Source organism: Lissotriton vulgaris, unplaced genomic scaffold (assembly GCF_964263255.1).
Source record: "Lissotriton vulgaris unplaced genomic scaffold, aLisVul1.2 SCAFFOLD_710, whole genome shotgun sequence".
NCBI classification, from domain to species: domain Eukaryota; kingdom Metazoa; phylum Chordata; class Amphibia; order Caudata; family Salamandridae; genus Lissotriton; species Lissotriton vulgaris.
Window position 1 is genome coordinate 640,444 of NW_028245732.1, and position 288,358 is coordinate 928,801.

At 48.6% G+C, this 288,358-nt stretch overlaps 1 protein-coding gene across 1 annotated transcript; it reads right to left on the reverse strand.

The window, feature by feature from the left end:
• Positions 1 to 16,843: 16,843 nt before the first annotated feature.
• On the reverse strand, positions 16,844 to 173,861 carry LOC147666301 (histone H4 transcription factor-like). Its single transcript, XM_086949149.1, is given in 10 exon segments — positions 16,844 to 17,198; positions 17,201 to 17,547; positions 33,705 to 33,829; positions 51,139 to 51,277; positions 51,862 to 51,982; positions 52,086 to 52,163; positions 131,399 to 131,551; positions 131,927 to 132,038; positions 146,934 to 147,160; positions 173,557 to 173,861. Coding segments are annotated over 10 exon segments (1,668 nt in total). The 5' UTR covers positions 173,717 to 173,861; the 3' UTR covers positions 16,844 to 16,992.
• Between the last annotated feature and the right edge of the window lie 114,497 nt (positions 173,862 to 288,358).

Here is a 288,358-nt window from a genome sequence, read left to right on the forward strand (position 1 = left end):
CTCGTTCCCTCACGGGGTCCTCACACAAAGGCAAAATGGCCGCTGCTGGAACGGCTGTAGATTGCTGATTCAATCGTATGGCAGGGTCCAGGGCCCCGAGCAGAATCCCAGTTAGACATGCATCCATTTTAGTCAAGGACACATCCATTTGCGAGCGAAACTCCCAAAGTTCCGACAGTATCGATCTTAACGTTAGCCCAGATGTCGTTTGATCCATTTTATCAAGTTCGGCACCAATATCAATCAGCTCCCCGGGTGAAAACTGGTATTTCCAGGAGGGGCGAACAGGATCACGAGAGGGCAGGCGTAAACGGTGACCCGCCGTTATCCAAAGCCGCGGTGACTCGGCGGAACACACAGGCCGGGGTCCCGACCCGCCGAGACCCCGCAGAAATCTATGCCGGGTCCGCGGGACGGGGATCCCCACCCTCAGTCAGCAAGCAGGTCACCTCTATCTCAATGCTGGGATAGGAAAACAATCGCCTCCAAATTCGGGCATAAATGAAGTTTCCACTGCGATCGACCGGACCCTGCCAAGGTCCCTAGCCGATGTTGTTGCACTGCAGCCCAGCCTTGCGGATACTCGAGGCCCCGGCTTCACCGTCGGAACAGGCCACAGCCTTCAACATGGTGTAAGTTTGCTAAATCAGCAGATAAAAACGTCGGGATTTCGCCATCGGGAGTGAGGAACACTTCATACACGCAGAGGCTGGGCGTAAGGTCGGGATATTGTACAGGATCTTGCGGCGGAATACGGAGATCAGCGGAGCCGGGAACCTAAGCAGCCATCTTGTTTGCTGTTGTAGCTCCTCCTCCTATTATCTCTTTTTTATCTTCTTGATCCACCTTTCTTTTTCCAGCACAGTACCCTCTTGTAAGAACATGAATGTCTATTGCTGCCTCGAGTCCCACTACGTTTTACATTGTTTTCTTAGATTCCCCTGATGAAGGGCTACCTTCTGAACCCGAAATGCATTGGGATTTTTAACCTGAGATGTAATTGAAGATTTATTTGAAGACTTCACGTCTGGATTTTGTGAATTTTGAACATCATCCTTGAACTTATGGTTTACTATAAAGACATTTATCTCAAAGCTTGAAGACTTCACGTTGTTCATTACTTTGTATATTTCTTTTACTGTGTTTACAAATTAATTCATTGTTTAAGATTTATATCACACTAATTATAAACTCATCTTTGTACACTCATACCAGAGTGACTTGAGCAGTGCATCCTGTTTTCCAGATAACCATCTGGCAAATTTCTACTTTGAATTGGACCCTGGCCATCTTGGAGGAAGGAGATGGCAATCATGTTCCACCAACAGACATCTGCTAGGCAGACACTACTATATGGTTGGCTACCAGAAATAGATTGTTAATGAAGTGAAGCCACCTTCAGAGTTATTGTGTCTCCTGGACAGGACCTCATTCAGCCCTGCTTTTTGCAGTACCACATGGCAGGCGTGAGCAACCATCGGAGGTGGGTGTTCGCATGTGAATCTACAGCACCACACAATACAAACTGATGCTTGCAGGGTAAGTAACATTTTCTGTTCATAACATCTGTTGAGAGAAACACACATACTCTGAATAGACTGTAAAGCACTCTCTCCGAATAAGCTGTGTTTAACGTGTGGATTGTGCAGATGTCTGAAACAGAGTCCTTAGGACTGTTTGGCCAGCTAGAGTTTGCTTTCTAGTAAGAATATCCACACAGTAGTGTTTAGTAAATGCATGCAAGGTTGACCAGGTAGCCACTTCGCATGGGTCATCTAGAGGAATGTTTGCAAGGCCAAGGAGGGGGCCTTCTTAGAGGTACAGGGAGACATTGCTTGCCTTTTTGGTAGCAAGTTTGGAAGGGATTCACTATTTACCTTGAAATTCCTGCTTTTGAAATCCGCTCACATTTTGGGGCGTTGCTAAAGGCTAAAAAAGCTGGTCTAAGGTACAAAAAGGATTAGATCTATCAATTCAGTACATGAGAGCGTGCTTCATATCCAACTGCGGATGGCTCACTCTGCCACTATATCGGGATGTGGGAAAAAGACTGGGAGATCTATAGTTTGGTTAAGGTGAAAAGGAGAAGTCATATTAGGCAAGAACTTAACCTTTAGAATGACCCTGTTGCAAATCTGATTCAAGATTCCTGTAGTGTGAGTGCTGCTTATTCACTAATGCGCATGAGGGATGTTATTACGACTAAGAATGCTACGTTCAAGGAAAGGTACTAGAGAGATCAGGAAAGATTGGGGCTCAAAAGAGGGCCATATGAGTCTAGTAAGGACTACATTGAGACTCTACTCCGGGGCTGGAGGCACCTTTGTGGGGATGACTCTTAAGACAGTCTATAAATGACTGGTATACTGAAAAGGGAAGAGTGTTCTCTCCTCTACACATAAGCTGCCAAGTGAAGACGAATGGAGGTGTATGCTAACCCAGAATGTGTTAGACGGAGGAAGTAGCAAACACTAACTTGGACCGCAGGTTTGAGGGTGTCCAGGAGTTTCAAGGTACAGTCATAAACAAATCTTTTCCATTTGGCTGCTTTATATGCCTGTGTAGTCGGCCTGCTGACTTACTTAAGAATACCCTTGCAATCCTGTGGAAGGCATAGGTACTCAAAACTCTAGGACCTCTGTTGCTAGATCGCTAGGCTGACCTGTTTGGGGTATGGATGTCAGATCTGTAGTTGGTTTCTGGTGAAAAGGTTGGTTTTGTTGGAGAGTTTCTCATGTGGACTTATTAACGTTTCAGTATAGCCGAGCACTAGGGCGGTCGGGCCAAATGGGGACCCAAATATGAGTGTTTCAAAAGTTTGCTGCATCTAGCAGAAGTAGCAGGAGTGGCAGAAACGCGTAGGCAAATATCAATGGCTAGGTCATTTACAGTGCACTGCCAAATGTGTGTGTGTGTGGATGCAAAGTTAGGGCATTTTGCGTTGTCCGGAGTGGTGAAAGGTCTTTGGGAAGGTGCCACAGTGATGGAAATAACTGGAGAGATACAGGAATGAGTTACTATTCATGGACTTGTTAGTTAGACCCACAGAGGTGGTCTGATTGGCCGTTGTCCACCCCCAGAGGATAATACGCCATCCAGTGAATGCGTTGGCAGAGTGCCCAAACCAAAATGTCAGAGATAGTAGGGCACGGCAGAGTGAGAAGTTAGTAGTACATGGCAAACATGCTGTTTGTACAGAACGCATCCCGGCGCTAACAGTCGGACTTCAATAGAGAACGGAAAAGAGCTAAGATTTAAACAGGTGGGTCTTTAGGTCTTTCCTGAAGAGCTTTCTGAGGGTGCAAGGCGAGGACCGTATGGAAGCGTATTGCAAAGCTTAGCTGTTAAGAAAGTGAAGGACCATAAACCACGGGCCGGATGGCCTTGAACGGCTCTGGGACATACATTTTAGAGGGGCAACAAGATCCATGTCACCCAGTAGCCAGCGGTCCATCAGCTCAAGATCATAGTCCACAGGAACGGTTAATGTTATCAGTCACTCGTAAAGCTTCACAATCGTGGAGGGTGAGGAAGTGGTCAAACATCAGTACTTCCCAGACTCACTCCGATAGCCAGAGTAAGAAAAAAATCAAGTCCGAGGTGTGACCCACCATTTGCACAGGTCCATGCAAGTGTTGTTCTAGGATGAAACCCTCAAGGGTATGAACCAAATTCAAAGCACTAGAACAATTCAGTTGTCAACGTATAAGTTTAAGTCTTCCAATGTGTAGGCTGGGGCAAAATGGCGATGCAAGATACCATCATACCCAGGAGGCACATTAGTGTTCTCACTGGGAGAGAACAACTATTTATTTAGGTTTAATAGAGCGCGAACAAGATCCTTGCGGATATCAGAGTGCTTTACAATGGACAAACAATGATTATAGCAAATTAATAACAAGCAACAATATATAGAACAAGCATGGGATAAATAAATAAAACAGTAGTAGTAAAAACAACAAAAGCATGGGATCATAGTTATTCCAAGCCCATAAACAGAGAATTCCCAAAATAAAGACAGCGAGTCTCGGATGAAAAAGGTTCAGGACAGGGAAAAGTGGTCAAGTAAATTTTGTCATGAGAATCGCTTTGACTTCCTTTTTGAAGGATACGAAAGAAGAATTCAGTCTGGTTTCCGGGGGAAGAGTATTCCAAATCCTAGGCGCCATTCCAGAGAAGGTTCTTTTATATGGTTTTTTTTAATTGAATCTTTGAGGTTTCAGAAGAAGGTTATTTGCACCCCTAGAGGACCTTGAGCCACAGGAGATTGTCAATTTCTGAGCAAGATAAATGGATGCCTTGTGGTGTAAAGCCTTATGTGTCATGCAATCAATTTTAGGCTGAATTCTTGCTTTGAGCGGGAGCCAATTCAGGGATTTTAGGTCAGGGGAGATGTGGGAACTTCTTTTCGAACCAGTGATGAGTCTTGCTGCAGAGTTTATTGATGCTCTTAGGGGGGCTGTAGTCGTTTTTGGGAGGCCGCATAGAGAGACAATACCATATTCCACACGGGGGATAACTAGCGCTTGTCCAGCCTGCTTGTAGTCGTTGGCTGGTAAGAATGGTTACAGCTTCCTTAGAATGTTTAACTGGAAGATTGCTCCCTTTGTAGCGTTGCTGACATGTTTCTGCATCCTCAGATTGCTGTCCAGAGTTATTCCCAGTGATTTTGCTGAGTCCACAATAGAAGGTTGAACGTTGAGAGCAGTGAGATGTTGGATCAAGTTTTGCATCAGAGGGATTTTAGCAGGGGGGGGCTATAAGGAGGAATTCAGTCAGAGCGTAAAGAGAGAAACTGCTGAAAAGCTGTGACCCATTGTTGACTCCTGTAGGCTTTGCCTGTAATAGAGTTTGAGGTTAACCCTAGGAAGGATTAAATCTGTTGAGAATCCAAATGTGTTTTGGTGGGGTTAATGGTAAGTCTTAGACTGAAGGGGAGAGACTGTCGCATACGGGCCAAGCCCTGAAGCTTGCTTGAGATCTTGTTCTTCCCATCGTAAAAGAGTGAAAGTATGGCAAACATTGCTAGGCACTTGGTGAAGATACCTGGAGCGGTGGTAACGCAGAAAGGCAGAACTTTAAACTGGTAGGGACGGCAACTTACCACAAACTGCAGAAGGGATCGATGTGCTTAATGAACATGGAAATACGAATCTTGAAGATCCAAAGCGGTCATGAAGTTGCCCTGCTGCAGTACAGAGATGACCTCATGAAGGGTTACCATATGGAAGTGTTCAACAGGAATGGGTTGAGAGGCCTGAGGTCGAGGACTGCCCTGAGGGAGCCATCTTTCTTGGGAATGAGAAAGTAGACCTCTTTTTCCCGATGTTGCAACAAACGGGTTTGATGATCCGTTTGGAGAAGGGCTGCACCTCTTCCTCTAAAAGGTACATGTTATTTGCGGAGGTGTGAAGGAGGGTGTGGTATGTTGTAAAGGTATGTGAGAAGTTGTAGGCAGTAACCATATTGCACCAAAACTAGAACCTATTTGTCTGAAGTGATTGTTTGCCAGCGTGGCGGGTAATCATTGAGTCTCTTCCCAACAGGTATTGTGTAACCAGGGTGGGGGCGGAAGGGGAGATGTGGAGTTATTACTTGGGGGGTTCCCCTTGCTGCTGGAACATCCCTTGCCTTAACCTCTGAAATTTCCTCTATTCCCGCATGGAAGTAGGTTTGTTTTTGTTGCCCCTGGTACCCTTCGAGGTACCTTTTAAGGTGGCATAATACTGTTGGTTTCTAAAGGAACCTCTGCAGGCAGGAGCATGCAGGGCAGCCGCAGCCCTTGGAGCATAAGTATCATTTTGTATCTTTTCCAACATCTGGTCAGCTGTTGGTGCAAACCGGTGTCCTCCATCAAAGGGCAGGCTGAGCTGATGTTGTTGGCACTTCAGGTTTGGACCCCGAAATGCAGAGCCATGTATGGCGTTGGATAAGACTACTAGGATTAACTCTGTGGGCTGCAGTATGCACAGCAAATAATTGCATTAGAAATTGTCTTTCCCTCTGTGACTAGTTCCTCCCCACTTTGGCAATATCCAGGTCGGTGGTGCTGTAGTAAGCCTTGCATTTGGTCCCAATGGTGCCTTTCTCATGTTGCCAGCAGCCCTGCTGGGTTGCCAACTCACCAATGGTTAAAGACCCCTGCCACAACCTGTTTTCCCTCTGCGCCCAAATTTTCACTCTCCCAATCAGGAAGGGAAGCGTAACCCGTCCCTTGAGACTTTGCACGTTTACACGCAGAATGGACCACTAGTTAGTCTGGTTCCACATGTTCCCTTATGTATGGAGGGTCATTAAGTGAGGTTATGTATTTGCGTTCTACCCTCTGGGTTACTACCCGGGCTTTCACAGGTTCTTTAAACAGCTCTGTACCTCTTTAACACTCTCTTTTGCATGGGATAAAGTCAACAGTACTTGGAAAAGGGTTCCACCAAAAAGTCATCCTCTTTATGCACAACATGAAGGTCAACATTGTGGTACTGGGCAGCCCTGTGAATTACCTCATGGTAGGAAAATGGGTTGTCGTGGGAGTGGTGGCAGGAAGATTAAGATGGCAAGAGATCCGGACCCAGGCACACAGGGGCAGAGGGGATCTTTAAGATACTCTTCCCACAGATCCTTCCCATCAGCTGCTGAGCCTCGAACACCAGGAAGGGTTCATATCTGGTCGATAGGCACTGTGTGAATCAGCTGATGGCCGAGGTGAACCCACAGGCATGTAAAGCCTGGGTGATGTGAAATGAAGTGGAGGTGAAAGAGGAGGTGGTGATAGAGATGGGGTAGAAGGAGCAAAGTGAATGGGGCTGGTCCCTTTGTCTTTGTACTTCCTTTTTCAAAGCCGGTTCTGCACACTGCTTCTTTCTCAGGGCCGATTCTGGCACCAAACAGACTACTCAAAAGTTAGGTTTCTTGTGCGAGGCAAAATCTCAACCGGTGTTGGTGGTGACTTTGATGTTGTTTTTCCAGTTTGTTGGTTGATGTACAGTCTTGTTTGTTTGGCATCCAATTCCTCTTGCAAGTGTTCCAGACTCTGTTGTCCTGTATCTTACGGATGCTTGGATCCCGCAGTTCTAGACACCGACCACTTGTGTGCCAAAGCAGTTGGAATGTCTCTGGACGCTTCCAGAGTTCAATACTTTGACACTGAACCTTCTATCTGATTCCTGGTGCTTCAGCGCCAATGGTGTTGTGGGGGTCCAACTGGCTTAGAGTGAGCTCTGGGAGCTGGTACCATTTTAGGGCTGTTCATCATCTTCGGCACCTTCTTGGGCTTAGTTGCCAAAATATTCATCTTGGTTGATGACTTAGAGCCCTGGGATATTACTGGCTCTGTGGGTTTCTCCAAGGTTGAACAGCGCCTGAACCGTGTGAGACTGAGGGGCTCGGCTCAACAAAGAGGGGCTGGTGCAAAAAACAAAACAAAAAAAAAAACACCGCACCTGCGAGAGTCTATCAAGGATTCTTAAAGTGCAAATCTATACCCACGGTTTGTCAGAAGGGGGTAACCAAAATCTTTTCTTACTATGATAACTTTTGAGATCCCATGTAACAAAATGACTATCTGTATGCTTTAATAGAGAGTAGTAACAATCCACCCATAAATGCCTACTGACTAACAAGGGCCTTCTGCTTTTGTAGTAATGTTTCATAGTAAACAATCAAACTTATAGCTTTTATCATTGGCTGGCACCATAACCAACTCAGGCCTACTTTGGTGGGCATACATTTTTCCACAAAGCAACCATCCGGTTTATCATAATTAAGGCTCACTAGTTTTCTTTTTTTAATGATTTTTACTGATAAACCCATACAGAAAACACTGTTTCCTGTCTGTATTTTTAAAAGTGGAAAAAAACTGAAAATGTGGTTTCTTTTGAGTGACTGTCCATGCTGGGATTAATGGCCTTCAGGCCAATAGCTGTACATATTGGCAGCATGGAGAGTTAGAAAGCTGAAGGATATTTGCTTACATTTCTGCATATCTCAACACGTGTGCTATTATGCTATTTTTTTCATGTGCGTTTATTATATTTTGGCTGTGTAATATGCTAAAACCTGACAGGCATCAACGTTTGAGACCACATTTATCCATTAAATGAATGTGGAATTATACCAGTTATCACCTCTTCTGTTCTGAAAACACTAAAAAATATGGGTAAGTACCAATAAGATGGCTAAAAAATAAATATGGATAAATACAAACTGAATTGTTAAAAAAATAAATAGCATAACACCAGGAGCCCCAACCATAATAAAATTACAGTAATGTACAAAATTACAATTGTCAAGACCATATAAAATCCTTTCTAAGAGAGCTACTAGGGGTTATCGAAGAGCACAACTTGTACCGACATGTTTTTCGGGTGGGCCATCAACATCAAAGCCCTTGCCTATTATGGCAATCTACGAGATTGCGTAACAAAATATTTGCCAATAGGCTTTACCACAGTGTAATAATCCGTCCTTAAAAGCCCAATGCCTTTGACATAAGCTTTTCACAAAAAATAGGTCAGGCCTACTAATTTTGTCATAACATTTCCTAAAGAATAGATCAAACCTATGTAATCTGTCACAACTTTTAATAATGAACTGAAAAGGCATATAGGACTTACCATTCTCTGGATACCATAGCCAATAAAATGCCTATTTAAGGGCACATAAAATGGCAACCATCATAGTGCTTGAACTGGAAAACAGCAAACATTTCAGACTTCCCTCCAACCATCTGCGCTGTTGCCCGAAAAATACCACATATTATCCACTTATCTAAGACTGCATTAAATTGCCATATGTGTGCCCCTGAAAGGAGAAAAAGATTCATCCCATTAAAGCTTACTTAGGGAGCCTTCTCTGGGCAGACATCATTTTGCTGGTGCATGCAGATGAATAAACAAACACAATCACAGCTATGTGGAGGGAAAGCACTATATCTGTGCAAGCACAAAACTTCTGCCCAATCAAAACGTGCTTCTGTACATGTGTGCGTCCAAAGCCCTCTGTAGTATTTCTGAAAGCAAATTTTTAGGTTGATCACATAAGGTCTAGCGACTGAGGTAATACCGTGAAAAGCCGGATTTGCCTGGGGGCTGGGTGGAACAGATAACAGTGAACCTGGGCAAGAGTGTAAAGGGCAGCTTTAGGAAAATGTGGAGAAGACCCAAGTTTACAGGTGGAACTACGATCAAGGTGTGTAAACTGGAAAGAGAAAACATTATAGATTGAGACAAGTTTCTTGATAAAACCATTTTACCCAAATTTCCTGTCAATAATTTACACATCTCAGAAGGAGAGGAGAGATTCATCTTGATGAATAGACAACTGTTCCCCGGACACAGTGTGAAACCGGTCCCACACTCAGGAAAGGTCTAACTCGCCACCATGCGCAGACCTCTCTGAAAGGAGGGTACAATCTACTGTATTTCTTTAGACATGCAGAACCAGCCAGAAACCCCCTATTTGTGCCAGAGAAATAAGCTACTACCAGAATTGCACCAACTCTGTTGTCTATGGCAGAGAATCGGGTATGCAAGAGTAATTATTTCTTTATTCCTGTTCTCAGATGTATTATATTTTAATTTCAAATGCCAAGGCAAATATATCGGAATATACTCCACAATAGTATCAACTTTTTTATCCCATAGGAGTGAGTCACTTACGAAATACATTATGCTGCAAGCAACACAAAAGCCCCAACTCCGAAACACACTCCGCTAGCACAGACCACCAAACAGACAAAAATATACATGCATAACAGGGGAAATAAGAAGCCAAAGCGGACAATACTAATGTTCCAGATAAATAATTTCTTCTTCAGAATCACATCTTCCCTAAATGCCAAACTATAGCTACCCGTGTGGCAGCTACAAGCACCTCATTAACCAATCAATATTTTAGTACTACCTGGCAAATTTCAATGTCTGCGCATGAGCAATCACTGCTGCAGAAAGTGTGAACAGACTTCAAGAGTAGCTTTGCTTATCCCTTCAAGGCACTCCTCATTAGAACTGCAGCTATCAAGCTTACTCTCATGGAGTTGGATATTCCAACTTCAAGTGTGGATTTTGATAACCAGGCGTTCACTAACATACAAGGTGTCGTGAGCTTATATTTCGTTTGCTAGATTAAAGACAGTTGTCGGAAATTTGTGTTGCTGTTGATACAGACAAAATTAGAAATATGAAAGTTTTACCGGAATTTTGGTATAGGAAATGACAAGATTTAAAAATTGATAAGTCAGCGAAGACTATAAAGCAACAACAAAAAAGGTTTATTTCACCAGAAGCCTTTATTTCATCTGCATGCATGAGTCAAGTAACGCAGCCATAAAATCAATTGAGAAAACAATCATACCCTGATGGTGGAAGCAACCCGACTTGTACACACTTTCATTCCATCCCCATAAAAAACATTTTTGTTTTTTTTAAAAACAACTGGATACCGAAAAACACTTGGATATCAACCTTTCCAGAACTTTATAATGTAGCCTTAAAGCCATGTGCCAAAGGAAAAAACCTGCAGTCATATGCCCACTCCTGCCCGATATGCTGGCACCAGACAGGAAGGCCAATAACAAGGGACTATATCAAGTAGTAATATTCTCTTCAGAAGAGATGCTTTCCCTTCAGAACATTCCATCGATTTCTAGCAGAATATTCTACAAAAAAATAAAAAGGAGGAAGAGCAGGGTGAAAGCTGCGGAGAGTGCCCTTGGTGAAGACTAATGGCCTTTGTGACAGATGCTCTATTGGAGCTCTCAACATAACTACAACTTGAATGTAACAATTGTTACATTCAGCATTTTTCATTTTACAGATGATAGGGAAAATTTAATATGCAAAATAAAAATGTTGTTGCACGAGTATCTCTGGTTCACTAAACTACCTACCAAAGAAAATCCATCAATTTGGTGTCCAAAGTCTAAGCCTTCAGCAGCTGTAATGCCTAGATGAGAGGGGCAGGGCCAAGGCAGGGAATCACACATTCTTGCCTGGATGCATTTTACGTACAGGTCCTTGTTGTTCAAATCATAAAATTTTGGTAGCAATTTTGTACAGTGAAGGGACAATTTCTGACTTAACTAAGACGATCTAATTGGTATAACACACTTTGGAGACGGATAGGAGCATTCTTTCTGATAGATTTATGAAGCATGGCCGGTCTGTTGGCTCTTTTGCACCCACTTTATAGTAAAAATAACATCCAATTTTCAATGGTATTTAAAAAATCTTTCCCAGTCTGCAGTGCTGGAAGACAGGGAGAAAGTAGAGAGTCATGCTGCTCTTAAAGGGTGTTCAGCATTAGCTGGGGTACCCGCTGTAAAGACGTGCTGCCCTGCCGCGCCAATAGTTTCCAAAATTAAGGCTGGGAGTATGTAGTCAGTCTGCCAATGTAATGGTTATAAACCTGGTGAATACAACACTGATCAGGAAATGTTATAGACCGTGTGAAGGGAAGCATTGCGTCCTGGGGCTAGGGTACCATTGGCCCTCGTAGAGCTGGATTTGTGTATGTAGGTTTTGCTAAAAACAAGTTATTCCATCAAAAAGTACACTTAACACAGTTTGTAACTTATTGGTACCACATTTTACTTCATTAAGCCACCAAACCGGTTTAATGAAGACAACTGTATACTGGTTTAAGGGCTGCCACCCGGTTGGCATCTACAGCAAGCTAAGTGGGCAAGAGACATGGATTAGGATATTCTTCTAGGTGATGTCCTCATGTCCCAGCTCACCCACCCAGTCTGACCATGTTCCCCGTCTTATTGGCTCACTGGTTAGCCTCTGTAACCTCCCTAATGCTCTTGTAAAGCGAAATAAGATATTACAATATGATTGAGAGATCCTCTTCTTGCACTGCTTGCTAAAACCGACAACTCGGCTGGCTTAGTAGCACCTGTATAGACTTAAAACCCAAAGTGCAAAACATGCATTACAGCTTAAAAGTATTGCAGGATCGAAAAATGATCCCTCTAAGCTCTACTGCTTTTTGCGACTGTCAGATGAAACACATCATATTTGCAATACGAAGCTCTTACGACATTTGGGAAAACAATTGCTCATTCGGTTAAAGCAGGTTCTCCATATTCTGACGTTGAGAGTACTTGCATGATCTCAGTGCTGCCTAAGGTTTAGGTCAAGTATTGCTGCCATGATTTTACGCTTCATATTTTAATTCAAAGGACTTCTTTTCCAGTCTGGTTAGCCGCCATCTTGACTACAAGCAAAGGTTTTTTGAGGCTGCAACATCCAACATCAATGCGTATAGGTAATAGAACATATGATGGTACCAAGGAATGAAGAATAATGCTTTGCCAAAACTACCACAAACATCTAAACTGTCAGTTTAGGTCTCTGAAGAACCCTTTGGGAACTTAAGAGTGTATAGATACTCAGCTAGAGTTAAAGGCCAAGGGACCTAGTATTGACTCCGATCCTCACAACATCCTTTGAAGAAACACTTTTCACTTAAAAAAGACTGACCCACCTAGCTTTTTAATGCATTTCTTAAAGAAGAACTAGAGTCATAAGTAATGTTTACAGTATCTAAAGCACAAGCCCTATCATCATATGTAGGGAAATCAAACACTGGCTTGACATCCTTGCAGCTAAGGAGCCAGAAAACAGCCTGAAAATTTAATTAGGAAGGAAGGATCTTCCTCACATCACCCAAAGCAAAATTCCTTTCACGAATTGCAGAAGCAGCTAAGTCTGGGCAGAAGAAAGACAACTAAATGGGCCACCAGATACAATTATGTAGCTGCCAATGACAACTGCAGTCTTAATATTATGCCTGTGGTCTACAAAAAGAATACAGATATAGTAAGTGCCGGTCACCTTTGGCATTTACTCTATTAGAAAAGGCATGTGAATATAAAAACTTTACACGGTCAGTACACATTTTTGTGGTCCCTGCAGAGAATGAAAGCATTGACATAGGTTAAAGCCGCCTGGAGGTGGCAGAGGATCCCATTTACAGTCAGCATATGCCAGGCTATTCAGGGCACCACTGCCAACATTCAGCAGCTTGTGGTTCCGATGTCCGCCTCATCTAAATAAGGATCACTGATCCACTGGTATCAACCAGCGGAGTGCCTGACAACAGCCAGCTCTTCATCTCATCACCAGACAAAACCCACAGCAGAACATTGTTCCCATTGGTATGAATAGAATTAAAATTAAATGGGCAAGGGTTGATTGTGCAAGATTTTCAAAAAAAGTTACTATCAGGAAGCCTTTAGCAATTCATGACAGTTACCCCCATTCCCTAATCAATAAGAGTACCAGGAAGGGCATATCCATATCTCAAACTCAATTTTAATCTGTCGGTGAGGCCAAAACAAAATCCAAAAGGGGTGGTTTAAATATCAGTGCATAAAGGCATGTAGTCACTTGATTGAACTTTCGAATCAACTCCCTAGAGATGTTTTGAAAATACAGGAAGCAAGATCCTCCAATGAAAAATCTTAAGATTAGAAAAAAGTAACTCCAGGAGAAAGCCTGGGCCAATTTCGTACAAGCAGCAGAGACCAAGGATAGCACCTTGTTCTGGAGAACGGTAAATGTTCTAATATTTTATTGGGGTGTAGGCCTGGACTTAAGAGTCCTCAATAACTCCAGCTCAACGGGAAGACCATGTCGGTGCAATTTTTTTCACCCTAGCTTAGAGGAGAAAATTTCTAATTAATTTGCTGGTGCAGTCTTCACTCACAAAAGGTGGTGAAGGCCTTCTCTAATAGTCCTAATGGTTGGGCCCCCTGTCTGAACAGGGTATCAATGGACACGTACAAGTCATCCCGACCTATGGGCCCCTCTATTAACTAAGGTTTTCAATACAAAAGGAGCTGGGAATGTTACCCCTTTATGGTTCATTTCACTCATTATCCCCATCTTCAAAAAGGGCTCAAGGGGTGATCCCAAATGCTATTGCCCGATCTCTTCACTCGACTATTCGGCCAAACTATTGGGGACGATCTCTTTACTCAACTCTTCAGCCAAACCATTGGGGAGAGTCCTGTTGGAGAGACTACAAGTGTGGGCTGAGGAAATGAAATCCTTTTCAAACATCCAGTATCAGTTTACGAAAGGTTTGGGAATGGTTGAGCAATTGCTCAACCTGAACCTCCTGATAGGAAAATATTGTTTGGCTAAGGAGGGAGCATTGTATATATGCTTTCTCTACCTAGGGTGTGCTTTTGATCTGGTTAATCACAGAGGTCTGTGGGAGTGCTCGGATAAGCTAAGGGTGCCTAAAGAGATCATTTCGCTGTTGGCTTTCTTTACTGTAATTTAACAGCCAAGGTGTAGTTTGGATCTAAAGGAGAGCTAACTACACCCTTTAATGTTGGAAGAGGGTATGTGTTGCCCCCCCCCCCCCTTCCTCTTCTCCCTTTATATTAACAGTATGGAACATTCGCTCCAGGTCATAGGCACAGATTCTGTTGTATGCCAATGATGATGCTGTAATGGCACCATATGGTGTAAATCTGAGATCCACATTTCTAGAGATAGCATTAGGGATTATGTGGGTTTAGACTAAGTTGATAAAATCCCATGGTTACACTTCATAAAACAAACCCTATGGGTCTTGGGGCAGAAAGGAAGGGGTCTATGGGCATCCCCGGAGGATATGGTCTTGTTTTCTAATAGAGAATTATGGGGTCTAGTATTTCAAATGTGCCCAAAGTGATCCCAAATGGATCAGAATAATGTAGAAGTATAACAATATGGGGCTTTAAATGAGGGGGTTTGTTGTACGATGTATCTTACTGTTATTAAGAGCTATCTTAGATATTTATTAACACAGTTTTCACCTCCTTATCCTCTATCATAAAATTGCATTTCGTGGGAAAGCAGGATGAGTGCCATCATTCAGAAATGTCTTTGTGACAATCGGTCGGTCCAGTCTGCCCAGCCTGTCATACTTTTCTGCAGTGTTGATTCAGCTTCCAGGAAGTTTTACCTTAGACCTCTATTTTTAGCTAAAAGAATGATTTATTACCGCCAGGCTTTTAAGTATTTGTATGACTTGAGAAATGGGAATACTTGTTATATGCTTGTAACAAACAAGGGTTCCCTGTGATCAATACAGTAATAACCCCTAGGTCAGGGAAAAAACACTGTGTAGGTATCAAGCCAAGCGGTAATAGACGGGACTTGCCCACGTAATAGTGATGGGACACAACAACCCACTTCCGTAGCAAAAGACAGTTTCTTTTATTAAGACAAAATTCATTAAAAAAACAAACCACAGTGACAATTTTTTTAAAAGAAAGAATGATTTATTACCGCCAGGCTTTTAAGTATTTGTATGACTTGAGCAATGGGAATACTTGTTATATGGTCACTATGTTCCTGTCATCTGCTACTTATCTTAGAAACTCTAAGAACAACAGATTAATTTTACTGGATCAGTATAGTGGACATAGTCCCGAAATCATGTATACTTATGAAGCTCAAGATCATGGTTGAACACGGTTTTAAAAGCATAACCCTAATGGCATTTTAGTTCTATTTTTAGTGTTGCATAATTGTGTTTTATAAATATGAAATGGAATGTTTTTTTTTTTAATCATGTGTAACATTGTGTTGATTTTTTTTGCTCTTTTATACGAGTCAAATAAAGCTCAACAATTGAATTGACTGGTCACGGGCTGCTGCAGAGCATCAGAGGAAACCATGGAGAAAGAAAAAAAACCTTTGCTGCCTTCCCAACTCAGTATACAGAGCTCACAGATCTCCTTTAGGAGATTCCGTAGACCCACCAGACTCAAGGGCCATGTAGAAAGTTCTCACTTCTAATCTCTTCCAGTTAGCACCCTGCAAGACATATCCTAAACAATGTATGAACTACCATAAATGATCATTTTGCTGTGCTAAAAAAAAAAAAAAAAATATATATATATATATATATATATATATATATATATATATATATATATATATATATATATATATATATATATATATATATATCTCTCAAGGCAGGCAGGGCAGCACATCAAATTAGTCTTCACAGCTAATTGCGAGTTTTAGGCGTACGGGTGGCTTTCAGCACAGCATGATATGGTACATTTGGACCGTAGACGCCAAACTCTACCGATATGCCGCGTTTGAATTGTCCGGATCCAGGGACAATGCCTGATTTTATGTAGAAGAACCTATTTTAGTTCTTCCTCACCATGATAAGGATGTGCGGTGCGAACTTCTATTGATGATCTAATTGAGAGTTGTTTTAAACAGACGACTAATCAGGGTGACAGGGGTCCTGTAACACAATTGCCACTACGCTACTTACAGAGATATTACGGAACAATAATTGGAGACCATCAAAACTATCTGCCCTGAGGAAGCTCCCGATGTGGGAGATAAACGCGTTGGCTGATTCTTGTATGATTGAAATGATTAATTTTTCCACAAAACTTAATGAATAAAGAAGGAATAATTTTGATACAAACTTTGCCTTTTTGGACTTTGTGATGGTGCGCCCCCACTATTCTTAAAAACAGCATGATATGTTTCTAAGCCTGAAACCTCATCTACAGTTTCAGGATGTAAGGAGTTTAGAGTAGTGAGGTCAGTTGCACACCCACTTCGGGACATCTCTCTCAGACATGTACAGGCTGGTGAAGACAACACTGGAATCAAAACCCTGCTCCAATCACAGGATATTTAGGCTCCGCTGATGTGCAGTTCACTGAAAGTGGTCACAGATATTATCCTCAATTTACATGCCACCTCCTGCCCTCCCATGTTGGATTTTGGAGGAGCAGAAGATGCAGGCCAGATCCTCCTCAGTTTGAGTTGTACCACTTTGATGAAAGGGTGATTAGAGTCCATGCTCTGCCCCTACGGATGGCTCAGGACAGACTGTTCTATTGGCGGATCCACATCGATCAGCCAGTACGATTACAACCTGCCTCAAAAACAAGTCAATATTCTTTTCTCCTTTTATAGTCATGGTGCTGCTGCTTAACTTGGGGGATGCTGGAAGCTAAGGGCGGCTCTTACAGTACTTCCTTTTGCGTTTAGTCACCGAGATATCTGGGTGGAAGGGATCCAGGCCACCAGGGGATGGGAATCTATGGGGAGATGCCGGATGACTCCTATCCTTGTACGACAGGTTGTCTTGGAGTCCATTAACAGTCTTCTGAAATTTGTTATTAATGGTCATCGCCACCTCCTTGGCTGTACCCCCATGCTAAGCTCTCCAGAGGTACAAGGTAACAGGGACATGTGCTTCCTTTGGACTGTCTGGATTAAATGTTCATCATCTCTACTCCGGCAGTTACCCTGTGAGGTTTGAGGGAAGAGGGTTGGCTCCAGCAAAACCCCGTTTAGTTGCACCATCTTTGTCTGGGTGGCTTCTGCAGGTTCACAATGGATCTCTTCCAGGTTCGAATACCCACTGGCAATCATCAGAGAGTCAGAGGAACTATCAGGCACTGAGCTCTGCTTTTCCTGTCCCTCCAAGAGTTGCTCTGTAAGCTCCAAGCTCTCGTAGCGCACCAGCTGTAAGCGCAAGAATCCATCCTCATGCTCTTTATATCTACAGAGAAAGGAGAGAGAGAGAAAGTCAAACTGATGAAGACAGAGACCAAAGGAGAGGCTGTAAAAGACTCAAGTAACGCAGAGCGGGCGAAGGGCAGGAAAGAGAAAAAACAAAAGAGAAAGGGTAGTGGTGATGCGATCTGAAGAGACCGAGGAAGAAAAAAAGGAAAATAGGAGACTGATAGGATGCAAAGACTGAGGAAGAGTTAAACGAAGAATGATAGTATGGGTGAATTAGACGCCAAGAGTGAGGATAGAGGGGAGGAAGGTATTAGGCTGAAGAGAAACCAAGAGGCAGGAACAGAGCAGTGTGCCAGAGGCCAAGAGCAAGGTGGATTTACAGACTGAACAAAGAAAGGCAGGGTAAGATTAAAGATTTAAAAAGACAAAGTATTTGGTAGAAGATAATTGTGGCAGTTGTGGACAAATGGGTAAGACAGCATAAAGACCAAGCGAAAAGAGGAAAAGAGACCTAGATGGGGAGGAGGGAAACTGAAGTGGTGATGATGATGAAGGGAGATGTTTTTGGGTAGAGAAATAGAGACCACGAAACACTGAATTCTGGTACTCCCCTCCACACCCATTTCTTTATTAGAGAACTTAACCAACATACCACACAGCAAGAGCACTGCAATGACAGATAGCATTTGGAAGACCAAAACTTAATTTGGTGACATTCTATCGGGATGTATTGAAGAGTCATTTAAAACAGTCATTGTTGGGTTTACAAGAAAACTGGCCATGGAATCGTACTGACTATTGGAAGTAATGGTAGGATCAGGTTAACATTCAATAGTTATGTTTCCTTGTGGTTGTTTCATCCATAAAAATGACACCCATATCTTCCGAGACATTCGATTCAACTGGACCTGGTGGACCCCACTTTTATTTTGTCTTACTTATCAAACTGCCAGAAGCTTATCAGTCATCACATGCCTTCAACTATGGTTACAATGCGGAAGTACCATAGCAGTTAGAGGTTACTGGGTAATGACTAGCCCTGTCCTTTGCCACTGGTGTCCCCCGGACAGAATACAGTTGCACTCCAACTGAATGACGAGGCACTCATTTGTATAATTTGACTGTATCATGGTAGCAGAGTTGAGGGGTCATGACATACTCATGGAGGTCGCTGTGGGATCGACACGTTAGAATAGAGTATTATTTATCAACAAATAAAAATAATACATCTCCAATGCGCATAGATACCGAACAGCGTAAGTGGCCGGCTCTTTATCTACTTGAGAACCGACCCCCAACAAGCTTGTAGCTTCTTAGCACTGGGCACTAGGGCTTAGGTTAATATGGAGTTCTTAATATTGCGCTCTATAGCTAGTGTTATCTACTGTGGTTTCACGAGGGTCTACTCAGAGGCATTCAGGTATGGGATTCTTTAAAAACCTTTTGAAAAAGATAAAATGCTTCAGTTTACAGTTCTGGGTCAATGGTAGGCAGTAGGTTCGAAGCCAGGTTCCTCAAAGGAATGCACTGAGGAAGGCACCTAGTACACGTGTCACAATCCGAACGCATCAAAAATGAAGCATATAACTGCCAAGCCAAGAATTAAGTCCATATCTTTAAAAAACAAGCATTTACAATGCAACGGTCTCGCCTTTGCAAAAGTTAGAGCTATTGGCATTGTAAATGACAATTTTTTTATGTATGTGTTTGTTTTGAAAACAGATAAATAAACGGCATTGTCATTTATAATGCTAATAGCTTAATATCTCGCAAATGTGAGACCTATTGCATGTGCAACCACACACACACACAGAGCCACACAAAGAGCACACACACACACACACACACACACACAGATGTGGTGGAAGTGGATCTGGTGGATGTGGGGGTGTTGGATGTGTTGGTGGTGGATGATGTGGTGGTGGATGTGGTGGTGGTGGGTGTGGTGGTGGTGGGTGTGGTGGATGTGGTGGTGGGTGTGGTGGTTGATGTGGTGGATGTGGTGGTGGTGGATGTGGTGGGGGTGGATGTGGTGGGGGTGGATGTGGGGGTGGTGGATGTGGGGGTGGTGGTGGTGGATGTGGTGGTGGTGGATGTGGTGGTGGTGGATGTGGTGGATGTGGTGGTGGTGGATGTGGTGGTGGTGGATGTGGTGGCGGTGGATGTTGTGGCGGTGGATGTGGTGGCGGTGGATGTGGTGGCGGTGGATGTGGTGGCGGTGGATATGGTGGCGGTGGATGTGGTGGCGGTGGATGTGGTGGCGGTGGGTGTGGTGGTGGTGGATGTGGTGGTGGTGGATGTGGTGGTGGTGGATGTGGTGGTGGTGGATGTGGTGGTGGTGGGTGTGGTGGTGGTGGGTGTGGTGGTGGTGGATGTGGTGGGGTGGATGTGGTGGGTGGTGGGGTGGATGTTTGGGTGGTGGATGTGGTGGTGGTGGATGTGGTGGTGGTGGATGTGGTGGTGGTGGATGTGGTGGTGGTGGATGTGGTGGTGGATGTGGTGGTGGTGGATGTGGTGGTGGTGGATGTGGTGGTGGTGGATGTGGTGGTGGTGGATGTGGTGGTGGTGGATGTGGTGGTGGTGGATGTGGTAGTGGTGGATGTGGTAGTGGTGGATGTGGTAGTGGTGGATGTGGTAGTGGTGGATGTGGTAGTGGTGGATGTGGTAGTGGTGGATGTGGTAGTGGATGTGGTGGTGGTGGATGTGGTGGTGGATGTGGTGGTGGTGGATGTGGTGCAGGTGGTGGATGTGGTGATGGTGGTGGATGTGGTGATGGTGGTGGATGTGGTGGTGGTGGTGGATGTGGTGGACGTGGTGGTGGTAGATGTGGTGGTGGTGGATGTGGTAGTGGATGTGGTGGATGTAGTGGATTTGGTGGAAGTAGTGGATGTGGTGGATGTGGTAGATGTGGTGGATATGGTGGTGGTGGATGTGGTGATGGTGTTGGATGTGGTGGATGTAGTGGATGTGGGGGTGGAGGTGGATGTGGATGTGGTGGTGGATGTGGTGGTGGATGTGGGGGTGGTGGGGGTGGTGGATGTGGTGGCGGTGGATGTGGTGGTGGTGGACGTGGTGGTGGTGGACGTGGTGGTGGTGGACGTGGTGGTGGTGGTGTATGTGGTGGTGGTGTATGTGGTGGTGGCTGTGGTGGTGGCTGTGGTGGTGGCTGTGGTGAATGTGGTGGTGAATGTGGTGGTGTTGGATGTAGTGGATGTGGTGGTGGATGTGGTGGTGGATGTGGTGGTGGTGGTGGATGTGGTGGTGCTTTTAATTACTTAAAGTCCCGCCATACATTGACAACAATGTGCGTGTCGAGTGGGATGTCCGCTGAAAGTTTACTTCCCAGACTATTAACAATAACAGAGCCTGTCGCCCTCATTGAAATAGGCACGTGCTGGTGGCAGTAACAAAGCCACCTGTCCGTAAACACTGAAAGCCACTGGTTTTAAACCCAACACATATTTAACCTCCCAGACACCTACAGCCATTAACCGTGCAATATTTACAGCAGCCTATTTTTCCATGATCTCAAGGGAGGGTTTGCCACAGAAAAGATTGTTTGTTTTCCCTATTGGTTTTTACCGGGTTGAGCAGTGAGCTAAGATGGGCCAAACGAGAAATACAAACGTTTGACCCAAGGGGCCATTAGGAACAGCTGGTTGTTGAAAAATAACTTCGCTCTGCAAAAAAAACACAAGACTTTTAATTTTCACAGCTGTGAGAGTAGGGTGGAGCTCGCCGCTGATCTTGGGGTAAAACCAATGGAGCTGACGAGACCAGGCAGTGAGTGCTCAGCACTTCGAGCCGAGCTAGCCGCACACTGCTCTTGGGGTGAAAGCACGTAGGATGACAAGAGCGGGTGCCTATAAAATGAAGACATCCATCAAGCAGAGACTGTGCTAACGAAAATGTATACTTACTCGTGCCAGCCTGGCAGACTGAAGGCCCTGAAGCAGGGAAGGGGCAGGGATCCTCCAGGGGCGAGGACTCTCGCAGATCACCCCGACCGTGCCACGTGCAGAGTCTGGACACCTAACTCCCCGGTTAAGTTGGTCCGTGTAAGCAACCGAGAGGAGGGGAGAGTCGTGGCTGCCTGCAGCCAGCATTGCTCTGCTGTTACTGCCCGAGCTCAGGTTTCCCGCAGCCTGCCTGCCTGCTGCAGGAGCTTTCACAGGACACAACCTGCAAAAACTTGTTTAGAGTGGCGCTGAAGAGGGGGCGCATAGTAATGCGGGCTGCACAACTCTTACTGCGTTCACTCGTGGTGCCTTGGCGGGGCTTGCTGGGCTTGCTTGTGTGCTTCCCAGAGAGACAGGAGATTTGGAACGCGCGCGCGCGGCCGGCGCCTATCGCTTTCCTGAGCGTGCGCGTGACATCTCCTGTCTCCTGGGAAGCAGACCCGGCAACAATAGTATCGCGCCTGCGCGATGGCATATGGCTTCGCCATATGCATCGCAGGCCCAAGACCTAAAAAGCACTGCTGCAAAACCGGCACCCAGTAGCAAAACCGGCCCACACCACTCAAAAACCGGCCCACACCCTTCAAGGCCACCTGGACAAAGCCTGGTGCCTGCTACAACCAGTCCAGCCCCAACAACTACCTGGCTTGGGTATGGACAAAGTCTGATACAGAGGGGTGGGCAGTAGATAGACAGAATACAGTTTGGGGTTAAATTTGAAAAGCAGTGTTCCTGGTGCGATAGGAGGGAAGGGGCACAGGTTAAGTTTTAAATTAGCATGGTGGAAAACATGTATGTTTTGCATTGGCGAGATGACACAAAACACCTGGAATGTGTTGGACAGGTTGCAAAACAGAAATCATGCTCTGGGTAAGGGGCACAACACTGTTTTATTTAACACTAGGGGGTGCAGATTGCTAGCAATTTTTATATCAGGCATTAGCCAGGACCTTCTGAATGTGCTAAAATTAGACATATAATGTATGTACTTGTGGGGCTATCAGTCAGCCCACTTCATTCATTGGTCTCTTCACGTCTTTCTTCCACCCAATAAAAACACACAACTTGGGGCAAACAGTCAGCCAATTTCAGCCATTGGCTAGCTTCACTACGAGTAATGGCATTCTGCTATTTCACAAGAGGTCATCCATACATAAAGTAATTCCTTCAAGTTTCAGGGTCTACTAAGGCAATGTGTACTTTTTGAGACCCAAAAAATAGTTTGGCATTTAGTAATTTGTTTTCTTTAAAATTTATAATGGTCTAGCAACTTTCCTTGACAACATTTTGCAAAAACCTTGACCAAAAACAAACTTTTAAAAAGCCAGAAGTCTGGCAGTCAGACCAATTTTTTGCCAATGTTTGTTGAAACTGGAGCGAATTAGGGAAGCAAGTATGTTTCAGATGGAGGAGGGAGCAGTGCTACAGGAATTAGATGATACAAAACTCTATAGTTTTATAAACAATCAGGATATCTGTAGGTCTGGGTACTCTTTGGTGACTTGCAAGATCTTAATCATGCATAATTGGGTTAATGTGTCCATGTGTTTAAAGAAAATGCCGAAATAAAAGTATACCGATGGAGACAGCCCGAGGAAACAAAAACGTAATCATAAAATATTAAGAATGACAACAAATAGCAGAAACACACCCTGGTCGCATGTAGCTGTGCATTGGTGAGGCAGGAAAAGAGTCTGATGTCATTCCTCAAACCCAGGTGGGAAGAAGGGTGCAAGATGTTTCTTGCTGCCTCCCACCCACACTTGCATAACCAGATGCACCAGGAATGGATAGTCAAGAGAGCAAACATTCATCCTTTTAGCTCCTTGTTGTTTGATTACCTCCCCAAACTGCTCACAGGCCAGCCTTGCAAAGGGCACAGTATTTGTGAAAGTATAAGTACCGAGCCCAAACTTTTGGTCATAAGCCCGCAGCTAGGGCTATTGAGGTCAGGAGTAATTAATACCAAGGGTGAGTAATCTTGATTCCACCCCATGGCTCTTTCATACACCACCAGACACTCCCTGTCCTTTTATCTCAGTCCTGCAGGGTCCTGTTTTCTACCTTCCTGACATTATATTCAGTTTTTCTCTTTCTCTTCATGTTGTTCGACCACTTTTGCTCTGGGTCAAAGTCTGATGAGGAAAAATAAGTGCTGGTCCCCAAATCTGCAACCAACAGCTCATACTAAGCACTGAGAGAGTCCTTTTTTTGGCTTCCTGTCCTCGTTCTTTCCCACCAGATCAGATGAATAGTCACAGTGCGGACATGACATACTGCCTACAGCGGTGGGCTACCCACTCGTCTTGGCATTCCCCCCCTCACCACCTTAGCCCAGCCATGCCCTGTAACAGATCACCAATGCCTAAGGCTGCTCCCCTGTTATGCCCACTTCACTGTATCCAAAGACACTGGCAGTTATAAGTGTGTGCTCTTCCGACAAAAAGTCCCATTCTAATACCATCTCTCTTTGCTTGCTTCTGGTCTTTAAATGCTCGCAGTTAGCACGATAGAAAATCCTTCAGCTGAACTGGGTCCTTGGTTCACGCTCACATGCAGCCCTGAAGAGCACAGTTTGTCAACTTGGAACGGCACGGACCGCCATTCCTTACTAACGAGCCGTAGGACGGTTGCTTCGCTGCACACACAGAATATTACACCAGCTGAAGCATTATCGGCTTTTGTATGTGACTGCGCTTTGCATATCAACTGTGCACCTTTGCGCACACTATTTGAAAAACACACACCGTAATAAATTCATCAGAAACACACCTACCTACTCAGTCAGACAGTGCGTGTGGGAAACCACAGGGCGGTGCATGTTCTGCTTCTAGGCCTGTAGACTTGCAAGCGTGTATGACATTCTGGTGAATACATGTTATTTTTTAGTTCAAACAGTCATGCATGAAGGATTTCATTATCAGGACTGTTCTCAAACAAAGGCACATTCTTCTGTCTGCTCACTTTAAACCGAATCGCATGAAACGTACACTCACATCAACACAACCTGAAATACAAATGTAGTCCTTTTCGCCCACTCATCGGTAGCTTTTGCTCTTCCAACGTAAAAGCTCGGTTACGCAACATTTATAGTTAACGCACAAGTTACTACTTGTGTAACGATATATCTGTAAGAGACATTAGTTAGTGATAGATTCCTTACCTTAGAATATCCCCAGGCGTCAGACTGGATCCGGAAAGTTTTGCGTAGCAGTACCCTTGCGCGTCGGTAGGCGTCGTCTGCGGCTCCGCGTCCGTCGTAGGCGTCGTGGGCGCCGTGATGACGTCGTCGGAGTACTTAGACGCCGCCTCCGCGTGCTGACGTCAGTTCTTAGCCACAGCTTTTCCGCGCCAGAAGCGCAGAGCCATGACAAAAACCAACACTGGTGCCAAGAAACTAGGGCCCTGAAAGGGGATGACCTTAACCCTAGATATCGGTTCGCAGAACGGGGAGGATGGGTGGGTCGGTAAGGAATCTATCACTAACTAATGTCTCTTACAGATATATCGTTACACAAGTAGTAACTTGTGCATCTGAAAGAGACACGTTAGTGATAGATTCCTTACCTTAGAATAGATACCCCAGCAATACCATCCCCGTGGTGGTGGGTCTGCGAACCAATATTTACACCAGAAAGTCCTGGAGAACGGAGCGGCCAAAGTAGCCGTCCCTCCAGACTTGACTGTCCAGGCAGTAGTGCCTAGCAAACGTGTGCAACGAGGCCCACGTAGCTGCCTGGCAAATGTCCTGCAAGGGCACACCTCGGCCCAAGGCAGTTGTAGTGGACGTGGCTCGAGTGGAATGAGCCCTCAGCCCAACAGGGGGTTCCTTCTTAGCCAAGGAGTAACACGCCTGGATGCACATGATAATCCATCGAGAGATGGTCCTCTTGTGCACCTCTTTCCCTTTCTTAGCGCCCGCGTACCCAACAAAGAGTTGATCATCCACCCAGAACTGGCGTGTGCGATCCAGATAGAACGAGAGCGCACGTTTTGGGTCCAGACGGTGGAGCCTCTCCTCCTCTATCGAGGGGTGCAGAGGCGGCAAGAAGGTGGGCAATGTGATGGACTGCCCAATGTGGAAGGCCGTGACCACCTTAGGCAAGAAGGAGGGCCTAGTCCTCAAAACAACCTTGTCCGGATGAACTGAAAGGAAAGGAGGCTTACAAGAGAGGGCCTGGAGCTCACTCACTCTCCTGGCAGAGGTGATGGCTACCAGGAAGGCAGTCTTCAAAGAAAGAAGGCGAAGTGGACAGTTATGAAGTGGCTCAAAGGGAGCGCACATCAGAAATGTTAGAACCAGGTTCAAGTCCCACTGAGGCATCACAAAAGGAACAGGAGGAAAGGTATGAGTGATGCCTTTCAGAAATCTGTTTACTATAGGGGACTTGAACAAAGAAGGTTGGTCAGGCAGCCTCAGAAAGGCTGAAAGAGCCGAAAGATAGCCCTTGATAGTGCCCAGAGCAGAGCCCTGCTGGGCAAGAGAAAGAAGGAAGAGAAGAATCTCAGAGAGAGGGGCATTGAGAGGATCCACAGCCTTTGCTGTGCACCATGCCACAAATCTGTTCCACCTGCAGGCGTATACCATTTTTGTGGAGGGACGCCTGGCTGCCAGAATGATGTTGCAAACTTCAGGAGGCAAGTCAAATGGCCTCAACTGTCGCCGCTCAATCTCCATGCATGGAGGTGGAGACTGGACAGGTTCGGGTGGAGGACCGTCCCCTGCTGCTGCGACAGAAGGTCCTCCTGAAGAGGCAGACGAACCGGGTGATCGACTGACATACTGAGTAGCTCGGGATACCAGTACCTTCGTGCCCAGTCCGGAGCCACAAGGATGACTTGTGCCCGGTCGCGCTTGATCTTCTTCAGCACTCTGGGCAGAAGAGGTATAGGCGGAAAGGCGTACAACAGACCGCAGCTCCACTCGCGACGAAAAGCGTCTCCGGGCGAGTGCCGCCTTGGAAATTCCAACGCGCAGAACTGATGACATTGCGCGTTCTCTTCGGTGGCGAATAGATCTAACCAAGGCTCTCCCCAATGCAGAAAGAGGCCTTGCGCCACGTCCGAGTTCAGACGCCATTCGTGATCAATCGAGCACCGACGGCTGAGTTCGTCCGCCCTGGCGTTCAGAGAACCTGCCAGGTGTTGAACGACCAGAGTCACGCCCTGATGTTCCAGCCATTGCCAGAGGCGCAGAGCCTCCTGGCATAGGGTCCACGACCCCACACCGCCCTGTTTATTGCAGTACCACATGGCGGTGGTGTTGTCCGTGAACACCTGCACTGCACTCCCTCGGACAGACGGGAGGAATGCTTTCAGTGCCAGACGAATCGCCCGCAGCTCCAACAGATTGATATGGAGCCGGGACTCCGCCGGAGACCAGAGTCCTCTGATCTCCGCCTCTCCCAAGTGGCCACCCCAGCCCTGGAGGGACGCGTCCGTCACAACTACGTGCTCCGGTTGGGGAAGGGAGAGGGATCTGCCGTTGACCCAATCGCGGTCCGTGAGCCACCACTGCAGCTGTCTCGCAGTGCCCTCCGAGATCAGGACATGGTCGGACAGGTTGCCCCGGTGCTGGGCCCACTGAAACTTCAGGTCCCACTGCAGAGCCCGCATCCGCCACCGTGCGTGATGCACCAGAAGGATGCAGGAGGCCATCAGCCCCAGAAGCCGCAGCGTCAACCTGACCGAAACCCGGGATAACGGCCCGAAGATCGGAATCAGGGTCTGTATATCCCGAACCCGCTGTTCGGGCGGATAAACCCGAAACTGCGCCGAGTCGAGAACTGCTCCGATGAAAAGGAGCTTCTGAGAGGGGCACAGGTGTGACTTCGGCACATTGATGGAAAATCCCAGCCGGTGCAGGAGATCCGCCGTAGTCTGGAGGTGGTTGACGACTGCCTGGGGCGAGCCCGCCTTCAACAACCAGTCGTCTAGGTAGGGGAAGACTGAAACCCCTAACCTGCGCAGGTGAGCTGCGACCACCGCCATCACCTTCGTGAACACCCGTGGGGCGCTGGTAAGGCCGAAGGGGAGCACGGTAAACTGAAAGTGCTCGAGGCCTACCGTGAACCGCAGGTAACGCCGGTGGGCCGGCAGGACGGGGATGTGGAAATACGCATCCTGCAAGTCCAACGCTACCATCCAGTCTCCTGGGTCTAGGGCAGCCAAGACCTGAGCCAGAGTCAGCATTTTGAACTTCTCCTTCCGGAGGAAGCCGTTGACGTCCCTCAGATCCAAGATAGGGCGTAGGCCCCCTTTGCCCTTCTTGGGTACCAGGAAGTAGTGGGAGTAGCAACCACGACCTACTTCTGGCCCAGGAACGCGCTCGATGGCCCCCTTGGCCAAGAGGGCCGAAACTTCCTCCTGCAGGAGCCGCAAATGATCCCCCGATACGCGGTGGTGTTGCGGTGGCATGGCTTGAGGGGTCGTCTCGAAGGGGAGGGAGTAGCCCCTTCGGACGATCTGCAGCACCCACCTGTCCGAAGTGACTGTGCGCCAGTGAGAGTGGTGATGGCGAACCCTGCCCCCCACTGGCGTCACATGGGCCGAAAAGCACGGACTAGGAGGGTTTAGAGGTGGATGCTGCGGGGGCAGGTGTGGACTGGCTCCGCTTGCCTCCCCGACCGCCTCCACGGCGGGTTCCACGGCCGCCGCCGCGCTGGACGACAGTTTGCGGCGAGTGGCCGGCGGCACGCGTGGGGACGCCCCTTCCTTGGCCACGAAAGGGGCGAAAGGCACCCACTTGCTGGCCCGGGGCCGAGAGGCCCAAGGACTTGGCCGTAGCCCTGGAGTCCTTAAAGCGCTCAAGCGCATGGTCTGCCTTGTCGCCAAAGAGGCGACGGCCATCGAACGGCATGTCCATGAGGGTATTCTGGACATCAGCCGAGAAGTTGGCGGATCTGAGCCAGGCGTGGCGTCGAATCGCCACCGTCGTAGCCATCGCTCTGCCCAGCGAGTCAGTTGTATCCAGTCCGCACCTGATCGAGTACTTCGCTGCGTCCCGGCACTCCACTAGGGCTTGGCCGAGTTTGGCCCGTACCTCCAATGGACACTCTGGCAGCAATTCCGCCACCGTTTCCCATATAGAATGGGTGTAACGGCCCAAGAGGCATGCGGTGTTGGAAGACCGCAGTCCCAAGCTGAGGGACGAGAACACCTTTTTGCCATAGGCCTCGTACCTCTTGGATTCCCGATCGGGGGGAGCCGTCGGGAAGGCGGTCTGGGAGTTAGAGGCCTGGATAACCAGACTCTCGGGGGTGGGGTGGGTGGACAGGAAACATGGGTCGCCCGGGGCTGGGCGGTGGCGTCTGGCCATGTTCCTATCTACAGGCGAACCTGTAGCGGGCCTGGACCAAGTGCCCAAAAGAACGTCCGACAAGGCCTCATTAAACGGCAGCATAGGCTCCATGGAGCATGACTGCGGCTTAAGGACCTCAGTGAGGAGGTTAGTCCTCACGGCCGCGACGGGGAGCTCAAGGCCCAACGCCTTAGCAGCCCTCATCAACACCACACTATATGTTGCGCCCTCCTCCGAAGCCACGGAAGGAGGAGAGACGAATCCAGGGTCTGGAGAGGTGTCCAGGCCACTGGCCTCCCCAAGGTCTCCTGTCCAGTCCATGCTAGACTGACATTCCCTTGTCAGAGGGTCCTCAGACCCCTCCCAATCCTCCTCTTCCCCCATCTCCTGAGACTCGGGGTCGTAAGTGAATGAGGATGGATCATAGGGATAGAAATCCCCGACCGGCGTCGAGATCGGCGTCGAGATCGGCACCGACTGGCCCCGTCCCGACGCCGGAACCCATAAAGAGGAGGCATTGGGGACGGTGTCGGCCGAGGCCGACGCCGGAGGGGACACCACACGGACCGACCCCGGGGGGGTCGTAAGGTCCACCGGGGATGCTCCAGCGCCCGACGAGGGCTGAACAGCACCCTGCGGCGTCGGGCCCGAAGGCACCGACGACGCCGGGACCGCTGAACCCTGCGGCGCCGAGCCCGAGGGCAGCGGCGGCGCCGGGATCGTGGAGCCCTGCGGCGCCGGCGCCGAAGACGCCGGCGGCGTCGAGGCCGAAGCACCCGACGGCGTCGGGGTCGCAGCCCCTGACCCACTAGGGCCCCAGACGGGTTCGCTGGGCCCGAAGGCGCCGCGGAACCCGTCGGAGAAGAAAGGGACCTCATGGCCATGAGGAAGCGCTCTATCTCCTCCGGCGTCGCGTTCAGCCCAGGGACCGGGGGGTATGGAGCCGAACGCGGCGCCCGCGACTCCTGAGGAGCCGCGTGGGCGGTGTCACCCGAACCCCCGGCCGCATCGCGCGAGCGTCGGGGGGAGTCGGAAGAGCGATGATGTCTCTTCGACTTCTTATGCTTCTTACCTGACGACTTGGACCCGGAGGAGTGGCGCCGACTCCCGGAGCTGTGACGGCTCCGCCCCCGCGACCTGTCCCTCGACCTCCCGTGGGACCGGGACCTCACACGGCGCGGGGCCGACTGGCGGATCTCGAGTCGCCTGCGGGACCGCTCCCGCCTGGCCTTCCTCGAGAGGGCCCGACAGTCGGAGCAGGCCTCGTCGTCATGGTCGACACCCAAACACGTCAGGCACAGGCGGTGCGGATCCGTAATCGACATGAGGCGTTCGCACTCGTCGCAGTGCTTGAAGCCGGGCATCCCTAACGGCACCGTCGGAGTCGTGAAGACTTCGAAATAGATCAAAAGACCCAAAAAGTTAGTCAAAAAATGACTAGGGAACTGCTTTTTCCAGATCTGAGCTGGCTGGCGCGGAAAAAAGAAGAACTGACGTCAGCACGCGGAGGCGGCGTCTAAGTACTCCGACGACGTCATCACGGCGCCCACGACGGACGCGGAGCCGCAGACGACTCCTACCGACGCGCAAGGGTACTGCTACGCAAAACTTTCCGGATCCAGTCTGACGCCTGGGGATATTCTAAGGTAAGGAATCTATCACTAACGTGTCTCTTTCAGATACTTGGATTCTGAGAGGACAGCTGTGAGCCGCTGCATGGCTAATTTGCATATGTGTGTGTTGCAGCAGGGACCCTCAATGCTGCTGGTGAGCATGACTCGGCAAAATGTGGGCGGCGGCGAGCTTGCCCGCTGGCAAAGACAAAACACGCCTCTGTCTGGCAAACATGCACAAGATCAAACATTCTGGAGAACACCGCCCTAGGTTATTTCTACGTGCTGGGGCGACTCTTCCTTTAACTGCCAATTGGCACGTTACACTACTATGGATAAGTAATGAGTTTTTAAATGATTATTGTATTTGTACAACTAGCAGAGTTTACAAACCGAAGAAAAACTGAGGTGCAAGCTGGACTTCCTTAAACCATTGTAACAAGTCAAAACGTGTGTGCGCTGTACATAGAAATATGCACTTTATTCAAGATGATCAAGGGTCAACATGCCTTTGTGAACACAGTACATATAAATGTGCCAGTGGAGGGGGGCCCATCCGTCTTGGGTGTGCAAAACGCATGTGAGCACACGTACAGCCAGGGGGGCTGTGACACCGTGAAGACTCCGACATTTTTTGTGGAGTTGGTGTGTTGCAATATCCATCTAAAAGGGAGGGAGGAAAGACTGGATTCACCTGGCTCAGTTTTGGTTTATTTTTTATTTTTAAGGCAATGGAACCTGCCATGGTCCACTGCACGCATACTTACAACTGCAGGGCTCCTACTCAGACAGGGAACCGAATGACAAGCTTAGGGAAAGTGATTCCGTACGTGTGGCTCTCTGCGAGCAGGAATGGCCCGACACATTAGGAGCCCCAAAGGTCACATCACACATGATTCCTGGTAAATTGGACGTGGGTTACTGTAGTCAAGGGCTCATGAGCTCATCTCGAATCCCGATCACAGCTTCTGTTATACAGTGCACTTTGTTTGATGCATCTGTCTGCATTTGACGCACTACTGCTTATTCTGTGCCTCTATATTATTAAAAGATCCTTGATGTGCTTTGATGCCCAAAAGGAACTACATAAAAAAGATAATCATCACATTAAAATTGCCAGAATTATCAACAATATTGCTCATTCAGTGGAGCTTCAAGTGGAGGGGGCCGGGCCTATTCAAAAGATCCTCACCTGTTCTGGTACAATTTGTTTAGGTATAATCTGCTTTCAAATAAAGCGGAACCATCGCGTGCCCTTCGTAGATAATTCACAGTACACTGATTTATTGCTGAAAGCAGCAGGACTGTGGAGGCGGTGAACCCTGCTCTTGGAGTATTGTTGTGGGTGAGGTCACTCCTTGGAGAAGGAGGGGAGAGTGGATTGGAGGACACTCGGTGATGTCATTTGGGCTTATTTTAACAATGTCGTTAGAATGGTGTTTTCACCGTTGCAGGTTGTAGGTAAATAAAAAAAAGTTAGGAGAAAATATAGCTAGCTTTTATCTTGCATGAGTCAAATGTGCCAGCAGAAATGATGAACAGGACATTACTCTCAGCCACGGGGAGGAGAAAACCTTCCTGGTACATCGCCTCAAAAGGGATGAGCTAAGCCAAGGGAGACTCCCTGCCTTCCCACACAAGCAAGGCTTCCCCGCCTCGTGAACAGAAACACGCGGATCACGTGGCTTCGAAGGAGGACAGGCGTGGAGGCCAGCTGACCCGGCCGCCAGCAGCACCCTCGCCGGGGCCCATTGTTCGCAGTGTAGACTCCCTAGTGACGTCAGAGCTTCTCAGCTTGCAGCAGGGGGGAGGGATCAGGTGCACCAAAAACCATTCATTCACGTCAGTCACAGCGCCTGACAATCAGAGCCACCGCAGCCCCGGAAGCTCTCTGTTGCCCTAGCTGGGCCCTTCGACAAAGGGTCCCTAAAATTACATAGCAGACATTAAAACGTTCCATTACACCGTGCGTGAGAAGTCAAGCACACAAAAAGGTCTTAAATTTGGGCCCAGGCAAATGACCACAATTAACAAAAGTCTGGGCCGCTCCTACTACAAGAACCAATTGGAGTTAGGTGTTCCTAGTAAAAGCCCTATGTCACTGAGGGTCACGTCCAGCCAGGCGTGGACTGTCGGCCACCACACTCCGACTTATAATTTCCCGGTTACTATCGAAGAGTGGGGTTACACATTTCAGGATGAAGAGAGATCCTGGCTACGTAACCTAGGGCTGGCAAATGCACGCTATGATTTGGGGCCAGATGGTAGCTGTGACTCAGTCACTGCCCTCGCTCACACATACACTGGAAGTTTCTAAAGAAGTCGCAACAGATTGACTGTTGTTCGTGGTGCCTTGCCGGGGCTTGCTGGGCTTGCTTGTGTGCTTCCCAGAGAGACAGGAGATTGGGAACGCGCGCGGCCGGCGCCGATCGCTTTCCTGAGCGTGCGCGTGACATCTCCTGTCTCCTGGGAAGCAGACCCGGCAACAATAGTATCGCGCCTGCGCGATGGCATATGGCTTTGCCATATGCATCGCAGGCGCGAGACCTAAACAGGTGGTGGTTCTTCCCCAATGGTGTCTAAGGTCGACACAGTCTGATCACTAGTGTGCAGGTGGGGTGCTTGGAGGTTTTCGAGCATGCGTTCATGGCAGAATCTCCAAGTCCAGGTCATACAGCATTTTGCTGCCCCATATCAGTTCATTCTGGCTCAGAGAGGGAATCCTATGGACTACACAACTACCAGGCTGAGACAGAGCGGACATCAGTCACTTCCATAAAGAGGGGTTCATCATAGGTACCTCTGTGACAACAAGACCTGCAGTGATGTCTCAGCCAGTTAAAATGGGCTTACACATCTTTCAAGCTCACCAAGGAAAAATACAACGGGCCATGCTGAAAAATTAAAAGGGCAGGGCTGTACAGCTTCCATAAGCCACTCTGCCCTACTACAAAGTTTTTACTTTTTTTTAAAAAAGGAAGGAAAATGAAAGGATAAAAAATACCTTTTGGGTTCAAAATGAAAACCAACTTTGCCACAGATGTATAACTATTGCATGACTTTACACATTTTATTCAAAAAAGCTAATAGTAGCAGGACTATTTTGTCCTCCCTTAGTCTCTCACAATCTTTCCCCAATCAAAAAAAAAATATGGTAACACAAATTGGATGCAACAGCAAGAAGTGGAAGGATAAAACGTCCTTGAAATGAAAGCCATACATACCAAACTCTAAACTAAAACAGCTTGATTGTGCATGTGTATGAATCCTTCCATAGAGCTCAGATTCTCAACTAACAGAGGCATTATAAATGGGCACCTACCTGAAGCGCAGGTGGCCTGGCGGCCACTTAAACTGGTGCTTCTTACGAAGATGCACAGTGAGATTGTAGCCACGTGAGAAGCATTTGTTACAGATGTGGCACATGTACTTCGGCTCCAAATCTCCCTGGTGAAGAAAGAGCAGCAATTAAAAACAGGAAACACCTTGATGTACATTATACGCAATTAAGGAGTGCATCAGTCAAGACAGGAATCCTAGAAGTTTCCAGCCTCATTTGACCCACTGTAACAATTCTTGCGGGGGGAGGGGTTGTATCAGTAGCACAAATAGCATCCAAATCCTAATTGCTTAATGCTGAACACTCAAATGTCCTTCCCACAGAAGTCGGTGGGTACCACAAACACATACTGTTCCCTGAAGGATTAGGAATGCATGGACCTGCCCCAACAAATCTTTAGTCTCTTAGGTCCCCCCACAAGGGTATTCTCCTGATGTCTTGCATCACTTAAGCTTTGTTTCCATTTCACAGCATTCACAGTGAATGAAGACTATAGCTTTTGGCAACATGTCACCTTGGAGGTACTGGCAGGCATAATGGACGCAAATATACATTTTGCAATGTGGAAAGCAAAGTTCTCCATCATCGTGGTCTCACAGACAGTGAAAAGGTTGCACATGAGCATGTGTTCTTGATGCTTTGACAATGCTTGTCATAAGCATGTTAACCCACACTATGTCTGCGCATAGTACGAATAGGAGTGCTTGGTTAATTTAATAAAGTGTGCTAGGCCTAGATTAAAGGCATCCATTAACGAGGGTTCGCAAACTTCGTTTTTATGAAAGTCAACTGAGTCTGGAGGTACTATACATGTGGTATATTTTTTGCTTCTATACAAGTCACAGAAGATTTTCCTGAAGGCTAGACCTTGCACAAGATCTGTGCTGGTAAAATTGATGGGATAACAGAACTGTGGCTTCCATAAATTAACTTAACCCCTTAAGTGCTGCGTCGGGGCGTTGGCCGACGGCAGCACTACCTCCCCAGTGCTGCGCACGACCATTGGACGTCCATTCAGCACTAGTTCCAATGGACAGCGCAGCACTGGGGAGGGATGTTTACGAGCATCTATGAGGTTAAGCATGGTTTTCCATCCTGGGGTGCAGATACAAGGTACTTGCACTGGGAGCCCTACTTGCGCCATTTACTCATGAAGGCAAAAAGAGTATAAAAGAACACAGCACATGTAAAGGGGAAAAGCACATTGACCAGTTGGCACAGAAAAGCCACTCCCCTCTTCACACTCCACTCCATGCAATTCCCTCTTTGCAACGCCACAACACTCTACGCTACTCCAATCTAAGCCACTCCACTTCACCCCACTCTCCTCTATGCCACTAACGTATAGCCATGCTGGTGTACAACAAGGGTAAAAAAACATTGGGAAAGCAATAGCTTTTTCATACGTGAGTCTACTGGCTTTCCCAATGCTTGTAAAATAAAACTTGGGTAGACAAGGAAGCAGTCAGTAGACTCACTCCAACTTTAACCTTAAGACAACAGTGCTTAAATACATAACCTCCATTTTAGATGGGTTTAAAAACTTGTTTTGTATTTTAAATTTGCCACAACTGATGTCTTCCTTTCTTGGGAAGGCAGGAGAGTCACATAAATCTAAAATTCTTCAACCATCAAAACAATTGTTACATGTAAGTCACTGGTTTCTGCTGGAATGTTAACCTCTTCTGCATTCCCATGTGCTGCATGGATTTTCTAGTGCTATCCCTTTGTGTTGAATGGTTTTAAGGACGAGTAGTGTCAAATAAAAGAACAGACTGCCACAAGCTGTGTCAGAACATTTAAGTTTGTATGTCCATACATTAATGCTTCCCGAAGCTGTGTGCAGTGGGCCATATTGCTGCTGAGCATATGTCAAATAGGAAGACATAAGCCTTGAATGTTAAAATTGCCCCCCTTTTCCTAGTAAAATTAGTAATTGGCTTGCAGACTTATTTTTATTTTCCAAATGGTATAGCACCTCTGATTTGTTTGAAAAGTCCAGCTACCAACTGTCCTTTTAGAATAGACACTCCTAACACCTAACGAACAATCACTACAAATTAAAGCTATGTTTTGTTTGTCTCTTGGGAGTAATAAATGAATGACCTGCAACCGGCAAAGATGTTTATGCAACATTTGTTGGTTTATGAAAAAGTTATGATAGCTCAATAGTTATTCATGTGAAAAGTAGTAACTACCGTTAGTACAAATTTAAGATGTGTCCTTATCAGCGACTATCCTACTAAACTCTTCGGTAACTTAAGAAGCAATAAAATCTGCAATGTACTTAATCATTAAAAATGCAATCGCTATTAAGAATGTGGTTTTGCATCAAACATACTAGTGTAATTTTGTGCATGTACTCAAATGGAGGCTTGAATGATCTTCTAAATGTGTATGTAATTGTTTAGCTCTCTTTGAACATCTTTAACAGTGGTATCAAAAAGATTTATTTGACATTTACTACTTAAGTATGCTGCAGTAACTGATGAATGTAGTTTTAGTGATGCGTCGATAAGACCACATTCCAATAAATATAGAAGATATTTGACCAGTATTTTTATTTCCTGAATATCACTTTAAATATGTATTCCATTTGCCAGCATACCATTTTCTAGTTAATAGGTCTCAAGATTTGTTTTTAATATCTTTCATACAGTGTTCAGTTTTGAATCTGGATGATTTATTCTCCCTACAATTTTAATGTCATTTTGATGTGGAATTTGAGGCTATTGGGATGTCTCAATTATACTGGCTGGGAGAACACATTTATAACATGCCACCTGGCAGTTATCAAAATAAAATTAATTGCAATGTCTTCAACTTGTTTATTACAGCTGGAATAAAAGGTAATTTAAGAATGTACACACAAATAACCTGTTGGAGTCCGGCAACATTCCAGCTAATGATCCTTAGTTCGCTGTTAGATTGATTATGTGGGTATGGTTTCCCATGGATCATATGCGTATCAGAGGTTTTTTGGGGGCTACGAGGAACTCGGGGTTCAGATATTACGGGCCCATTAGGATTACCACCTGCTTGCTCTTCTCTTACCAGTGACATCCTCAAACTGATTTGAGATAAGTGTGTACTAGGGTTTTCCTTGTCATGCACTTCTGTGATTTTTGTGGTCTCAATGGGGCAGCCCTGTTTAGTTCCCTCCAGTTCAGTGTTCTGCGGCCAGAATGATGATAGGAGTCAGTCAACCATTTCTAGGCTGCTGAATCTATTGAATACTGGAATTCCCCAGTATGCATCCCTACTTGTTATATTTCTCTGAGGGTATCTGTAATTATCCCGCTCCCACTCACCCCAATTGTTCCCCACATCTCTTTGCCCCGCCTGACACCAACCTCCATCAAAGGCCTGGTCGTGGTTGTCAAACCTACCATGATTCCTAGATGGATAGAAAAAAGAGAGGTGCCTTGTCTCTATACCTTCGGTATACCCCTCACTCCTCCAGGAACACATGTGTTCTACCGTGCGTGGGTCCTCGAAATTAATAATCACACAATCTCCATGTGTTTTCTTTGTCTCGTGTCCCACCCACGGTACTCTCCTAACTGTTAGAATTTTACTCCTGCAGTATGGGGGTAGAGGTCTGTTGTTATTTAACCAATAACTGACTTTATTTAATAAAGACCAGGTGAGTTCGTCAGTTTTGTCTGGTGTTTCGGGAACTCCCGTCATCACCACTACATATGGGCTTGATCCAGGGGGCAGGTTAGCGGGAAATCTTTCTTGATTTCCTTTGTTCCTGTCCTTGTGATTATTAGTGTTTCCCCCCTTTGGTTGTTATGGATTAGATTGTTTCCCTTACGGGTTTGTGTTTGTAGTGGGTGGGGTTGGTTTTTTCGCAGCACCCTTAAAGGGTGAAGTTGGTTTGGGTGTGTTATTAGAAGCTGCAACGGGTTTTTTCACGGGTTGGCCCAGTGGTTGTTGAGTATGTGGTTTGGCTGCCACTAGAGCGGGTGTTCCTTTTGTAGATGGAGTTTTAACTAGGGCGTTTAATTCATGTAGTTGTTTCTCTATGTTCCCTAGTCTCCTATCTATTGTTGCTAGATGTGCACTTAAAAGTTCCCCGACCTTCGTTATAAGTTGGTTGGTCGAGGGGCAGTCTTTACATAATAGCTCCATGATGGACGAGTCCCCTTTATGATCCTGTCCTGTATTAGGTTTCTTATTGCCCCTTTTTAAATTATTAGATGGACATTTCCCCTGCTTTCTCTGAGGTAAAGGGTTCCCCTTGGGTATGGACTTGTTTGAGCCTTGGGGCTGTTTCTGTATCGCTCCCTCCCTTAAGCCTCGCGATGCCCTTGAGTTAGGAGTTAAGACCTCCAAAGTGTGTGTAATGACTGATTCTGGGGGAGGAGATAGATTAGTGGCCGTCAAGTCAGAATCAATGATCAAAATTGGGTCAGTAGCGAGAGCATGTGTGGTGTCTGTTATTGGGATAAAAGGTGATCCGGACTCCATAGTAGGCATTGTGGCCAGGTTCTCAGCAAAACTCGCAGCTGGGATGGAGTTAGTGACGAGATCCAATTGTGTGTTAAAATTATCGGTTACGTCTAAGTTTGGGGATTTTTCCAAACTCCGTAGTGATTCAGATAGTAGCTGTGTTGCTGATAAGTCCACAGGGTTGGGCATGGTATGGATCTCTGCTCTAGCTCTAACTACAGAAATGCCATCAGCAGGGTTGTCCCTGTTTGGGGTATTAGCTGAAGCGAGGAGTCCCAAGGAAGAACGTTTGGCTTGAGCCAATTCCAAAGAAACTCTGCGCTCCAAGAGAGATATCCCATGGTCAATGGCTTCATTGGCCCTGGAGATGAAATTGTCAATTGGGCCAGTGACCTTCCCTGCTCCTGCAGCAGTCTTGCTGCGACTGCCCCTTGTGGACATGGCAGTATGTATAAGGGATAGTTGCGTAGTAGAGGCGAGGCGTGAATGGGTGTAATGGCAATAATGATCTTATTTCAAAGTTCCCAATAGCGTGGAAATAAGTGGGGTGCCCAGTCCCGTCTTCCGTTGTCCTCGGACGGCCTCAGACGGCCCGCCCTTTGCCCGGGCTTAGCCCCGGGCGATCCCGCGCGCTCCCGCGACGCGGATGTGTCGATTAATTTATGGCGCCTCCGGGCGCGCTGGGTGACGTTTGGCCCGCACTGCCTCCTGGGTATGGTAGTCCTCCGCTCGGCGGCCGCTCCGATTGAATTGCGGCGGCGGGAGGACTACCGGTAGATGGGACAGCTGGGTCACTGCAGGCAAGCTCGCATCAGCAGCGAGGTCAATCTCCTCTGTGGGCAGCTACTGACAAGCGTTGGACACACTCGCTCCCCGGTGTGTCGATTAATTTATGGCACCTCCGGGCGCGCTGGGTGACGTTTGGCCCGCACTGCCTCCTGGGTATGGTAGTCCTCCGCTCGGCGGCCGCTCCGATTGAATTGCGGCGGCGGGAGGACTACCGGTAGATGGGATAGCTGGGTCACTGCAGGCAAGCTCGCATCAGCAGCGAGGTCAATCTCCTCTGTGGGCAGCTACTGACAAGCGTTTGGCTGTATGAATAGGAGGACCTGTTCTGGTAAGTGCCTCTATAAGAAGATTGTCCTCTAGTTTTGCTTCCACGAAAGGACTGGTTCCGGAATTGCAGTGTTCCAAGGGCTTTGGCAGTGTCCGTGTCTTTTTTGATAGTGTTTAAGGCCTCATCAATCTTTTCCCCGAAGAGATGTTGGCCGTCATAGGGCATATCAATAATCTTCATCTGCACCTCCTGGCGGAAAGAGGTGGCTTTGAGCCAGCCTTGTCTTCTGAGCACAGAAGCACCTGCCAGTTGCCTGAAACCGGTCATGGCGACATCCATTGCGCAGACAATGAGCTCAGAGGCAGATGTCTGGCCTTCCAAGAGGAGCGATTGAGCTTCTTCCTTAACATCCTCTGGCAGGTGGGAAAGCTAAGGTGCAATATCTGCCCAGAGTTGCCGATTGTAGCGGCCCAGAAGTGCGATGAAATTTGCCACCTTTACCGTCATGGCCGACGTGGTGGAAAAACGCTTGCCATTAGCATCCAATTTTCTGCCTTCCTTGTCAGGTGGTGTTGACAGAGGCGATGCTGGGTTACGTGAATTTTTCTGTGCCGCCTGGGTTACCACAGAATCTGCCTTGGGGTGACCTGTGAGGCATGCTGGCGCTGATGAAGTCGCCTTGTATTTCTTTTGAAGCCTGGGTACCACTACTTGGATTGAAGCTGGTGTTTGCATCAGTAATTTCCCTTGCTTCCATATAAAGTCAATGATGGGAATTGACTTAGTTGTCTTTTTAGCTTGTTCCTTGAAGTCGTACAGGAAGCACTCGGTCTCCTGAGTTTCCATAGTCATCTGGAATCTTTTGGCTGCGCGCTCTACAAGGTTATTGAATCCACCTATATCAGCGGGTGGTGATTCTGAGGATTGTGGTTCCGGGGAGGCCGGAGAGGGAGCAATATAGTCTTGATCCACGTCTGGGTCAGACTCGTCTTCACGGACCTCGCCCTCTTCCTGGTCCACTTCTTCGTCATCAGACGATTGAATATCTTGCAGTGGCTCTTGTTCCACACTAAGCGCCAGCAGTGGCGGCTTGTGTCGGGCCAATGGAGTGGGTGCGTGTACAGATGTAGGTACAGGCGTAGTGGGTTTTTCCGGAAACCTCTGTTTATAGTCTTGTATTAAGAATTGCAGGTCTGATACAATGGCCGCTGGTAGGCACACCATCGGTGTAATTTGTGTGCGGACTTGAGTGTGGACTGTATGTTCCACATGTTCCACCTCCTCCATTTTCTCATCCGTGCTTTGGCACTTGACCACAAGGTCTGATGGGCTTGCGGCTTGTGTGTACAACTCTTCCTCCGACTCTTCACCTTGAAACAGGCAGGTTGGAGGCAGCTCTTGCACCTTACTGGGTGATGTCAGGTCTGGTGTAATTTGTTTCCTCGAGCTTTTGGTGCCAATATGGGCTGTCTGTGGCGGCAAGGTATCCATGGCTTGGGATAGCAGCACAGACTCTTTCCATTTCCCTGTTGGCGTTGTCAGATGTGGTACCGATGACGACGGTGCATTTCCAGGGGTCGTCGACGGCTTCGTCGACGGCGTCTTCGTCGACATTACCTTCGTCGACGGTATTTTCTCCGTCGTCGACGGTGTCCCCGTCGACGGCGTCCTCTTCGACGGTGTCCCTGTCGACGGTGTCCCCGCCGACTGAATTCTCGTCAACGTGTCTTTCGTCGACGGGATGATCTTCGTCGACGGCACAATCGTCGACGACTTTGGCTTCGTCGTCGACGTCATCGTCGACGATAAGATCTTCGTCGTCGATGGTGAACATGGAATGGTCGACGACACTGGCCTACTCGCCGTCAATGAAGGCATCGTTTTCGTCGTCGATGAGGAGGCCGACGATGCTGTCGTCGTCGACACTGTCGTCGTCGACGTTGAAGCAGTTTTTTGCGCTGAAGAGACAATCAACGCTGTCGTTGTCACGGTCAGCGATGTCTTCCTGGGGACAGGAAGGTCCTTGCCAGACACTGAGGTTTTGCCCTCTGAGGACTTCTTGAGAGTCTTCTTAGGAGGGGTGTCTGAGGGGCTAGGGGAAGTAACCCTTGGCCTCTTCAAGGAAAATTGAGAGGTTCCAGAGATACTCTCACCTTCTTTTGACTCCAAGTCGTCAGTCCTCTTCTTAAGCCTGTCCAGCCAGAGCAGCAGGCGTCCTTCACGGTCTTTAAGGGTCTTATTTGAGAAGGTCCTACATATTTTACAGTCCTTGGCTTGATGGTGAGGGTAGAGGCAATACAGGCAGGTTTCATGCTTGTCCTCTACATGGAGCCTTTTCTTTCCACACGAGGAACAGGCCCTGAAGAGACCCTTTTTCTGGCCATCAGCCATAATGTAGTAAGATAAGCAAATTCGTTTTTTGAAGAAAAAGAAGAAATCCTGAGGAGAACTCAGGTGGAGACTCCCTAGCACAACGTGCGGTAGAAAATCTGAGAGACCTAGGCTCCTGACAGGAAGGTTCTAGAAGGAGATGGTAGCTGATTGGTTGGTTTCTTTACTTTGGTCCTTTTTACAAAAGGACGTGGATAGGCCACTAAGGTGGGATCCTTAGGCCTATTTTTCTCTATGTATGTCTATAGGACATTACTTTTTTATATACCGGAGGCTCCCGTCTCGACGGCGGGGAATGATTCAGGCATGTGAATCTATGAAAGACACCCAAATACTGGATAACATGGGTAACCGTTTCTCCAAGACATAAGACTTTACGTTTCTAACAGGTAACAAGCCTTCCTGTTCTACCAGTTCTGTAGAATACAATTCTGTATCATTCAGTGGAAAATGTACTTCTATGTATTGTCAAAACGAATGCTTCCTCATCTCTTACTGGTCGTTTTCATTATCACCCTCTAGTGAACATGGTGGATGATTTTCACTGTCTTAAATATGTAAATCTTTCTGCGCCTTGTAATATAGAAGTTGTGGCTTTACTTTTTCCTTATGCTTTAATATTTCAATAACCATCCCCCCCATGGTCTTTAGGTCTAATGGCTTTTGAGTCAATAGCCCAAGGTTTCCTCAAACAGATTCTCCCCTCATGAGAATTTGAGAAATAAGGGGGTGTAAAAGAAGTATTTCTTTCAATAAAGCGTATTACCATTTTTTTAAAGAAATATTGACTCAGCTTTGCCACTCTACCAGCTGTCACACAGACATTACTCACCCTACACTCAGACAAGTCACCCCTCTCACTTTAGTTACAGACACACATTGCTTTGCTCACACACTCGCACACATACTGCTCACCCAGCACACTCGCATGCAAACCCTTCAGGCTGCACTCATACAGTGTCCACACACACCCAGTGGACTCTCATTGTTCACCCAGCAAGCAGCCATGCAGGAACACAGCTCACCCAGCACTCAGACAGCGTCCTCACTCACTCTGCACTCTTGAAGGCACATTACTCACCCTGCACTCACACAGCATGCCTACTCACACTGCACTCAAACTCGTGCAAGCTTCTCCTTCAATGTCTTGGCATAGGTGCAGGGAGACCAAGACAGTTACTCACTTCAGACGGTAGGAGATAAAGACAAGAGCCTGTCCCGATATAGCACTCAGGCTTTCATTTTGTTTCAGTTCAAAAGGTAAGTGTGCCACTGGGCATCAGCATGGTCCATTTATCTTTCAAACGAATCAATGTATATTAATGGAATGGAATTTAATTTACTCTGCATATGTCCGTGAAAACGGCATAGGCTTGTGTGATTGCTTCCGGAAGTTTACTTCTCTCTGAAAGGCAACAACATTTTAACTGCTAGCCGGCATTTTTACCTACCTAATGCAGATGCCCAACTCTCCCACGAGGCAACCAGCAAATTAATGGACATGTGTGGGCTAGTACTGCAACCTGTCTTCAATCCACAACGGCGCATGCAGCTTCAAAAGGGTGGACAGCACCGGGACCTGTGAAATCCTGCTGCTTGAGGCAACGATCATGGCAGGGGCAATACTGTTACTCACTGTGCAGAGCAATATAGGCATTGCACTTTACTTCGTCCCTCAAATTTGTCAACTGTCAAATACACTGCGGGCTCCTCCTCTAGCATGTCCTCTGAAACAAAAGCATACTAGAATATGGGGTTTGTGAGGGGCTTGCATGTTTGTTGACACCTAGCCTGGGCAGCGCATGTGCTGCTCTGCGAGCAATGGTTTATTGGAGTATGTACTTGAAGCCCCACCCACTTTCTGCCCATTTTTGTCATTGTCTTGTGTCATTGGCCTTCGTAAATGCTGGCTTCTGATTTGTTATTAGGCATGTTAGTCCCTCCTTAGTACCGCCTAGTCTTCATTTGTACCCTTCCATGAGGACTGCCCTTTTACTTCGGTTGTTACATGGTACGTCTTCTTTAGTCTGTAAGCACTATTTTCTTTGAGTTTCTCTCACTGCTAGAGGGCAGGAGGGTCTCTCCTGTGCAGTTGTGACCACCGGCTTGTTTATTTAACTCGTAGCAAACCGGGAGTTCTTCAGGGGCCATAGTAGACAGAAGGGGGCAACTCAGCCAAACCTTCAATCATTTGTAAGGTAATAGGTCTCACATTTGTGTTTAAGCTATTGGCATAGCCTTTTATTTAGGTTTTAAAAACCAAAACATAAATAAAATGCGTTGTCATTTACAACGCCAATACCTCAAACTTGTGTAAATGCAAGACCTATTGGGTTGCAGATGCTGGTTTGTCTCTGGCGTTACATAGACCCAGCCCAAGGTAGTAGGCCGTTAAAGCCCAGAATCAAGCAAACACAATGGCACTGAAAAATGCGGTGCCTACCACCCTGATAACAACACTACCTTGAGCCTCCAGGGCGAGTAATCTCTTGCCCAGCCGGCGCATGCGCAGCTGTGTTCACTTATCCAGCTGGTTTAAAAAATAAAATAAAAGCAACTTTCATGTTACTTACTGTCTGAAACAAAGCACTATGAAGCCTTTCAGTAGCAACTCCATGTTTTAAAAAAAAACGTATTTGTTAGGGGCAATGCCCACTTTGCATCTTAATGCCAGTAGTCCCAGCTTAATGTCCAACCATAGTCTGGCTAATAATCTCTGCGTCTTGGACATTTTTTGACTGCATCAATATTTTCATGTTCTTATTGGAAGCTCTTCCAGGATACGTCCGATCTCACCAGCTGACAAAACTCTAAAATGGATCACGTATTGGGGCACTGATGGTTTATGTTTATGGTGTACATCATAGCAAGTCATCCTTCCTTTCCCCTTTGATGCACAACCTTAAAAAACTTTAAATTTTCAGAAACATTCGTGGACCGAGCCAGTAGGTGGAGGAATAGTGCTTAGCATATGGATTAAAATGCAAATGCTACTTACCAGTATGCATCTGTTCTTGGCATGTAGGGCTGCTGACATTCATATCTGTGCATAGATCGCCGCCTAGTGTTGGGTCCGGATGATTGCACATTGTTGTCCTGGAAGAGTCTTCGAAGTATCACGAGATAGGTGGCTCCTCCCCTGGACTACAGTGCGCATGGGCATCGCCTCCATCCCCAGATTGTTTTTAGCCATTGGCAGAGATGGAGTGAAGTATGTGAGTGATGACCATGCTATGAGCATATACATATATACATATGAATGAAATACTGCAGCTGCTACAGGCGCCGGGGAGGAGGGTGGGCGATATGAATGTCAGCAGCCCTACATGCCAAGAACAGATGCATACTGGTAAGTAGCATTTGCAGTTCGAGGCATGTGGGCTGCTGAATTCATATCTGTGCATAGAATACATAGCAGTCCCACCATTAGCGGCGGCCGCCCGTGCCAGCTGCAGCAGTCTGAAAAAGTGTTTTGAGAACAGCCTGACCAACAGCTGCCTGCTGTTTGGAATGCACGTCTACACAGTAGTGTTTAGTGAAAGTATGTGTGGTAGACCATGTGGCTGCTCTACAGATATCTTCTAAGGGAATGTTACCTAGGAAAGCCATAGAGGCCCCCAACTTCCTGGTGGAGTGGGCCCTTGGTGGGATAGTGAGAGTGCGCTTAGCTTTAGCGTAACAGATCTGAATGCATTTCACTATCCACCTAGCGATCCCAGCTTTGGAGATAGCGTTTCCCTTGTGGTGTGTGGCAAAAGCAACAAAAAGCTGCTTGGTTTTGCGAAAATCTTTTGTCCTGTCTACATAGTACATCAAGGCTCTCTTAACATCAAGGGTGTGGAGCATCCGCTCCGCCAGCGTCTCTGGGTTTTGGAAAAACACCGGCAACTCAATTGTCTGGTTTATGTGGAATTGAGATACCACCTTGGGTAGGAATTTAGGGTTAGTGCGTAGCACCACCCTGTTAGCATGTACTTGGAAGAAAGGTTCTTGGATGGTGAGCGCCTGCAGCTCGCTAACCCTCCGTAGCGATGTAATTGCTACTAAGAACGCAACCTTCCAAGTCAAAAACTGAAGCTCACAAGAGTGCAGTGGCTCGAAGGGAGGACCCATCAGCCTTGTAAGAACCACATTGAGGTTCCATTCTGGAGCTGGTGGGGTCCTTGGTGGAATGACTCTTTTGAGTCCTTCCAGAAAGGCCTTGATAGCAGGGACCTTAAAGAGTGATAGGTGTTGCCTATTCTGGAGGTATGCTGCCATAGCAGACAGGTGAATGCGGATGGAAGAGTACGCCAGATTGCATTGATACAGATGGAACAGGTAACAAATGATGTTTTGAATGGAAGCATCCAGCGGGTCAATATCGTGGTTAACACAGTAGATGACAAACCTCTTCCATTTAGCCGCATAACAAGCTCTCGTAGTGGGCTTCCTTGCCTCCCGAATGATGTCCATGCAATCGGGAGGAAGATTGAGGTAGCCAAACTCTAGGACTTCAGGAGCCAGATCGCCAGGTTGAGCTGTTGCGGATCTGGGTGCTGAATGTCGCCATGGCTCTGCGTCAGAAGGCTGGGAGTGAGATGAAGCCTTTGATGCGGTACCACGGACAGTTCCAGAAACGTGGTGTACCATGGTTGGCGAGCCCACGTCGGAGCAACCAGGATGAGAGTCATCGAGTGCTGCCTGAGCTTGCGTGCCACCAGCGGTATCAGAGGTGCTGGGGGAAAAGCGTACGCAAATCTGCCTGACCAGTTCATCCACATCGCATTGCCCTGTGATTGCGGGTGTGGGAATCTGGCGGCGAAGCTTTGGCATTTTGCGTTCTCCTTTGTGGCGAACAGGTCTATCTCTGGATGACCCCACCTTTGGAAGTACGGTTGGAGTACTGATGGATGTATCTCCCACTCGTGCATCTGATGGCTGTGCCTGCTGAGCAGGTCCGCCATCTGGTTGTCTTTGCCCGGGAGATGCTCCGCCATGAGGAAGATGTTCCTCTGAATGGCCCACTTCCACATGCTCTGAGCCAGATGAGACAGCTGCGGAGAGTGTGTGCCTCCCTGCTTCTGAATGTAGTACATGGCCGTCATGTTGTCCGTCCGGATCAACACGACTTTGTTGCACAGATGTACTTTGAACGCCTTTAAGGCCATGAAGATTGCCATCAGTTCCAACACATTGATGTGCATCTTCCTTTGCTGTAGTGTCCAGAGTCCCTGCACTGTGTACTGGAGTACATGTGCTCCCCATCCCTGGAGAGAGGAGTCCGTTGTCAGGATAATCTGTGGCACAGGCTCTTGGAATGGTCGGCCCTTGCAAAGGTTTTGTGGATTCCACCAATGCAGAGAGTTGTATGCCCGACCGCTCACCAACACTAGGTCTGTCAGTCGCCCATGAGCCTGAGTCCACTGACGTGCTAGGCACTCCTGAAGCGGACGCATATGTAGTCTCGCGTGCGGGACAATGGAGATGCAGGAGGCCATCATGCCTATCAACTGCATGAACACCTTCGCTGGAAGCGAGTGCTGAGGTCTGAATCGTTGGATCAGCGTCTGGATACTGGCGATTCTCACTGAATTTGGCTGCGCAGTGGCTGCCAGAGTGTTGATTGTCGCGCCCAGATACTGTCGCACGTGGGCGGGCTGGAGATGGGACTTTGGGTAGTTCAGAGAGAATCCCAGATCGTGCAGGAGATGAATGGTGCGTGACACGTGGTCGACGCACTGCTGTTCCGTCTTTGCTTGAATGAGCCAGTCGTCCAAGTAGGGGTAGACGTGGACGTTCTGGCGACGGAGATGCGCTGCCACAGTCGCTAGGCACTTTGTAAATACCCTTGGCGCCGTGGTGACCCCGAACGGCAGAACCCTGAACTGGTAATGCTGGTCTAGAATCGTGAATCTGAGATACTTCCTGTGGGAAGGATGCAGGGGGATATGAAAATAGGCATCTTTCAGATCCAGCGTAGCCAGGAAGTCCCCTTGCTGAAGCAGGGGAAGCACTTGCTGTAACGTGAGCATATGGAAGTGCTCCGAGAGGACGTACCAGTTTAGGGGCCTGAGGTCCAGGATGGGCCTGAGGGATCCGTCCTTTTTGGGGATCAGAAAATACAGGGAGTAAACCCCTGTTCCCCGCTCTTGCAATGGAACGAGCTCTATCGCCCCTTTTTGCAGCATGACTAGAACTTCTTGCTGCAACAAGGTCAAGTGCTCGCCGGACATAGGACGGCTCCTTGGGGGTATGTTTGGTGGAATGGAAGTAAGTTCCAGACAGTACCCGTACTGGATAAGAGACTTGACCCACCTGTCCGTGGTGATGGATTTCCACGCTGGCAGGAACTGCTGGAGTCTCCCCCCGACCGGTGTTGTATGGTCGGGGAGCAGTGACAAGGCGTCACTGCTTGTTGGCGGTGGCGGACCTGGAGCTGTTGTTTCCACGTCCCCTGCCCTTGACGTTATTGCCTCTGTAACCACCTTTACCCTTGTTGTTGTACGAGGTTTGGGTGTTACTTTTGTAATACTGTGTGGACTGCGATGCCTGACCCCTTGAGGTGCCTCTGGAAGTGGAGCGGCGAAAGGAACCACTCCGAAACTGCTGACTTTGTAGGGCCCCCATAGACTTGGCAGTTTCCGTATCTTTTTTCATTTTCTCCAGTGTCGCATCCACCTCAGGGCCAAACAGGTGGTCAGGATTAACTGTTTGGTTCAGTATTGTAGTTTGGATGTCGGGTTTGAACCCTGAAATTCTAAGCCAGGCATGCCGTCTAAGCAACACACTGGTATTGATCGCCCTGGAGGCTGTTTCTGCCACATCCAGTGCACATTTTATGGATGCATTTGTAATGAGCTTTCCTTCCTGAATCAGCATTTCTCCTGCCTCCTTGTACTGGTCAGGTAAGTGTTGCAGTATCGCTTCTAAGGTGTCATAATGAGCCCTATCATAGCGTGCAAGTAGGGCTTGTGTGTTAGATATTCTCCAGATATTAGCTGCCTGTGCAGCAATCCGTTTGCCTGAGGCCTCAAAGATCTTGGACTCTTTGTCTGGGGGAGGAGCGTCACCAGTAGTTTGCGAGTTCGCCCTCTTCCGAGCGTTGGAAACAACCAATGAATCCAATGGCAAGTGTCCCTTGATATATGTTGGATCCGAGGGCGCTGCCTTATATTTCCTGTCGATGCGAGGGTTGACCACACGCGCCCGGGTGGGCTCCTTGAAGACCTCCGTTGCATGTTTAAGCACCCCTTTAAGCATCGGCAGCGTTTTGACTGACTTTTCAGCTACTGAGAAAGTGTCAAATAAGAAGTCCACATCCACGGGGTCCGAGTGCAGCTCGACGTCGTGGTTAGCCGCAGCTCTCTCGATCAGAGCGTTAAAGGCCGCCGAGTCCTCCGTCGGGGACGTTTTGGCCGCAAAAAGTTGCGCGTCCTGGCCCGACTGCGGGTCCTCTGGGTCGCCTCCGGCGGACCAAGGTTCGTGCTCCTCCTCCGGATCCGAGTACGCCGGATAGTTGTACTCGGCGTCTTCCTCGTACGCATCGCCTGCGGCGGAATGCGTTGGCGAGTGTCCTAGGGCTTGTGGGGACACAGGTTCCACCAGAGCCGAAGAGTCCGCAGAGTCCCTTTTGTTTTTGAGAGGGATCCTAAAATGTTCCAACGCCGGCCCCGTAGTGATCTTCCTCTTGAGGAGAGACAGTTTCCCGGTGTTGGCGTCGATGATTACCTCACGATGTTCCTCATCAGCAAGCGGCTGGAGCCGAAGCTTCGACACCACCAAGGCAGCTTTCGGTGTCAATACCTCCTTCGAGGGTCCGTCCTGTTTCGGCGCGAAGGCCTTCGGCGCCGACTTGGGTGGTAGGGTAAAACGGATAGGCGTTTGCTCCTTCGCAGGCTTAGGCGTGAGCTTAGGCGTTACAGTGTCCTGAGCGGGAACCACACTGTCCTTTCGTATCCGCTGCAGGGATTCCGCTACCTTCTTCGTCAAGGCCGGAGAGGGCTTGACCGGCTCGAGCGACCTCTCTGCGTCGAGAGCCTGATCGCTTGCAGGCACTTTCTTCGGGGCCGACGCCCCATGCCTATGCGCGTCGTCGCCCTGACGCTTCTTCGGAGCCGTCTTCGGGTCCACGACCCCTTTCGGAACCGACGCAGCCGCGTCGGACGACTTCGCCTTCGGCGCCGACCCCGAGGGTTTCGGGTCGGCCATCTTGGCGTGGCTCTTCAAGTCGGCCATCTTGAATTTTTTGGAAGTTGACGCCTCCAGAACCTTCTGCACCAGCGTAACTTTCACTTTCGGTTTCGCATCCGAGGGTGCGTGACCAGACGGCTTCACTTCCGTTTTCTTCAACGTTAGTGGCTTCTCATAAATGTCCGTGACCGGGCCCGGAGGCGGGGACGTAGGACTCATAATTAGATCTTGGGTAAGGCCCGAAGGCGATCCCTCGACCTGGGCCGTATGAAGGGGAATAACCCCTGAGTCTGGTTGGGGATGCTCCTCCTCCGAGCTATCCCCCACAGTGGCAAAAGCCCGATCGTCGTCCCCTACCTCGTCGGCGACTTCGGCAAAGTTCTCCTCACCCGCGTCGTAGGTCTCCCCCTCGGACGCGGGACTAGAGTCCGAACCTTGCACGTCGTCTTCGCCTTCAACAGATTCCTGGAATATCTCGTCTGGTGGGGGCGCCGCAGTAGCCGATAACTTAGCCTGGAGCCTATTGGCCCGACGAATCTTCAGAGTCTTCTTGCACCGGAATTTCGAACACGCCATGCAGCTGTCTTCGTCGTGGTCCGGTGACAAGCATGTATTGCACACAGGGTGCACGTCGAGGTGTGAATATTTGGAGTTACACACCGGGCACTTCTTAAACGGTGTTCGCTTCATAGCAGAAGTGTAGTGTAGGCCCGTCCGCGCCGAAAGCACGTGGAAGGGCAGCAAGAGATCGGAGCGGAGAGTCAGACAAGAAACCCGTACGCAACTATACCGACGCTCAGCCTAAAGACCTTTTGGTCTCGAGTAGAAGTAGAACAACTATCGGTTCCGACAGAGGGAACCGAAACACATCCGAACCCAATGGCGGAAAAAAACAATCTGGGGATGGAGGCGATGCCCATGCGCACTGTAGTCCAGGGGAGGAGCCACCTATCTCGTGATACTTCGAAGACTCTTCCAGGACAACAATGTGCAATCATCCGGACCCAACACTAGGCGGCGATCTATGCACAGATATGAATTCAGCAGCCCACATGCCTCGAACACAGGTTAACACTGCCAAAATAGCTCTTGGTTCAGACAGTATTTGCTTTGTAATAGACATGCACAAGGATTCGGGGATAGACATACTTCCCTTAAGATAAACTCAACCTTTGAAAATATACTCCTGATTTTTAATGCTGGCATGTACTGCTATTTCTTCTCCCAGCATGGCTTTAACCCCCGAACTCCACTGTATTTTATCATCTCTGCCCCGAGGACCTTCCTACCTCGAAACAAACCCTCCGAAACCCAAAATATAGCCCCTCCGTTACATACCTCATGAACTTTTCGATGGTGCAATTTGATGGAGGCTATTGAGCGTGCACTGAAGTCACAGTTCTCAAACTCGCAGCAGTAAGTGGGGCCTTTGCTGTGAGTGTCCAGATGTCTACGGAGATCGATAAGATTCTTGCAGCTATTGAAAAATAAAAAAGGGGGGGGGGGGGGATTAAAATATACATAATTTGAAGGGTAAAAAAAAAATATAAGTGTCATCAAGTTTAGACTTCAACTACCCACCAGACAGAATCCACCCTTGTGCAGCCATGGTACATGTAAACATTCAACTCTGTTATGCTATTCAACAAGGATACAAATTATAATTAAAAAACACCAACCTAAAAACAAAAATACTACTTTAACAACTAACTCCGACTCACCAACTGCTTCCCAATCCTATGATCAGCTCTTGATGCCCATCTCCCACCCATTGAATTATTCACTTTACTCCATCTCCTTCCATGAAACTCTCACCCCAAACAGCAATCCTATTATTAGACACTTCCTCCCTTGAGCTCAGCTTCTCTACCCCAAATCCTATACTCAGTTTTGACACCACCCCTGTCCAGATGACTACATGTCATTTTTGTCCTACCTAACCCACCCTCTTTCAATACTGCACTCCAACCAAGTTATACGCTTCTCCACTTTAAGCTTCCCTTTCTGTATCCTTTAGCACTTCCCCTTTAAAGCCTATTTTCCACCTCTTTACTGTCTCACCTGTAGTCACAAAACTGGCACTTGTGCGGACGTTCATCGCTGTGCCGGAAGCGTATGTGATTTTGAAGCGAGGAAGGCTGGGGGCAAGTCATGTCACAGAGGGGGCACTTGTAGTAATTCACTGCAAATGAGAGAGATGATCAAGCAAGACTTATTAGATGGGGACTGAAAGAGAACAGGCAGATATCGGAGTTAGGCAAGTCCAAACTGTTCTGTTGACCCACCATGATTCCGCATATGGTCACGAAGCAACCGCTCTGTTGCAAACCTCTTGGAGCAGTGCGAGCACTGAAAGTGCAACTCTAAGAGAGGGGAGAGAGCGAGGACAGGTTAGCCAAAGCGACAAAGTTAGGGCTGAGCTTTTACTGTAAAATAAATTCAAGTTTTTTAAAATCATAAATTACAAAAAGGCCAGATTTTGATGCACCTTCTCATAACGCAATATTCAACTTCAACACTCCTTGTCTGAGAAATAGCATGGCATGGAATGTATCTGCTAAATTTCGACTTACCTGGCCAACAGAAAATACAATGGCCAAGTGCTTTAAAATTCTACATTCGAAAATTGCCCAGTATTCATCTCTGGATATAAGAGAGACAGTGGACAGAGAGACAGCTTGCGAACATAGTCTGAGGATTGCTGCGAAAGCATAGTGTCACTGGCATTTAAGGTTGTTAGGAGAACGCAACAGCTCTCCCAAAGAGTGGACATCTAAGGCAAAATAGGATGGGGTTTCGGGGGGGGGTGTGGGCGAAGAAGTAAGGAAGGGGTAGAGCGTGATGAACCCAGAAATACCACAAAAGAACACAATATTTAGGGGACCTAAAAAGAAGGCAGAGACATTAACGAACAAATGAAACAAGAACAGAAATGAAATATTAACATCTTTTTGCGACATTTGTAATAAAGCTTGAAACATTGAGAGAACATAATTGAACCAGTTGTTTTTGAATGGTTGCACAGATTGATGCTGTGATGGCGCGGAGTGATGCTGTGGTGGCGCTGAGTGATGCTGTGGTGGTCGCTGAGTGATGCTGTGGTGGCGCTGAGTGATGCTGTGGTGGCGCTGAGTGATGCTGTGGTGGCGCTGAGTGATGCTGTGGTGGCGCTGAGTGATGCTGTGGTGGCGCTGAGTGATGCTGTGGTGGCGCTGAGTGATGCTGTGGTGGCGCTGAGTGATGCTGTGGTGGCGCTGAGTGATGCTGTGGTGGCGCTGAGAGATGCTGTGGTGGCGCTGAGTGATGCTGTGGTGGCGCTGAGTGATGCTGTGGTGGCGCTGAGTGATGCTGTGGTGGCGCTGAGTGATGCTGTGGTGGCGCTGAGTGATGCTGTGGTGGCGCTGAGTGATGCTGTGGTGGCGCTGAGTGATGCTGTGGTGGCGCTGAGTGATGCTGTGGTGGCGCTGAGTGATGCTGTGGTGGCGCTGAGTGATGCTGTGGTGGCGCTGAGTGATGCTGGGGTGGCGCTGAGTGATGCTGGGGTGGCGCTGAGTGATGCTGTGGTGGCGCTGAGTGATGCTGGGGTGGCGCTGAGTGATGCTGGGGTGGCGCTGAGTGATGCTGGGGTGGCGCTGAGTGATGCTGGGGTGGCGCTGAGTGATGCTGGGGTGGCGCTGAGTGATGCTGGGGTGGCGCTGAGTGATGCTGGGGTGGCGCTGAGTGATGCTGGGGTGGCGCTGAGTGATGCTGGGGTGGCGCTGAGTGATGCTGGGGTGGCGCTGAGTGATGCTGGGGTGGCGCTGAGTGATGCTGGGGTGGCGCTGAGTGATGCTGGGGTGGCGCTGAGTGATGCTGGGGTGGCGCTGAGTGATGCTGGGGTGGCGCTGAGTGATGCTGGGGTGGCGCTGAGTGATGCTGGGGTGGCGCTGAGTGATGCTGGGGTGGCGCTGAGTGATGCTGGGGTGGCGCTGAGTGATGCTGGGGTGGCGCTGAGTGATGCTGGGGTGGCGCTGAGTGATGCTGGGGTGGGTGGCGCTGAGTGATGCTGGGGTGGCGCTGAGTGATGCTGGGGTGGCGCTGAGTGATGCTGGGGTGGCGCTGAGTGATGCTGGGGTGGCGCTGAGTGATGCTGGGGTGGCGCTGAGTGATGCTGGGGTGGCGCTGAGTGATGCTGGGGTGGCGCTGAGTGATGCTGGGGTTGCGCTGAGTGATGCTGGGGTGGCGCTGAGTGATGCTGGGGTTGCGCTGAGTGATGCTGGGGTTGCGCTGAGTGATGCTGGGGTTGCGCTGAGTGATGCTGGGGGTTGCGCTGAGTGATGCTGGGGTGGCGCGGAGTGATGCTGGGGTGGCGCGGAGTGATGCTGGGGTGGCGCGGAGTGATGCTGGGATGGCGCGGAGTGATGCTGGGGTGGCGCTGAGTGATGCTGGGGTGGCGCTGAGTGATGCTGGGGTGGCGCTGAGTGATGCTGGGGTGGCGCTGAGTGATGCTGGGGTGGTGCTGTTGTGGTGCTGAGTGGTGCTGTGGTGGTGCTGAGTGGTGGTGCTGAGTGATGATGTGGTGTTGCTGAGTGATAATGTGGTGGTGCTGGGGTTGTGTTACTCTTTAGGCACAACACAGACGCAAAATCTCATTTAATTTGTTAAATGTTATAATGTACTCAAATGTACCCATGATGAACTTGTGTGTGAAGTGTTAAGAATTGATGGCACGTCTTGTGAAATCACTTCCTATGAGGCAGAGCGTAGCAAGGGGGTGGGGGGGGAGGTTGGTTTTGGTGGTCCAGCCTGGGCGGCATAGTTTTGGGGTCGGCAGCCTCTCCCTCTCTAACCTGCCAGCTCGGGGCAGTAATCGCAAACAGTCCTCACTTTCTTTTTTTACGGCTTGTGCCCTGCATTGGCCACAGGCACAGCTACATCTTGCGCTCACTATTATTTGTGATTTTGTTACCTTGCATTCATTTTTACATACACTCACAAACGCAAATGTTTTGTTGTACGCACATACTGCAGTAGCACGGCCTCACAGTTTAAAAAGCACGAGCAGATATGCTCCATCTACATCCTGACGAGCCGCACCAAATAACATTTTTCATGGTCTCTGCAGGAAGAGCATAAACACTGACAGCGTTTGTTTTGGGAGAAATAAAATGTCCGTCTTACCACACACACACATTATTTATTGCAGCTTGACCTTTTCCCACAATGCGTAGAAGTGCTACACCTAGACCCTGCTAGAATACATTTTCCAAGAGTACGGAAATGAGGTGCGATGTAAAAAGCATCCGTTTAAAGGAAGCTGAACGTAATAATGCCATTATTTCCACTACTCAGCCCGCCGTCATCGAGCAACACGTCTCAATCTTCCACCACTTCGCCGCACGCACGCCACTTTGTACCCGCTTGTTTGTTGACTGACAGTCTGCTGCTGCGACGTCACGGAAGCCACAGATATGTTTTGAAAGGGGCCCTTCCACTTGGTCATGGAGTTAAAAATACCGACCATATCTGGCAGTGTGCACGCAACATTCCCCCTCTGAAGTAAGGCAGGTTTTGTGATGATGTTTTGAAAGCAAATCAGAGAGGCAAAACGTGGCTTTCTTTTACGCGTCATTACAAGGGAAATGCGCCGCTAGTAGAGGAATGATGCCAGGGTAAGGTCGATTAAGATTTCATTAGACCATTGGCATTATGCGGCAACGGTGAATCAAATGATGTGACACGAATAGCTTAGCATTGTATCACTTTAATTGACATTCATACAAAAGGTGTCCTCAGTATATACAATCGAAAGGCGTCTTAAACAAGTGTATGATCAAACAGTCTTTACCCGAAATACTGCTTTAGTGTGCACATCGTTTGGCTCCTGCCCCTTTCCGTCACGCTAGGGGCTCGGCTTGTTTTCAAGCTATTTCACCCTGCGGTTGCGCTTGTTTCGGCGCGCGCCCACCGTACCCACCGATCCCCGGCTTGAATGCTGCAGCTGGACTGGAGCCTGAACACGGTGTCCTTCCGGCGAATCGAGGAGGTGGTGAGCGGTGTGTGTGTGTGTGTGTGTGTGTGTGTGTGTGTGTGTGTGTGTGTGTGTGTGTGTGTGTGTGTGTGTGTGTGTGTGTGTGTGTGTGTGTGTGTGTGTGTGTGTGTGTGTGTGTGTGTGTGTGTGTGTGTGTGTGTGTGTGTGTGTGTGTGTGTGTGTGTGTGTGTGTGTGTGTGTGTGTGTGTGTGTGTGTGTGTGTGTGTGTGTGTGTGTGTGTGTGTGTGTGTGTGTGTGTGTGTGTGTGTGTGTGTGTGTGTGTGTGTGTGTGTGTGTGTGTGTGTGTGTGTGTGTGTGTGTGTGTGTGTGTGTGTGTGTGTGTGTGTGTGTGTGTGTGTGTGTGTGTGTGTGTGTGTGTGTGTGTGTGTGTGTGTGTGTGTGTGTGTGTGTGTGTGTGTGTGTGTGTGTGTGTGTGTGTGTGTGTGTGTGTGTGTGTGTCGGGGGGTGGTGGTGTGTGTCTCTGTGTGTGTGTGAGAGAGTGTGTGGCGGGGGGTGGTGGTGTGTGTCTCTGTGGGTGTGGGTGTGGGTGTGTGGGAAACAGCAACTACAACGAGGCTGTTTCCACGAATGCAGTAACCACGCATGCTTTACAACGCATGCGTGGTTACCACTATAACCTTTACCATGCATTCCTTTACTACGAAATACGCAGTAAAGGAATGTGAGCTAAAGGTCCAATAAAAAAGAGGGGGTGTTAGACCTGTCTGGCTCTTTGGCGAAGTCCCTCCTAATTTTTATTTATTTTGTCCCCTTTTTGCCCCTCATACCCTTATTAATTTTTTGTGTCTACTGACTTTTTGTAGGTGTTGGCCAGGGGGATAGGTGTTCTCTCTCCCCCTCATAATCTTTTGCCTCAGGCCCAGAGGCCTGTTCTGACAGGAAAGTTGGCACCACCTAAAATGGTGGCCACCAACTGCCCCAACTGTCACCAACAGAACTTGGCCATAGCCTAACATAGGGCATTCCAGAACCTTCTGGTCCATTCTGGACCACTGAAGGGCAGCCTATATAAGGCGGAATGCGGGCAGCCATTTTGTCTACCTGTGGAAGTCAGCTGGAGGACAGGTGGTAGCTGAGGGTGGGAAGAGGTTGGACTCAGGGTTGACCTCCTGAACTGGGAGGCTGCTTTACTGGTTTAACCCACTATTCCCCTGTTGGTTACTTGTCCTGGCCCCGCTGTGGGAAGTTGCTGGAGACCCTGGGCGCCTAGCTTGCCCCCCTTTCTAACTAATAGTGGGGAAGCCCATAGGAGAAGGAGACTGCAGCGCTGCGGAGCGCAGTCCTCTGCCCAGAGACTGGTAATTGAGTTGGACTGTCCCCTGGTCCCTGATTCCCTGGAGCGTCACCTCTCACCTGCTGTGGTGGAGCGCCACTGAGGAGAGCAGATGCCAGGAGAAAACGGGCTGTTCCGCCCTTCTGAACCCCCAAGTTGGTACTGGACGAGCGGCGCCGTTGTGGAGCCGAGTTTGTGTGCCCTGTGGTGAGAAGCAGACCGGGAAAAGCCCTTGTCAAGTGCCCAGTGGAAGAGCAGCGTCAGACAATCAGCGCGGTCTCAGGAGGTGAGACACTTCTCTTTCGCGCATGCCCAGTGGCGCTGTCAGGCTCCGTGAGGCGGAGTTGGATTAGTGCAGGCGGGAGTGAGGGAAGCGTCGCGCATGTCTGGAGGATCAGCGCGACCCCTTCCAGAGCGAGGAGAGCGTCGCGCATGACTGGAGGAGCAGCGCGACCCCTTCCAGTGTGAGGAGAGACGCTGAGAGTCCCTCGGCGGTTACTACACAGAGGAGTTTCTCTCCCCCCGGCTCGAGCGCCCTGCGGTGAAGTGAGCGCGAGCGGGTAGGGAGATCTATGAAACCCCCATCGGCCCCCTTTCTGAAATCAGCCTGAAACCCCCATCAGCCCCCTTCCTTCTGAAGAGTATTAGCGGGAGCGGAGCAGTGCGACCCCTTCCCAGCGCCTGTGTAACCCTGTGTGGCCGGGCTGGTGAGGAGGCGGCGCTGAAAAAAAGAGACCCTCAGCGGTGAGCTCCAGCTTCCAACGCTGCATCACAAGTAAGGTGGGGGATCTGGGTTAGTAGAGACTGGACCACAAGAAAGGAAGGTCCTACAACTAAAACTACTGTGAACAAGTCCCTAGTGTGAGTTCAGGGACAGGTTTAACGATACTGTGGTCTTGAGACTGGAGGGAAAACTCCCAAAGTACTTAACCTTTACAAGAAAGCCTCTCTGGTTACTGAGGCAAGATAAAATTGCCAGATTGATGAACTGAGTAATATTGCTGGTTATGATGTTTGTTTTTATTACAGAGGGGGACAAGTGAAGAAACTAGATAACAGTAGTGATAGAAGCCAAAGTTAATTAAGGTTGCTGTCTGATGCCATGTTCTTTTGACCATAGCTCTTGAAGCAGGTTCACATTCCTGAAGGTGGCACTACTGATGTTCATGATATCCAAATGTAATGAAAGTTACTGCTGATTAATTTATTATTAATTCAATAATATCTTCTTGTGCTTATATTGTATGATAGTTTTCTCTCCCAAAACTCTAGTGGATTGCTCTTTACTTGATTTATTGTAAAGTACTGAACTGTAAATGCTAAACGTATAAGAGAACAGAGTATATTATTTTTATAAAACAGTACTTATTTTCATATAATTTTGGTGTAGTGTTTTCTTTTTGAGTGCTATTGCGTGGAGTTACTTTTGGGTGGTCTGCAACCTCTACACTGTGCCTCTGAATGTTAGTCTTGCCCTAGGCCAGGCTACCTAATTCCAACATATTGGTGCCTAGCGGTGGGATTGCGGACTTGGTTGCAGCTACTTACTAGTAATTTGACGTAATACACCCAACCTACACCAGGAGTTTTCTCCTTGCGGCCCTCCCAATTAGTCTTTTTGTTTTTTCTAAATTTATTCCTGGTGGTGGGTGGAGTTGGCTTTAGGTTACCCTTGCCCCTCTGAAATTTCTGGTGTGTATCCAGGTTTGCCTGACTCACAATGGAGTTCGCTGTGGAAAACCTGGAAGTCTATTCCGTGACCCAATTGAAAATGTTCTGCCAACAAATGGGGGTCTTTTTCAAACATGGTGCCAGGAAGGGGGAGCTCCAGACTAGCCTTAGGGCCTGGGTGGAGGCACACCAAGGGACGAAGGAGGAGGATGAAGAGGTCGACCAGGACATGGTGGGGGAGGTAGAAGAGTTATTCCGCCATGAGGGGGAAAACTTACTCACCGGACCAGTGTTCCACTCCAGAGGGGGCAGTAGCGCCTCTGGGAGAAGCCTAACGGAAGCCGAGCTCACCGATAGGAGGGAGAAAAGACAGTTAAGGTGGGAGTTGGCTAAGTTGGAGCAGGAGAAAGAGGAGAGGAGGATGGTCCACAAGTTTAGACTGAAGGAACTGGAGCTCCAAAGTCTGCGACGGGGGTCCTCTCCTGATAGGAATGGTGGCAGCGAACCAAAGGAGTCAGCCAGGGAGACCAAACCCTATATCCCAAAGGACCTGATAGCGAGCTTCAGTCAGGGGGACGATGTAGCTAAGTGGCTGGCCGCTTATGAGGTTTCTCTGAAGGTCCATGGAGTGCAGGAGAAGCACTGGGGGGGTAGTTTGTACAAGTACATGCCTCCTGCTGGTCGGGACACCTTGCTGGCCCTGGATCCAGAGGAACAGACAAACTACCCCACCATGAAGCTGGCGTTGTTGAGGAAGTTCGGGCTCACCCCAGAAAGGTACCGACAGAAGTTCAGGGGGAGCCACAAGATGAGCACTCAGAACTGGGTGGACTTCCTTGATTACGCCAGAAAGGCCTTAGAGGGTTGGGTCAAGGGCAGTGAGGTAAAAGATTATGAGGGGCTGTACGATCTGTTTTTGAGAGAACACCTCCTCGAGAAATGTTTTCCCGAGCTGCGCCAACACCTGGTAGACAGCAAGCTGACCAATCCCCGGAAGCTTGCAGAGGAGGCGGACATCTGGACAAGTACCCGGGTGTCCTCCAAGGGGACTGGAGGGGAATCTCAAAAAGCCGGACAGGGCGCCCCCCAGAAGAAGGAGGGGGGGGGGGAGAAAAAGAAAGTTCTCTAAAGGTCCCCAAAATAACTTCCAAGGGAAGGGAGCAGGTTTCACCCCTAGGGCAAACCCGCCCCGGAACCCTAATCCTGGCCAAAGCCAGCAGCCCAGGGTTCTCCACTGTTTTGAATGCGGTGGCGTTGGACATTATAAGGGAGATGTCAGATGCCCAAAGAGGCCACCCCCTCCCACCGGAGGAAAGTCACCGGGAGTAGCTAGTGTAGCGCTCGGGGAGGAGTTGCCCTTAGATAAGGGGGGTGAGTGGGCGGGTGTCACCTTAGTGTCCCTGGGAGAGCGGGAGATGGTGCCAAAGATCCAGGTGCCCCCAAATACTACAAAGTATGGGCAATGGGTTACCATCAATGGCCAGAGAGGGGAGGCTCTGAGGGATACAGGAGCCAGTATGACTATGGTGAGAAGTCAGCTGGTGTCCCCAGAGCAGGTTGTTCCTAATGTACTCCACCCCGCCGCGATGGCTGACGGCAGAATGGGCCACTATCCCGTGGCTGAGGTTCCCTTTGAGTGGGAGGGGGTTGCAGGTTCACTTCGAGTTGCCGTAAGCCCTGCCGTGCCAGTCGATTGTCTGTTGGGGAATGACATGGAACACAACACTTGGAGAGAGGTGGAATACCGGACGCATTCTGCGATGCTGGGTACACCTGACTGGGCCTGTGTCAGCACACGGTCTGCGACTGCCCGGAGAGGGAGTTCGCCTGGGTTGGAGCCTGGAACAATGGCCCAACCCGCTGCTAAGAAGGGACAGACCCGGAGACAGAGAAAGCCTGCTCCGGCTTCCACACCCCATGAGACAGATCGGCCACCTGCGGTGGTGGACCAGGAGTCCGTGGAGGGGGAAGTAGACTCTCTGGAGGATTTACCCAACCCTGCGGAGTGGCATGTGGAGGGAGGTCCTACCAGAGAGGAATTCTGTAAGGGGCAGAGGGAGTGCCCCACCCTTGAGGGACTGAGGCGCCAGGCTGAAGCCCAAGCAGCAGGTGATGTTACGGGACATTACCATATTTACTGGGAGGATGGACTCCTCTACAGTGAACCCAAGGTACCCTCGCCTGATTCATCGAGGGCCTTGGTAGTCCCGCAACAGTACCGAGCCTTTCTTTTGGAATTGGCTCATGCCATACCCCTGGCAGGACACTTAGGTCAGGATAAGACCTTTGCACGGCTTGTCCTCCACTTTTACTGGCCTCAGATGAAAGTGGCGTCCAACACATACTGTAGGACATGTGTAACCTGCCAGGCCAGTGGGAAAACAGGGGTGAAGCTAAAAGCTCCCCTGGAACCACTTCCAGTCGTTAGCACCCCCTTTGAGAGGGTGGGCATCGACATTGTAGGGCCTTTGGATCCACCAACAGCAGCTGGTCACAGGTTTATCCTGGTACTGGTGGATCATGCCACACGGTACCCAGAGGCCATACCTCTGAGGACAGTCACTGCACCTGTAGTGGCAAGAGCCCTAATGGGAATCTTTACCCGAGTGGGATTTCCCAAGGAAGTTGTGTCTGACAGGGGGACCAACTTCCTGTCAGCTTACATGCGGGCAATGTGGAAGGAGTGTGGAGTGACCTACCGGTTCACCACTCCTTATCACCCCCAGTCGAATGGACTGGTTGAGAGGTTTAATAAGACCTTGAAGGGCATGATCAGAAGTCTGCCCGAGAGCCTGCGGAGGAAATGGGATGTCCTCCTACCCTGTTTACTCTTTTCCTACAGGGAAGTGCCCCAGAAGGGAGTGGGCTTCAGCCCCTTTGAGCTTCTGTATGGGCACCCTGTACGCGGTCCTCTCAGCCTGGTGAAGGATGGTTGGGAGAAATCTCCCAGGAAACCCCCCCAGGATGTGGTGAGCTACATGCTGGCCTTCAGGAGCCAAATGGCGAAGTTGTGGAAGCAAGCTTCTGACAACTTGGAGGCCAGCCAGGCAGTCATGAAGGAGTGGTACGACCACAATGCTCACCAGGTGGAACTGGAGCCTGGACAGAAAGTGTGGGTGATGGAGCCTGGAGAGCTTAGCGCCCTCCAGGATCGCTGGACAGGCCCCTTTGAGGTGTTGGAAAAGAAGGGTAAGGCCACATACCTGGTGGACCTTAAGACCCCTCGACAGCCCCTACGGGTGCTGCATGCCAACCGACTCAAGCCCCACCATGAGAGGCCCGAAGTCATGCTGATGATGGTGACTGACGGGGAAGAGGAAGCGGAAAGCAAACCTCTCCCAGATCTCTTTTCGTCCCAAGAGAAGGATGGGTCAGTGGAGGGAGTGATTCTCTCTCCTACTCTAACTCCTGAGCAACGGGAGGACTGTCGCCAGATCCTGGAGCAGTACTCTTCGTTGTTCTCCCTTGTCCCGGGAAGGACCCACCTGTGTACCCATGATGTGGACACAGGAGACAGCCCACCAGTGAAGTCCAAGACCTACCGGCTGTCTGACAAGGTGAAGGCTAGCATACATGGAGAAGTTGCCAAGATGCTAGAGCTGGGAGTAATTGAACCTTCCAACAGCCCTTGGTCCAGTCCGGTGGTGCTCGTGCCAAAAGCCGCACCACCAGGCACCACACCTGAACTGAGGTTCTGTGTGGATTACCGAGGACTGAATTCAGTGACAAGGACTGATGCTCATCCGATCCCTAGGACGGATGAATTGATTGACCGGCTAGAAGCTGCCCAATATCTGAGTACCTTTGACCTCACTTCAGGGTACTGGCAGATTTCCTTGACAGATGGAGCAAGGGAAAGGTCAGCCTTCTCCACGCCTGAGGGACACTACCAGTTCTGTGTGATGCCCTTTGGGCTAAAGAATGCCCCTGCCACATTTCAGCGGCTGGTGAACCAGGTTCTCTCTGGAATGGAGAGTTTCTCTGCTGCTTACTTGGATGACATTGCTGTCTTCAGTAGCAGTTGGGAGGACCATCTGCAGCATTTGCAGGCCGTTCTCCAGGCCCTGAGACAAGCTGGATTGACCATCAAGGCCAGCAAATGCCAGATCGGGCAGGGGTCGGTTGTGTACCTTGGACACTTGGTGGGTAGGGGGACTGTGCAGCCCCTGCAGGCGAAGATTGAGGCAATCATGGCCTGGGAACCCCCCAAGACACAGACTGAGGTCCAAGCTTTCCTGGGCCTCACAGGATACTACCGTCGCTTTGTGAAGGGGTATGGCACTATTGTAGCGCCCCTCACAGAGCTCACCTCCAAGAAACAACCTTGACGGGTAGTTTAGACAAAGGCTTGTCAGCAAGCCTTTGAAAAGTTGAAACAGGCAATGTGTGCGGCACCGGTCCTGAGGGCCCCAGACTTCTCCAAGGAGTTCATTGTCCAAACAGATGCATCAGAACATGGCATTGGGGCAGTGTTATCGCAACTCAATGAAGAGGGCCTGGATCAACCTGTAGTCTTCTTATCCAGAAGACTGCTTCCCCGGGAACAGAAGTGGAGTGCCATTGAGAGGGAAGCTTTTGCGGTGGTGTGGGCTCTAAAGAAGCTGCGGCCATACCTCTTTGGCTCGCACTTCCTGGTTCAGACTGACCACCGACCCCTTCGTTGGCTGATGCAGATGAAGGGGGAAAATCCCAAGTTGTTGAGGTGGTCCATCTCCCTACAGGGAATGGACTTCCGGGTGGAACATCGGCCTGGAGTGGACCACGCCAATGCAGACGGTCTCTCCAGGTATTTCCGCCTTAGTGATGAGGACTCCCAAGGGGTTGGGTAGTTCTCCCCACTTTCAGCTGGGGGGGACGCGTGTTAGACCTGTCTGGCTCTTTGGCGAAGTCCCTCCTAATTTTTATTTATTTTGTCCCCTTTTTGCCCCTCATACCCTTATTAATTTTTTGTGTCTACTGACTTTTTGTAGGTGTTGGCCAGGGGGATAGGTGTTCTCTCTCCCCCTCATAATCTTTTACCTCAGGCCCAGAGGCCTGTTCTGACAGGAAAGTTGGCACCACCTAAAATGGTGGCCACCAACTGCCCCAACTGTCACCAACAGAACTTGGCCATAGCCTAACATAGGGCATTCCAGAACCTTCTGGTCCATTCTGGACCACTGAAGGGCAGCCTATATAAGGCGGAATGCGGGGCAGCCATTTTGTCTACCTGTGGAAGTCAGCTGGAGGACAGGTGGTAGCTGAGGGTGGGAAGAGGTTGGACTCAGGGTTGACCTCCTGAACTGGGAGGCTGCTTTACTGGTTTAACCCACTATTCCCCTGTTGGTTACTTGTCCTGGCCCCGCTGTGGGAAGTTGCTGGAGACCCTGGGCGCCTAGCTTGCCCCCCTTTCTAACTAATAGTGGGGAAGCCCATAGGAGAAGGAGACTGCAGCGCTGCGGAGCGCAGTCCTCTGCCCAGAGACTGGTAATTGAGTTGGACTGTCCCCTGGTCCCTGATTCCCTGGAGCGTCACCTCTCACCTGCTGTGGTGGAGCGCCACTGAGGAGAGCAGAAGCCAGGAGAAAACGGGCTGTTCCGCCCTTCTGAACCCCCAAGTTGGTACTGGTCGAGCAGCGCCGTTGTGGAGCAGAGTTTGTGTGCCCTGTGGTGAGAAGCAGACCGGGAAAAGCCCTTGTCAAGTGCCCAGTGGAAGAGCAGCGTCAGACAATCAGCGCGGTCTCAGGAGGTGAGACACTTCTCTTTCGCGCATGCCCAGTGGCGCTGTCAGGCTCCGTGAGGCGGAGTTGGATTAGTGCAGGCGGGAGTGAGGGAAGCGTCGCGCATGTCTGGAGGATCAGCGCGACCCCTTCCAGAGCGAGGAGAGCGTCGCGCATGACTGGAGGAGCAGCGCGACCCCTTCCAGTGTGAGGAGAGACGCTGAGAGTCCCTCGGCGGTTACTACACAGAGGAGTTTCTCTCCCCCCGGCTCGAGCGCCCTGCGGTGAAGTGAGCGCGAGCGGGTAGGGAGATCTCTGAAACCCCCATCGGCCCCCTTTCTGAAATCAGCCTGAAACCCCCATCGGCCCCCTTCCTTCTGAAGAGTATTAGCGGGAGCGGAGCAGTGCGACCCCTTCCCAGCGCCTGTGTAACCCTGTGTGGCCGGGCTGGTGAGGAGGCGGCGCTGAAAAAAAGAGACCCTCAGCGGTGAGCTCCAGCTTCCAACGCTGCATCACAAGTAAGGTGGGGGATCTGGGTTAGTAGAGACTGGACCACAAGAAAGGAAGGTCCTACAACTAAAATTACTGTGAACAAGTCCCTAGTGTGAGTTCAGGGACAGGTGTAACGATACTGTGGTCTTGAGACTGGAGGGAAAAGTCCCAAAGTACTTAACCTTTACAAGAAAGCCTCTCTGGTTACTGAGGCAAGATAAAATTGCCAGATTGATGAACTGAGTAATATTGCTGGTTATGATGTTTGTTTTTATTACAGAGGGGGACAAGTGAAGAAACTAGATAACAGTAGTGATAGAAGCCAAAGTTAATTAAGGTTGCTGTCTGATGCCATGTTCTTTTGACCATAGCTCTTGAAGCAGGTTCACATTCCTGAAGGTGGCACTACTGATGTTCATGATATCCAAATGTAATGAAAGTTACTGCTGATTAATTTATTATTAATTCAATAATATCTTCTTGTGCTTATATTGTATGATAGTTTTCTCTCCCAAATCTCTAGTGGATTGCTCTTTACTTGATTTATTGTAAAGTACTGAACTGTAAATGCTAAACGTATAAGAGAACAGAGTATATTATTTTTATAAAACAGTACTTATTTTCATATAATTTTGGTGTAGTGTTTTCTTTTTGAGTGCTATTGCGTGGAGTTACTTTTGGGTGGTCTGCAACCTCTACACTGTGCCTCTGAATGTTAGTCTTGCCCTAGGCCAGGCTACCTAATTCCAACAGGGGGCTTGGAGGTGCTGGGGGTCTCCCCCCCCCCAAAAAAACAAAAATAAAACGAGCGGAATTAAAAAAAGAAGAAAACTTGCATAAAAAAGGTCCTCAGTGCCCCTGTCAATGAAAGAGCCTCCACAACGTCGGAGCGTAGCGTGTCGTCACTATAGAAGTCCTTTTTCAATTTTCTTAGACGTGTTTTGACGCTTGTTTCTGTGGTTGGTGGAAGTAAGGGCTGCTGATGAAAGGCGTGCAGGTGTCAGGTAAGAAAACAAATCTTTGTTCTTAAAAATTACCCTGACTTAAAGTATGAAGTGTTTCTCTCCTTTCCTTCTGTAGACTGACCCCTCTCCATGCCTCATTTCCCCGGAGATAGCCTACTAACGCTAATAACAATATACACATTTTTTAGCCTATCACTATCATTATGTACAATGGAATGACATATGTGCCTAAGGGACGTAAGATGTTTCGTAGATGTTTTTTTCCGTAGAATAATCCTGCGTTAAAAAATGCTGCGTGCTAAAGCCACTTGTGAAGTAAAATTCGCGTGGTAAAGCCATGCGTGGTACTGGTTAGCGTTGTATAATCATATAACCGTGTGTGTGCGTGTGTGACTAGCCTGCCGGAATCGGAGCGCGTGGTTATGCGCGCCACTCGCTTCGATCCGATTCCGGCAGATGGGCGCGGCCAGGTCTTGTCTCCACAAAAGCTGTGTCGGTCACAATAGGTCTCTGGCGAGACCGCACCTTCGCGCGGTTAACGCCACGAGACCTAAAAACCACCTGTCCGGATTCCAAAGATTGGGGATCTAGTCTGGGAAAAGGTAGCGGTGAAGAAGGAATTTGGGCCTTCTTACAGAAAAGCAGTACCTGTCTTAGCAATCCAAGGAACAAGATCAGTAGTACTACTGCCCCTTGCTGGTAAAAAGGAGAACCAAGTCGTGTCCATCGACTTGGTCAAACCACAACATGCTGCCGATAATAAGTAGTAGGCCCAGTGGACTCCCAAGATGTAGCAGAAGACCAAATTTTGCTACTATCCAAGAGGTTCAGACTCAAAGACTTATCACGTTTGATAAACCTGCAGTAAGAAAAGAAGGACTATGCAACAAAGCCATGGAACTCGTACCTCTTGAGACCCAAATAACAGTTCGTCAAGAAACACCCATCTACAATGATGTAGCCTCTGACTATACCAATATGACAAAGGAAGAAGCAACTCCAAAGATTAATAATAATCCTGATGCAATTCCAACAATTGACAGAACTGCCTCTGGCTATTTTATCAACTTTGATACATTCTCTGAGGATCCCAGTGAACCCGAAGAAAGGCCAGCAAAAAAAACTCTCAAAGAAAAAACAACAGAACTGTTTCATCAACTGGAGAAAATATATCTGGTTTCACCATGGATTGAATTTTGGATTGGTTTGGGTATATTTTTTATCCTACTCTGGCTGATATTAGTTTTAAGCTTGGGACAAATGATAGATGGAAAATACAGTACAATGGACACGGGGAACATCCTTTACAACGGAACCGTTACAACGCGGTACCGTTACAACGCAGGATTTACAACAAAAGTCGTTACAACGACTTTCGCTGGAGGGCGCTCTAGGATAGGGAATAGTTTAATTTACTATCCAACACCTTCCCAACTATCCACAGGGACTGGAGTTGGAATAGTAAATGAAACTATTCACTATCCAGCGCCCCCCAACGCAAGTCGTTGTAACGACTTGCGTTGTAAAACCTGCGTTGTAACGGTACGTGTTGTACCGTCATACATCCATGGACACAGCAAGTCAGAAAATCAACTTGGTCCTAAAACCTCACAAATCATCCCATCGTGAAAAAAGAGACCTGTCGTCAGTGAACATCACAGCCGTTCCTATACCTGGTGGTATAGCATGGGATAGAACTGATTATGACATCTATGGCCCGGTGGAGCTGCTAAAGATTCCACACCAGTTCAAGGTTTCCTTAAGTGACTTTGTATCACCCAGCACATTTTCTGATGATTGGGACTTTGAGACTATTAATAATATGATGTCAGATTTTGAAATGTCTGCAAAATTTACTGAAAATGACTATTTAGAAGTGTCATCAGACTATGAACAAATGTATTGTTTTAATCACTATGGTCACCACTATTGCACAAATCTGCAAGTCCTAGGAATGTTTTTACATATAATCAATGGGAACATTGCCCCACGCCACCAAAAGGCAGCTCAAAAATATTTCATGAAAAGTTTTCATACTTCTCAGGGTTTAATGTTACAAATCCAGAAACGTTTTATTTAAAAAATGTAAATAAGACAGGAATGAAAACAATGTTGACCAACACTTAACAAATTTATTCGGCAAACTTTTATGCTCAGCTGTCTACATTAGGTTTTGACTTTTGGAAAGACAACATTGAGACAAAAACTGTCTGGGGCACAAAAGAATGGCGGGTACAAGGTTTAGAGGCCTTGTTCAGAGCCTGCATTATACCAGAACAAATAATCTTTTTAAACGATACTGTTCGACAAACTTCTTGTCTTGGCCTGGCTAAGATAAAATATTTAAATAAACAGTCTTTACCTAAACCTACTTCTGAAAGTAATGACACTACAGAAAAGGAGGTAGACATACCATATATTTTATCACAAAACAGAACTAATCCTGATTGGAAAAAATGGTTAATCTGGCCCACAGACATCAATAACTGTCATGATGGATTCCTGAACAAAACACAGGGGTTAAAACTGAACAGGCCAGATCCAAGATACTACCAGAGACAACATCTAGGGATAGTAACAACATATAGTGTAGGAAAACTATGCCTTGAGTGGCTAAAGACATCCACACTTCCGGAAATGAAACAACACTTATCTTCACTTAAAGAAAGCAATGATTTGCGAGATTTCTTAATGGGCACCTCGCAAACCATGGCAAAAACGTTTCATATACACCAATATATACGCTGCGTACAATGAAGCTTGGAAAATAACGCAAATGGAAACTGCAGAAAGAATATGAGAAATTGATCGTATTAATTTAGAGAAAGCTCTCTCCGTAGTGGACAATGGGTTAACAACTCTGTCCTCCAGAATATTTTCTTTGGACAGCATTGTATCCTCTGCAATTGACGTAATGGAACAGGACTTGCTAATGTTACAACATGGCCAGTCTCAATTACGTTCTATAATGCAGTTAGGCTGAACGTTGCAAAATCTTCGTTCAGGCTACGTGCCATGGCGTCTAATCAACACAACGTCATTGTTTGCTGTATTTAACCTTACAGATAAACAAATCTATTTGGCAAAAAGAGGAGCAGACTATACGGTGCTGAGCATTGAAAAACTGGAAAGATTACCATTGACAGTTTCTGAGAAGCCTGTCATTGAATGGATAATTCATGGCACCATCATGATACCTGTGACGATTTTCCAATTTCAGTATTGCCTACAGCATATGCCAGCGGGCCTGCATGAAAGGTTGGAAGAAGAAATCATTAAGTCAACATGGACTTTACCTTACACACAAATGTTGGAACAAGGGAAAAGAGGTATTTCTTAGTGGAAAAAATTGTAAAAACTCACTTAGTGGTACACTTTTGTGCAAAGGTATTAATTTACACGGAGCCTGCGACAGTTCTGCAAATAACCTCTCTTGCCACCTGCATGGTACTGAAGAAACCGGTTTTAGAACCCAGCGGCGCCAGGGGAAAACGCCCGATGTCTTAAGAGTTCACCTGTCTTGGCATACAGAGACATGGGATACTTCTTGGTGACGTCAGAGATCAAATTTATTGTCTGCAACCAGGAACAGAGGTCTACGAAGCACAACACGGGTGGTTCGCTAGAGACTGCACAAATTCATAGCGCGAGACATCGTCTTTTATGCCAAAAATCACATTCCTGGCTAGCATCAATTACTTACAAACTGACCAATGACATTTCAAAGGTATCACATAACGACAAACCCACTTTCAGTTGTCCAGCCCACCAGAAATGACAAGGCAGAATCCAACATTCCTGCTCGGACGGGCCCATCATAAAAGACCTCAACCCAAATCAATAATTAAGCCATAAAGGAAGGAGCAGAAACACATGAGAAACAAGATAGAGGGGTGTGTGCGTGTGCTATAAACATTGCAATGTCCTGCTCTTTGATCTCTATCTGACCAGCTGCCTAACAAGGAGCTGGTTTAGCAAGTTTAGCCTCGGGCAACAGAGTCAGTTCACTCAGGTCAAATAGAAGTCAGCACAACCTCAAGCTAAGGTGTATGTGTCCCTAGAGACTTGTTTGGCCACAGTCATCCTGTAGTCATCAGCCTATGTGAGGGCAACCACAAAATGGCTGCTATGCACAAAATGGAACCCAAGGGTTCAGGACGAAATCGTCAAACACACAGTGAATCCATCGGTGTAACATGACGAAAACACTTATGCATACCGCACTCGTCATTTGCGGTTCGCTGATACCAAAATCGTCACGATACGACGACCTTTATTGAACGGGTTCAGGATTCACGGAACCTCAGACCCTCCTTTTGCCCTTACATAGGCAATAACCTAAACTCACGTCAATCTGAATCCAGGTCTATATTCATCAGATCATCAAGATGTTGCTGTAGCATCATCCTAGTACTTAGTAACTCTCTCTGGACAGGTCTCCTCGAACACGAAGTAGCACAAAGGCCACATATAGCAGGAGCACACTGTACGCAAAGACAGAACAGGAAGAGGATAGCTAATACCATCCCAATGACCATCAGAATCTTCCATCCCCAAGTGGATAACAATTCCCAAAACCATCCCATCAACGACCAATCTCCTTCGGCTATATGCACAGACTCGGAGATCTTATGTAGCTTGGAAATGGCTTGGAAAACTGTCGGAGCGTTGTCTGGAATGAAAACGCAGCAGCTCGATTGAATCAATTTACAAACCCCTCCTCTATCTGCAAGTATGACATCTAATGCAACTCTGTTCTGAAGAGTCATAAGGCGGTCCGACTGGAGCTCAGCAGTCAAGTTACTAAGAGCACCGGCAGTTTCGACTATGGTGGACTCAACCACTCTCGTCAATTGTCGAATGTTCCTGCTGTTAACCATAGTTCCCCAAAACGGCAGAAAACCCTTCAAGAAATCTCCCAATTCTTGTCCTGTGGTATCTTTCTTACTGAAGACACCTCTAACAACTCTCATCTTGTGGTAATCTGCCGCAGCTGTATACGTCGGAGGCAACAGGAACGAGACAAAACATGTGCCCGAGAAATCAGAGGGCAACCATGTGTACGCTCTATCGTAACAGATGAAATAGGTACCCTTAGCTGCTAGAAACACTGGGAAGTCTGGGACGCAAAAACATACGTCTCAGTGCAAACACTCTTCCCTAACTGAGCTCTCGGATTCTTGCCATTACCTTGCAGACAGTAATGACCCTGATGGGGTACAATCCAAATCGGAGAGGATCTTTTTGCTCGCTGGTTCCCACTCAGACTAACTCCATATCCAGTAACGTTCCATCCAATATACGCTAGTGTCTCATCTCTCGGGATTGTCTCATAGGAATCTATTCCTCTAATCATGTCTACTATACCCTTAACTAGAGCACTATTCTTTGGATTATCTTTCACAGAACGTAGGGGGTAGACTTCACGAGCATAGATGAACATGGTTCTGTATGCCCACACAGAACCATTGTAGCTGAATGGCAAAACCAGGTAAGGAATACCTTTATCGGTAGTATGGGGCATAAGGCCACACACCCAACAATTAGTCGTGTTCACTACTAGCTGGTGTTGGTGCAGAAGCTGAACAAAGGAATTATTAGCGAATTCCATTCTCCTAATGGACTCATGTTCGGGCAGAGGGTGAAAAGAATGCGAAGAAACAGTAGGAGGAGGCATAGGTTGCGTAGTGGGCATGAACGTTACTTGAAAAGAGAATGAAACATATCCAATAAAAAACATCATTAAGCTAAGCAACATAAACAAGCATAATATTAAAAAACTTTTTCTACTCATTACTATACACATTTTGCTCTTGAAGCTCATTCTTTTAACAGGTCTCTCCATCTCGAAAAACTCCATCCTCTCTAATTGCTGTTCGCGGCGGTAGGGTGTTCTGTGCTAAGGAATGCTTCTGTCAGTCCAGGGCAACTCCCTTAGACCAACCAGAACCGTCGACCTAATGTCTTCGGCTTGCACTCCAAAGACTTGACACCGCAACCCTACAGCTGAACCCGGATGGCGGTTCGAAAAACAAAAATCAAAGTAGTTCCTCGGAGGAGAGTTAACCTGCAAAAATTATAAAAAGAAAACTTTATATTTTTATTTGTCCCGCGACTCTCGGTCGCAAATTATAACGCTCTTTGCCAGGCAATGTCTGTTCTCGGAAAAGTAGCTCAGGTTCAACAGTGTTCAAACGGTTCAATGGAGGCACAGCTTCTTGAAGAAGATTGTCACTTTTTTGCTCAGTGTTCGTTCCAATCAAACAGGCATCGCTGAATGGCAGAAAACGAGGCACGGTCTCAGTCTCAGAATCAGGAAGTCCTTTTTGGACCCATCGGTCGTACGGCAGAGGCAAAGGAGCCCTTTTGCAATGTACACCGTGGATCCAGTTCTTTTTACCGGGCACTCGTACTGTAGAGCGGGTCGCCAACAAGACTAGATAGGGGCCGACCCAGCGGGGCTGCTCGTTCTTGGTCCTCTGGAAGTTTTTTACCAGCACCCAGGTGCCAGGTTCGATGGAGTGTCCTGGATCTTCAGAAATTTGTGGCAAGGTATCATGAACCTGTTGATGCAAAACACGCAATTTAGCCGTCAATTCATACAGGTAGTCAAGCAACACAGGATGTTCTATTTCACTAAATTTTGTCGGCCTCGGCACTCCCCAAATGTTTGCCGGGCGACCAAAAACGACCTCATACGGACTCAGACCCATATGTGTATGCACAGTCATTCTTGTGGGCAGAAGGGCTAGAGGCAAGGCATCTGGCCATTTGTTAGACCTGTCTGACTTTTTGGCGAAGTCCCTCCTAATTTTTATTTATTTTGTCCCCTTTTTGGCCCCTCATACCCTTGTTAATTTTTGTGTCTACTGACTTTTTGTAGGAGTTGGTCAGGGGGATAGGTGTTTTCTCCCCCCCTCATAATCTTTTACCTTAGGCCCAGAGGCCTGTTCTGACAGGAAAGTTGGCACCACCTAAAATGGTGGCCACCAACTGCCCCAACTGTCACCAACAGAACCTGGCCATAGCACAACATAGGGCATTCCAGAACCTTCTGGTCCATTCTGGACCACTGAAGGGCAGCCTATAAAAGGCGGAATGCGGGGCAGCCATTTTGTCTACCTGTGAGAGTCAGCTGGAGGACAGGCTGTAGCTGAGGGTGGGAGGAGGTTGGATTTAGGATTGACCTCCTGGACTGGGAAGCTACCTTATAAGTCCAACCCACTAATCCCCTGTTGGTTACTTGTCTTGGCCCCGCTGTGGGAAGTTCCTGGAGACCCTGGGCGCCTAGCTGACCCCTTGTCTAAAATCATACAGGGACAGCTTCAGGAGAAGGAGACTGCGGCGCTGTGGTGCGCAGTCCTCTGCCCAGTGAAAGGAATTCTGCTGTGATTCCCTCTAGCAGTGAAGGGTTAATTCTTGTGGCCCCATCCTTTTATTTAACTCTTCAAATCATCCTGCCCTGGTCTCAGCGACTGTCTCCTCGTCCAATCTCCCCCAAGTGAGTCATCTCTCACCTGCCGTGAAGTGGGCGCTGAGGGAGCAGTGGCCGGGAGAGATCGGCGCCGCATCGTGACTGAGGAGGCGCTTGGAAGTTGAAGGGTACCGGTTCCCTGAAGCGGCACGGAAATCGCCGTCTGCGGGGCCCCCGGGGGCACCGGTCGCGGCATTGTGCAGTGACTCAAGGTTGCAAGGCCGTCAGCGCTACCGCGCATGCCCCAGGCGTTCCCACTTCCTTGATGTAGGAGGGGTCGAGGGCCGGGAAGGCCGGAAGGTGTAGCGTCTCGCCAGCGGAGCCAGCGCGGAGGTAGGCGGGAGCGGAGGCGGGTCTGGAAGAGAGGAGTAGCGTCAGAACTCCCCGCGCATGCCCAGAAGTGTGCGCGCGTAAGCCCCGAGTGAGGGGAAGCCTCTGAATCCCCTCGGCGGTGGAGCGGAGGAGAAGCGTCTGAATCCCCTCGGCGGGGAAGAGCGAGTGTGGAGTCTCCTCTGTTCTGCTCCCGCGCCCCTGAGAGAGAGCTGGTTTAAATCGGAAGGGGGAAGCTGAGGGGCTCTGAAGAGCGGTGGGTCTCCTCAACGTTCAGCTCCTTTGCCCTGCCTCAAGTGATGTGAAATACAAGTAAGGAGGATTAAGCAGGGGAAGGAGAGGCTAGGAGGGGTCCCTCTTAAGGGCAGAGACTGCCGGTTGACTGAACTAGGACCAGGCTGGTGCTAGGGAGCGACCCTTTGGTCCTGGCAACATACAGTGAAAGTTATGACATTAAAAGTGTAATGGTTATTCAAATGTAAACTATCATTTTAATTCACATGTCTTTAATGCATTGTTCTACTGCAAGAAGTTAAAGCAGAAGGAGGCTAGTGCATCCTTCCATGACCTAAGGTGTGGAGAGGGTTAAGGTTTAGGTGTGACAGAGAAGACCACATCTTCAAAGTGATGAATTAATGTAAAATACAGTTAATGCTGAGTATTGATTTGATTTAACAACTTCAACAGTACTGTGATTTATGATCTGATATTCTGCAGTGCTTTCAATTGAGAATTCTGAAACAAAGAGCAAAGATATTATTTTTATAAAACAGCTCATATTTTTCTAACAAGTTGGTGTAGTGTTGTTTTTGTGTGCTATTGCGTGGAATTACTTTTGGGTGGTCTGCAACCTTTACACTGTGCCTCTGTTATTCTAGTCTTGCCCTAGGCCAGGCTACCTAATTCCAACACCATTGTAAACCAGAGCTCGCTTGAATTTTGGCTAACTTCAATTTTAGAGTGCCATTATAGCACTCAACTAGACCAGCTGATTGGGGGTGATTTGCAGCGTGGAACTTCTGCCGGATACCTAACCCATCACATACTCTCTTCATCACTTGACCCACAAATTCACTCCCACTGTCACTCCAGACCATTCTCGGCAAACCATACCTAGGGAAGAACTCTTTGATAAGGGCTTTCGCTGTGGACAAGGCAGTATTGTCCTTCAAAGGGTAAGCTTCCACCCATCTAGAAAAAGAGCAAACAACCACTAACACATACTTTTGGTTGTTGCATCTCTCCATGTGGATGAAATCTAGCTGCAAAGCCTCAAACGGATACGTTGGAGGAGCAAACTGACCAGCTGGAGTTGGAGCTCCCTTACCAGGATTGTACATCAAACACACCATACAATTCTTAACCAGATTCTCTGCACACTTAGGAATACCAGCATTCTGCCATACTGGAGCTAACAACTTGCAAATCCCTTTCACACTGATATGAGCCATTCCATGAGCCATTGTAACCACTGGAAGCACATACGCATCAGGCAACAACCATCGCTGATGCTCTGACAACTCAATCCAACAACCATTCGAGTCCAATTTACCCTTGCTTTCTCTCCATTCATTCAACTCTTTCTCTGTAGCTTCAGTTTGGATGGATTTCACACTCTCAATCGTATCTTCACACATACTTCTATCCGGAACCCATCTCGCCGGACCCGCAACATACATTCGACTCATCACATCTGTCGCAGTTTCTTTCGCAACTTCATCGGCAAACGCATTACCACGACCAACATCAGTAACTTTCTTATGCACACTGCATTTCACGATCGCGACTTGCAACGGCAAAGTAAGTGATTCAAGAAGTTCATTCACCAACTGGCCATGCTGGATCTTGGTCCCATGCGAAGTCAGGAACCCACACTCTCTACACAAACGTCCAAAACTATGAGCCACACCAAACGCATACTGGCTATCGGTATACACAGTCACTCGTTTTCCTTTCGACAACACACACGCTCTTGTCAATGCAATCAACTCTGCTGCTTGCTCTGAATTATGTGGGATACGTGCAGCTTCAACAATCGTATGCAAAGTCGTAACAGCATATGCCGCAGTCGTATCACCATTCGGAAGCTTAAAGCACGAACCATCAACCCATAAGGTACCATCACATTCTGGAAGAGGAGTATACCTAAGGTCTATCCTCCCTTTCGTTTCTTCCTCAGTCCTAAGGAAACAATCATGTTGTTCGGTATCGTCTGGCTCAATCGAAATCGGCAACAACGTGGCTGGATTCAACGTGTTGCATCTCTTTATATGCACATGGCTCGCTAACAAGGTCAATTCGTAACCTGACAACCGAGCACTAGTTAAGTGCTGTGTCTTGGTACGGTTCAACAAGGTATCCACTGCATGTGGAACCATCACAATCAGTGTTTTGTCCATCACCAAACCAGCAGACTGTCGAATTGAAACAGCCGCTGCAGCTCTCAAACAACTCGGCAACGCTCTAGCTACCGGATCCAAAGTCGACGAAAAATAAGCACATGGACGTTGCTTATCGCCAAACTGCTGAGTCAAAACTGACAATGCACATACCTCTCTCTCGTGGACATACAATGTGAAAGGCTTACTGTAATCCGGAGTACCCAACACAGGAGCCGAACACAACGCATCACGCAATTCTGAAAAACTCTTCTGACATTCGTCAGACCAAGGGATAGGATTTGGAGTATCCGTAACGGTAAGAGCTATCAAAGGCTTCGCAAGCAACGAAAAATTAGGGATCCACTGTCTACAATACGATGTAATACCCAAGAAAGCACGCACTTCTCTCTGTGTCATAGGCACACTCATTTTCGCAATAGCTTGAATTCTTCCTGGGGTCAGTTTCCTTCCCTCCTTCGATAAGAGGTGACCTAAATAGGTTACTTCTTGTCGACAATATTGCAACTTCGAAAGAGACACCTTATGATGGAAATCAGACAAATGACGTAACAGCGACAAAGTAGCCTCTCTACAAATCTCTTCATTATCAGGAGCAACTAACAGATCGTCAACATACTCAATAAGGGCAGCACCATCAGGTAAGACAATCGAATCAAGTTGTGTTTTCAAAGCCTGACTATAGATCGATGGACACTCACAATAGCCTTGGGGAGCGCGCTTGAACCGGAAACTTCAGCCTCCTAAAGAGAAGCCAAAAATATCTCCACTTTCCACAGCAATCGGGATGCTGAAGAAAGCATTCTTCAAGTCAATCACCGAAAACCACGTGGCTGTAGCTGGGATCAAAGTGAGTAAAGCGGTGATATCAGGTACAACAGGAAATTGCGGAACAACAATCTTATTCACCTCGTGAAGATCGATCACAAACCTATATACAGGAGGCTGTGAAGAATCAGTACGTTTCAAAACAGGCAAAACAGGACTATTGCACACATTACCTCTCCTTTCCTCAATCACACCCTTTTCAATCAGATCATAGATGATCGCCAAAAGTGCTCATTCACCATCACTGGAAATCCGGTACTGTGGAATGCGTGGCAATCTAGCATCTGCTTCCAACGTCACAACATATGGCGGAATCTCTAAGAGGCCTACATGATTCGGACCAGTAGCCCAAAGAGAATCAGGGAGAGAAGACAAAACAGGTGGAAGTCGATCTTTAGACAAGAACATCGGAGAGATCACTCTCTCACCCAATGTAAGATGTACTCCTGAAGGAGAACAATATAGCGTTGCATACAATCTCTTTAACAAGTCCAATTTCAACAAGTTCTCACCACAACCAGTCGTCAAAATGAGAGGTGCTTCGAATTTACGAGGTCCAACAGAAATAGACAACGGACTAGAAATCGGATTCGTAACCGGGGCGCCAGAAAAACCTACTGAAACATTCTTTAAGCCAGACAAAGTTGCGCCAGGGAGTTTAGAGTGCATAATAGAACTCTTTGCAGCACCAGTATCCAACAGAAAAGGCTCTGACACACCTGATGCAATCACTTCAACATAAGGTCCACTCTGATCTACTGGAACTGAAACAACTCCCTCTCTTGGTCTATGGCTGTCCTAGCAATCATTACCATCCACTTCCTCACCTTCAACATAGTATTCGTCCGCATAGTACTGAGCCGTCCTATCAGACGCACCGTTCTGTTCATCAAAACAATTCATAGAATTCTGTGGAGGCAAAGAACGCGCATTCTGAGGAAACACACCACGTCCTCTACCTCTAGGAGCTTAACACCTCGACCTCTCAAACCAGAAACACCATTCGTGCGCTGTAACAGAACCGGACAACTATTCTTGAAATGACCCTCTCCTTTGCAATACGCATACTTATTAGGGCCTACAGGAAAACGCTGTTGAGAAGACTCAAACCTTTGTGAGTTTCTCTGATATTGCTGAGGTTGCTGATAATCACGCTGATTACTACGAGGCGGATAAGCTTGCTGCAAAAGAACCTTAGTCTTCAATTCTTTAGTCTTTTTGTCCGCTTTCTCTATCTCATCCTTATTCCTATTTTCATAGTACTGGGCAGTAGCCAAAATCTGCGCTGACGTGGAAACAGCCCAAGCACTCTCAGAATCCTTCAACCTATTGCACAATTCTGGAAGCAAATTAAGAACAAATTTGTCGACGAACAACCGTTGACCACCTTCCGTACTCATGTCCTGACCACTGTGGTCTACAAAGGTCTCTTCGAATCGCGTGAAAAAGTCGGACTCAGTTTCATCTTTCTTCTGCTTGCATGCAGACAACTTGTTCCAATTAACATGCAAAGCAGGCATCAAAGTCTTCATGTTATCAATAATTCTACCAGGGAGTTCGGCAATTACATCTTCAAGCTTAGCACCACCTACTTGTCTAGCACGTGCAGCTATCACCTAATTCATGCGCATGATCCGTGTGACGAATCTTTGCCCAAATAGGCTGTGGAACAACATTCCCAAACAACATATCTATGTCGGCTAGATTCATGATACATGAATCCGCATTCTGAGATAGCTCCTTAAAAAACCCTGCTGGAAGGGCTAAAACTTCAGCACGCGTCCAAGGAACATGCACCCAAACTCGCTGAAAGTGCGACAGAACAGGTGGATTAGCAGCTGCATCACCAGGTCTCCAAACTGGAGGAACCTCTCGCATCGGATATTGACGCGCCTTTCTCCTAACTGAAGAATCAGGCTCAAACAGTCGCTTAGAAGGCGATGCATTCCGTAATGACAACAACGTCCCAACTGCTTTCTCAATTTCGAGACCCACAACAGTCCCTTTCGCAAACTCAGAACGTATACGATACAACTCAGGCGGAGTTTGACCTACCTCACTATCTTCCCATCGAATAAAAGAACACATCATATCAAAAACATATCTTTGTTTCAGTGCTTCCCATTGATGGAAAACATCCATAAAACCCTCAAGGTCATAGTGCGAAGGATACGAAACCCATTTACGCGCTAAGTGATCTAACACCGTTCTTTCATCAGGACTAGGCAACTGACTACGAGATTGCCTACGCTAGACAACAGGAGACATACCCAATGAACCCAACAGAGGAGAAAAGATACTAGCAACCGCATCAGTCATTCTCTGTCGAGCAGAAGGAGAAGGTGACAAAAGAACAGGAGACGGAGCAGAATGAGAGGAAACCAGAGACGGAACAGTAACAGGAGGAGTATACAAAACAGGCGTAGAAGTAGCAGACGAAGGAGGTAGCAAAGGCGGCGGCCCTTGAGAAGGCTGCACCGAAGGAATAGGAGCCAGTGGAAGAAGAGCTGGCTGTTGAGGAACCTCTGGAGGCAAAGCAACTGGAGGTTGCACAACTATAACTTGTGGAGGTGCTGTAGCACTCTGCACATAAGGGGGTGGCGAACTCAATAGATGCGACATTAAAGGATCTTTCACAAGATCTTTCTTCTCTTCTTGCTGTTGAGGCGGCAAAGCTGGATAACATTTGTCTACCGCTAGTTTAGGTTGCTTAAGCACCTGTTCGCTTTCTTGTTCTTCTTCATTTCCCTAAACTATATAGCCGCTTGCACCAATGTCATACCTCGTTCTAGTTTATTTCGCTTCGCTAACTTAATTTCTTTCTGTTTGGCTTCCTTTCGCCATGAACAGTTTAACTTTGAGATTATCAAAAATCTCAGTGTCAAAGGTACCATAACGGGGCCACTGTAGGACACCGTCTTTCCTGATATATTTGATTCATATTTCATTATACGCGATAGGGCCAACTCCATGTTTTACGTAGAGCTCATAGGTCGGAGTTCCAATCGGAGGAACCGGACACGAGTCCTCCAATCGGGAATCCCTATTACAACCACAACAAAATATCTTTCCAAGTCTGCTAAGACCAGGCATCTTCGCTCACTAGTCTAGCTTCAAACTTCAAGGGAAATCCTAAAACGATAGTCTCGTGAATACACGAGTCCCTCGGCTTTGGGGCCTGCAGGTACCAAATCAAAGCGATCTCGAAGGATACCAAAACAAACTAAGGACTGGGAGACGCTCCACTCATACTTAACTGAGGTATCGATGACGTCGCCAGAAGGCCCGTCTATCGTCTCGCTTTACAAATCATCAAAGGGCTCCAAGACAGGGGGATAGTCAGGGCAGCAGTCCTTCGTAGCCGTTGGAAAACGGGGAACTTCGCAGCAAAGACTTTCGGACCACAACGACATACAGGGGTCGATGAAGTGGTAGGCCTACCTCCAGAATTTTCACACGAAGCTCCTCACGATCTTCAGGCTTGGACTGGCGGTACCGCTGAAGTCGCCCTACGTTGGGCGCCAACTGAAGAACCGGGTTTTAGAACCCAGCGGCGTCAGGGGAAAACGCCCGATGTCTTAGAGTTCACCTGTCTTGGCATACGGAGACATGGGATACTTCTTGGTGACGTCAGAGATCAAATTTATTGGCTGCAACCAGGAACAGAGGTCTACGAAGCACAACACGGGTAGTTCGCTAGGGATGTACCATGTTACTCCGCATACCGTTACAACGCGACTTTTACAACGCATACCATTACAACGCATAGCGCTTTGGGGTGCTGGATAGTGGTAAGTATAATTTACTATTCTAACTCCAGTCCCCGTGGACCCTAGGGAAGGTGTTGGATAGTAAATTATACTTATTCCCTATCCTAGAGCGCCCCCCAGCGCAATGCGTTGTAATGGTATGCGGAGTAAAAGTCGCGTTGTAATGGTAGTGCGGAGTAAAAGATGCGTTGTAACGGGTGTATACCGTTCGCTGGAGACTGCACAAATTCATAGAGCGAGACATCGTCTTTTATGCCAAAAATCACATTCCTGGCTAGCATCAATTACTTACAAACTGACCAATGACATGTCAAAGGTATCACATAACGACAAACCCACTTTCAGTTGTCCAGCCCACCAGAAATGACAAGGCAGAATCCAACATTCCTGCTCGGACAGGCCGGACGGGCCCATCATAAAAGACCTCAACCCAAATCAATAATTAAGCCATAAAGGAAGGAGCAGAAACACATGAGAAACAAGATAGAGGGGTGTGTGCTTGTGCTATAAACATTGCAATGTCCTGCTCTTTGATCTCTATCTGACCAGCTGCCTAACAAGGAGCTGGTTTAGCAAGTTTAGCCTCGGGCAACAGAGTCAGTTCACTCAGGTCAAATAGAAGTCAGCACAACCTCAAGCTAAGGTGTATGTGTCCCTAGAGACTTGTTTGGCCACAGTCATCCTGTAGTCATCAGCCTATGTGAGGGCAACCACAAAATGGCTGCTATGCACAAAATGGAACCCAAGGGTTCAGGACGAAATCGTCAAACACACAGTGAATCCATCGGTGTAACATGACGAAAACACTCATGCATACCGCACTCGTCATTTGTGGTTCGCGGATACCAAAATCGTCACGATACGACGACCTTTATTGAACGGGTTCCGGATTCACGGAACCTCAGTACTCCCTCCACCGTGATAGAGCCCATTTTAAGGCAACTATCCAATGGCAGTTACGTTATGTTGAATGATCACAGCTGCTGTGGCATGATGCCAGGAAAACTATTTCGTAAGTGTGTCGTCCATGGTCACTAGTTGTATGCAAGTATTGTATTCAACTCACAAGACAGACAGTGGGACGGCATTATGGCCTTCACTGAATATATCTTCTGTAAGAATTGATACTTTAAGCAGAATAAATGCCATTCTTTTGCAAAAATATCTGTGCCACTGACCTCGTCTAAAGAAACGTATGATCTGCAAGTTGCGAGGACATCTGCAGAGATACATGCATTATTATCAACAAACTGCCCAGTACATTTCGCAGAAATGTTAGGTCAAATCTTAAACATGTCTGATACGGGGGGCGTGGCCAAGGCGGCGATCATGGCGGACGCAGCTTAAGTGTGCTCCGTCCCGCCGATCCGATATCCTTCACATATCCCCCACTTCCCTCATCCCGAAGAGCCCGAACCGACGAATCCGCTTACCGGACCTCGCTGCGGAGCAGTGGTGATCGCTTGGGGGCTGAGGCGGACTGCTGAGCGGAGATTTGGGCCCTGGAGCCGTGCGGCCTGCTGATACGAGAGGAGCCGGGGCTCTCGCCTTACAGGGGCGGACCGGAAGTGAGGCGCAGCCGGCGCGACACAGAGGCGAAGGCCGGTCCCTGACCATCGGGACTCCGGAGGCTGCCGCGGCGAAGGTACCCTGGGCGTGACTAGAGAGGATGCCGGCGGGTCGGCTGCTGGGGGTCCCCGCTCCACAACACCAGCTGGTTGAAGAGCAAGATCGGCGGCTGGGCGGGCTGCTGCGAGGTCGCGGTGGCCGGGCGGTAGCGGCCGCTCTGTGAGGCGGCGGAGAGCCCCCCTCCTCCTCCCCTGGCGATACGAATCTTCCCCCCCCACCCTCTACTACACCTGAGTGGTGATTCCTGGTACTGCTCGAGGGGTGGGGGGGGGGGCAGGGGAGTGACATTTGGCCTGGGGGCACAACATTCGGCGCCTCTCCTGCCGTGCCCTGGACCCTCTCTTCCCCTGGATTTGAACCGCTAACGGGCCACAGGGCAGGCCCATATGCGTGGAGGTGGCAGCAGGTAGCGAAGACCGGCCATACGAAAAATCGCAGCGACTTGGTCCTGTGGGGGGCTGTTTCCTGTGGCCTGGCTCGGTGGTGACGGCCTGCGGGTCGGTGGTGATAAGCCCCTTGGAGATCGCCCTGCGAAGTAAATCACGTTGCCCTGGCCCTGGCCCTGGCAGAGGCCCATCTGCTGGTCATTGGAGGGGGAAGCAGCCCCGTGGAGGTACATCTGGAGCGCAGGGGTGCAGAGCCCTAGGGGGAGGCGCGTCTTGGCCAAGAGGGGGGTCACCTGCACCTTGTTTGTTGTACTGATAGCGCCCTGGACCTGCTTACCTCGTAATTTGGCAGCTATGACGAGGGGCGGCAATAGCGGACACACCTCAAAGCAGGGTACAATAGACAAATTTACGAGCCGCCGGGGGGTGCCGGCGCAGCCGGGGGACCTCCTGCATCTGTCCCGGTTAATGCTGCCCTCATGGCGGCGATAACACAGTCCCGGGACATGTTGGATGCAAAAATTGGGGCAGTTGGAGCAGATGTAACATTACTGCGCCAAGACCTACGCAACGCAGTGGCTCGCATAACAGAAGCCGAAACAAGGATTACTGGAGTGGAGGATGACGTCGCGACTCTTAAGAGAAAGGTGGCCAACATGGAGGGCATCCAGAGGGGCCTTGCCCTGAGGGCGGAAGATGCTGAAGGGCGCGCCCGAAGGAACAACCTAAGGTTTGTGGGATTTCCGGAGGATTGTGAGAAGGGTGATATGGAGGCCTTCCTGACCACTTGGTTGGAAAGTTGGATTCCACCGGAGTCCCTGTCACGCTGCTTTATAGTCGAACGGGCGCACCGGGCGCTGACCCAGAAGCCGCCGGTTGGGGAACGCCCTAGACCTGTGATAGCCAAACTACTCAACTATCACGACCGCGACACGATCCTGCGACAGGCCCGTATGAAGGAACCCCTGCTGTATGACAATCATAAAATCCTAATTTTTCCGGACTACACTAAGTTGGTGCAGAAGCAGCGCCAATCCTTCACTGAGGCCAAAGCGAGACTGCGGGGTCTGAAAATTCAATATGCTCAGCTCTACCCGGCCCGCCTGCGGGTGATGTTTCAATCCAAGACCTTATTCTTTAACACCCCAGAGGAAGTCTTCGCCTGGACGGACGAGACGGTCCGTATTAGAGTGCACCCCCCCCCCCCCCCCCGGGTCGGGATTCGAACTCCTCCACGACTGGGCCCGCTCGGACTCCACGGCGGTCGCGCAGCAGAAGCAATTGGAGGTCCCGTTCTAAGAAGAACTCATCTACGGAGAATGGGGCGGCGGGAGCTACTGGGGCTCCAGACTCTCAAGATCCGGCGTCTTAGATATCGCAGCGAAAAGTGATTGATCCATCTAGATTTGAGGGAAAATGGTTCGCTTCTCCCTGATGTGGACAGCCGTGGCGGACTGCAGCAAAGAACTTCATTTGTACAAGTAACTTTGTGGTTTTGGGACTCGGGTGGGGGGATGGCATAGGGAGGGCGGACTCGACCCCTCTGTTAGGTCTAGTTTGTTAGTGGGTTTAGGGTAGCTATGGGGGTCCATTGGTGGGGTGGGCGGTCTGTCTCATGTTGGGGGCAGGAGCCACGCTACACCGCGACAGATACTTCATTGTTCACTGAGGTATGGGGTGGGGGGGGGGGGGGAGTTGTGGGAAGTTGATAACAGTTGGCGAGGGGTGGTTGGGGCCTGAGGGAGGAGGGGAGGGAGGGATGTCCTGCACACGATTGTCTCGAATGATGCTGTTGTGGCTTCCATGCCTGTTGTGCCTACTACTTGCTGTACGAATCCATCTGCGCTTAGATGGGGACTGAAAACCTAGACGGGCGCAAATTGGTGCCCTAATGAGTGATGAGCTGGAATGTGCGGGGGATGCTCGACAAGATCAAAAGAGGGGCGGTGTTGAGACAGGGGAAGAGGGAGAATGTGGATGTCCTGATGCTACAAGAAACACACCTAATGGGTAACAAAGCACTGAGCTTACAGAGATATGGATATGATCAGGTTTACCACGCGGGCTTTGGGAGAGGTTCTAGGGGGGTGGCCTTACTGATACATCGTAGACTGGCCTACACACACACTAAACACTGGATAGACCCCCAGGGCAGTTATGTCTTTGTACAGGGGAAGGTGGGCTCAGAGTCGGTGGTTCTTGGGAGCGTGTATGCTCCGCCTCCTTTGCAATGGGCCCTGATTGAAAAACTCTTCACGGTATGGGCAGAGATCCCAGAGAGTCTTGCGGTAATAGGGGGAGACTGGAATGATGTCATGCAGTGTCGGATTGATCGCCTCAGACTCAGGGGGGACCCCACTGTGGAAACCCCCACTAGATTGAATGGTATGGTGAGTGGCCTGAACTGGGTAGACGCATGGCGATATTTGCACACACATGAGCGGGAGTTCACGTACGTCTCGGCGGTCCACCAATCGTTTGAGACTGGACTACATTTTTGTTCCCGCCGCGGTCATTACCAGAGTGGTCTCGGCGGCTATCTGCCGCGGGGACTCTCGGATCACTCCCCCGTAGTTGTGGAGATTGCCCTGGATAGGGAGAGACGCCCATTTAGGTGGCGCCTCTCCACCTGGCATTTGCAGCAGGAGGCGTATCAACAACATTTAGAGGTGGCTATTGCCCAGTACTGGGATGAAAATCTGGGTACGGTCTCGGACACACGGACAGTTTGGGAGGCTATGAAACCTACGCTGCGCGGGGTAGATAGAGCATGGTGCGCGGCGCAGGCGACGTGAAGAACTGGTGCGGGCCGCGGCGGAGGTGGAGCAGCTGGAGACTCAATGTGGGGTGGCGAGCCGCCTGGAAGACGTGGGCCAGCTTTTACTGGCGCAGCAGAAGTACGCCTCCCTCCAGTTAGACGAGGCCCGCCAGATCTGGCTAGCGACCAGAAGTAGGGTTTATCAATGGGGCGACAAGTCCAGTACCATGCTTAATAGACTCTGCCAAAAAGTGTTCCAGTCACAGGACCTGCCGGGCCTCAGATATGATACCGGGGCCTCCATTTCAGCTCCAAGGGAGCTGGCGAACAGTTTCGCTGGCTACTTTGCAATGCAGTGCGCCCCGCGGGACTCTCTCTCGGCTCTTGACGTTGATAAGTTTATAACTGATCTTCCGCCCCGCGCGCTTCCAGATGATGTGCGTGAGCACCTTGAGGCCCCACTTTCAGCCGAAGAATTGGGCACAGCACTGGGGGACCTTAATACTGGTAAGGCCCCTGGGCCCAACGGTTTCCCCAGTGAATTTTTCAAGCGCTACCACCTCCAACTAGGGCCGCACTACAAAGCCGCCCTGGAGGCAGCACAAGAGGAGGGCCTTCTGCCGGCGGACTGGAGACATGCAGAAATAGTAGTGTTTTGCAAACCCGGTCGACCTCCGGACCGCCATGAGTCCTATCGGCCAATTTCTCTTCTTAACATCAAGGCCAAACTACTTGATAAGGCACTTGCGAATTGCCTTCTCCCATACATATCAGATTTGGTCCATCCGGATCAAGCTGGATTTATGCCCCGCCGGGCGACGCAGCATAATATTCGACGAGCCCACGTGGCGGTGGAGGCGATGAGTAAAACCGGAGATCGGGCAGCACTATTACTAGCCGATATTGACAGGGCCTTTGATTCCCTGAGTTGGACCTACTTGTTTGCCCTCCTTCCGCGCCTCAATCTAGGGCCCCACTTTATGTCCTATATCCGACTTCTTTATACCGGTCTGACGGCCTCGGTAAGGGTGGCGGGGGAGGTATCGGCAGCCTTCCCGATAGGACGTGGCACTCGGCAGGGGTGTCCCCTCTCGCCTTACTTGTTCGCTCTAGCTAAGGAGCCGCTGGCTGCATGGGTCCGGATAGATGAAAAGCTGAAGGGATTTGAATGGCAGGCGGGACCGTCTGACAGAATCGCGCTGTATGCGGATGATGTCCTATTCTTTCTTACAGATGTAAACCGGTCCGCGCCGCGGGTCCTAGACATCATGAAAATTTTCGGCGAAGTCTCCGGACTCTGCCTGAAACCGCAGAAATCCACCCTCTGGACTTTGGGAGACCACTTCGAGGTCGGGCCATGGGCCTCGACACTACAGAGAGCGGTCGGGGGCCTTAAATATTTGGGAGTGTTCCTGACGACCATGCCGACAGTGGCCTGGGAGCGCAACGTAGTTCCCGTCTGGGACAAAGTGCAGCAGGAAATGAAGTGCTGGTCCCGCATGCCCCTCAATATATACGGTAGATCCGCCATTTTTAAGATGGTTGCCATTCCCAGATTACTGTATCAACTACAAAACCACCCATTCCCAATCCCGCCGCATTGGTTCCGACTGGTCAACTCGGCACTCAGTCGATTTTTGTGGGCCGGTGGCGCAGCGAGAGTGGCTCTGCGGACCTGCTTTCTGTCCACATACTGTGGGGGACTAGCGACCTCGGATCTTCTGTCATATTACCAAGCCTCACACCTGGTAGTCCTCAATGACTGGTGGTACTGTGTCGGGGAGGACCCGGCATATGCCATAGAACGATACCTGATGGAACCGGACACCCTGCGGTATTATACTCACCGCAGCTGCGAAAGAGACTGTCCAGGGCGACGCAAGTTGTGTTCCAGGTATGGCGGCAGGCACTGCGCCGTATGGGATGGTGGGGAAAGCTGACGGGGGAGACCCCGCTCTAGCATAACGGGCAACTCCCGGCCCCAATGTCCCTCTCGGGATTTAGGGGCTGGGATTTGATAGGAATCTCAACTTTGGGCCAGGTCCTCAGGGACACCACACTTAAAACCTTTCAAGACCTCAGTGTAGAGTTTGAGATGCCCCGCACCCAGTTCTTTCGCTATCTACAGTTTAGGCACGCTCTGGCACCAGCGCTTGTGGGCTTGAATACGCTACCCGAATTCAGCCCGATAGAGGCAAAGGTCTTTATGGGGGATTTAGAGGACCGAAAGATATCCAAAATATACCAAACGTTAGTGACACACTGCTCCTGGGATCTACAGCCCTTGAGAGATCGCTGGGTGCGAGATGTGGGAGAGCTGGAAGAGGAGGACTGACGGGAGGCTCTTGAGTCCCCCAGGGGAGCAGCAATAGCAGTCCGTTTACGCCTAATACAATTCAAATATCTGCACCGTGCTCATTATACTAGAGAGAGATTGTGGAAGGCAGGGCTGATCGAGTCCCCGGCGTGCTTGCGATGTGGTCATGAATTGGGCACCCTTTTGCATACAATGTGGGAATGTAGTGGCCTGGCGAGATTCTGGACGGGTGTGTGGGGCTGTTTTTCGGAGGTGCTGGGGTGGGAGCTCCCTCGCACGGCGAAATTGGGCCTGCTCCATGTGCTTGAAGGGGTGGGCGGGAATGTTTACAAGCGGCACTTGTTGCTGCTGGGATTAACACTGGTCAAACGAGATGTGGCACAGGCCTGGAAGGACCCCGGTGCTCCCAAGGTGGCCGGGCGGAAGAAAGGACTGGACTTTTGCATGGGACTAGAGCGGCCGGTGTTCGAGGCCAGAGGCTGCCCCACAAAACACTATAAAATATGGAAAAGATGGGCAGACTACAAGGGATTGTGGCTGGAGCCTCTGCCGCCGCCAAGGGGCGAGGATGGGCAGATGTAGTGAACATGCTGAGGCACAGTTATTTATACGGACGATTGTATACTTACCTTAAACAGTGTTGAAGAGACGGAGTGTTGCAGGAAGGGGGAGGGGGGAGGGTTGGGTAGTTGGGGGGGGGGAGGGGGAGGAGAGTAGAGGGTATGTTCATTAAATGTATCGCACAATATGAACCGTGATTGTTGTCACAGCCCCTCCGGGGTTCGGAACACTGTGGATGTTTATTTCAGCGATTCAATAAAAAGTTTTGAAAAAAAAAAAACATGTCTGATACCAGTGGCATCGCACATGTATTCCATTTTTTCGGGACGGTTAACTCCATTTGAAGCAGTCCTCTGCATTTTTCCAAACTTCGTGTACTCTGTGTTCGGCGGCCTGCCTCTCATCTTGGGACTCGTAGCAGGAATTCTATTTTTATTCCTTCTGCTCCGATATGGCAAGTCAGGCAACCAACGATACCCAGACCAACATGGAAGGTGCCCTCCTTGCCATGAGGTATCGTGAGAAGATTTCACAGATTCTTGGCTTGGCTCGTTTAAGAGATCTGAACACAATCTAGTCTCGATCGTTCAGACCAATCTGGCAAGATTGCATCTTACCTGTTCTACGATGCCTGCTTTGCAGAGAGGAATGAGTGTTGGACATCTGTTTTACACTTCCATCAGTCCTGCCATCGGATGTCGCGCCTTGCTAGGTCCTGTAACTGCTCATGCATCGTGTTGTCCGCAACGGCTACCAATCCTAATGACGGCATTCATTGAAGTCTTACCAGTAAGTCTAACTGAGGGTGAGATACGAGAATCAACAAACACACAGGTACTATCTGATTTGAACACTGCTAATGCGGTACCTGGCGCTGACGGCATTGCTTCTCATCTGTGCATATTTGATCTGCTTGATCAAGTGGCTCCTCTTTCATCTACTGTGGTAGACGATTTCTTTGCCAGCCTTGATGATCTGATGTTTTCTCCTGAGAATAACTTTTGATTCATGCACACAGCGTTTCCTGAACTCTGAAATTCGGCCTTCAATTTTTCAAAACAAAGAATTCTAACTTTGAGACTCTATTTTTCACAACCATTTGAATTTTTCTCTCCAAAACGTTGAACTTTTTTGGCACAGACTAATCTGCTTAAAGAAGAACTATTCTTAGAGAAAAATAAAATATTTTCATTTTTGAACACTGCCTAGAAAAAATATTTGGCCTGGTCCTCATTTAACCATTGACATGATAGGTTATGAAATGGTCTCGACTTTTCTTTCTGTATTTTTTTTTTAAGTTTCAAAAACCTTTATTGCTTACTTCAAATATTACACAGCCTGTAGCCTACAACCCAGGGGCCGGCAGCAGAGGGATCTGAAGTAAAAAGCACCTATCTTCAAGAATAACAGCCTTAAAGCCGACAACCCTGGGGTCCGGCGGCGGAGTAGACATTTAGATTTCAAATCAATCAGTTTATACTCAAGTTGAAGAATAACATACTATTCCCCCCAAAAGAGACCTATGGTGCCCTTATTTCCGCCCCCTATCCCCGCCTGGCCCTGCTTGCTTCTTCTGTAGTCATATCGTTCTAAACGTTTAGCAAACCAAAATACAATTATTACTTACCCCCCCCCCACTTTACCCGCACACACAGAGCCTCCCCTTTTTACCCGAAATCTAAGACTTTCCACACAATTAAGTCCAGTCAAACCTACGACTACTTGGTGCCAGATTGTGCATCATGCTGCACACATGTGACTGAGAGTGACATGTGGCACGTCACATCTTTATCTAATAGGTTCCTAAGTGTCAGCGGCCTACTACCATCTGACCGTACCTCCTCTCTCCTAGGGTCTACCCCCCTTCCATTAGCCGATTACTGCCCCAGGTCTCCCCTAGTGTATTGCCCTATTGGACTTGACGGCTAGTTATCCGCTGTGGTGATTGTTGCGTCTGACGGTGGTCTTTCATTATCCTGTCTCTCCACTTCTGTGACATCTGTATCTCTAGCCCTTAGAGGAGTTTGATATAGACCCCAAAAGTTCTTTGGTCGGCATGTAGGGGGTAGCAACTCGCTATAATGCTCGGATTGTGTGCAGCAGTACAGCATATCGTGTGCAGCAGTACAGCATATCGTGTGCAGCAGTACAGCAGATCGTGTGCAGCAGTACAGCAGATCGTGTGCAGCAGTACAGCAGATCGTGTGCAGCAGTACAGCATATCGTGTGCAGCAGTACAGCATATCGTGTGCAGCAGTACAGCTTGTCGTGTGCAGCAGTACAGCATATCGTGTGCAGCAGTACAGCATATCGTGTGCAGCAGTACAGCATATCGTGTGCAGCAGTACAGCATATCGTGTGCAGCAGTACAGCATATCGTGTGCAGCAGTACAGCATATCGTGTGCAGCAGTACAGCATATCGTGTGCAGCAGTACAGCATATCGTGTGCAGCAGTACAGCATATCGCGTGCAGCAGTACAGCATATCGTGTGCAGCAGTACAGCATATCATGTGCAGCAGTACAGCATATCATGTGCAGCAGTACAGCATATCATGTGCAGCAGTACAGCATATCATGTGCAGCAGTACAGCATATCATGTGCAGCAGTACAGCATATCATGTGCAGCAGTACAGCATATCATGTGCAGCAGTACAGCATATCATGTGCCCAGCGCTTTGCCGTCGGGAGTTGTCCCCTCATCCAGCAGTGCGCCACCACGCGCCTGGCTATTAGCATTCCCATGTCAGTGAGTCGTCTTACCGCCACCGGTAGGTCTCTGGAGTGGCCAAGAAGCGCTAGCGCTGGGTCCGGAGTCAACTCAAGTTCCAGGATCGTGTTCATTGCTGTGAAAATGCTGTCCCAATATTTTTGGACCCCTGGGCAAAACAACGCGAGATGCATAAAATCTGCAACAGGTTTGTGACATCTTTCGCATTCAGCCGACTGCCTGAGACCGTATCTGTGGAGTCTCTCTGGTGTGTAATACACTCTTTGGAGAAACTTGAAATGAACCAGTCTGTGCATGCGATATCTTCTTAGTGTTCACACAGCAGTACCGCCACATATCGTCATCGATTGTGACCGGTAAGGAGTAGTTTCTGTCCTGTAACTCCAGTTCTGTAGTAGGGGTATCTCTGTTATAGTCATAATCTAGTGAATAGTCCCGCCCATGTGCGTGGACCCCGGCAATCAAAAATAATCTCTTAAGTTGTCAAAACATGCAGAACTACAAAGACACTTTAGAGAGAATTTAAAGACAAATAATGCAGCCTATATCCACAGGCTACACGGTCCAGTACTTCAACTAGAAATTCCACCAAACAAAACCACACACAACACAGCCTGCCCAGTTTCTTCCACAGAGAAACTTGTCTCTACCACTAAAAGACTCTGGAATGATAGAGAGGAAGGCATGGACAGACAAGCCCCATAGGCTGCCATTATGTGGCTTAAATAGGATCCTGTGCCTTTAAGAGAACTTTCCAGAACTTCTCACAGTATCCCAGAAGGCACAGCAGGTCCCTTTTACTTTCATTTCTTTTTGAAGGCGTAGCACGCCAGACCTCTAGCATTCCTTACATGAATATCTTTCTCCACCGGTGAGGAGGGCGGGCGCTTATGACTATAACAGAGATACCCTTACTACAGAACTGGAGTTACAGGACAGAAACTACTCCTTCTGTAGTAGGGGATCTCTGTGTATAGTCATAATCTAGTGACTAGAATGGCAAGCCCATCCCCACACCAAAGCGGCGGTGGAGAGAAGAAAATGAACACCACTATTGTGCGAACAAATTCCGCAGCGAAGCCTGCCCAACCTGAGCATCTGCCCTGGCATCAGTGTCCTGACAGTAATGCTTAGCAAAGGTATGAACCGACTTCCAAGTGGCCGCCTTGCAGATTTCTGCAATCGGAACATTACGGAGCAAAGCTGGCGTGGTTTTCCCCTGGTGGAATGAGCCTTGGGTTTACCCCCTAAGGTCTGATTAGCTTTTTGGTAACACAACTGTATGCAGGACACAATCCACCTAGAGATGGACTGCTTAGAGGTAGCAAGACCTGTCCTGACCGATCCATAATTGACAAATAATTGGTCTGACCTACGAATATCTTTGGTTTTATCCAGATAAAATTTCAGCACCCTCCTAACATCCAGGGAATGTAGAGACCTTTTCGCTGGAGATGAAGGATTCTGAAAAAACGTAGGCAACGTTATGGTCTGGTTGACATGAAAATCAGAAATACCCTTGGGAAGAAATTTAGGGTGAGTACGCATAACAACCTTAGCAGCATGAAATACAGTATAAGGTTCTTGGCAACACAACGCCTGAATTTCACTCACCCTGCGGGCCGATGTAATGGCCACGAGGAACGCCGCCTTCCAGGACAGGTGCTGCAACGAAGCCTTATGAATAGGTTCAAAAGACTCCTTCATCAATCTGGACAGCACCACATTCAATTCCCATGAAGGCGAAGGAAGCCTGACAGGAGGGAACACTTTCTTCAAGCCTTCCAAAAAATCTTTGATCACAGGGATCTGGAAGAAGGAAGTCTGTGAAGGGCATTTCCTGTAGGCAGTCAATGCAGCGAGATGAACCTTAATGGAATGAACATTAAGGCCAGACTGCGCCAAATGTAGAAGGAAAGGAAGGATGACGTCTTCCTTGCACGCCGTCGGGTCATAGTTCTTGGACTTGCACCAGATACAGAACCTCTTCCACTTGTAAGCATAGGAAGTCCGAGTGGAAGGTCTCTTAGGCTCCTTCAGTATGTCCATACAATCTTCGGGAAGATTCAAATGGCCATATTGCACTCTCTCAGGAGCCATGCCGCCAAACTCAAAGACGAGAGGTTGGGGTGCAACATCTGCCCCCCGAACTTCGTGAGAAGGTCCGGCCTGCACGGCAGCCGTATGTGAGGAAGGAGGGACCGGTGAAGCAGGTCCGTGAACCACCACTGCCTGGGCCATTTCGGGGCAATGAGTATCATCCGAGCCCTGGACCGGGCCAGCTTGATGAGTACTGCCGAAATCAGGGGAATGGGTGGAAAAGCGTACAGAAAGCTGTTCGACCAGTTGATCCATAGCGCATTAATTACCCAGCAAGTCCTGCTGGTAGTACCTGGAGGCGAAGTCTCGGCATTTGCTGTTTTCGGCGGTGGCGAACAGATCTACGTCTGGAGTCACCCACCTTACGAAGACTTCTCCTAATACTTCGTCGTTTATGACCCATTCATGGTTTTCCTTAATCAGTCTGCTCAGTGCGTCCGCCTGAACATTCTGCACACCTGGCAGATGGGTAGCCGTTATGGTCCGTCCTCTGGCCAGAAGCCAGTGCCAGATCGCCTGCGCCTCCTGTGACAGAGTGCGTGATCTCAAACCCCCCTACTTGTTGAGGTAATACATCGTGGTCGTATTGTCCGTCTGTACAAGCAGAGAGTTGGTCTGAAAAGACGGAAGAAAGGCCTTCAGTGCCAAGTGAACAGCTCTGAGTCCCAGGAAATTGATGTGATACGTGGCCTCCATCGGGGACCATGTTCCTTGAATCTGTAAGTCTCCGGAGTGCGCCCCCCAACCATGGAGGGAAGCATCCGTCACGACAGTCTGCGTGGGAATGTCCTTGTGGAAGGTAATCCCTCTGAGGAGATTCTCTGCTGAACACCACCACTTCAGAGACTGAAGAGCATGCAGAGACAGTCTTATCTTGTCGTCCCAAGATCCTTTCCTCGGATCCCACTGGTCCTCCAAGCACTCTTGCAACGGTCTCATGTGCAGTCGTGCATGTGGCGTTAGGAAGATACAAGAGGCCATCGATCCCAGTAGAGAAGACACCGTCCTCACTGTTGTAGATGGAGTGGTCATAAGAGCCTGAGCCTTCCGAAGGAGTGATAATCGTCGCTCCTCCGAAGGAGACACGCTTGCTGACAGCGTATTGATGGAGGCTCCCAAGTACTGTATGCATTGGACCGGAGTCGGGACAGACTTGGACATGTTGATGTGCAACCCCAGCTTGTTCAAGAGAACGCACGTCTTCTGGAAGTGTGCTCGAGCTTCCGAGATGGAGGAGGCCTTGATCAACCAATCGTCCAGGTACGGGTAGACGAACACCTTGTTCTTCCTCAGGTGTGCTGCTACCACCGCCATGCACTTCGAGAATGTTCTCGGCGCAGACTTTAGTCCGAATGGGAGTACTGTGTATTGATAATGATTGGCGCCGACTTGGAATCGCAGGAACTTCCTGTGTTTGTGTGCAATGGGCACATGAAGTACGCATCCTGTAGGTCTATAGCACATAGCCAGTCTCCCTGTTGCAACTGAGGATAAATCTGATGCAACGACAGCATGCAAAACTTCTTTCTGCGAATCCACTTGTTTGCCTGTCGCAAGTCCAGAATGGGCCTGAATTCGTTCTTGTCCTTCTTGCGAACCAGAAAGAACCGGGAGTACAGACCTCTTCCTCTCTGAGACAGAGGTACGTCTTCTATCGCCCTTTTCCTTAACAGGATATCGGCCTCCGCCTGGAGCTCGCGCAGGTGATACTGTGAGCTGACCGGAGGGATCGCTGGAGGAGGGCTGATGAATCGAAGACTGTATCCATTGCAAACAATATTCAGCACCCACTTGTCCTGAGTAATTGTTATCCACTCTACCAGAAAAAATTGAATGCTTCCCCCCACCGGAGTGGGTAACGGATGCGGGGGAAGTAAGGGCTCAGGGCCTAGACCCGGCCGGGCCTTTGGTCGCTGGTGCCAACTGTTGGCCGCCTCTGCCCTTCGGGCGCTTCTGGAACGGCCTTCGGAACTGCTGCTGTTGTTGCTGTTGCTGTCCCGAAGCTTGGCCACGCCCTCTGCCCTGTCCACCGAACCGTCTCTGGAACGGGCGGTACGATTTGTCTCTTTGGGCTTTTCCAGACCCACAGCCGTGAGTGTTTCGGCCTCAGCCTTCATGCGGGCCATTTCGTCATCCGCATGTTTCCCAAATAGGGTTTCGCCAGAGAATGGAAGATTGGCAACCCTTTGCTGTGCGTCAGGTTTCAGTGACGTAAGGCGGAGCCAGGCGTGTCGTCGCTGGTTAATCCCATGGCAGAAGCCATGCGCCGCCAAGAGGGAAGAATCGGCTGCAGCGCTGATGACCTGATTCGCCACCAACATCCCCTCATTTAACACCTCCTGGAAATCTACCCTCTTGTCACGAGGCAGGTGTTCCATAAACTGCTGGAGGGAGTCCCAGAGGGCACGGTCATAGCGTCCCAACAAGGCTGTGGCACTCGCAGCCTTCATAGAGGTCGCCGACGTTCCACACACCTTCCTCCCAGCCGAATCCATCCATCTAGACTCTTTATCTGGAGGGACTGTGGATGACGGGGTGGTAGCATGCTGTTTGCGAGCCGCCGTCACTATCACAGAGTCTGGAGGAGGTTCCACTCTTAGAAAAGCCGGATCAGAATCGAGAGCCCAGTATTTTTTCTGTAGTCTCGAGGGGGCCGCCTTAGTCATCGCCGGGGTGAGAAAAAGGTCCATGGCCGGTTCCTCCAGGCCCGGTACCAGTGGCAATAATGGACGAGACAGATGTTTCTGGTGCAGCATCTCGAAAATTACCGATGTCTTAGGCGTGGGCACCGTCAACGAGATGCCCAATTTTGCTGCACCTCTTCACAGGACATCGTGAAAAGCCACCAGATCATCAACCGGCGACACCCTTGTCTCCGGTGACCCCGACAAAGTCAGAGAGTAGTCCCTGGTCCCTGAGGACCTCGTATGGGAGCGAGACCTGTGCCTCCTGTGGCGGCGTCTCGACAGCGTGGATGACTTGTTGCGCGATCGTTCCCTCCTCCTGGAACGAGAGCGCGACCTCCCAGTTCGTGGGTGCTCCGCAGGTTTCCGTGGAGGCGTCTTCCGTGGCCTATCCTGGTGCTTTGGTCTAGGCATCCCCTTAGGCGGTGTAGGAAGAGGAGGCAGTGACACCGACCTTAGCGGAGGAACAGGAGGTATCTCCGACCGAGGGGCGGGCCCATGCGGCGGAAGCGGTGGTGGTGGTTGTCCTGAGGGAGGAAGTGGTGGAAGCGGAGGGTTGATGGGAGGATCCTCCTTAGGTACAGGAGGAGGGGGAGCCTTCGGCCAAGGTGGTGTATATACCACCGAGTACACCAAGCCCGGTGACTTCTTCGGGGGAGGGGACTGCGAACCAGCCCCTCCAGTAGGTGATCGCCGTCTCCAGCGTCCTCCACCTGACCCAGCGTGACTTCTGGCGCCAGAACTCCTTCTGCGCCGCTTAGGAGAGTTGGAACAACTCCGAGACGCCGATCTCTCCCTTCTCGACGCTGAGCGTCGCTTTTCCGGCTTCGAATGTCGCCTCCGCGACTCCGGCGTCGAACGCCGCCTCCGCGACGTCGAACGTTCCATCCTCGACGACGAGCGTCAACTCCTCCTTGACGCCGACCACTTTCTCGAGGTCCTCGACGTCGAGGATCCCCTCGACGCTGACCGTCTTCTCGACGGCGACCGGCGGTGTCGCCTTGACGGCGAGCGCCAACGCCTGTCGCTCCCCCTTCGACGCCGATAGCTCGACGCTGACGTCGACGACGAAGACGCCGTCAACGGTGGTCTCGACGGCGGCCTACCCAGGCCCTTCAACGTCGAATCTTCACTCCGTCTCGACCCGGAGCCCCGGGGAGATGGGGAACACACTGTAGTCATCCCTCTCGACGTCGTCGTCGATGCAATCGACGCCGACGGAGACCGGGACCGTTTGCTGGTCTTCCTGCCTCTGGGGAGCCCCCCAGAGGCCTCAGCAGAGGGAACCTTCCCAGCCTGCCCAGACCCACCTGCAGCCTGCAGTCGTCTCTCCTCCAGGCCTTGAAGCCTAATCTTCAGCCTTTCCCTCAGGGTCCTTGCTGAAAGGTGCTGGCAGATGTCACATTCTTCAGGGACATGTGCTTCAGGGAGACAGATAATGCACACGTCGTGTGGATCAGTCTTGGACTTCTTCCTTCCACATGCTGGGCACTTGTCGAAAAGAGCAGGCATTTTAGAGCCCTACAAAGCCTGAACAAACACACAGGAGTGAAGGGAAACACCAAGATATACAAACTGCAAACACTTTTATCAAAAAAGTGAACAAAAATCCAATAAACCCTTGAAAAAGGGAGAGCTCAATGCCAGGGTCCTGTTAGCAGGAGCCGGAAAAAAGAACTGAAAGTAAAAAGGGACCTGCTGTGCATTCTGGGATACTGGGAGAAGTTCTGGAAAGTTCTCTTAAAGGCACAGTATCCTATTTAAGCCACATAATGGCAGCCTATGGGGCTTGTCTGTCCATGCCTTCCTCTCTATCATTCCAGAGTCTTTTACTGGTAAAGGCAAGTTTCTCTGTGGAAGAAACTGGGCAGGCTGTGTTGTGTGTGGTTTTGTTTGGTGGAATTTCTAGTTGAAGTACTGGACAGTGTAGCCTGTGGATATAGGCTGCATTATTTGTCTTTAAATTCTCTCTTCAGTGTCTTTGCAGTTCTGCATGTTTTGACAATTTAAGAGATTATTTTTGATTGCCGGGGTCCACGCATATGGGCGGGACTATTCACTAGATTATGACTATACACAGAGATCCCCTACTACAGAAGTCTCTTTGCCAGGCTGCTCTTGCCTTCATAAGCGGTTGCTTTCTGTGTGCCATTGCCGTCTTGTACAGATTAGTTATTAGCTGACGGGGAGTCTCCATTTTGATAACATATGTGAGTTCCGGAACCTCCGGCGGTTCCGCCATGTCCGGTCCTAGTAGATCTAAAAGGGCGCTGCGTACTCTCTGGTATTGAAAACGGAGTAGCAATGGGACATCACCGCCACCTACCGCTACCTGATTCCATGTTTTAACTCTACCTTCCAAGAATAAATCTCCCGCCATACTGATGCCCAGTTTGTGTAATGCTTGTACCACGCCTCTCTCTCCAATAGTCGATAGCCACAAAGCCCAGTCTATGGGCATGCTGGGTGAGTATAGCAGGGCGCCACCCTGAGCCTGTAAGAGGGAGTGCCAGGCATGATTAGTAGCGGTAATAGAATCTAGAATGCCCGTTCTGCGATCCACCGGTCTGAAAATCATGGCCGGGAGAGATAGTGGGTCAGCAAAGATTTGTTCCATGCGGACACGGGGAATGTGTGTGTCTCCATGTATCCACGTGAGTAGGTGGGCGGCCTGCGCAGCCCGGTAATAGCTCAAAATCTGGAGCTCCCAATCCGCCCATATTGTATGGCAGTGTAAGGATAGTCCACTTCAATCTGGGTTGCTTGCCTGCCCATGCTAGCTTATTCATAAGCTGGGTCATAGTCTGGAAAAAGGCTTTCGACAGCACCATCGGAATTACACTGAACAGGAAGAGGAATCTGGGCAATACCACCATTTTCATGATGGCTATGCGTCCCAGAAGGGATAGCGGGAGACTGCACCATGCTTCTACCTCATCTTCCAGCTTGCTATATGCCACCCCATAGTTTTCTCTGAGCGGTGTTTCCGAATCCGTGTGTAACCGAACTCCTAAATATCTAACTGGATCCTGAGACCATTGCAGCGGGAATTCTATATCAAACCTGCTGGTCGCCGGGGTGAGGGGGAAGGCCACTGATTTAGTCCAGTTGACCTTCAAGCCAGAAAGTGCCCCAAATCGTACCACTTCTCTAAGCATAGACGACAAGTTGTTCTCTGGGTCTCGGACATACAGCAGGGTGGCGTCTGCATACGTCGAGACTACGATCTTATATGTTGGGAAACCTACACCCTTGTTGCAGTGATATTCATGCAGTGCACAGGCGAGCAGCTCAGCCACTAGTGCATACAGTAGCGGAGATAACGGACAGCCCTGTCTAGTTCCTCTGCTAATCGGGAAGGGGTCCGTCACCAGATCGCCTAGGCGAAGCCTTGCCGTCGGTTTGTGGTATAGAGCGCATAGCATTTGTAGGAACGGCTCGCCCAATCCCAGTCGCTGCAACACCTGTCTCATGAATGGCCACTCAACGGAGTCAAAGGCCTTTTCCATATCGAGCAAGACCGCGATGGCTTTAGCATCCTGCTTAACATGTTGTATAGTGCCAAGTATTGTGCGAATATTATAAGTCAAGTTTCTGCTGGGGATAAATCCCGCCTGTTCTGGAGCGACAAACTTGGGGGCAAGGAGAGCAAGGCGGGTCGCCAACACTTTCGCGTAGAGCTTAGCGTCTACATTTAGTAGAGATAGTGGCCTGTATAAGTTGCACTCGTTGTGTGCTTTACCTGGCTTGAGTATTGTGACTATTAGTGCTTCCCTTATGGATTGCGGCATGCTACCTTCAACACAGATGTCATCAAACAGCTTGGATAAATGTGGGATCAGCTTATTCTGGAAAGCTTTATAAAAACCTACAGTGAGTCCATTAGCACCAGGTGCGCTTCCAGAACGCATGCCCGCCAGTGCCTCTATTATTTCGTCTTTCCCTATGGGCAGCATAAGGAATTCACGGTGCGTGTTAGTGAGCATAGGTAATTCAATGTGTTCCAGATATTCCGTGATTTCATCAGAGAGGTCTCCGCATTTAGAGGAGTACAGGTCAGAGTAATAGCTCCTAAACATGTTCGCTATATCTGTCTCGTCCGTGACTATTTGGCAGTCCAATGTCTTTAACTCAGTGATCTGAGTCTTTCCCCTATTGCCCTTAAGTATTCTAGCGAGGAGCGAGCTAGGCCGCTCCCTCTCTCCGTATGTTCGTGCCGTCGCATATTTCCCCATATGTTGAACTTCCCTGTCCGCTTCTCCGTTATTTTCAGTAATCAGGGATTTTATTTCATCGTCTACAGCTGAGTCTGAAGTGCTCTGCTGTCACTTCTCAAGTGTCGCTAGCTGCTTCTCTAACAACAACAGTCTCTGCCGGATGGATTTGAGAACGCTCGAGTGCTTTGACATAGCTAAGCCCCTAATGTAAAGTTTAAAGGCCTCCCACACCGATTGAAAGTTGTCTACAGATCCTATGTTAGCGTCAAAATAGACATCAATCTCTTCCGCCAGCTCTCCCCTAAACAGTGGGTCTAGCAATGAGTATGGGGGAAAACGCCATGTAAATAGGGGGATCGATTTCGTAGGAGACTCTAGTACTAGCAAGAGAGGTGAGTGGTCTGATAGTGTGCGTGTCAGGACTGTACAGGGCTTGATGCACCCCATCATGGGGGAGGACGCCAGCCAGTAGTCAATTCTGATGTGAATATTGTGGTAAGCAGAATAATGTGTGAAACCTCCCTGCGTTGTGTGCCTGTATATCCATACATCTTCCAAATCTAACTTAGTGAGCTCCGTTTGCAGCGCCTGCGCAGCGGCAGAGGGCTTACGTGGTGGGCCAGCAGATCTATCCAGTGCCGGGTTAAGCACCAAATTGAAGTCCCCCCCCAGAGTACCTGCGCAGAGGAATAAATGCGTGTAGCATTCGCTAGGTTATGATAAAATTCCAGGGAGTCGTAATTCGGGCCATAAACATTGATGACTATTAGCTCCAGCCCCAGACCTTTACAATGAGATATCACGAAGCGGCCCTCAGGGTCTGTCTGCAGAAGCGTCAAAGTTAGTTTCGATCTAGGGTTAACCCATGTCAACATGCCCCTGGAGTGTGTCGTGAAGCCTGCTGCTGTGGCATTGCCTACCAGACCCCTACTGAGTAGCATCTTACTTGTGAGCGGGAGATGGGTCTTCTGTAGGAGGGCCAAATCCACCCTCTGCCACTGCAGGTATCCCAGCACCTTCCTAAGTTTGCGGTAGTCATTGAGGCCCCGTACATTTCATGTGAGGGCCCGAAGCACAGCCGGCAAATCATGTGTAGTCGTTTCAGTTATACTTGTCATTGTTCTTATGTATGTGTAGCTTGAGTGCCAAGTTGTCTCGTGGGCTCAGGGTGGGCAGTGTGTGCAAACAGTGGATCAACAACCCCCCCCCCCCCTCTACCTTGTGAAAATAACAGTAACAAAACAGTCCCTCCTCCCACCCACAGCAGACCTCCCCCAATCTGGCCTTGCCGAGCCCATTCCCACCCCTCCTCCCTCTCTTCCCTTCCCACAACTTTTTAAACTCCAAAGAGTCAAATGGGAGCTTTGTGCGCGGGGCCGAAGTTGCCATGCCACCAGCAAACAGTGCTATCGTGCGCCACACTGGAGCCACTCCGCTTGCTTCCCGCTGTGGTTTATAGCATGCACCAGTAGACCTGGATGAGTCGACTACTGTTTAGCAAGGCAATCATTTCAAAGAGCAAAATGCCAGTAGGAATAGTCCCCCTGCTTCAGCATTAGCCCAACAAGTCTACAGCCCCATAATAGATCGAAACCCCATGGTGACAGTCTAGAGCTGGAGCTAGGGAGATCGACGTCAGTCCAGCTATCTCGCTGTGCCACTTGGCATGTCAATGCCCTGCAATGCCATCTCTCCCTTTCCCTGGAATCATCACGCCCAACTATGACACCATCAGTAAAACTGTCTCTACGGTGTGGACTCCTAGCGAAACGCAGCTCTTGCGCCTTACCGCCATTTGGTGCAAACATTAAGAAGTCCGTTACTCCTGCTCGTCTAGTTGGCTGCTCCCGCCTGCGATTCCAACGACTCAGTTGCGCCTTTGCGGTGGTCCCTCGACCAGCCCTTTAGGGCTAGTTGTAAGGCTCGAGGGTCTGTAAACAGATGGGATTGTCCCAGTCTGTTGACTCTCGACTTTGCTGGGTACAACATCGCGTAGTCCAGGCCCAGGTCTCTAAGTTGTCGTTTGTATGGGGTGAAGTGCTTGCGAGCCTCCTGCACTCTAGCGGTGAAATCAGGGAACAGAGAGATATCCGAACCCTCAAATTGAAGTGTTTTCTTTTCTCTGGCCAAACGTAGTGCTGCTTCCCTGTCCCTATAGTTGAGCAGTTTGGCTATGATCGGGCGCGGTGGGGCAAACGGGCACGGGCGCGGGCCCAGGGAGCGGTGAGCTCGCTCCACAACGAACATCTGGGAGAAAGCCCCCTCACGGGTGGTCAGCAGTTTTTGTATGAATTTCTCCATATTGCCCGTCTGAGTCGTCTCCCGAAGGCCCGTGATTCTCAGGTTGCAGCGACGAGACCGCGCCTCCAGTCTTCAGTCTTGTCTTGCAGGGCTTGCATGAGTTTAAATTTTTTTTTGTGGTCTGTGTCTAGTTCCGTTTGCGCCTCCTCGACCTCCGTCAACCTCCTCTCGGACATATCCATCCTTTCTGCATGTTTATCAATCCATTCCGCCATCCTGTCCATCCTAAAGGTAAGGGCGTCAATTTTCGAGCCTAAGGTTGTCATGCTGTTCTGGAGACCCTTTTCCATAGCCAATAGCATATTTTTAGGGCTCGGCCTACGTCAACCCTGCGTCAGCAGGGGAGGCGGAGCTTCGAGCTCTATTGTTATAAAATTTTTTTTAAAAAAAAGGTTTCTTTAGGGCTCTGGCCAGAAACATTCCAAACATTCTTTAGTGCGCGTGGTTGTTTTATGGCATCTGCATAGTGATTCGTCTTCGCTGTGTTGCCTTTGTAGTAGCCTTGACGCGATAGGCTATATGTGATTTGCGTCCGCCATTGTGGGGCATTTTCTCTGCGGTTTCGCGCACAGCAGTCCATAAATATCAATTAGGAGCTGTCAGGGTGCTTCATTAAGTGAATCCAGATGGCGGGGCGCGTTCACCATTCAGCAGCGCTCGCAGCTGCTGCATGCCAGGCCGGGAAAGGGCTTCATTAGCCTCACTCATCCAGGGCTGAGACAGCAAGACACGGGGGCCCACGCCCCCCTCCCTCATCGGTATCTGCGAAGCTCGGGCCACCCTGCCTACCACCTGCCATGCAAACGAGAAGCACCAGGAACGACAACCCTCCTGTGTGCATTTTTTTACAGATCAGGCTTCAGTGCCAGGCAGCGGCTGCTCGCAGACCCAAGAAGGATGAAGACACAGAGCAGCCCTGCAGATTAGATCAGCACAGATCAGGCTTCAGTGGCAGGCAGCGGCAGCTTGCAGACCTAAGAAGGATAAAGACACAGAGCAGCCCTGTAGAATAAATGAGCACAGATCAGGCTTCAGTGCCAGGCAGCGACTGCTTGCAGACCCAAGAAGGATGAAGACACAGAGCAGCCCTGCATATTACATCAGCACAGATCAGGAATCAGTGCCAGGCAGCGGCTGCATGCAGACCCAAGAAGGATGAAGACACAGAGCAGCCCTGCATAGTACATCAGCAAAGATCAGCTTGCCACTTCCAGTACTACCACTACTACCACTACCACTACCAGTACTACCACCACCAGTACTACCACTACCAGTACCACCACCAGTACTACCACTACCAGTACCATCACCATCACCAGTACTAACATTTCTACCATCATTAGTACTACCAGTACTACCACCACCAGTACTACCACCAACAGTACTAGCATTACCAGTACCACCACTTCCAGTACTACCACTACTACCACTACCAGTACTACCACCATCAGTACTACCAGTACTACCAGCACCAGTACTACCACTACTACAGCCACCAGTACTACCACTACTACAGCCACCAGTACTACCACTACCAGTACCACCAACACCAGTACTACCAGTACTGCCACTACTACCACCACCAGTACTACCACTACTACAGCCACCAGTACTACCACTACCAACAGTACTACCACCACCACCAGTACTACCAGTACCAGTACCAGTACTACCACAACCAGTACCACTACCACCACCAGTACCACCACCACCAGTACTACCACTACCAGTACCACCACCTCCAGTACTACCACTACCAGTACCACCACCACCAGTATTAACAGTACCACCACCACCAGTACTACCACTACCAGTACCACCAACACCAGTACTACCACTACCAGTACCACAACCATCACCAGTACTACCAGTACTACCTACCACTACTACAGCCACCAGTACTAACACTACCACCACCAACAGTACTACCACCGCCACCAGTACTACCAGTACCAGAACTACCACAACCAGTACCACTACCACCACCAGTACTACCACCACCAGTACCACCACCACCACCAGTACTACCACTACCAGTATTACGGACAGCAGTACCACCACCACCAATGCTACTGCTACCAGTACCACCACCACCAGTACTCCCGCTACCAGTACCACCACCACCAGTACCACCTCTACCATTACTACCACCCCCAGTGCTACCACCAACAGTACTACCACTACCAGTACCACCACCTCCAGTATTACCACTACTACCACTACCAGTACCACCAACAACAGTACTACCAGTACCACCACCACCACCAGTACTACCAGTACCACCACCACCAGTACTACCACTACCAGTACCACCACCACCAGTACTACCACTACCAGTACCACCACCATCACCAGTACTACCAGTACTACCACCACCAGTACTACCACTACTACAGCCACCAGTACTACCACTACTACAGCCACCAGTACTACCACTACCACCACCAACAGTACTACCACCACCACCAGTACTACCAATACCATTACTACCATAATCGGTACCACTACCACCACCAGTACTACCACCACCAGTACCACCACTACCAGTATTACGGGAAGCAGTACCACCACCACCAATGCTACTGCTACCAGTACCACCACCACCAGTACTCCCAGTATTACCACCACCAGTACCACCACTACCAGTACTACCACCAACAGTACTACCAGTACCACCACCTCCAGTACTACCACTACTACCACTACCAGTACCACCACCACCAGTACTACCAGTACCACCACCACCAGTACTACCACTACCAGTACCACCACCACCAGTACTACCACTACCAGTACTACCACCATCACCAGTACTACCAGTAATACCACCATCAGTACTACCAGTACTACTACCACCAGTACTACCACTACCAGTACCACCACCATCACCAGTACTACCAGTAATACCACCATCAGTACTACCAGTACTACCACCACCAGTACTACCACTACCACCACCAACAGTACTACCACCACCACCAGTACTACCAGTACCAATACTACCACAACCAGTACCACTACCACCACCAGTACTACCACCACCAGTACCACCACCACCACCAGTACTACCACTACCAGTATTACGGGCAGCAGTACCACCACCACCAATGCTACTGCTACCAGTACCACCACCACCAGTACCACCACTACCACTACTACCACCAGCAGTACTACCACCAACAGTACTACCACTACCAGTACCACCACCTCCAGTACTACCACTACTACCACTACCAGTACCACCACCACCAGTACTACCAGTACCACCACCAGTACTACCACTAACAGTACCACCACCACCAGTACTACCACTACCAGTACCACCACCATCACCAGTACTACCAGTAATACCACCATCAGTACTACCAGTACTACTACCACCAGTACTACCACTACCAGTACCACCACCATCACCAGTACTACCAGTAATACCACCATCAGTACTACCAGTACTACCACCACCAGTACTACCACTACTACAGCCACCAGTACTTCCACTACCACCACCAACAGTACTACCACCACCACCAGTACTACCAGTACCAGTACTACCACAACCAGTACCACTACCACCACCAGTACTACCACCACCAGTACCACCACCACCATTACTACCACTACCAGTATTACGGGCAGCAGTACCACCACCACCAATGCTACTGCTACCAGTACCACCACCACCAGTACTCCCCCTACCAGTACCACCACCACCAGTACCACCAGTACCACCACTACCATTACTACCACCCCCAGTACTACCACCAACAGTACTACCACTACCAGTATCACCACCTCCAGTACTACCACCACTACCAGTACCACCACCAACAGTACTACCAGTACCACCACCACCAGTACTACCAGTACCACCACCACCAGTACTACCAGTACTACCACCACCAGTACTACCACTACTACAGCCACCAGTACTACCACTACTACAGCCACCAGTACTACCACTACTACAGCCACCAGTACTACCACTACCACCACCAACAGTACTACCACCACCACCAGTACTACCAATACCATTACTACCATAATCGGTACCACTACCACCACCAGTACTACCTCCACCAGTACCACCACCACCAGTACTACCACTACCAGTATTACGGGCAGCAGTACCACCACCACCAATGCTACTGCTACCAGTACCACCACCACCAGTACTCCCGCTACCAGTAGCACCACCACCAGTACTACCACCACCAGTACTACCACCACCACAAGAAGTTCAAACTTCACTCATACATACATCAAACAGGTACAGCACAAGCAGTTCAAGCTTCACTCACACATACATCAAACAGGTACAGCACAAGCAGCAGTGCAAGCTTCACGCATACATACATCAAACAGGTACAGCACAAGCAGCAGTGCAACCTTCACTCATACATACATCAAACAGGTACAGCACAAGCAGTTCAAGCTTCACTCATACTTACATCAAACAGGTACAGCACAAACAGTTCAAGCTTCACTCATACAAACATCAAACGGGTACAGCACAAGCAGCAGTGCAAGCTTCACTCATACATACATCAAACAGGTACGGCACAAGCAGCAGTGCAATCTTCACTCATACATACATCAAACAGGTACGGCACAAGCAGCAGTGCAATCTTCACTCATACATACATCAAACAGGTACAGCACAAGCAGCAGTGCAAGCTTCACTCATACATACATCAAACAGGTACAGCACAAGCAGCAGTGCAAGCTTCACTCATACATACATCAAACAGGTACAGCACAAGCAGCAGTGCAACCTTCACTCATACATACATCAAACAGGTACAGCACAAGCAGTTCAAGCTTCACTCATACTTACTTCAAACAGGTACAGCACAAGCAGTTCAAGCTTCACTCATACAAACATCAAACGGGTACAGCACAAGCAGCAGTGCAAGCTTCACTCATACATACATCAAACAGGTACGGCACAAGCAGCAGTGCAATCTTCACTCATACATACATCAAACAGGTACAGCACAAGCAGCAGTGCAAGCTTCACTCATACATACATCAAACAGGTACAGCACAAGCAGCAGTGCAGGCTTCACTCATACATACATCAAACAGGTACAGCACAGGTACAGCACAAGCAGCAGTGCAAGCTTCACTCAGACATATATCAAACAGGTACAGGACAAGCAGCAGTTCAGGCTTCACTCATACATCGATCAAACAGGTACAGCACAAGCAGCAGTGCAGCTTCACTCATACATACATCAAACAGGTACAGCACAAGCAGTTCAAGCTTCACTCATACATACATCAAACAGGTACAGCACAAGCAGTTCAAGCTTCACTCATACATACATCAAACAGGTACAGCACAAGCAGCAGTGCAAGCTTCACTCATACATACATCAAACAGGTACAGCACAAGCAGTTCAAGCTTCACTCATACATACATCAAACAGGTACAGCACAAGCAGTTCAAGCTTCACTCATACATACATCAAACAGGTACAGCACAAGCAGCAGTGCAAGCTTCACTCATACATACATCAAACAGGTACAGCACAAGCAGCTGTGCAAGCTTCACTCTTACATACATCAAACAGGTACAGCACAAGCAGCAGTGCAGCTTCACTCATACATACATCAAACAGGTACAGCACAAGCAGCAGTGCAATCTTCACTCATACATACATCAAACAGGTACAGCACAAGCAGCAGTGCAAGCTTCACTCATACATACATCAAACACGTACAGCACAAGCAGCAGTTCAAGCTTCACTCATACATCGATCAAACAGGTACAGCACAAGCAGCAGTGCAAGCTTCACTCATACATACATCAAAGAGGTACAGCACAGGTACAGCACAAGCAGCAGTGCAAGCTTCACTCATACATACATCAAACAGGTACAGCACAAGCAGCAGTGCAAGCTTCACTCATACATAAATCAAACAGGTACAGCACAAGCAGCAGTGCAAGCTTCAGTCATACACACATCAAACAGGTACAGCACAGGTACAGCACAGGTACAGCACAAGCAGCTGTGCAAGCTTCACTCATACATACATCAAACAGGTACAGCACAAGCAGCAGTGCAAGCTTCACTCAGACATATATCAAACAGGTACAGCACAAGCAGCAGTGCAAGCTTCACTCATACATACATCAAACAGGTACAGCACAGGTACAGCACAAGCAGCAGTGCAAGCTTCACTCATACATACAACAAACAGGTACAGCACAAGAAGCAGTTCAAGCTGCACTCATACATACGTACATCGATCGAACAGGTGCAGCATAAGCAGCAGTGCAATCTTCACTCATACATACATCAAACAGGTACAGCACAAGCAGCAGTGCAAGCTTCACTCATACATACATCAAACAGGTACAGCACAAGCAGCAGTGCAATCTTCACTCATACATACATCAAACAGGTACAGCACAAGCAGCAGTGCAAGCTTCACTCATACATACATCAAACACGTACAGCACAAGCAGCAGTGCAAGCTTCACTCATAGAAACATCAAACAGGTACAGCACAAGCAGCAGTGCAAGCTTCACTCATACATACATCAAACAGGTACAGCACAGGTACAGCACAAGCAGCAGTGCAAGCTTCACTCATACATACATCAAACAGGTACAGCACAGGTACAGCACAAGCAGCAGTGCAATCTTCACTCATACATACATCAAACAGGTACAGCACAAGCAGCAGTGCAAGCTTCACTCAGACATACATCAAACAGAGACAGCACAGCAGTTCAACCTTCACTCATACATACATCAAACAGGTACAGCACAAGCAGCAGTGCAAGCTTCACTCATAGAAACATCAAACAGGTACAGCACAAGCAGCAGTGCAAGCTTCACTCATACATACATCAAACAGGTACAGCACAAGCAGTTCAAGCTTGACTCATACATACATCAAACAGGTACAGCACGAGCAGCAGTGCAAGCTTCACTCATACATACATCAAACAAGTACAGCACAAGCAGCAGTTCAAGCTTCACTCATACATATGTACATCGATCAAACAGGTACAGCACAAGCAGCAGTGCAAGCTTCACTCATACATACATCAAACAGGTACAGCACAAGCAGCAGTGCAAGCTTCACTCGTACATACATCAAACAAGTACAGCACAAGCAGCAGTTCAAGCTTCACTCATACATACATCAAACAGGTACAGCACAAGCAGCAGTGCAACCTTCACTCATACATACATCAAACAGGTACAGCACAAGCAGCAGTGCAAGCTTCACTCATACATACATCAAAGAGGTACAGCACAGGTACAGCACAAGCAGCAGTGCAAGCTTCACTCATACATACATCAAACAGGTACAGCACAAGCAGCAGTGCAAGCTTCACTCATACATAAATCAAACAGGTACAGCACAAGCAGCAGTGCAAGCTTCACTCATACATACATCAAACAGCTACAGCACAGGTACAGCACAAGCAGCAGTGCAAGCTTCACTCATACATACATCAAACAGGTACAGCACAAGAAGCAGTTCAAGCTTCACTCATACATACGTACATCGATCGAACAGGTACAGCATAAGCAGCAGTGCAATCTTCACTCATACATACATCAAACAGGTACAGCACAGGTACAGCACAAGCAGCAGTGCAAGCTTCACTCATACATACATCAAAACAGGTACAGCACAGGTACAGCACAAGCAGCAGTGCAATCTTCACTCATACATACATCAAACAGGTACAGCACAAGCAGCAGTGCAAGCTTCACTCAGACATACATCAAACAGAGACAGCACAAGCAGCAGTGCAAGCTTCACTCATAGAAACATCAAACAGTTACAGCACAAGCAGTTCAAGCTTGACTCATACATACATCAAACAGGTACAGCACAGGTACAGCACAAGCAGCAGTGCAAGCTTCACTCATACATACATCAAACAGGTACAGCACAAGCAGCAGTGCAAGCTTCACTCATACATAAATCAAACAGGTACAGCACAAGCAGCAGTGCAAGCTTCAGTCATACACACATCAAACAGGTACAGCACAGGTACAGCACAAGCAGCTGTGCAAGCTTCACTCATACATACATCAAACAGGTACAGCACAAGCAGCAGTGCAAGCTTCACTCAGACATATATCAAACAGGTACAGCACAAGCAGCAGTGCAAGCTTTACTCATACATACATCAAACAGGTACAGGACAGGTACAGCACAAGCAGCAGTGCAAGCTTCACTCATACATGCATCAAACAGGTACAGCACAAGAAGCAGTTCAAGCTGCACTCATACATACATCGATCGAACAGGTACAGCATAAGCAGCAGTGCAATCTTCACTCATACATACATCAAACAGGTACAGCACAAGCAGCAGTGCAAGCTTCACTCATACATACATCAAAGAGGTACAGCACAAGCAGCAGTGCAATCTTCACTCATACATACATCAAACAGGTACAGCACAAGCAGCAGTGCAAGCTTCACTCATACATACATCAAACACGTACAGCACAAGCAGCAGTGCAAGCTTCACTCATAGAAACATCAAACAGGTACAGCACAAGCAGCAGTGCAAGCTTCACTCATACATACATCAAACAGGTACAGCACAGGTACAGCACAAGCAGCAGTGCAAGCTTCACTCATAAATACATCAAACAGGTACAGCACAGGTACAGCACAAGCAGCAGTGCAATCTTCACTCATACATACATCAAACAGGTACAGCACAAGCAGCAGTGCAAGCTTCACTCAGACATACATCAAACAGAGACAGCACAAGCAGTTCAAGCTTCACTCATACATACATCAAACAGGTACAGCACAAGCAGCAGTGCAAGCTTCACTCATAGAAACATCAAACAGGTACAGCACAAGCAGCAGTGCAAGCTTCACTCATACATACATCAAACAGGGACAGCACAAGCAGTTCAAGCTTCACTCCTACATACATAAAAACAGGTACAGCACAAGCAGCAGTGCAAGCTTCACTCATACATACATCAAACAGGTACAGCACAAGCAGCAGTGCAAGCTTCACTCATAGAAGCATCAAACAGGTACAGCACAAGCAGCAGTGCAAGCTTCACTCAGATATACATCAAACAGATACAGCACAAGCAGCAGTGCAAGCTTCACTCATAGATACATCAAACAGGTACAGCACAAGCAGCAGTGCAAGCTTCACTCAGATATACATCAAACAGATACAGCACAAGCAGCAGTGCAAGCTTCACTCATAGACACATCAAACAGGTACAGCACAAGCAGCAGTGCAAGCTTCACTCAGATATACATCAAACAGATACAGCACAAGCAGCAGTGCAAGCTTCACTCATAGACACATCAAACAGGTACAGCACAAGCAGCAGTGCAAGCTTCACTCAGATATACATCAAACAGATACAGCACAAGCAGCAGTGCAAGCTTCACTCATAGACACATCAAACAGGTACAGCACAAGCAGCAGTGCCTTTTTAAAGGCTCCACTGACAGGTGGTGGTATGTGTAGACCATGGTGAAAGGGTGTACTGACAGTAGAAAATACTTGTCGTTAATGTAGAAATAGAGCTCTCTCTAACAGCTTCTCTGATTCATTATTTGACATATTTAGCTCTTGGTGAAAAGGGGGGTGCCAGAGTAAAAGGCTCCACTCCAAAGGATATAGCACTACAAGTGCGAGAGACAAAACATGTCTCATAATGTTTTTTTGAAAGGTGATTACAAATATCCTTCATATGTGTGAATGTGGTCTAAGTTATCTTCATTTACGTTTGCAGTGTAGAAGTTACAAGCATCACATAATTTGAAACATTACATTACCTATTAAACAAAAACTTTGAAGGGACTTATGTTTTAGAGAGTTTGCTGCTGTTTTTTTTTTTATCCTTGCCTTAGTCGGAGAACAAAGCATCCAATCTATTGGGCCCCTCTCTTTCAAGCATGAGGGAAGCGTAGGAATGTGACACTACTGTGAGAAGATGAGATAAGAAGTGATTAACACTAAACAGATATTCCCTTCAGTTTTATGAGGGCAGGAGGGCTTTGGTTTCTGTCAACATACTTTCGTCTCTGCACAAACAACAAACACCACCAGGCGTACAACACCATCTGTGCACGCTTTTACTAACTACACACAAACCAGCCGTCAGTGCACCCTTCCACAAGGCACACACACCTCCAGCTGGCAGTGCAGTACTTTACCAAGCACACACACCACCAGCCATCAGTGCACAATTTCTACAGGCAGTCACGGCCATCAGTACATGCATCAATTGTTAACGCATCCACAATTAAGTATTGTAGCAATTTCAGTATGGTACACTTTAGTTTTAAACATATTCATGTAAAAGCACAGCATGCCACCATTGCTACAATTCCAATCTAACACACATAAATCCACTACACACCACATTAACACACTCCATAACACTTAGCAAAAATACATTACCATTTAAAATGCCATTAGCTCGAACTCAAATAAATCCGAGCCCGATTGCATTTCTAGTGCTTGTTAATATCAGATTCTACTGTATCGTCATCATCTTCCTGAATGGTTCGCTTATCCGAATGCGCAGCTTCTTGCGACTTAGAGCACCTCTGGTCGAAGGAGAGTTTTGTCTGAGTCTTATCGCCTCGCCCTATCTTGTGATGCTCTGGCGGTAGCTACCAGCCCTGTGGTACACAATGCGCACTGTACGCCTGCTAGCCCAAAGGCGTGTGAAGTCCCTGGTAGCGCCGAGCTATGTTTAGGCAGTGCTTAAGTGCAAGCTCAGGAATGACCAACGTGGCCCAATGGCGTTGAGGTGGCTTATTACTCTGCAGGCCTCACTGTGACTGCCGTGGTCTCGCCTTTCGCTAGTCATGCACTCTCCTATTCGGGCTGTAGCTCTTTGAGTTGGGCTCACCTGTGGCCCTCCGCTGTGCTGCCCTAGAGAGTTCATCTCGCCTACAAGGGGTGGTCTAATATCCCTCCAGCGCTGGCGGACAGTCTGTTCCGTGGGCTAGTCTCTCCCCAGGTGAGCCCTAAGCACGTAGCTCTGGCGCCGCTGTCACTCACCTCCATCTGCTGTATCGGCCAAAAATGCCAGCATTCCTTCCTGGGCGTACAGCCCCCCTGCGCACACCTCCCGCACTGGGGCCCACTTGTTACTGTGGTAATGGCCGACGCCTCGTGTATCGTCCACTCCTTTGCCTCGGCCAAATTGCTAGGGTCGGACCTTCACCCAGAGCCTAGATGAGATGCGGAGCATAGAGGCAGAATGGGTCTGTCCCAAAGGTCGTTCCGGGCCTAGCACTGGTACCTGCTCGGGTCCGAGTGTTCCGACCCGAGACTTCCCCGATGTAGCGTCGCGCTTCAGCCGCACGCACTGTGACGTCGCGCAGGCTGATTCTGCACTCAAGGTCTCAGCTTTCCGGCCTACCACGTCTTCACTCCGTCACGCTCCCTGACACCTGCATTCTGGTGACGAAGCGCTGCCAGAAGGATATCACTGCTTGCTTCAGCTCTTCACCAGTGCAGGGGACCAAGCTACAATCGCCGTGTTTCGAGCTAGTGCAGGATTATGAAGGATAATAAAAAAACCACTTAACGGAGCTCCGGGCTTATTCGCCATCTTGGTTGCCGGCAAGCTCCGCCCCCTTCTTTCTGTATTCAAGAGCCATTTTTCATAAATGTAAATTCATGATTCATTCAGTTTGCATATTTAAATACCATACTATATGCTTAGAATGTCATCACTTCCTTACAAAAGCGTACTGTAGAAATGCTCAATATTTTCTCATGTACAACCATTTCGAAGTGCATATTTTGTATTTTGGGGTGGGATTGAAAACACTAGTTTTAGATATGTTCAGTACTTATTAGGTAAGCTTACTTGAAATTAAGATCGTGGAGTGGGTGTTGTAATCGAATCTAGGCCCCTAGTGTAATTTTCCAGATTCATGCCCTTATATAGGTATACTTTACCATATCCTTATATAAGCATAGAAATCACTACCCTATTTGGTCTAAGCCATACAGCCCAAATACGGCATGGCTACTTCCACTAGGTTCCGAGAATTAACAACGATTTCTTGGAAAAACCCGCCTTCAGCAGCTAGGAACTTCCCCCAGCTTGAATATTAAGTTCTCCAAGAACTCCTGGCGTTTTCCAAGAATTTAGCCTTTGAGTGACGCTATTAAGTCCAAACATGCGTCAAACTCGGCACCTTCAATGTAAAAATATGCACAGGTTTGCCCAGTCAAACACACAGTGGTTTGGAGCAGATAGACTATCTACTTGCCCGACGCCCTGCAGCTGCAAGTGCCGAAGGAAGCCGACCCTCCAGCTGACGCCCTGAGAGAGACGCTGTCTTTTCTCTTGCCGAGAAATCCAGCTCCAGTGTTTCTGGCTTACCCTTGCGGGTACCTGAGAAATCGAGTCCTGAGAGAGAGAGATACAAGACCTCCTTCATTCTAAAACCAAGGTACGGAGCTGAGTAGACTTCTTAGAGAAATCTTGGAATAGATTCCTGGCAGAGAACTACTAAACTTAGGCTACTCCTCACTTACTTCCTCCCTAGTACTAGACTTAGTTTAGGTACACCGGGATAGGAGTATTTTAGAAGCACCAGTTGAGTACTTTTAGTAATTATTTATTACTGTATGTTATACATTTTATGCACTTTTATGGCTTAGAAACCATATCATGCTTTTACAGTACTACTTTATAATACTGTTCGTATTATATGCATTGTACTTTATAACCAGTATTACGATTGTAGCAGTTCATTTCCAATGCTTGAGAAAGAAAACTGTTCAATAAATACTTTTATTGAAAACGCCAGTCTCTCTATTTCTCTGCATTTCTGGTGAAACTAAGCATGCACGATTGACTGAGTAAAATAGTTATCTATTGTTTCTGCGACTCTAGAGATTTGATTTCTTATTCTTGGGAAACAAAGTTGTCATGTTTATGCGGTCGTCAATAACTAATCCCTTCTTGTGAATTCGAGAACATTTCTAGTGGCCTCTGAGATAGCTGGCAGAATATATTCGGTAGAGACCTAGTCGACGTCAGTCCTACGTCTAAACTACAGTATATATTATTCCAATGCGCAGAGCCTATTGGGAATATAGGAACTACACTACAGTTTACCTGAATGAAAGACCATTCTTTTCAGATTATAAGCAGATGATACTTGGTGAAGAACCATGGATTTTTGTATATGTCAAATAGACCAGTCTAAGGTTAGTTCCTGAGGGTTGTGATCACTTTGTATTCTCAGTAGGAAGGTATAGCATACAAAATTGCTGGCTATATCATGCATAATAAAAGTATAATCTATTATGGAACTATGTTTCAGATTTTTTTTACGTCGGTACTGTAAATGCAATTTCTGTTGAGGTTTCACTCAGCATTACCAAGCCTAGATGACACATTTTCTCGGCAAAATTGGGCAATACTTCTACTTGGTTTATCAGATGAATTAGTTGTAATTAAATGAAGGGTAAAATCCCCAGAGATAATTAAGCTGGTATTTAGATGTTGATGCTCAAGAGTTTGAATTATTTCCCACAATCAAGTCTTTAATATTTGACCTCGTACTCTGGTAAATATTAAGCAGTATCACAGGGAAATACAAGTATAGTTTACTGCATTGAAGCCAGGTCACCTGAAAATCAATTGCCTGACTCTTGACAGGCAAACGGTAATGTAAAGCGAAAGACCTCCTTAAGCTCGACTTTGCTGTGAAGATCGGGTGGTTGGCATGAGGAATTCTTGGAATCCAGTAGTTGGTATATTTTTTCTTTCAATGTTTCCTGAAACATCAAAATATCGAAATTCTGTAGAAAGGATACAGTATCCGAATCATCCATCAAATTTGCCAGCCTGTGCACATTCCAGGAACATAATTTCATAGGCTTATCCGGTTTACCAAGATCATTCAAACAATCCGTGCCACCAGATTTTGTTTTAGAATAAGTGACCAGGAAGCCAAGCCTCATTGAAATCCTTTTTTCTTTGGAATTGTTCGCAAGTACGTACCCCTGAGAACACATTCTTTATTGTAAGACCTAAAATTATGACTTGGTTGTTAAGTGGACCAGCCGCTCCTCGTAACCGGGACCTCAACTGTTTTGGACTGGCTTTGTGATGGTAAACAAATCTTTATTTTTGGGTGGATCTACAGGGATCAGTAAAGTTGGGTATCTTGGGAGAGCAGGTCTATTAACCTCAATACCCCACTCCGCAAAGAATGATCTACTTTCATATACTTTATTTACAATATCACTATTAGACCAGATAGTGAGAATGGATTCACCTGAAGATTTTGAAGGATCCTGCTTAAATTGTACAGATAAAAGGTCAGACAGAGGTATGCTAGAGCTAGAATCGAGGCTGTTAATTTTAGTAGAGAACCTAAATTAAGAATGTCATAACGGCCTCTGGATTCATATAAAGGATGGAAAATAATCTTTACATAGTTATTGGATGGATTAATTAGTTTGTCTTAACCCTTCAATAGGCCCAATACAATAGTCAGTGCTTGGGTGCTGTCTATCTGCCATTGAACTTCTACAATAACTCTTACAGGAAGGGGTAGCCGACACTTCAACAGTTTCTCTTCCCCTTTCTAACCTGCGTCTACTCTGTTGCATGGAGTTGCTTAAATTGGTGACAACTGGGCTAGCATTTGGTGCCTTCACTCACTTCTCCAATACATTTGAAGGTTTTAATAGGCCATAATCTTTCTTTGAACAATTAGTGTACCCATTTTCTCTATTGTTGCAAGACTCAGTTTGTAAGATAGAGATTTTTTGTTGGCAGACCTCTTTATTGGAGTATGCACATTCGCCCTCATTCTCACTATTCAGCTATTCCACCGATTGCTGCTCAAGATCGGAGTTAGGTGAATTTCCCAAATTAATATTTAATATTTAGGGGGCAGGGGTCTCTACTATCTCTAGCTTTCAGACTGCTGAAGCCGACTGAGACGCCCTTAGATTTAAATATAGGAAAATAGTCTGTGTGTTTCAATTCTAACCTGACGGGGGATACAAAGGCTTTCTTAATTTTATTCTGAGCTTTTCTTAACTTCTTTCTGTCCATTTTTGTAAGACTGCTTTACGCATTGGAGTGGTGTGGCTCACTGGTTAGAGGCGGCAGACCCGAGATCAGAGGAAGGCCCGGGACCAGGGTTCAATTCCCGACGCGGCAGGGTCGTGGACCAGGATCAGCGGACTCGATAATTCTCATCTCGGTGCCTACTCTAACCAGGGATCACACTTGGCAACTCTGGGCATTAGCTTGCCTCATCTCCACAACGGCCCCCCACATACGCAGGGGATGCCTGGTTTCATCTTGGAGATACCCAGTAGGGACCATCTCACAGGGAAAGCCAGGACGGGTTCCCCAGCGGTCTACTGCGCAGAGATACTCCTTCGGGAGTCGATTCTAGCGCATTACATTACAAATTAATTAATTGGTGCAATCGGGAGAGGTAGGGACATCAAGGACATGCAATACATCACTGTCAGTCCCTCCCTCCAGCAAAGGAGCATTTTCAACCCTTTCCTCCACCTTAACTGCCTCTAAATTTGTTGAATTACCGGATATCTCAATTAGGGTTTTACTGTACCACTCTGGGTGCCCAGCTGGATGCCTGGATAGGACAGCAGTACAATCGACTAAGTGAACAACTGGGTGGGCGCTTTGAACATTTGCACAATCATAATGGACGACCCCACTTGGGTTTGAACCAGAGTTCGGCAAAGGCAATACGACAGGCTCAGTCCCAGGTTTAGGGGCCATTTTTTTTTTAAACTTCATTCACAAGAGCTCCTACTATTTATGGAAGTTCCGAAACATAATACAATATACGAGCACAGGTGCATGTTATTTATTATTTACATCAGAATGAGCTCTAACAACCAAGTTGGTTAGATTATGCAATTTAGAATCAATTCCTGCTACGTAAAGCGCAAGAGTGTTACGCAACTCTACCTGAATATTTAATTTATCAGGATAAAAGTTTAGAACAGCTGTAATTGCATCCATTGTACTCCGCATATTACCCCAAAATCCAGTGTTGTTTGATTGTGGATTTGTAGGTAATAAACTTGCCTCAGTCTATTGTATCATATTTTGAAAGAAAGGATAGATCAACAAATTTCAAAGAATTGTTCAACTGATTTGCCTGTATGTTGCCTGGCTCCGACACTAAAGGATTGTCAAATGTTTCCTTCAGTTGTGTAAGAGTTGGTTTTGGATCCAAATGGTCATCCTGGATTCCAATTTCAGATACAACTCTACTTGCAGGGCCTCAACCTTGTAGACAGCTGAAGTGCTTAGACAGTGCCCACATCTCTAGAGACTGCAGCAGTAAACTGAAGAGTTCAACAAAGCAGCTTATTTAGTTTCCTTGTAAATTTCAATCTCTTCAGATGAATCAGATGTTGTCAACTGATCATACAGCGTCTAGATAGTCTGCACTGGAGGAGCAAAAACATAACGACTGATGGAGGCTCCTAGGAGATGTTGGGAGCAGATGCAACACCATGGTATCTTTGGCCTCATAAAAGCAAGCTGTTTTTTTTAATTTAATTTCTTTTGTCTTTTGTGTACTTGATTAGTTGGTGTCAGAATATAATTTTGTATGGGTTTCTTGTGAGGTATAAGTTTCCAAACTAATGCCAGAAAATGTGTAATTCATATGAATGTTTTTACTCACATGATCAGTCTATAACGTTATTCCAAAGCTATTAGCCTGCTTGTGTCTGAACTTCAGTGTGTGCAAATGACAACAAGTGGCAGGGGTGTGGCTTGCAGGTGGTTGGTTTCCAAACATGCAGGACCAATCCTTCCTGCAGAAATCTTTCTTTCAGTCTTTAATTAGTCTTCATCAGTGGAAAGAGGAGTCTGCTGGAGAGCTGGCAAGCTTCCAGCTAGTCAAAAGTGTGCAACACTCCTCTTTTCCTTCCAATGGACTATATGGGGTATAGGTCCTCAAATTGCCCTTGAGTTGCCCCAGCCAGCCAGTACCGTTGATACAGAGTGGGCGGGCATGATCTTCAGGCATCTTGCTATGAATGAGGTTTAGTCTGCGACATCCACAGAAGAGGGCCAGTGCTGGGAGGATGAAGGCTGAAAAAAATACAGTCCATTGATGGTACAAAATGAGCATGGTCTTCAGCAACATAAACTGAAAGTACGCTGTTGAGAGCCCATTACCAGCCAGTGTCAATCTGAGACATGGGTAGAAATGCTGGTTGGAAGCAAATACCCTAGTCAAAGAGCACAGTAATCCCATATCAGCGTTGGTCTATGTGCAACAAAAAAAAGGTAGAGAACTGTGATATAGAATGCAAAAACAGGGCTGTCACAGCTGTCAATGCGGTTTGCTACAGACACCTCACCCAGTTTCCTCAAGGGACCCGAACCACCACAGCTACATTTAAATTCAGGGCTACTGGAATTATGCAGCAGAGGAAAACCAAATTATGCGTCAGTTTTGACTAAATTATGCAGCAAGAAAAGGTAAAGTGAACAAGTCACCACATTTTCAGCAACTTTTGATTCAATTGAGCTGGGGAAAAGATTCAAAATTGCAGGATATGTACCAGAAGAATATGTGACAACTACGTCAAATCCATAATTATGTGGAAAACACAGCAGCTGCAGAACGAAATGCGTTACTTACCTGTAACTGCAGTTATCCAGTATTGGTGTCTTTCATAGATTCACATGCCTGAATCATTCCCCGTCGTCGAGACGGGAGCCTCCGGTATATAAAAAAGTAATGTCCTATAGACATACATAGAGAAAAATAGGCCTAAGGATCCCACATTAGTGGCCTATCCACGTCCTTTTGTAAAAAGGACCAAATTAGAGTAGACCCAAGGGTCCTAAATTAGTGGCCTATCGATGTCCTTTTGTAAAAAGGACCAAAGTAAAGAAACCAACCAATCAGCTACCACCTCCTTCTAGAACCTTCCTGTCAGGAGCCTAGGTCTCTCAGATTTTCGTACGCACCAAGCTAGGTAGGCGTAAACTTGTTAGAAAGATAGGTGAGTCCTTCCAGGGGAGGCGGGAGGGTGCATGTGAATCTATGAAAGACACCAATACTGGATAACTGCAGTTACAGGTAAGTAACGCCTTTCTTATCCAGTATTTGGGTGTCTTTCATAGATTCACATGCCTGAATCAGAGTAGCAAGCAATATATTATGCACATTTTTGATGGATCATCATATATGAGTCTGTAGATAATACATATCACGCGACTGCAAAACCACCAAAATGCATTGTCATATAAATATTAGTAAAAGAATGTGCATACCAGTAAAGGATGGAGGGATGTCAGAAGGCTCACCTCACTGGAATAGATGGTGCAACACTGCTTGGCCCACTGCTGCATCCTTCATCAACTCAGTATCCAGACAGTAGTGCCTGGTGAAGGTATGCGGCGACTTCCAGGTCGCTGCTCTGCAGATATCCAATACCGGCACTCCAGCAAACAGTGCCGCAGACGTGGACATAGCTCTTGTCGAATGGGCTTTGACTCTCGAGTCCAAAGGTCGTCCGGCCTTGTCATGGCAAAAGGTGCTCGCCGAGGAAATCCACCTTGAAATGCTTTGTTTTGACAGGGCCATGCCCTTCCGTGGCCTACTAAAGGCAACAAGGAGTTGAGATGATTTTCGGAAGTGTTTTGTCTTGTCAATGTAGAATTTAAGACACCTCTTCAGAACCAATGAATGGAGAGTTTTCTCAGCTACCGTGGTAGGACTTGGAAAAAATGACCCTAGGACCACTGGTTCGTTGAGGTGGAAGTCCGAAGGGACTTTCGGAATGAACCGAGGATTAGTTCGTAAGAGCACTCTGTCCTCCCTGAACTGAATGAAAGGGTCTTGGATTGAGAGAGCCTGCAACTCGCTGACCCTTCTAGTCGAAGTCAAGGCTAGGAGGAGGGCAGTTTTCCATGAGATAAATTTGATGTCCGCCCTATTGATGGGTTCAAAGGGGGACCACGTTGAGGTGCCACGATGGAGGGATCAGTCTTGGTCGTGGGAAGGACCTGTATAAGCCTTTGAGGAACTGTTTTATATGTCTGTTTGCCCACAGGGATGGACCCTTAGGAGTCCTTGTGAATCTTGAGATCTGCGCCAGGTGCACTTTAATGGATGCGTGCGCAAGGCCAGATTGTGCCAGATGTAGCAAGTATGGTAGCAGCTGCTGTGGAGTCATGTGGAAAGGGTGTAGGCCTTCGGCCACACCACCAAGAGCAAAATCGCTTCCATTTTAATGAGTAGGTTTTATTAGTGCTGTCCGCTCTAGCCTTTGCAAGGACGTCTCTGCACTCCTGCGGGATGTTTAGGTGGCTGAATGCCCGGTGTTCAGGAGCCATGCTGACAACTTTAGAGAGCTCAGATTTCGGGTGAAGCACCTGTCCTCGGGACATTGTGAGCAGAGCTGGATGTTGACACAGCCGAATAGGTGGCTGGGCCGAGAGGCGGTGAAGGTCCGTGAACCAGTGCTGCCTCGGCCAGAATGGCGCGATCAGGATCAGAGTGCAGGGCTCCAACTTCATCTTCCTGAGAATCCTGGGTATCAGTGGGAATGGCGGAAAGGCGTATGCAAAGATGTTGTACCATGCGATGAAAAAAGCATTTCCGAGGGTTCCTGGTTGGTGATGCCTGCTTGCGAAGCTTGGGCATTTGGCGTTCTCTTTCGTGGCAAAGAGGTCTATTTGTGGAGTTCCCCCTTCCGCGAAGAGGTATTCCAGCACCTCCAGGTCTACTTCCCAATCGTGAGATGGAGATCCCTGTCTGCTCAGAGCATCCGCCAAGACGTTGTCCTTGCCCGGGACGTACTCCGCTTTCAGCGTTATCCCATGTTCCACCAGCCAGTTCCAGACCCTTTGCGATTCGCGAGATAGTGATAGCGTCTCCCCCTGCTTGTTCAGGCAGTGCATCGTCGTGGTGTTGTCTGTTCTGACGAGCACTGGGGAGTTTTGAAAGCGTGGCAGGAAAGCTTGTAGAGCCAGGAAGACAGCTCAACTCCAATAGGTTGATGTGGAGCCGGGTTTCTTGTTCTGTCCACTTGCCATGGACCTAGAGTTCTTGGAGGCCCACTCCCCAGCCTTCTAGGGATGCGTCCGTTATCACATGTGGCTCTGCGGGAAGCAGAAACGGCAATCCCTTTGACAGGTGTTTGAGCAATCTCCACCACTGTAAGTGGTTGACCATGTGTCGAGTGACTCTTATGCGGTCCTCGAATGATCCTGTGCTTTGAGTCCATTGGTTTGTCAACTCCTCCTGGAGTGGGCGCATCTTGAGGCGGCAATGGGGTATGAGCATAATACATGAGGACATCATGCCTAGGAGAGACTTGAAGGTGCGGACCGGTAAAGTTTTCCTTGATGCCACAGACGTGGCCAGGGAGAGGAGTTTGACTTTCCTTTCCTGAGAAGGGAAAGCCTTGATACGTTCCGTGTCCAAAGAAAGGTAATGACCTTGTTGGGCTCCAGTGTAGACTTCTCGTGGTTGAGGGTCAAACCTAGACGTTGGAAAATGTTCAGACAGGCGCTGGAGGATTTGGCTGCGCCTTTTGCAGATGGTGCCTTTACCAGCCAGTCGTCCAGGTATGGGAAGACCTGGTGTCCTTGTTTGCGAAGGAAGGCTGCCACAGGGGAGAGGCATTTGGTAAATATCCGTGGTGCAGATTTGAGGCCAAACGGGAGGAAAGGAAATTGGTAATGTTGCCCCGCTACAGCAAATCTGAGGTACTTCCTGTGGCCTTTGAGGATAGGAATATGGTAGTAGACGTCCTGCAGGTCTAAGGACGTCATGTAGTCCCCTTCCTCCAATAGTCCCAGGATCTCCTGGAGTGTCACCATACGCAGCGATTGTTTCTTTAGGAACAAGTTGAGTGCCCTGAGATCCAGGATTGGTCTCCACTTTTTCCCTTTTTTGTGGATCAGGAAGAAGTGGGAGTAAAAACCTTTCCCTTTGTGGGCAGGTGGAACCTTCTCTATCGCTCCCTTCTGCATCATGGAAGCGATTTCCTGAAGAACCAATCGTAGGTGCCTGTGGGTCCGTTTGCGAGGTGGTGTTGTCGGGGGAATTGTGACAAATTCCAGAGAATGTCCGAACTGAATGAGCTGGAGCACCCCCCGATCTGTTGTTATCAATCTCCAATTTGCGAGGAAGTGAGTGAGTTTTCCTCCAATTTTGAAGGAGCTCGATGGTGGATGGATGGGCCATTGACACAAGTCATTGGCGGCCGCCAGCTGGTTTTTTCTGGTTCTTCCCTCTATAGTTATACTTGCCGTAGGAAGTCGGACGCCCTTGCTGTTGTTGTCGCGGTTGGTATTGTGTTCTGTTCTGGCTGTATGAATAAGAGGACCTGTTCTGACATGTGCCTCTATATGAGGATTGTCCTCTGTTTTTGTTTCCACGAAAGGACTGGTTTCGGAATTGCAGTGTCCCAAGGACTTTGGCAGTGTCCGTGTCTTTTTTGATAGTATTTAAGGCCTCCTCAATCTTTTCCCCGAAGAGATGCTGGCCGTCATAAGGCATATCAATAATTTTCGTCTGCACCTCCTGGCGGAAAGAGGTGGCCTTAAGCCAACCTTGTTTTCTGAGTAAAGCAGCACCTGATAAATGCCTGAACCCGGTCAAGGCGACATCCATTGCGCAGTCAATGAGTTCAAAAGCAGACGTCTGTCCTTCCAAGAGGAGTAATTGAGCTTCCTCTTTTACATCCTCTGGCAGGTGAGATAGGTAAGGTGCAATATCTGCCCAAAGTTGCCGGTTGTAGCGGCCCAGGAGTACGATGGAATTTGCCACCTTTACTGTCATGGCCGACGTGGTGGAAAAACGCTTGCCAATAGTATCCAGTTTTCTGCCTTCCTTGTCAGGTGGTGTTGACAAAGGCGATGCTGGGTTACGTGAATTTTTCTGCGCCGCCTGGGTTACCACAGAATCTGCCTTGGGGGTGACCTGTGAGGCATGCTGGCGCTGATGAGGTTGCCTTGTATTTCTTTTCAAGCCTGGGTACCACTACTGGAATTGAGGCTGGTGTTTGCATCAGTAATTTTCCTTGCTGCCATATAAAGTCAATGATGGGATTTGACTTGGTTGTCTTTTTGGCTGGTTCCTTGAAGTTGTACAGGAAGCACTCAGTTTCCTGCGTTTCAATAGCCTTATGGAATCGCTTGGCTGCACGCTCCGCAAGGTTATGGAATCCACCAATGTCTGCGGGTGGTGATTCCGAGGACTGTGGTTCCGGGGAGGCCGGAGAAGGAGCGATGTAGTCTTGATCTACATCTGGGTCAGACTCATCTCCACGGACCTCGCCTTCTTCCTGGTCCCCTTCGTCAGCAGACGAATACATTTCCTGCACTGGCTCTTGTTCTCTACTGAGCGCCAGTGGTGGCGGCTTGTGTCGGGCCAAAGGAGTGGGTGCTTGTACAGTAGCAGGTACAGGCGTAGAGGGCTGCTCCAGGAACCGCTGCTTATAATCTTGGATCCGAAATTGTAGGTCTGATACAATGGCAGCTGGTAGGCACACCATCGGTGTAACCTGTGTGTGGACTCGAGTGTGGACTGAATGTTCTACATGTTCCACCTCCTCTAATTCCTCATCAGTGCTTTGGCACTTAACCAGAAGGTCTGATGGGCTTGTGGCTTGTGTGTACAGCTCCTCCTCCGACTCCTCGCCTTGTAATAGACAGGTTGGAGGCAGCTCTTGCACCTTACTGGGTGACGTCAGGTCTGGCGTAATTGGTTTCCTCGTGATCTTAATGGCGACATGGGATGTCTGTGGCGGCAGGGTATTCATGGAGTGAGAAAGTAACGCAGACTCTTTCCATTTTCCTGTTGGGGTTGTCAGATGCGGCGCCGATCACGACGATGCATTTCCAGGGATCGTCGACGGCGTCGTCGTCGATATCACCTTAGTCGACGGTATTTTCCCCGTCGTCGACGTGTCCTTCGTCGACGGGATGATCTTCGTCGACGGGACCATCGTCGTCGACTTTGGCTTCGACGTCAACTTCGTCGTCGGCGATAAGATCTTCGTCGTCGATGGAGTAAATGGAATGGTCGACGACACTGGCATACTCGCCGTCGATTAAGGCGTCGTCGTCGAGGTAGAGGTCGACGATGCTGTTGTCGTTGATGCAGTTTTTTGCGCTGAGTAGATACTCGACGCTGTCGTCGTCAAAATCAGCGGTTGCTTCCTGGCGACAGGAAGATCCTTGCCAGACACCGAGGTTTTGCCCTCGGAGGACTTCTTAAGACTCTTCTTAGGAGGGGTGTCTGAGGGGCTAGGCGAAGTAACCCTTGGCCTCTTCAAGGAAAATTGTGAGGTACCAGACACACTCTCACCGTCTTCTGACACCAAGTCATCTGTTCTGTCCTTCAGTCTGTTCAGCCAGAGTAGCAGGCGTCCTTCTTTGAGGGTCTTGCTTGAGAAGGTCTTACATATTTTGCAGTCCTTGGCTAGATGGTGAGGGTAGAGGCAATACAAGCAGGTTTCATGCTTGTCCTCTACATGGAGCCTTTTCTTTCCACACGAGGAACAGGCTCTAAAGAGACCCTTTTTCTGGGCTGCAGCCATAATGTAATAACTTTTGTAAATTCGTTTTTTAAAGTAAGAAGTAGAAATCCTGAGAACTCAGGTGGAGACTCCCTAGCACAACATGCGGTAGAAAATCTGAGAGACCTAGGCTCCCGACAGGAAGGTTCTAGAAGGAGGTGGTAGCTGATTGGTTGGTTTTCTTTAATTGGTCCTTTTTACAAAAGGACATAGATAGGCCACTAAGGTGGGACCCTTGGGCCTACTCTAGTTTGGTCCTTTATACAAAAGGACGTGGATAGGATACTAAGGTGGGATCCTTAGGCCTATTTTTCTCTATGTATGTCTATAGGACATTACTTTTTTATATACCAGAGGCTCCCGTCTCGACGACGGGAAATGATTCAGACATGTTAATCTATGAAAGACACCCAAATACTGGATAATCTAGTGGCCCCGATTATACTCTTGTAAAAGCAGGTCCTGCTTTTTTGTGAACTATTCATGGTGGGACCGGTAACATCAGCCACCACTAGGTGGAGCCTAATACTAGGGTGCCTTCTTTTGTGCCCCAGTACATTATTTTTAGGTCTCGCCTAGCAACGATGGGCACGAGCTGCTCACTCCTGACGAGATCTAGTCGTCGCTTTGGCTCGCGAAGCGGGGGTGGAAGCACCACCCACGCTTCTTACTGGCGCGCCCGCCAAATCCGTGCTTTCTATTGGGAGGGAAACATGTTTGGTTCCCTCCCTGTCTTCCTTCGGCGTGCTTGCCCGGACAGGGCATGTGCCTGGACAGGGCATGTGCACGAGCCTGGACAGGGCATGTGCACGCGCTGCTTTGCTTTCAATCTGTGAAGTTCCCCGGGCGTTTCCTGTAATTACAGCATATTAGCCGAACGCGCGCTTGGCGCGCTTTCACTTTCTGTACTCCCGCTGTTCCAACTGCTTTTGCTGCAAATGCAAATCAAGCATTATTTTTTTATGCACAGGTGTGTTGAAAAGCGGTTATTGGCTACCGCTAATGTTTCTTTTTAACCGGTGGGGACGCGCGCATGGGGCGCTTTCACTTTCTGTACTCCCCGCGTTCCAACTGCTTTTAAGCTGCAAATGCAAATCAAGCATTATTTTTTCATGCACCAGTGTGTCGAAAAGTGGTTACTGGCCTCCGCTAAAGGGTGTAGACGATTTCGGAACAGGATAATTGGAAATCACTTAACGTGTTAGGGGCGGGGGGCGAGTGCCTTCGTAAATAGTCTACTTAACCGACTGCAAAGCGGCAACAGAAGGACTGCACAGCACATAACAGCTAATACTAAAAATAAAGCTTTGACCCAACTTTTTTTTTTTATTAATTCACAGTCTAGATAAGGCGCTGGATGCAGAACGCTCTATGCTGCTTGAATGCCCCTGTGCCAAGCCACGGCCCACAACCGTGGTGAAGTGAAACCTCTTAGGTTTGCAGTAATACTAGCCCATGTGAGTGTGCGTGAAACTCCGGAGTTGAATAAGTAGGTTCTTCCCAGAATGGATCAAAGGATGACAGTCACATTTGTGCACAAGCCACCAATGCTGTTTTTCGACCTGGCATCAGGAAATCCAGGAGGGGGCAATTAACTAAACTGTGCCAGTGAACAGAGCGTGTTAGCACTTTCCTTAGCATTGACAATGCCAAACGGACTGCTGCCAATGCAGACCTATTGGCTACCAGTCTCACAGAATAATAGAGGCAACTGTACTATTGCACGTTTAATGTGCCTTGCACCTTACCAATGAACTAGTGATTAGCACACATGTTTCTTTTTTCACATGTTTCTTTTTTCAGTTGGCCAATGCTGAAGAAGGGAGTCCCCATATCGTGTTTTACAGGTTCCCCTTCTGACCCTGTGGTGTCGTAAATGAGGGGCAGCCACAAGGAGGGTGACTTCTGATTGGCTAGAGCTAACCTCATAATCAGTATGGTATACTGTAGTGGCACGAGGAGTGACATGACAGCCTCTGTGTGCTGCCATTGCGCTTTGAGGCTGAAAAAATTGAGGACAATGGGCTAGAGATGATGCCATTTCCAAAATAATTCTCTCGATTTTCTCAGAAATATTTTTGGTTTCAATTTTAGGATCATGCACTGTAATTTTCTTTGGTCACCTAGTACGATTAAATCCCATGACCACTTTAAGTGAGGTTGCGGGCTCTGCTTGGCCCCAGTGGTGGTTTCTTCACAAAGGCGGGGGAGCGCTGACCCCCTGCTGTGAGCAGTGCGTAAAAAAATGCTAATGAAATAATTTGTTATTTTATATTTTACTAATGTGTGTGCCGCAGCCGCCCTCGGCTGCCACCGAGCCAAGAGACATGCAGTGCATGTCCGTTTGGACGGCTGTCTTGCGACAGACAGCCTGTGCCAGTGAACATAACGTGTTCGCACTTTACTTAGCAATCAACTTTCTGACAGGAGTGTTAAAAGTCGATGTGAACGTAGCCCCAAACCCCCTGCAAGTATGTAGAACTGGACTTTCCAGGTGGAAACAATGAAAACCCCTGCTGACACCAGCGCAACCACGCCCTTCTCAGGTCATGTATGGCAGTGGGAATGAGTGCTTGAGTAAATAGCCCAAAAATAATGCAAAGCGAAAGCAAGTGTAAACACTTCATACGATTTTCAGTATATCGTAAAATACATCAGCAAACACTCCCAGACTCCAAAATGCAGGTTGTTATAGGCAGATAGACCTGGGCAAAAACCTTTTGTTTTCAATCCTCAGTAAGTGGATGTGAAACTGAGGAGAATCACTGTTGACTCAGCCGCCTGCTCCAAATTTTAAACAAGCATTTGCAATGCAATAGGTCTCGCATTTACGCGACTAAGTTATCGGCATTGTAAAGGACTATGCCTTTTATTTAGGTTTTAAAAACGAAAACAAAAATAAAAGGCAAAGTCATAGCTCAAACTCGCGTAAATGCGAGACCTATTGCATTGCAAATGCTTTTTGTGATTCTGGCAGCCTCACAAAGCCGTGGGAGGGCGACACCGATTGTGCATCTGAAACAAGCAGTTTTGGAAATCGCAACACTTTGAATGATTCAGAGTAGGGGGTTAAATGGAAGAGCAAGCCCCAAGGAAAAAGGGTCATATCAAAATGCAAATGTTAAAATACCTATACTCTCCTGGAACAAGAGGATTCAGCCTTCTTGCATGGAAGGAGGAGAGGCTACGGGATGAGAAATTCCTGCAGCCCCACTCTCTGTGCGATAAAATCTTCAGAAGAAGAAAAGGGTGACCGAATAGGCATGATCCTCTGTGTTGGAGCACAGGCTAGGATTACAAGAAATTCGGTAGAACTGTAGGGATGTATGTCAGTACAACGCGATCTTTTAGATCGCGGTACTTTACAACGCTGCCATTACAACGCAAGTCGTTACAACGACTTGCGTTGGAGGGCGCGGATTGTGGAATATTATAATTTTATATTCCAACACCAGTCCACGTAACAGTAGGGAAGGTGTTGGAATATATAATTACAATATTCCTTAACCAACAGAGCCATCCAGCGCAAGTCGTAGTAACGACTTGCGTTGTAAGGGCTGCGTTGTTAAGGTAGTGCGGTGTAAACACTACGTTGTAAACGAAGTTACCCAACTGTAGAAGCCCGATGCCATCAAGGAACGCTTTTTCTGTCGAGCCTGGGTAGCGCATGCGCTTCTCTGCGAGGCATGGCGTATGGAGCATGTGCCCGCTCTCCGCCCACATTTTTCATTGGCTTGTGTCATTGTCCATTGTAAACTGTGGCTGTTCATTGGTCAAAAGGCTTTGTAGACCCTTCTGGTCTCATTTTGTAACCTCCCATGGAGACACCCCTTGTTACATGTGGTGTTGCTCCGTAGGCTTTAATTACAGCCTACGAGCACTGTTTTCTCAAATAGCGCAGGACACGCTTTTTTTATTTTTATGGCACGCATTTGCAATGCAATAGGTCTCGCATTTGCAAGAGTTTAAGCTGTTGGCATAGTAAATGACAATGTCTTTTATTTATCCGTTTTAAAAACACATAACCAAAAGGCATTGTCATTTAAAATGCCAATAGCTCAAACTCTCATAAATGCGAGACTAATTGCATTGCAAATGCTCGTTTCTTTTTCAGCTAGCTCAAACTCTCATACATGCGAGACTAATTGCATTGCAAATGCTCGTTTCTTTTTCAGCTAGCTCAAACTCTCATACATGCGAGACTAATTGCATTGCAAATGCTCGTTTCTTTTTGTTAAGTATTGGAAAGTATTTGCAGTACAACAAAAAAGTGTGGGAACACAGCACTAACCCTAGCAGTTACCACCCACTTCAGCCTCTGCATATCACAGTGAGCTTACTGTCAGGTCAACAAGCCAAGAGAAGGGGCATTTTAATTAAGCGATGTACTGCCATCAAGGAACTATATTTTGGTCTAAATTCAGCTGTCTACATCCACTTTTCAGATTCATGCGACTATGCAAGGAAGAGATCAATCAGGCAAATCTACATCAGAGTCAGTCATGCCCACCACATCCTAGCGTGCCGAGCAACACAATTCATTAGCTGGACCTTTAATCCCACCACCCCTAAAGCAGGGTTCACTGCAAATAAATCTGAATATTCAAGCAACATTGATCAGCGTTAGTTGTACGCTTTGTCTCAGTATATGAGCAGCAACGTTCTGTGGGACTGTAGTGCTCTGTGCAGGGAGGGATTTTTTCATGTGGGGCAATTCATACATAAGTTGTAAGAAAGACAGTGGTTCTTTTCTTAAGGCTGGCACAAAAACCCCTAGAAACCCACAGACCTGGCGGTGTTCACAACAAGCCATTACACTATTTTGAGTACCACCTGCCCATTAGATACCACTAGAACCAGGTGTAGAATCAGCATTCCCTTTCCCTTAAGCATAGCAAAAAGCAACAACCTATGTATGTAAGAGAATAAAGGTCCAATTTTGCTGGGAGAGTGCAGTATTTCAACAATAGTAATGACCATTTGCTGTAGACTAAAAAAAATAAAAACAATTCTGAAGCAACGTTGGTGCGGGAAGCACAGATTATTATTTTGGAATACAACCTACACATTTTGAACATAATTTCATATTCAGTCAGCGTGCTCATGAAGTACAATCTTTCTGTATTTGCGATTTTCTTCTGTGGTCTATAGTTTGACATTTTTGACAAACTGTTTAAGCATCTGTCTTCACATGGAAGCCCAAGGAGTGCCACAAACCGAGAAAACTGGAAAATCATACACACCCCTGAGATGGGCTCGGGATAGATTGCACAACATAGTGGAGTAAGATTATGTGCCTCTGCATCGTGCAAAAACTCCTCTAGGTCCAGAATATGGAAGAAAAAATGGCCAGTAGCACATACACAGATAGAAATGCTGGAGTGATGCGCACGAACACAAAGCAGTAAAATGTCCCACGCTTACCTTCGTCCGCAGTCTGCCGGCGAATATGGTCAAAGAACTTAGTCCTATTCGCGAACATCCCTCCGCAGGTGGGACAAGCCAGCACTTTCTCCTGTGTGTGGCTGCGCAGATGTTCCCGCAGCTTGTTGCGGACTCTGAATGAGCTTACACATTCTAGAAGACAAAAAGAAGGGGTAAAGACACTATCATTAGCGATTAGCCACTTACTCCTGCGCCATAAACATTTCACTTTTTAATTGTAACACTTTTATTTAAGCCTGTAACAGTTCAAATATCCATGCACTCCGAGATCACTGTGGACCAGAGTTCAATGTTCATAATCAATTATTTAACTGAGGCCTTGCGTCACAGATTATGGTCAAGCGCCGAAGACTGGATTAGCACCCAACTCTTAAAGTTGCATACAAGGCAACCCAACACCAAGGTCACACTCTCTTCAGATGCTGCGCAGTTTACAGCGAATGTACTTGAAGTCTGTCCCCAAGGTGATTAGCCACAGAGACCTCACCTCTTGAGAGTATCCCTTACCCTTCCAGAGGCAGAAGAGTTGCTGGTTTTCCTTGCCGGATGCTCCCACTGTGGCAAATGAGCAGTGCACTTCCACGTGTCGGTAGTATTCCTCGATGTTATCAAACAGCATCTGCAATGAGGAAATCATAGAACATGTATTCAAAATAGATCCAAACTCTTCCATCAAAATAATAGGGGAAAAGAGGAACAGGGGTAGTAAACATCTAACATAGCGGCTTTTAACCTTTTGACTTTATCATAACTGGTACCCAGAGACCCCACACTGAGTCATTATTGGAATCAGGGGACCCCAGAGTCACTACTGGAAGCCGGTGACATCCTGGCCTTGGAAATTTAGATGATCTAAACTGCAAAAACAATACAGGAAAATACAGAAATAACACTCATTGAACAAATACCCACATTATTAAATATTTGAATAAACATACACAAAAATATATATACATATCAAAATCAACATTTTAATTTAAAAAGAAGGCTGTACCTTTTCTAAACTCAACTGAGGCCACTCATTCTGTTTGATGCACTTGCAGTGCTCTTACAAATCAATCTGAGGATACCACCTACATTTCTTGCCTACAATTTCAAATTCCTTCACATTTAAAGAACGGTCGAATATTTAAATTTACATTTTGCATCTTTATTTATACTTGATTAATCATCCAGAATTTATCTTCCTAAACTGTTAATACGGTTTAATTTTCTAAGCAGTTACGGACCCCCTCAGTAGGCGTAGAAGAGCCCTAGTAGATCCCAGAGCACAGGTTAGGAATCCCTGGCACTTCGACTGACCCAGAGCTGCTGCCCCCGCCCCCCAGTGCCTGGAGACCCTCACTGGTGAGTAACGCGCTTTATAAACCACTGATTGATTGAACATGTTAGGGATCAGTCTCCGCCAAGTGGCAAAGGCCAGGTCAAGGACCAGTATAGGTAATGTCTTACAAAATTGGTATATACACATCGATAAAAAAAAGCAAACAAATCCTGTCAGGGTCACAAAATACCTTTTTAGTAATCTCTTTATAAATGTTATTTATTGAATTTTCATAGTCAACACCCGAAGGCGTAGAAAATGGGGAAATGCTGAATAAAACAAATAGTGTAAGAAATTCATACACTTTGGGATATTGTCAGCCACACTGTTGCAGGGCCAGACAAAACACCTGAATGCCGTGGTAGATACTTGGGCTATGGGAGCGAGAGTAGATATGAGAAACCTGGGCACAGAAGGAGCCCAGGAGAGGATGAGAGGTGTGGGGGGACAACAACGTGGTGGTGGTAATGGGGGACGATGTTGGTGGTGGTAGTAGTTGGGGACGACTGTGGTGGTGGCGGCAGTAGTGGGAGACTACTGTGGTGGGGATAGTAGTGGTGGGGGGTGACTGGTGGTGGTAGGGAGGACTACGGTGGTGGTGGTGGTGGGGGGCGACGTGGTGGTAGTTGCGGGGGAAGATTGTGGTGGTGGGACGACGGTGGTGGTGGTGGACAGAGGTGTGTTTTCATGAGTCAGAGTGTGGGGGGGGGAGGATGGTGGTGATGGGGGACGACAGTGGTGCTGGAGACGACAGTGGTGCTGGAGACGACAGTGGTGCTGGAGACGACAGTGGTGGTGGGTTTTCATGAGCCCAAATGCGAGGGTAAATGTGTTTGTTCAGTGTGGTTATACACCCACATAGACAGTGTCCCTTCCCAAGGGACAAGCCCTGGCATCTAGCAGTAGCATCTGGTGCCCACTGGAATAAAGGAGTCATCTCTGGCATATTGGTGAACCTGTTTTGGCATAAATTTGGTGATCTATTAAATAATAGTAGTCCTGACATAATGGTGACACCAAACACCATTATGTGAGTGAGGGCACATAACTACTTGAGCCTGCACTCTGCCACTCCAGCGCAGCAGTACCCATCCATGTCAACTTTGGCATCCCCAGAATAATTGTGATTTTACTTGGTATGATGGGGACCATCTCTGCCAAAAAGTTGTTCAGTCCTGGCATAATGATGGCCATACTTCCCACACTGTGGGCATCCTTGGCATTATGGCATCTACCCCTGGAATATGGTGGCAATCCTTGGCATGTTAGCTATCCTTGAGCTGCATACGTAAAACGCAAACATGTGTTTCAGAATGTGTCCATTTTAGGCGGTTACACGAATGACCACTTCCTTAAAAAAAAAAAAAATTAAACACACAGGCAAGTGTCTGTGGGAAACCTAATATATATTCACTCAATATGAAGTAATCAGAGACAAGAACAGTATTTTCTTCATAAAAGGACAATCTTTGGTTTGGTATAATTAAGTTTATTTGCCCAAAATGAAAAGCTTGCACTGGATAGCAAAATGTGCATTTAAAAACCAATATACAGACGAAGGATTTTTTCAAAATCCATTCACATGAGTTATTTGAATGATAATTCATCCAGATTTGATTAACTTTACAGACAATACATCTGGCAGCAGAAGGCACTTTCTGCTAGTACTCATACTTCATTACATTTTGTGGAGGCATTTCTTTGTGATAAAATTACTATTGGTAACCCTACCAGATATGCAGAGGTTGTCATGAATGATTTTGTATCAAGTGGCCCCTATTCAAATCACGCATGATCCCTGGTGATAAGGCATAGAGGTGTTACATGGTTTATTGATTGTCTTTCTTCTTTGTAACTCCTCTAAATATTTTATATTAAAAATCTGTTACCACAAAATTGGCTGTTTGTGAAATGCCAGTCTCTACTCTCCTCCATCAACCGATTTATAACCCTTTACTTCCTAGGGCCCGGTTTCTTCCTAGTACTAACAACTGTGAATTGATGTCAACGTTTGTATTCTATAAATCAAGCAATTGGAGAGGGATAGGCTGGAGTGGGGTAGATCGGGATAGATTGGAGTGAAGTGTGGTAGAATGTGGTGGGCTGGAGTGGAAATTGGAGTGAAGTGGGTGATTGGAGTGGATTGTGGTACATTTGAGTGGGATAGGGTGGGGTATATTGGGGTTGGGAGGGTTAGATTGTAATTTTTATGAACACTAATTATATCACATAGTTTCATACCACTACATCAGAGACTGCGTACCAAAATAGGAAAAGTGTTGTATGAGGGAGAAAAAAGTAAGGGAATGGAAGAGTCTTTTGTCCTACCCAGATAGGCTTTCGTTTAGCAGAGAGCAAAAAGAGGTTCCTGGTAAAGTGATGAGGGAGAAACTCAAGTTTTTGACATTGCCCCTCAGGTGAAGTTGCTTGTACCAAGTTTTATCAAAACCAATCTTGGTCTAGTCGAACTTCAATTCGAATTTACATATGCTCATACCTTTTCTTTTGTGACATACCTTACACGTTAACCCACACTGATTTCCTAAGTCCGGTTAAGGACCGCCCAGATCTGTATATGTCGAGTTGGTTGAAAAGTGACTTGCAGAATTTTAAAAAAGGGACATTGTTGAATGAAGCACAAAACAGAATTGTGCCTAATCGCAGTCCAGCCACATTGTTTTAACTGAAATTCAGAATTTAAAATAAGGATAATGCTCTTGCCACTGGAGAATGTACTCGGCGCTAGTCTGACAGGAATGTGAAGGGGGTATTGTGTGGGGGGGGGGGGAGCATTGGCAAAGCCAACGCGTCTAGCTTTTGCGAGAGTTTGAGCTTATTTGTGTTGTAGATAGACAATGTCTTTTAGCCAAGTGTTGTGGAATGGATGTATGCAGGGGGATTGGAATTATGTGGGTTGGATTGGAATGGTTAGTTGTGGAATTGTGCGGCGTGGAATTATGTGGCATGGTGTAATTTTGAGGATTAAAACTGGCTGCCTTTTATTTGGCAGACTGCGCAACGCCTGCACACGATGTTCACATCCACCTAAAAACAGTTCTCTTCAGCAATAAAGCTTGTTTAAAGTGTGCTTTTTTCACATTAACTTTAAATACCAGTTATTCTTTGCTTCTTTATAAGTGCTGTTATAGTGTTTACGTGACATTGTAAAATGGAGTAAACAAACAAAAACAACATATATCAGCCACGTCAGTGAATGTTTTTACATTTAAAATTTGGGTTACAAGCATACAATCGCAACATTCTGGTGGAGGCCAACTTCCTTTATTTTTGTTGCAAAATCTTGCAATTCAAAAAAACATTGCACTGTCTTGCCAAGTCAAGACTTACTAGGTTTGCCACTGCTTGTTTAAATTGTAAATAACTGGCGACCGCACTGATACCTACGTGCGGACTGAACTTAATTTTACCTCTAGCATGAGTGGTCATCTTTTCAAGCTTAATGAGCATCAGAAAACGTTCAAGTGTCTTTAAAAAAGCACAACCCAAACTACAATGGACTAAAGCAAGGTGGACAATTAAAAGAGAAGCATTCACAGGTTAATTTGTCTGGAAACTTAGTATACAACTACAAGCCACTAGCATGTAATGACGCATGGTCAGATTGATGGGTAGCCAAAGTTTGCTGCAGTGCCTACTTTAAAACTGCCAGAACTCCCATTTTAGCTACCCTTTGTCCCAATCAGAGGACATGAAGGTGCTGCCAATTAATCTAACCGGTCACGCCTTTAATTTTCTAATACGTCAAGAAGTAATAAATGTAATTGCTGAATATAATGATTACACCAAAAAAACAGACACTTAACGCGCAAATATACAAGTCATATATGCTGATGCTGTTGGGGGGGGGGGGGGGGGGTTGCAATGGGCTTTCATGCATATGTTTCTTTTCCTTGGTTCTTGGGTTTCATCCAGCAGTGTCCTATATACGTATACGGCCCGCAAGGGTTGTTATCTTGCTTCAAAAACCCAATCAAATGGTTTATGGAAATAAAAAGTAACATGCATTGGTCCTATTATCTGATATCAAGGCACTCGGGATCTGAAAACAGCACAGTAACTAATTTACCACTAAAATAAGGGCTCACAAAACGTTAGCTAGTTACATTACCACAACAGGTGCCTTTAGACACTGAAATACAGTGTGCGAGCCTAGTTTTCGAGGGAATCTACGCGGTACCAAAAATTAATAACTGCGTACAGTGTTGGGGTCTTGGTGACAACAGCTGCTAAAGAGTTAAAGGTTATGATAAGTTCACTCCAGGCAACAACGCCTATGTGATACTACTGCACGATGTGCAATAAAGTTGGTTTCCCTTCCGGATGCTACATTTTCGAAGCCCCAGCAAAAACGGCTCGCAGTTAAGTGTAGGCTGACCGGCACGCAAGCGAGATGAATATGTGGCAGGAAAAGTTTCAAAAAGCAGAGCAAACTAGTGTTCCAACGTCCGTAACACAGGATGTTAAAAATACGGTTGATAGGGCATCTTATTTACTTGAAGCGGCATGGACGGGAAGAGAAGAAGGAAAACAGACGGGTTGGGGGCGAGGGTATAAACCACACAGACCTGATGTAGTTTACTGTAAATGTTTGCATAATGTCATATTAACAACAGCCACAAGAGGTCAGCAAAGAACATTAAATAGTTTCCACGCTCCCGTTTTCCAGTGCACACTAGGCAAGTGCGAACGAGGATGAGAGGCAGGTTAACAGTAACCATCAGAAGCCAGAGGCACACAGCGACCTGGCCCGCCTGACCCTGCCAGGAAAGGAAACCTCCATTGTTATTACACAGCTTAACATTGGACAAAGACTTCAACTCGTTAGTACCAGGTTAACGCCCAGATATAGCATAGCAATAAGCAACAGAAAGGGGGGAAGAGGTTGTGGCAAATGCCAGAGTTGCCGACTATGAAGCTGCGGAACCAGATTCGAGTCTCGGCTTTGGCTCAACATCCTGTTATTCTGGGCAAATCACTTAAGCATGTACAAATAAAGAGGTTAATCTCAAAACTGGACGTTTACATTCTGCTCTGCAATCACTTCAATATTCCACCTCTCTTCAACGAGAGTTGGTTGCACTCACCGAGCAGCAGAGCAGCTCCGATCGGAGAACAACAGGTGGTCTTTTCCAGCTCGAGAGGAACGAAAGCTGCAATAAAACGCAAGCAGCTATGGGCCTGAAGCTGAATACGCACTTACAGTGTAAAAGGAGCAGCAAAGAAATAATAAAATAGACCCCCAAACAACAGAAGCGTAAAGATTAAGTACTTGGCCCCTTCTCCGGTGGGAGGAAACAGAAAGACAACAAGCATTGGCATATCCAATAGGTCCCGCCTTTGAGACCTTATAAGTCTTTAGCCATGCAACACTTGATGTTGTTGCACCAAGAATATTGTGATGGATAACTAAACACTTAAAAAGGTCCCAAAGCCGAGACCTATTGGCTATGCCAATGCTTGTTTTTATTGTGTATACTTTTGACATTTTCTTGAAAAAAAAAATCGAATAAAGTTTTCAGCTAGTACTACGACTGAGAAGGTCTGCATTTTTGGTTCTATAGGGCTACAGTTTTTAATTTAATGTGGATATTATATTTGGTCAATGCAATGGTTATAAGAACCAACCTGAAAGTTGCAGGTTTGAAAAGGGACTTATGAAATCAAATATGTGAAAGGCATCACGGAAGGCACATAGGATGTACACAAATGTGGACCGGCATGCTCCACAGACAGGCCTGGCAGTGCTAGGGTTTGTTTAAAGGAGGCCGCGGGCCTGAGCAGAGGCAGCATGGCTCCGCTCATGTTATATTTCCTTCGTCAGATATGGTGCACAGCGCCACGAAAGACAAACTCTAGAAAGCCTCCGAGTAAAACAGGAGCACGCTGAACAGAAGGTTTCTATTCCGAACGAGCGCTATCCAAGTGTTCGGGCCTCAAATACCTGGCAGAGCTGAGGCACTGGAACAGCAGGAGGGATTCAAATTAAGGCAGTGTTAGTTCTGTGCGGGCAGGATTCAAATTGGATTTGACACCAGCGTATAAATTACTTTCTGCTCTTTCAGTACTGCTTTCTCTGGAGATAATCGGCAGAGATAATACTAACAAACAAGCAATACAAAAATAAACAAGCATTGGCCGCACGGCCATAAAAGTAACGGGCCGTGCGGCCGTGAAAGGGGATGCGTTCGAAAGTGATCGCGTCAAGAGGCGGATGCACGCTTGTGCGTGTAATAGCAAGCTGGTGGCTGCCTTTGGCAGCACTTGAAATACCCGCTTACTAAATGTCTCGCTAGACCAGCGCATGCGTTGGCTCTAGCGAGACCTAAAAAGGAGGGACAAAGAAGGATTGACCACTAGCAAGCAAGGATTTTTAAAGGACACTGAAACAAACAAATGAAATGCAGTGGGCAGACTGTAAGCCCACAAGACCTATATTGCTGAATCCAGGGCGTCTACAATATATATATATATGGTCTTGAAAGCGTGACCTAACAAACTATGGAGAGAACTCGTGCTGGGAAAGTTAATGGGTATAATGATGTCTGGATAGAAAGGATAATTGTGCGGAATTACCGTTAAACAAAATAAAACAAAAAAGCATTTGATGAGTGATATTAGTAAAGTGCTGCACAAGAGGAAGTCTGTGGCTTTGCGGACTGCTTGTGCGATTTAGGCACAGTAATCTGTACAGCACGATATGAAGAAAAAAAAATCTGACCCTGAGGCGAATCCATACTTCCCCCAGGAAGGGCCTCAGGCGAATAAAGAACCTTCACCAGTTTTTTAAAAAAAATGTATTCTTCTCAAAGCCAGTGTACTTTACTCAGTTTCAGGCTGGTGTGACTTTACGATCTCAAATTCTAGATTTGTGGGAAAGCCCTCTTAAATAAATAGGAACATGCTCATGTTTATTTCAGAGGTCAATGTAGGTTAAATTGGCATAGACTTACTTGGGGAGGACTACAGAAGTATGAATGGCGCATACTGTTATTTCATGACAGCTCAAAAGGTTTCACAATCTGCTTTAAGAAATATAATTTACTTGGTACGACGGGGGCATTTCCCTCCCGGATATCAAAAGATATTATTGGGCTGCCCATCTGGCAGCAATTAACCATTGCACTAACGGAAGGGTTGATGACCCTGGCTATGCCATGGATAAATGGCTTCTCCCCGGCAATAATTATAACAGAGCCCTATATTCTCGACCTAACAAGGACATTAACAGGTTCCACTAAGCACTCCGTTCATGTCTGGCATGTGGCCACGGGCCAGACAACTTTACATTAGACTCCTTCAGAAAGAATGGAAAAGCTTTTTACATTTTCACGAAGCCAAACCTCGAGCTCCTCAAGTCAGCAGCACCGATTTAAAAGGTTTAATGGGTGTGTGAAGTCAGTGCTTCCCGTACAAATTATTCAGGGCTTTTCCAGATCCCTGCGTTCATCCATATGGGTGTCTAGCTGTATATTCAAATACAGCTTAATACTTTCAAATGCATTTAACACTTTAAAACTCCTTTCACACTAAGGCTCTTGATGCCTCCTTTTCACTCTTTGGCACCTCTAGAGTATCCTTAAGTAAATAAAAACAAGCACTGCCCACTAATATGTGTATGGCTTTTATCTTTGAAAGATGTACATCCCAGGCCGCCTTAATCATAATCAGGTTTCCACATTGGATTTTAGACACTTACTCTAAGAAACTGAAATGTCTTGGAAAGGTTGCAGAGGCACAACATGTTTTGTGGCTTGCTTTAGGCGTGTGAAACGTGAACACGCCACAGATTGCTATATAGCATGTCACCGAAGTTGTGACTTAATCTGAGATAAACAATTAAATTCAACATCGGACGTCTATGGGCAGTCTACAAGATTGAATGACTCAAAAGCCAAAGTGCTCATGAACTTCGTTATGGTCCTTGTCTTGACCTACAGAGAAATGGAGACCTGCAAATGGTCATCTACTAGGGATGTCCAATGGTGGTTGCTAGGCCAAATATTCAGCACATCTGGACAAGTTACATACAATATAGCTTAAGTGGAATAATTTTTATGGAATCCGCTGCCATCCTGAAAAGCAAGCATGGCTCTAGTTGTCTGTACCCAATACAGAAAATACCAGAAATCGGATATCTTGACGCTGTAATTCCTATATGGATAGCTCAATATCAGTTTTGAGTGCAGAACACAAAGAGGCTAGTCTTCAAAGATATATGCCTAGGTCTCAGAATACATGGGTTGATGGTGAAGGGGAACACTTTGGTATAGGAGAAAATCTGATTATTAATTTAGGTTTCAATTAAATATGTTGGCTGAACCACTATGTTGGTCTATAGTGATGCTAAGAATGGAACATTCTCCAATCATGGCTCCTGAAAACAGACAAGGAAAATAGAAGTCAAAAGTTGCATCAGAAGTGCAAAGGCTATACAAATCCAGAATGTTCCGGAATGACAAAGCAAATCCAAATGTGTCATGATATTCCCCTCCGCACTTGTGCGCTTCGCTATGTTTACCGCGATTCAGCATAATGATGAGCGGAGTTGCCACGGACCAGGAACTACAATGACCAGCATGCTTAGCGAGACTAAGCGCGGACCGGAAAACGCCTTCAAATAGCGATCTCGGCAAAGACTCGGCGTCGTATATTGTGATCCTTGCCGACCTTGCCTGCAGCTATAAGGAGAGGAATCTAGGCGTACTCTGGCCGCAGCGGACCCGATTGAAGGAGAGAGGTAACTACGAGCGGCTACTCATTGCCTCACGCTCTTCATATTTCGTTAGTGTGTCAGTCCGACACACCTGATTGAATACTTTGGAGAAGACGCACACCACGGAGGTGTTTGCCGCGTCTCCCCCGCATCCACAGAGTATCGTTGTGGGCAGGAACAGCGGATTACTGAGGCATGATAGAGCGGCTGCTCTCTGCCCCCCGCTAGTTCCGCTCTTGGTCTTGTTCCTTAGCGTGTCAGAAGCAGAGATGCACACCACGGAGGTGTTTGCAGCGCCTCTGCTAAGAAGAAAGTTAAATACACGGGGTGCGTGTAAAGATACACTGTGTAATGCTCTGAGGATAGAAGGTCGAGCGGCTGCTCCCTTCATCACAGGCACAAAATGCATGGTTGAGTGTCCGGCTGGGCATTCCCAAGTTTCTTGCTTACCAAGTGAGAGCATCCCCAGGCACAGCAGCAGACCCCAAGATACCCTCCACCATTAGCAGCATTCGAACGGCATTTTCGGCGGTTACTTAGCACGGTGCCCTCTGTTGGCGAACACCGGGACCGGTGTTCATGCGGAGGACGGTGTGAGCCCCTGAAGGACTAAGGGAGCACGGCTGCTAATGGGTATCGTTGACCTTGGTTATTTCTTTCTTCTCAGTTATGACTTTTATTACGTAATGACTTGCTATTATGGTTTTCTTCATTTATCCTTTCTTCTTATAGCATATATACAATAAATACAATTGGACAACATTTGCTGATTGGAGTTTGGTCCCTGGTGCTATCTTGTCCTTCCTCCGATCCCGGGAAATCAGGTTGTTACAAAATGTGACCAAAAAGGCAAATTCAGATGCAGCAACACCAAGCAAAACAGCTATCCAAACAGGCAAAGCAAAACCAGGGCTGGCCAGGCAAGGAAACTCAGGTAGTAGCAACAGAAAATGACATAGGGTCAGCAATAAAGTAGAGTAAAGGTCATACAGTGAAGTTGAAATCACAGCTATGAGAAAGGCGTCAATGTTCTTTGTGTTCACCGATTACCTACACTGCTGCTTTGAGACCCAAGTGACAAAGGTAAACAGGAGAGATGGAAGGATAAGTACAGCATGTTTGATGGCAAACACTCCAGAGCATATAGTAACAGGAAGGGGATTATTTGAATATCGCAGCGTAAGAAGAGAGACATTTCTATTTGTTAGAGTGAACCGATTGCCGGTCAGAGTCACCAGGATGCCGGCCCATGGGGCTTCCATCATTCATACCATATCTGGTTTTCAATCATTAGAGTTGGTAATGTAAAGAAGACTGGAAAGGACCTTCACACAGTTTTATGATGTTGGGTCTTTCTTGGTTTAGTGATAAGCTTTTAGGGGCACAAGCATCAAGACAAGGAATTGCGAATCCTTATTAGCGATTTTTAAGGAATCGATATTTAGGAGTCGCAATTCCTTATGCGTGTAGGTTTTGCTAAAATAATAGCCATTCCTACACATTCCCCAATAGCGAATCGCAAATTGCGATTCGCTATTATATTAGGAATGCTTTCCCATTCATTCCTATATAGGCCTGCCTTTTGTGCACACATGCATTAAACACATATCTTTTTGTTTTGCTGCAAAGCGCATACGTTCAACTCTAGAAAACAACATATATTTGAGATCAAGAGTTGTCATTTTAAAAGCTGTAATGCAGTTTTCCGTCCACCAATTAGTGTTTTTCGTGTTGCCTTCCCCCAGTGCAGACACTTTATTAAAATGGCGGAATTCGAAGGCCTGGTTTCAGTTACAGCCCACTCCCCTGCAACGCGCACACATTATGGGCAATAAACCTGTACTCTTTCGGCCTGACTTCTTTAACAACCAGCATTAGGATATCAATATTTGATATGGGATCCCCTTGTATTTTTTTAGCCGAAAATTGGACCGCCATTAGGAGGCGTTGGCGTGCATTTGAGTGTTCACTGCCTGCGTGTAAATGTCGGCACGGATTAAAGGAAATGTTTTTTGTCAGTTATTCAGGGGCGGCTAGTGACATTTGAAAGTGGTGGGGCGTAAAATATTTTGCATATTGCACCACAGCGAGCGAGCGCAGCAAGCGAGCCGGAACCACCTTGCATCCATCCATACATCATTCATGCATTCACCCATCCATCCACCCACCCACCCACCCACCGACCCATCCATCCATACATCATTCATTCATGCATCCACCCATCCATCCATCCACCCATCCATCATCCATCCTGCATCCATTCATGCATCCACCCATCCGTCCATCCATCCATCCATCCTGCATCCATCATTCATTCATGCATCCACCCATCCATCCACCCACCCATCCATCCATCCTGCATCCATCCATCCTGCATCCATCATGCATCCACCCACCCACCCATCCATCCTGCATCCATCATTCATTCATGCATCCACCCATCCATCCATCCATCCACCCACCCATCCTGCATCCATTCATGCATCCACCCATCCATCCTGCATCCATCATTCATTCATGCATCCACCCATCCATCCACCCACCCATCCATCCTGCATCCATCCTGCATCCATCATTCATTCATGCATCCACCCACCCATCCATCCTGCATCCATCCTGCATCCATCTTTCATTCATGCATCCACCCACCCATCCATCCTGCATCCATCATTCATTCATGCATTCACCCATCCATCCACCCATCCTGCATCCATCATTCATTCATGCATCCACCCATCCATCCACCCACCCACCCATCCATCCTGCATCCATCATTCATTCATGCATCCACCCATCCATCCACCCATTCATCCTGCATCCATCCTGCATCCATCATTCATTCATGCATCCATCCACCCATCCATCCTGGATCCATCATTCATTCATGCACCCATCCATCCATCCACCCATCCATCCTGCATCCATCATTCATTCATGCATCCACCCATCCATCCATCCATCCACTCATCCATCCTGCATCCATCCTGCATCCATCATTCATAAAGGGGTGGGGATCGTGGGGAATAAACATTGCATGTAACACTGACAAACACAAATGTTGCAGAAGGTAAGCAAAACGAGTGTAAATGAGGGCAGCAAAACGAGTCTAATTGACGGCAGAAGGGCAGCAAAACGAGTTGCAGAAGGGCAGCAAAACGAGTGTAAATGAGGGCAGAAGGGCAGCAAACGAGTTGCAGAAGGGCAGCAAAACGAGTGTAAATGAGGGCAGAAGGGCAGCAAAACGAGTTGCAGAAGGGCAGCAAAACGAGTGTAAACGAGGGCAGAAGGGCAGCAAAACGAGTTGCAGAAGGGCAGCAAAACGAGTGTAAATGAGGGCAGAAGGGCAGCAAAACGAGTGTAAATGAGGGCAGAAGGGCAGCAAAATGAGTGTAAACGAGGGCAGAAGGGCAGCAAAACGAGTTGCAGAAGGGCAGCAAAACGAGTGTAAATGAGGGCAGAAGGGCAGCAAAATGAGTGTAAACGAGGGCAGAAGGGCAGCAAAACGAGTTGCAGAAGGGCAGCAAAACGAGTGTAAATCAGGGCAGAAGGGCAGCAAAACGAGTGTAAATGAGGGCAGAAGGGCAGCAAAACGAGTTGCAGAAGGGCAGCAAAACGAGTGTAAATGAGGGCAGAAGGGCAGCAAAACGAGTGTAAATGAGGGCAGAAGGGCCAGCAAAACGAGTCTAAATAAGGGCAGCAAAACGGGTCATTAGCAGTTAGATTGCCGACAAAGCTACGCTCATTTGTAGCAGCGCGCCAAAAACCGCCATTCCAAGCGCGTGCATAACGACGTTACTTCCTATAGTGTTTCTTTAATGAGTTAATCAGGTATTTACTTTTCTATCACCACATTTCATAAGCAAACCTGTGCTGCCTAACTGGCGATTGCTACTGCAGCATAATTTAATAAATAAAAATCACTCGGCATCTATATTTCTCAAGGTCGGATTTCACTTTCCGTGTACACTACACTACTACAGTGAACCCGTTTAGTAAACAATGTTCCTTCATAGCACTCTGATCATACCTGAGCTGGTGTGAACGCCGGGTCTCCCTGGCCGAGCGGTTCCTTCGGGACTTGACTGTCGCAGTGTCGCCCTCTCAAGTATTCCTTCCTGGGTCCGGTCAGGTCAGGTCAGGTCTGAAGTCAAGTCTTCCATCAAACGAACCCCATAAACAAACAGAGGCCGCAGTACGAGGGAGGGAGAGAGCTCTGGCCCCCCTGACAGGGGGTTATGTACCCGGGCTAGGTATTGACCAGCCAATCCTGGCGCTGTATGGTGCCCCCCTAGCCAGGATTGGCTGGGGGGGCACCATAACTGCTCACCCAGTCACCCTGTACAACCCCGGGGGCTGCCGCCCGCCCCCATGTCCTCTCTCTAAAGGGAAAATCAGGGGGGAAACAATCTGCGCATGAGCGGGCATGTTTGTGCCCAAAAGTCGACATGCGCAGCTTTAGCAGGCCCATCAGGCCCCCACCCCCCCTGCGCACTCCGGGAAAGTCGGGTGTCTCCCGGATTCCCGCCCGGCAGGTAGCGCGATTTTTAAAAAAATTTGTATGTGGTTTAGTGGTGACGCGGTGGGTCCATGGGGCTTAGTGGGGCTACGCCCCTACGCCCCAATGGACGCACCGCGCCTGCAGTTATGTAATGTTATTCTTTTCAAAGAGATGCTTTAAGAGAGACACCGTCTGCATAACAATATTACTCTCATGCCAGAGCATATTTGGATGTAGGAACCGTTATTTGCCGTGACGGTTTGGTAAAACTTTGAAAATTAAAATGTATATATACGGTGACCAGAATTGTAAAGCCAAAAACCGGGGCATTTCACAAAAATAGAAGAAGGACTACGATTTGACTTCAAGCCAGCACAGGGATTGACAGTGCTCCTAAGTAGAGAATTACAGAACAGGAAGTAAGAACATAAATAAGACGTATTTTTTTAAAACCAGTAGTTTCTTTGTTAATTAAATTGCTTTCTTGAAACAACTGCTAACTATCCCCGCTTTGCAAAACCTCCCACCGTTTTAAATCAACCCTCCCTAAACAAGCATTGGCACAGCCAATAGGTCTCGCCTTTGGGACCTTATAAGTGTTCAGTTATCCAGCACAATATACTTGGTGCAACAACATCAAGTGTTGCATGGCTAAACACTTATAAGGTCCCAAAAGCGAGACCTACTGGCTATACCAATGCTTGTTCAATTTAGTATTTAGGACTGGCTGCTATCAGATAAGTAAAGGAATAAAATGTTCCCGTGTGTGCAGACAATATGTCTGCCTGAATGCTTTTTCAGGACAGTTTTAAAGTCGATTTCATACATACTGAAAATGACATACCTTGGACGGCATCTGTTTTACATAAAGAGCACCTTGTCTAGATTGCTGGATGCTCACTGCTGCTACTCTATAACCTGGCCTGATATGGATAAAGTTTAAGCGGCTTCTTCTCACCTGGCAGTCCTGCCACAGGCAGACAAAGTTTTCCGGGATATCTGGAACGATATTCCTGCTTTGGAAGTCCAATATACAGTGGCCCAGGTTGGGCTGACTCTCCAGGGCCTCCTGACCCCTTTGTTTCAGCTTGGTGTGGTAACAGTGAAAGTAAACATGGCGGATCAGATCAGCCGGGTTCTCCATGCAACAAAAGCCACAGTCTTGCCACAAACAGGAGAATTCATCTGCAAGAAACAGAGTCAAGGAGCAGACATTAGATTTTCTAATCGTCCAAAAACAGCAACACGTGAGCAACTGTTTTTGTGTAGTGTACTACAAGACATTGAAATAAACACTATTGGCTATGGCCCAAGCATCACGAATGGTTGCAGAAATTAAATACATTAACATTTTTTTTAAAAGTAGGTTAAGTCTTGAGGTAGGTTCTTGAAGGATGAGAGATGCGCGATTCAGGTAGAGAAGGGGACCTTTAGTTACATGGAAAGTCCTTAAGTACAGAAGTACACAGTTCTAGCCAAGGCTTCATCCTCCCACCAACTGTTATGTTGGTCAAACTGGTGCTACTGAAGTGTCCTCCGAATCAACATCGCTATCAACCGGGAGCTGGTGAAAGAAGTTCAAACAAGGCAGTAAGTAACAAAGTAGCTGCTTACACCTGCTGCTCTGGTGCCCTACCCGTGTCACACACCACTAGGCCAGAGGAGAGGAGTCTTCCATTCCGGCAGGGGAATGCGACGTCCTGCAACTGATACGGTTGTGTTACAGATTAAGTGACATCAGCTGCAAGATAGAAACCACAGAAGTTGCTTACAGGTTTTTCCCGAGGGTGCATAATGTGCCACAAGAATGGCGGGTAAAAGGAAGTTTGTGGATCCTACCAGATTCCTGAATTTCCCTACAGGCGATAACATAGTGAGATTCACACAAGTCTCACCATCCTGGATTTCTCTGGGTGTCTAATTGGCAGAAATGCTTGGGTAGATTTCTCTGGGTAGCGGTTAAGCCCAGGACTAAAGTCTGCAACCCCCACATTGCTTGCAAAAATTGGAGAAGTCAACAGGTCGCGCCTATCCGAGGTATTGGGTTTGCCAATGCTTTTAGCCATGTTGCACAGTAGTGTAGCAGTTGTGCAGCATGCCTGAAAATAAATTGCCATGACTTGGCCAGTGCTGGTCGAGTTATAGTTTTTTCTGTTTTTTTTTTATTCCTGGTGGAAGGCAATGCAACACAGAAGGGTAGATACCTCCCACCAGCAATAAAAAACAATGCTATTTTAAACTTTCAGCCATGCTGCAGAGCAGCTGAGATGCTGTACAGCATGACAAATCCAACAGGTCAAGTATGCAAGGCCCATTGACTTTGCCAATGCTTGTCCTTAATGACATGTGCTGCACACAGCGCGTGCTATAAGACTGTACACAATGTAGGAAAGTGATAAAAACAACGATAATTTTTGAAATTTGAAATTTAAACTTTGTTTAGTTAATTAAAACCATAACAATTTGATGAATGTCGCACACAATTATAAAATTTATAAATTTGTCGCTATAAAAATGTTACAATGTTAAAAAATTCAAAGCAATAATTGTTCATATTGTTTTTATACGTTTCTCAAATGCCTGCAAGAACTTCACCAGCTTGCAGTGTATTCTTGGAGCAGTAGTATCCAGGCTTCCAATAATGGCTGATCTACATGTTCGTAGTTTCATGGACCGATAACTTTCCTTTAGGTGTGACCGTTCCTTGGATAGCATCTTACAGTGACAAATTATGTGTATTAGGTCCTCTTTAGGGCTACCACACAGTCGACAAGAAACGTCGTCAGGCAATTTCCAGGCAGGTTCATTTGCTAGTGTGGGAAAGTGCCCAAGTCTCAACGCCATCAGCTTTTTCTTAATAAAAATAGAATAAGTTGTTTCCAGGTATTTTGCAGCTGTCAATGTCTTATAGCCATTTATCACAGCCCATGAGTGCGAACGATGGGAGAACATTTCTTTGTCCAAGATTAACGAATTAAGTTTGGCCACTTTATTTAGGGTCTGTTTTAGGACAACAAATGACAGATTATTATCCCATAGGGTTTTTAAGCAAGTTGTCTCCAATGCTTGCATAAGAAATTGATTTGCTTTGGAATTCTTTTGGGATTTAAACTCTTGCCATAGGTAGGTATTCAGATTGTTATTACTTGCTTTTTGCTTGATCTGATACCAAACCTTAATATACGAGTATTGTCTCCCCGGTATTTCGTTTTTTAGTCCTAATTCAAGTCGCAATTGCGCTGGTGATGTCGTGCGTGGGAGACGTAATACTTTTTTGTATATTTTAGTTGTCAGGATGTTTAGTAGGTCGGCATCCTTTCCGTGCATTGCCACACTTGCATAGGTCAGGGTTGGGAGGATTTTGTTTGCCATTACAGTTAGAAGGGGTTTGAGTGATGGCCGTTCCAATTTTTTTGCCAAGGTACTTAGTCCAAATATCAGAGCACCCGCTCTTTGTGTCAGATAGTTCTTCTGTTCTTTTAGGTTAAGTTTGTCATCTATATAAAATCCCAGATATTTGTAAGCCGAGACTTTCTCTAGAGGTTTTCCTTTTAACCATATTTCATGATGCAATTCACGGCGATTAGTAATCAACATGGGTTTAGTTTTTGAAATGTTTAATGACAACTTGTTTGCCATCAAGAAGTCCGACAGTTCCGTTACTAATCTGGTTAGCCCCACCTTTGTTAGGCTCAGGAGGACAATGTCGTCTGCATAAGCCAAGTGCGTGAGCTGTAAATCGCCAAGTTTTGGTGGGTGGGCATTGCAGTGGTTCAATTTCGCAGAGAGATCTGAGATAAAGAGGTTAAATAAGTGTGGCGCAAGAACACACCCCTTTTTGAGGCCGATGATTGTGGGAACTTTTCTCGACAGTCGTGATCCATCACCAATTTTTACTTGCGACCAAGTTTCAGAATAAAATAGCAACAAACCCTTTAGGATGCACTCAGGAATTGCCCATGATCTCAATTTCGCCCACAGCAGATTACGATCCACACTGTCGAAGGCCGCCTGAAGATCTATAAAACACATGTTCAGATCCGGTTTTCTACTCATGCACTTCTCCGCAATCATAGTTATGGATAGGATATTTGCTATTGTTCCGATCCCTTTCCTGAACCCCGTTTGATTTAGGGGAATCAGTTCTTTCTCACTAGACCATGCGACCAAATTATCCAAGAATAGAGAAGCAAAATATTTTGCCTCGATGTCCTGCAATGCTATCAAACGATAGTTGTTTGCGAAGGATCTGTCCCCACCTTTATAAATCGGCGTAAATATTGATCCTTTCCAACTCTCTGGTACTTGGTTCAAGTTCTGTACGTCTGAGAACAGTTCCACCAGGCAAGGTCCCCAGAATTCCGGAGCATATTTATACGCCGCTTGTGGGATGCCATTCGGGCCTGGCGCCCCACTTGTTTTTCCTTTTTTGATTCTTTTAATTATTTCTTCCGCCGTATATGAATCATTCTTAGGGGTCGAGCTTATTAAATCGCTATGGTCTCTAAACAACGATTTACCCCCTTTTTCTTCTACAGAACACAGTTTATTTTGATTTTTAGTGCATGGGTCACTACTTTGTGTTTTTTCCGGAGAGACCGAAAATTTAGATGCCAGAAATGCTGCCCACTCCGATTCCTGCACATTAGAACTCAGGACGTTACAAGGTCTTGTTAGTTGGTTTATTGTTTGCAGAATATATTAGAATTCTGTAGTTTTGAGCTATAGATTAGTTTTAACCAAAAGCTGTCATTTGTTGATCTTTTATATTCCCAGATCATGTTTTTGTATTCTTTTCTTTGAGCCCTAAAAATGGCCCATTGGCTTGGACCATGATTTGCCGATTGTAGCTTCCTTTGAGTTTTTCTAAGCTGTCTTCGCAGGTCTCGTAGTTCTTTCTGGTGTTTTTTCCCTGGTCCATCAGGATCAGGTTTCATAATAGGCGGCTTCATCTTTGATTTTAATTTTTGCAGAAAAAGAGACCATTTTTGGATAGCGTTAATTGGGGAACTCCTTATCTCAATCAGTTGGAGAAGTCAACAGGTCGCGCCAATCCGAGGTATTGGGTTTGCCAATGTGTTTAGCCATGTTGCACAGTAGTGTAGCAGTTGTGCAGCATGCCTGAAAAAAAATTGCCATGACTTGGCCAGTGCTGGTCGAGTTATAGTTTTTTCTGTTTTTTTTTTATTCCTGGTGGAAGGAAATGCAACACAGAAGGGTAGATACCTCCCACCAGCAATAAAAAAACAATGCTATTTTAAACTTTCAGCCATGCTGCAGAGCAGCTGAGATGCTGTACAGCATGACAAATCCAACAGGTCAAGTATGCAAGGCCCATTGACTTTGCCAATGCTTGTCCTTAATGACATGTGCTGCACAGAGCACGTGCTGTAAGACTGTACACAATGTAGGAAAGTGATAAAAACAACGATAATGCAACAACACAACATAGCCTCAACCTGGCATGCAGTGTGGATTACAGGCACAAAATGTGTTAACATAAAATGAAAGTCTTCCCAACTGGTCACACTTATATGCATTTTCTTTTTAACTCCTAGCAGTTATCAAAACACAAGTTCCTTACTTTCGACATCGATGTAATCTTTTTTGTGAAAAAATGCCATCCCTTTGTAAAGGGTTCAAACAGTTTGCCAAATGTTCACAGGGTTAGCATAAAAGTGATAGCGTTAGCCCATGGCTTTTGTTTCCAGGTTTCAGACACGCCTCTACAAGCACGTGAAAACATTCATGTACCATATCCCTTTCCCCTCACAAAACAATTAAAATGTAACAAAATCGTTAAATCTAGTAGGGAGAATAGTGGTTTGTTTGGAAGGATACACCATTACAGAACTCTATATTTCTGTAGACAATTGTTTTTAAAGATAAATCCATCACTTGAGAATCCAAAAGAAATGCAGTATAAAATAAGTCAGAATCAGAAATCCCCGACGGATTAGTTGAATGTATAGTAAAGTCATCTGTAACATGATTTTTTTCTAATTTACAGAGTTACCATCCCGCACCAGATTGCTACAGAAGGATGGCACCTGATTAGCATCAAACATATGAGTATTGAGAGAAACGGAATCAAAATATTTTCCAGAACTCTAAATAATCTCTGGTTGGTCAGAAGAAATTTTGATTACGTTTCTTAAACTCGGGTGCTGCAGTGTCACTCCAGGGGTAAATGGGATGAAGGCCTGCCACAACCGCTAACAGATGAAGAATGGGAGGAAAGCTGTAGAATGACCGGGAATCTTGCCGTAAATGGCAATTTTAAACGCATACATTATAAATACCTCCCCCAGATGTACTATGCTCCTGCACAGTTGCATAAATATGGCCTGAGGGACATTCATTGTTGCGTGCGTTGTGGTGTGGAGGGCGCTGATTTTGTGCATCTGGCATGGGGTTGCTCTAGAATATTTGCATTTTGGATGGGCGTGACCGAGGTGCTGTCTGCCATGACGGGAGTTCAGATTGGGTGTGATCCTAAGGTGTGTCTCTTGGGGATAGTTTCCAAAGTCCCAGCAGGAGTGCGCAAATTGGTGGTGCTCTCTTTGCAATTAGCCAAACGCAGGGTCGCCCTATGTTGGGTTGGAAGGCAGGCGCCTACGTTGAAGCACTGGCTGAAGGACCCGGCATATTGCCGTGACCAACTTACCTGCTATTCTGAGGGGTTACCGTCAGCGTCTCGGCCGCGAGACATCTGGGGACCTTATACTGCATAAATGCTGATACAGCCGGATGTTGATTAAGCACACGATGATGTATACAAAGTTCCATGTACACGATATTGCTTGCCTCAGGATATGCGGCTAGAAGCCGCTGCTGGGTCTTGGTTAACGGAACAGATGCCCTGAATTGAGAGAGATGGTGCTACTGCTGCATATAAAAGATGTTATGGATGTATCGATTCAACCCTAACTGATGTTTTCACCCCTGACGATATTCATGCTCGATTTATTTAACTGCGACACACTAATTGATTATTGTATTATCTGAGAAGGGAATGTATGCACACTTCACAGCTGTACTGTGGTTTTCCGTTGTTAAAATGATAAATCAAAATAAATGTAAAAAAGTTTCTAAAACGCCATGAACCCTTTTTTTCAATAAAGATAGTGCTTTGCCAACTATTAGAACCGTAACAGGTGTTGAAAATGTCGATTCACCCTTAGTCACTTTGAGTAGATTTTTTATTAAAACCCAATCGCCAGTATGAATACAATATTACTTAACCTTTTTCTATGAATCACATTTTTCATTATGTTTGTATTGTTTTTGACACACGGTCTCGTAAAGCTTCCATTTCTCCATTACTTTGTGTATATTATGACATGAAGATATTAACAACAAAGGTTCAATTTTACATTTTCGGTTCTCTTCTTCTCAAAACGTTTAAATGGAGAAATATCAGTTGTGCTCTATAGAGTTGTAAGATAACGCTAAACTCTATTATTATAGTCTCCAACATCTAAACCTGATGATAAAGTTGTCTATACACCTTTAAACAAGCATTTGCAAATGCAATAGGTCTTGCATTTGCGAGAGTTTGAGCCATTGGCACTGTAAATGACAATGACTTTTATTTATGTGTTTTGAAAACCTGCAAGTGGTGCTTAAACACACACTTTGTACTTACAGTCCTTGCTTGCTTAAAAGAGGCTCAGTTACTGCCACCCTTGCTTCTCATAAGCAACGACTATAAGTACAAAGTGTGCGTGTTCATGCACCGTTTGCAGGAAATTAAAACACAGAAGTGCTGATACTGTGACGCCAGTCCGTGCGTTTCAAAGGGAGGAGGAGGCAGCTCCAGCCAAAACATGCATCAGTCTTTGAATGCACAGCAAATTTGGCAAGATAAGAGCAAGATTTACAGCCCTGTTTACAACAGAGCTCTGTAAACCAATAGCACTGGTCTCAAGTGATGTGAGCACTATTTTGTTCTTAAAGCTGCAAGTTAAGAGTAGCAACACAGGTAACAGGGGGCAGTCTTTGAAAATGGGCGGAACTTCTAAAGCCCATTACCTGAACACAGCAGGTCTCGCAGAGACAGCGCAAATGCTGCCTAGACGAGAGCTGAAAATGGTTCCCTCGTTCAACCAATCCATGTGAAGATGGGCTATATAATGCAATTTTAAATGTTTCACATCATAAAAGCTAAAAAAATGCACACGTTAGTCGAGCCGAAAATGAGGGCTATTATCAGTAACAATGTACTTCGGCAGGCCTTCTAATTTAAACACATTTTCCAATTGTGTTTACACTTATCAGTATTTTAGCAGAATCTAAGAACGAGTAACAAAACCACTTTGATTGATAGTCTATAAGAATAACCAAATACCTCATTTTACTGGGAAGTAGACTGTACTGGCCAGAGAAGACCATATCAGGGAAGTGGAATTCCTATAACCCCATGCCCAGGACATATTTTTCGGGGTCAAGGGCAACAGGTTTATGAGTATTTTGTTTTTGGGACAAGTAAGCCCAACCCCCTGCAGCACAAACTCTTTGGCTGCCAGTTTGCAGTACCACATTATGGATGAGGAAAGGGCACTGTCTGCAGTTAAGGTAATAGTTTTGGCCATATATTAATGCTGTCTAAACTTGTATTTATGGTTCACAAATTGAAAGCCTTTATTATTAGGGTGAACGCTCTAAGTAAATGTTGTAAGCTCTGACTGCACGACAGTAGTTCAATATAAAAATCTGTACACACAAAAGCAAAAATTGTTTTTGGTTTCAAAAAGCACGCACTGCCACAGTAGTTATTGGCACTGAACAAAAAGACTTTGTGTGCCGATATGCTCCTTGTGAAACAGCAGAATGCTGTCACCCACAGTGAAGCCAGCCGATACAGGAAGAGAGAGAGAGAGAGAGAGAGAGAGAGAGAGAGAGAATTTTAATAAACGCAAAAGGTCATGGTCAACACCAGACCAAATTAGGGGCTGAATTATTAAAGAAAGTCTCAAAAGTACACTCATGGTATATGTCCTTGCATTAAGTGCATCTATACGGCTTTCGTGAATTCCCAAGAATTTACAGAAGTAGGACAAGAAATAGTACTCCTAGAAAATATCTGTGAACTGCATTTTAGCATGAGCAAATATGCATGTGTAGATTTGCTCATGCAAACATCTGAGTGTTTGCAAGTTCACTTTCCCCTCTAACAACTTTTCCCCCAACTCTGGAAGGTTTACGTCTGCCATTGTCAGGTGTAAATTTCCAACATTTCTAAGTATGGGAAAAATTAGAGAAGAGTTGTTAAAAACCCTTAAAACATGCAAGTTAGTAGGTTTGCACAGACTAAAAAGGGCATTCCAACCCTGGAACTATTGCTCACCACTACCTTCAGCCCCAGTATGTAGACCCGCGGAAACCTGGCAACTTAAAAGGGATTGCAAGTATTCAAACACTGCTATGGTAGGAGCCTTGGCATAATCAGAGAGGCTATATCAGAGCGCTTATATAATGAGATTGCAGCACTACATGGAACTAAAGGGACAAGTGAATTTATGAAGCAACCTGCCACATGGACAAGTAGATATTTGATTAAATTCCACACACCTGCCATATCTAATTTCTGCCAAGTTAAGTCTAGAATAGGAACTGGATTAAATTATTTTGCACAGACCCTTCAATGTTTATCAGAAAGTAAGCATTCTTTACAATTGTTAACCACGTGCGGAACTTGGCTCTCTAAAGCTGGCCACCAATAAAACAATTTGAGTTTCTTGCAAGTGCCTGCTATTCCCAGAAGGGCTTTGTGAGTGAACAAGATTATATGTTCTCTCAAGCTCTCAGGAGGCATAGATAAACCCGGGCTCCTCAATAAATTGTTTACAATAGAGAGTTCAAATGCTACATGAGCACTATAATGTAGCTTGTAATTAAGACATCGGTCCTTAGGCCAACCTTTCTTGACATAACCCATTGCTTATTGTAACACTGTATCATTATTGCTAGCTAAAACCTACTTATTTTCTGAAACTACATCTTTGGTGGTGTCCAATGCATCTATTAGTGCCACCACTCATTCCCTGTCATCCAACGTATCACCGGTTATATCAGCAGGAAAAGAAATCGGAGACAGGCAATCTGCTCTAATTTTTTTTCCCTCCTGGAATATATTTAATATCCAAATTATACTCCTGTATCTTAGATGACAATCAAACTAGCCTTGCAGTGGCTTTAACTGTGTCCCTTCCATCCAACAAATTAACCAATGGCTTGTGGTCTGTGTTAATTTCAAAGACTGGGCTGGACTGTTCCCATGAGGCACAGGGTCAGACTGATTTGCTGAAATCTTTAATTTTGATGTGCTTAGTTTTTAATTATCTATATACCTAGGAGGCGACCCCAATTGTCAATTTATGTACTAAATAGGTCTGTGTCCCTGTCTCTTGTCCTGATGAAGACCCCACTGCAAGGGATCAATTCAAGCCTGCTTCCATAAAGGGGTCGAAACGTCGACTATTTCCCTATGTTTTCAGCTTCACTCCAACATGTGTGTTATTAATCACACTCATGAAGCATGTTACTTTGTAGTGTTATATTTGAACCTATGGTCGTATATATTTAAGTTAAAGTATTTGTTAATCTATCACTGTGTGGCCTTCGGGCTTTTTTCTATGTCACTTACCCTCTTCTACACTCACTGCACAAATCCCCTCCCCTCTTCCAGGGCACTACAACAAATTTTTAAGTGTTACATTATGAATTGTTGCCTTAATGGTTGGCTTAGCTTCATTGTAATTAAAAACAATGTTAGCAGATCGACTCTTTTGTCTATGTATTTGGACTAACTTGTGTGTTTTGCAAACAATTTTGTGTGTGTTAACTGGGACCCCTCTTTCTCAGCATTATACATACCCGGGGGGGCGTGGCCAGGAGCCGATCATGGCGGACGTGTAGTCGAAAAGCTCCGTCCTTAGCCCTCGACACACACAAATTATCCTGCCTGCCCGCAGTGCGACCCACCTAAATAGTGAGCCCGGAGCCTCAGGAGGTGAGCGGCGTGCAGCGACGGAGAGCCGCCCCGCTCAGACTGCACCGGGGGATCGTGGTGCCTGCCGGGGCCTGCTGTGCAACGGAGAGCCGCGGCCTCGATTGGCCGAATGACTGAGCTGCCGCCTGGGTCGGCGCGCTGTGGGGGTGCTCCAGGCCGGAGTAGAGACACGAGACCTGCAAGCGGGCCCGCGGACGGTGGCAGGCGATTGCTCAAGCTTCCACCTTACTGCCTCCCCTCTGGCGCTGAGTTCCCCGGACGGAATCATCCTGCCGGGCGGCCCCGCCAGCGGAGGACACCGAGACCAGCTCAACGCCCGCCTGCGAGACACGGAGGCACCGGAGCAGGCTTGTGAGCTGGTGAGGAGAGTGGGGCCGGGGGAGCGTGAGGTCGATTACTGGCACTGGGAGACCCAAAAGAACTGCCTGAGCCGCGCACCAGCGATGAGGTGCGACCCGACACAGCAGCGGTGCTACGGGCGCCATCTTGTCTTCCCCTGGGGCCCCGGATACCCCGAGTGACTGGCACAGCGCCCTGCACTGCCTGGAGCACGCTGAGGCGACCCGGGGACAAGGACTCCAGGGACACGCTGCAACACCCACCCAACAAGGCGGGGGCCCCAACCATCATCGCGGGGTTCACCCTCACGGCGGCCGGCGAGCAAGCCACAGCCAACGAGATTCCTGCTGCTGGACCGGGCGAGAGGCGCCCCCCCCCATCCTCCCGACCTTTGGGGTGCTCCCCCAGTCGGCGAACCGTGACCCCCCCTCATCACCTTGCTGGGGCCTGGACAGTAACCACACGCAGGACCCCATGCGGGACGACACCACACCCGCCAGAGTCGCTATCGTCACCGCACCACCACTGACCCTATTTGTCTTGGGGACCTGCCTGACACCTGTTTCTCTCCTGTTGGCTCCAGGAACCAGGCGGCCACCCACCGGCGCAAGGCGAGGACAACTGTGAGGGCCGGGACCAGTGAGTACACCTTTTACAGCGCCACCCTGTTCACTAGATCAATGGGCAGACACAGGGGCAGGACCCAGGAACACGGCGCGCCGGCGGACATGCAGTCCACGGGCTCAGAGGACCCACTAGCCTCCTCAAATGTGGACATTATCCCGCAGACGGAGAAGGGATCTCAAGACGCCAAACTAGATCCGATCCTCAACGAAATACGCGCCACACGCGAGGCGCTGGAATCACGCATAGACAGTATGGCGACGGGCCTCTCCCTGCTCCGAGCTGATCATAACAAACTGGCAGAGTGAGTCTCGGAACAGAAATTAGCGCTGAATGACCTCATACCCCAACAGACGGAACACTCTGCGAAGCTGGAGGGCATGGAGAAGCAACTCAAGCAGCTATGGGACAGGGTGGATGATGCGGAAGGACGTGCCCGCCGCAATAACGTCCGCATCCTAGGCATTCTGGAACGGAGCGAGGGGAGGAACCCCACCCAATTCGTGGACGACTGGCTACGGAAAATGGTGGGCCCGGAGGATCTTACTGCCCTGTACAGTGTGGAACGAGCACACAGAATACCATCGAGGCCCCCACAATCGGGAGCACCCCCTCGTCCTCTGATTGCGCGCCTTCTCCACTACAAGGATCGTGACACTGTGCTGAGGGTGGCTCGAGAGAAGGCGACAATACGCTATGAGGACAAGAATGTCTCAGTGTATCCTGACTTCACGCCCACGGTACAACGAGCCAGATCCACCTTCATGGGAGTGGAGCGCAAATTGCGAGAGAGAGACATGAAATATGCGCTCCTGTTCCCCGCACGGCTCAAGATCCTACATGCTAACAAGTCTCACTTCTTCGACTCGCCTGAGGAGGCAGAGGAATGGATGGAGGTCACTAACACCACCGGCCTCGCAGGACCCATTTGCCGACGCCAGAAGCGACAGACATCGGAGCCCATCAGCCCGGAGTGACGCCTCTTCCAACACCAGACGAACCCCCCCTCGGCGGGTTCACCGACGAGGGCACAGACCACAGGGGACCGACCAGCGGAACAATCTTCAATGATGCGGCTGACGGAGGAGGCGCTCACCGCACACGACGCGGGAGCAGCCGGGGACAGGATCACTGTCACCACTGACACACACACCGAGGTATCAGGGTCGGTGGACAGCCTGCAATTGTTCCCTAAGATCACGGCCCAGATGGCAGTAGAGTTCTGAGCAGCAGCGCGCTGGACACTCTCCGGGTGGTAACGTATGAATGAACTCATTCTCCGCGATAGGTGGGTTGCGAAAGGGCCTAGTTTATGGGGGGCTACCATGCCATCGCAGGCCAATAAGAGACAGGCACGAGTGGTCTGCTCCCCCCACCACATGCACAAGAAACTAGTTGACTTATGCCCACGTTGGGCATACTGGTTCGGCTCCTGAGCCCGTTGGCATGGGGACCTTAATGTTAAGGGGTTACCTGTTTGTATGACACTCCTCTCCGGCAGCAAGACACATCTGGCATGGACACCCATGAGCTCACCACTAATGCACTACACGGTTGGTCATGGGGCCACTTAATGTTTATCATTTGTGCACCTGGAATGTGCGGGGCATGGGCTCGGTTCACAAGCGCCATAGAATCCTAGCCCAACTCAACCGTAGGGGAATCATGATAGCATGCCTGCAAGAGACGCACCTGAACAGCGCCGAGAATGTGAAGCTGCGCAAGAAATGGAGGGGGCAGCTCTTCGCTACTTCCTACTCGGCGTTCTCCAGAGGGGCAGCTATTTGGCTTCGCAATTCTGTTCCCTTTTAAACTATTAGAGCAGAGAATTGACAAAGAGGGTAGATATGTGTTTGTGAGGGGTTTATTGGATGGGGATGCTGTCCTGCTTGGTGTGAGAAGTTGGCCCGATATGCAACGTTCGCTATTCTAGCGACCGCTATGTATCGTTCCAACGACCCTTATGGTGTTTGGTTGTAAGTCAACCTATAGACCAGCTATCCTAGTAGCGTGGATACGAGCAGTCTAAGGCTAAAGACTCGAGAGGGCGTGTTAAGCCAGCTGTTTACCACACATGTACCCCTTGAACACCCAGTGAAAGGACACCACACAAGTGTTATGAAAATAAACAGTATATTTATTAAGAATCACAACAGCCCTGTACTCTTTATGAGGACAGGGTACTAAGCACAAACCAAATCTCTTTAGCAAATACTTCAAGTGCACAATTAGGAACAAGTGTCCGAGGACACGGAAAGATTAAGGTCTCGGGCGGACCCGATAAGGCAAGTCGGAAGCGAGGGACTCGGGACCCTAGAGTAAGGAGGCTATGCAGGCACCGAAATGCCGAGTTACCTAGCCACGAGGGCTGCGGCTGCACAAGTCTTACAGGCGTCGGGGTCTTCGCTGACGAGCCAGGAGCCGGAAGAAAAAGAGTTGCTGGCCGGCGACCAGTGCTGAATAGTTCGTAGAGATCCAAGCCTGGATCGGAGATTGAAGAAACCTGAAAGCAGAGGGGACCAAGTTCGTACTACTAGCCAGTAGTCAGAGGGTACCAGGAAGGCACCGGTTGGCCGTCACCTCGACCAGGTGAGTGGGCGACGCTAGGCTCTGCAGTCTCACGGACCAGGAGGCGTTGTCGGCGACCACGGTGGAGGTGCGAGCTGTCCCACGAAGGATGATGCTGTCGGCGTCGCTGGGCCCAGGATGGGGCAACAAGCCTTGGCAAATCTCAGGGCCACGTGGTGGGCCTAAGATGGCGTCTTGAGTGGACCAGGAGGGTCCGGGGTGCTTCTCGCAAAGATGGAAGCAAGGGCCAGTCTGGAGCAACCAGACCAGCAGTGCGAATTCTCGGATGTCGTCACAGAAGGGCACAAGCCAGCGGCTAGTGACCAGACAACGTGCTGAGCAGCGAGCAGAAGGGCCCCACGCAGATCGTGGAGATGCTGGGAGACTGCACTTCGGTGCTGGAGCGGCTCAGGGTCGGGGCTTCTCGGACCCCAGAGCACTCACCAGAGAGTTACCTCGATGGTCGTGCTGGTTTTAAGAGCGTGCAGGTTCTGATGACGGCCGGTCCCTCGAGGTCTCGTCGCACCCACGGATCACAGCTGAGCTGATGATGTGGGTAGAGGTCAGAGATGCCAGGGAAGCCGGTTCTCGTCGAGCTGGGCCGTCGGATTCCTTGAGGAAGGACTTACAGCAAACCGCAGAGTTCTTAGTTGGTGCCCGCTGATGCGGGGTGACTACTCCTTAGTCACAAGGGAGAAATCTTGAGAAGAGTCTTGAATGTCCTTTCGTAGAAAGTAGTTCTTGAATCAAAGATGATCTAATCTGGAAGGGTCCCCGCTCCGGTCTTTATTCTAAAGAAAGGGGTGGGTACATGACTAGGTCCTGCCCTAAGGGTGGGACCAGGAAGGGGGCAGTTACACCCCTCTCCCCTGCCGGACTTTCCCCAGGCCAGGGCTGTCGCCCCTGGAACTGGTTCTAACCGGCAGATGCGTAGTGAGCACCGGGGTGCCACTCCGCAGTCACCTTCACGCAAAAGCCCTACCTACCCAGAATACACAAACCCTGTCTGGGACGGTGCGAACACCGCCCTCGACAGGAAACCCTTTGTCCAAGCGCTCCTCGCTGGAAGGGCTCCCAGCAGCAGGAGGTCAGACTCGTGTCTGTGGTGGCAGCATCCATTTTGTGGAGCTGAGGCTTCAGTTAACTTTAACCGGGGTTCACGGTTACATGCATGTCGTGTCCCTCTAGAGGGGTGGGATGCTAACCTCATCGCCAGAATTGGTGAGAGGGCAGCACCCCGATTCGTATGACACCTTACTCGACATGCCTTGATAACGCGACACCGGAGTTACCGATATGGTACGCGTTATCATGGAACAGCTATTGGGTCTTGATTCCGCAAGCTGCAACCGGGCTCGGCTCGGGCCTGAACCTAGCTCACACGAGCCCACGCACTCTGCCTTCAGGATTGTTAAGGCCTGCCATAGGAGTGACTGATAGGAACTCGGGTGTCCATTGTATGGTTAGATATAGAGCTACTATACCTAAAGCGAAGGGTGGTTACACGGCTTCGCCCCAGCTGTCGTGCAGCCAGTTGTGTCAAATTTAGGAGGCCAGCCAGGGGTGGCATAATACATGCTTCAGCCCCTGGCGGCCCTGGGTACACCTAGGCCCTGCGTTACGGGGTCTGATAAGGTGGCCCAGTACCAATTGGTAAATGCACCTAGGGTACATATCGTAATTTAGAAAGAGAACAGCCAGGCTGTGGGTCTGATTAGCAGGCCCACAGCCAGAGAAAGTCGTAAACCAGTGAAACAAAAGCAAAAAATCTGGGTGATCATAGGATTGCAGACCCTACTCTCCTACACTTGGTTGTGTGTACTCACCGAATTCAGGCCAATCGGAGTTCCTTACCAATGTCAACGGGATCCTTGCGGATTGGGCCGATCATCACTGGGTGATTGGGGGGGGGACTTCAACGCTGTGCTAGATGTTGCTCTGGATAGATCACACCCCCCACTGCATGCCACCGAAAGCAGGAACCAGGCGGATGCACTGGCACATTGGGCGGAGGGTTGGGATTTGGCATGGCGCAGCACACATTTACTAGACAGAGAATATACCTTTTTCTCCCCGCCGCACCACCTACACACCAGAATAGACCACATATTCTGCTCCCGTTCCCTGACGGGATCGATTGTTCAGACTCAGCACATGGGGAAAACCCTCTCAGATCATAACCCTGTTGAACTCACCTGGCAATGGGGCCGGCCACTGGCTCCCATCCCGACTTGGAGATTAGCCACGGAACTGCTCGAAGACACGGTCTTCAGGTCGTCCCTGTCAGACACCATTGAAGCCTACTTTGACACGAACGCACATACCGCCAGCTCCCGACAAATAGAGTGGGACACCTTCAAAGTCTTCCTCAGAGGAGAAGCGATGGCCACTCAGGTGGGCAGAAGACGGGAGGTGATCAATAGCCTAAAAGAGGTGGAGGATAGACTGGCATCCCTGGAAAGTGAGGCTGCGGGTACGAATGCACACTTCACACCGCTGCAAGACGCACATATAAAACACGCGGAGCTGCTAGAAGACCTAAGACTATTAGATTACAGGGAATACACTAATAGGCAGCACGCGCAGGCGGATAGGTCTGGCCCCCTACTGGCCCGTATTCTACGAGACTCTCTGGTATGCCACCCGATTTTGGAGGTAATGGACCAGGAAGGGGTATTGACCTCGACTCAAATAGGAATCAACACGGCATTCAAAGACTATTACGCCACACTATATGGCCCCCACCAACACCTCTCAGAGACCGCCCTTGAGGAATTGATGAGGGATTTAGAACTACCCCAACTCACTGACAGGCAACGCAAGGACTTAAAGTGTAATATTACAATAGCAGAGATTAAACAGGCGATACGCGGTCTCCCGAGGGGCAAGGCCCCTGGAACGGATGGCCTACCGGCCGAATTCTATGCAACATTCATAGATCTCCTAGCCCCACGCTTACACACTATTTATCTGGAAGCCCTGCGGACCACCTCATTGCCACAGTCATCCCTGCAGGCGTTAATAACCTCCCTATTAAAACCGGGTAAGGATGGGATGTACCTGGTTAATTACAGACCTCTATCCCTCCTCAACACCGATTATAAGATCTTGAGCAAGGTACTAGCGACGCGATTGGCGCAATTCATTCCGCAGCTGATCCATCCCGACCAGTGTGGTTTTGTGCCAGGCCGCAGTACGGCTATGAATCTTAGAAGGCTGGCCCAGCTGATGCTACGAGACCCGGGGGACATGGGCTCCGAGGGCTGCATCTCACTGGATTTGAAACAAGCCTTTGATTCCCTCAGATGGGATTACATGTTTGCTACCCGAATATATTGCCTGGGTCAAACTACTATACACCCGTCCCACGGCTCGGGTGAGTACCTCCAAACACATTTCAGGACCTATAGCTATAGCGAGGGGCACTCGGCAGGGTTGCCCACTCTCCCCGCTCCTGTTTATCCTAGCCCTCGAACCACTGCTCTGTAAACTCAGAACTGCGGCCCCCCTCTGTGGCATTCGAAGACACGGGACGACTCACGTAGTGTCCGCCTACGCCGACATCATTTTATATCTCCATAATCTGCAGGGCAATTTGGACCCTATACCTCAAATATTTGAGGACTTCAGGTCATTATCAGGCCTCACCATAAGCAAACCCAAGTCATACGGATTCACCTTTGCGAACGCGGGCTTGTCCATACGGATTCACCTTTGCGAACGCGGGCTTGTCCATTCCTTTACCCTTCGCACCACACGCATTCCAAATGGCAGACACCACTTTCCGCTACCTCGGGATACACATTTACAGGGATGCCGAAGTAATGATAGATGGCAACCTCGGGAGGGCCATTAGAGCACTGAAAACGCTAATCCAATTCTGGCTGTCACTGCCTCTATCGGTAGCCGGCAGAGTGGCCATCTCCAAAATGGTAATGCTCCCCCGCCTCATTTACTACTTCACCAATCTGCCATTCCTGATCCCCGCGGCGACATTTAAAACACTAGACACACTCCTCACGAACTCGTGTGGGGCGGGGCGCAGGCGCATAGGCCTTGCTAAACTACAGCTCCCCTCTGGATCCGGAGGCATGGGAGTACCAGACTTCAGGGCCTACAACTACGCGTGCCAACTACAATGGCTGGCCTATTGGTTAGCGGGTCGAAACCTCCACGAGATTACTATGACAGAGGATGATCATGCTAAAGGGGGAATCCATGCATTGCTCTTACCCCGCTCAGATCTGCCAAGAGATGCCCCACCACTCCTCCGACTTGCTGTATTATACTGGCGGAAGGTGTTGAAATATACGTCCCCGACGACCTCCTATGCCCCCACGATTCCACTTTTGGGAATCCCACTAGAGTCGGGGCCGCTCACAACAAACAAACTTATGTCCTGGCATGACGCTGGGGTGACACATGTAGGTGACCTTTTTACAGAGGGTCGCCTGCTGTCCTTTGAAGACTTCAGGGCCACACATGGCGTTCCTGGAGGCTCGTTCCTCATGCATGCTGGTCTTCGACATTACATAACGAGTAGGTGGGCACTAGGGGGGCGGGAACCACTCACAAATCCCTTACCAACTATGCAATACCTCATGGGGACGGGCAGCCACCTAACTAAGTGGCTCACTGCTAGCAGTAGAACGGGAAGGGCGGTCCCTCTATTGCCCCTCAGGACGAAATGGGAAAGAGACATAGGGAGACCGCTAAGGGATAAGGAATGGGAGCGTATCCTCCAATTTCCCAAGAAGGTAACCAGAAACCCAAAGTTCAAATTCATCCAGCTGATGTTACTACATAGAGCCTACTTGACCCCACACCGCATTCACGTGATGTTCCCTAATGCAGCTGACACATGCCCCCGATGAGACACAGACGACGCATCACTAGTAAACATGCTATGGCAATGCCCCAAGCTGGGCTATTATTGGACCACTATTAATGGCCTGCTCGAGGGAGCAGGCTCCTTGCCACAACCACTCACCCTAGAATATGTACTCCTGGGGCTGGGACCAACGGCACGCACAAGAAGCGTGGCAACACGTTTCACTGACATGGCACTATTACTAGCGAAACGAGCAATCACGATGAGGTGGAAATCACCTAGGCCACCGGATCCGGATTTGTGGAAAACAGAAGTAATTCGCTGGGGCAGGGCGGAGGGTGAAGCACTGCAAAGGGAGGAACGTCGAGGCCTCAGAAAAACACCGATTTCACTGGATTGGTTTACTATTCTGGGAATGTTTGAAGCAGGGGACGATGAGGGCTCTAATGATTCATTGCACATGTATTAAATACGTCTTGCCATTCTTAAGATTCCATGTACCGTTCGAACTGTGGTGCACTTGACGATAGTACGGGGGATCCCGTACTGTTATTGATTCTACCCCTGCCTGACTGTGTGGATAGACTTCACCGAGATACACAACAGCATGGGTGCAGCCAATGTGCATTCTGATAATTATGCGCACACATTAGGAGTGTCGGGAGGGCTTCTTGAGGGTGGCGGGAGGGTCTATTTCAGTTTGTGAAGGTTTGTTCTATTGGTTCAATTAAAGGGAAAAATTCAAAATCATAATGTACTATGTAACCATTATAACAGTGCAAGCAGGAACATGTTCCATTCTGGTTCATTGAAATGATCGTAACTGTATGTTCTTGCTTTGACCACTATGCTAATAAACAGATTTAAAAAAAAAAATAATAATAATAATAATAATAATTACATACCCAGGTCCCAGTGACGATTGTGCCTTCCCAGGCCAGGCCGCCCCCACGCTCCTCCTGCTGCTCGTGACAGTAGCTGACCTGTGACCTTCCTCCTGTATTTTTCTGCCGCAGCAGGCGACCCAGCCGCAGCTGAGCCGCCCGCACTTGTTCTTCGCGCTTTTCCAGCCGCTGCCTCCCTGCTGCCCCGCCCCCCGAATGGCCACCCCGCTCCCGCCACCCAGCGGACCCTCCCTCCCGGCTCCCTTCTTAAGGGGACTCGGCCTCGCGTCCAGGAGCGACCATTGTGCCTTCCCAGGCCAGGCCGCCCCCACGCTCCTCCTGCTGCTCGTGACAGTAGCTGACCTGTGACCTTCCTCCTGTATTTTTCTGCCGCAGCAGGCGACCCAGCCACAGCTGAGCCGCCCGCACTTCTTCGCGCTTTTCCCGCCGCTGCCTCCCTGCGGCCCCGCCCCCCACCAGCCGATTGGCCACCCCGCTCCCGCCACCCAGCGGACCCTCCCTCCCGGCTCCCTTCTTATGATGCCCCCTCACACGCGCAGCGGGCGCACCGATTGTGCGCCAAAGGTAAGCCCGTCTGCGCCCGTCCGCGCCTGGACCGTGCCCAGTGCCAGGACCCCTGGCCCCCGCCGAAGCAAGACGACCCGCCGGACCTACGACGCCGCAACACTCATCGCACTCAACACTGGCCGGAACCCTGCCTGCTACCGAGCCGCCCCGAGACGCACCCACGGACCCTTCGCCTGTCAAGCCTGCCGTTTCTCCTGCTACCGGACCTGCACGGCCCCCGCCACGCCCGGCACCAGCAGCAACCACCTGAAGTGCATCCTGCTCAACACCCGCTCCATCCACAGGCACGCCGTGGAACTCTGGGACCTGCTCGACACGACAGCACCGGACGTCGCCTTCCTCACCGAAACCTGGATGAACGCCTCCTCAGCGCCCGAAATCGCCATAGCCATCCCGGACGGATACAAGACCACCCGGAAGGACCGCATCAACCAGACGGGAGGAGGCATCGCCATCGTACACAAGAACACCATCCGCATCTCAACTAACACCGACGACACCTTCACCACCGCTGAACACCTGCAATTCCAGATATACACCGACCCCAAGACCACCCTCTGTGGCACCCTCATCTACAGACCACCGGGACCACGCACACAATTCAGCGAAGACATCGCAGACTTCATCAGCCCGCACGCCCTTCCCTCCGCCGACTACATCCTCCTAAGAGACCTCAACTTTCACCTGGAGAACAACAACGACAGAAACACCACCGCCCTGCTGGACAACCTCGCCAACCTCGGACTCAAGCAACTGGTGAACACCCCCACCCACTACGCCGACCACACGCTCGACCCAGTCTTCTCATCCAGCAAGCACATCTCCTTCAGCCACACCACCGGACTCCACTGGACCGACCACAGCTGCGTCCACTTCAGCTTAAAAAAAAAACACGACTCACCACCACCCGCAACAGGTCCCTCGCCGATGCTGGAGCAAGATCACCGCTGAGCAGCTCACCGCCTTCCTCAGCCAGAACATTCCCACCAGCACAACGGACCCCAACGAGGCAGCCAGCAACCTCACCAAGTGGCTGACCGACTGCGTAGATGACCTCGCTCCACTAAAGAACCCTTCCAGCAGACACGGCAGCAAGAAATCCCCCTGGTTCACTGACGAGCTCAAGGAATCCAAGAAGAACTGCCGCACCCTCGAGAAAGCCTGGCGACTCGACAACACCACAGACAACAGGACCGCCCTCAAGCACGCCACCCGCAAACACCATCAGCTAATCCGCGCCACCAAGAAGACGGCACTCAAAGAACGACTGGACAACAACACCCACGACAGCAAGGAACTCTTCAGCATTGTCAAAGAGTTCTCCAACCACAGCGCCGGAAACAACGACATCACTCCCTCGCAAGACCTCTGCGACTCACTCGCCTCGTTCTTCCACCGCAAGATCGCCGACATACACAACAGCTTCGACGCACAGACCACGCACCCTATCACCGAACCAACGCCCGCCACCACCACCCTCTGCAACTGGACCCCGATCAGCACCGAAGACACCACCCGCACGATGAACTCCATCCACTCCGGATCACCAAACGACCCGTGCCCACACCACGTCTTCAACAAAGCAGACGCCACCATCGCACCCCATCTCCGAGACACCATCAACTCCTCCTTCCACACAGCCACCTTCCCGGAGAGCTGGAAGCACGCCGAGCTGACCGCCCACCTGAAGAAACCAACGGCGGACCCCACCGACCTCAAGAACTACCGTCCCATCTCGCTCCTTCCTTTTCCGGCCAAAGTCATCGAGAAGACCGTCAGACAGCTGGCCGCCTTCCTCGACCCCTCGCAGTCCGGATTTCGGGCCAACCACAGCACCGAGACCGCCCTGATCGCAGCCACCGACGACATCAGAACCCTGATCGACAACGGGGAAACAGCGGCCCTCATCCTCCTGGTCCTCTCTGCGGCATTCGACACCGTCTGCCACCGAACTCTAGTGAAGAGCCTCAGCAACATCGGAATTCGAGAAAAAGCGCTGGAATGGATCACCTCGTTCCTCACCGGAAGAACCCAGAGAGTCCGCCTTCCTCCGTTCAGATCCGAGGCCACCAAAGTCATCTGCGGCGTACCACAAGGATCGTCACTCAGCCCAACCCTCTTCAACGTCTACATGAGCCCCCTCGCAGCCATCGCACGCCAGCACAACTTCAACATCATCTCCTACGCTGACGACACCCAGCTCATCCTCTCCCTCACCAGCGACCCCACCACCGCCAGAGCCAACGTACACGAAGGGATGAAAAACGTCGCCGACTGGATGAGGAACAGCCGCCTCAAACTGAACTCGGACAAGACGGAAGTCCTCATCCTGGGATCATCACCCTCCGCCTGGGACGACTCCTGGTGGCCCCCGGCCCTGGGCACCGCTCCCAAACCGACGGACCATGCACGCAACCTGGGCTTCATCCTGGACTCCTCCCTGTCAATGACCAAACAAGTCAACGCCATCTCATCCTCGTACTACAACACCCTGCGCATGCTCCGCAAGATCTTCAGATGGATCCCCACGGAAACCAGGAAGACCGTCACCCAGGCACTCGTCACCAGCCGACTGGACTACGGGAACACCCTCTATGCCGGAACCACAGCGAAACTTCAAAAAAGACTCCAACGCATCCAGAACGCCTCCGCCCGACTCATCCTCGACATCCCCCGACACAGCCACATCACCGGACACCTGAGAGACCTGCAATGGCTCCCCGTCAGCAAGAGAATCACGTTCAGACTCCTCACCCACGCACACAAGGCTCTCCACGACCAGGGCCCCAAGTACCTCAACGACCGCATGACCTTCTACACGCCCACCCGCCAGCTACGATCGACCAGCCACGCCCTTGCCACCGTACCACACATCCGCAGAGCCACCGCCGGAGGAAGATTCTTCTCCTACCTGGCAGCCAAGACGTGGAACTCCCTCCCGACCCACCTTCGGCGAACACAAGACCATCTTGCCTTCAGGAAGCAGCTCAAGACCTGGCTGTTCGAGCAGTAACTTTCCCCTCCCCCAGCGCCTTGAGACCCTTCCGGGTGAGTAGTGCGCAATACAAATGACGTGATTGATTGATTGATATTGGGTGAACCCTTCTGTTGTAACCTGATTTGCATATAGCCATGTCTGAACTGGGGTGGCAGAGTGGGCTAAAGAACGGTGATGGATTAAACCCAGATCTTTGGACTGGGTGTCAGTGTTTGATTGATTCAGATGCTCCGTCCATCACCACCCCCTTTTGTACCGCTTAATTTCAAAGACAGCACACCACATAAAATTCTTGAATTTCTCAAGTGCCCATGCACAAGCCAATGCTTCCTTTACGATGGTGCTGTATTTCTTCCCCACTTCTTGCAATGTCCAAGATGCAAACGCAATGGCACGTTCTTTGTTATCAATATGCTGACACAAAACTGCTCCCAACGCAGTAATACTAGCATCCACACTGATAACACTTCCCATGTCTAACAAAAGGATGTAACGCTGGGTGATCAATCAACATTTTCTTAACCTTTTCAGACAGCTCATTCAACTCATTTGTCCATTCAAACTTTATTTGTTTGTAAAGCACGTACATGATGAACAATAACAGCATATCTTTGCACTAAAACACATATAGTACTCACATAATCCTAAAAAAGACTTAAGTGCTTCTTTGTCTTCCGAAATAGGTGCATTATTAATTGCCTCCATCGAGCTAAATGTGGGTTTAATCCCATCACAACTCACAGTGTATCACACATACTGTGCCTGGCCCATAAAAAAACTTGCATTTATTTGGTTTGACAGGCATGCCATTTTTTTTTAAAGAATACTAAATGCTTCTTGCAGTACCACCAGATGTTCATCAGGCCCCTCAGTAAAAATTAAATTATCATCTTGGAAAGCTTGTACATACTGCATATCACCAAACAAACAATACATCATACGCTGAAACTAATCCGAAAGGCAAAACGTAAATATTTATAAGAACCAAATGGCATGACAAAATAAGTTCGTTCTTCAGACTTTTTACTCAAAGGAATTTGATAATATGCAGAATGAAGATCTACTGATGAAAAATATTTTGCTTCCCTAAGCATGTCATGAATATGAGGCAAAGGATGACACTCCACTATGATGTTCTTGTTCAAAGAACAAAAGTCCACATGTAACCGAAGATCTCCAGATTTCTTTTTGAGCAATACAACAAGGGAAACCCGTTCTGAGGATTCAGAAGGCACAACAATACTTTCCAAACGTAGATTAACAATTTTTTTAAATCATCAACACTCAATGGTATCGGCCATACCTTGTGTGTACCAGGAATAGCATTTGTTTACAACCTGATGGAATGTTCAAAAACCACAATAGAACCTACTTAGTTTACAAGCACTTCAGGAAAACTATTCGTAATAGTCTCCAAAACTTTTTTCTCCTTGTTACTTTGTATAGTCGAAATGGGAATATTCCCCAAAACCATGGCAATGTCGTTGCCAACCCTCAACAATAAACCAAGCCTAGCTTGAACTTGACAACCTAAAATAGCTCTTCCCTTAATATCTACATTGGAAATAGTCCTGCATAAACAGTCCAAATCATTTTCAAAATAACCAACCATGTCAATGTCTAACTCGCCAAACGCTTTGTGATTAAGGTCTGTAGACTAACTTAATGTCAATGTGATTCAAATTCTTCTTGTAAAATGTTGTCTGAAATAATAGTTACCAGAGATCCTGAATGTTCCATTATAACACTGCATTCTTTACATAAATGTCACAAAATGTTCCCTTTGACAATTTTTTACCATAAGAAACAGAATCAATTTTAAATGTGTGGACAACATTATTCAATTGTTCAAAGCACTCCGTATCAGTAGCTATACTATTAAATTTTAACTCGGGATGACGTCAATCTACAGAGGCTTTGAAAATTACCACATTTCTTACAATTACTAAAACATTTACAGTGCTGAACAGTTAGGGTTTTTGCTAAGATGAGTTTTTGAAGCACATCTGAAACAAAACCATCCAGGTTTTGAAGCATTAACAATCTCAAATCAGTTTTTTGTGTTAACAGCTGATACCAAAGCACTGTCAGGAACTTTACAGACAGGTGAAACGCCTTCTTTTGATGCAAGAGCTTGCGAAGAAACTAAAGATCTTTCAAACCTCTCTTTGCTAAATCCACCACTTCTTGAAGAGATGGATTTCTACAGGATAACAAACTTCCCTGAATTGTGTCTGACTAGCAGTCTTACGTAGATGTCACATCTAGAAGTAAATTCACACGTGGCAGCCAAAATGCGGAGTGATGCAACAAACTCTTCTGCCATTTCATCACTTCCTTGCTTCCTCTTAAAGAACATGAGCAGTTCTTGTAAAATACTGGGTTCATCTGAAAATTGTATTGCCATTCAAATCAAAAACAACTTTATTCGGTTTTAAAATAAAACCATAAAAGTTACACATTTCCATATTGCAGATAAAACATACAGTTCCGATAAAATATAGACACACAATACAGGAATAATAAAAGAAGAGAGAACAGAATGCCAGATGGCTAAAAATCAACTACATAGAGTGATGACGGGGTGCCTACCACCATCAAAGGGGAACTAGCTGTCCATACAAGTCCTAAATTTCCATGTGGATTTCAGGAAACCTACCATAAAAAGGTATACAATCTGGTTTCAACAGCTGCAAGTAAAAAAGGGATGGACGAACCTGGTTAAAATTCAAACTTTTTTAAAACAGTGTTAAAAAATGTCTGCGAGGTACTGCATAAAATGTACAAAAAAACAAAGTGTAGCAAATCCTGTGGAGATAGGCCGTCGCAGCCACGTGATGCTAACACCTGACCTCCACAGCTCCCTTTTGGAACAGCAAGTAATAAATGGAAGAAATCCAATCGGAACCTAGACAGTAAAAAAACACTTGTAGGTCGACAGTGGCCCCAGTTGATATGGCTCTTCTAGTGTCAAAGTAAGGTCTAGTAAGAACAAGGTTTCTTTACTGAACATGCATCACAGATTACGGCTCAGAGTCATGCTGATGTTGTAGTTCAGCACATCGAAACTTTAATAAGCACCACTTAATAAATGGAATGGGCTCATTGAGAAACAAAAAGGGTTGTAGTGGTTGCAAGGATGCTGGTCACAAATGTGTTACGTAATTGTGTGTATGCAGATGACAAACTGTCAATCAAATGTTTATGTGTTTGGCACTTGCCATGGTCTAAATGTGCGGTGAAGGAAGCGAAAGTTTGTTAGACGTCAGTGTGCTGAAACTAATTTCTGGTTGGGTGGCTCTGACCCCCGGAAAAGTCTGTAAAATGTGGCTATGGAGTAAGGACTACATATTTACACTCAGCCTAGCCAATCCAACCTCACAAACTATATACATGGAGACTTAGTTCCTCAACAGTTGCTAACACAATGCCAGAAACAAATGGACCGTGCTCTACAAGTGTCTTTAAAAAGTACCCCATTGACTGAATAACTCTAGAGCAGTCTAATGAACAGCTTACCAGGGAATGAATCTAAATAACCAGAGGCAGCAGCCATCAGTCCAAAACATAGCTCACTTCTACAACTCTAAAAAGAGTTAGACATACATATCATAGTAGGATCCTAAAAGAAGTCACATATTTAACTGTAGATTTAACTACACGAGCCTCGCTAGAGGTGCTGGTCGTCCCCATCCCTTTAATCTTATGGTAAAGTCTAGCTCCTACATAACTTACCGTGGGCCTCCATGTCTTCCTCGATCGCAAAGTGCTGCTGTAGATGCTCCCACGCGTGTCCACAGAAGTCATCCATGTGACTGGTGGTGTACTTACACTGGCCCCACTCACACTGCACCTGCACCTCCTTCTCCCTCTCAAACATCATGGTCATTGCCATAAAAAATCCAAAAGGTAGAACAAACTTCAGTGGACTAAAGCCAAGGTCCCACTCGACCAGGTGAAGGGTGACCAACCGCCCGTAAATTTCACGGACAGCCCATAATTTCGTCCGTCTGTCAGTTGTCCGGGAAGGTTTCTTTAACGGACGCCATTTGTCCGTAATTTTTGTTGGGTGACAATTGTTGGGCCAATCATGTGCCTTTCTATCGCCAACCGTTCCTCCAATCGTTGCTATGGAGAAAAAAACAAAGCGATCTACGATTGGCTTGAAAGCCATCAGCCAATCCTAGAGTTTGTTAGTACACTGCAGGAGTGTTCTTATTGGCCTGATGCGTCAGGGCCAATGAGAACAGCTACGGTACTACCGGACTTGCAGAGCACGTTTTGAGCCTTTAGCGTTTGTATGTTTGAATCACCAGTCTGCGGTGGACTACGCTTGTCCCAACACCTATCCATTCCGATTTGGTCATCGGTAAGTTCAGTTGCTGCTTTCTTTGCCTCAAGAAGCGTGATGTGCGTTTATTTTCAGTGTATGTTAACTATGCCTCACTCTTTCCGGTAACCAGAGACTGTGGCATAGTCTTCTGAAGGGGGATCAATCACGGTGTTTGTGAAATCTACACAAGGAAACGTGTGTGTTCGAGATGAATCTCCGTGCGGCATTCAAGGTTGTGTCCAGTGGTGAAAAACTTGTTTTGGGTACTGTCTGACTAGAGAATTTTTCGTGGAAAATAAAACCTAAAAACTTTATTTTATCTTAAGTGAACGGCACCGATTACCACTCATTTTCACTACTCCACAGCCTAGCCGCATGTTGTAAATGAGAAGTCCCAGGTGCAGATCACGTCATAAATACACATCCCTTCTACAGAGATTAAACTGCCCCTCGTGGTATAAATATTTAAAAGAAGATGTACATTTGGAACTTAATGAATAAAAGACACAGATCCATCCTGCAGCTGAAATGGACTCATGCCTTGCCACAATTTTAATATTAACTCACACATGCTTCCGGGCTCACGTACACTTTTTAGATATACGTGCATGTATTACCTGGAGAGATTCCCATGGGAGAGATGAGACGTTCGTCCACTATCTTTACAAGACCTCCGTTAATGGTTTGCTCTCAATTATGTAACCTGTAAAGCAGTAATATGTGTGATTACGACAACATCATTTTATAGGCTGTCCTTAAAAGGTCTACTCCCTAAAGAACGAGAACCAGCCCCCCTCAACATTTTTAGTAAATTCCTCCTATTCACATCACATGTCTTATTATTTAAATGCTAAGAGGCTGATAACAACAAGCAGCAATATTTGAGGGCAGCTGCACCCTGATGGCAAATTAATGAAGCGTTTCAGCGTTTTAATATGTAAGAAAAGCTATCAATATATCACTGTGTAAGCGCTTCTTGATGATCACAAATGTCACGCTATGGCACACTTTCATAATTTATTCCTGGCAACAGCATGATGAGTTTGACTTATAAATGACAGCACCTAAAGAGTGCATAGCTTTTTGAAAGCAATCACTCCATTCATTTTTTTAGTTGTAATTTAAGGCATTGTAGATGGTACAACTGTTCCCTATTCCAACAAGCATCTCTTCCCATTCCACAGCAGGTTATGTAGCAATTTGTGTGTAAACAGAGGCTCAAGAATTGCCTCAAACAGTCAACAATCAACTACATAACAGGAATAAAGTAAAACTACTCTTATTCAGAACTTGGTCCCCATAACGAAACGGCACAAGAATAGCCATTCCAAAGCGGTGTCTCCAGCCTTGGAGTTACACAAATTTAAGGCACAATCCGCCTCTCTATGGGGCGGAACTATGGGGTTATGCTGTAAAAGATGCCTTTAGGTTACAAGAAAATATATTTTTTAGGAAATTACTAGGTATCCCACGGCATACACCACTACTTCCCCCTTATTGGATTTAGGCATTCATCGCAATGACGACCTCGTGGCCCTACGGCCTTTAATGTTTTGGGTCCGCGTGTGGTCTACTGATGAACTAGCTGATTACAGAGATGCACTAAAAGAAATTCTAAGAATAAAAAACAATATAAGGTTGCCATGGTTGAGCCACATTGAGGGCTGGTTATCCAAGTTGGGTTTGAAACACTAATGGGAAGATCCTGATAGCCTAACTCTGAGCTGTAAAAAGGTGCTGAAATTAAGTTATTGGGAGTTTGTCTCAAACTCTCATTTAAAAAGCTCTAAGTTAGGCTCTCTATCACTAAGGTTTCTTGCAAAGAAATGTGACAGTAGATTTGAGCCTTTCATGGATGAAATTTCACCTAGCCTCGCAAAATCTCTGTATTTAAAATTCCGTTATGGTATATTGCAGATTAAAGAAAATACTACTAACTGGACGGATAACGTAGGGAATGATGTTGGGTCCGGTTGCGAACTTTGTAATACTGGTGTAAAAGAAGATGAGGCTCATGTATTATTCTTCTGCCCAGCTTACGCCCGTCCTAGAAGAAAATGGATAAAGCCTATTTGTCGTCTTTTGGGCTCCAGACGCTTTAGCAAGGCAGAAAGAATACTCAAAACGGAAACCACCCAACCAATTGTATTTAGTATAAGTAGATATCTTTTTTCTGTGTACCTAGTAAGGAGAATAGGGGGCTTGAAGCTATAGGGTTCTGTAGTATAATTTGCAAACCAGTCCAAACAAGCGTCAAAAGTTAAGCAAAGACCCACAAATGATACTGCAAAATCTTATAGTAGTTGGCTTAAATGAATTGAAAATATTGCAAACTACGTTTAAAATACCTGCTTTTTAATGTTTTATACCCCAATGTTTTTAGAATCTACTTTGTATTTATTCTTTTAAAAAAAAAACCTTGCAATAACCTTTAATGGACCTTATAGAGTGGACATATGATTATGTTGGAAAAGAAGGGAACGGGCTGGGTATATTTGATTGGTTTTTATTGTATGTACGTCTTTTATGGTTTTTTGATAACTGAAATAAAGATTATTGATTTGAATAAGTGGATTATAAATTAACAGAGCACCCGGTTGCCTTGAGGTTAGCTACAATCTCTCTAATTCTACATACATGGATACACACACTTATCAATGCACTGTATAATAGACAAAATGAAAACTATATAAAAAAAATAGGTAAATATATACCTACAATTGGATAATTTTCTAATGCGCCCCTCCAAGTTCCCTCTTCGGTCCAATGCATTTAAAAGGAAGTCGATGCAGAGCGCGTGCCTCCGTGTCAGTACACCTTTAAAAGGGGTGTTCATGGCTGTTTGTCAGTGTAAATGTCAGCGCTCTCAAGGCTTCTGATCTTTTAGTCCTGTACTTCTATTTCTGGCCTGTTATGATTTTTATGCGCGCGCACACACCCTTTAAGTGGGCCTGGTCTTGCCGGTGTTCAGCACCAGCAGTTCTAAAAAGCAGGTGATGAGACTGGTCCCTTCACTGTCTTTCATGTGAATTTCAAGGAGAGTTGTTCTTTTATAGTGTTCTCATTTCAAAACGGGAGCATTTTCAATATGCTATACTACGAAGCCATGGCTATTGCTTATTCATGTTGTGCAACTAAAACCCATTGACAAAGTCAATAGTACTGGCTTGTTGTAAGGGTAGTGTTACTTGCTGAATTGTATACCTGGATGTAATGACAGGAGTTCCAAATTGCCAGTCGGATGGCAACCTGAGAAGCTAAAGCTTAGATTTTCAGCTTAGGTGCTTTTAAGCCGGACCCTTAATTACATTGATCACGCCACTTTGCGAGGCCCCCCAGTTTTTCCATCCCACTTAAAGCCCTGTGTGTGTGTGTGTGTGTAAATATATATTTTGCTATGTTATCTATGTAAATGCGTGCGTATGGCAGGATTGCCAGCCTAAGCCCCCTGCCCTCCTCCCACTCTGTCTCCTCTGAGCATGCAGTCGGCCTTCTCCTGCGCTGCTTGGAAGAGGCAGATACATTATTTCCAACGTTAGATGTGCCTGTAAAAATTCTGGAAACATGAGCAGAACTTTCAACAGGGCTTTGGTTTGCAGGAGGACTTGGCCTTTGTTCTAAAATCCGAGACGTACTTAACATGAAGAAAAGCTTCGGGACAGTACTCTGAAATCTGTGACAGTCCCGGGATGTCTGGTCACCCTACCACAAACAACGTCCATACCACCACCACGTCCCTCTTCAAGCGTGTCCTTCCTTACCACTCCTACTGAAGCCCTTTGTAATAGCAAATGTAATTTTTAAAAATACGAACTTGCACTTGGTTTCATCGCTACCTGGTTACATTTATAAAGCACCCTGTGCCTAAGTGAAGCATCGGGACGCTTTAAAATGTAGGTCTGGTGCGACAATGAAAGCCGGGAGCTCACCAGGTAAGAATCGAATGGATGTTTGTGTAAGGAGACTTTCAGCAGCTTTCTCCATTAAGATGCCTCATTACGAAATAATATAAACGCGGATAAACATCCAGAGAGGATGTCTCTGTAAAGGTAACTGGTGCCTGTGTAAAGCACTCCAAAATACAACTGCCCAGAATCATAGAATGTTGTTGGGTGAATGCAGAGACTCGATTGCGAGGCTGTGATGTAATGGCCAGAGCCGCCAACTTTGGCGATGGGGAACCAGGTTCAAGTTTCGGCATCGGCCCAACATTCTGCTATTCTGGGAAAATCCCTTCATCTCCCTGTGCCTACCATAAACAAATGCGTTCTCATGTAAAGCAGTCCATTACCTTCTGTTGAGTTACCGCTATGAAAAAAATAGGGGTTAACAGATCTTTTCTCGCTCCCCCAGGTTGGTATAAACTGTGGCGGATATCACCCCCTGGCAGTGTTCCCACGACCGCGAAGAATCTCGAACCACAGACCATTCGCTCATGGGGCTATATGTAAAACACCTTTTTTGAAAGTATAAATCAAAACTGCCAATTAGCCTATGCTTGGACCATCGGGTAACTAAAAACACAGTACCTTTTGTGAATAATTGTAGATGTTATTTATACAATTAGCATGCCCTTCGACTATTGACTCACTTTTGGCCAGTAGAGACCTCCAAGATCCTGCTGTACCTCTGTCCGCCCTAGTACTTCCGGGTCGTATCGTGGCCAATCCCATGGCTGAAAATTTTCTTGGAGTGGGCACAACTCGAAATGTAGACGATGACCTAGGATTGGAGAATTTTTGGCACCTCAACCAATCTTAATGTGCTGTGTGAAATTCTGATGTGCTTATTAGCTGTGTCGTCCACGCGTGCCTCTGAGGTGCAGAGACCGAATCTGTCTGACCCGACTTACTATATAGCTGACAGGTGGGCTTCTGAGTGGATGTGTTCCCAGTTTGAAGTTAGCCTCTGTTTCTGCCAGAAGCCTAGCCGTAGGTTGACCGTAAAATCTTAATCGCTGGCATAACACCCTCCTATCCAGATCATTTCCTGTTTTTCCTCGTGGAGTGGGAGACTTCGGGCGCATGCGCCAGATGTAAGGCAGCGCGCGCATTTTAGTGCGCAATACTTTAAAAACAAGCTTTCGCAATGCAATAGAACTCGCATTTACGTGAGTCCTATTGCATTTGAAACGGGGGTGCGGGCAGGCTAAAAGGCCTGAATGAGAAGGGGGGGGGGCAGAGAAATCGGACTGCGGGAGGGGGCGTGGGTGGGGGGGACACAGGAAAGAAAATAGTGTTGCGAGTAAAGGGGCCAGTAGCCCTGAAGGATACAAATGACTGACATGGCTGTCATGGGGCCCGACTAACAAACTTAAAAACAATCGGAAACCAGCATTTATAACCTAAGCCAATGAAGATGGCCCAGAGAGAAATTGCATATGCCCAGGATCAGACAATGTTTGCAGAAACCGGGCAGGTTTCATAAATACAGGAGACCGTATTCATTTAAGAATATTTTAAGATATTGGCACCATAAAGGTGAAAACTTTAAATGTTCCTGTAGGCCAGTCCGCCTCTGACTCCTTATTCCACGTTTGTTTAGTTAGTTTAAACATTTCAGTTTTACAAATGCTGTGCTTCTCCTATGCCTCAGTCTCCGGTGACCAGATCAGCCGAAAAACGTCTGACTCTCCGGTCCCAGTATTATGTTTAGGCCTAACAATGTTGCGTGATAGTAGCATGCACACGTTGCGTCATCGCATCCAAACATAACTCCACATACTGAGTGCCACAATTTCATCTTACCTGCAACCAAGCTTCCAGTCAGAAGTATCCAAAGTAAGTGCTTGCTTCATCATAATGTGACATGGGTTTTATGTAATTCTTTTACACTCTTCTTGCTTTGTCACACTCTAAGACTCCCAAACTGAATAGGCGAGCCATCTAACAATTTTCTGTTACTTTCTTTAAATGTGTAGCAGTGTTTACCAAGTTAGGTTGCCTTTACCGTGCTTTTCTTACTCTGTTTATATTAAGAGCACGTCATAATTGCTTTTGGGTTACCGGCCGACACTTTAGTTTAAATTTGCAATTCTAAGCCCCAATGTGGCCATTGTTTTCTTCACCAATGGAGATTTTCTTTGCGTGCTTATACCTTTTTTTTTTTTTGTTTGTTTTTTTTTTACATATTTTAGGTCATAGCTGCAGAGGTGACTCTGGTGTACCATTCTGTGAAGCATCACATCCCCTACCGCTCCCTGGATTGTGGCATCAAGCTAAGCAAATTAATGTATCCCGACTCATCCATATCAATGGAAGCATCTTGTGGCCGCACAAAGGCCTCGAGCATCACTCAGAATGTGCCTGCACCTCTATCATTGCAGCGAGCACAAGAAGACTTAAAAGATGGATATTTTTCCGTTTGTAGTGACGCCTCAAACAAAGGTAACCTTAAACTCTATCCACTTTAGTTGCTGCACTTTAATTTCACCTCCAGCGTGGCCTACACACTGCTGAATTTCTACGAGGATGCAGCAGAGACTGCTACAGCTATTGCACAGCAGATCACAGCAAAATTAAATAACCATGGTTTGAAAATGGAGCACGTCGCGGCATACTGTGGGGACAACGCAAGTGTTGACTATGGACGACCTCATTCTGTTCCAGCATTTGAAGGGAGCAAATGGAGACCTCCTGCCTGCAAACTGTTCTGCCCATATCCTGCATAACTGTGCTAAACAAGCTATTAATGGACTTTCAATGGATGTAGAATCCTTTGTTCTAAAAGTCTACAGCCATTTCTCTTCTTCTACAAAGTGGACAGCGGGGTTGAAAGGGTTTTTCACTTTTGTGGTCCTAGAGTGGCAGCCTTTGTTTCGGCATGTCCCAACACGGTGGCTCACATTGTTCCCAGTCACTGCGCAACTGTTGAAGTGCTGGGCAGCACTAAAATCCTATTTCCTTTCCCTTGGGCCAGAAAAAAGGCCCGGGATGAGACAGATCCCGGGCACACACAGAGCCGCACCCGAACGTTTAACAGGTCTTTAAAAGACCATTTGAATGTTAATTAGGCCTTGCAGTTGTTTCACCCCTTCTAAGAGCCCCTGCAGCCCCACTCTGCCTACTGATTAAAGGTTCAGCCCCCCCCCCCCCGAAATTTGGCTCTAGTTGCGCCTCTGCCCATAGAGGACGAAGAGTGTCTGACAGGGATTGGGTGGCTGTCCTGGCCCACAACGTCTGTAATTGGTTAGTCTAGAGAAAAGCCAGCCCCTAGGAAATGTATTAAAAAAAATAAAAAAGCAAAGGGGTGGGAGGTTGACAGCTCACGTAAGTGAAGTCTCAGCTACCCCGGAAGTGTGGTGAATGAGTCATCATAGCTCTTACTAAAAGCTAGAGCGCTGACTCTGTTCACATAATGTGCTAGCATTGGACGTCAAGTTGTAAGAACTAACGGGCCTCAGCATCCTTTTAATTCTTTTAAGCTCCTAAGGAGTGGGAAATATCCTAAGAAATACGATGGAAAATTACAGTTCTGGTAAGAACACGTAGGCGAGGAGTACTCTTAGTAATTCAGATTTGAAAGTTCATTTAACATTTTAAACCTATCTTCGTGCTTACAACATTCACCAAATATAACAGTAGTTAAACCACAATAGTCACTTTACACCAGATGTGTACTCACTGCAACACATCACCTTGGACCTCACATACAAGTTTAGCCTCACAATCCATTAATTTTCTACCGCCTCTTCTATATCTGCCAAGTTTCCCCGGTCATTGTGTGATATGCCGTGCCAGGTCGGGCTTTCTTTGAATTCTGGGACTTGCAGTCTTGTTTATTCCATTAAAGGGGACTTAAATCCCAGGATTCAAATGACAACAAGCATTTGCAATGCAATCAGTCTTGCATTTGTGAAAGTTAGAGCTATTGCATGTATGTTGTTGGTAGTGAAAGTATGTGGTCTGAATTGTTGGTTGTGGAATTCTGTGGAGTGTGATTATGTGGTGTGGGGTGTGATCGTGTATTGGAAATATGTAGTATGGTGACTATATAGGGGTGAGAGTTGTATAGAATAGGTAGGAAGATTGAGAGAAGTAGTTTGTGTATGAAGTGGTGAATGAACTCTAGATAAAGTAGTAGGAGTGGATGATGCACTGGGGAAAATTGAGTGCTGGGATATGAGGCTGCGTGTTCAGATCCTGTTTCTGAATAAAGAGGCAATGACAGACCTGGCCAACAAATTTTAAGACACATCAAGCAAAACCCTCACTGTGCTGCATTAGCAATTAAATGCCCATTTCATCTGAAATGATTTCAGCCTTGCTGGCATTTCAGCCATGGCATCTTTCTGTACTAAGATTACTGAGACTGTACTCGCAATGTTAATGTTAAAACTACAGGAAGCTTTGGGCCAGGGCTGGCAGAAGGTGTCCATTCTAACAAGTGGCCTTTTGGCAGCTGTGCACTTCAGCAACGTCAATTACACACATTTCTAGTGAGTGAATCCTTTTGATTTATATGGTAACAAAAAAGTGTCCTGTGACTGTTTTTGGAGTCAATATTACAATCACCAATTGGTGTCTACCGCTTTGTGTAATAATTACCTTTGTAAAAGGCCATCTGTATGTGTCTTACCTGTAAGAATCCAGGCAGCTGTTAACAGGATTGATAAGGGAAATTAAAGCTTCAAATGGCGCTAATAAGTTCATGCATAAACAACTGTTTGATAGAATTATCAAGCCAGTTGTGTAACCCATCGGAGCAAAGACCACAGCAGAAAAGGTGCCGTGCAATATTTGTGCAGTTTACTGGGCTGCACACATTCTGAGATATAATCTCGTCCTGAACACCCACAAGGCTTTCAGAGGTACCAGATGCTTTCAGTGACCCTGCAATGAGGGCCCCAGGGGGAGCGTAGCGAGAGCAGTCTCCCCCTGGGGTTTTTCGCCCAAATGGAACGGGCCGTATTCTGATTGGTGGGAGGTGCGGCGAAGGCGCGTGAGGGGAAAACGTTGGTAGCTGCGCATTCGGCTCGAGTTACCTTGTGAGGAGGCAGGCTGGAGGGCGGGGGAGGGGTTTCGGGCTGCGAAATTGGCTGGAGACGTTGTCAGAGAGGCCGGTTCGTTTTGCCGAGGTGTGAGGGGATGCTTTGACGCGGAGGCCCCTGCTGTTCAGTGGCTCCTGCCACCTTCGCGTGGCTGAGACACGGGGTCCTCTGGGCGTCATAGGCTCCTGGTGCTGTTGTGCAGTCCAGAGGAAGGCGGGTCTGTTTACAGTGTGTTCCCCTTTGCAAGGTAGGCTTCCCTCTCACTAGTGGGCACTGAGGCGTAGCTCGCTTTCATTTGAGGTGGCTCTGCCCTGGTCCCCTGTTGAGGTGCTAAGTACTGCTGTTGCTCTGCACTGTCCCAGCTGGATTTTTGGAAGCTCGGCAGGTGAGGTGGGTTTTCCCTCAGTGCTTTATGGCACCCTGCTACGAAATTGTGTGGATTTATGTCCTTTGGGCCTGGACTAGCAGCCTTGGTGGTATAGGTTGTCTCTTGGGGGACACTTTTCAGAGGCCGCATTGTTGTATTTGTTCCAATGGTGCATTTCTCATATGTATCAGACATCCTGTTTTAATTGCCTGTTGCCTTCAAACTTACTTCAGTGCATGTAGAAGTCAAAGACATTGTTGCCTGTATGACATGCCTATAGCTTTTCTGTTTCACCACAGGTTGAGTAATCTGTAATGTGCAGAGCTTGTAATTGAAGTTAAAGCAGATTGAGGGTCCCATGGGAGCGCAATGCGGTGCTACAGCGCGTGTGTCATAAACGCGCGCAATTGCGCATTAAGGGAGTTACAGTTGGAGGAGCCAGGCAGAAGGGTGGGAGAGTTGCTCAGGAGGCAAATTCCCCTCAGGTTATTTATATATTTGAAGGGTGCGCTGCCTCCACCGGCGGCATGGTGCTCAAGGCGGAATTACTGGAGGCTTTGAAAGTAATTCAGGAGGTGGGCAGAGAAGACCTGCTGTCTTCAGAAGCTCGGTTGGTGGCGGAGGCCCCACAAAAGTTGCCCAAGCGTCTAGCTGCTAGAGGAGTCCAGCGTGCAGTAGAAGCATGCTTACCTCAGCATGCGTCGCGGGGCCGCGGCTCGGCGCGCCTTAAGCGGAGTAGACTGCACAGTGTTGGTGCCGGTACTGGTGCGGTGCAACAGGTGGTGAAGAGGAGGGCGCATTCTTTGTCTCCCGCTAATCCTTTGAGTGCTCCACCACCCCCCCCCCACCACCCCAAGCCCTTGGTGATTTTGATTCTGTGCAGGGTATGGGCGTGTTCGGGAGTGGAAGTGAGTGTTTTGCGGAAGGGTCGCGCGCCGCCTGCCAGGTTCAGGCCCCGTGGTGGGAGGGGCGGGGGTTTGACAGGGCCATGTTTTTATCAAATGAGGAGGCAACAGGTCCGCAGAGGATTGAGTTGTGCCAGGTTTCTCATGATGGCCCATTTTTGAGCAGGACAGAAGGCTGGGGCGAGTTGTGCACCAGCCGAACCTCCAGCTGGTCGAGTATCCTAGCAACAGTGATGATGAAGTTAGTTTTGCCCCATTGTCTTCCCCCTCTCACCATCAACCTATTGAGGGTTTTGTGGTCAATGATGCCCCTGCCAGCGAACCTGACCAGGGTGTGGTCCATGGGTCCACCATTACGGCTAAGGACACCAGGTCTAGCAGTTTAGAGAGCCAGCCACACCTTGTTGGAGGTCGAGGGAATTTGGAAGGCTTTTTTGAGCTTGATTTAGACTTAGAGGAGGTGAGTGCCCCATATTAGGTGAGACTGCTCGCTGGTGGGCAGGCAGTGGCCCGTGACAGGATGCTAAGCCGCTTACATACGGAGTATGATTTTCCGCGTGCCCCAGCGCCCCCCCCCCCGCCCCCCCTTGGTCCACGGCGGGAGCGAAGCAGAGGGTCAATAGGTGTGGATAGCTTCTGCAAACAACGTTTGTTTAGAACGGGAGGGGAAGTGTATGAGGAAGATGCGAAGCGGTTGCACTGCTCTTCGGGTTCGAGCGACCCGACGATGCAACTTGGTGCAGAACAAGCCGCTGCTAAAGGATTCCATAATGTTTGTACGGCGGCACCAGTAGCGGTTGCCACACATTTCATTTCATTCTCTGACGGGTCTAGTGCGGATTCTAGGTGTGCGGGCAGGCCTGTAGAGCGTGGGTCTGTCATTAATTGGCGGTATTTTGATGGAGGAGAGGGAGATAGGGAGTGTCCAGATAGCAGTAATGCTGGAAAGGGTGCTGTGGGCTTTGATGAAGGTGGGGAAGAGGGTTTTGGTGATCTGGAAGAGAGTGAAATTTACGAAAGGCTGCCCAAAGGAACACGTTCTTTTGAATTGGAAGGGGAACGGGAGGTGGGACGAGGGCAACCTCCTTTGTTAACTCATTGCAGAAGTCAAGAGCGGACCCAGCAGTTACAAGGAAGAGGCCTCAATACAGAGAACACGCGAAGAAAGCTCGTTCAGAATTTCAAGAGAGAACGGATCAGTTGACATGTGGTAAGCAGCAGTGGTGGGGGGTATGGGACTCTAATGATAGAATTTTGGGTAATGATGGGGAGGAGGGTGAGTTGTCACATAGGCACTTTAACAAGATGGTTCGGCGGGAGGATTCTTTGGTCACTGAGACTGAGGTAGTTGACGCATACATTGAAAACAAAGGTGAGAAGGTGAAACAGGTTAAGCCTTGCAACACAGATAACCAAGGCAGTGTGGGGCCAGGTTCTAATAAAAGGCTTCCATATATGGGCTGGCTATGCCATTGGGTACTCATTTATCAGCAGTTACAAAGAGACGAATTTGGGATCACGAGTACGTGGATGTTATTAGGTTATTTCATAGGGAAGTGCAGGCAAGGGAAGGGTCAAAAGAAGAAGAGTGGGAATTGGCGAGACACCCAAGAGTTCCTCGTAACATTGAAAATTGGACCTCAGCATTCCTCATTTTTGCGAGTATATATGCTGAGAGATATCCTGACAGGGCAGTTGCTCTTTTCAAGTATATGGACATAGTGAGGATGGCTCAGATGCACTTTGGGGGGTATTCCTGGCTTAATTATGACGAGGAGTTTAGAGCCAGGATGAGCATTTGGAATGAGAAACCCTGGGGGGATGTTGACGTGGAGTTGTGGTTGCAATGGATGTCGTCAGCACACCCACCGGTGACAATGCACACGGCAAGTGGCCTGCCCGTTGTATATCGGCCCTTTCTGCAATGTCCCGCCCTGCAAGGGGGCGGGTGGAACAGGTAGAGGTCAGGCGGCTGGATGGGGAGCGTGCTGGAACTTTAATCGGGGATTCTGTGACAGACCAGCATGTTGTTTCCGATACGAATGTTCGCAATGTGGGGGACGGCATGCAATTCTCCAATGTTTGGCAGGGGGACAAGGCCCACAAGAGCAGGGTTTTAATGCCAGAGGACGCGGGGCGGCATTCCCTCTTATGGCAAAAAGCACATACACCAGTTAAGTTGGATGCATTGGTTCCCTGGTTAGAAAGCTATCCTGACAGGCAAGCGATAAGTAAATTGTTTTGGGGTTTTAAAGAAGGGTGCAAGATCAGTTACCAGGGTCCCCGAGTAAGGCGTTGGGCAGATAAACTCAGATCGGCTAAGGAATTACCGCAGATTGTAAGAGCAAAGTTGGAGGAAGAAGTAGCCCTGGGTAGAACAGTAGGCCCCTTTTTGCATTGCCCTTTGTCTAACTTGATTTACTCTCTTTTGGGGGTCATTCCAAAAAAAGACACCTGGGGATTTCAGGATGATCCAACATTTGTCGTGGCCGGAAGACAGTTCAGTCAATGATTTCATTTCTCCAACAGACTCGGCAGTGTCATACACGTAGGTCGATGAGGCATTGCGAATGATACATTCCCTAGGCGAAGGAACAGAGTTGACTAAATGCGACATAAAGTCGGCATTCAGGCTTTTACCAATTCAAGCGACAGATTTTGAACTTTTAGGCATGTTTTTTGAGGGAGCCTACTATGTAGATAGAGTGCTCCCCATGGGATGTGCGGTGTCTTGTGCACTATTTGAGACTTTTAGCTCTTTTTTTGCATTGGGTTTTTTCTCAAGTTTGTACGCCAGCTATGGCCTGCCTCTACTTGGACGATTTCTTGTTCATGGGGCATGCCAGGACACAGCAATGCCAGCAGGCGTTGATTACATTTTAGAAGCTAGCTCAAGAATTTGGTGTGCCGTTGGCGCCCGAAAAAATGGTAGTTACCAGCTCTCGGATAGTCTTTTTGGGCATTGATATTGATACCAGCACCATGATGGCGCGACTTCCACAGGATAAATTACAGGAAATACAAGACTGTGTTAGGGAGGCTTTGGGCAAGGTAAAACTGGAACTACGCCAAGTGCAGGGTTTACTTGGACATCTCAACTTTGCGAGTAGAGTCATGAGAGCGGGACGTACATTTTGTAGATCATTAGGCATGGCGATGTCTGGAGCTAGTTTGCCACACCATAGAGTGTGCATTTCTAAGCAGGTAAAAGAGGATCTGAATGTATGGCTCATTTTTTTTTAAAGATTTCCATGGAGTCCCTTTGCACTTTGTAGAAGAACCTTTGGTGTGGCAGGTGCAGCTATATTCTGACGCGGCAGGTTTCAAGGGTTTTGGAGTATTTTGGGATGGCCGCTGGTGTGCGGAAAGCTGGCTGGAGACTTGGTTGAAGCAAGGGCGGAGTATTGCTTTCCTAGAATTGTTTCCCTTGATCGTGGCACTGATGGTGTGGGGCAATGAATTATTGAACAGGACAGTTCGTTTTAATGTCGACAACATGACTGTGGTGAACTTGATCAATCGCCAGAAAGCTAGGAATGTGAAAGTTTTGAGATTGCTCCGTGAGTTCATGTTGTTAAGTTTGAAATTCAACATTGTCTTTCAAGCAAAGCATATCCCAGGGGTGAACAATTGTATTGCTGACGCACCCTCACGTTTCCATTGGCCGCGTTTCCAGGAGTTGGCGCCTGGGGCAGAAGCCACCAAGACTCCAGTTCCGTTGAGCGTTTGGGCCCTAGGGGATTGAGAATTGCGCAGCTCATACAGAATTCTTTAGCTGAATCCACCAGGCGGACGTACAGACAAGCATGGTTGGAATTTTTAAGTTATGAGCAGTTTTTCGATGGCAACAGAAATACGCACGACCTCACCCCCCTGATTTTAGATTTTTCTCTGTTTTTGGCTAAAAAAGGATTGTCTTATACCACAATAGGGGGGGGGGGGGCTGTCGGGGGGGGGGGGGTGTCTTTTTATGGCCAGTTATTTTGGGGTTTTGACCCGGTTGACAGTATTCTTTCAAGAAAATCGTTGACGTGTTTGAGCAGGGAACAGGCCACGGTGGTGCAGCCCCGTGCTCCTATCACTTTCCAGCTTTTACAAAGAATTTTACTTCAGTTGCCAGTTTTTTGTTACAGTGAAGCAGAGGCGGCTAGCTTCAGATTATGCATGATATGGTTGTTTTTTGGAGCATTTCGGATCTCCGAAGTTCTGGGTTTGCGGGACAAAGTGGACCTTTGTACGAGGATGTTTTCTTATTGGAGAAGAAAATTAGGATCTGGTTAAAACGGTACAAAACAGACCAGTTGGGGAGAGGTGTTTGGGTTGTTCTTAACAGTAGTGGTATAAAAAAATTGCTGCCCAGTGTTAGTGGGCACATTTCCATTCAGCGTCCAATCTTAAACAAGGTGCCATATTTGTGCATGAGTCAGGCCATAAGATTGCTAGCCCTCCGTTTCTATCCGTTTTAAGGAAGGCATTGCTTTTGATTGGGGAAAATCCTACAGCTTTTGCGACTCATTCCTTTAGAATTGGGGCAGCGAGATTGGGGATGGGCTGGGATGCTATTCAAAGAATAGGGAGGTGGAAATCAAGTTGTTGTGCTCGATATGTGCGCAAATAATGCTTGTGTTTTTCTGCTAAGCTGTATATTGTTGCTAATTGTTTTTTTCCAATTTAGGTGACTTTTGTGCTAATTGCTTTGAGAAACAGCAGGTGTGAATAGTGGGGCATTCTTTTGTCAAGTGGGCAGCCCTCTTTGCTGAGAAGCAGATTTATGGACAAGCCTTTGGTGTACCCAGTGCACGGCATGAACTGAGGGTAATAAAACAAGGTTTTTGGAAAAAGGTACAAATATATATATATATATATATATTGATGGTTTTGGTCAGAAAGTTCAACATTTAAGTAAGAAGTGTAAGGTTTTGGCCCATTTTACCAAATTCTGTATACATAATGAAATAAAGAGTATTTCTAGTTTTAGAGAGTTTACCTGATCTAAATAAAGTGCCCTTTTTGCTACACCGATAATGTGTTGGTCTGTTCATTTTGGGCGAAGAACGTCCTGACCGGAGGCCTCCCTTCACTGGCACCTTCAGTTTACTTTTGCATATGAATACCGAGTGCTTGGAAGGCCCCTTTATTTGATTGTATTTATTGTTTATACAAGAAAAGGGTACAACAATGATTCAAATCTTGCAAGGTGGTTTATGCACGACACGACAGAGTGAACATGAGTGTCCATTAATAACTTGGCCTGAAAACGACACAAATACTAATAAAAACTGAGCCTGTCTATATTTACACTAAACTGCTTAAGAAGTAACTGAAATTTACATTTAGAAATAATTATATTTTCTGAATGTTTTAAATTCTGTGTCCCATCATACAACGTGCATTAAAAAAACTGCCAGAGGCTCAAAAGCGAGGTGTTCCACTTGAGAGTCGTAGTTTGTGTTTCTCATTTCACTGCAGCTACAGTAGCTCTTTGTAAATAGTTCACATTACAGAGCTGCAATGATACATTCTACTGTATTTTATGGCAGTTGTGCAGTGCTTGCCTAACACTACAGAAGCTTCAAGGTGCTTGCTCACGGTCGATTAACTAGGTACTTGGTTGTGTATAGCAATTACTACTCATAGCCAGACATTTTCTGTCTTCAGTACCCACTGTAAACTCATCTGTAGAACGCCAAACAAGATTTCAGTGGTTGGAGGCAGTTTCACTCTTACAACAAGGGGAGGCAGATCAGCAGCACCAAGCAGACTGCAGGGGAGAAAAGAGCCCAACAAGCAGGAGGGAGGATGAGGCAGCTGCAGCTCGGAGAGGTAACGAAGAGCAGCCGTTCAGAATAAAAAAAAAAACTGCCTGAGGTTCGAAAGAGAGTCCTGGTACTTGAGAGTTGTAGTTTGTGTTTATCCTTTCACAGCAGCTACAGTATCTCTCTATAGGTCACATTTAAGAGCTGCAGTAATCCATGCACCTATATTTTATGACATTAGTGCAGCACTTGCCTAACACTACCGAAGCTACCAGAGAAAAGAACCCGACAAGCAGGAGAGAGAAGGAGGAGGCAGCTGCAGCCCAGAGAGGGAGCGAAGAACAGCTGTTCAGAATAAAAACAAGCTGCAAGGGGCGGGAGGTGTTGTGGGAACGGCACAGGAGATTTTGTGAACTGGGAGCAGCAGCAAGGAGAGAGCAAAAGACAAAGTAGTGCTCTGAAGTAAACCGTATGTCCTACAGTGAAAGGATCCATGTAACAGGAGCAGTCCCCAGGGTTTAACAAAACAGCCCAAAGGCGGGACAAATGTATGTTATTGACCAATGAAAACTAAAGAATTTGTAAAGGCAGACGAAAAAAACAATTGGAAGTGCTGGGCGTGTTTATATCCCATAGACTGAACGCCACATGTCTCTAAGACAGCGCATGCTTCGCCTAGGCATGACCTAAAAAATTCTGTACTGGAGCAGCACATCATAGACCTGCAAAACTTGGCAGCTATGCTCTTCGAATCCCATACTTCCACTCTTTTTCTCAATAACTACTACCTTATTACATCCCAAATTGGTTGTGCCCTCCCATAGCTGTTAAGTTTTCAGACTGCATATGTGTGACATTTCCATGTTTTCAGTGTGTGACATTTCAGTCTTTTATGTGTAACATTTCATCATGATTAGACCAAGGCAGTTATGTCTATTCAGTAAAAACTGTTTCCGAAAATAGCCCCTTTTGAAGAATGTAATATTATTTTTTTAAAGTAAAATGTCCTAGCTTTCGCGCTTGTATAAATCTATTAAGAGCATGAAGGCAAGGATTAAGCCCCGTCTTTCCATTGCTTTTATTCAGCAGCAACTATAAAGTATGAAACTAAATAACTACTCCCAAGAAAACACGTCCGTAAGAATTACAAAACACATGGCATTAAAGAAACTGTCAACGTTCATATAGTCCATAACATCAATTTGCCATATTATCCTCTTTCTTTTTCTGCGCAATGTAGCAAACCATACACAATCTAATTCTTGACTTTTTAACCTCAGACCCTATTGAGAAAAATATTACCAATAATACTAATCATAACATAACGCACAAATATCCTACCAATCAAAGGGTGGGATTCAATACCTTAACATCACATTAAAGTAATACTTACATTATAAAAACAAACTCGCTGCATAACAAAAAAAACTCACATTAAATAATACAATCTAAATTTTATGTAATTGTAATGGGCAGAATAATCCTCACTGCCCTGCCCTGTCCTGAACAGAATAGAAACTTTCAGATATGAAAGCTAGGAAAGTATGCATGCTATGACTTAAGTGGCCACAAGGATTATGCCTTATGCCATCTGAAAGCGTTGATACTATCTATAATGCCATAGATGGGGCTGGTTTGAAACAGAACTTTTTGAACGTGTATTCTGGAGACCAGTCTGCTTCTCTCATGTTTTCATTCAGACAAACACCAGTCAAAAGAGATATGGACACCATGGCTCCTCTACAGAATGAGCTGTAAATCTCTCCACATTAATAAATGCAGAGACCATAATCATATAAGCCAACACTTTAGAGCAAGTAAGTGGGATATTAAAAAAGAAAGTCAGGAGCTATGTTCCCTCTAAGGTGCGCGCCTGGGCGGCTGCGTACAGGTGATTTTGTTTTAGCCTTAGGGAGTGTGCAAAACAAACGGATTTCCTGCTGATAGGAAAATAACTCTCAATGAGCTGCTAATGAAGGCAAAGAAAGGCCCTTGATATGGTTCCTCCTCCTTTCTGACTTTGATTGTTTAAGGTGTGACTCCCAAGCCCCTCCACAATTCTTAGAGTAACTGTTATAAGCCCATAAGATTTACACACTTTACAATTGTGAAAAGTAGCAACGATTGTGCGGGTACTGCAATTTGTGTAATAAAAGCATGGCAAATAAACAAGCTCTTTTGGTAAAACTATATTGGCATGCTTGTATTTGAAGGCGTTGACTATAAAAGCCCCAGATGTTCCAAGTAAACAATGTTCTGTTCAAGCTAACATATTTGGGGAGGTAGAGAAATGCAGAGATGAAAAAGAAAAGAGAGCCCCCGCTGAATATAACGCTCATAAAATAATCTGCATCTCAGACACGCTGTCTGCGGCTAGGTAGTGTCAGACTTTCAAAGGATGCAAGCCGGATTCCACGGGAGCGAAGATAAATCCCCTTAACCACCAAAAAACAGTACCAAGAATGCTATGGTAGATACACTCCTGATAGCTGTTTTCTAAAAGTATGGGGGGAAAACCCAAGGAGTGTCAACCACTCTCCCCATACATGGGGTTTAACAACGGGTATGATGCTGGTCTGTCTGGTGTAGTCAATGCCCAGTTAAGTCCAATGGTGTCTTTGATGAAGGGTGTCCGTGCAGAAAAGAATAGCCTGGGAATTCTGATAGCAGGCCAAATAGTGCAGGAATAAGGAAAGGACGCACTCATACACCACACACACACACTAAATAAATGGGAAATGGAGTTGAGGTGCACTGGCCGGCTCTTCTGGGGGGAAAAGAGCGGAGCAGCCACACACTCAAGAGGTGTGCCGCCCGGCCTGGGAGGTTATTACCAAGCGGAGCGAGCGCACTCTCATCAGGGCAAAAAGAAACAAACACTATGCAGAAACGACCGTCCGGTCAAACAAATGCCCATAAGTGGGGAAAATGAACAGCTAGAGTTAAAAAGGCCGGAGAGAAAAACCTCTGATGAACTCCAAGGTCTGAGGGCGGGGAAACTGATTTCAGGTGTGTACGGAGAGTTCGGAGAAACCTCTGCGCAAGCTTGGTCGGGACTCGGGTGCATTCAGAGTTTAGAGGGAATCTCCGCGCAAGATGTAGTTGGGAGTCTAGGACGCTTTCTGGCTAAGGATGAATGTCGGAAAGCAAGCAAGGAACAGGATTACCGCAAAAGCACTCAGAAGGATTCCGTCAGGGATTTAGAAGAAGCGGGAGCGAAGCAGTGTCGCCACGGAAAAGGCGTTGCTTGAAGCCAGGAAGCAAGGAAGGGGCGTGGTACCGGAACAGTAAGCCAAGCAGTGGCTTGCGTTCAGACGTTTCCCTTTATGTACATAAGGGAGCATCTCAAAAGAACACGATCGTGTAGGGAATGTTTAGGGAGCGTGTGTAAAGGACATAGGGGAGACCAAGGCTAAACACCTGTCAAGGTCTTAAGCGCAGCCCACGCCGCAAAGACCTAACAGGTAGAAAATAAATGTATTCTTAATGTAAATTATATTCTTAATGTAAACTAAATAAGCCAACTTATTATTCTCTACATGCAATTTTAAAGCTGCAATCATCTTCTTGTACTCACCTATGTGATTTCTCCACCACCTTATTCTTACTAATTGCAGTTCCTCTCTGTCACGGTCTGTGGCTCTGCAGGGGTTCCTAAAAGTACAACAAACATCATGTAAAATATGATAAAGCTTCTTCAACATTCAAAAACGTGAACTTTAACATGTGGAACCTTTTACATAATAGTCCAGTTATAGCACTGCACTGAGAAATAATTATTAAAAGTGATAGTTTTCGGTGGCTAGTAACCAGCCATGATGGCCACAGCTTAGAAGAGCTCTGTGACCCGACGAGCTTCCCCACGATATCCAATTAATTATCCTGCCCAATAAACGGCGCTGCTACCACAATTTAGAAATCGGAGCATCTCCGCTGCCCGAGGAGCCTACCCACATCGCGGAGCACCCTGCCGATGCGGAGATCCACCGCCGTGTAGATCACGGCCTGTGGCGACCGCCGGAGCCGGGGACTTAAGTTGGACTGAGACCCGGAGGCTAGTGCAGCCGAGAAGACGCCGGAATTCGGAGGCGGCCGGGAAGAACCGGTAACGTGAGCCGGGACCCCGTGGATACGCACACCAGCGGTGGGGGATCTCTCCGGTGCTCGAGGTGGACACGAGCAGACCCGATATTGCGACGGGGTCACAAAAGCCGGCCTGAGGCGCCCCGGGACCGCGGAGCCGTAGCGAACGAGAGCGGAGGCCCCTTCACTCCCCCGCTGCAAACAGCTGCTCCCTTGCATGGCACTGAGAGACACTGGCCTTAGGAGCGGTAGACATTGCCCGGCGGCGAGCCTTCACGCCAAAAGCAGGTACCCAGCGCCAACAAGCAGCCCGGGTGGCACCACTGCGCAGGCCTCACCATAATCGCCGCCACGCAGCGCAGAAGCGGCATATACAGTTAGGGGCACCGGGACCTGAGACACCCACGAAAATCCAGGGGCCCCCTGCAGAGAGGCGACCAGAACGACGCAAGCTGGATAGAGGGGTGCCAGATGAGGTTGCCCGGTCCTGACCCCGGGACGGTGCCACCGAGGTGGGGGGCAGCACGGACACCAGACTATATATAATATTAATAATTACATTTATAAAGCGCCTGGTTACACTGAGGCCAGTGTGTCCCTGCGCTAGGGAGCAGAACAGCAGAAGTCACAGTCAACTAGCAGAAGAGATCCAGGTTAGGGAGTGGGGAACAGATGCGTTTTAAGACTCTTCCGGAAGATCCTTGGTCAAGGCTTCCTGCATGACGCTGCCCTGTACTTCCCAGCGTTTTCATTAGTATTACAGCTACTGCATCTAAGGCGTTCGCGCTTTTTTAAATAGCTTCCCCTGTTTTGTATTTTAGTTGTATTGATTTATCTGCCCCGGTTTTTAAATGCGCCGTCTTTGCTGTTAAAATCGCCGTTTTTGCATTGCTATTAGAGCGCCTACCTGCACTCTAACTTGGTGATCTTCACCGCTGTTTGGCGGGCCATTAGCTGGTTGCTGGTTCTGGGGAAAGCGTGTCGGCCATCTTGGGTGGATTTTGGGACGTGACTGGCCATTCGAGTTAGTACTCTAGTGTTCGCCTGGACACACGAGCTCCCTACTTAATCCTCACATGGAAACGCGCAGCGGAGACGCGCAGCGGGCGCGCCGTACTCGCGCCGGAGTCACGCCAGAGTCCAGCCCGTCTGTGCCCAGACGAGCCTAGGGCCTGAACCTCTGGCTTTTTCTTCAGAAACGCTGATAACGTACTCCCGAGAAACATTATGTCGCTACGCGCTCCAAAAAAGCCATCATGTAAGTATATCTATAAGGATTCGTCACCTTACACTGCCTGTAAGACATGCCTCACCACGCAACTAGATACGGGGAAAAAGCACCCTCATAATGGCGCTGCTTAATTGTTGATCTCTCCCGTGTCATGCTCTGGAAATTAATTTCCTGATACAAGATCACGAACTGGACATCCTGTTCCTGACGGAGACTTGGATTGCTGCCGGCTCAGGCGCAGACATGGTTCAAGCCCTTCCCCCTGGTTTTTTGATATACCATCTTGATAGACCTAAGGGGCGGGGTGGCGGCATTGCCATTATGTATAGAGATACATTGGTGTGTAAGGCGCAGAACAGTGACGTACTGGACTGTGAGAGCTGTCAGTTCTCCTTACAGGTTTCTCCTACGGTGACTGTGTCAGGCATCTTGATCTATCGTCCACCAGGATTCTTAGGGAGTTTTGTTGGCTCTCTGATGGAAACAGTCACGCAGTTGGCTTCCTCGACGACTAATTTTATGCTGTTAGGAGATCTGAATCTCCATTTTAACGACCCAACGGATTCTGTGGCGGCGGATCTGCTGAGTGATCTTAAAGCTTATAATCTTAACCTAAAAAACCTGGGACCCTCCCACTCCAAGGGTCGCCTTCTTGATCCTATCTTCTCAAATATTCCGTACCTTACAGCTCTGCCCGTTTGTCCGTTACCTTGGACTGACCATTTCCTGGTCCCGGTCAGTCTGCAGGTTGACCCGAGAGTGGCCCCCTCTCCGAGAGTTTGTACTCTGGAGAGAGCTTGGTCCAGGCTATCAGTTGATAACTGGATCGCGAGACTTGAGAGCTCATGCCCCCCTGTAGCAGCGGATCCGGTCACAGCTGATATGGATTTTGAGCTGTGGATAACCAACTCCCTGGAAGTCATTCTCCCCAAAAAAAGAGTAGCAAAGAGGGGTAAAAGGATGGGTTCCGCCCCTTGGTATTCGCTGGACTTACGCATCCTCAGGAAAGGATGCAAGAGGCTGGAGAGAACCTGGAGAAAAAACTGGGAGGTGGCAAGCCGGGATGAATATCGCACCGCAATAAGAACATATAAAAACGCCCTTCGCAGTGCTAAGGCACAATTCTTTGAAGATAGGATAAAAAGTGCCTCTAATTCTTCGAGAGAGACCTTTATAGTGGTAAAGGAACTCCTCAAAATCCCGGAGCCCCCACCGACTCAGGATAATCCTGCTGAGAAGTGTAGAGAGCTAGCAGAATTTTTCCATCGAAAACATCATAGCTGCCCTGCCCTAAGTTGTACAGGTTGCACAAACAGGCAATCAGATAGTAGGAGAAGGCTCCCGCCTGGATACCTTTGGTCCAATCCCTGTAGCTGAGGTTGCAAAGGAGCTAGGATCCATCAAGAGTGGTTCACCAGAGGATCCAGCCCCAATGAGATTTTTGAAACAGGCAACATCTGTGGTTGCGGCCCCTCTAGCGAACTTGATTAATGCATCCCTTACCCAGGGTGTGGTGCCGCCGAGCTGGAAAAGAGCGGTTGTAAAGGCTCTTCTGAAGAAACCCAATCTGGATTCGTCAGATTTGGCTAACTTCAGGCCCATCTCTCTGCTGCCGGGTCTTGGTAAGATCGCTGAAAGACTGGTTAATCGACAACTATCCGTCTTTCTGGAATCCAATGGCCTCCTGAGAGATTCACAAACGGGCTTTCGGCCAGGGCAGGGCATAGACACCGCCCTCTTGGCAGTTGTGGAGGAAGCAAGGAGAATTTTGGATTCAGGAGGGTCAGTGGCAGTGATCCTCCTGGACCTCAGTGCTGCCTTTGACACTGTAAACCATCAAGTGTTGATCCAACGGCTGTCCAATGCGGGGGTCACAGGAGTGGCGTTGCAATGGCTTAGGTAATTTCTGCATGGTCGTACCTATCAGGTCTGGGAAGGCAGCGAGAAGTCTCCATCTAGTCCGCTCCAGTGCGGTGTGCCACAGGGCTCCTCGTTGAGCCCTACGCTGTTTAACGTCTATATGGCCCCCCTGGAGGATGTGGTGGCCCCTTTTGGGATAAAAATTGTCAGCTATGCTGACGATACCCAGCTGGTGGTCGCATTGTCTCAACTGGAGAAGAACCCAGACGTGCTGCGCCTATGCCTGACCAATGTACACACCTGGATGTGTCAATCGTCGCTTAAACTAAACGGTTCCAAGATGCAGATAATGCTGTTAGGGCACAAGACTCCCTCTCTCCTCTTGACCGTCTGGCCCAGTTGCCTGGGGGAGCTCCCCAGCCCCAAGCAGGAGATCAAGAGCTTGGGAGTATGGCTGGAGCAGGATCTCTCCTTTAAAACTCAGGCCAAGAAAACGGCGGGGGTCTGTTTTGGGCTTCTTCGTTCAGCCCGTAAAGTCTTGCCCCTCCTCCCCTTGCCATCGAGGAGGTTACTCATCCAGGGGCTAATTATCTCCAGGCTTGATTACTGCAATGCCATATTCCTTGGTGCTCCGGAAGCCACGCTCAGTAAGCTGCAGCAGGTGCAAAATGCTGTGGCTAGGCTGTTGACTAATACATCAAGGAGACAATCAGCTAAGCCCGCCTTGGAAGCATTGCATTGGCTCCCGGTGAGAGAGAGGGTCAAGTTTAAGGCTCTCTGTACGGCCCACAAGATTCTTCAAGGGAAAGGACCCCCTTCTTTGAGGAAGCTAGTGGTGCCCTATAAAGCCAACAGAGCTCTTCGCTCTGATCAAAAACTTTTGCTACAGGTCCCCAGAGTTCACAAAGCTCGCACTGGAGGCAGAAGATTCTCGGTGCATACAGCCACCCTTTGGAACTCGCTCCCTTTGCAACTGCGTCGTGAGACTTGCATCCTTCGTTTTCAGAAGTCTCTGAAAACACACCTTTTCCCATCTTAACACGCTGGATTGGCTTCGTATTGGTCTGACGGACTCCTTGACAAGCGCTGGGATGCCCAAGGGTAACCACGCACTATATAAGACTCAAATAAAATAAAATAAAAGATAGATTCAGAGCATTCCAGCCGGAGTGCCTGGGGGAGTGAGTTCCACAACTGACCTGCCAGATAACAGAACGAGCGGCCGCCCATTCTTGTTCTCCGGATTTTGGGAACGTACACCTTCCCTTTCCCGCTCGACCTTAGAAGTCTAGACGGACGATAGGGGGTCAGAAAATCCTGCAGGTACCTCGGCCCCTTTCTCTGTAGGATCCGATGGCTAACACACAAGGCTTTGAACATCACTCTTTCCCTAATGGGGAGCCAGTGTAGAGAGGCAAGCGCACCAGTGGCAGAGGCTCTTTTCGGGAGCGTAATATATTATTACGCTACAGCCCCACGCAGGCCAGTTTGAAGTGCACCGCAAAGCGCAATAATGAGCAGCAGGGGCCCTAGGGTGCAGCAGGCTCCCAGGCTAGAGAAATACGCCTACAATAAAGACACCGTGGACTCGGCGAAATGGGATATGCCGCAACCATCCACCTGAGCGACCACCAGCCCTGGCGCCGACGGTGAGATCACACTCAAAGATGTAATGGCGGCCTTGCAGACGATGCAATCCTCCATGGGTACAATCTGCACGGACATTTCTCTCATGCGCGCTGACCTTGCCAAACTATCGGACCGATTGGGGGAAGTGGAGAAAACGACAACAGGACTTTCAGCAGACACCGTGGACCTACAGACCAAAGTGCGCAAACTGGAACAGGATAACACCCTGCTGAAGGCCAAGCTGGATGAGCAAGAAGGTAGATCCCGACGCAATAATGTACGCCTGGTTGGCGTACTGGAGACGGCCGGGGGTCCTGCGCTTGACCTATTCGTAGAAGACCTTATCCAAAACCAGCTTCAACCAAGAGGACTTTCTAATTACTTCTCGGTGGAACTGGCCCAGCGCGTGCCGGGAGGCAAACCACGCCCAGGGAATCCGCCTCGTCCGATTCTGGCACGCATTTTTAACTTTCGTGACCGTGACGCCATATTACAAGCCGCACGGATTGCCCCGCCGATCAAAATCGAGAATTCGGAGGTCACCTTCTACCCTGATTACACAGCGGCAGTAGCACAACAACGCAGGAGCTTCACAGCCGTAAAGAGGGAGTTCCGAACCAGAGAAATCAAATACTCAATGATCTTTCTAGCAAGGTTACAAGTGGAATCCGAAGGGAAGACATGGTTCTTTGAATCCCCAGGGGAAGCAAGAGACTGACTAGAGGGCTGCCAACCGGCACGGGGACCCAGGAATCGAGGTAACACACGCAACGATCCGGACAACGCGAGGCAACGCACAGAGGATGGACTATGAGGGAGGTGCATCGAAGTTGGTTTCATCGCAGACGCTGGTTTACAGTTTCAACCGACATCCCGGAGGCGCTGTCCTGAACTATGGGCGCTGTCCATAAGAACGCGCTACGGAGGGTGGCGGGGGGAAACGCTGACCATGGAGACTATTGCAGCGTAAGGCGGACACTGCCGGAAAGACAATGAGAACTGCAGCAGGTAGGAGCTATCGAACCTAAGCAGAACTGTCGGGACTACCTCCTAGAGGGGGGCTTCGCAAGGGTCACCGAGGTCTCACCCTCACATGTTATGCAGGTTAAAGGGGATTATAAGCGCTCTGCTCAGTTGGGGAGGTGGACGGTTTTTAGGCTGGAGAGAACCTGGAGAAAAAACTGGGAGGTGGCAAGCCGGGATGAATATCGCACCGCAATAAGAACATATAAAAACGCCCTTCGCAGTGCTAAGGCACAATTCTTTGAAGATAGGATAAAAAGTGCCTCTAATTCTTCGAGAGAGACCTTTATAGTGGTAAAGGAACTCCTCAAAATCCCGGAGCCCCCACCGACTCAGGATAATCCTGCTGAGAAGTGTAGAGAGCTAGCAGAATTTTTCCATCGAAAACATCATAGCTGCCCTGCCCTAAGTTGTACAGGTTGCACAAACAGGCAATCAGATAGTAGGAGAAGGCTCCCGCCTGGATACCTTTGGTCCAATCCCTGTAGCTGAGGTTGCAAAGGAGCTAGGATCCATCAAGAGTGGTTCACCAGAGGATCCAGCCCCAATGAGATTTTTGAAACAGGCAACATCTGTGGTTGCGGCCCCTCTAGCGAACTTGATTAATGCATCCCTTACCCAGGGTGTGGTGCCGCCGAGCTGGAAAAGAGCGGTTGTAAAGGCTCTTCTGAAGAAACCCAATCTGGATTCGTCAGATTTGGCTAACTTCAGGCCCATCTCTCTGCTGCCGGGTCTTGGTAAGATCGCTGAAAGACTGGTTAATCGACAACTATCCGTCTTTCTGGAATCCAATGGCCTCCTGAGAGATTCACAAACGGGCTTTCGGCCAGGGCAGGGCATAGACACCGCCCTCTTGGCAGTTGTGGAGGAAGCAAGGAGAATTTTGGATTCAGGAGGGTCAGTGGCAGTGATCCTCCTGGACCTCAGTGCTGCCTTTGACACTGTAAACCATCAAGTGTTGATCCAACGGCTGTCCAATGCGGGGGTCACAGGAGTGGCGTTGCAATGGCTTAGGTAATTTCTGCATGGTCGTACCTATCAGGTCTGGGAAGGCAGCGAGAAGTCTCCATCTAGTCCGCTCCAGTGCGGTGTGCCACAGGGCTCCTCGTTGAGCCCTACGCTGTTTAACGTCTATATGGCCCCCCTGGAGGATGTGGTGGCCCCTTTTGGGATAAAAATTGTCAGCTATGCTGACGATACCCAGCTGGTGGTCGCATTGTCTCAACTGGAGAAGAACCCAGACGCGCTGCGCCTATGCCTGACCAATGTACACACCTGGATGTGTCAATCGTCGCTTAAACTAAACGGTTCCAAGATGCAGATAATGCTGTTAGGGCACAAGACTCCCTCTCTCCTCTTGACCGTCTGGCCCAGTTGCCTGGGGGAGCTCCCCAGCCCCAAGCAGGAGATCAAGAGCTTGGGAGTATGGCTGGAGCAGGATCTCTCCTTTAAAACTCAGGCCAAGAAAACGGCGGGGGTCTGTTTTGGGCTTCTTCGTTCAGCCCGTAAAGTCTTGCCCCTCCTCCCCTTGCCATCGAGGAGGTTACTCATCCAGGGGCTAATTATCTCCAGGCTTGATTACTGCAATGCCATATTCCTTGGTGCTCCGGAAGCCACGCTCAGTAAGCTGCAGCAGGTGCAAAATGCTGTGGCTAGGCTGTTGACTAATACATCAAGGAGACAATCAGCTAAGCCCGCCTTGGAAGCATTGCATTGGCTCCCGGTGAGAGAGAGGGTCAAGTTTAAGGCTCTCTGTACGGCCCACAAGATTCTTCAAGGGAAAGGACCCCCTTCTTTGAGGAAGCTAGTGGTGCCCTATAAAGCCAACAGAGCTCTTCGCTCTGATCAAAAACTTTTGCTACAGGTCCCCAGAGTTCACAAAGCTCGCACTGGAGGCAGAAGATTCTCGGTGCATACAGCCACCCTTTGGAACTCGCTCCCTTTGCAACTGCGTCGTGAGACTTGCATCCTTCGTTTTCAGAAGTCTCTGAAAACACACCTTTTCCCATCTTAACACGCTGGATTGGCTTCGTATTGGTCTGACGGACTCCTTGACAAGCGCTGGGATGCCCAAGGGTAACCACGCACTATATAAGACTCAAATAAAATAAAATAAAAGATAGATTCAGAGCATTCCAGCCGGAGTGCCTGGGGGAGTGAGTTCCACAACTGACCTGCCAGATAACAGAACGAGCGGCCGCCCATTCTTGTTCTCCGGATTTTGGGAACGTACACCTTCCCTTTCCCGCTCGACCTTAGAAGTCTAGACGGACGATAGGGGGTCAGAAAATCCTGCAGGTACCTCGGCCCCTTTCTCTGTAGGATCCGATGGCTAACACACAAGGCTTTGAACATCACTCTTTCCCTAATGGGGAGCCAGTGTAGAGAGGCAAGCGCACCAGTGGCAGAGGCTCTTTTCGGGAGCGTAATATATTATTACGCTACAGCCCCACGCAGGCCAGTTTGAAGTGCACCGCAAAGCGCAATAATGAGCAGCAGGGGCCCTAGGGTGCAGCAGGCTCCCAGGCTAGAGAAATACGCCTACAATAAAGACACCGTGGACTCGGCGAAATGGGATATGCCGCAACCATCCACCTGAGCGACCACCAGCCCTGGCGCCGACGGTGAGATCACACTCAAAGATGTAATGGCGGCCTTGCAGACGATGCAATCCTCCATGGGTACAATCTGCACGGACATTTCTCTCATGCGCGCTGACCTTGCCAAACTATCGGACCGATTGGGGGAAGTGGAGAAAACGACAACAGGACTTTCAGCAGACACCGTGGACCTACAGACCAAAGTGCGCAAACTGGAACAGGATAACACCCTGCTGAAGGCCAAGCTGGATGAGCAAGAAGGTAGATCCCGACGCAATAATGTACGCCTGGTTGGCGTACTGGAGACGGCCGGGGGTCCTGCGCTTGACCTATTCGTAGAAGACCTTATCCAAAACCAGCTTCAACCAAGAGGACTTTCTAATTACTTCTCGGTGGAACTGGCCCAGCGCGTGCCGGGAGGCAAACCACGCCCAGGGAATCCGCCTCGTCCGATTCTGGCACGCATTTTTAACTTTCGTGACCGTGACGCCATATTACAAGCCGCACGGATTGCCCCGCCGATCAAAATCGAGAATTCGGAGGTCACCTTCTACCCTGATTACACAGCGGCAGTAGCACAACAACGCAGGAGCTTCACAGCCGTAAAGAGGGAGTTCCGAACCAGAGAAATCAAATACTCAATGATCTTTCTAGCAAGGTTACAAGTGGAATCCGAAGGGAAGACATGGTTCTTTGAATCCCCAGGGGAAGCAAGAGACTGACTAGAGGGCTGCCAACCGGCACGGGGACCCAGGAATCGAGGTAACACACGCAACGATCCGGACAACGCGAGGCAACGCACAGAGGATGGACTATGAGGGAGGTGCATCGAAGTTGGTTTCATCGCAGACGCTGGTTTACAGTTTCAACCGACATCCCGGAGGCGCTGTCCTGAACTATGGGCGCTGTCCATAAGAACGCGCTACGGAGGGTGGCGGGGGGAAACGCTGACCATGGAGACTATTGCAGCGTAAGGCGGACACTGCCGGAAAGACAATGAGAACTGCAGCAGGTAGGAGCTATCGAACCTAAGCAGAACTGTCGGGACTACCTCCTAGAGGGGGGCTTCGCAAGGGTCACCGAGGTCTCACCCTCACATGTTATGCAGGTTAAAGGGGATTATAAGCGCTCTGCTCAGTTGGGGAGGTGGACGGTTTTTAGTCCGCCAGGCAGGGGGGGACGGGGTTTTATGCAATGTAAAGTTTGTAGAGTTTTGTTTGAAGGTTGAAGTTGCACAGTTTCTCCACAGCACAACACGCACAGCGACACGGGCACTATACGCGCAAACAAGGATGATATTTACTGACAATGAAGGGCTAATAGGCAGACAGAGTGCCCTTGGGCCGATGGTGACGAACAACATCGCCGCAGGGCTACATCCACCCCATAGACGCTATGCTAAGCAGCGAGGAACCGGGTCATAACTCCCAGACACCACAAATGGTCACCCCTTCCCTGACTGTCATCTCGTGGAATGTGAACGGGCTGGGCCACAAAATTAAAAGGGGACTGGTCCTTCAATATCTAAAGAGGAAGGCCCCCACGGTGGTACTGCTTCAGGAAACGCATTTGATGGGTAAGGCCTGTAAGGCGCTGAACCGATGGGGGTTCAAAATGGCCGTCCATGCGGAGTTCGCCTCCGGATCCGGGGGGTTGGTATCCTAATTCATAGAAGCTCTCCGCTGGTAATCACGAAAACTTGGATGGATGACCAGGGGAGATTCTCCGCACTTACTTGTCAATGGGAGGGGTGCATATACAATATGATCTCAGTGTATATCCCCCCCCCCCCCCCGACGCTTCACCAGACAGCTTTCCACGATCTTGGGAAACTCTTACTGGATTTACCTGAGGGCGAACTGATCATAGGGGGGATCTCAATGCAGTAAGTGACGCGGCCATCGTCCGTAACCCACCCAGAGAGGAAAATAGATCCTATCAGGCTCTTAGGGACTTCCTTGACGCCATGGGACTGACTGACATGTGGAGACTCAAGCACCCCACCGAGCACCAATACACCTTTTACTCTGGAGCGCATAACAGTCTCTCTCGTATAGATTATATACTGACATTAGCGATGACCCCGGAGAAAGTCACGGCAATTGAACACTTACCGAGAGGGATTTCAGACCACTCCCCGATACAACTTACCTACACTACACAGCTCCCTAAAAGGCAGAGAATCTACCCCCTATATCCTGGCTACCTACAGAACCGTAAAATTGCTAAGGACCTAGTAACAGCCACTGACCACTACTTTGCCGAATATACATCGACAGTAGATTCACCATGCACGCTCTGGGAAGCATACAAATCAGTCGTCAGGGGGCAAGCCATCTCGACTATAACCCGACATAAGCGGGAACACAGATACACCATTGAGTCCTTAGAAGCGGCAGCGCAGCAGGCAGAAAGGGCTCACGCCATGAACCCCAACAAAGCCACAGCACTGACCTTGGCATTAACAGCTCAGGAATTCAGAGCCTCTGCCGAGGATATGGCAAAGACTAGGCACTCTGACACCATGCACAGAGTATATGAACTGGGAGACAAGACAGGGAAAATGCTCGCATGGCTTGAAAAGAAGGAGCGGGCGGATAGATGGATTGCCCAACTGACATTGGGGGACGGCACTCTTACATCAGATCCCCAATTGATAGTAGAGGAGATGGCAACCTACTATGAAAAGGTATACACACCACGAGTTACAGCGACAGAAGAGGAGTGCATGCAGTTTCTTAAATGACATACCACTGACCACTCTCTCACCAGAGGACATGGAAACACTTGAAGCCGACCTATCAGCGGAGGAGGTGGGAAAAGCGTTGGCGGCGCTCCACACAGGCAAAGCAATGGGACCCAATGGTTTACCGGTGGAGCTATACAAAAAGGTAGCCAGTAAGATCACCCCCCCCCCTCTCATCTGTTAGACATGTACACTGACTGCCTAACACAGGGGACGCTACCCAGGGATCAAAGATTAGCTACCATTGTGATGATACACAAACCTGGTAAGCCTCCGGAACAGCCCTCTTCATATCGACCGATATCCCTAATAAATGCAGAAGCAAAGATATTGGCAAAAACACTAGCGCTCCGACTGCAACCCCATCTTACGACGCTGGTCCACCCCGACCAATCAGGCTTCATGCCTGGTCGTAACACTTCCCTTAATCTACGGCGCCTCAACTGTGTGCTGGCCCATACCCCACTGCTTCGAGAAGATGCGGCCATCCTTTCCTGAGATGCGTCAATGGTATTTGACCTCGTGGAGTGGCCATTTCTATTTGCAGTGCTCCGAAAGATGGGTTGTGACCCCAAATTTTGTGGGTGGATTCAGTTGCTATACACAGCACCCTTGGCACATGTGGTGGCAAATAGTCATATATCGAGGGAGATAGCATGGAGTAGCGGGACACGGCAGGGCTGCCCGCTGTCCCCGCTCCTCTTTGCCTTAATATTGAAACCACTCGCGACATGGATATGCACGACACCGTTGCTACGAGGGCTAACATGGGAGGCGGATTGGGAAGACCGAATCTCCCTTTATGCAGATGACGTGCTTATACATCTGACGTCCCCGACAGAGTCCCTGGTGGTCCTATTAGACATCCTCACAGCGTATGGAGAGAAATCAGGCTATACTATAAACTGGTCAAAATCACTGCTCTACTTACTGCACGGCCCAGTACCAACGCTTCCCCTAGATTGTCCCTTGCAAATTGTAACCAGGGGATTTAAGTACTTGGGAATCTATGTCACCTCCCAAGATACTGTAATTATGGCAGAAAACCTGATGAAACCCCTACAGAGATTGAAATCGGACGTGTCGCACTAGCGATCCCTCCCGCTGACGCTGTTGGGAAGGGCAGCACTTTTTAAAATGTTTGCACTCCCTAGGTTCCTATATGCACTCCAAAATACCCCCTTTCCGGTCCCTCCCTAGTATTTTAAGGCCATCGATGCAGAAATCTCCTCTTTATTATGGGACGGGAAACCTGCCTGCATAGCACAATCTAAATTGATACGCAGTTGGTATGACGGGGGAGTAGCCTTACCAAGCGTCAAGTTGTACTACTGGGCTGCACAACTAGTGGTCATCAATCAATGGCTTCATGCCCCACACGATGACCCAGCATACCGATTAAACAGGAGCGTGTTGCCTGTCGATCGCTTGAAGAAGGCCCTTTACACAAACAAAAGATGGCACACCCTGGCAGGCACCACGGCCCACACGATCAAAATTTGGCACACTGCCCAGAGAGCTCTGCGATGGGCGGGAGTGCTTACACTGGCCACTCCACTCTGGGAGACACGCCGCCTGGGCACCCTGGCAAACACTAAAGGGTTCAAACAATGGGACCTAATAGGCATCACGAACATTGGCGATCTATGGGTAAGAGGGGAGATAATTCAGTTTACAGTTCTCCAGGAGATGTATGGGCTGGCAGACTCAGAGCTATACCGCTATATCCAAATCAGGCATGCGCTCCAAAGCGCTATCCCCCCAGGCACTAAACTAGCTGACGCTTCGCCTCTTGAGGAGAGACTCCTCACAGACCACATGGACAAAAAAGCCATATCGTAAATTAATATATAATCTCCCGGATCCTACGGTAGTCTTGCGTAGCAAATGGGAGGTGGAACTGGGAGATATAGAGGACTCAGACTGGATGGAGGCGCTGGCGTCGGCCAGGGAGGCAGCGATCCTGTCTCGCTTATAACTAGTACAGCTCAAAGTGCTGCATCGTATATATTACCCCCGCACCACGATACACAAACTCGGACACGCACCGACCCCCTCTGCCTTAGGGGATGTGGACAAATTGGAACATACTTTCATATACCATGGGACTGTCCAAAGATACAATCCTACTGGGAGCAGGTTTTAAATGAAATCTTAGAAGTGGGCGGGGTAGAGATCCAGAAAGACCCTAAGTGCTGCCTCTTGAATATATGGCAACCAACGGACCTGAACATGGGGCAGAAAGCATGGGCAACGCTGGGGATGGCGACGGCGAAGCGCAATATAGCAAGGATCTGGGGTACTACCCACGCAGTTACAATGGGAGAATGATATGGACACAGCTATGGTGGCTGAAAAAGCAGTTTACACACTTTGGAATGCCCACAAAAATGGCTGAGAATATGGGGGAAATGGAACGAATCCCGGGGGAATATTTGTGAACCACCTAAGGTGTCACTGTCCCCTGACAGCAGCCCTTGACCTGTGGGGGGCACTGCTACTAAGTCTATAACCGGTCAATACGGGGGTGGGGATGGTGTAAAATGAGGGAGGGATGTATTTCCTAAGGCAATAGAGATTGGAGTGTATTAGGCAACCTTGTTGAGTGTGGAGTGTCCGAAGATTATATTGTATCTTTACAAATGGAGACGGCTGTAGTTAATTGAAGTATGTAAATTCCTGACAATGAAATGAAAATAAAAAAGTTTAATAAAAAAAAGTGCATATACAATTGCAATCCAAACTGTGTTACAATTGCATTATTACTGTAAAGTACTTATTGCTTACCTGTGCCAGGCTTGCTTGGTTCTAGAAAATAAAGTAACTAAAAGAATATTTTTATGCAAAAAAAAAGTGATAGTTTTTAAACATGACCCATTAGTGAACTAAGAGACGAGAAGTTGTCTTGTAACCCCTGTAAGTGGGTAAGAGTATTATAGAGAAACATGGTCTATTAAATCAAACAGAATGGATTTCTGAACAACTGGTAGTCTGAACTCACATATTTGAAAGTGTTTGCATAAGCAGTAATGAAGAAAAAAAGTTTGGGTAAAATAAAACATTTGCCTAAGATCACACAATTTAGGAGGGAAAGCCATGATTTATCCAAGTTTTCTGGTTCACTTTGTAAAAAGCAGTCAAAAAATGGGTATCTATTTGTCTTTCCTTATGTCAAGGCTTTGTTTTTACCTCTTTGTGCATTTTTCTGCAGGTTTTATACAGTGCGAACTCAACCTAAATGTATGGGAGCACTTTATATGAGCATCAATTAACATTCATTGTTTATATGCACGGGGAAATTAAGTGATGCACCCAGAAACAAATGATGTTGAGCCACCACTGAGACTCAAACCTGGTTCCCCAGTTCCAAAGTCAGCAGCACTGGCCATGATGCCACATCCTGGGTAGAGGGAGAGAGGGATGCCTGCAGAAGCCACACAAAGACTTGGCTCATTGTGGGTTTGAGGTTGCAGTAGGAACTTGAGATGAGCCAGGCCTCAGACTCGAGCCTAGCTTGAGCTTTCAGTGGCTCGCTCAGCGCTACATAAAACAGTTACTCGAAAGACAGTTCTCAAGACCAAGATTGCTGAATTGGAGCAGAAGTAAATCCAAGTAGTAGTTAAAAAAGGCCCCTACGGAAAATAAATAAAGTGAGAAGAGTTTTGTACCATTGACTTGGGAAACAAGCATCTGTAATATAGCGCCAACAAACTCTAGGATAAACGCATGTTTCACAAATACATATATGATTCCCTATCTGGTGCACATTTTCTCTTGTGAGTGGCCAAAAACAGTGGCATACCTGTCTGATGTGCTTAGAATCTGCATTCTGTCCATTCCTTCTTCCTACTAGTTTCTCTGTTTCCTCAGCTTCATAGAGGATCCCATGCTTGTTGCAGACAGCACAGTGTTATATTTTTTAGGTGCCTGGGTTGCAGAGTGACATTGGTCTAGGAATGGGTTTGAGGACAGTGGTGAGGGGTGGTGCCTCCTCGATGCACAAGTCATGATGCAAGGTAGGAAGGATTTCAAGTGTACTAGAAGCCACAGCATGAGAAGAGGAAGGACTAGCTTCAGCGTGGCAAAAACAGGCACCGGATCCACAACACTGCACTGCATATTTACTTAGTGTTGTGCAGTGCCCTGCAAAGCAGTTGTAGTGAAGTGGGTAGTACTTAAATTGCTGGGTTAGGAAGACACTTTTTTCTTCCGCTCAGCACTCTCTCCCAATAAATGCTGTCTCAGTTTCAGTCTCATTCCTTTTCTGTCTACTGCTGTCTTTCCTGGTCAACACCTCGGAGCAGTATTTTCTTCTTTGTGCAGCTGTGTTTCATAGTTACAATTGTCTCTGCTCTCGTTCCCTCTCTGTCACTGCTACTTTCCTGGAAAGGTTTCTTTCCTTGTGGTCTCATTTTCTTTTTGCAACAGCCTTTCACAATTAAAGCTCTCTTATCTTCAGTTCACTTGTCACTGCAGACTACTGTGACCATAATACACTCAAGACAGTCTCTTGATTCTCTGCCTGGCTCTCGGCCCCAATGCCCTCTGTCACCGGTGTCCCACCAGGCAGTCTCCCTCCCAGCACAGGCTCTTCTTTTTGTAATGTTATCTTGCCATAATTCGTAGACTTGCTTCAAACTACCTGCTTGCCTCACATACACTGTCCTTTCTTACTGCCTGTAATATCAAAGCCACCCTATATTTTCATTTCCTTACTAAGGACTTCATAATGTGTCTCAATTCCTTTTTTAGGTGTCGCCTAAGTGAAAGCTGCGCACTGCGCAGCTTTTCGCGCAGGCGAAAACCTAATGAGAATAGTATGTGGCTTGGGAATCCGCCCTCTGTTCCATTGGCTAGCTCCATAAATGGAGGCTAGCCATTGGAACAGAGATCTGTCCGTCATGGCCGGACCAGATTCGTGGGTGTTCCCGCGATTTCTTCCCTCTCCGCCCCTCTGTGCGCGTCATCTCGGCGGTGGGCGTTTTTTTTTAGGCTTGTTTTGTTCATTTCAGGTCGACCGCCGCCGGAAGAAGTCCAGGTGAGTGCCCGTTCCCGCCCCCCCTCCCACTGTCCGTGCCTTTCCCGCCCCCCCCCCCGCTGTCCGTGCCTTTCCCGCCCCCCCTCCCGCTGTCCGTGCCTTTCCCGCCCCCTCTCCCGCTGTCCGTGCCTTTCCCGCCACCCTCCCGCTGTCCGTGCTTTTCCTGCCCTCCCTCCTGCTGGCCGTGCCTTTCCTTGTTAATATTTCAGTCAAGACTCAAACACAAATCAGATCTATTGGCCTTGTCAGTGCTTGTTTTTAAAGTTTGGAGCATTAGGAGCAGGGTGCCGACGGAACTGCCTTGTGACCCTCTTCACCCCCTCTTCCTATCCCTCGCGCCCCCACCCCTCGCGCCCTCCAGCCATCGTCTGTGGTTATCTTATGCCTGGTTTTCTGCCGTTCCCAGGGCTGAGGTAAGCAGCAGACTCCCTCTTTGTAGGACATTTCGACCCCCAGTCTGTATGTGTGTGTGGGGGAGGGGGGTGAGGGTGCTGTCAGGACTCACGCTGTGCGTGTAAAGCGCTGTGCATTTGGGAGGTGTGTGGTGTGTACATTGATGGTGACTATAGTGAACGCAGTAGGGGAGTGTGGGAGGAGATGAGGGGGAGGGGTGTTAGTGAGGGTGAGTCTGTTAGTGAGGGTGAGTCTGTACACGCTGGAGTAAACACGAAAGGCTGCTGTGCCAGGGCTGCCGTGAGAGGGAATGGCGGTATGTATATTGGACGAGGGGTGGCACATGTGGGCACCAGCGCAGACGAGGCGCTGCCGGGACAGTCCCTGGTGAGAGAGAGCCATGGGAATCCGGCTCGGCGCTGCACGGGTGTCGCTGAGAGGTACTGGGCGAACCCTGAACCAGGCACGACTCCACACGGGTGACAGGAAGGGCGCGGGCTCCCTGCTGCAGCAGGCACTGCCCTGCACGGTGATGTTGGGGTGCCAGGCAGGGCATGGTGAGAAGAACCCGAGGGCCCGGTGATGCGGACACTTTTCTGCACTGGGGATGGTGAAGGGTGCAGGCGGCAGGTGACTCGCTATGAGCCTATGCGGGATCTACGATCCTCCCGCACAGGGCTACTGAAGGTTCCAAAAATAAAGAAGGCCCGAATGGGGGGCAGGTCTTTTAGATATCTGGCCGCCAAGCAATGGAATGTCCTACCTTTGGAGTTACGTTTGGAGCCTTCGGAGTCCATTTTCAGGAAAAAAATTAAAATTCACTTATACGGGAGGTAGGCGACCATGAGGGCGGCTGGGACTGTTTACTCCACTTATCATAGCGCGGGGACACGCCGGTGCGCGTAACCAGGCGCTTTATAAACTTCCCTAATAATAAGGGCAGCTCTTGGGTGACAGCCCGATGGAGACGCGTCACTGCACCGCTGACGGTGGGTGTGCGGTGAGCTCCCTGGAGAGAGCCCTGGGGAAGGAGACAGACCGTTCCACCTTTGACAATCAAGGGAACAATGCAGCCCTGGTGAGAGAGATCCCGCTCCTTGGGTAAGTAGGAAACTTTGCATCGGTGCCAGTGAGGGGGGCAGAGCAGGCCCTGGGGAGAGAGAGACAGGGTGTAGCTGCTTTGTCGCTGGGGCGCAGGAGCTGTGTATGCTGCCACATTCCTCGATTCATCAGAGCTGTGGGACACAGTACTGTCCCTCCCTCTGAGCCCGGGAACAGTGGCGCTGCTCTGGGCCATGGGACCCGGGGGTCTGGGTGCTGCTGCGGCGCTCGTGGCCTCAGAGCTGTGGGTGCTGATGTGGCCCTCGGGGCCTCGGAGCTGTGGGTGCTGATGTGGCCCTCGGAGCTGTGGGTACTGCTGTGCCCCATGGGACACGAAGCTGTGGGTGCTGCTGTGGCCCTCGGGGCCTCGGAGCTGTGGGTGCTGCTTTGGCCCTCTTTACCTCGGAGCTGTGGGTGCTGCTATGGCCCTCTGGGCCTCGGAGCTGTGGGTGCTGCTGTGGCCCTTGGGGCCTCAGAACTGTGGGTGCTGCTGTGGCCCTCGGGGCCTCGGAGCTGTGGGTGCTGCTATGGCCCTCTGGGTTGAACTGGTCGCTTAGGTTCCCTGGCAGGTCATCACCGTACGGTTTCCTTTCACAACCATTCCTGGTAAACATTTATGAAAGGATAATTCGCCCGTCCATCAGAAGGCCCCCTTAGGTTCCCGGGCGGAATGTAAGACGCGCAGCTCGCCCGCACGCGAGAGAGCCTGCTGAGGTGAGCATCAGAGAGGGAAAAAAAGTAGTTGAACGTCAGCACCACCCTGGAGGCACGAGGCGCTGCATCTTCACGGCACCCGACCAGGGGGCACACATGCCTGAGCGGTGACCTTTCGCAGCAGCACCACAGATCATCCCTGTTGATGGAGGGGCTCTATGTGGAGGGCTCTGTGTGGGGGGGGCTCTGTGTGGGTGTGTGGAGGGCTCTGTCTGGGTGTGTGGGGGGGGCTCGCAGTGTGTGTGAGGGCTCTGTGGGTGTGTGTGTGTGGGGGGGCCCTGTGTGTGTGGGGGGGCTCTGTGTGTGTGGGGGGGGCTCTGTGTGTGTGGGGGGGCTCTGTGTGGAGGGGCTCTCTGTGGGTGTGGGTGTGTGTAGCATTTGCGAGAGATTAAGCTATTGGCATTGTAAATGACAATGCCATTTATTTATCGGTTTTCAAAACGAACACATAAATAAAAAAATTGTCATTTACAATGCCAATAGCTCTAACTTTTCCAAAGGCGAAACCGTTGCATTGTAAATGCTTGTTTCTCCGGCGCTCACCTAAGTCTAAGAAGGATGGGGAAAGGGGTGAGATTGCATTCTCCTTGGCAGCACTCCTACAGATTGGGCTTTACAGGTCATATTCTGTGTATAGTTCTCCCCAAAGACTCAGCCTGGGTGCAAGCTGAGGTTTGTGCCTCTGAGTACGGGGGTGGGGGGTTTATGTCTATGTTAGTGTAACATGAGAGTTGTTTCTGTGTGAGTGCACATGAGCAGTGTGCCTGTTTAAGGGCAGGTGAGTAGTGTACCATTTGGAGGTAGTCAGGGGTCGCAAAGAAAGTGCCAGGAATAGCAGTGCTAATGCTAGAGGTCACAGCTGTGACCCCCGACTACCCCAAACGACAGCCATGGTTTTCGATTGTCTGTGTACTTGCAGGCTAAGCAGTCTGCCTGTGTGAGAATAAGAAGTGTTCAGTCTGTAAGCAAAGTGTATTTTGAGTACCGTTTGAATGTTGTGTATTGTGAGTGCGGGGTTGAAGTATGCATTTGTGAGTATGAAATGAGCAGTTTGCTTGTATGAGTGCAGGGTGAGTTTGTGTATTGGGAGTGCAGGGTGAGGGATTGCTTGTGGGGTATCGAATGAGTGGTGTGCGTTTTTTAGTGTAAGGTGAGACGGATCTGTGTGAGAGTAGAATGAATGGTGTTTCTGTGTGTGCACATTGAATAATGTGCCTGAATGCAGAGTTTCAGTGTGTTTATGAGTGCATCTATGCGGGGTAAGCAACATGTTTGAATGTGGGGTAAGCAATGTGTCTGTGTGAATGTAGGGTAGGTGGTGTATCTTTGTAAGTGTAAGGTGAGTGGTGTGCTTTGTCAGTGCAAGGTGAGTAATGTGCCTCAGTACAAGTTCTCAGTGTGCCTTGAGAGTGCAGGGTGAGTGGTGTGCCTGCATAAATACAGGGTGCAATACATTAAAGCCATACCTATTAGGATTGCCAATACCAGTTAAACAACGTAGCAGGGAAATGTGCTTTCAATTCACTCTTTAATCTTTAAATTTCGGGTAGGTGTCCTTTCTAGTCACAATAGAAAGTAGTATCATTTTTGCTAGTATCACTCAGATGTGCTCACAAATAAGAAATGTGCGCACACAAACAGGTCACTGCTGCACAAATATAAAAAGAATTAGATGGAACACTGGTCAGGAGTATGTATTTTCCCCACTTTCCTATATTGAGGCATAGGCAATCTGCCTGAATCGGGTCTTTTGGTATTTATGGTGATAGTCAATCAGCATTTTATTTTTGGCAGTCTGAGGACAGCGCAAACAGAAACAGGATTCTAAACTCCGTTTTTGGTTGCGCTATGTAAAACTTCAAAAATAAAATGCTGAAGCATGTCACGTCACATGCTCTAATCTCCTCCTCAAAGAATTGAGTACGAAGCGTTAACCTCTGATGCCAGAAGTCATTTTTGGAGGGGGAGATTGGAGCATGTGTGACAGGCATCAACATTTTATTTTTGGCAGTTTTACAGAACTCCAAATCGAGTTTCTGCATGCAAGCTGGAGGTGGAAGACCAGCCTTGAAATCGGTATTCTCCCACCTGAATCTGGAGTGTTGGCATGTATGCATAATCCACTTGATCTATCTGGCCATGATAGCAGTGGACACCAACTTAACCCCTTCGATGCTGATGAAGAGCTCAGCTCGTCATCAGCTACGGCGCTCGTATGCTGATGACGAGCTGAGCTCGTCATGTAACGCGGTATTTTAAAAACGCCGCACACAGCGGGAAAAGCCGCCGCAGCGATGCAGTTAAAAGTTTTAACATACAAAATCAACAATTATTTCACCCCATTGGGCTTAAACTCTCTCATAGTATCAATAGACTCTCTCAAACATGCAACCAAACATAATCTGTATTGTCTGGGAATGTCTGGTAAGAGATTGATCCTGTAGCTGTCTTGGTTCTTCTAGCGATCACAAAATAACTCCCTCCAGAGTAAAAATCTTTCCATCCACATCAAGAGTCTTAATATCCGACACTCTTTGGCAAGATAGAAGGCAGATCAACATAGTCAACTTAGCTGACAATTGTTTTCTTGTCAAATCAGAATTTGCTGGCCACCTCTCCAAAAATCTTAAAAACTAAATTAACTTCCCGAAAAAGGTATAATTAGGCTAAGGAGGTGTAGAGTGTCTGACACCTTTCAATAGTTTCTTAATCAAAGCATGTTCCCCTATTGATAGATTAGCTACACGGAGATGACCTCCTGCTACAGCTCATTTAAAGGTATCAACTGTTCGATATGCAAGGCCTGTAGCTGCCAGAACATCTAAGAAATGTTCTACTTGAATCACATCTCCCTGAAGGGATCCAAAATCCTGTTCCAGGAACCAACCAGACTATTTGGACCAGGCAGAAGCATATTTTTTCTTTGTACTATCAGTCCAAGCTTGGTCAATAAAGAAGAAAGAGTCTGACGAAAGTCTAGGGAATTTATCAGTTGATGTGCTTGAGCTGTCAATCTTGGAATCATCTCAAAGAATGGAAACACATACACTTTATAGCCTGACCAATCCTGTAGGAATGTTACTGTTGCTGGGGCATCTGGATCTGGGTGCCAGCTGTAAAAAGAATGAAGTTAATTGTTGAGTCTTGATGCACACATGTCCTTGTCGCACGGACCCCACTTCTTCATCAGGTGTTGAAAAACAATAAGATCTGACCAATTGCAGGAATCCTCTAAATATCTGAAGTTCCAGTCACCCGCAGAATTTTCAGAGCCCAGAAGATACTCCACCACAACTGAAATGTGTCTTTTTAAATAGTTACAACAAAAATCTTTCACCATGTTCGCTAAGGATTTTGAACCTGTACCTCCCAGTTTATATAACAAACTGCAGATATGTTGTCCATCTTTAACAGGACACAACAATCCAACAGGTTTTTTTTGTCAGACACTTTAATACACAGATCCTGCTAGAAGGCCCGCAATTGACATGGTGTTTATTTTCTTACTCTGACCGTTTCCACTGGTAAAAAAATCCAGATCATGCTCCCCAACTCGACCTGCTGGTGCCAGGTTCTATTGTGATATCTGGTGAAGAAACTAAAATGGCCGCCTATTCCAGCCATCCATGTATCCAAACTCTCGTTCAAGTTCTTGTCTGGCTTCCAGGGAAAGTTGAAGTTCTGTCCTGCCTTCATGAGCCAACTCTTTAATGAGATGCAATATTTGTAACCTATGAAGGGCCCTATAATGTAAGGGCCCAGAGGAAAATGGCTTGAATGGAGGCGAACAGAAGTCCATATTCCTAGCCACTTCTCTGATGGAAATCCTCCATAGGCAGAGTGTGGTCCTCAGCTCTCTTTTGATAGATTTCACCTTGGCAGTCTGGAGTTTCAGTGTGCCCTTGATAGAGTGAATTCCAGAATACCCTTACTTTTAATGGAATCCGAGTCGATTTTCTGGCATTCGTTCAGTTTAATTTTAGTTTTGTAAAGCATGCCATTACTACACATTCTCTAACAAAGGACACTCCTAAACGAGACATTATACTCGGATGAGTGCCTTGTTCACTGTTTTTATTTAGGGTAGAAGACCCCCAGAAAAAATTACTTCTTGCTAGGTACTCCCAATCCTATTTTAACTCACCTTACTACATCTACACAGCTCTGGCCCCACACCCGCACTTCACCATACGGCTGTTGGATAAAAGACTTCAGATAAAGTGCCCCTTTTACAGGGAGCCCATTGGGTATTTCACCGCTGACCCAACGAGGAGCAGCCCATATGATGAAGCATGACACCTGAGCGGGTGTGTGAGGGCATTACAATCCAACAAATGGATTCCCAACTGTAGACCCCACATAAGCACAGCTGGTTCCGGTCTTTTGTTGACTCTGTAACTCTGCCACTTGAGGAACGGCATATTTCCACTTCTTTGATACTGTCACTGGGGCCCACGTTTATGCTGGACCTCCCACTCCCCCGTGAGTGGAAAAAGCCCCACCGTCCCCCTGTTTTGTATACATTACTAAAACGTTCCCTGGCCTCAAAACCAAGGAACAAAAACACGGAGCAGAAAAACACACCAAAAAAATATGTTTTAAGAGCTTTGTGGAACCGCAAATGGTTCTACACGAATTGCAAATATCAGTTTATTCCTTCACTGGGCAGTGATGACGGATTACACTCCGACTCCTGTGCGCTTTTTATGGAATCTCGGCACATTGACCAATAGAGTCATAGAAGAACAAAGTTTTCTAGTAGGACAATATTTCATAAACAGATCTGTTACATAATATGTAGCTATATAGTGTATATATTATATATATTGTATTTCTTTGTTGTACTAGCACAGAGCCCTGCAGGTCAGTGTTTACCAACAGGAAGCCAGTACAGATCAGACAAGTGGCTAGAAATCCAGGCTGATCTAGGCAAGCCTCGAATAAGCCTCACTGCAGAATTTTGTATCAATTGGAGATCCTGCATCAATTTGGAGTGGAGACCAAAAGCAAGGCATTACAAAGGTCCAAACGGCTGGTATTAAATGCCTGTAACAGGGCTCTTTTAAAGAAACTAGGCATAAATGGGGTGATCCTTCGCAACAGCTTCAATAAGGCAAAATATGTCACTGGAAGCTTGTTGATGTCAGACTCAAAGGATGACTTGAAGTCAAAGAGAACGCCCAAATTGTGTTTACTGGTTCCAGGTATTGGACAGGTCCCCAAACATTGAGGCCAGATGAAGGAGTTGCCAAACACTAAAACCTCCGTCTTGTCAGTATTCAACCCCAGAAAGTTGGTATGCATCCAATGAACTACCAATGTGAGGCAAGATTTAAACGGGTCTTAGATGGACAAATGACTGCTCTCAAACTGCGGTATGATCTGGGTATTGTCAGCATATGAGTAAAACTGAAGACCAAGGGACGAAATGAAGCTGCCAATGGCATCACATAAATATCAAACATGGTTGGGCTCCAAGAGGAGTCCTGAGGGTCACCTCAGTGTAGCTGTCGATATGCTGACTGAAAAGGACGAAGATGGATAGCGTGAGTCCTCCTCAGCTAGAAGGATTCAAACCAGCTCAATGCCTTCCTTTGGAGGTCCACTCTGGTGGGTCTACGGAGAGGGATCTTATATGAGACTGTGTCAAAGGCTGCCGGTAAGTTGAGGAGAAGGAAGGCAGCAGAACCCACATTGTTGAAGATCATCCGAATATAATTACATGTGGCTGTCAACACCGATGCAATGCTGTGGGAAGGCAAAAGCGATACTGGAACTTATTGAGTACAGACCATTCTTTATATAATATGATAATTGATAATTAATATGGCTTTCCATTACTTTGGTCATTGCAGGCAAGAGGGAGATCGGGTGATAGCTAGACAGAATTTGTGGCTCTAAGGTGGGTTTCTTTATTGAAGAAACATCAGTCACAATATTGCAAACGTCTAGGACTTGGCCAAGAGTAAAAGAGGCATTGCATATTGAAGTAAGGACCGCGGGTGCCAAAAACATTTCGAGGTATTTCCTGGGACACAGAGCCTCTGAAGATCCTGGGCTAATAGAGTTGGGTTTTGTGAGCATAAAGTCTTCTGAAGTAGGACAAATCTCAAACCAAAGTACTGAGATTGTTGCAGGTGGACTAAGAAGGAGGAGAAGAATGGAGTGGGATTATTGGCTGAAAAAAACATAAGAAGGTACTCGGTTTTATCATTAAATAAGCCTGCTAGCTCAGAGTGGAGTGCTTGGGAAGAATTGACAGAAGTGGACATTATTTCTGGATTCACAAAGGATTTATGGAAGGAAAACATCACTTTGGCTGGACCGTTTGCATAAAAATTGCTTTGTTGGTAGTACTTGGTGTTGGTTTCCTTAAGGAGGACTTGGTAGTGCTTAAATTCTTGTTTCTGGGTATGTTTATGTTCAGCATTAAAGTTGTGTTACCAGAACCGTGTCAATTTCTTGCATTTTTTTCATTTTCAGGATCAGTTCAGCAGTGTACCAAGGCTCAGAAGGAGTGGAGCGGTGTGATATAAATGATTTAGTGGGTAAAATCAAGTCAAGCAGGTTGGTAATCTATGCATTAAAGCCTTCTACATATGTGTTGATATTCCTATGAGGCACAGGTGCTGTCTGCTGCAAGTAGACCATTGCCTGGACCGGATCTAATTTGGACCAAAGACAATAGTTTTTTGTAGAAGATGTAATTGAATTCATTTTCCCTACTCTTTCGAGATTGATAGTAAAGCAGACAGCCTCATGATTTGTCCATGTCAGCTCCATTATAGACCCAATATTTACTATATCCTCACTCAATAATATATCTTCAATAGTGCTGGTCAAATGAGTAGGCTCATGTACATGCTGAGACACACTAAAATAAAGTACACATATTGCACATTTCTGAGGCAGCCTGGTCCACTTCATCAAGGTGATTAAAATCTCCAAGTAAGATGAAATTGCTGGAGTCTAAATAGTCTGAGGAATACTTTCTTGTATAGAAGCAATTCAGTTTTTAACTGGACAACTGAGTCTGTAGGTGAGCAATATCTTAACAGATTTGTTTGGGTTTGGTTTGATGTTCAAAGACAAAAATGATATGTCTAGTAGCCCGTCATTTGCCCAGGGTAAAACAAGTTCTTTTTTGATATATCACTATCGGGCCTCCACCGTGATGGCATGTACGATTAGATGTCTTAATACAATAACCAGGGAAATGGCCAAACATGAAGACTTGCAAATCAGCTTAATAAAACAGCAAAATAAACACACCAATAAGAGCTGTACTATCCCAGTAAATGTGATTTTCTCTTGATAGAAGCTTGAGGCACCCTAAGTGAGGCTGGGATTGTTCCTTTGCAGGACAGTGGGCACAGACCAGTGGGATGGCCGAAACAATTCCGACCCTCAAAGGCCCCACCCCACTCTTCTAATCTTGAAGTATCAGACATCTATATATACCTCCCTTTTGACTTGAGAAGTGCAACAAGTGAACTTCTACTATCACTGGCCCCAAGGCTCCAGTTGATCCCCTACAGAATGTGTGCGTCCAAATTGTTTTGTAAATCTTGATGTATCCTATTTTGGTAGGCAAGCTTTTGTTATGTTATGTTAATAAGATTTATAAGAGTGCACGAATACCAAATGGTGTCTTGGCGCTGAGGACAACAATAACACATCTAGCCCTGGAACAACTACGTTTTCAAATTTCTCCTGCATCCAGTTAGGGAACTGGCGTTCCTAAGCTTGAGTGGGAGAGAATTCCAGAGTTTAGATGTTCTGTAGTGAAAACCACGACCACCCCAATGTGAAGTACGAATTCTAGACACTGACAAAAGTCTTTCACCTGTCGACCGAAGAAGTCTAGTTGGTTGGTACCACACAAAAAGATTCTGAAGAAAAACCGGACCTGACTGATTCAAAGCCTTAAAGGCAAGACACAGCGCCTTGAATTTAATGCGCTGAGGTACTGGGAGCCAATGCAGATTACGGATTTTATTGGAAACAGTTTTATACCTGGGAAGATTGAACAATAGACGTGCTGCAGAGTTTTGCACCATCTGAAGCTTCTTTAAACACTGCTTCTGGGCGTTCAAATACAGCCCATTGCAGTAGTCCAATTTGGATTGAATAAGAGGGTATACAGACAAAATATCAAATCAAAAATATAGAATAGCACTAATATCGAAGTGAAAATATAGAATGGACAAAATATCAAATGGACAGAATATAGTCAACAAACATATTGAATTTAAGGTAAGTAATTTAATATCGGTTTCATAAATATAGAAAGTCAAAATATCAAAGTATATAATATAGGTATTAAATATATCGAATTTTTAGTATCAATTTTTTTAAAGTGTTTTGTATGTTAGTATATGTGTGAAAAGTGCATATTTATTTTATAATTTATTTTGAGTAATGAATTTTATGTTATTTAATTTTTGCATAATTTAATTCTGCAGCGGGTTGTGGGTTTATAGGGGAATAGGGTGAGAAGTAATTTAAATATAATTAATTAAATATTTAAATGTATTTAATGGTATTTATTTTGAATTAATTGTTAATTACTTTTTAATTGGTAATTAATTACATTTTAATTGGTAATTCATTTTTATTAATTGAATAATTGATAATTATGTTAATTTTATAAATGTACTTCCCGTAGCGGGTTGTGGGTTTGTATGGGAATAGAGTGGGAAGTAATTTATTTGTAAATAATTAAATATTTTAATTTCTTTATTGGTATTTATTTTGAATTAATTGTTAATTAATTTTTAATCGCTAATTAATTATTTGGTAATTAATTAATTGTCAATTGGTAATTAATTTGTATTAATAGGTAATTAATTTTAATAATTAATTTTTATTTGTATTTTTAATTGATTAATTATTATATTATATTAAATTGGTAATTACTTTTAATAAATTTTTTATTGGTATTATTGTTTAATTCATTTTTATTAATATATGAAATATTTACTTTCCCTACTGTTGCACTCACTGGAGTGGGAATAGTCATTTTTACCCCTAGGCTATCCAATGCTTTCCCTACTGTTGCACTCTCTGGAGGGGGAATAGTAAATTTTACCCCTACACTATCCAACACTTTCTCTACTGTTGCACCCTCTGGAGTGGGAATAGTAATTTTTACCCCTACGCTATCCAACGCTTTCCCTACTGGTGCACTCTCTGGAGTGGGAATAGTAATTTTTACCCCTACGCTATCCAACGCTTTCCCTACTGTTGCACTCTCTGGAGTGGGAATAGTGATTTTTACCCCTACGCTATCCAACGCTTTCCCTACTGTTGCACTCTCTGGAGTGGGAATAGTAATTTTTACCCTTACGCTATCTAATGCTTTCCCTATTGTTCACTATCTGGAGTGGGAATAGTAATTTTTACCCCTACGCTATCCAATGCTTTCCCTACTGTTGCACTCTCTGGGGTGGGAATAGTAAATGTTACCCCTACGCTATCCAACGCTTTCCCTACTGTTGCACTCACTGGAGTGGGAATAGTAATTGTTACCCCTACGCTATCCAACGCTTTCCCTACTGTTGCACTCACTGGAGTGGGAATAGTAATTTTTACCCCTACGCTATCCAACGTTTACCCTACTGTTGCAGTTGCTGGAGTGGTAATAGTAAATTTTACCCTCCCGCTATCCTACAGTAAAAATATTGTATATTTTCAATTAATATTATGTTAATATATATATATATGTGTTAAAAAATCAAATTGTATGTTTATTTGTTTTAACTTAAATTAAATATGTAATCATTTTAAAGTTATTTAAGTATTTTTAAGTATGTTTTAGTTAATTATAGTTATTTCTTTAATTTTAAATTACTTTTAAGACATTTAAAAAAGTTCGATATTTTGACTAACTAGATATTTTTTTTCAATATTTTTGATGATATTTTTGTACTTACCTGTTTGTAGATAGGACTTCGATATTTTTGCTTTCTACATTTTTACTTCGATATTTTTTTCTTCTATATTTTTGTATTCTATATTTTGTCAGTGATCCAATAAGAGATGTGACCACTGTTTTCCTAGTATCCGCCGGGATATAAGGAAGTATCTTCCTTATTTTCTTTATAAGAAAATATGAGGCTGATACAATGGCATTCGTCTGTTGACAAAAAGTTAGTCTATTGTCGAACAGTACCTCCAGGTTCTTAACTTTAGTCACAGGTTTAGGAGGAGCCACCACAGATTGCTCCAGGTAGGCTGCATATTGCCAAAAATCAAAACTTCAGTTTTATCGGAATTAAGTTTGAGGTAATGCGTACTCATCCATTTGTTAATTGCACTCATGCAGTATTGAAACTGCTGAAAAGGAGAGCTTTGATGTTTATGAGCAGCTACCACAATCTGGGTGTCATCGGCGTATGATGTCAAACTAAATCCAAATTCCAGAATCAGTGGGGCCAGTTCGGAGACATAAATGTTGAACAAAGAAGGGCTCAACAAACTGCCCTGAGGAACTCCACATGGTAGAACGTAAGGGGCTGAATTGAAACCATCCAGTGACACCGTTGATATTCGATCCGTTAAGAAGGAGGACAGCAGAGCCAAGGCCATTCCATCCACCCCCAGCTTTTTCAGCCGATTTCGTAAGAGAGCATGATCAACCGTATCAAAAGCGGCTGATAGATCGAGGAGCACAAGAGCCGCTGTGCCTCTTCCATCCATCACCGCTCTGATCTCTTCGGTTGCTTTAATAAGCGCCGTTTCCGCACTATGGGGCCTATTAGGATGGCGGACGGACCTGCGTCCGTCCGCCACCCCCGAGGTGGAGGGACCGTCTGCAGGGGCAGCGGCGGTCCCTCCGGTGCAATTAGGATGTGACCGCCACCATGGCAGTCACATCCTGTATCTTTAACCTTGCGGCGGGTGCTGCTTGAAGCAGCACCCGCCGCAAGGTTAAAAATGCATGTTTAACATTTACATGCACAAAGCGGCAGGCACCACGTGGTGCCTGCCGCTTTGTGTATGTAAATGCTGGGGGGTACCATAGGTACCCCCCATGTGCACCTCCCACCCCGACACCCTGGGGGCCCGTAACGGGCCCCCAAACACCAAAGACCACATACTTTTCCACAGCGGAAACCCCGCTGTGGAAAAGCATGTTTCCGCATGCATCCTAATATGGCCACCATATTAGAGCTTTTCCGCTGCGGGACTGCGGCGGAAAAGCGGCAGACGGTCTTCCCGTCCGCAGATGACCCCCCTGCCATCCTAATCTGGCGGGGGTCTTTTCAATCACTGCAGCGGTGAATCCGCATCCTCCCAGCCAGCAGTGGCTTCCGCCGGCCCGGAGGATGCGGATTCACCGCAATCCTAATTGGCCCCTATGTTCCTTACGGACACCAAACTGGGAGTGATCCAAAAAACTGTTCTCACTGATGAATTGTGACAACTGAGTATTCATAATTTTGTCTACTATCTTAGCTGGTAAAGGTAGTCGAGCAATGGGTCGATAATTCAATGGATTTGTGGCATCTAATGTCGGCTTTTTTAATAAAGGAAGGATCGAAGTCTCCTTCCAGGTGATGGGAAAGATGCCTGAATCAAACATCAAGTTAAAACTTTCCGCAAGCCCGGGACTGACCAGATCCACCAATTCTTTAAGAAGAGCTGGTGGACAAGGGTCCAGATGGGATCCTGATCTGGATTCAATGGTATACTTTCCCACAACCTCCGAAGACACGGGGAAAAATTCAACAGAATACTTTTGTCAGGGTCTGGATCAAACCCCTGGGGTGAAACACAAGGCCCTGATCCATCCCTGAAAGCTTTAAAAATATCCAGAGCTTTTAATTTAAAAGTTGCCGCAATGTCGTTACAAAATTTTTGATTACCCTTCTTTCCAGTATTATTAGGCAGAGTGAGTTTATTAATAACCGAAAACAGTTCCTTGGAGGAATTGTTAGCTGATTCAATCTGTTGAGTAAAATAGTTTCTCTTTTCCACTATAAGTAGTTTTTTATAATTCATTAAAGCAATATTGCACGCTTCCTTATCTGAATCATAGTAGTTTGTTCGCCAACGATGTTCCATACGGTGACAATTCTGTTTTTCCTTCCAAAGTGAGTCAGAAAACCAAGGGGCTGACGGGATAGTCCTATTACCAGACAACTTTTTTGTAGGGACAGCAGCACTCACTGCCTCAAAAATCCAGTTAGTATAGTTGGTAACAGCTAAGTCCACATGGTCGTGAAATAGAGGGCATGAAGCTTCCAAATGGGTACGAAGAACTGTTTTATCCACTTTTCTCCAGGCATTTCATGAAGAGACAAGCGGCTTCATAATACTAGCCTGTCCGACCATGTTGCATGGAAGGCTAAACTTAATAAGTGAGTGATCAGACCAAGACAGAGGGAGAATGTCTTTCACTATGAGCCCATGGGCTGATGAGAAGACCCCATCCAGCGTATGACCGGCCTCATGCGTGGGTGGTACAACTAATTGGGCAAGTCCTACTGCTTCTAGAGTATCTAAAAGCATAGCTGTTTCTCTATTATCTGTATTTTCCAAATGGAAATTAAAATCTCCAAGTATGGTAAAATCCTTATTTAAAAAGTTAGATTTTGGATATGAGGAAGGGCAGAGCAGTACAGAGGTAATAGATATTACATCTCAAACGTTACCCCGCTATAGTGACTGTAAGTCTCAGTATGAGTAGGGGGACCAGACCTCCCAGTTTTCCCCGTACTGTCCGGGTGTCTCGACACATACCTCCATTTTAAATAAATGTCCCGTTTTTTGGGGCAAAGGTCAGGTAATTGCAATTGTAAGGACAACCTGAAGGCATGCTCTCCTTACACAGACGCCCCAAAAGACTGAAAAAAATTAAGCAATTTATTCTGTTTCTGCCAGGCAGCACAGGAAGAGTTCAGCTGCATGCTCCCAGCAGAGTGGAGACAGGGTGGTGATCCAGCGCTGCTCCAAACCAAACCTCCAAACCATCACTATATTTCCTAGGAGCTATCACACTTTACTCGTCGGTGGGGCCCATGACACCACGAGTCATTCATGCACACACATCACCCTGCTCCCAGAATCAGTGAAGACTAGAGGAGGAGATGCTGGATTTAGCGGAGTGTCTTATTTCATTCTAATTAATTCTAAAAATGTATACACTATATACATCTGCAGTTTATCAAATTTACCATGGTTTTCTCCTTAAGAAACATTAAAACACCCCACCATTTGGTCAATGGATCAGCTAGTAAAAGTTAACTAATGGACAACAAGACCAGCTTAATTCTCCATTTATTTAATTTTTATTCAGAGAATTAATCTCCTAGCATGACCGTATTTTATTTAGCCTTAATTCAATAATCATTAGACATTTAATTAACCTGAAGAAAAGAAAGTTAAAATTCAAAAAGTTTACATTTATTAGCAGAATAATTCAGAAAATAAGTCAAAACCATATTACCAAGATTTCAGTAAATGGACACCAGGGTTAGCACAGGAAAGTTCCCAAAAACCGCCTCTCTATTCTTTCTTGATGTTCACCTCCCATCCGGACTCCGCACCCATCTAAAGTTAAAGTCAAGAAAATGTCAAAGTCTTTTGTGAGAAGTTGGCCTGATGTATGATGTCCACAGTTCTGTGGGCACCTTGTATCAGTCCAAACAATCCCTTATGGGGGTGGTTGTAAAGTCAACCTTATAGACACGCTATCCTAGGTGTAGCATGGACTAAGCAGTCTTAGGCTAAACTCAAGAGGGCATGTGAAGCCAGCTGTTTTACCATATGCAATCCTGTAATATCAAATGAAAGGACACCACACAAGTTAGATATTATAAAAATATATGTATTTATTACTATAATAATCCTCTGTACTCTTTATGAGTGCAGAGGCACAAGCGTTTAAACAAAAGCACAGTTAAACATTCAAAAGTTGCACAATTTTGGATAGGCCCGGTGGCCACTCAAACCATATACTAAAATAGTGGTATAAGTACCACCTCTTGAACAATGGTAAGGCCTAGGGCGTTGTGAATCACTGGGACTACTCAGGACTAGCAGTGATGAAGTCGGGAGAGGCCCGCGGGACACGGGTGCAGTGCCTAAAGCACACGCATGCACCAATGCAAAGTCAATGGCGCGTAAAAGTTATAGAGTTACTGTTTTGGAAGTCTTCCGACTGGAATAGAATTACCACACTTTAAACTAGGACACTAGAGGTGTAAACCATTACAGGAGCACTGGTGTTAGATCGTTACCTCACCCACAGGAAGCGGGTGCATAGGTGCCAAAGTGTGTTGGGTTTCGTCGTGTAGATCTATGGAGCCTGGAGATGAAGATGCTGCAGGCGGTCAGGAGGGAAGATTCTGGTTGGATCCAAGGGTGGATCGAAGATGTAGAGTACCTGAAAGCAGATGGGACAGAGTCTGGGTCACTAGCCAGTGACCAGGATGGAACCAGGCAATGTCGGGCGCAATCAGGTGGTTGTCGTGAAGCTTGTCTCCGCTGCCACGTGGACTCTGGCGCATCGACGATGACCAGGAGTGGAGCACGAGCTGTCCCACGATGGTTCTTGCTGTCGGCGGTGTCGGCTTCCGGATTGGAGGTAAGAAGCCTTGGCAAGTGCAACCCAAGCAGAATTTGAAGATCACTTCTTACTCGGACCAGCAAGGTCAGAGCGGTGGCTCCTTTTCAGGGGAGCGAGGGCAAGTCTGGAGCAACCAGACTAGCAGTGTAAATTTCAAGGTTCCTTGGTTCTGGGGCCACTAGCCAACGGGCAAGCGACCGGACCAACGCGTCAAGCAGGAAAATGCAAAAGGGCCCCTGCAGCACTCGATGAGTGTGGAAGGGAGATCTTCGGTGCACAAGCTGCTCGGGCTGGGGCTTCTCAAACCCCAATGCACAGCTTCGAGGGTGCCTTGGAAGCTGCACGGTCAGCACTTCGCAGTCTTTCCAAGATGGCCGGCTCCACGCTTCACGTCGCCTCAACGGGTCTCAGATTCGCTGGGTCTGTGGATCGGGCTGTTAGAAGTCAGGGAAGCTGGGTCTTGTCGATCTCTGTCGCTCGAGTTCCGTCGGGAACTGCAACAAAGCAAACCGTTGGGCGCTGGATGGTGCCTGTTTGCACAGGGTGGTCACTCCTTGACCACAAGGGAGATTCTTCAGTCTTCCACGTCGAGTGGGATGTCGAAGGGTCCAGAGTTCTGTATCAAAGATTCGTTCAGGATAATCTAATGCTCCTGGGCACAGCTCCTACCTTTATTCCAAATCAAGGGGCTGGATTACCTGCTAGGTCCCTCCTATGGGTGGAACCCAGGAAGGGGGTGGTTACACCCCTTTCCCTTTGTCCAGTTTCGCGCCAGAGCTGGGACTGGAGTCTCCCAGCACTGGTTTGACCTGGACTATGCATGGGAAGCCTTGTGCTCCCCAGGCAGTGTCTAGTTTCATTCAACCCTCCATGCTACAATCCACTATCTCCTGTCTGGGGTGGTGTAACACCTCCCTGTGACAGGATATCTATTGTCCAGGCCTCCCCTGCCGGAGTTTCGGTCAGCAGCAGGAGGCCAGACTCGTGTCTGTGGCAGCAGCATCCATTTTGTGATGCTGGGGCTTTGATTAGATTTAACTGCATTTAAGCAAAGTAACATGTCTTCTCCCTCTAGAAGGGTGGAATGCTACCCCCGTCACCAGGACTGGTGAGGGGGTAGTATTCCAAAGCGTGTGACACCTTCCACAACATGTTTTGATAAAGCCAAACCAAAGTTAGCAAGTAACCGCGAGGATTATAATGCACTTAAGAGTATATGGTATGGCAATATCCCGGAACAGCTAAGGGAGTTGGTCCCGACAGCTGCAGACAGGCTCAGCTCATGCTAGAGCACCATCTCACATAAAACCAATGTTGGACAGGCCTCGTGAAAGGCCCGCTCCCTCCCCGCATGACAGGGCCAGGACACCAGCTCTCCCTGTATCCCCAGAAAGAACCATCCCGGCAACCCACAGAGGCAACCCGCAACCCGTCCCCAACGGGACGCCTGCTCCCGAACACCCCAGTATCGCCATCTTTGGACACTGCATCACGAGGCCGCGTGGCCTCGGCTCGACCCCAACCCTGGGCCTGGCCAGGCCCCGACATCGAGGCACCACCATCCACCCAGGAGGTGAAGAGACCACTTGGCAGGTCAATGGGAGAAAGGAGTGTCGATGGCTCTCCCCCGCCAGGTGTCGATCGCCCCCGGCCTCCCCGGGCGCTGGCTCCACCCCCCTGCTGGGTGTCTGGACTCCCTCATCCCGTACCTCCCGACCTCCAAGCGCGAGGGTCCGGACATCAAAGGAGACCAGACCTATAACTGGGGCAGCTCCAGAGCAGGAAGGCAGTTGTATCCTGGAGTCGAGAGACACCTTGAAGAACTCATCCCAGCCCTGCCTTGTGAACCATCCCTGAAGCCTGCTGGCGCTGACACGGCCCTCTGCAACGTGCACCTTCGCCTTAGCCTGCTGGCGCTGCCGCGGCCCATCCTTGTGAACCATCGCTCCGGCCTGCTGGCGCTGCCGCGGCCCCTCTGCAACGTGAACCCTCATCCTAGCCTGCTGGCTCTGCCACGGCCCTCCTCGTTGTAAAGCCTTCATCCTGGCCTGCTGGCGCTGCCGCGGCCCTCCTTGCCGAGAACTATCATCTTAGCCTGCTGGCGCTGCAGCGGCCCTCCTTGCCGAGAACTATCATCCTAAGCCTGCTGGCGCTGCCGCGGCCCGACCTTGCAGACCCCTGAACACCTGCGGCTCCGAGAGGAGTGAGAAGAGAAACAGAGACATAGAGAGTTAGAAGAGAAAAAGCTAGCCTACGAACATGAGCGCAACCTAAAAGAAATAGAGCTTCGGAAACAGAACAAAGATCTCGGGGTTCCCGAGCGCCCGCACACTCCTGCCACTACAGACCCTAAAGTCGACATCCCCAAGGATGTCGTCAGAGAGTATTACCGGAACGATGATATCCAGCAATGGTTCAAAGCCTATGAGGTAGCCATGACCTCCCACCGGATTCCCCGGAGCGACTGGGGAGCCGGGCTATGGGGGAGGTTCGTCAACGAAGGGCGATACGCCCTGCTGCAACTCCCGGATCATCAAATGACATCCTACGACCACATAAAAGCCGCCCTCCTCACTCGATACGGACTCACGCCCGAGATGTACCGCCAGCCGTTCCGCGACTGCAAACGGATCCCGGGTACGACTTGGGTGGAGTACGTGAACTTCTTCAGCCGAGCCTTCGAGGGGTGGATCAAGGGCAGCAAGGTGACCACTTACGAGCAACTCTTTGACCTCATTGTGTGGGAGCACCTCTCTAACAATTGCTTCGTCGAGCTCAGGCAGCACCTCCTCGACAGTAAACTGACTGAACCTCGGCAACTTGCCGCCGAAGCTGACCGATGGGAAAGCACCCGAGTTGCCCGAAACGGGCTCAGCGAACCGAACAGAACCACCCAAGGACCCCATCGCCCCCGAGTGGGAGGAGGAGGCCAGGGTCGGGGCAGAGACGCCGTCCCGGTGGCTCCCGCCAGCAACGCCCCGCCCCCGGCCGGCAGGGGAAACCCCCCGATGCGTCCAGGTTTCCGGGCCGACGTTACTTGCCACCGATGCCAGCGACCCGGCCACTACGCCAATGATCCCAATTGCCTGAAGAACCAGAACCCTATGCCCCGCCAGGTCGCTGCCGCCGCCCTGGGGGAAGAACAAACCCCAGAAGACCCTGAGGAGTACGAGGCCGACCAGCCCGAGTGGGAACCAGCCGCCATGTCCCTGGTCTGCCTAGGGGAAAGAGACATGATCCCGCGGGCCCCCCTACCCGCCAACACGCAGAAATACAGCCAGTGGGTCAACATTAATGGGCGCCGGGCTGAAGCCCTACGCGACACCGGGGCCAGTGTGACCACAGTCCGCTGTCATCTGGTGACCCCGGACCAGATCTTGCCAAACATCCTTTGCCCCGTCCGGTCAGCCGACAACTCAGAAAGCCTGTGTCGGATGGCCTGCGTCCCCTTCGAGTGGGGAGGAGTGTCCGGAATGCTGAAAGTAACTGTCCGCGATGATGCACCCGTGGACTGCCTCCTGGGGAACGACCTCGAAAGTTCCCCCTGGGCAGCCGTCGAAAGAAGAGAGCACCTGGGGATGTTGGGCCTCCCTGAATGGGCCTGCGTAACGACCCGTTCCATGGCCGCCCGCGCCATCCCCAGTCCCGAAGAACCCGAATGGCCAGAGCCTCCTCCCCCGATCGTCCCAGAGGGAGCCACCCTAGGAGCCAGTCCTCCAGAACAAAACGAAGAAGGGCCCGATCGGCTCCAGGACCTTCCCGAACTGGCCCAGTGGCGTCAAGAGGGTGGTCCCACCCAGGAACAATTCCGACAGGAGCAGAGAACATGTCCCTCCCTCGAGGGACTCCGGCAGCAAGCCCTCGCCCAGAACGCAGGAGACACCTCAGGGACCCACTGGATTTATTGGGACAATGACCTGCTCTACAGTGAGCAAAGAATTGCTGAGCTGGGGGCCAGTCGGGTGCTGGTGGTACCCCTCCGCTTCAGAGACTTCCTCTTGAACTTGGCACACGATGTCCCTCTCGCTGGACACCTGGGGCAAGACAAAACGTACAACCGCCTCGTAACCCACTTCTACTGGCCCAAAATGCGAAATGATGTCTCCAACCACTGCCGGGCCTGCCCCACCTGCCAGGCCAGCGGGAAGAGCGGCCTAAAGATCAAAGCACCCTTGCAACCCTTTCCCGTCGTCACCACCCCGTTCGAACGGGTGGGAATAGACATTGTGGGGCCCCTGGACCCCCGAACGGCACAAGGGCACCGGTTCATCCTGGTCCTGGTGGACCACGCCACCCGCTATCCCGAGGCCATTCCTCTTCAGACCGTGACAGCGCCCGTGGTAGGCCGAGCCCTGATGGGGATCTTCTCTCGAGTGGGCTTCCCCCGGGAAGTCGTCAGCGACAGGGGCACGAACTTTATCTCGAAGTACATGAGGTCTCTCTGGCAACAGTGCGGGGTCACCTACAAATTCACGACCCCCTATCACCCGCAAGGAAATGGACTGGTCGAGCGGTTTAACCGCACTCTCAAGGGAATGATCATGGGCCTAGAAGAACCCCTACGTCGCCAATGGGACGTGCTGCTCCCGTGCCTCCTATTCGCCTATCGAGAAGTCCCCCAGAAATCCCTCGGCTTCAGCCCCTTTGAGCTCCTGTACGGACACCCCGTCCGGGGTCCCCTCAGCCTGGTCAAGGAAGGATGGGAGATGGCCCCCCAGAAGACTTCTCCAGATGTATATAAATATCTCCTGACCCTCCGCAACCAGACCCGGCGATTCAGGGAGCTGGCCAAAGCCAACCTTGAAGCCAGCCAGGAGGACATGAAGAAATGGAATTATCAGCCTGCCTCCTCCATCGAGTTCGAACCGGGACAACAAGTCTGGGTGATGTCTCCGGTCGAACCCTGTGCCCTACAGGACAAATGGACAGGACCCTTCAAGGTGATAGAGCGCAAGGGCCCAGTCACCTACCTAATCGACATGGAGTCCTCCCGGAACCCCCTACGAGTCCTCTACGCCAACAGACTCAAACCCCACTTCGTACGCTCGGAACTCAGCCTACTGATGGCGACAGATAGTGGGACGGAGGAAGACTCCGAGCCCCTCCCTGACCTACTGAGGGCCCGTGAACAGGATGGCTCAGTGGAAGGGGTCAGACTCTCCGATGCTTTGTCCCCGGAGCAACGCCAAAACTGTCGAGCTCTCCTGCTACAATTTGCAAACCTGTTCTCCCTCACCCCCGGGGTCACCCCCTGGTGCCTTCACGACGTGGACACCGGGGATAGTCCACCTATTCGACACAGGGCGTACCGAGTGCCAGATCGGGTGCGCGCCTGCATCCAGAGCGAAGTCACAAAAATGCTGGCTCTGGGAGTGATCAAGCCATCTGACAGCCCCTGGGCCAGCCCAGTCGTACTGGTCCCCAAGGCTGCCGCCCCGGGCGTTGCCCCCGAGCTCCGGTTCTGTGTGGACTATCGGGGCCTGAACGCCGTTACCAGAACTGACGCTCACCCTATCCCCCGGGCAGATGAGCTAGTTGACCGCATGGGGGCTGCCCGCTACCTGAGCATCTTCGATCTAACAGCGGGCTACTGGCAAATCGGCCTCACCACCGGGGCCCAAGAACGATCCGCCTTCTCTACCCCAGATGGCCACTACCACTTCAAGGTAATGCCATTCGGCATGAAAAACGCTCCAGCTACCTTCCAACGACTCGTGAACCAGGTACTGGCGGGCCTCGAAGAATTCAGCGCCGCCTACCTGGACGATATCGCTGTGTACAGTCGCCACTGGGCAGACCACCTCCACCACCTCCGAGAAGTCCTGCACGCCCTCCAGCAGGCCGGCCTCACCATCAAAGCCAGCAAATGCCAGATTGGCCAGGGGTCCGTGACCTACCTCGGACACCAAGTGGGGAGCGGTCTGGTGGCCCCCCTGCAGCTCAAGATCGCTGCCATTCAGTCCTGGCAACCACCTGTCACCCAAACCGAGGTCCGAGCCTTCCTGGGGCTCACCGGATACTACCTGCGGTTTGTAAAGGACTATGGCAGCATTGTGGGGCCCCTCACAGAACTCACTTCCAAGAAAACAACCAAAACAGTCACATGGACTCCGGACTGTCAAGCGGCCTTCGAGAAGTTGAAGACCGCCATGTGCACCGCCCCCATGCTCCAGGCCCCCTACTACAGCCGGGAATTCATAGTCCAGACGGACGCCTCAGATCATGGCGTTGGAGCAGTCCTCTCTCAACTCAACGCCGAGGGAGTCGATCAGCCAGTGGCCTTCATCAGCCGACGCCTGCTGGCTCGAGAACAGCGCTGGAGCACCATCGAGCGGGAGGCCTTCGCAGTGGTATGGGCCCTCAAGAAACTCCGGCCCTACCTCTTCGGTACCCATTTCAGGGTACAGACAGACCACCGACCCCTGCAGTGGCTGATGCAAATGCGGGGGGAGAACCCAAAACTGTTGCGATGGTCCATCTCCTTGCAGGGGATGCACTTCACTGTGGAGCATCGTCCTGGCCAGGACCACGCCAACGCGGACGGCCTGTCACGCTTTTTCCGCCTTGGCGAGGAGAGTACCCAAGAGGATGGGTGACTCTCCCTGCCTTCAGCTGGGGGGGACGCATGTTGGACAGGCCTCGTGAAAGGCCCGCTCCCTCCCCGCATGACAGGGCCCGGACATCAGCTCTCCCTGTATCCCCAGAAAGAACCATCCCGGCAACCCACCGAGGCAACCCGCAACCAGTCCCCAACGGGACGCCTGCTCCCGAACACCCCAGTATCGCCATCTTTGGACACTGCATCACGAGGCCGCCTGGCCTCGGCTCGACCCCAACCCTGGGCCTGGCCAGGCCCCGACATCGAGGCACCACCATCCACCCAGGAGGTGAAGAGACCACTTGGCAGGTCAATGGGAGAAAGGAGTGTCGATGGCTCTCCCCCGCCAGGTGTCGATCGCCCCCGGCCTCCCCGGGCGCTGGATCCACCCCCCTGCTGGGTGTCTGGACTCCCTCATCCCGGACCTCCCGACCTCCAAGCGCGAGGGTCCGGACATCAAAGGAGACCAGACCTATAACTGGGGCAGCTCCAGAGCAGGAAGGCAGTTGTATCCTGGAGTCGAGAGTCACCTTGAAGAACTCATCCCAGCCCTGCCTTGTGAACCATCCCTGAAGCCTGCTGGCGCTGCCGCGGCCCTCTGCAACGTGCACCTTCGCCTTAGCCTGCTGGCGCTGCCACGGCCCATCCTTGTGAACCATCGCTCCGGCCTGCTGGCGCTGCCGCGGCCCCTCTGCAACGTGAACCCTCATCCTAGCCTGCTGGCGCTGCTGCGGCCCTCCTCGTTGTAAAGCCTTCATCCTGGCCTGCTGGCGCTGCCGCGGCCCTCCTTGCCGAGAACTATCATCTTAGCCTGCTGGCGCTGCCGCGGCCCTCCGTGCCGAGAACTATCATCCTAAGCCTGCTGGCGCTGCCGCGGCCCGACCTTGCAGACCCCTGAGCTCGAGGATTGTGAGCTCCTTCTGGCCGCCCCTGTACCGGACCGGTACCAAGACTGTCCCGCTACCCCTTACCCTACAGAGACTAGAATTGGGAGGATCCTCGTGTCCTGCCCCCACTGTATCGTTGATAACCTTGCCTTAAGAACCCTATACAAAGAGTGTGTGGTGTCCATTTGTGGGGGGGAAGTTACTTGTCTGTACGATCGCCGGAGACGGCCCTCACCGGAGGCCTCTCCCCCTGTGCTCGGCCGACCCTCTGGGTCTCCGTCTAACATTGGTGGCCAGCGGCGCGATCCGAACCAACGCGTAATCGTACAGAGAGTAACTCACCCCATGACTCAACCACAATGACAACAAAAGAGAGCGGAACCACAGAAAAATTCCAGATGGAGAAACTAGAAGAGTACAACCACAGAGAACTAAAACAATTCTTCATAGAACTAGGCATTGCTACCACAGGACTGAGCACGAAAGAAGACTTCAAAAAGGCCCTGGAATCTTGGGCAGAGACGGGTACGGCCGTACCCCAAAACCAAAGCCTCGAGGCACCGGAAACGAGCACCACTCCGACGAAGAAAGAAGATCGGGTCTCTCCCCGGAGGAGATCCGAGAACGGGAAAAAAGCAGGCTCCATGAACTGGAACTGGCGCGACTTCGTTTAGATGGGGAACTTAAATTGGCGGAACAAAAAATAACGTTGGAACACCTGCGGCTCCGAGAGGAGCGAGAAGAGAAACAGAGACAGAGAGAGTTAGAAGAGAAAAAGCTAGCCTACGAACATGAGCGCAACCTAAAAGAAATAGAGCTTCGGAAACAGAACAAAGATCTCGGGGTTCCCGAGCGCCCGCACACTCCTGCCACTACAGACCCTAAAGTCCACATCCCCAAGGATGTCGTCAGAGAGTATTACCGGAACGATGATATCCAGCAATGGTTCAAAGCCTATGAGGTAGCCATGACCTCCCACCGGATTCCCCGGAGCGACTGGGGAGCCGGGCTATGGGGGAGGTTCGTCAACGAAGGGCGAGATGCCCTGCTGCAACTCCCGGATCATCAAATGACATCCTACGACCACATGAAAGCCGCCCTCCTCACTCGATACGGACTCACGCCCGAGATGTACCGCCAGCGGTTCCGCGACTGCAAACGGATCCCGGGTACGACTTGGGTGGAGTACGTGAACTTCTTCAGCCGAGCCTTCGAGGGGTGGATCAAGGGCAGCAAGGTGACCACTTACGAGCAACTCTTTGACCTCATTGTGTGGGAGCACCTCTCTAACAATTGCTTCGTCGAGCTCAGGCAGCACCTCCTCGACAGTAAACTGACTGAACCTCGGAAACTTGCCGCCAAAGCTGACCGATGGGAAAGCACCCGAGTTGCCCGAAACGGGCCCAGCGAACCGAACAGAACCACCCAAGGACCCCATCGCCCCCGAGGGGGAGGATGAGGCCAGGGTCGGGGCAGAGACGCCGTCCCGGTGGCTCCTGCCAGCAACGCCCCGCCCCCGGCCGGCAGGGGAAACCCCCCGATGCGTCCAGGTTTCCGGGCCAACGTTACTTGCCACCGATGCCAGCGACCCGGCCACTACGCCAATGATCCCAATCGCCCGAAGAACCAGAACCCTATGCCCCGCCAGGTCGCTGCCGCCGCCCTGGGGGAAGAACAAACCCCAGAAGACCCTGAGGAGTACGAGGCCGACCAGCCCGAGTGGGAACCAGCCGCCATGTCCCTGGTCTGCCTAGGGGAAAGAGACATGATCCCGCGGGCCCCCCTACCCGCCAACACGCAGAAATACAGCCAGTGGGTCAACATTAATGGGCGCCGGGCTGAAGCCCTACGCGACACCGGGGCCAGTGTGACCGCAGTCCGCTGTCATCTGGTGACCCCGGACCAGATCTTGCCAAACATCCTTTGCCCCGCCCGGTCAGCCGACAACTCAGAAAGCCTGTGTCGGATGGCCTGCGTCCCCTTCGAGTGGGGAGGAGTGTCCGGAATGCTGAAAGTAACTGTCCGCGATGATGCACCCGTGGACTGCCTCCTAGGGAACGACCTCGAAAGTTCCCCCTGGGCAGCCGTCGAAAGAAGAGAGCACCTGGGGATGTTGGGCCTCCCTGAATGGGCCTGCGTAACGACCCGGTCCATGGCCGCCCGCGCCATCCCCAGTCCCGAAGAACCCGAATGGCCAGAGCCTCCTCCCCCGATCGTCCCAGAGGGAGCCACCCTAGGAGCCAGTCCTCCAGAACAAAACGAAGAAGGGCCCGATCGGCTCCAGGACCTTCCCGAACTGGCCCAGTGGCGTCAAGAGGGTGGTCCCACCCAGGAACAATTCCGACAGGAGCAGAGAACATGTCCCTCCCTCGAGGGACTCCGGCAGCAAGCCCTCGCCCAGAACGCAGGAGACACCTCAGGGACCCACTGGATTTATTGGGACAATGACCTGCTCTACAGTGAGCAAAGAATTGCTGAGCTGGGGGCCAGTCGGGTGCTGGTGGTACCCCTCCGCTTCAGAGACTTCCTCTTGAACTTGGCACACGATGTCCCTCTCGCTGGACACCTGGGGCAAGACAAAACGTACAACCGCCTCGTAACCCACTTCTACTGGCCCAAAATGCGAAATGATGTCTCCAACCACTGCCGGGCCTGCCCCACCTGCCAGGCCAGCGGGAAGAGCGGCCGAAAGATCAAAGCACCCTTGCAACCCTTTCCCGTCGTCACCACCCCGTTCGAACGGGTGGGAATAGACATTGTGGGGCCCCTGGATCCCCGAACGGCACAAGGGCACCGGTTCATCCTGGTCCTGGTGGACCACGCCACCCGCTATCCCGAGGCCATTCCTCTTCGGACCGTGACAGCGCCCGTGGTAGGCCGAGCCCTGATGGGGATCTTCTCTCGAGTGGGCTTCCCCCGGGAAGTCGTCAGCGACAGGGGCACAAACTTTATCTCGAAGTACATGAGGTCTCTCTGGCAACAGTGCGGGGTCACCTACAAATTCACGACCCCCTATCACCCGCAAGGAAATGGACTGGTCGAGCGGTTTAACCGCACTCTCAAGGGAATGATCATGGGCCTAGAAGAACCCCTACGTCGCCAATGGGACGTGCTGCTCCCGTGCCTCCTATTCGCCTATCGAGAAGTCCCCCAGAAATCCCTCGGCTTCAGCCCCTTTTTTTTTTTTAAAAACTTTATTGACAGGAAGGAATAGTGGTTAATTAGTTGCATACATTCTTTTGGCAATCATTATATATTGTACAAATTATCATTTCCATATTTGATGAGCGACTTTTTCGTAACAAGGATTGTGTCGCCTTAAGCTGCCCGAGTCTTGTATATATATCAATCGTCTGTTTCTTTGTGTAAATTGCAATCCTCTGATATCCCCTCCCTCCTATATTATTCAATGGTAACATCACTTTTCATTTAAACCATAAATAACAAACTTCCCAACTTCCCCCCCCAACCATGTGTCATCATAGCCCTTGTGTTTCACCCACATCTCGTAGTGCCTGTGTCTCCACTTGCACTTTGGTATATGGCCAGGTTAGTGCCGCTAATGTTGCGTTGTCTTGTTATTGAGGTAACTACCCCGCATCCGCTCTGTTACTCCTCCTCCCCCTCCGAGTCTAAGTCCTCTCCCTCTGGTAAGGGTTCACAGATTTCCCCTCTGTATGTGTTCCATGCCGCCCACACTTTGTTCCACTTTCGAGGTGCTGCACGCAGTACGTAAACTGCTCTCTCTGTTACCATTAGGATGTCCATGTTTTTAGCCCATCTACTGGCGGTGGGTACGTCTGGCGCACCCCATTTCTGTGCTATATCCCGCTTAGCCACTGTCATAGCCAATGTTGCCCACATCAGTTCGTATCTACCCAGGTCATTGGGGTCCCAGATGTTCAAAAGGCATTTGCGTGGTTCAGGTAATATAGAAAGTTTAAGGGCCTGGGAGATTGAGCGGAGTATCTGTCTCCAGAATTCGCGTATTTGTGGGCATTCCCATAGTGTGTGTATCAGTGTCCCTTCCTCCCCGCAGCCTCTCAAACAGAAGGGGTGTAGTGCTCTCTGTATTTTATGCAACAGTGTCCTGGTGTAGTAGATGCGGTGTAGGATTTTAAGTTGTACCAGTCTGAGCTTACTAGAGATTCCAACCTCTTTCGGGGAGGCAAGCGCCTCATTCCATTCGAAGTCGTCTGTCTCACCTAACTCCCCTTCCCATTTTTCTTTAAGTTTCAGCGTTGGGTCTTTGAGATTATTGATCAGTTTTTTATATGTAAGGGAGGTGGCGCTTTGGAGCATGAATTCCGTTAGCAGTCTATCCTCCAACGGAGAGGAGTCCGGCAGAGTGGTGCCTGTAGGGATTGCCTGCAGTAATGCATGTCTAATTTGGACATATCTAAATGTTTCTGTGGGTCCAAGGTTGTACTGCTGTTGTAGGTGTGGAAACGGTATTACTGTGTCATTGTCCCAGAGATCCCCTACTGTAGAGATGCCTATGGAATCCCACCGCTCAAACCCCTTACAGCCTCTCAGGTTCCCCAATGTCTTCGTGTCCCACAACGGCGTCATTTTGGTGATTCGACCTGCCCATCCCAGACGGGCCTGTGCCATGTGCCATAGGGCCGCCGTGTGTTTGGTCGGACCAATTAGGGTCTTCAGTTGTGACTTGTTGTAGAGCACGGACAGCATACAGTCCGTCCCAAGTTGTGACCAGTCTGCCCGATAGGCTGGGTCGTCTTTTGGGGCGTGGATCCAGTAGTTTATAATTTTGAGTTGGGCCGCCCAGTAATATAGCTGAATGTTGGGGAGCGCTATGCCCCCCTCGTACCAGCTTTTTACTAGCTTGTCGTACGCTATACGCGCCGGGCCCGCATTCCAGAGCAGGACAGTGACCAGCGCTACGATCTGCTTGAAGTAACGCGGTGGTACCAGGTGTGGAGTATTTTCCAGAACATAGAGGAGCCTCGGGAGGGCCATCATCTTGTACAATGCCGCCCTACCCAGTAGGGTCAGGGGCAGGGCCGCCCAGTGCTTAACATCTGCTCGCAGGCGATCTATGGGTGGTTTTAGGTTGCTAACAAAAAAGTCTGCTTCCGCGCTCGTGATGACAATGCCTAAGTATTTGAAGGAGGCCGATGTCGTAAGCAGCGGACAGCTCCCCTGTAGTCTCGGCGCCGGGCCTTTTAACGTATGTAAGGTAGATTTCGACCAGTTTATAGTGTAGCCTGACGTGCGCCCGTGCGTGTTACATAGGTCTAGCAGGGCCGGGATGCCGGTATCAGGTGCGGTCATGTAGATGAGCATGTCGTCTGCGTATAGTGAGACTTTGTCCTCCCATCCCTCCTCCCATTTGATGCCTGCGAACAGGGGTGTGGATCTGATCTGGATTGCCAGAGGCTCAAGCACCAGTGCGAAGAGCAGGGGGGACAGGGGGCAGCCCTGTCTAGTCCCCCTGCCCAGTGGGAATCTCGGTGATATGTGGCCATTGGCTACCACCTGTGCTACGGGCTTCGTATAAAGCAGCCGTATCCATGTTATGTATTTCGGCCCAAACCCCATGCGTTCCAGTACCACGAAGAGATATTCCCACTCTACTAGGTCGAACGCCATTTTAGCGTCGAGAGAGAGAATCACAGCCTGCTCCGTGAGGAGGTGCGCTCGGGCCAACACGCCGTGGACTCTTCTGAGATTCATCGCCGTGCTCCGGTGAGGCATAAAGCCCGACTGGTCAGGGTGGATCAAGGTACTGAGGTGGGGCATCAAGCGGGTAGCTAGAAGTTTAGCTAGTATCTTGGCCTCGATGTTCAATAACGATATCGGGCGGTACGAGGTACACTCTGTCGGGGGTTTCCCCGGTTTGGGTATCGTTACAATCGTGGCCGTGCGTTGATCCAGCGGCAGCTCTACTCTGTCCCTGCTCTCTAAATACATAGCCAGTAATGGGGCACTGAGGTCTGGAGCCAAGGACTTGTACCACTCTACCGGTATCCCGTTAGGGCCCAGTGCTTTACCGGACTGTAATGCCTGGATCGCCAGCTGGATTTCTTCCTCCGTCGGGTCTAGTTCTAGGGTGTTCCTATCTTCCTGTGCAATGCTGGGGATGGTAATGTCCGCGAGTGTTGCCGTTGCCATTTGTTGTGTGACCCTCCGTTCCGGTGTGTATTTTGCCCGATAATGCCGTGCTAATTCGCAAACTATTTCTTCTGGGTGCACCAGTGTCCGCCCATCCTCTGTGTTAAGTCTCTGAATACCTCTCGCTCCACTCCCTCTCTTATCTAGCCATGCCAGCATACGACCTGCTTTGTCGCCCACATCGTAAATTCTATGTCGAGTGTTTGCGATATATCCTTTCTCAGTCGTTTTGAGGTGAGCTAGGTATTGTTGTTGCCGAACCATGAGGGTGTGTGCCGTGGATGGGGAGGGGTCTGTCATATGTGTATTGTTGGCCGTGTCGAGTGCAAGTTCCAAGTCTGTGAGTTCCTTTCGGGAGTCCCGTTTGTGTCCCGTTATCGCTGCAATGGCCGCCCCCCTGAGGACTGTCTTGTATGCCTCCCACAGGGAGGATGGTGACACCACAGTGCCTGTGTTTTCAGCAAAATACTGCGTTGTCACAAGTTTTAGTTTCTTTCGAATCTTGGGGATTTTTAAAAAATTGGGGTAGATTGGGTAGATCCGAGCACTCTGTTTCCCCCCGGTGGTAAGCGATAGGACAATTGGAGAATGATCGGAGATTCCCCTAGGTAGTGTGTCCACCTTGTCCACCATGTCTAGTCCCAGTCCCAGTGCCATGAAGTAGTCTATACGAGACAAGCTATTATGTACCGCTGAGTAGTAAGTGTATTGGGTGGCCTCGGTGTTTAGCTGTCGCCAGATGTCTATAAGGCCTAGGGCTTCCACAAAATCCGATAGTGGTGCAGTACCTCGTGGCCGGGTCCTAGAGGGAAAGGTGTCCTTAAGTGGATCCATGATTGCATTAAAGTCCCCCCCAACAATCGTGTCGCCATCGGGGAGGTCAAGAAGGAATTTGCCCAGTGCTGGTAGGGCCACAGAGTGTAGAGCTGGGGGGATATATACTGATATCACATTTAGAGCCCTGCCCTCCCACTGCCCATGGATCGCAGCAAAGCGACCCTGGTCATCCGCCACACGGCGGGTTACAATAAAGGGGGATGATTTTCTCACTAGTATGCCTGTTCCCCTGGAGCCAGTAGTGAAGTCTGCGTGTACCGCCATTGTGTAGCCACGTCTTTCTAGTGCCTTGCAGGTGGACCCTGTGAGGTGGGTTTCTTGTAGGAGGACCATATCTGGGTTTTGTCGTTTTATGGCCTGCAGGACCAAGCCTCTTTTGATTTTTTCACCCAGGCCTCGGACATTCCATGTTAGCATGCGTAGTGGGGGTATCCCCCCGGCTATGGAGGAGCCCTCGGCGGGCGTGTGATTAAGCGGCCTGGCCATTAAGCTGATGAGGGAGTCTTGCACACAACGTGTGCTGTGGCGTAACCCATGTGTCGATTCGTGCCGTGTTGCGTAGGAGACATACAGATGTCCGGGTGATAGTGCAATGTAGGTGCTGAACGATGACTACAAACAAAATTAAGCATTCCAACATGAAAACTTCAATCCCATCCCCCCTCCCTGCTACCCTGCTCCACGGACTAACCCCCGCCCGTTTCCCCAACTGTGCAGAGTGCTTTAGTCCTTCCCTAGTCATCTTACTTGCTTGTGGGGTTGGTGAGTCCCCTTTGGGCACTGCCTGTGCCCACCTTACTCAGCCGCGTCCGAATCAAGGCACCCGCGGCTCACTCAGTCTCGAAATCAATATAGTCCAGCTTCATACCGGAGCCAATTGTCCAGAATCCAGCGGGTCTCTCTCAAGGTCCGATTCTATTTCCTCCGCGCCTTCCTGATGTGGCAGTTGGGAGGACTGACTGGGTATTGTTTTTTCAGTACGGTGTCGCGGTCGGTCTCGCTGTGAGCGGTGTCGCTGCCCCGCCGGTCTCCAGCCCTCCAGCCATTCTTGTGCCACCTCTGGCGTGTCGAAAAACCAAGTCTTCCCCTCGGCCACAATCCGTAGTTTAGCAGGGAACATCATGGAGTACGGTAGTTCCCTGTCGCGTAGCGCTTTTTTTACCTCCGTGAAGGACTTGCGTCGCCTGGCCACTTCTGCCGTGTAGTCTGGGAAAAACGCTAAGGTTGCATTTTGAATCCGCACTGGTGGTGAGTTTCTTGCTGCCTGTAGAATTGCGTCCCTGTCTCTAAAATTAAAGAGCCGGGCTAGCACAGGTCTTGGTGCTGCCCCCGTCTTGGGCGGGCCCCCCGGGACTCTGTGCGCTCTCTCCACCGAGAAGAAGTGGGATAGGCCTTTGGGCTGGAGTTTGTTTTTGATGAGGTCTTCTACATAGAGGTCCATGGCTCCTTTCCCCTCCGTCTCTGGAAGCCCAAGGATGCGTACGTTGTTGCGTCGCGAACCCCCTTCCTGGTCGTCCAGCTTGTCGTGTAGGAGCTTGGTCACTTTCTGCATCTTTTCCATGGCCACTTGGAGCTCTGAGGTGTCTTCCACAAGTGACTTTGTGACCACTTCCACCTGCGACACCCTCTCCGCCATTTTGTGAAAGTCTGCTCGCAGCAGTGAGACTTCCGAGGAGATGGCGCCCACTGTAGTTTTCACCTCTGAGAGCGTTCTCATGATGTCTTCCAGCGTTATTTTTGTCGTTTTCTCCGCTTCCTGGGCATGTCCTGTGGAGGATCTCCCTGTAGTTTGTTGTTGTCCTTGGTGTCCGTAGGCGAATTTGTCCAATTTAGCCTGCGTGGTCCCACTCCTGAGGCCTTTACCCGCCATGGTGCTGGGGCCTGCGAGGTCCAGAGTCTTGCCTTGCGTATTCGCGACCTGCGCGACGTCTGAAGTCGCCGTTTGTAGGTATCAGCCAGGGAACAGCAGGTTGATGGGTGTTGGACAGAGTGTCACCCTCCGCTGTCTGCGCAAGCCTCACTGGTCGTTTGTGTGGGTTTTGGTGAACCGCTGGTATACTCCGTGCTGTTGCCCCCGATACTCTCCCTCAGGGCTGGAACGGCCACTGCGGTCCCCACTCTCGTTCTTCCGCGCCGGTCTGCCTCTCTCGGTCACATCGGATAGTTTAGGTTCTGGGCCCGGGCAGCCGCTTCCCCGCACACCGTACAGGCCGGGTCTCTGTCTCTGTGTCAGTGCTGCTGGTTTTGTCCGGTAGGACGTGGGTCCTGAGGATCCCCCTTGAGCTCCCGCGTTTATGGTCAGTATGGCGCCGTCCCCCGGGGGCACCGACGTCTCTCACCTCAGGTCTGGGGCGGTACTTGTGTCCACTGCTACCCCACAGTTACGCGGGGTCCGATGAGTTCCTCCGTTATGTTTTGCCGCCCGCTAGGCTCCCGTGGGGGGGGGGAGGGTCAAGGTGTCGGCTCCGCTCCGCGCGGCCAAGGCTGGGTTCGCACTGACCTTCGCGCTGCTCCGGTCCCGCTTGGAGGACGTGGCAGTCCGCGTGTCGCCGGATGATGCCACCAGGAGTGTCAGGCTGGTTCTGCGCTGTCCGGCAGGTACCGGGGTGCGTCCACCTCTCTCGGCCGGCTCGGCCGCACTTCCGCCGGGGCCTGGATGGTACGCAAGGCCGGTGCTGTTCCTCCGGCTGTAGGCCCCGACTCGTCACACGAAGTAAGTCAGGCTCCGGTGCACCGATTTCTCCGAAAATCAGACCGGTGACACCGCTTTGGTCCCGGACTCGAACGCCGCCGCTTCAGGCGGGCTAGGTAGCGGATAAGTGTGTCGGATATATTAGAAGGCCACAGTGCCCTAGGGAGCTCTCACTCTATGCGGCCGCCATGCTTGGCTGCTAGCCACGCCCCCCCGGCTTCAGCCCCTTTGAGCTCCTGTACGGACACCCCGTCCGGGGTCCCCTCAGCCTGGTCAAGGAAGGATGGGAGATGGCCCCCCAGAAGACTCCTCCAGATGTATATAAATATCTCCTGACCCTCCGCAACCAGACCCGGCGATTCAGGGAGCTGGCCAAAGCCAACCTTGAAGCCAACCAGGAGGACATGAAGAAATGGTATGATCAGCATGCCTCCTCCATCGAGTTCGAACCGGGACAACAAGTCTGGGTGATGTCTCCGGTCGAACCCTGTGCCCTACAGGACAAATGGACAGGACCCTTCAAGGTGATAGAGCGCAAGGGCCCCGTCACCTACCTAATCGACATGGAGTCCTCCCGGAACCCCCTACGAGTCCTCTACGCCAACAGACTCAAACCCCACTTCGTACGCTCGGAACTCAGCCTACTGATGGCGACAGATAGTGGGACGGAGGAAGACTCCGAGCCCCTCCCTGACCTACTGAGGACCCGTGAACAGGATGGCTCAGTGGAAGGGGTCAGACTCTCCGATGCTTTGTCCCCGGAGCAACGCCAAGACTGTCGAGCTCTCCTGCTACAATTTGCAAACCTGTTCTCCCTCACCCCCGGGGTCACCCCCTGGTGCCTTCACGACGTGACACCGGGGATAGTCCACCTATTCGACACAGGGCGTACCGAGTGCCAGATCGGGTGCGCGCCTGCATCCAGAACGAAGTCACAAAAATGCTGGCTCTGGGAGTGATCGAGCCATCTGACAGCCCCTGGGCCAGCCCAGTCATACTGGTCCCCAAGGCTGCCGCCCCGGGCGTTGCCCCCGAGCTCCGGTTCTGTGTGGACTATCGGGGCCTGAACGCCATTACCAGAACTGACGCTCACCCTATCCCCCGGGCAGATGAGCTAGTTGACCGCATGGGGGCTGCCCGCTATCTGAGCATCTTCGATCTAACAGCGGGCTACTGGCAAATCAGCCTCAGCCCCGGGGCCCAAGAACGATCCGCCTTCTCTACCCCAGATGGCCACTACCACTTCAAGGTGATGCCATTCGGCATGAAAAACGCTCCAGCTACCTTCCAACGACTCGTGAACCAGGTACTGGCGGGCCTCGAAGAATTCAGCGCCGCCTACCTGGACGATATCGCTGTGTACAGTCGCCACTGGGCAGACCACCTCCACCACCTCCGAGAAGTCCTGCACGCCCTCCAGCAGGCCGGCCTCACCATCAAAGCCAGCAAATGCCAGATTGGGCAGGGGTCCATGACCTACCTCGGACACCAAGTGGGGAGCGGTCTGGTGGCCCCCCTGCAGCTCAAGATCGCTGCCATCCAGTCCTGGCAACCACCTGTCACCCAAACCGAGGTCCGAGCCTTCCTGGGGCTCACCGGATACTACCTGCGGTTTGTAAAGGACTATGGCAGCATTGTGGGGCCCCTCACAGAACTCACTTCCAAGAAAAACCCCAAAACAGTCACATGGACTCCGGACTGTCAAGCGGCCTTCGAGAAGTTGAAGACCGCCATGTGCACCGCCCCCATGCTCCAGGCCCCCGACTACAGCCGGGAATTCATAGTCCAGACGGACGCCTCAGATCATGGCGTTGGAGCAGTCCTCTCTCAACTCAACGCCGAGGGAGTCGATCAGCCAGTGGCCTTCATCAGCCGACGCCTGCTGGCTCGAGAACAGCGCTGGAGCACCATCGAGGGGGAGGCCTTCGCAGTGGTATGGGCCCTCAAGAAACTCCGGCCCTACCTCTTCGGTACCCATTTCAGGGTACAGACAGACCACCGACCCCTGCAGTGGCTGATGCAAATGCGGGGGGAGAACCCAAATCTGTTGCGATGGTCCATCTCCTTGCAGGGGATGGACTTCACTGTGGAGCATCGTCCTGGCCAGGACCACGCCAACGCGGACGGCCTGTCACGCTTTTTCCGCCTCGGCGAGGAGAGTACCCAAGAGGATGGGTGACTCTCCCTGCCTTCAGCTGGGGGGGACGCATGTTGGACAGGCCTCGTGAAAGGCCCGCTCCCTCCCCGCATGACAGGGCCCGGACACCAGCTCTCCCTGTATCCCCAGAAAGAACCATCCCGGCAACCCACCGAGGCAACCCGCAACCCGTCCCCAACGGGACGCCTGCTCCCGAACACCCCAGTATCGACTGGCCCGGGCCTCCGTCAGCACCATTGCCCCGGCCCAGCCGCCATCTTTGGACACTGCATCACGAGGCCGCGTGGCCTCGGCTCGACCCCAACCCTGGGCCTGGCCAGGCCCGACATCGAGGCACCACCATCCACCCAGGAGGTGAAGAGACCACTTGGCAGGTCAATGGGAGAAAGGAGTGTCGATGGCTCTCCCCCGCCAGGTGTCGATCGCCCCCGGCCTCCCTGGGTGCTGGCTCCACCCCCCTGCTGGGTGTCTGGACTCCCTCATCCCGGACCTCCCGACCTCCAAGCGCGAGGGTCCGGACATCAAAGGAGACTAGACCTATAACTGGGGCAGCTCCAGAGCAGGAAGGCAGTTGTATCCTGGAGTCGAGAGACACCTTGAAGAACTCATCCCTGACGGACTGCTGGCGCTGCCGCAGCCCTGCCTTGTGAACCATCCCTGAAGCCTGCTGGCGCTGCCGCGGCCCTCTGCAACGTGCACCTTCGCCTTAGCCTGCTGGCGCTGCCGCGGCCCATCCTTGTGAACCATCGCTCCGGCCTGCTGGCGCTGCCGCGGCCCCTCTGCAACGTGAACCCTCATCCTAGCCTGCTGGCGCTGCCGCGGCCCTCCTCGTTGTAAAGCCTTCATCCTGGCCTGCTGGCGCTGCCGCGGCCCTCCTTGCCGAGAACTATCATCTTAGCCTGCTGGCGCTGCCGCGGCCCTCCTTGCCGAGAACTATCATCCTAAGCCTGCTGGCGCTGCCGCGGCCCGACCTTGCAGACCCCTGAGCTCGAGGATTGTGAGCTCCTTCTGGCCGCCCCTGTACCGGACCGGTACCAAGACTGTCCCGCTACCCCTTACCCTACAGAGACTAGAATTGGGAGGATCCTCGTGTCCTGCCCCCACTGTATCGTTGATAACCTTGCCTCAAGAACCCTATATAAAGAGTGCAGATCTCATCCTTGTGTGCTGTCCATTTGTGGGGGGGAAGTTACTTGTCTGTACGATCGCCGGAGACGGCCCTCACCGAAGGCCTCTCCCCCTGTGCTCGGCCGAACCTCTGGGTCTCCGTCTAACAACCAAGCACTCTGCCTCCAGGATTGTTAAGGCCTGCCATAGGAGTGACTTATAGGTATATATGTGTCCAGATATAGGTTTAGATATAGGTATACTATATCTAAGCAAAGGGGGATTACACAACCTTGCCCTAGCTGAGTGATCAACCAGTTGTGTCCATTTGGATAGCCAGACAGGGGTGGCAAAAGATATGCTGGCTGTGGGTCTGATTAGCAGGCCCACAGCCACATTATGTCGAAAACCAGTGAAGCAAAAAGCAAAAATCTGGGGTGACCATAGGAAAGCAGACCCTACTCTCCTACATAACCCCCCCCCCCCCCCAAACGCAGGGACATTAAACTTAACCTTGACCAGATAAGTCTTCATGTTCTAAGAGGAAATACCCGGAGAGACCATCTGCATTGCCATGGTTAGTCCCTGGTCTGTGTTCCACTGTAAAGTCCATCCCCTGTAGGGAAATGGACCACCTGAGCAGTTTGGGATTCTCACCCTTCATCTGATTTAGCCACAAGAGGGGCTTATGGTCTGTCTGAATTAGGAAGTGAGTGCCAAACAAGTATGGTCTCAACTTCTTCAGGGCCCAAACCACAGCAAAGGCCTCCCTCTCAATGGCTGACCAACGTTTCTCTCTAGGGGTCAGCCTTCTGCTAATGAAAGCAATGGGCTGGTCTTGACCATCTACATTAAGTTGTGAAAGCACAGCTCCCACCCCAACTCAGAAGCATCTGTTTGAACAATGAACTGTTTGGAGTAGTCAGGACTTTTCAGGATAGGTGCAGAGCACATGGCCTTCTTCAGGTCATCAAATGCCTTTTGACAGCTAACTGTCCACTGAACCTTTTTTGGCATCTTCTTGGATGTCATATCATTCAATGGTGTCGCAATGGACCCATAGTACTTCACAAATTTCCTGTAGTACCCAGTCAGGCCCAAGAAGGCTCTGACTTGTGTCTGGGTAGTTGGAGGAGCCCAGTCCTGTATGGTCTGGATCTTGCTCTCCAATGGTTGAACCTGACCCCCACCTACTAGGTGGCCCAGGTACACAACCTTGCTCTGCCCTATCTGGCTTTTGGTAGCCTTGATAGTCAGGCCTGCCTTCTGCAGGGCCTCCAGAACTTTCTTCAGGTGGATCAGGTGATCTTCCCAGGTGGAGCTGAAGACAGCAATATCATCTAGATATGCTGCACAAAAGTCATCCAACCCATCAAGGACTTGATTCACCAACCTTTGGAAAGTGGCAGGTGCATTTTTCAAACCAAAGGGCATTACCATAAATTGATAATGTCCACTGGGGGTTGAGAATGCTGTTTTGGCTTTAGACTCCTCAGCTAACCTGATTTGCCAATATCCAGCTGTCAAGTCAAATGTGCTCAGAAATTTGGCAGAAGCCAACTTTTCAATGAGCTCATCTGCCCTTGGAATAGGATGAGCGTCTGTCCTAGTGACAGCCTTGAGACCTCTATAGTTCACACAAAATCTAATTTCTCTCTTTCCATCTTTGGTATGAGGTTTTGGCACAAGGACTACTGGGCTGGCCCAGGGGCTCTCTGATGGCTCAATTACTCCAAGTTCAAGCATTTTCTGCACCTGTCAGGATTCCCCGGCCGCTGGTAAATCACTGCCTGCAGCTCGAATCTGTACCGAGCATGAAAACTACAATTCCCATGATTCCTAGCGCGGCGCGTAAGAATGACGATATGCGACCAGGAAATGGGATATCACGGCGCTAGTGGAGAGACGCCTTGCCGATTATTCTTTCCTGGCGAGCAAGAAGGATTGCTCGTGTGACTTGCGCTACTTTGGTGCTGTCTTTGGTGGCTGAGGTAAGCTCACACCGGATTGTACTCTGGACCCGTTGGAATACTAGGTGGGGCTTAGGAAGCGCCCGTATCGGTAGCTGGTATTCCGATTCTTGGAACTCCGTTTTCACCGCCTTGTGGATTACTTGGTGTTGGACAGGCCACATGAAGGGCCGCTCTCCCCCGGCCCAACCAGGCCTGAGCCCAGTCCCGCAAGTACCACACACCACCATTGCACGTCCTCCGTCCCCTCAGGGACCCCTGCCCTCGAGCCTGCCGACCTCGTGGGTCCGATCCACTGCCGGCCCACGCGCCCAGCCTGGGGCGCCATCTTGGACACTCCACCACGAGGCCGCCTGGCCCCCGATCGACCTCAACCCTGGGCCTGGCCCGGCCTCAGACATTCCGGCACCACCCTCCACCCAGGAGGTGAGCGGGCTACTTGGCAAGTCAATGGGAGAAAGAGGTGCCGATGGCTCTCCCCCACCAAGTGCCGCTCTCCCATCGCCTCCCCGGGCGCTGGCTCCACCCCCCTGCTGGGTGTCTGGACTCCCCCATCCCGGACCTCCCGACCTCCAAGTGCGAGGGTCCGGACATCAAAGCACGCCAGCCCTATAACTGGATCCAGAAAGGGGGTGGTGATGAACCGAGTGTCTGAATTGAGCAGACCACTCTTACCCAGTCAAAAGATCAGGGCTTGATCCATCACCGTTATTTATCTCACTGCCCCATCCCAGCTCAGAACCTGGCTATATGCAAATCAGTCTGTCCCTGGCCCAGTGCATCATGGGAACAGGGCAGACTAAACTACCAAGCCAATTCTTCACCAGAAAGGAGACAAGCTACCGGGGACCGGTTTCTGGCTTTTCAGCCGTCTTCGGCCCGGCTTGCTTGAATCCTGATGGAGCAGTGAGAAAGGGACTCATGTCTGAGTATACCCTGCCACACCTATAGTGGCCAAAAACGATTCAGAAAGGGGGTGGTGATGAACAGAGTGTCTGAATTGAGCAGACCACTCTTACCCAGTCAAAAGATCAGGGCTTGATCCATCACCGTTATTTATCTCACTGCCCCATCCCAGCTCAGAACCTGGCTATATGCAAATCAGTCTGTCCCTGGCCCAGTGCATCATGGGAACAGGGCAGACTAAACTACCAAGCCAATTCTTCACCAGAAAGGAGACAAGCTACCGGGGACCGGTTTCTGGCTTTTCAGCCGTCTTCGGCCCGGCTTGCTTGAATCCTGATGGAGCAGTGAGAAAGGGACTCATGTCTGAGTATACCCTGCCACACCTATAGTGGCCAAAAACGATTCAGAAAGGGGGTGGTGATGAACAGAGTGTCTGAATTGAGCAGACCACTCTTACCCAGTCAAAAGATCAGGGCTTGATCCATCACCGTTATTTATCTCACTGCCCCATCCCAGCTCAGAACCTGGCTATATGCAAATCAGTCTGTCCCTGGCCCAGTGCATCATGGGAACAGGGCAGACTAAACTACCAAGCCAATTCTTCACCAGAAAGGAGACAAGCTACCGGGGGCCGGTTTCTGGCTTTTCAGCCGTCTTCGGCCCGGCTTGCTTGAATCCTGATGGAGCAGTGAGAAAGGGACTCATGTCTGAGTATACCCTGCCACACCTATAGTGGCCAAAAACGATTCAGAAAGGGGGTGGTGATGAACAGAGTGTCTGAATTGAGCAGACCACTCTTACCCAGTCAAAAGATCAGGGCTTGATCCATCACCGTTATTTATCTCACTGCCCCATCCCAGCTCAGAACCTGGCTATATGCAAATCAGTCTGTCCCTGGCCCAGTGCATCATGGGAACAGGGCAGACTAAACTACCAAGCCAATTCTTCACCAGAAAGGAGACAAGCTACCGGGGACCGGTTTCTGGCTTTTCAGCCGTCTTCGGCCCGGCTTGCTTGAATCCTGATGGAGCAGTGAGAAAGGGACTCATGTCTGAGTATACCCTGCCACACCTATAGTGGCCAAAAACGATTCAGAAAGGGGGTGGTGATGAACAGAGTGTCTGAATTGAGCAGACCACTCTTACCCAGTCAAAAGATCAGGGCTTGATCCATCACCGTTATTTATCTCACTGCCCCATCCCAGCTCAGAACCTGGCTATATGCAAATCAGTCTGTCCCTGGCCCAGTGCATCATGGGAACAGGGCAGACTAAACTACCAAGCCAATTCTTCACCAGAAAGGAGACAAGCTACCGGGGACCGGTTTCTGGCTTTTCAGCCGTCTTCGGCCCGGCTTGCTTGAATCCTGATGGAGCAGTGAGAAAGGGACTCATGTCTGAGTATACCCTGCCACACCTATAGTGGCCAAAAACGATTCAGAAAGGGGGTGGTGATGAACAGAGTGTCTGAATTGAGCAGACCACTCTTACCCAGTCAAAAGATCAGGGCTTGATCCATCACCGTTATTTATCTCACTGCCCCATCCCAGCTCAGAACCTGGCTATATGCAGGGTGCTTGTTTCCTTCCCAGTGTAAGAATTGGCTTTTGTAGTTTGGTTTGCCCTGTTCCCATCATGCACTGGGACAGGAACAGACTAATTTGCATACAGCCAGGTTCTGAAACTGGGATGGTGCAGTGAGCTAAAAAACGGTGTTGGATCTAGCCCTGATCTCTTGACTGGGTGAGAGCTTTCTGCTTAATTCAGAGACTCTGTTCCTCACCACCCCTTGTTGTAAATATTTTTGTCCACCCTAAGCGTGGAAGGGTATTCTCAGATGTGAGACCCTTGCTCATTGCACCATCAGGATTCAAGCAAACCGGGCCGAAGACGGCTGTAATGCCAGAAACCGGTCCCCGGGAGCTTGTTTCCTTCCCAGTGTAAGAATTGGCTTTTGTAGTTTGGTTTGCCCTGTTCCCATCATGCACTGGGACAGGAACAGACTAATTTGCATACAGCCAGGTTCTGAAACTGGGATGGTGCAGTGAGCTAAAAAACGGTGTTGGATCTAGCCCTGATCTCTTGACTGGGTGAGAGCTTTCTGCTTAATTCAGAGACTCTGTTCCTCACCACCCCTTGTTGTAAATATTTTTGTCCACCCTAAGCGTGGAAGGGTATTCTCAGATGTGAGACCCTTGCTCATTGCACCATCAGGATTCAAGCAAACCGGGCCGAAGACGGCTGTAATGCCAGAAACCGGTCCCCGGGAGCTTGTTTCCTTCCCAGTGTAAGAATTGGCTTTTGTAGTTTGGTTTGCCCTGTTCCCATCATGCACTGGGACAGGAACAGACTAATTTGCATACAGCCAGGTTCTGAAACTGGGATGGTGCAGTGAGCTAAAAAACGGTGTTGGATCTAGCCCTGATCTCTTGACTGGGTGAGAGCTTTCTGCTTAATTCAGAGACTCTGTTCCTCACCACCCCTTGTTGTAAATATTTTTGTCCACCCTAAGCGTGGAAGGGTATTCTCAGATGTGAGACCCTTGCTCATTGCACCATCAGGATTCAAGCAAACCGGGCCGAAGACGGCTGTAATGCCAGAAACCGGTCCCCGGGAGCTTGTTTCCTTCCCAGTGTAAGAATTGGCTTTTGTAGTTTGGTTTGCCCTGTTCCCATCATGCACTGGGACAGGAACAGACTAATTTGCATACAGCCAGGTTCTGAAACTGGGATGGTGCAGTGAGCTAAAAAACGGTGTTGGATCTAGCCCTGATCTCTTGACTGGGTGAGAGCTTTCTGCTTAATTCAGAGACTCTGTTCCTCACCACCCCTTGTTGTAAATATTTTTGTCCACCCTAAGCGTGGAAGGGTATTCTCAGATGTGAGACCCTTGCTCATTGCACCATCAGGATTCAAGCAAACCGGGCCGAAGACGGCTGTAATGCCAGAAACCGGTCCCCGGGAGCTTGTTTCCTTCCCAGTGTAAGAATTGGCTTTTGTAGTTTGGTTTGCCCTGTTCCCATCATGCACTGGGACAGGAACAGACTAATTTGCATACAGCCAGGTTCTGAAACTGGGATGGTGCAGTGAGCTAAAAAACGGTGTTGGATCTAGCCCTGATCTCTTGACTGGGTGAGAGCTTTCTGCTTAATTCAGAGACTCTGTTCCTCACCACCCCTTGTTGTAAATATTTTTGTCCACCCTAAGCGTGGAAGGGTATTCTCAGATGTGAGACCCTTGCTCATTGCACCATCAGGATTCAAGCAAACCGGGCCGAAGACGGCTGTAATGCCAGAAACCGGTCCCCGGGAGCTTGTTTCCTTCCCAGTGTAAGAATTGGCTTTTGTAGTTTGGTTTGCCCTGTTCCCATCATGCACTGGGACAGGAACAGACTAATTTGCATACAGCCAGGTTCTGAAACTGGGATGGTGCAGTGAGCTAAAAAACGGTGTTGGATCTAGCCCTGATCTCTTGACTGGGTGAGAGCTTTCTGCTTAATTCAGAGACTCTGTTCCTCACCACCCCTTGTTGTAAATATTTTTGTCCACCCTAAGCGTGGAAGGGTATTCTCAGATGTGAGACCCTTGCTCATTGCACCATCAGGATTCAAGCAAACCGGGCCGAAGACGGCTGTAATGCCAGAAACCGGTCCCCGGGAGCTTGTTTCCTTCCCAGTGTAAGAATTGGCTTTTGTAGTTTGGTTTGCCCTGTTCCCATCATGCACTGGGACAGGAACAGACTAATTTGCATACAGCCAGGTTCTGAAACTGGGATGGTGCAGTGAGCTAAAAAACGGTGTTGGATCTAGCCCTGATCTCTTGACTGGGTGAGAGCTTTCTGCTTAATTCAGAGACTCTGTTCCTCACCACCCCTTGTTGTAAATATTTTTGTCCACCCTAAGCGTGGAAGGGTATTCTCAGATGTGAGACCCTTGCTCATTGCACCATCAGGATTCAAGCAAACCGGGCCGAAGACGGCTGTAATGCCAGAAACCGGTCCCCGGTAGCTTGTTTCCTTCCCAGTGTAAGAATTGGCTTTTGTAGTTTGGTTTGCCCTGTTCCCATCATGCACTGGGACAGGAACAGACTAATTTGCATACAGCCAGGTTCTGAAACTGGGATGGTGCAGTGAGCTAAAAAACGGTGTTGGATCTAGCCCTGATCTCTTGACTGGGTGAGAGCTTTCTGCCTAATTCAGAGACTCTGTTCCTCACCACCCCTTGTTGTAAATATTTTTGTCCACCCTAAGCGTGGAAGGGTATTCTCAGATGTGAGACCCTTGCTCATTGCACCATCAGGATTCAAGCAAACCGGGCCGAAGACGGCTGTAATGCCAGAAACCGGTCCCCGGGAGCTTGTTTCCTTCCCAGTGTAAGAATTGGCTTTTGTAGTTTGGTTTGCCCTGTTCCCATCATGCACTGGGACAGGAACAGACTAATTTGCATACAGCCAGGTTCTGAAACTGGGATGGTGCAGTGAGCTAAAAAACGGTGTTGGATCTAGCCCTGATCTCTTGACTGGGTGAGAGCTTTCTGCTTAATTCAGAGACTCTGTTCCTCACCACCCCTTGTTGTAAATATTTTTGTCCACCCTAAGCGTGGAAGGGTATTCTCAGATGTGAGACCCTTGCTCATTGCACCATCAGGATTCAAGCAAACCGGGCCGAAGACGGCTGTAATGCCAGAAACCGGTCCCCGGGTGCTTGTTTCCTTCCCAGTGTAAGAATTGGCTTTTGTAGTTTGGTTTGCCCTGTTCCCATCATGCACTGGGACAGGAACAGACTAATTTGCATACAGCCAGGTTCTGAAACTGGGATGGTGCAGTGAGCTAAAAAATGGTGTTGGATCTAGCCCTGATCTCTTGACTGGGTGAGAGCTTTCTGCTTAATTCAGAGACTCTGTTCCTCACCACCCCTTGTTGTAAATATTTTTGTCCACCCTAAGCGTGGAAGGGTATTCTCAGATGTGAGACCCTTGCTCATTGCACCATCAGGATTCAAGCAAACCGGGCCGAAGACGGCTGTAATGCCAGAAACCGGTCCCCGGGAGCTTGTTTCCTTCCCAGTGTAAGAATTGGCTTTTGTAGTTTGGTTTGCCCTGTTCCCATCATGCACTGGGACAGGAACAGACTAATTTGCATACAGCCAGGTTCTGAAACTGGGATGGTGCAGTGAGCTAAAAAACGGTGTTGGATCTAGCCCTGATCTCTTGACTGGGTGAGAGCTTTCTGCTTAATTCAGAGACTCTGTTCCTCACCACCCCTTGTTGTAAATATTTTTGTCCACCCTAAGCGTGGAAGGGTATTCTCAGATGTGAGACCCTTGCTCATTGCACCATCAGGATTCAAGCAAACCGGGCCGAAGACGGCTGTAATGCCAGAAACCGGTCCCCGGGAGCTTGTTTCCTTCCCAGTGTAAGAATTGGCTTTTGTAGTTTGGTTTGCCCTGTTCCCATCATGCACTGGGACAGGAACAGACTAATTTGCATACAGCCAGGTTCTGAAACTGGGATGGTGCAGTGAGCTAAAAAACGGTGTTGGATCTAGCCCTGATCTCTTGACTGGGTGAGAGCTTTCTGCTTAATTCAGAGACTCTGTTCCTCACCACCCCTTGTTGTAAATATTTTTGTCCACCCTAAGCGTGGAAGGGTATTCTCAGATGTGAGACCCTTGCTCATTGCACCATCAGGATTCAAGCAAACCGGGCCGAAGACGGCTGTAATGCCAGAAACCGGTCCCCGGGAGCTTGTTTCCTTCCCAGTGTAAGAATTGGCTTTTGTAGTTTGGTTTGCCCTGTTCCCATCATGCACTGGGACAGGAACAGACTAATTTGCATACAGCCAGGTTCTGAAACTGGGATGGTGCAGTGAGCTAAAAAACGGTGTTGGATCTAGCCCTGATCTCTTGACTGGGTGAGAGCTTTCTGCTTAATTCAGAGACTCTGTTCCTCACCACCCCTTGTTGTAAATATTTTTGTCCACCCTAAGCGTGGAAGGGTATTCTCAGATGTGAGACCCTTGCTCATTGCACCATCAGGATTCAAGCAAACCGGGCCGAAGACGGCTGTAATGCCAGAAACCGGTCCCCGGGAGCTTGTTTCCTTCCCAGTGTAAGAATTGGCTTTTGTAGTTTGGTTTGCCCTGTTCCCATCATGCACTGGGACAGGAACAGACTAATTTGCATACAGCCAGGTTCTGAAACTGGGATGGTGCAGTGAGCTAAAAAACGGTGTTGGATCTAGCCCTGATCTCTTGACTGGGTGAGAGCTTTCTGCTTAATTCAGAGACTCTGTTCCTCACCACCCCTTGTTGTAAATATTTTTGTCCACCCTAAGCGTGGAAGGGTATTCTCAGATGTGAGACCCTTGCTCATTGCACCATCAGGATTCAAGCAAACCGGGCCGAAGACGGCTGTAATGCCAGAAACCGGTCCCCGGGAGCTTGTTTCCTTCCCAGTGTAAGAATTGGCTTTTGTAGTTTGGTTTGCCCTGTTCCCATCATGCACTGGGACAGGAACAGACTAATTTGCATACAGCCAGGTTCTGAAACTGGGATGGTGCAGTGAGCTAAAAAACGGTGTTGGATCTAGCCCTGATCTCTTGACTGGGTGAGAGCTTTCTGCTTAATTCAGAGACTCTGTTCCTCACCACCCCTTGTTGTAAATATTTTTGTCCACCCTAAGCGTGGAAGGGTATTCTCAGATGTGAGACCCTTGCTCATTGCACCATCAGGATTCAAGCAAACCGGGCCGAAGACGGCTGTAATGCCAGAAACCGGTCCCCGGGAGCTTGTTTCCTTCCCAGTGTAAGAATTGGCTTTTGTAGTTTGGTTTGCCCTGTTCCCATCATGCACTGGGACAGGAACAGACTAATTTGCATACAGCCAGGTTCTGAAACTGGGATGGTGCAGTGAGCTAAAAAACGGTGTTGGATCTAGCCCTGATCTCTTGACTGGGTGAGAGCTTTCTGCTTAATTCAGAGACTCTGTTCCTCACCACCCCTTGTTGTAAATATTTTTGTCCACCCTAAGCGTGGAAGGGTATTCTCAGATGTGAGACCCTTGCTCATTGCACCATCAGGATTCAAGCAAACCGGGCCGAAGACGGCTGTAATGCCAGAAACCGGTCCCCGGGAGCTTGTTTCCTTCCCAGTGTAAGAATTGGCTTTTGTAGTTTGGTTTGCCCTGTTCCCATCATGCACTGGGACAGGAACAGACTAATTTGCATACAGCCAGGTTCTGAAACTGGGATGGTGCAGTGAGCTAAAAAACGGTGTTGGATCTAGCCCTGATCTCTTGACTGGGTGAGAGCTTTCTGCTTAATTCAGAGACTCTGTTCCTCACCACCCCTTGTTGTAAATATTTTTAGCCCTATAACTGGGGCAGCTCCAGAGCAGGAGGGCAGTTGTATCTTGGAGTCGAGAGACGTAAAGAGGAACTCATCCTGGACGGACTACTGGCGCTGCCATAGCTCTGTCCTGTGCACCATCGTCCTGCCTGTTGGCGCTGCCACAGCCGTCGTAACCTTCATCCTTCATCGTCGTCGGGATCTGCTGGCGTGGCCGCGGACCGTTGTAACCGTCATCTTCTACCGGGACCTGCAGGCTCCGCCGCGGACCGTCGTCCTTCCTTCATCCATCTCGGGACCTGCTTGGCTCCTCCACGGCCCGATCATCTAGAACGCCGAGCTCGAGGATTGAGAGCTATTTTGTACTCATTGGTAACTAAGACTGTCCCGCTACCCCTTTCCTAAACCAGAGACTAGAACCGAGGGGACCCCTGAGTCCAGACCTCCTTGTATCCATCATCGTAACCTAAGAATTGCATATAAAGTCTCGTTAACCTTCAACCTTGTGTGGTGTCCGTCTGTGGGGGGGAAGTTACTTATCTGTACAGTCGTTGGAGACGGCTCTCCCTGGAGACCTCTCCCCGTAACCTCGGCCGACCCTCCCGGTCCGTCTAACATTGGTGGCCAGCGGCGCGATCCGAATCACCGCATAAACGTACAGAGAGTAGCTCACCCCACGACGAAGTCACAATGACCACGAAAGAGAGCGGATCAACCGAGAAATTCCAAATGGAGAAATTGGAGGAGTACAACCATCGTGAACTTAAACAATTCTGCATCGAACTGGGTATCGCTACCACCGGACTGAGTACCAAGGACGATTTTAAGCATGCCCTAGAATCTTGGGCAGAAACCGGGGCTGCCGGAACCCCTGATCAAAGCACCGTAGAAAAAACGACCACGGCCCCGGAAGGGCAAAGAACGGGTCTCTCGCAAGACGAGATCCAGGAAAGAGAAAGGACCCGACTACACGAACTAGAAATGGCCCGACTTAAAATGGACGTTGAACTTAAGTTGGCCGAACAAAAAATCAACTTAGAGCACCTGCGTCTCCGAGAAGAAAGAGAGGAGAAACAGAGACAAAGGGAGCTCGAGGAAAAGAAACTAGCGTACGAACACGAACGAAACCTAGCCGAGATCAACCTACGCAAGCAGGATAAAGAAGCAGGGGTGCCCGAGCGACCCCCCACCTCAGGGGCCACAGACAAAAAGGTACACATCCCCAAGGATGTTGTCCGAGAATACTTCAGAGAGGACGACATCCAGCAATGGTTTAAAGCCTATGAAATCGCTATGACTGCACACCGGATCGATAGAAGCGACTGGGGAGCCGGTCTCTGGGGAAGATTCCTCAATGAGGGCCGCGACACCCTACTACAGCTCCCGGACCACCAGATGACCTCCTACGACCATATGAAAGCGGCCCTCCTCACCCGCTATGGTCTCACACCCGAGATGTACCGTCAGAGGTTCCGAGACTGCACCCGCATCCCGGGTACAACTTGGGTGGACTATGTAACATACTTTAGCCGAGCCTTCGAGGGCTGGATCCGAGGAAGCAACGTCACGACCTACGAGCAACTATTTAACCTGATGGTATGGGAGCATCTGTCGAACAATTGCTTCATTGAACTCCGCCAACACCTCCTCGACAGCAAGTTAACGGATCCCCGGCAGCTCGCAGCCGAAGCTGACCGGTGGGAGATCACCAGAGTGGGCCGGAATGGGTCCTACGAACAGAACCGGAACAACAATGGTCAGCACCGACCCAGAGGAGGAGGAGGGGGCCAAGGGCGAGGAAGAGACAACGCCCCGGTCGCCCCCGCTACCAACACCACCCCCCCGGCCAACCGGGGCAGCACCCCAGCGCGACCGGGGTACAGAGCCAATGTCACGTGTCACCGATGTCAACGAGTCGGCCACTATGCGAACGACCCAAACTGCCCGCAGTACCAGAGCCCAAGACCCCGCCAAGTGGCCGCTGCAGCCCTAGGGGAAGAACAGATCTCCGAGGAACAGGAAGAGTACGAACAAGAGCATCAAGAGTGGGAGCCAGCCGCCATGACTCTAGCCTGCTTAGGGGGGAAAGACATGGTCCCGCGGGTCCCCCTACCCGCTAACACCCAGAAGTACAGCCAATGGGTGAGCATCAATGGAGACCAGGCCGAAGCCCTTCGTGACACCGGGGCCAGTGTAACAGCCGTCCGCTGTCACCTGGTGGCCCCAGAACAGTATCTACCGAACATTCTCTGCCCTGTACGATCAGCCGATAACTCGGAGAGCCTGTGTCGGATGGCCTGCGTCCCCTTCGAATGGGGGGGGGTCTCCGGCATGTTGAAAGTGACGGTCCGAGACGATGCCCCCGTAGACTGCCTCCTGGGCAATGACCTGGAAAGCTCTCCGTGGGCCGCCGTGGAGCGAAAGGAACACCTGGGGATGTTGGGCGTCCCAGACTGGGCGTGCGTCACCACCCGTTCCATGGCCGCCCGTGCCAACCACCAGCCAGAAGAACCCGAATGGCCGGCGCCACCGCCTCCGGTCGCCCCGGCCGAAAACACCGACCGTAACATTCCCGCCGAACCAGCTCAACCTACCGACCTCGCTAACCTCGACCAGTGGCCTCAAGAAGGGGGGCCCACGCAAGAACAATTTCGCAAAGAACAGAAGACCTGTCCCTCCCTCGAGGGACTCCGCCAGCAAGCGCTCGCCCAAAGCGCAGGGGATACCCCCGGAACTCATTGGGTCTACTGGGACAATGATCTGCTGTACAGCGAGCAAAGAATCGCCGAGCTGGGGAGCAACCGAGTACTAGTGGTACCCCTCCGTTTCAGAGACTTCCTGTTAAACCTGGCCCACGATGTCCCCCTGGCAGGACATCTGGGACAAGATAAAACCTACAGTCGCCTAGTGACCCACTTCTTCTGGCCCAAAATGAGAAACGATGTGCACCAGCATTGCCGATCTTGCCCCACGTGCCAAGCCAGTGGGAAGAGCGGCCGCAAACTAAAGGCTCCCCTGCAACCTTTTCCCGTGGTCACTACCCCGTTTGAGAGAGTCGGAATAGACATTGTGGGGCCCTTGGACCCACGCACAAAACAAGGCCATCGATTCATCCTGGTGCTAGTGGACCACGCCACCCGCTACCCTGAGGCTGTTCCTCTGCGAACTGTGACAGCCCCGGTGGTCGGCCGGGCCCTGATGGGGATCTTCTCCCGTGTGGGCTTCCCCCGAGAAGTCGTCAGCGACAGAGGCACGAACTTTATTTCCAAATACATGAAGTCCCTCTGGCAACAGTGCGGGGTCACCTACAGATTCACAACCCCCTATCACCCTCAAGGGAACGGACTCGTTGAGCGGTTCAACCGCACGCTAAAGGGAATGATCGGGGGGTTGGAAGAGCCCCTCCGTCGCCAGTGGGATGTGCTGCTGCCGTGCCTCCTCTTCGCGTATCGAGAAGTCCCCCAGAAATCCCTGGGCTTCAGCCCATTTGAACTGCTATATGGACACCCAGTGCGAGGGCCGCTCAGTCTCGTCAAAGAAGGCTGGGAGATGCCTCCGCTAAAGAACCCTCCAGATGTCTTCCGGTACCTCCTCACCCTCCGCAACCAGACCCGGCGGTTCAGAGAACTAGCGAAGGCCAACCTAGAGGACAGTCAAGAGGACATGAAAAAATGGTATGACCAGAATGCCTCATCCATTGAATTCGAACCTGGCCAACAGGTATGGGTGATGTCCCCCACTGAGCCATGCGCCCTGCAAGACAAATGGACGGGGCCCTTCAAAGTAATAGAGCGCAAGGGTCCTGCCACTTATCTCATCGACATGGAATCCTCCCGGAACCCTCTCCGGGTCCTCCACGCTAACAGACTAAAGCCCCACTTTGTGCGAACAGAGCTCAGCCTCCTGATGGCCACAGACACTGGGGTTGAAGAAGACTCCGAGCCTCTCCCTGACCTCCTACGGACTCAAGAGCAAGACGGCTCCGTGGATGGGGTCCGGCTCTCAGAGGCCCTCACCAGAGAACAACGCCAGGAGTGTCAAGCCCTCCTATCACAGTTCGCCAGCCTGTTCTCCCTCACCCCGGGTGTCACTTCCTGGTGTGTGCACGATGTGGATACCGGGGACAGCCCCCCTATCCGCCACCGGGCCTACCGCGTGCCAGACCGGGTACGGGCCTGCATCCAGGAAGAAATAGCCAAGATGCTCACGATCGGGGTCATCGAGCCCTCAGACAGTCCCTGGGCCAGCCCTGTCGTACTGGTCCCCAAGGCAGCGGCCCCCGGCACCACCCCAGAACTCCGGTTCTGCGTCGACTACCGGGGCTTGAATGCGGTCACCAGAACAGACGCGCATCCCATCCCCCGGGCAGATGAACTAGTCGACCGAATGGGAGCTGCCCGCTACCTCAGCATCTTCGACCTGACAGCAGGCTATTGGCAGATCGGCCTCACACCCCGGGCGCAAGAACGTTCTGCCTTCTCCACCCCCGATGGCCATTACCATTTCACGGTCATGCCCTTCGGCATGAAGAATGCCCCAGCAACATTCCAACGGCTCGTCAATCAGGTCCTGGCGGGGCTCGAAGGATTCAGCGCCGCCTACCTAGACGACATCGCTGTATACAGCCACCATTGGACCGAGCACCTCCACCACCTCCGAGCAGTGCTGCAAGCCCTTCAGCGAGCTGGCCTCACGATCAAGGCCAGCAAGTGTCAAATTGGGCAAGGGTCTGTAACCTACCTCGGACACCAGGTGGGAAGCGGCCTAGTGGCCCCGCTACAGCTGAAAATTGCCGCCATCCAGGCCTGGCAGCCCCCCATCACCCAAACCGAGGTACGAGCCTTCCTGGGCCTCACGGGCTACTACCGAAGGTTCGTAAAAGACTATGGTACCATAGTGGGGCCCCTCACAGAACTCACGTCAAAGAACCAGCCCAAGAAAGTCACCTGGACCCCAGAGTGTCAAACTGCATTTGAACAATTAAAGGCCGCCATGTGTTCCGCCCCTGTGCTCCAGGCCCCAGACTACAGCCGGGAGTTCGTCGTCCAGACGGACGCCTCCGACCAGGGCATTGGGGCAGTCCTGTCTCAAGTGAACACCGAAGGCCTTGATCAACCGGTGGCCTTCATCAGCCGGAGACTCCTACCACGGGAGCAACGCTGGAGCACCATAGAGAGGGAAGCCTTCGCTGTGGTATGGGCCCTCAAGAAGCTCCGGCCCTACCTTTTCGGCACCCACTTTCGGGTGCAGACCGACCACCGACCCCTGCAATGGCTGATGCATATGCGGGGGGAGAACCCAAAGCTGCTACGCTGGTCCATCTCCTTGCAAGGTATGGACTTCACAGTCGAACACCGGCCTGGGCCAGATCACGCCAACGCGGATGGCCTGTCCCGGTTTTTCCGCCTCGACGAGGAGAGTCCCCAAGAGGATGGGTAACTCTCCCCGCCTTCAGCTGGGGGGGACGCATGTTGGACAGGCCACATGAAGGGCCGCTCTCCCCCGGCCCAACCAGGCCTGAGCCCAGTCCCGCAAGTACCACACACCACCATTGCACGTCCTCCGTCCCCTCAGGGACCCCTGCCCTCGAGCCTGCCGACCTCGTGGGTCCGATCCACTGCCGGCCCACGCGCCCAGCCTGGGGCGCCATCTTGGACACTCCACCACGAGGCCGCCTGGCCCCCGATCGACCTCAACCCTGGGCCTGGCCCGGCCTCAGACATTCCGGCACCACCCTCCACCCAGGAGGTGAGCGGGCTACTTGGCAAGTCAATGGGAGAAAGAGGTGCCGATGGCTCTCCCCCACCAAGTGCCGCTCGCCCATCGCCTCCCCGGGCGCTGGCTCCACCCCCCTGCTGGGTGTCTGGACTCCCCCATCCCGGACCTCCCGACCTCCAAGTGCGAGGGTCCGGACATCAAAGCACGCCAGCCCTATAACTGGGGCAGCTCCAGAGCAGGAGGGCAGTTGTATCTTGGAGTCGAGAGACGTAAAGAGGAACTCATCCTGGACGGACTACTGGCGCTGCCATAGCTCTGTCCTGTGCACCATCGTCCTGCCTGTTGGCGCTGCCACAGCCGTCGTAACCTTCATCCTTCATCGTCGTCGGGATCTGCTGGCGTGGCCGCGGACCGTTGTAACCGTCATCTTCTACCGGGACCTGCAGGCTCCGCCGCGGACCGTCGTCCTTCCTTCATCCATCTCGGGACCTGCTTGGCTCCTCCACGGCCCGATCATCTAGAACGCCGAGCTCGAGGATTGAGAGCTATTTTGTACTCATTGGTAACTAAGACTGTCCCGCTACCCCTTTCCTAAACCAGAGACTAGAACCGAGGGGACCCCTGAGTCCAGACCTCCTTGTATCCATCATCGTAACCTAAGAATTGCATATAAAGTCTCGTTAACCTTCAACCTTGTGTGGTGTCCGTCTGTGGGGGGGAAGTTACTTATCTGTACAGTCGTTGGAGACGGCTCTCCCTGGAGACCTCTCCCCGTAACCTCGGTCGACCCTCCCGGTCCGTCTAACACTTGGGAGGGGCTTAGGAAGCGCCCACATCGCGTCTGGCGAGCTACGTATTCAGGTTTCCCTGATCAGGGGGGTGCTTGTATTGTGCTGACTTATAAAACTGCTGTTTCCGTTATCTCCAACTTTGTTGGGTTCTATTCCCGGTCGGATACTGAGGCTAAGTATCCTTGTACTTGTGGAGAAGTGTGGTTCCTGCTTTTCCGTGCAGAGACTGATCTGCATGGGAGTTGAGTTCTTTACAAAATTTGATTTATGCTGGGCTGTTTTTCTTTTGTTCTTTGTTCTCTGAAAAGTACCCTACAGACTCCCATTCTAGGTGGTTGAGAAGACTCATAGGGTGCTATGTGCACTTGCCTGTACTATATTTAACTCCACATCGGAGGGGATGTTGTTTTCTTTTCATTGGACTGAGTGATAGGTGATGTGAATTCTCATTGGCCTTCAGGTCCTCTTCAATTCTCAGTAGGGTAGGTGTTTTCCTCTTATAACTGTGTTTTTGAACCCTATCCATAGAGGCGGGCAGAAAGGGGCATATTTATGGTCTTCTTTGTGTATTTAAGCAGGAAAGTCTGGGAATTGAGAAGACGCCTGTTCTGTCACTCTTCGTTCCAACATACCTGTATGATCTTTCAGGTGGGTGACAAGCATAACATAGTAGGTAGAGAGAATTTAGGTCTAGAGTGACTCCTCCATTTATCCCATGCTTTATATATTTACAGGTTTCCAGCTCCAGTCGCCCAGCTGTTCCCCTCCGGACTTCCCTATTTTTCCCCCGCTTGATCTCCTTAATCGTCTGTGTTACTGATAGCCAGACTTGGGATGATCTAGAGGTGGGTCCCTTTTATAGCATCAATCCAATCCTGAGGAGCAACGACGACAGGCCTGACAGAATAATCGGCCCACGAGTTCTTCTCCTCCTGGTTGTGTTGATTTAAGGGATGGCCACCTTAGACGATGTCCTGGCAGCGTTAAGTTTAGTGCAAACGGAATTAGCCACCTCGCGTCAAGAGACCGCCGCACTGCAGGCTCGGTTTGATGCCGCACAGCGTAACCCTTTTGATGCAGGGGCTCCTGCCCCTCAACCTGCCTCAGTAGTGGTAGAAATGCCTTCCCCTGTTCCATTGGCCCCCCCTGAACGATTTTTGGGAGATAGAAAAAAGGTGCAAGTATTCATGACCCAGTTATTGTTACACTTCACTTGTAAACCTAAGTGTTTCTTAACCAACCAAGCCAGGGTTTCTTTTCTGATTTCCTATCTGGGTGGAGAAGCAGCTCAGTGGGCGGTCCCCATAGTTAAAAGTAATGACGCTATTCTTTATGATTGGGATCTGTTTAGAACAGAGTTCGAAAAGACCTTTGACCGGAGGGCTGAAACTTTTTCCGCTGATAAGGAATTACTTGTTCTAAAACAGGGCTCTTCCGACTTAGTCACGTACCTGAACCATTTTAGGAGGTTGATAGCGGAAACTGATTGGCCTGAGGCAAAGCAAATGGTTCTGTTCTACCAGGGACTCACAGAAAACCTAAAAGATGTCATCGCTCAGGTTGAACCCCAACCTACGACATGTGCTGCCTTTATTGATTTGGCCTTACGTTTGGACCACACATTACGTGAACGAAAAGGAGAACAAGGAAGAAAGGACAGACCACTACTTTTGGGTGAAAAACCGGCCACTGGGGAGAAGCATGAAGGAAAGACAGAACCGATGGAAATCGGAGTGGTACGGGCATCCCTAACCCCGAGTGAAAGAGAACATCGCCGTAAATTCGGGCTCTGCCTTTATTGTGGAAAGAAAGGACACTTCTTAAGGGAATGCCCCGTGAAACCTAAGGGTGGTCGCTACCGTTCAGGACAGGTGGCAGTGTCCACAGTTGAAAAGGGGTCGGAAAACTCCAACGCTTGAGTTTACCAGAAGGGAGAAACTCGAGCACTCACTTCATCCCTTCAGTGACAGAAGAGGACTACGTGGGAAACCACCTATTCTTTTTGGACATGGAGTTGTGGATAGACCACACCCCCAAGAACATCAGAGCTATGATAGACTCAGGAGCCACAGGCTGTTTTATGGATCTAGCGGAAGCACGGCGTTTGGGGGTGATTCCTGTCACCAAATCTGTTCCTGAGGCTGTCTTTGCTGTGGACGGACATGAACTGGAATCTGGCCCTATCATCCAACATACGCCTGAATACGAGATGTGGTATGGGGAAAATCATACAGAAAGTATATCATTCAACCTCATTCATGCCCCTACATACGGGGTGATATTGGGACTCCTATGGTTGAAAAAACATGAGCCCACCATCAGTTGGACGGATCAGTCTTTGAATTTCCGCTCCGCTTATTGTCAAGAACACTGCCTTCGAGAGAAGTCGCGACCTTCCATGGCTCTGGCAGCTACTCATCACATTTCCACGGCCGCAGAGAAAGATGTAGCACTACCTCGTTGTTACCAAGAATATGAAGAGGTGTTCAGTAAAACAAAGGCCGAAGTACTCCCTCCACATATTGAATACGACTGCCGTATCGATTTGACGCCGGGGTCTGTGATTCCCTGTGGCAGGATCTACGCTCTATCACCACCAGAAACTGAACATCTCCGGGAATACTTGGATGACCTCCTTAAGTTGGGATTCATTCGACCCTCCAGATCTCCAGCGGCTTCCCCGCTTTTTGTTATCCCTAAAGCAAATGGGGAGTTACGTTGCTGCATTGATTACAGGGCATTAAATGCCATAACGATAAAGAATCAGTACCCGCTCCCCTTGATACCAGTGTTATTGGAGCAAGTGAGATCCGCCACCATCTACACCAAATTGGACCTTAGAGGGGCCTATCATTTAGTGAGAATGCGAAGTGGCGATGAGTGGAAGACCGCTTTTAAAACACGGTACGGGCTCTTTGAGTACCTGGTGATGCCCTTTGGGCTCTGTAATGCCCCGGCCTCTTTTCAATTTTTTTGAATGAGGTGTTAAGAGACTTTTTAGACATCTTCGTAGTCGTCTACATAGATGACATCCTGATCTATTCCAACGGGGAGCTAGAACATCAAAGACATGTCTGTCAAGTCCTTCACGCCTTACACCAGAACCATCTGTACTGCAAATTAACGAAGTGTGAGTTCCATGTTACCACTGTTGAATTCTTAGGAGTTATGCTCACTCCTTCAGGTCAAGTGATGGCGGAACGAAAAATACGTGCAATAGTGGAGTGGCCGAGACCACACAACATCAAAGACATTCAACGACTCCTTGGTTTTGAAAACTTCTATCGGAGGTTCATCGCACACTTCTCTGACATGGTAACTCCACTCACTAAGCTAACCAGGAAGAACACTCCCTTTGTGTGGGGTTTAGCAGAACAGACCGCTTTTGAACGATTGAAAACTGCATTCACTACTGCACCGGTGCTAACCCATGCCGATCCGAAACTCCCTTTTGTGGTGGAAGCGGATGCTTCAGAACTGGCTGTCGGAGCGGTGCTCTCCCAAAGGAATGAGAGTACAGGTCATCTCCATCCCATTGCTTTCATGTCTCGCAAATTGAACATCGCGGGCGCAACTACACCATTGCGGAAAAAGAACTGCTAGCAATCAAGGATGCCTTCACAGAATGGAGGCATTGGTTGATGGGAGCCTCTCAGCAAATCACGGTGTACACCGACCATCGTAACCTACAGTTTATGCGAGCGGCTCGTCACCTTACTCCTAGACAATTACGCTGGATGCTGTTTTTTGCCGAATTTCATTTCATGGTTACATTTCGTCCAGATTTTGACAACCGGAAGGCAGATGCTCTCTCGCGGCAAGAAAACAGCCCAGCGTTAACTGTTACACCGGAGAAAAGCATCATTGATCCCAAGAAAGTGGTAGGAGTGATACACACGGAGGAGTTTCTTCACAAGGTCAAGAGAGGTATACAAACCTTTACTTGGAAAACATGGATCCGCCTACATCCAGAGTGGAAGATTCGACAAGGGTTGCCAAGAAAAGGCACACAGCTGCTCCTTCCTACGCTAGCTTTAAGACAACAGGCTTTTCAATGGTGTCACGATCTGCCGTGTGCAGGACACACAGGAGGAAAGAAAACATTGGAGAAGATGCTACGCACGTACTGGTGGCCTACTATCCGTCCTGATGTATTTGCATGGGTACAGCGATGTGACACTTGTTCTCAGGCCAAGAGTGATCATCGTCCAACGCAGGGACTTCTGCAAAGTATGCCAACTCCTGTGAGTCCTTGGGAGAGCTTTTCTGTGGACTTTGTAGTTGGTCTCCCTAAAGATCAGGGGATGACAGCTATAGTGGTAATTGTGGACTACTTGACTAAAATGGGTCACTTCATTGCTTGTAAAGGGGTCCCAACTGCCAGTCGGCTTGCCCATTTGTTGCTCCTTCATGTAGTTCGGTTACATGGACTACCAAAGGTTATTTCAGACAGGGGAGCCCAGTTCACCGCTAAGTTTTGGAAGGTTTGGTGTGACAGGTTAGGCATTGCTTCTTCCTTGTCCACCAGCTTTCATCCCCAAACAGACGGCTAAACCAAACACTCAAGCAATACCTGAGATGTTTTGTTGATACTACTACTGAGGCATGGGTTGACTGGTTATGGACTGCTGAAGTGTCATATAATGATGCTACACATTCTTCTACTTCCTACACTCCATTTTTCTGCACCTACGGGTTTCACCCTAGATTCGCCCCTTTGAGTGTCCCATCCTCGGAGGTTCCGATCCCTCAGTTACAGACACGGTTGGTGCAGTTACGGGAAACCGTACTACTAGCAAGGAAGAATCTTGAGAAAGCAAAACAGAAATATAAGGCACAGGCTGATAAACATCGTAGGTCTTGTCCTATTTACAGCAAAGGAGACTGGGTATGGTTGTCCACTAGAAATATCCACTTCCGCAAGTATAGTGTCTTCAACCCTAGGTTTATTGAAACTTACCGAGTGATTCGCCACATCAATCCTGTGGCTGTGAAACTGAGCCTTCCGGTGCATTTTAGGATTCATCCGGTGTTCCATGTGTCGCTGCTCAAACCAGCGAAGGGTCCCCGTTCTAACACCCCTGCGCCTGTGAGAGTACAACAGGATGTTGAGTACGAAGTGAGGAGCATCTTGGATGCCCGTAGGGTGCGAGGCAAGCTCCAGTACTTGGTGGCATGGAAAGGTTATGGGCCGGAGGTGGACTCTTGGGAGCCTGTTGGTGCTATTCATGCCCCTAGACTGGTAAGGAAGTTCCACCTTTCTCATCCGGGCAAACCTGGTGGCAGTCAGTGAATCTTGCAAAGGGGGGGTGTTCTGTCAGGATTCCCCGGCCGCTGGTAAATCACTGCCTGCAGCTCGAATCTGTACCGAGCATGAAAACTACAATTCCCATGATTCCTAGCGCGGCGCGTAGGAATGACGATATGCGACCAGGAAATGGGATATCACGGCGCTAGTGGAGAGACGCCTTGCCGATTATTCTTTCCTGGCGAGCAAGAAGGATTGCTCGTGTGACTTGCGCTACTTTGGTGCTGTCTTTGGTGGGCTGAGGTAAGCTCACACCGGATTGTACTCTGGACCCGTTGGAATACTAGGTGGGGCTTAGGAAGCGCCTGTATCAGTAGCTGGTATTCCGATTCTTGGAACTCCGTTTTCACCGCCTTGTGGATTACTTTGGAGGGGCTTAGGAAGCGCCCACATCACGTCTGGCGAGCTACGTATTCAGGTTTCCCCGATCAGGGGGGGTGCTTGTATTGTGCTGACTTATAAAACTGCTGTTTCCGTTATCTCCAACTTTGTTGGGTTCTATTCCCGGTCGGATACTGAGGCTAAGTATCCTTGTACTTGTGGAGAAGTGTGGTTCCTGCTTTTCCGTGCAGAGACTGATCTGCATGGGAGTTGAGTTCTTTACAAAATTTGATTTATGCTGGGCTGTTTTTCTTTTGTTCTTTGTTCTCTGAAAAGTACCCTACAGACTCCCATTCTAGGTGGTTGAGAAGACTCATAGGGTGCTATGTGCACTTGCCTGTACTATATTTAACTCCACATCGGAGGGGATGTTGTTTTCTTTTCATTGGACTGAGTGATAGGTGATGTGAATTCTCATTGGCCTTCAGGTCCTCTTCCATTCTCAGTAGGCTAGGTGTTTTCCTCTTATAACTGTGTTTTTGAACCCTATCCATAGAGGCGGGCAGAAAGGGGCATATTTATGGTCTTCTTTGTGTATTTAAGCAGGAAAGTCTGGGAATTGAGAAGACGCCTGTTCTGTCACTCTTCGTTCCAACATACCTGTATGATCTTTCAGGTGGGTGACAAGCATAACATAGTAGGTAGAGAGAATTTAGGTCTAGAGTGACTCTTCCATTTATCCCATGCTTTATATATTTACAGGTTTCCAGCTCCAGTCGCCCAGCTGTTCCCCTCCGGACTTCCCTATTTTTCCCCCGCTTGATCTCCTTAATCGTCTGTGTTACTGATAGCCAGACTTGGGATGATCTAGAGGTGGGTCCCTTTTATAGCATCAATCCAATCCTGAGGAGCAACGACGACAGGCCTGACAGCACCTCAGCCTTTATACATCCCTGACATGGTCAGGTTGCCTGTAGATGTTATTCTTCACAGGCAGACTGTCACCAGTGTCCACCTCATGGGTGCACCAGTTTGTTTGACTGGGTGTGAGAGAAAACATATGTCTATGAGCCTGCAACACTTGTCTGCAGTCCCATTGCTGCTGGCCAGTGAGGCTGCCGGCTAAGGCTACTCCATCCACTGAACCATCATCAGGGTTTTGGGATAACAGGTCTGGGAGAGGGTCACTCTCTTCCTCCTGGTCCCCATCTGTAGCCATGAGTAAACCCATGTCTTCCCTGTCCACAAATGCGTTCAATCTGTTTACATGGAGCACCCTGTGGGGGCTCCTAGGGGTGCCAAGGTCCACCAAGTAGGTGACCTCTCCCTTTTTCTCCAGTATGGTGTGGGGTCCAGACGATTTGTCTTGGAGAGCTGCTGGGGCCAATGGCTCCAACACCCACACCGTCTGCCCTGGCTGGTACTCAGTCAGAACAGCCTTTTGGTCATGCCAAGCTTTCTGTAATTCTTGGCTGGCCTCCAGGTTTTTGGTTGCCTTCTGCATGTATTCAGCCATCCTGGAGCGGAGACCAAGTACATAGTCCACAACATCAAGTTTTTGCTTTTTTTGAGAGGTAACTCCCATCCTTCCTTCACAAGACACAATGGACCCCTTACAGGGTGGCCAAACAAAAGTTCAAAAAGGCTGTAGCCAACCCCCTTCTGTGGGACCTCTCTGTAAGCACAGAGTAGGCAGGGTAAAAGGATGTCCCATCTTCGCCTGAGCTTTTCAGGTAACCCTTTTATCATTCCCTTTAGGGTCTTGTTGAACCTTTCAACAAGCCCATTGCACTGTGGATGGTAGGGTGTGGTAAACTTATAGTTCACTCCACACTCTTTCCACATTGCATTCAAATATCCAGACATGAAGTTGGTACCTCTGTCTGAAAGTACCTCCTTTGGAAAGCCCACTCTGGAGAATACTGCCAGTAGGGCCCTTGCCACAACAGGTGCTGTTGTGGTCCTCAGGGGAAATGCCTCTGGATACCTGGTGGCATGATCCACTACCACCAGTATAAATCTGTGCCCAGATGCTGTTTGGGGATCCATTGGTCCAACAATGTCTATAAAGTCAACAAGACGAGAGAGGACCCCACAAGTTCCAGGGAACAGGGTACAGCAGACTAAAAGTCAAAGAGGAATCCCTGGAAAAGGCAATTCACTCACTCATACTGGATATTTCTAAAGACTACTAGTAATCACTGGTCATAAACTAATTTATACCGTTCACAGACTTTTATTATTTGTTAAAAAACACGCATGTAAATAAAAAACAATGTACATTACATAATAGATTTCTATTACTCATAAAAAAGACTGATTAAAGTCTACTGAATAAAAAGCACGGTTAAAAATAATTCAACAGTGTATACAAATAAGACAGAGGAAAAACTAGTACATTTACACAGTAATACAGATCCTAACTAATTTCATCACAGAATATTCTTAAAGCAATAGATACTACATATACTGATCAAAAACAGAAAAACAAAAACCCTTAAAAATCAGACAACACCTATATTCTGATACTGATTTCAAGATTCAAAACAGCCTTTAGAATGTTATTGGAACGGATCTCATTGGTAGTCACCCTAATTCATGAGATTTGCAAGGCTTGAATTCTTATAGAAAAAGAAGCGTCAACGCGTTTCGGTGTCGCTGCCCTTGGATACTGGCACACCTTCCTCAGGACAAATTTGAATTCATTGGGGTTAAAATCATGTATCCTTCCTTAAAGGCTGTGTTTTCTTTTTTAGATAAGAGTTGCTTTTTGGAAAATGCTGATCCAAGTCCACGCAAAGCTTAAGCCTAGACGTTGTCTAGGGGGTATACGTGGTCATTAAGGGAAATGTATTGTCCCTTCAGTCTCTTCAATTGCATGGAAACGCCCCAGTCGTTTTGAGTATCTCCCTACTGTTCTATGGATACGGGAGTATCTTTTGGCATGGATAGCGCCCCTCTAGGTATCGGGTGATGGGCTTTTCCCGTGGTATTCTCTTTTTTTTAAAGTCACCAACACCTCTGGATAACGGTGAATGGCTCTGTTAGGGAGATCCCTGATCTTTAGAGGATCCGGTTTCACCACGCCACAGGTACGTCTGCTCCTGTGTATTTCTCTACACAGTACTCTGGTTCAGTACTCTGGCTTGAACCTGGTCATCCCCCCCTTGGTCATCTGACTCATCTCCATCCTCATCCACGTCTACCTCTTCAGGATCAACTTCTGGGACATCAATGTTATCAGGGGGTTTCCTTCTCCTATCTTACTTGAAGGACCTGAAGCAGATTCCTTCTCAAGATCAGCTTTCTCTAGGATTGCTATAAGGATAGGGATGGTGGGGTTGTGACCCCTTTTCAGCCCCCTTGAAGTGCATAGGGCACTCAAGTCCTTGTGGCTGAGTTTTTCATAACTGGATGGTGCCTTTGGAGGGTCACCCACAGGTAGAGAGCTTGATGCTTCACCTGGGACTGCGGCGGAAAAGCGGCAGACGGTCTTCCCGTCCGCAGATGACCACCCTGCCATCCTAATCTGGCGGGGGTCTTTTCAATCACTGCAGCGGTGAATCCGCATCCTCCCGGCCAGCAGTGGCTTCCGCCGGCCCGGAGGATCCGGATTCACCGCAATCCTAATCGGCCCCTATGTTCCTTACGGACACCAAACTGGGAGTGATCCAAAAAACTGTTCTCACTGATGAATTGTGACAACTGAGTATTCATAATTTTGTCTACTATCTTAGCTGGTAAAGGTAGTCGAGCAATGGGTCGATAATTCAATGGATTTGTGGCATCTAATGTCGGCTTTTTTAATAAAGGAAGGATCAAAGTCTCCTTCCAGGTGATGGGAAAGATGCCTGAATCAAACATCAAGTTAAAACTTTCCACAAGCCCGGGACTGACCAGATCCACCAATTCTTTAAGAAGAGCTGGTGGACAAGGGTCCAGATGGGATCCTGATCTGGATTCAATGGTATACTTTCCCACAACCTCCGAAGACACGGGGAAAAATTCAACAGAATACTTTTGTCAGGGTCTGGATCAAACCCCTGGGGTGAAACACAAGGCCCTGATCCATCCCTGAAAGCTTTAAAAATATCCAGAGCTTTTAATTTAAAAGTTGCCGCAATGTCGTTACAAAATTTTTGATTACCCTTCTTTCCAGTATTATTAGGCAGAGTGAGTTTATTAATAACCGAAAACAGTTCCTTGGAGGAATTGTTAGCTGATTCAATCTGTTGAGTAAAATAGTTTCTCTTTTCCACTATAAGTAGTTTTTTATAATTCATTAAAGCAATCTTGTACGCTTCCTTATCTGAATCACAGTAGTTTGTTCGCCAACGACGTTCCATACGGCGACAATTCTGTTTTTCCTTCCGAAGTGAGTCAGAAAACCAAGGGGCTGACGGGATAGTCCTATTACCAGACAACTTTTTTGTAGGGACAGCAGCACTCACTGCCTCAAAAATCCAGTTAGTATAGTTGGTAACAGCTAAGTCCACATGGTCGTGAAATAGAGGGCATGAAGCTTCCAAATGGGTGCGAAGAACTGTTTTATCCACTTTTCTCCAGGCATTTCATGAAGAGACAAGCAGCTTCATAATACTAGCCTGTCCGACCATGTTGCATGGAAGGCTAAACTTAATAAGTGAGTGATCAGACCAAGTAAAACAAAGAGAGAGTTTTCCCTATCGACCCAGAAAGGACTGGGAAATGTAGTTTCACAAAGGGGGGTTCCTTTCTGTGGTTGCTAAATAGAAGCGCTAAATGCTTTTACACATAAGACACCAATAACATTTCTGTTCACACTGATATGTATCCTGACCTGTTCCTCAATTATTTCAAAGAAGCAGAATATTTCATTAAAATCAGATTTATTAAAACCTTAGTCAAAAGCTAGCATGGTATGCATTCCACAATTTTACAATATTAAAAACAATTGCAATAAGTAAACATTGAGCACATATACATTATTATACACAAGTTTAAAAACAGAGAGTAATCAAGTTGTCGACGCGTTTCGGTGTTAAAGCTGGATGGTACACCTTCCTCAGGACTACAATCAAACTTCTTTAATCTAAAAATATACGGAACAGTCAGTTAGTGTACATACATTGTGAGATCTTATTTGCAGAAAATTATTTACACTTCTACTGGTGTCTACTTGAGTGTGCACAAAAGAATTCCTTACTCAATTCGCAGTGTTGAATTTGCGGTTTCAGTTTCAATCCTGGGGATAGATAAATCTTATCCACTCTTATGGTTCAATATTCTTCTGTTAAAAGGCCTGTATGTACAAATATTATTTTTAGTGTGTTTAATTTGATCCACACTATTATGCCTAAGTCATTTTTCCAATTAAAATAAATAAATGCTTACGTAATTTTGTACGGTAGGAGCCTTAAGGTTATTGTTTTTCAGTCAAGTGGATGATTCTCATGACCACTGTTCACACTCACGGTGATTCCTTTAAAATAACCTGTGTGCACATAATGTTAGGAATGCCATCAATGTATTGCTTCATCTGATACTGGGTTTTGCAAGTATTTTGTGAAACAGAAAGAAGGTGCTTACATTTTAGTTAAAGATGAGAGCATTAAATTTCCTTCTTGCACGGTAGACTCAGGGTGAACCTCCGGTGAGCCTCTCGTTCACTTCTTGCTTAAATTTACAGGAGATGAGGTGCTTCTTTTTTATAATTTGAAGACGATACCTCCTGTTTACATAGAGAAATGGAGTGCACATTTTATACTTAGGCTTATCACATTACTTGTGGTGATTAGATATTAATTTGGGTTTGCGCCCTCTATACTTATTTTTAGGCTAAACGTGTATATGGTTAAACACATTTAAAAAGAGATATTGTAGGGCATAGACATGTTATAGTCCTCTTAGGCGCAAGGAGTTTCTTCCCCTTATCTTTGACTTATCTATACTGGTTCACCATATAGTTACATATACTCTCTGGTTTGTGCAATATAATAGAATGTTTGTTTACACAAACCAAAGAAACCAAAAAGGACCACCCTCTTAAAGTTTGTAGTTTAGCAGGGTGGTAGGTCCTTTGTCAATAATAATATCTTAGCCTAACATCCCTGATGTAAGTTCATACACAGGAGCAGAATGGACCCGACTTTCCCATTCTCTTACCTTTTTGAGATGCGCTCCTCTCAGCCTGCCTGGTAACCCGGTCTCCAGCGTCAGATGTGATGCTGGGAGAGCCGGGTCTACTTATACTCCATGGCTGTCTAATTAGGTTGATTGAATGCTGACACCTGTGTCAGTTCTAGTTGGCGCCGAACGGTCGCCATTTTGGTAGTCTTTTGTCTAAAGTCCTAGCTCAAAATGCCTATAAGTGAGGAGGGACTGATCGAACACGGACGTGTGTTAGCACGAAATCGGCATTTCGATTCATATTGTCCTATTCCTAATTGGCGAAAGCATGCTATTTCATCTTTATGCGGCATGGTAACCATTCTCGCAGTGAATTCTAAACTACTGATAATATCTATGTGGACTGGTTATATATTCTGAGTCCCGGGAAACTGTGGCCATTTTGGTAGTTTGTTAGGTGTAGTTGCCATGGGCGACGCTCTTTATGGTAGAATACAGCCTACAGATGACAACGGACAAGCAGCGATACATTACATATGTATGAGAATTCAACCTCATGAATATATTATATCTTTATGCTGTCAGCGTTAAAATAGACATTTCATTCGTGCAATCAGTGTTAACGTAGACATTTCATTTGTGCACTCTTATTATTCGGGTTTTTGCCCGGTATGCATACAGGGCAACAACACAGTATATTACAACTCTATGTTCGTCGAATTAACACGCCATTTTAATAGTTTGTTCACATAAATGCATGTCGTTACACATACATATTGTTGCCTTAGGGCTACATATGTATAACCATCGGGGCAACTGGGGATATGATTTCAATACAAGAATTAGATATTAAGAAGAAGAAAAGAAAATTCATTCCTATAAGGTATTAGATGCTGGTAACATACATTGTACTTGATAATAGTATGTACACAGGGTTCACCCATAAGTGGAACCATGCTCCCGATTGTAAACATATGGTCGCCCCTTACATTCTTATTTGACAAAATCGGATACATAGGATATGTAGGTTATTATTACAATAATCATTCCAACCTTTAGTGGTACCTGCTGATCAAACCTTATTGTGGAACCCTATGATATTCATCAGCGATAATCCTTCCAGTCAAATGAGGGGTTTGCAGTACATCTGCCACTTTCATAGAAATTTTTACATTTGACATATGGAAAAGTTCCCATACCATCATTCTGTCAACATATGGATTTACTAGCAACTAATAACTAATACATGGTTTGGCCTATACACATTAGATGATTTAGTGATATTTCTCATATACCTTAACAGTCGACATTTATTGCATCTATAGACTTTTGGAGGGACAGTGGGCTATTTATCGTACCAGTCTTTCCCATTCTTCCCTACTGTTCAAACCCTGAGTATAGGTTCGAAACTTGGACATAAAAAATTGTTCTCTCTGTTTGCGTTTAACTTCCAGATTCCCTCCTCTCATGCTGGTTTTTATTTTTTCCACTATGCACCATTTTATTTCATCTATTTTATGTTGTTCAGTAATCCAATGATCTACCAATGGGGCATTTTTCTTATGATTCTTTAGGGCAGATCGATGTTCTGATAGACGTAATCTAATTTCACGTCCTGTTTCGCCAATATATCCCTTCTGACAGGGACATATGATTAGATAGACCACATTCTGGGTTCTACAATTAACATGATCATTTATCCAATGTACTGTGTCACACAGTTCAATCTTGTCAGATTTAATTATAGACTTGCAGTGAGTACATGATCCGCATGGTTGGTTACCTTTGATGGGTTTATACTGATCAATACTCAATTGCTTGCTCTTTTTGGGCTCTCTATAGGTCTGAACTAAACAATTACGAATAGTTCTATTCCGCCTATATGAGAAAATGGGTTTCGGTAATGGGACTTTGCCTTCTCTATTTAAAATGGACCAATTCCTGGAGATGAGATTCTTTACCTTGTTACTTAGTCCATTGAAATTAGAGACCATGACAATATTGTTATCAGGTTCTTTCTTTTTGGTGTTAGTTTCAAATAAGGATTCTCTGCTTTGGTATTTTGCTCTTTTGTAGCTTTCTCTAACTAGTCTTTTAGGGTAGCCTCGTTGTAATAATTTAGTTTTCAAGTTTTCAGCATGTTTTTCAAAAGAGTCTTTGTTGGTACAATTCCTCCTTATTCGGACAAATTGACTATACGGGATGCCATCCTTCTGATTTTTAGGGTGATAGCTTTCGTGGTGGAGCAACGTATTCCGGTCAGAGGGTTTGACATATAGCTCAACACTTAACTTGCCATTGTCAGATTTTATCTTAATGTCTAAAAAATCAACTTCCGCTTGGCTTTTGTTGGCTGTAAATTTGAGATTCCTATCCCCACAGTTCAACCATTCCAAGAATTCAGCAAGATATTCCTCTGTCCCTTCCCATATGAAAAAGACGTCGTCTATGAATCTAGACCAATATTTGATATTCTCGTAGAAGGGACAGAGCTCGTTATAGATGTGCTGTTTCTCAAAATTTCCCACATATAAACAAGCCAGGCTCGGCGCACAGGTGGCCCCCATGCTCGTGCCTTTAATTTGGCAGAAGAAGTCACTATTGAATAGGAAGATATTGTTTAGGAGAACTGTCTCTATACATTCCACAATAAAAGTATTGTGAGGAGATAGATAACCCTCTGAGTCGCTCAAAATGTCCTTCATCATAGTAATAGTATCCTGCTGGGGTATGTTGGTGTACAAGGACTCAATGTCCAAGCACACCAACCACTGGGTATCACTGTTAAAGCTAATTCCCTCTATCTTGGTAATCATGTCCTTAGTGTCCTTTATGTAGGATGGTAATTTTTCAACTAAGGGACGGATGAAACAGTCAGCATATTTGCTGAGTGGTTCTGTTATTGACTCGATTCCTGAAACTATGGGACGCATGGGTGGGTCCCTAATGTCCTTATGGACTTTAGGTAGCCCATACAGAGCAGGTATTTTGGGATGACTATTCAGTAGGAATTTGTACTCATCATCACATATGATGCAGTCCTCTTTCGCTAGAGTGATTATGTTTAGAACTTTATTTTTAAGTCTGTTCCATTCCCCAATGTTGGATTTTTTGTAATGGGCATTGTTGTTAAGTAGGGAGTACATTTTTTGATTGTAGTCTTTAGTATTAAGGACTACGATACTACCGCCCTTATCACCAGGCTTAATGGTGATATCATCATAGCTTTGTAAGTTGTTAAGGGCCTCTCTCTCTATTTTAGATAAATTGTTAGGTGTCCAATTCTTTTCTGATAGTACTTTTTCGAGTCCTATTGAGATCACTTTTTCAAACGTGTCCACCTCCTGACTGACCATAGCAATGTCAGGGGTCCACGTAGAGGGGGGTTTTAAGCCTGATCTGTTGTTACTTGGCCTCGGGTCTTTGTCTTCAAAGAATCTCCTTATCCTAATTTTTCGGAAAAAATCCCTAATGTCTTTCTCTATTGTATACCTACAGATCCCTGTAGTTGGGGCAAATCCTAGACCTTTCTCAAGGACGCTTATTTCTCCTATGTTTAATTCCCTATCTGAGAGATTGATTATTGGGGCTTTTAAGGTGTGATTCTCTATTCCCACTCCTTCTGGCTGCGAGTTCTCATATAGGGTCTCCTTGTCATTGTTTCCTTTTGACGGAAGCCCTGACGGCCCCTCCCCCGGGTCCTGAAACCGCGGGTTTGTCTCCCTTTCTCCTTGCCTAAAAAAACTTGGTAGTTATGAAACTCGTCAGCGCTTTCGTCTCTGGATTCGGTTCGTTTACCACTGTCTTGTACTCTTTCAGCTTCTGAATCACTGGTGTTATAGGATGTGTCAGAAAAGGTTACATTCTTTTTGTAAAATTTATTTCTGTTATATTTGAAGGGACGGTTGTTATATTCATTTGGGATTGGTTGGTCAAAATAATCCTTTTGCAGGTACGGGTATACTAGTTCCAATTTAAAATTGGCTATGTCCTTCCTTAATTTATTTGTTTTTTTATTCATCATATATTCTTGGTATCCCGTGATGTCTTCCTTTATTTCAGCTAATTTTTTTGTGGCCTCATCAAGTGCAGTGGATTCATTCAATTCTTTTTCTAATTTCTCAATCTCTTCTTTTTCTATAATTAGGAGTCCCTGTGCTGTATCTATAATTAGCAACATCCAGTCGCGACTGCACCGATTCGCGATCAGAGTCCAACTATCTTTAAATTTTTCGTCAGTTACAAATAGCCCGGGTTCATTTGTAATTTGTAAACCCTTGGGGATGACACCTTTCTTGCAGTACTGGATTATAAATTCTGCATGGAGTTCGGTGCGTATTTTTTTCTTAAGGTTCCACAATTTATTCCACTTATCTTCATCGCTTTTAGATAAGGTTACGGTGTTAATGCTTTTAGAGGACCCGCCCAGAAGTTTTTTACATTGGTCCTCTGAGAACCCAAAGGTTCGAAGTGTGTCCATCACTTTTTAGTAGACTCTCTGGCTACAGGAGCCGAGGTAAGTAAAACAAAGAGAGAGTTTTCCCTATCGACCCAGAAAGGACTGGGAAATGTAGTTTCACAAAGGGGGGTTCCTTTCTGTGGTTGCTAAATAGAAGCGCTAAATGCTTTTACACATAAGACACCAATAACATTTCTGTTCACACTGATATGTATCCTGACCTGTTCCTCAATTATTTCAAAGAAGCAGAATATTTCATTAAAATCAGATTTATTAAAACCTTAGTCAAAAGCTAGCATGGTATGCATTCCACAATTTTACAATATTAAAAACAATTGCAATAAGTAAACATTGAGCACATATACATTATTATACACAAGTTTAAAAACAGAGAGTAATCAAGTTGTCGACGCGTTTCGGTGTTAAAGCTGGATGGTACACCTTCCTCAGGACTACAATCAAACTTCTTTAATCTAAAAATATACGGAACAGTCAGTTAGTGTACATACATTGTGAGATCTTATTTGCAGAAAATTATTTACACTTCTACTGGTGTCTACTTGAGTGTGCACAAAAGAATTCCTTACTCAATTCGCAGTGTTGAATTTGCGGTTTCAGTTTCAATCCTGGGGATAGATAAATCTTATCCACTCTTATGGTTCAATATTCTTCTGTTAAAAGGCCTGTATGTACAAATATTATTTTTAGTGTGTTTAATTTGATCCACACTATTATGCCTAAGTCATTTTTCCAATTAAAATAAATAAATGCTTACGTAATTTTGTACGGTAGGAGCCTTAAGGTTATTGTTTTTCAGTCAAGTGGATGATTCTCATGACCACTGTTCACACTCACTGTGATTCCTTTAAAATAACCTGTGTGCACATAATGTTAGGAATGCCATCAATGTATTGCTTCATCTGATACTGGGTTTTGCAAGTATTTTGTGAAACAGAAAGAAGGTGCTTACATTTTGGTTAAAGATGAGAGCATTAAATTTCCTTCTTGCACGGTAGACTCAGGGTGAACCTCCGGTGAGCCTCTCGTTCACTTCTTGCTTAAATTTACAGGAGATGAGGTGCTTCTTTTTTATAATTTGAAGACGATACCTCCTGTTTACATAGAGAAATGGAGTGCACATTTTATACTTAGGCTTATCACATTACTTGTGGTGATTAGATATTAATTTGGGTTTGCGCCCTCTATACTTATTTTTAGGCTAAACGTGTATATGGTTAAACACATTTAAAAAGAGATATTGTAGGGCATAGACATGTTATAGTCCTCTTAGGCGCAAGGAGTTTCTTCCCCTTATCTTTGACTTATCTATACTGGTTCACCATATAGTTACATATACTCTCTGGTTTGTGCAATATAATAGAATGTTTGTTTACACAAACCAAAGAAACCAAAAAGGACCACCCTCTTAAAGTTTGTAGTTTAGCAGGGTGGTAGGTCCTTTGTCAATAATAATATCTTAGCCTAACATCCCTGATGTAAGTTCATACACAGGAGCAGAATGGACCCGACTTTCCCATTCTCTTACCTTTTTGAGATGCGCTCCTCTCAGCCTGCCTGGTAACCCGGTCTCCAGCGTCAGATGTGATGCTGGGAGAGCCGGGTCTACTTATACTCCATGGCTGTCTAATTAGGTTGATTGAATGCTGACACCTGTGTCAGTTCTAGTTGGCGGAGACCGGGTTACCAGGCAGGCTGAGAGGAATCCTCTGTACTCTTTATGAGTGCAGAGGCACAAGCGTTTAAACAAAAGCACAGTTAAACATTCAAAAGTTGCACAATTTTGGATAGGCCCGGTGGCCACTCAAACCATATACTAAAATAGTGGTATAAGTACCACCTCCCGAACAATGGTAAGGCCTAGGGCGTTGTGAATCACTGGGACTACTCAGGGCTAGCAGTGATGAAGTCGGGAGAGGCCCGCGGGACACGGGTGCAGTGCCTAAAGCACACGCATGCACCAATGCAAAGTCAATGGCGCGTAAAAGTTATAGAGTTACTGTTTTGGAAGTCTTCCGACTGGAATAGAATTACCACACTTTAAACTAGGACACTAGAGGTGTAAACCACTACAGGAGCACTGGTGTTAGATCGTTACCTCACCCACAGGAAGCGGGTGCATAGGTGCCAAAGTGTGTTGGGTTTCGTCGTGTAGATCTATGGAGCCTGGAGATGAAGATGCTGCAGGCGGTCAGGAGGGAAGATTCTGGTTGGATCCAAGGGTGGATCGAAGATGTAGAGTACCTGAAAGCAGAGGGGACAGAGTCTGGGTCACTAGCCAGTGACCAGGATGGAACCAGGAAGGAACCAGGCAATGTCGGGCGCAATCAGGTGGTTGTCGTGAAGCTTGTCTCCCCTGCCACGTGGACTCTGGGGCATCGACGATGACCAGGAGTGGAGCACGAGCTGTCCCACGAAGGCTCTCGCTGTCGGCAGTGTCGGCTTCCGGATTGGAGGTAAGAAGCCTTGGCAAGTGCAACCCAAGCAGAATTTGAAGATCACTTCTTACTCGGACCAGCAAGGTCAGAGCGGTGGCTCCTTTTCAGGGGAGCGAGGGCAAGTCTGGAGCAACCAGACTAGCAGTGTAAATTTCAAGGTTCCTTGGTTCTGGGGCCACTAGCCAACGGGCAAGCGACCGGACCAACGCGTCAAGCAGGAAAATGCAAAAGGGCCCCCACAGCACTCGATGAGTGTGGAAGGGAGATCTTCGGTGCACAAGCTGCTCGGGCTGGGGCTTCTCAAACCCCAATGCACAGCTTCGAGGGTGCCTTGGAAGCTGCACGGTCAGCACTTCGCAGTCTTTCCAAGATGGCCGGCTCCACGCTTCACGTCGCCTCCACGGGTCTCAGATTCGCTGGGTCTGTGGATCGGCCTGTTAGAAGTCAGGGAAGCTGGGTCTTGTCGATCTCTGTCGCTCGAGTTCCGGCGGGAACTGCAACAAAGCAAACCGTTGGGCGCTGGATGGTGCCTGTTTGCACAGGGTGGTCACTCCTTGACCACAAGGGAGATTCTTCAGTCTTCCACGTCGAGTGGGATGTCGAAGGGTCCAGAGTTCTGTATCAAAGATTCGTTCAGGATAATCTAATGCTCCTAGGCACAGCTCCTACCTTTATTCCAAATCAAGGGGCTGGATTACCTGCTAGGTCCCTCCTATGGGTGGAACCCAGGAAGGGGGTGGTTACACCCCTTTCCCTTTGTCCAGTTTCGCGCCAGAGCTGGGACTGGAGTGTCCCAGCACTGGTTTGACCTGGACTATGCATGGGAAGCCTTGTGCTCCCCAGGCAGTGTCTAGTTTCATTCAACCCTCCCTGCTACAATCCACTATCTCCTGTCTGGGGTGGTGTAACACCTCCCTGTGACAGGATATCTATTGTCCAGGCCTCCCCTGCCGGAGTTTCGGTCAGCAGCAGGAGGCCAGACTCGTGTCTGTGGCAGCAGCATCCATTTTGTGATGCTGGGGCTTTGATTAGATTTAACTGCGTTTAAGCAAAGTAACATGTCTTCTCCCTCTAGAAGGGTGGAATGCTACCCCCGTCACCAGGACTGGTGAGGGGGTAGTATTCCAAAGCGTGTGACACCTTCCACAACATGTTTTGATAAAGCCAAACCAAAGTTAGCAAGTAACCGCGAGGATTATAATGCACTTAAGAGTATATGGTATGGCAATATCCCGGAACAGCTAAGGGAGTTGGTCCCGACAGCTGCAGACAGGCTCAGCTCATGCTAGAGCACCATCTCACATAAAACCAATGTTGGACAGGCCTCGTGAAAGGCCCGCTCCCTCCCCGCATGACAGGGCCCGGACACCAGCTCTCCCTATATCCCCAGAAAGAACCATCCCGGCAACCCACCGAGGCAACCCGCAACCCGTCCCCAACGGGACGCCTGCTCCCGAACACCCCAGTATCGCCATCTTTGGACACTGCATCACGAGGCCGTGTGGCCTCGGCTCGACCCCAACCCTGGGCCTGGCCAGACCCCGACATCGAGGCACCACCATCCACCCAGGAGGTGAAGAGACCACTTGGCAGGTCAATGGGAGAAAGGAGTGTCGATGGCCCTCCCCCGCCAGGTGTCGATCGCCCCCGGCCTCCCCGGGCGCTGGCTCCACCCCCCTGCTGGGTGTCTGGACTCCCTCATTCCGGACCTCCCGACCTCCAAGCGCGAGGGTCCGGACATCAAAGGAGACCAGACCTATAACTGGGGCAGCTCCAGAGCAGGAAGGCAGTTGTATCCTGGAGTCGAGAGACACCTTGAAGAACTCATCCCTGACGGACTGCTGGCGCTGCCGCAGCCCTGCCTTGTGAACCATCCCTGAAGCCTGCTGGCGCTGCCGCGGCCCTCTGCAACGTGCACCTTCGCCTTAGCCTGCTGGCGCTGCCGCGGCCCATCCTTGTGAAACATCGCTCCGGCCTGCTGGCGCTGCCGTGGCCCCTCTGCAACGTGAACCCTCATCCTAGCCTGCTGGCGCTGCCGCGGCCCTCCTCGTTGTAAAGCCTTCATCCTGGCCTGCTGGCGCTGCCGCGGCCCTCCTTGCCGAGAACTATCATCTTAGCCTGCTGGCACTGCCGCGGCCCTCCTTGCCAAGAACTATCATCCTAAGCCTGCTGGCGCTGCCGCGGCCCGACCTTGCAGACCCCTGAGCTCGAGGATTGTGAGCTCCTTCTGGCCGCCCCTGTACCGGACCGGTACCAAGACTGTCCCGCTACCCCTTACCCTACAGAGACTAGAATTGGGAGGATCCTCGTGTCCTGCCCCCACTGTATCGTTGATAACCTTGCCTCAAGAACCCTATATAAAGAGTGCAGATCTCATCCTTGTGTGGTGTCCATTTGTGGGGGGAAGTTACTTGTCTGTACGATCGCCGGAGACGGCCCTCACCGGAGGCCTCTCCCCCTGTGCTCGGCCGACCCTCTGGGTCTCCGTCTAACATTGGTGGCCAGCGGCGCGATCCGAACCAACGCGTAATCGTACAGAGAGTAACTCACCCCACGACTCAACCACAATGACAACAAAAGAGAGCGGAACCACAGAAAAATTCCAGATGGAGAAACTAGAAGAGTACAACCACAGAGAACTAAAACAATTCTGCATAGAACTAGGCATTGCTACCACAGGACTGAGCACGAAAGAAGACTTCAAAAAGGCCCTGGAATCTTGGGCAGAGACGGGTACGGCCGTACCCCAAAACCAAAGCCTCGAGTACCGGAAACGAGCACCACTCCGACGGAAGAAAGAAGATCGGGTCTCTCACCGGAGGAGATCCGAGAACGGGAAAAAAGCAGGCTCCATGAACTGGAACTGGCGCGACTTCGTTTAGATGGAGAACTTAAATTGGCGGAACAAAAAATAACGTTGGAACACCTGCGGCTCCGAGAGGAGCGAAAAGTGAAACAGAGACAGAGAGAGTTAGAAGAGAAAAAGCTAGCCTACGAACATGAGCGCAACCTAAAAGAAATTGAGCTTTGGAAACAGAACAAAGATCTCGGGGTTCCCGAGCGCCCGCACACTCCTGCCACTACAGACCCTAAAGTCCACATCCCCAAGGATGTCGTCAGAGAGTATTACCGGAACGATGATATCCAGCAATGGTTCAAAGCCTATGAGGTAGCCATGACCTCCCACCGGATTCCCCGGAGCGACTGGGGAGCCGGGCTATGGGGGAGGTTCGTAAACGAAGGGCGAGACGCCCTGCTGCAACTCCCGGATCATCAAATGACATCCTACGACCACATGAAAGCCGCCCTCCTCACTCGATACGGACTCAAGCCCGAGATGTACAGCCAGCGGTTCCGCGACTGCAAACGGATCCCGGGTACTACTTGGGTGGCGTACGTGAACTTCTTCAGCCGAGCCTTCGAGGGGTGGATCAAGGGCAGCAAGGTGACCACTTACGAGCAACTCTTTGACCTCATTGTGTGCGAGCACCTCTCTAACAATTGCTTCGTCGAGCTCAGACAGCACCTCCTCGACAGTAAACTGACTGAACCTGGGCAACTTGCCGCCGAAGCTGACCGATGGGAAATCACCCGAGTTGCCCGAAACGGGCCCAGAGAACCGAACAGAACCACCCAAGGAGCCCATCGCCCCCGAGGGGGAGGAGGAGGCCAGGGTCGGGGCAGAGACGCCGTCCCGGTGGCTCCTGCCAGCAACGCCCCGCCCCCGGCCGGCAGGGGAAACCCCCCGATGCGTCCAGGTTTCCTGGCCAACGTTACTTGCCACCGATGCCAGCGACCCGGCCACTACGCCAATGATCCCAATTGCCCGAAGAACCAGAACCCTATGCCCCGCCAGGTCGCTGCCGCCGCCCTGGGGGAAGAACAAACCCCAGAAGACCCTGAGGAGTGGGAACCAGCCGCCATGTCCCTGGTCTGCCTAGGGGAAAGAGACATGATCCCGCGGGCCCCCCTACCCGCCAACACGCAGAAATACAGCCAGTGGGTCAACATTAATGGGCGCCGGGCTGAAGCCCTACGCGACACCGGGGCCAGTGTGACCGCAGTCCGCTGTCATCTGGTGACCCCGGACCAGATCTTGCCAAACATCCTTTGCCCCGTCCGGTCAGCCGACAACTCAGAAAGCCTGTGTCGGATGGCCTGCGTCCCCTTCGAGTGGGGAGGAGTGTCCGGAATGCTGAAAGTAACTGTCCGCGATGATGCACCCGTGGACTGCCTCCTGGGGAACGACCTCGAAAGTTCCCCCTGGGCAGCCGTCGAAAGAAGAGAGCACCTGGGGATGTTGGGCCTCCCTGAATGGGCCTGCGTAACGACCCGGTCCATGGCCGCCCGCGCCATCCCCAGTCCCGAAGAACCCGAATGGCCAGAGCCTCCTCCCACGATCGTCCCAGAGGGAGCCACCCTAGGAGCCAGTCCTCCAGAACAAAACGAAGAAGGGCCCGATCGGCTCCAGGACCTTCCCGAACTGGCCCAGTGGCGTCAAGAGGGTGGTCCCACCCAGGAACAATTCCGACAGGAGCAGAGAACATGTCCCTCCCTCGAGGGACTCCGGCAGCAAGCCCTCGCCCAGAACGCAGGAGACACCTCAGGGACCCACTGGATTTATTGGGACAATGACCTGCTCTACAGTGAGCAAAGAATTGCTGAGCTGGGGGCTAGTCGGGTGCTGGTGGTACCCCTCCGCTTCAGAGACTTCCTCTTGAACTTGGCACACGATGTCCCTCTCGCTGGACACCTGGGGCAAGACAAAACGTACAACCGCCTCGTAACCCACTTCTACTGGCCCAAAATGCGAAATGATGTCTCCAACCACTGCCGGGCCTGCCCCACCTGCCAGGCCAGCGGGAAGAGTGGCCGAAAGATCAAAGCACCCTTGCAACCCTTTCCCGTCGTCACCACCCCATTCGAACGGGTGGGAATAGACATTGTGTGGCCCCTGGACCCCCGAACGGCACAAGGGCACCGGTTCATCCTGGTCCTGGTGGACCACGCCACCCGCTATCCCGAGGCCATTCCTCTTCGGACCGTGACAGCGCCCGTGGTAGGCCGAGCCCTGATGGGGATCTTCTCTCGAGTGGGCTTCCCCCGGGAAGTCGTCAGCGACAGGGGCACGAACTTTATCTCGAAGTACATGAGGTCTCTCTGGCAACATTTCGGGGTCACCTACAAATTCACGACCCCCTATCACCCGCAAGGAAATGGACTGGTCGAGCGGTTTAACCGCACTCTCAAGGGAATGATCATGGGCCTAGAAGAACCCCTACGTCGCCAATGGGACGTGCTGCTCCCGTGCCTCCTATTCGCCTATCGAGAAGTCCCCCAGAAATCCCTCGGCTTCAGCCCCTTTGAGCTCCTGTACGGACACCCCGTCCGGGGTCCCCTCAGCCT